Source organism: Ceratotherium simum, chromosome 2 (genome assembly GCF_057802395.1).
Source record: "Ceratotherium simum simum isolate JZ-2026a chromosome 2, ASM5780239v1, whole genome shotgun sequence".
Taxonomy (NCBI): domain Eukaryota; kingdom Metazoa; phylum Chordata; class Mammalia; order Perissodactyla; family Rhinocerotidae; genus Ceratotherium; species Ceratotherium simum.
Window position 1 is genome coordinate 94,411,991 of NC_141901.1, and position 288,358 is coordinate 94,700,348.

The 288,358-nt window shown below is 40.2% G+C and overlaps 1 protein-coding gene across 1 annotated transcript; it reads right to left on the reverse strand.

Moving 5' to 3' along the window:
- Positions 1–9,211: 9,211 nt before the first annotated feature.
- On the reverse strand, positions 9,212–208,703 carry SGIP1 (SH3GL interacting endocytic adaptor 1). Its single transcript, XM_087449314.1, has 25 exons — positions 208,477–208,703; positions 126,315–126,378; positions 121,392–121,416; positions 114,691–114,747; positions 110,871–110,925; positions 109,997–110,172; positions 92,536–92,547; positions 87,152–87,163; positions 83,945–83,969; positions 82,965–83,016; positions 81,824–81,909; positions 78,729–78,821; positions 76,013–76,087; positions 73,383–73,874; positions 66,504–66,631; positions 65,427–65,553; positions 60,536–60,601; positions 59,559–59,618; positions 31,449–31,560; positions 21,679–21,834; positions 16,993–17,125; positions 13,452–13,654; positions 12,232–12,296; positions 11,491–11,655; positions 9,212–10,506 (listed from the first exon to the last, which is right to left on the reverse strand). The coding sequence occupies exons 1-25, from the start codon at positions 208,484–208,486 to the stop codon at positions 10,484–10,486; spliced, it is 2,472 nt and encodes an 823-aa protein (XP_087305440.1). The 5' UTR covers positions 208,487–208,703; the 3' UTR covers positions 9,212–10,483.
- Between the last annotated feature and the right edge of the window lie 79,655 nt (positions 208,704–288,358).

Sequence of the window (288,358 nt, forward strand, 5' to 3'; positions counted from 1 at the left end):
TAACGAAGTAATTTATTGGAAAACCTACTTCCTTCTCGTAAATGCTTGTGAGGAAGCTGGCAGTAGGAACGGACTTCCCAGAACTTGGACGATAATGCTACTGCCTACATACACAGTTAGAGATTCGTTTAAATGATTTGATAATCTGTAAATCTGCGAGTCCTAGCGGGGAGACACTGGGCTAGACACAAATACATAGAACTAAAAGCGAGTCCCTGCCTTGGAAGAGCTGGCGGTCGGGTGGGAAGGGCAGACAGGAACACCACCTACAACCCCAGTGTGATCCGTGTCAGGGCAGAGAGAGGGAAGGGGTTAGGAGGGCACACCGAGACGGCAGAGGCATCGTGTGTTAGGAAGGGGGCACTGTGGAGTGTGTGAGTGTGTGCCTGGGAGTGTGTTATCACGCTGTGGGCACGTCCCTGTGTGTATGAGCACAAGGGAGTCCCCATGAGTGTGTGAGGCCGTGAGTATGAGTGAGCGGGTCTGTGCACACGAATGTGTGTATCGGTGTGAGCATCCCTGTGTGTGCACCTGTGTGTATGCGTGATTATCTGTGTACCCGAGTGTGTGCCTTTCTGTGTGTCTGTGTGTGCGCCTTTGGGTGCGATATGTCCGTGTACTGAATGTGTGAACTTGTATGTGTATGAGTGTGTGTGTCTGTGTACAGAAGTGTGTCTGTATGTGTCTACGTATGTCTCAGGACACACTGAGCCTGATTAAGTGGCTCATTTAGGTTCTGCTCTAAAGTGACACAGACGGACCTCAGCCAGCTCACCTGTTTCCGGAGCTGGCCGGCGGGCCAGCGTTGCCACCTGAGGTCCTGGGGGGATGCTGCCGCCAGGCGACGCCAGGGGGCCTCAGGAAGACGGCTCAGGACTCCATCACCCTGAAGCCCAGACACGCAGGCAGGGGTGGAGGTGGGGGGCACAGGCCAGGATCCATTTCCAGTTCCCAAATTGGGGGCCACTTTTTATTTGTTGGGGGAAGGAGGAGTTGCAAGGCGTCAGAGAAGTCGAGGCCAAGGCAGGCTACTTCTCAACACGTGGCCCCTCCGGCTTCAAGCCCGGGGACCCTCTCTCTTCTCCCCTCCCACCCCGAGGCGCTGCGGAGAGGGCGCACTTACCCACAGCAGGGCTGGTGCTGCCGGCTCGGCCGGGGGCCTCCCTGACCTCGGGCTCGTCCACTGCGGGACCACGCGGGGCGTGGCTCCCGGCTCCCAGGCCTGCCTCTGCCTGTGGCCGCCGGCACACCCGCCCTGGACTCCGCGGCCCGTCTCCAGGGTGACCTCCTCAAACAAAGTCCTCGGCCAGCCCCGGCCGGACACAGTAGCTGCGTGGTCCTCTGAACCGCCCTAAGGATGTAAAGATCTCATCGTCCCTGCTCAGAGGGGGCCGCCCGGAGCCCCGCCGCGCCCTGCGGCGGCCGCGGGCTGGAGGGGAACCGGTTCATCGTGGAGCGAGGAGGGTATCTGGGACTCAAGACGCAGCCCGGAGGGCCCTCATTCAGCGTCTTTTCCCGCAGGCGTCAGGGGCAGGGGTGGGAAAGGCGGCGCTTTCCCGGACGGGACAGCCGAGGCACCGAGAGAAAGTAAAGAGCCCCTTCCCTTGCCTTCCCCGACCCCCGACGCCGCGTCCCCGCCCCTGCGAGGCGCGCAGGGTTGAGAAGGGGGTGATTACTGAGAGTGCACATCGACCGGACACTGGCACACGGTTTTAGGCCCAACAACCCCGTCAGGGAAGGGTCGTTCCACCTCTACAGATTTAGAAATTGAGAGTCTAAGATCTTAAGTAATATGCCGAGGGCCGCTGGAGCTCATGGGTTTATCTCCTGTGCGTTTCAAATGGGCTTCTTCATTTTCCGTAACGCCCCTCTTCCCAGCCCGTAAAAGTTTCAGAAGGTTTGAAAAGGAGGCTGTTTGGGGTCGAGGATCTACTGACACAGTTAATAGGCCCTTCCTGCTTAATAATTACCCCCCTTTTAAGCTCTGAGCCCTTCCCGCAACCCGAAGCACACAAAACCACACCCCTAGGCCCCTCCAGTGAGCGAGGCCTGGAGGCAGAGAGAGAGGCGAGAGCGCCCGGCGCGGGGCCCCTGATGCCTCGTCGTCCGCTGGCAAGATACAGCGGCATAACAGCAGAACCTAAGAGGGTGAGGATAGCGTTGGAGAGAGAGCATTCAAGTTTTCTGGCCCATCCCAATCCCTGTTCACAGAAAGATAAGACAGGAAAGGATTGTTTACTGAATATCTACTATGCACTAGGTTGGAACTGTTGGGTGACTGATAATATTCTCTCATTTAACCTGTTCAATGGCCCTATGATAAGGGGGCATTAGCTTCATTTTTTTTGAGATAAGGAAACTGAACAATCATTGAAGAACATGCTCACCTCTACAGTCAGATTCTAGAGCTGGGATTGTCTGACTGGAAAGTCCTTGCACTCCCAAGAGCTTTGCCCACTTCCCCACCCTGAACATGCAATGAAGTTTTCCAGAAATGTGGGTAAAATTGTAAGAGAGCTAGTAATAAAAGAGATTCACAATTCAATTTATTTTCATGTTTTTCATTTATTTTACAGAAAAAAAAATCACATTTGAATAACAACTTAGATATTTCATCTTGTTCTCACGTATAATTAAACTTTGTTCTGAAACGGGAACTCTTGTTGCAGTAATGCTGCATGATAAACAATTGCATATCCAGGAGTTTGTGAAATGAGTGATTGGGAAAGTTATGAAGGAAAAAACATTTGTCAAAATCATTATTTACAAAAAAATGATATCCACACCTTTTCTAACTTATAAGGCAAGTAACGTTAAAACGTTCCATGATTATCTTCAACAAGTCACTACCACACGTTCACATCACCATTGCTCAGCAGACAGCTTTGCCGCAGTTCTGTGAAGGAGCAAGCATTGGCCTCTACAGCTGGATTGCTCTTGAGCACAGCACGGAAGCAGTGAGGCTTTCATCACAGACACAGCAGTAACGGCTGTGAGAATAAAGCGTTCTCTGTTGAATTACACATGTAGGAAAAATGCCAGGCATCAACATTTTACCTAAATTTGAAAAGTATACTTAAGTATTTTAACCCATAATTCCTTTTATAAATATTTTATGCCCAAGGTATTTTGTGAAATTATATACTCCATACAAGGTCATAAAGAAATTCAGTTTACTTTTGCTACAAAGATCATGGAGATTTCTAGACAAAGGCTACCACCAACTCAAATTAAAAAGAAAACTAACAGCATTCTCCTTAAGAAAGCCAACTGATTGAATTTTATCACATTTAGAAACACAGCAAAATTTCTCTGAGATTCTTTTTCTAGTTGCCCCTGTTGTAAAAGTACAAAAAAAAAAAAATTAATGCCTTACATTGCCGCTTAGTAGGCATGAAAATTAAAATTTGATCATTTCATTCATAGAGATCTTTTCCTATACGAAGTGAAAATTTTAAAAAAGTTCTTTTATTGAAACCCAATAATATTCAAACGGTTTAAGAAGCCAGCTCTATAAATTATTGCTCGGCCTGTAGTGAAGCCCTGCTCATGGATAAGATCAGCTTATCATCACACCAACACTTGGTTTTTTTCAAGAAAAATTATCCAGCAGCAATTTTCCAACTCCTTTAGATTGAGAGAGAGACAGAGAGAGAGAGAGAGGGATCAGACAGGAGCCAATCTCTTTCATGCGTATTCATTTAACAAAGCAAGAACTAAATAATGACCTGCAAATCAACACAGTTATAAGAATGATCATCCTAGCATCTCCTAAGAAAAAGAAAAAATCTGGCTTTGGACCTTGGGACAATGATCCTGGAGACAGTCATTTGGTGTATTATTTAAAATAGCTTGAAGTAATGATGTGTGTATAACACTAAGCACTTGTTTTGCCCCTCTCCCCCCCCAAAAAGAAAAGAAAATGTCAATGAAGTAATATACATACAACTAAACAAGTGAGATGGAATTAACATTTGCCTGATATACTCAATCAATGGAATATTTTAAAATGACGTATAGCTTATGATCTATCAAGCTGACTCACAAACTTTGAATGAATTAAAAATGGAACTATACTTAGAGAAATGTAAAATGATTCAGCTTTACTCTTTTCTGTCTGATAACAGATAGTTTACCCAGGAATTTATTAAAGGAACTTTGTTGATTTTGTGTAAAGACAATTGATTTGCAAAATAAAGCAAAGCAAATAAGAACGGCAAAGTGCTCATTAATAGAGTGTAGAGTCTCATAAAATCTGTGCTAAATAGTGCATTCCCCTTAGCTTTAACCAAATTGTTTTTTATATAATTTCTAACAAGATTATGTAAAAATACTCTCAGCATTGGTCTACCATGATTCAATTTCTCAAAGCTGTTTAATAAAGTATAACCAAATATTACCAAGTATTACAAATATTGCTAGCATTAATTCCACTCTGCAAAGAATTTGTACTATTTCAACAAATAGCCTGATGTGCTGGTCTTAGGTGCAGATCTTAAAGATAATACTTAAAAAAATAAAAATATTAAAACAATTTCATTGACTTGATTTGAATATTTTAGGTGACAAAATAAAATTCACTAAGACATACTAATGAAATTTAAAGTAGATACTAATTCATTTGAAATGGCAGGAATTTCCCTTAAAGTTAAAACAAAAACCCAGAAGAATGTTTTCAAAGCATTCCTGGTTATATTATTTGCAGTTGTTGAAAGATATGTAAACTGGTGTTAAAAGAAAATTTTTCTAAAATTTCTTCAAGGTGTGTTTAGAAAAAAAAAGTGTTTTCCTGGTCCAATAATTTTCTTAAGCTTCATTAAAACATTAACATTTATTATCAATGTCCAAGAAATGGGGACTATGGTATAGAATCATTTATTTTCAGACCACAATGAACATTTGCCAGAACCAGTGGATCTGAATATGACTTGGAAGATACTGGAATATAGGTGAATACAGTAAGAGTATCCTTTACTAGTTTCTTTTAGATGTCAAGGGACACATGAAAATATATTTGCTTTTCATCAAAACATCTTTTCTCATAGGGTTAAAGATGTGTTTAGAACAGGCAATGTACTACCCTAGGGATAGAAGGAGGCAATCAGAAATACTACAAATCAAAGGAAAAATAACGTTAGAAAGTAACCTGGAGAATAAATTACTATACCCGTGGTGGACGTCAACAAGGAGGTGCTTTCTCCCATAGGAACACTCACGTAGGATAGAAATCAGATATTATACACAAAGGACAATCTAGAGGTTTGACCACGGTCAACACAACAGACCCTAAAATTTGACATTCTTTCAAAAAAGGGTATTTAGATTTCAATTAGGTATTAAAAATGCAACTCTAGCCTATAGAAGATGATATAACATCAAAGCTATGACACAAGAGAAGGACTAGTGGGTTTGTTGTTGTTGTTTGTTTTTAACATTTGGAGACGTAAACACTGTACTTCCACTTCATTTTTCCTCCCTACATTCCATGCACAAAAAGTCACCATGTTTAATTTGTGAGTGAGTGAGTGGCTTTTGTATGCTCTTTGCCAAATAAGAAAAAGGGAAAGGAGCAGGAAGATACAGTGAGGCCTCCAGAGAGAAGTGCACCCAGTAAAAGGAGGTGGGTGGGCCATCAGAACTGTCTCTTTAATCAATGTGACATGGACTGATTTGTTCATTCACATCGACAAATTAATTTGACTCATTTCAAGGAAACATCATGTTTATTTATATTAACTTCTAAAGCAATATTTAGAGATCATCCTCATTTTGATATCATAAAAAAATTATGCTTCCATTAAAAAAAATGCTCATCAGAAAACCATGTAGCAAAATGAGTGCATTTAGATTGAATGAGACTTTGCTCAAATGCATAATCTTTTGGGAAAAAGAAAGCTTAAAAAAAAAACCCCACAAACTCATCTCTTTAGTAGATAGCTGCACATTTTACTGTGTCATTCAACATATTGACAGCCTGTGATTATTTTGGGCCGAAAAAAAAATCAAAAATAAACATGATTGGTGCAACTCTTTTGGAATGATATGAGTCCATGCCCGTAAAGTGTGCAATCAAGGGCTTACAAAATGGACAGGGTCAACTCACGAATTAGATGTCTGAGTGTCCCTCGCAAGGCGGGAGACGTTTATTAGGACTTTGTATTTGGAATGAGTGACAGCTTGCAACCTCCCTACTGCTTCTTTTAATCTTTTATGACATTCACGAAAAGGACAGAAATATGAAAAGGAGAGAATGCATTTCAGGCCACTTTGAGACTGAGATAGCGTAACAGGAGAACTCTAAGGAAAAGATAGGATTTTCCTAGACAAAGCCCTCTCTCTCTTTTTTAAGCTTGGAGAGAATTAAATGGAATGAATGAAAAAACAAACTCATTAGAAAAATGGTATTCAATTTACCGTTTAATGTTTAAAATCTGATATAATGTCAGAACTAAGAAGGACCTGGAGAGTTCTAGTAGGACAGCGAGTCTCAAATTTGGGGGGCTTGTCCAAATACATATTCCTAAACCCCATCCCTAGAGACTTATTCATGCAATATAAGTTTATTGATGTCTACTATCTTCTAGGCTCTGGGGATACAGTGGTGACTAAGCCAAAATCATTACTTTTTTTAAATAAATGATAATATAAGTGGTTCACAAATCATGCTTTGAGGAACATTCTTTCCCAACAATTCTGCTATTGCAATTATTCTTATTTTGATACTACTTTTTCATAGTACCTTTTACCCTGGTATTGAAATGGAATGTGTATAGTGAAATAAAACAGAAGACTTTATTTCCCAGAATGAACAAGCAAAACAGGTCAAGGTCTCCCTCTGCAGTTGAGATAATTGGGTTACTTCCAGCTGCTGTGTCACTTTGGGCAAATTAATTTGTCTAAGCCTCAATGTCGCCATTTGTAAAATAGGAATGAAAAAGAGTACCTACAACTTTTGGGCTGATATAAGGATTCAATGACCTAACATCTATAGTGACTGGTACATAGTAAACACCCAAGTAACTATCAATTTTTACTGCACGTCAGCCAATTACTGTGATTGTACAAATTTTCTTGTAAAGCCCCCGAGGGTGGATATAAATCAAGTAGAATCATGGGACTTCAGAGGTGGAAGAAACTTTACAGACCATTGACGTGTCATTATGGTGTTTAAACAGTGTTCTGGGGGGGAAGGGGGGGTAGATTTAAACTGCTGGAGGAACTCCCTTCATTGCTTTGAGCTGTTTTGCCTAACAGGAATCCATGTACAATTTTAGTAGAAAAAAGTCTTGCTGTAAAGAAAAACTTGAAAACCATTGGCAATCCCCAACCCTCATTCTAAAGATAAGAAACTGAAAAGGGCAGTGACTTGTCCAAGGTCTCACAGCAGGAGGTCATGGGAGAGCTAATGTGGTTACCAGGCTTCTTTGAAAAGAAGATTTAGAAATGCAAATATGTATAATTATGGCCTCAAACACTTTTCAGATTGAGACTGAGTAAAAATGCAAACAAACAAAAATAAAACATCTATAGTTTGATTTTCTGGGGGGTTTCTCTCTATTCACTTGAAACCATTTGAAATGTGGACATTCTGTGGACAGGTGAAATACATTCCAAAATACCATACGGTGAATTTTCATTTTGGCTGTAGGTGTAGAGAAAGAATAGAGCTTTAAAAATAATTTAAAATTTAATTCTTAGGAATTATAAATCCCAATTATGATAACATTCAGACTAATTCTTAATAAGAATTTATTTTTAAAAATATCAAGAAAATATGGAATTTATTTGAAAAGAAAAACATACTTCCCATGTTGCCAGAATAAAGTAGTATCATTCATACCTTCTATCTTGGTAGAGCAGAACCTTTTTTAATCATAATGCTCAGGAAATTGTGTTCTGGTTAACGAGAACCCGTTCTTTTTGTTTTAAACCCTGGTATTGAAAATCTGAATATGTACTAGCCCATTTTGTTCTGTTTTAGGAATTGATGATGAACCCGGTTTAATGTTTCTTTTACAAATGAGACTCTTGCATTGTCTAGGATCATTTTTCCTAACATGAATTCTTATTGTACAGTACTGTGGATACACATGTAACAGGAGATGATAAACTACAAGACTGAAAAAAACCCACCAAAATCTAAATCCCTGATATGAGTTTATTGTGTTATTATTTGACTTATTTTATGAAAGGAGAAGGGATATATTCTCTATAGAGGTCCTAGTTATTCAAAGTCTAATAATTTTGAAAGCACTGACTTCCATTCTGTTTCACAAAGATCAATTAAGGGATCATAGATATCTTCATAGCTTCAAATTTAGTTCCTGGAAACATTTGAATAATGTTAGAGATTATTGTAATCTATGTTTTAAATTACATTTTTACACTGCCAACAAAATAATTCTTTGGGGAAAAAAACTCTTGTGTTTAATTACTAATTCACTCTAGAACTATATAAAATATAATAAAATATAAAGAGCAAGACATGAGAACCAGTAATATTTACACATTTTTAATATCTTTGTGTTAATACTCAATATGTTTTTTCATGAATTGATTACTTAAAAACACAATTTATTTTCAAATGATGGATAATTCTCAATTTTCTGCAGCATACTCTCCATTGGTTTCAGTGTTTGAAATAAATTCCCCATGTTTCATGGGATTTAAAAGTTTGCCTTTTCTATGTTGGTTTCAAAATCAAATTGAATATCTTTACTTAAAATGAGTATATTAATTATTTGTTCAAAAAACTTCCACACCAGACTGAGCCAATTGAGAGTTTGAATAGTAAGAGTTCTCCTAAGGTAAAACAGATCACTTTGAACGCTCTCTTGGTTGCAAGCACTGACTGAGAAGTACAAATATTAATTTAAAAAGTTCCACTATAAACAATTGCCAGTCACAACCTCATTTTAAAAGTAAGACTTACAAAATTTAATTTGATTCTAAAATTTAAAGGAGCTAAAGATTCTTTGTCGAATATGAGTGAACGTAAAATAAAATTTAGCAACTAATGATAAATATAACAACTTAGTAATTACAGTTCTTTAATAGTATAACCTAAGACAATAATTCGTTTATGTTTAAAATAAGTTCTGTGACTCAAAGGAAGATTCGTGTTTTCAGATGGTAACAGAGAAAGGTTTTACGACTGGGACCCCTGACGAGCTGCTTCTCTGTTCTGAATGCCCAGATTATGAGGCCAGACTGAGTTATTACAGTGTTTATTATACCTTGCAACAATGAAATCATGACACAAATTTTTGATAACTCTCTTTTGGATTCCCCAAGAATGGCAAAGATTTATAGTTACATACAATGAATCTTATCCAAAAGGAAATTTATTGCACAATAATGTGGATAGAATTTCATTTATAAAGCTTATTTTCTTCCTTCCCAAATGACATAAATGATGGCGATTAAAATTCTCCTTCTGGATTTAAACAGGGCACTAAAATATTTCTTCTGAGATTTTTAGTCTCAATGTTTTGATTTTTATGAGTAACGAAGAAGATCCTTGGTACCATTCTCCATGCTAGATGGGAGAGACTCTCTGTTTAGAGTAATTGTGCAAAAGCTGTTAACCAGTTCAACGATGAAAAGTCTTGAAATTTATTTTAAAATCGCAATTTTGGTTTCAGCCTGACTAATTATTCAGCAATCTCCACATTTCCTAAACTGTAGAGAGAGGGGAAAGTAATTAAAACTTCAATATCTTCTTTACTCTTGATTATAATTTCATATACTTAAACTTTAAATATGAATTGCTTTCCCTTTTTACACAAGTTATAAAAATAAGAGGCCTTGTTTACACAGTTTGCATTTTATGAAATTTGCAGTTTGAAAAAAAAGCTTTTTAAAAAGTGATAATGCTTTTCTTTGAATATGCTGTAACCTTAGAATTTTTTTTTCTGAAATAGTTTCTGAATTTAACCCACTAAACATTTGAAGATAGAATTTTTATTTAGCACTAGAGTAAAACATACTAAGGACTAAAGAAAAGGAAGTTTTTTCTGGTTCCACTTAATTTTCTTCATATGTGGCACCCCCTTTATGACATCTATCCATATTATATTTAAATTTTGTATATTGACAAAATGCAATCTACCTCTGTAAGCACTGTGCCATTCAACAGTACTACTATTAAATTTACATACCACAGTTTAAATTACATCCATTTCAGGAATGGTAAAATGCTAAAACTCGAGTGTGTAACTGCCTTACTGAAGTGAGTACAATTTACAAATACAATAATTACATTTTAAAACCATTAACAATATTACACCTAGAAGTAAATACTGTAGGACTGGTCATCACTGGATCATGTGAGGGAAGTCGTTGCTGAAAGTTACTGATGTTTCCAGCAGATATATCCCAAGTGCAGATTTTGGTTTGTTTTCATCAAACCAAAATTAAAACCTGTTTCTCATACAACAGTTCTCCATCATACAAATCCTCCAAATCCTTGCATAAGGTTTTATTAGTTATCTGCCAAATATTTTCCTGCAAAATAAAACAATATATCAACTGGTTACCTGCTAGTTCCATAATGTGATTACTATAGGGGTAACATTTCTATCCTTCCTGCCCTGCCCCAGAAGCCAAATACTGCATACTTGAGGGCTGCAATACTAATATAAATTAGGGGTCAGGTCTTTTAAGTTTTCAATTTTCCAGACCAGCTGGTCTCCTTTTCGCATTTCCAGATATGAACACTTTGCAGAGGTTTGGGTTTGCCCAGAATAGGGTGGGAGATTTGTTCCTGGATGTGAGAATCCAATTTGTTATAGGAAGAGTGACCATACAATTACTTTCCAAACTGGGTCATTTTTGAAAGTGAGAAGGGTATAATTAATAATTACATCAGTACAGCAGGCATAAAAACCAGGACTCATCCCAACAAATCATTGATAAGTATAATCACCTAGTTTTGGGGAATCCCCCACCAGCCAACTAGCGTGTGAACCAAAACCCTGTCTCGTGACTACGTTCAGCTCATGGGCAACCCGTTCCGATCTCTGGCCTAGATTCTTTAAACTGAAAGATGGATCCTCTCAGATCTCAGCTAAGCCTGACAAGTCTAAAATCTATGAGGTCCTGTTGGAGAAAAAAAGTTTTCAGGTAAGAGATGAATTCAAAGACAAACAGCATTTATCTTGTTTGTCAACATAGAAAAAGTAGGATTTACGCCATTAATGTCAGTGTACACATCTATATACTAGGAATGACTGGTCAGCCCTGTATAGGAAGCAGAGCCAGAGCCATGATAAGTAGCCAGGGCCTTCCTAATTTCTGATTTCTAGTTCACTCTCCTACTTTTACTTCATTCAACAATTGGTTTGCTCTCTAACTGGGATGGGAAATGGGGTTAGGAGTGAGGAAGAGGAGGAGGAAGAAGATGAGAAAATCCCAACCTATTTCTTCTTAAGGAAGAGTAGCTAAGGCAATATTACTTTTGCAAAAGAAATTCACAGGATACCTACTTACCTGCAGCAAACCTTTTCTTGATGAGTGAAAATCGATAACCTGCTCCAACAAGTTCAATGTCACAGCCAGAAAGGGTGCTTCCTTCACTTGTGAACTGCACAACCAATGGGGAAGGTTTGCTTGGGCCTTCACATAACTGAAATCTTGCCAATAAAGAACCCACCCCTATAAAAAGAGTATTACAAGATAATAGTCAACATCACATTCTGGATATAATTTTGAAAATTGTATTCAAAAGTTAACATACAAAAACTAACTTACTAGAAAATAGTGTATGTTTCAGTGACAAAATGGTGATGAATAAAATTTATCATTAAATATGATGAGCAACTCTGTACACTGATGGAAGTGTAAGTCAGCCAAATGGTACTTCAAAATTTGGGAGCATGCTACTTGCAAGGCAATGTCTTTTCCAACCTATGATTAAGATCAGAGGAAAGTGAAAAACATCTCAACTATCAGGGAGTGTGAGACGTGACCCAGAATGGAAACATGCCTCATTAAATGCTCTTCTTTGCTTTAAGCAAGGTCTGCTTGACGTGGGGTGTTGGGCAGAACAGGGGAAGCAGAGGGTTCATTGAAGAATTATTTGCTTTTATTGGTTGAAATAAGTATATACCAAAATGAGGTGAAATATTTTTCTTGCTTTTAGGGCTAAGTGTATTTTGGTTAACAGTTTTCAATACCTGAAAGTTATTTCTGCTTTATATATTAAATAAAAGAAGACTGTGATTACATTACCTCCATTTTCTGACTTCTGAGAAATATCGGGAATCTTCCACAATATTCTTTGTTGTTCAGCATTCCTAAAAATAAAATAGGTAAAAGACTTTTGCATATGCAAGGATTTTTGCTTAATGGATGCCATAATTTTTCCAGATAGTGTTAATTTAAAAAAATTGATCTTGAAAATTATAGCTATAATTTCAGCATTATTTATCTATTTATCTACTATATATCTATCTATCCATCCATCCATCCATCTATCCATCCACACATAAATTCTCTCCTTTCCCATTCCTTATTGTAACTAGCCACAACCCTGTCAGATAGATAAACATTTAGAGGAAAATGCAGTTAAATTTTTTTTTTAACACATCTACTGAAAAAATAGGTGTGTTAGTTAATCAATTAACTCAGGTAATTTAAATTGGCGCTGTCGTATGGCTGACTTGTGTGTGTGTGTATGTGTTCTGCTTTTTTGCTTCTGACAATCATCTGGAAAAACTAGAGTATTTTTTCTAGGAAAATAAGCTCTCTTTAACAGCTGCTATTGGTACTCAGTGTCTATTCCGTTTCTGTTCCCATACCTTCTCTAGTGTGCCATTTTATGGTCCAGAGGCCACAAAACAAATCCTTACATTTCTCAGACTCCCCTGTAGTTAGGGTCCTAGATGCAGATTACGCTGCACCAACTACATACACCGCTTGAGATATGGACGAGAGAGAGGAGGCAGAGGCCATTCTGCTGCTGCTTTCGCTGGCAGCGACCCGAGATGTAGGCGTCTTCTAACCACAGGGCTCCAGTCCAGTCCCCAGATTTGTGGGTGCTGAGAAGCAGCTGAGGCAGTGCCAGTAGGAGCTTTCTCATCCCCGCAGCAGTGTGGCAGTGCTGGGTTCTTGAATTCAGTGGCTCCACTGGCAGCCTTCTAACTTCTCCCCTTCTTGGCTGTGGCAGAGGCAGCAGCCCCCCTGGGGGACCAGTTCTGCAGTGTTCTGGGATCCAGCCTAAAGCTGATTCCTCCCGCACTTTCATGAGTGCTGTGTGAGCATAGAAATCCCTGTGTTGAATCATTTTCTGCTTAAAACAGCTACAGTGGTTTCTGTTTCCTGCCCTGAACCCTGACACACAGGCCTGCTGTGATCTCCTGCTGTGGGAAACACAGATGCTAAGAAGCCTGTGATCCCTTTGCCCCAAAGGAGCCCTTTGGTGAAGAGGGAGGGGACCGGGGACTCCTTACCAGACTGCTGGTGGGAGCACGGCCTGGAGCTTGGTTACTCCTCCATCGATGGGGACCAGGAACTGCACGTTGTTGAGGGCCACCGCGGTTGTCATCGCATCCGTGTTGTATTTGTAATCTATGCGCAGGTCCGTGCTGGACGGCTCACATCGCCAGTTCACGGCCAGGTTCAGAGGCGTGGACTGAATCCCCTGGGCAGACACCTTGCCAAACAACAGGAAAGAGAATATTTTAGGCTCGATTGTTAATCTGAAACAAAACCAGAAGCTATGATGATCTCCCATAGGAAGGTACTTCGATATCAAAAAGTCATTATGTTGTTTGCTGCTTGCAAATGAGCTCTCAGTGAAAATCACCGTGAAGGGGTCACGTGAGGGAGAGCCGGGTGCTTCAGGTAAACTGTTACAGGTGAAAAATGTAAAATCAATTACCAAAATCTCTAGGGCACTTTAGAGTTTACAATGCCCTTTATGTCAGTTAGGGAGGTGGTAGCGCCCTGGTTAGGAGCTGAGGCCAACGCATTAGACAGTCCTGGCGTGAGTTCTGATCGTCACTTATAAGCTGAGCGATCTTGGACCAGTCACTAAACCTCTCTGAGTTATTTCCTCAACTGCCAAATGGGAATTCTAACAGTAATACTTACCCATAGAGTTGTCAGGAAGATGGACGGAGATGTTTTATGTGAAACGCTCAGCATAGTGCCTGGCACATAGTAAGGAATTAACGTTTTAATGTGCATTACCTATTAATAGTTTTATCATATTTGCTCTTCACAACAAACCAGTGAGTTAGTCAAAGCAGATTACTATTACTCCTTTGGGATTTGCCAAAGTAAGGACTTGAACCCAGGTCCCCTAACTGGAATGCTGCAGTCTACTCTCTGCTGTCAATTCTAGTTAGAATCAATTGTGAGTTTGACTAAGGAAAAGCCAGGTTTGAAGAATCAATAAAAATTATCTGATCTAAAGACAATAATATCAATGAGTTCTGGGTCCACAATGAAAAATTCAGTGCTACTATATCTCTATCGTTCACTGTGACGATGACTAGCTCTAGGAGACTCTCCTTCTACAAGTCCACGCACACTGCAGGGGCCGTGTGGTTTTAGTCATGGAGTATGACCTTTGCTGATTTTGAAGACTATAAACAGATCTCTACTGGCCAAGCAATGCCTGCACATATGGACGCCATGGAGCAGGGCCTGAGCGCAGGATGTGCTCACAAGGCAGGGGTGGTTGCTGCAGAAACAAGCCTGGAACTGAATTTTTTAATAAAATGACAGGGCTTTTAATGACAATTTTACATAGCCATTATAACAGTTTTTAAACTTTAAATATTTTTAGCAGTACAATCCTCTGCAAATAAACTTTTATGTAGAAATCTGTTACGGGAGATTGCTCGCAGGCAGAGCAGCCCCGCCCTCCCAGCCCTGTCTCTACACTTCATCCTCAGCAGGAGCTCTCTACTTGAGAGCAGTCCCTCTACCCAATTAGGTGCTTTCTGGAAGTGTGAGGGTGTGTTTCTGATCGTCCCAATGCCTGGGGGATGCCACTGGTGGCCAGAAACCAAACATGCTGCCATTTAAGGGCAATCCCACAAAACTGCTAGTTGTGCCTCCCACCCAATTCCTTGCATTGTTGAAAATAACACCACCACTAAAAGCCGAGAAAGGGATTCCTCAGAGCACACTTGAAAACAAAACGACAGGCCTGGGGTTACTTACATTTCACAAAGTGCTTGGAAATCTGTTAGGCTCCTAGCTCCTCACAACCACCTACAACACATCTAGGTGGGGATCATTCTTACGCTTATTTGCAGGTGAGGAAACTGAGGTTCAGGGAGGGTAGGTGCCCACGGTCAGTGGCCAGGAGGCAGCTGACTTTGCTCCAGAATCCAGCGTCCTGCCTACACTTCCATACCTGACATCAGGCTCGTATCGTGACAGGTGCATTCCATCCACTTTCTAGGTTCACTTAGTAACAACTATGGAGACTAAGAAAAATCGCACAGGATTTAAAACTTCAAAAAAATGTTTAATCTGAAGTGAAAATGCAGATGCAGTGTTTTCAATGAAAGTTCATGAAAGAAAACAACTAGTTTTAGTTTTACCTTTTTGGACACAAGAACCATGCATGGGCCCCGAAATTTAACTTCTCATTCACGGAAAAATTACATTGGAGTTTCCTTGTCCTACTCCTTCCTATTTCTCTCAGAAGCTTAAAACGGTCACTAAGTGTGTTTAAATGTTTTGAAAAAAAAAAGTTAAATAAAAATGTATTTTTTTATTATATTTTAATTATAAAAGTGATGAATTTCTGTCGTATCATATGTTTGTTCACTATTATCAAGAAGGTCCAAAGTTTAGATGATACTATTCTCATAGGAAAAACATATTCATTTGTATTTTTGTAAAATGTGCCATCACATAGATACTTCACTTTCAATATTTCCTTATAACAATAGAAATAAGTGGTTTTCAACTCGTAGGGTGCATTATGATCACTTGGAGAACTTGTAAAAAATACAGATACCTGAGTCATAACCTGAACCAATTAAGTCAAAATCTTTGGGAGTGTCAGGGTCCAGGAGATTACCTCTGTCTCTGTCTCTGTCTCTGTCTCTATCTCTATCTACATCTTTGTCTCTATCATCTCTATCTCTGTCTCTGTCTCTGTCTCTTTCTCTATCTCCATATCTATCTCTATCATCTCTCTCTCCATCTCTATCTCTGTTTCATCTATAATTAGCACGGGTTCAGAACCAGCATTTGTTTACAAGTTCCCTGATGATTGTAAAGTACAGGCATGTTTGAGATGCACTGATTTCTATTAAAGTACAACTTAAAACAATAATAATTTAGTTTCCTCATCTAAGAAACATAATTTGCACATATTTAATCACAAAAATCACTATGCATTAAAAATAACCCCAGAGATCAAGTGGCTGGGAATCGATGGAATTCCGAGGCTCTGTAGAATTCTATAGAGGATTGAAACAGGCTTATTTACTAGATCAGTGATAATCTGGGGTAAGTGCAATCCTAGACACAAAAAGGAAGTTCCATAGACTCTATTGTGTTGTACCAAACATTATTTTAAGATGAAATTATCTCTTAACATAAGTTTTATTAGAATTTATTTCATAGTACTATCACTTTACAAAAAAACACCAGACTACTTACATTTAATCATTTAAAATAAGAGGTTTGAGTACAGTAATGCTCAAAATTACAGCGAACTAGTTTATCAATACTTTTAATGTTAATTGATGTAATTTTCTGCAACTTCATTTTTATGGTACGTTTCTCTAATTTTTGATGAAATATTTTACTTGTAAGTTTAAACTAATAAGGATACATATGAATATTCCTGTCACCAAGCAGTCTCCAAGTAGTCTTTTAAGGTTTCTTTTTCTTATAAATTATAGCTTTTAAATAGTATTAAAAGAAATGTTACTTTATGTACTTTTACTCAATGTTAGGTATGCTAGAATATATATTTATAATGTGAAAGCGACACCCTGCCCATATAAACAGGCTTACCTGGTATTTGAGCATGTCCACGTTATAATATGTAGCCTGCGGTTTTTGTTCCGACACCTTCTTTAGGTGAGTCATCAAATTTGGCATATTTACCCAGAATTCCTTGGTATTGGCATCATTTTGGGTATTATCGCTATTTAATTGGGAATAAAAAATGATAGAGTAGCATCTTATAATAGATATAAACCACCTGAGAAACATCTCAGAAAATTGTCATCTTATTTCTATATCCATCTTTGACAATTTGTAGAAATTATATTGTTAACAGTGGTGTGGTTTTAGCATAATTGCAGTTCTGCATGGTCTCATGTTAATAGATTAATACCTGTGAGGAGGCATTACTGTATTGCTATAAATCTCAGTGAGTACCTGGGAATATTAACCAACCACAATGATAACTGGTTGCTTTAAAGAGTAAATTATTTATGACCCTAAACTTAATAGCCCTGTCTGCATCACCACAGTTTACTCTGAATTAGTCAGTTAATGTAATCAAGGAGCTGAGTACATTGATTTTCTTTCAAATTGACTTGAACAGTGGTTTCTCAGAAACTGAGTTAAATATTTGTCCAACTGTAAACACAGTCTTTATCTCCAACTGAGGAAAAAGGGGTGATACTAAAATGACAAGACTACCTTTCTAGCATTCGCAAAATGTCATCTAAGAGCATCTAAATCATGACAAAAGTCACTTCACTCACAAGATGATCCTGGAGTTACATGACAATGATCATGGTAGTTACAGGAGAGAAGGTCAGTCCTGATGAACTAAGGAGTTCTGCATTCCTGTAACAGTAGTTAGCTCTGCTCAGAGGGCCGTCCACAGGCCACTCGCCAACATATCTTGCAAATGCTTGTCTTAATGACAGAAAGAATCAGGCAAGAGTGTGTAAAGCATCTGCTCACTTCCCTCATAATGAGGGAACTGAGGGTCCAAGTGACTCAGTAACTTGACACACAATTTGTTTACTGAAATTTCACTTTCAGAATATTCTATATAATACAATAATAGTAGCTATAATTTTAGGAGCACTTATTATGTGCTAGGTAGTCTGTGAGATACATTATAAACTATTTCATTAAAATTTACCCTGCAAAGGAAGAATAATCTTCCTTTGTAAAGATGAGCAAATGTTATAAAAAGAGAAAATTTAGAGGTTAAGAAGAGAGCTAGGTCACAGTGATAAAGCGATAAAGGCAGGTCAAATGTTAAGTCGCTATGATCCAGCCTCCAGAAGTCAAACAGATCCAGAGAGCTGAGTCAGAAACATCAGGACCTTAAAATTGCTACTGGTCTGTCAGGAGGGGGGGTTGTGGGGGCCGGGTCTCTGCACGGCCCATGTGGCTCTGCTGTGCCCTGGTAGAGGTTGTTGAGGACAAAGCAAGGCCCTATGACTGGGCATGTAGGAAGCGGATGGAGAAGACTCTTGGCCCCTGAGGCTGTGACCCTGGTCAAGCTGAGCTAGGGATGCTGATAAGGACTGTCTAAACTTTATTATCTAAAAGCATCCAAGTTACCCAGAGCTTCCAGAGCTCTAGCTACACAAGAAGGCAGGAGATAAGAGTAATAGTGGGTCAGCGAAATTATGTTGTTTGCTTAAAGTTGAACAGCTAATAAGTCAGAGTCAGGATTCCAGCCCAGGTCAGTCTTAGCCCAGGTCGTACTTTCTTACTATGCCAAAACGGAAGTGTGGAATTCTATCCAGCAACATGTCATTAATTTGTACTAAGTAGATCTGAATAATTGGGAACATTTCAATCATACTATTTTTCAAAGAAATGCATTTGCTAAGTTTAATAACAAAATAAGCTGAGTCACATGCCTACGATAATTCCTCAGAGAACTTGCTTTAACAAATATTCCAGAAAGCTTTGCCAATCAAATGCTTACACCGAGATGCAATTCTTTGAATGCTCAAGAAGTCTTGAGAGTTCTTTAGTCTCATAATTGGTTTAACAATTGTTCCTGAACATCTTTTACAAGCAAATCCCTTTTATAAGGGAAAAATAGAAGTAAACTTCAATTTGATCACTGTCACAGGGCTTGCAAACCCAAATGTCTCCAGGGGCCAAGCTACTAACCTAAATGAAGTCTTCCAGTAAACACAAATGAGAGAACTGGCTGGGGGTAAGATGATGATGTGAAAGGCTTGTATGGTAATTGAGAATAACACTGGGTTACGTTGCCTTTTAAAAACTAGGGGTGGTGGCAGTGGTGGTGGAGCAGAACAGCGTAACCAACCAGACAGGCCATATGACTAACGGGTTACCAATCCCAGCCCCGACACAACAGTCACGTATTTAGAGTCAATAAGGTATAAATTAACGAGGATATTTTGTTTTTGTTTTCTGTTTCTTTATTTTAGCAAATAATAATGAGTCTCTATAGTGTTTTATCAAAAACATTCTCAGAATGATATTTAATTCAATTGGTAAGACTGATATACTAATGTAAGTATAAAACTCTTGCACATATGCCTAAGAACGTGGCGACAAAACCACCTAAAAATGCAACAAAAACTGTAACTATCACACCAGTCATATTATAAACAAGCCAGTGAGATGGTGGCACATAATTTCTAATTTCAAATGGAGGAACCTCAAAACATAAAAGGAACTGGCTCAACGGTGCATCAAAAACACGGAGGGAAACTGAAATAAGAAGCTGCTGATTGGGGCCGGCCCCGTGGCTTAGCGGTTAAGTGCGCATGCTCCGCTACTGGCGGCCAGGGTTCGGATCCCAGGCGCGCCCTGACGCACCGCTTCTCCGGCCATGCTGAGGCCGCGTCCCACATACAGCAACTAGAAGGATGTGCAACTACGACATACAACTATCTACAGGGGCTTTGGGGGTAAAAAAGGAGGAGGATTGGCAGTAGACATTGGCTCAGAGCCGGTCTTCCTCACACACACACAAAAAAGTTGCTGATTTCCAATCTTGATTATTTCACACTTATTTTTCGTTTAATGGGCAATCATTTCTTTTACACTTTTAAACCTGGAATCAAGTTTGCCAGTTAAGCCATCAAAAGGAGGAGGAGGTGATCTTGGTAATCACCTAAAAGACCTGTGACTGTATTTTTACCATTGCAATGAAAACGTCTCATTCAGTCATGAAAGCGAGTGACTATATTGGTCCTCAAATTCCAAATACCAACAACGTTTACTTATTTCTACATAAATATCCAGCTTGACTAAATTCTTTAAATTACAGTCGAGTTGGTCTTTCATTCAACAATATCACTCAAGTCCTTATTAGATGCCAGGCTCAGTGGAAGGTCCTGAGGGTGCAGTGCTGAACTAATAGATGTGTTCCATTCCCTCATGGGTTTTACAGTCCAGTGAGGAGGTGGGTGGATGAAGAAACACAAATAGATGTATAGTTACTAATTTACGAAGTGTGACAAAGGGAGAGAATAGGGGACCTGAGAGAGAATAACAAGGGGACATAGAATTTGGTTTGGGAATGGTGGCTGGGGGGTGGAGAGGACAGTGGGATGGTCAGGAAGGCTGAGCGGGGCTGAGGTCTGAGGGATGAGTAGGGGTCAGGTGGAGAAGGGCGGAAATGGTACTGGAGGCAGAGGAAATAAGCACATAAAGCCCTGATGTGGGGAAGGACTCAGCCTGTTCCGAAGTCTGGCAGGTCTGGCAGGATGGCGGGTGATGAGGACAGAGAGGCAGGCAGGTGCAGACAGCTTGGGGCCTCACAGGCAGGGGTGACAAGTTTGGGTTCTGGTCCAGATGCAATGTGGAGTCACCAGAGGTTATGAGCCAGTACGACCCGATTTACCTCGTAAAAGCTCATTTGGCCGTTGTGTGAAAAACGTAGGAGGGGGGCAAGTTTGGACACCAGGAGGGAAGGAGGAAAGCACTGCGGTGGTCCAGGGAAATGACAGTCGTCACCTGGACAAGCGAGGTCACCATGGAGGGGAAAAGTGGCCACTGTAGAGAGATTTTTAGAGAGATGGAATATCAGCACTTGCTGATGGAGAGGAGCTGTCAAGAACTCCCTTCATCTCATCCGTTGCAAATAGTTAACTTGTACAATTGATTGTTTTTACTGGCATGCATGTGTGCAGGTTTGTGTGAATGTGCATGGGCATATGTACGATAAAGACCTAATCATATTCAGATTTAACAGTTAGGAAACGTGAAGAAGCATATTTACATAACCAAATTCACATAGGCATCTTTGATGTCATACATGTAAAGTTCCATCAAAACAATTACCATTACAATGAAATTACGTGTTTCACAAAATAGATTTTCAAGCTCACATGAAGAGTAGTTCACAGTTCAAATATCATTTGATTTAAAAACATGTTAATACAACAAATGGCTTTTATTCCTTTTATTGGGCTCATTTCCCACCATCCTCATCCATTGTCTATTGATGATAAGTAAAACAGACAATGAATAAATTGTCACTAATACAGATTGTATTACTCTAAATGCCTCTTTAGCCACTTGAGATAGTTTGCAATTAAAATACATACGTGCATACACACACAACCACCCACAAAACACTTTGACAGCTGGTAAAAGTTCTGGGTTTGCATCTACAAACATATCTGAGTAGAGGTAATTTCTCTACAGTACTCCTCTCTTCCTAAGGTTTATCCCTCATCTAAGTATTAAGTGCTAAGCCACACACATCTCTAAAAAATTTGTGCAAAATATATTTACCAGCAGAGCAGCTGGGGATTTGGCAGGACGTGTTCTAACCTGCTGAAATTTATCACCCGGAAAGTCAGAGCTGCTGGCGATGGGTTGTTGGCAAAGTGTCTGGTGATGCCGGCAGGAAAGGACAACACCATTTCTCCAGTGATCTTCACAATACATCTGGCACATCAACACAAGAGAGGAAGGGGAGAAGACACTCAGGTCAACGTGCTGTGGATCAAAAAAGCAGTGAAAAAGACACTACGCAGCAGAAGAGATGAAAGGTAAGCTCTTACAATTCCACTCCCATCTGCTAATTCATTTTTAAGACCCGAGAGCTCAATGGTTTGTTTTAACACGCATCCAAAAAGAGCGGCTATTTTGTTGAATGTGTTTTTGAACTGTAAGAAGAAAAGTCTAAATGTTCACCTTACAAATGGAATCATCTATTCTGGTGGTTCTCTTTCTCTTTGATTTCTGAATTTTTGACAGCATATTTGAAGATATTAAATTGCACAATGTTATCACACTGTTCATTGGGACTTATTTTACTTCTCTGAGGAACATGATTGATGCTTTGAGCGTGTTCTTTTACATTCTCATGAAGTAAACTTCTGGCTTCCCCACCTAACTAGATCTTCATTCTATTACCTCATATTTGGTCGAAATTGTAAAATCAGTTATATAAGTTAATACAATAGGATGATAATTTGGAAGGAAAAATAACCCTTTTTGTGTGTGTGAGGAAGATTAGCCCTGAGCTAACATGTGTTGCCAATTCTCCTCTTTTTGCTGAGGAAGATTGGGCCCTTGGCTAACATCCGTGCCCGTCTTCCTCTACTTTATATGGGATGCCGCCACAGCACGGCTCAACAAACAGTGCGTTGGTCCATGCCCAGGATTCGAACCCGCAAACCCCAGGCCGCTGAAGCTGAGTATGCGAACTTAACTACTACGCCACCAGGCTGGCCCCAGAATAATCTGTTTTAAAAAAGGGCTTCGTTGAGGTATAATTGACCTATAATAAACAGCTTTTACTTATAGTGTAAAATTCCAAAATTTTTGACACAGCATACACTGGTGAAACCTTCACACAATCAAGATAATGAACATACTCAGCATTCCTAAAAGTTTCCTCCTGCGTTTTTGTAATCTGTCTCCTGCTCTTCTCCTTCCTTCCACTCCACACCCCTAGGCAATTGCTAATATGCTTTCTGACACTACACATTAGTTTGCAGTTTCTAGAATGTTATATAAACAGAATCATAAAGTATGTGATTTTTTTGTTTTTTTCGTCTGGCTCCTTCCACTCTGCCTAATTATTTTGAGATTTATCCTTGTAGTGTGTGCATCAATAGTTCATGCATTTTTATTGTTAGGTAGCATATGCATGTACCACAGGGTTTTTTTTTTTTTTTTTAATCCATTCACTTGTTGAAGAACATTTGGATTCTTTCCAGCTTTTGCCTATTACAAATAAAGCTGTGATGAATATGTGTGTACAATCTTTGTATGGACGTATGTTCTCATTTCTCTTGGATAAATATATAGTAATGGAACCACTGGATCACATGGTAGGTGTACCTTTAACTTTTTAAGAAACTGGCAAACTGTTTTCTAAAGTGGAAAACACAGCTGTGTAGGAGGGTTTAGTTTTTCCACATCCTTACCAACACCTGGTAGGATCCGTCTTTTTAATTTTAGCCGTTCTTATAGGTGAGTAGTGGTATCTCATTGTTGTTTTAATTTGCATTTCCCTAATGGCTAATGATCTTAAGCATCTTTTCATGTGCTTATCTGTCATCAGTTACCTACTTTGGTGAAGTGTCTGCTCAAATTTTTTACCAAGTTTTTAAATTGAGTTTTCTATTTTCTTACTGAATTTTGAGAGTTCTTTATACATTTTTGTATACAAATCATTTATCAGACACATGCTTTATACGGATTTTTTTTCCCCAGTCTGTGGCTTGTGTTTTTCTTTCTCTTAAGGATAACTTTGAAGAGCAGAAGTTTTTAATTCATTAATTTATTCTATTATGGGTTGTATCTAATTAATTTATTCTTTTGGAGTCCTATCTAAGAAATCTCTGCCAAATCCAGGGTTATAAAGGTTTCACCTATATTTTCTTCTAGAATTTTCTGCTGCCAGTCCTCCCCTTTTTGCTTGAGGAAAATTGTCCCTGAGCTAACATCCATGCCCATCTTCCTCTGCTTTGTGTGTGGGACGCCTCCACAGCATGGCTTGATGAGTACGTGTAAGTCCTTGTCCAGGATCCGAACACACGAACCCCAGGCCACTGAAGCAGAGCATGCGAACTTAACCACTACGCCATCGGGCCGGCCCCACTCTTCTAGAAGTTTTTTATGTTTAGTTTTACATTTAGCTTTATGATCCATTTTTAGTCAATTTTTGTATAAAGTGTGAGGAATGGATCCAAGTTCATTTTTTAGTGTGTGGATATGGGTACCTAATTGTTCTAGCACTATTTGTTGGGGAAAGACTGTCCTTTCTCCACTGAATTTCTCCACTTGGCAATTTTGTTGAAATTCACTTGTTCATATGTGTGTGGGTCTATTTCTGGATTCTCTGTTCTGTTCCATTGATCTTTTTTGTGTCTCTTTTCACCAATACCACACTGTCTTGATGACTGTAGCTTTACAATAGTTCTGAAATTAAGTTGTGTTAGTCCACCAACTTCGTTCTTTTTCAAAGTTGTTTTGGCTACTGTAGGTCTTTTGCATTTCCATATGAAATTTAGAACCATTGTGTCAATTTCTACATAAAAATCAATGTAGATCCAATTCACTGTTTGGTGCCTGCTCTGAGCAAATTACTATTGGGCCCTTTATATATAGTTTTTCATCGCCAACAGGCACCATGTTAAGTTCTGTCAGTAGAGGGTGCTGGAAAGATACTGCAGGAAGAAGAGATTTTTCCTTCCTGGTTCCAGTGTGCTTGCTGGGCAGGCTTGGGCAGTACTCAGGGCTTATCTGTGCCAGGCTCCTGCAGTGCAGGAGGCTTGTGTGTGACTCCTGCAGTGCCTGTGGCACTCCCAGTGTGTGGGTATTGCAGCCTATGTGGCTTTGTTAGTGCCCAGTAGTACAGGTAGCTTCCCTGGCACCTGGCTCCTATAGTGCACATTGCTGGGCTGCCCCAGACCCCAGATTCTGCAGTGCAGGTGGGTTCTCCAGCACCAGGCTCCTGTCATATGCACGCTGCCTCCACAGCCAGCTTCTGCAGTGCATGGTGGTCAGCAGTACCCACAAGCCATTGGCTGCTTCTGGCACCCGCTCAGCCAGTCTTGTGGAGTGTGCCTCAGTAGGACACCTCCCTATGAACAGCTGGGAGTCTGCTGGGCTCTCCCTATGCCACGGCCTGGACACTCTCAAGGAAGTGAGCTGGGGCAATCATATGGCAAGCCGACCTCTCAGGGGTCACTGTCCTTCACCCGAGCTCCAGTGTCTTAGAAATCATTGTTTCATATATCTTGTTCGTTTTTGAGATATTTTCAGGTGGAAGGGTAAACGGTCCCTGTTACTCTACCTTGGCCAGAAGGAGAAATCTCAAAAGGATTATTCTTCTTTGGGAAACAGTAGATATTTAAAATGAGGAAGCTTCTTTATGACTTCCCCATACATGTGCATAACTGACCCTTGTACAATTCTACAACTTTAAGTTCAAGAGTGTCTTCTCCAGGGAAATCGAGGTTAATAAATGAAAACTTTGCTCACATCTGATTACAGGGGACTCTGCTTGCCCCATAGTCACCTTGTATACTTGTAACTCTTACTGATGAGACACATGTGGCTCAGGTGAGATGGTCCTTAGTACATACTCCAAATAGCTCATGTGAAGAACTGCTATAGCCTTGTATGTATAAGGCTGGGTTTGGAGTAGAGGTGGAGGGCAGGTGAGCTTCCTGAAGTTGTCATGTGCCCCCACTGCTCTCAGCTCCCCCAGATATTATCATCCATAACTCTGCACTGCTCTGAATGGGAATTTTGGTTTCTGGAAGTTTGCACCTCCATCTCCTCCGGAGAATAGTGCTGATCTCCCGGTTTGGGTGCCAACGCTGCTGTCTTCTTTCTCTATTTTTCAGATCCATAAACCTGGCTTGATTTACTGACGCTGAACTGGTGCTGAACCTGGACTTCCCATCAAGCTGAGTCTACTCTTCATGTTTTTCAATATGTAGACATGCATAATATTGTTTGACAACTCTAGAAGAAAACAATAATTAGTCAGAGCATTTGTTCAATTAGACTTCGGCACCTACCATCTCTCGGTATATTGTGGTTAGCAGTGGTGACTCCAACGTTTTCTAACTGGCAGGGAATCTGCTCGGTTTCTTTTCCAGGTTGCTCAAAATGAGACCTTAAGGGTATCTTGGAGGAGGATAAAATTTCTCTTTTGAAAACAAGTCAGCGAGGGGAGGAGGTGGCATTAATTAAGTCAATAAACATTTATTGACTCATAACTATACAAGTTGTTGTTTTGTTTTTGTTTGTTTTTTTGAGTGGAGAGGCAATTAAAAAATGAGCAAAACAGCCCTTGCTTTTAAAGGGCTTACAGTGTGGGGTGGACGATGAGAGAATTTGCCAATATAAGAAGGGCTCCTCACTTACATTTCTGTACCGCGTCTCAACTGTCAGAGTCAGATCTTTGCTGATTTATTAATCCATCCAGTGTCTAAGTTCATCTGAAATTTTCTATATAAAAATTATTATTTTCAACCTATCCTCGCTAAAAGAAAATCTCTATTCAACCTTACTGATTGTTCCTATCAGTATGCAATGTGGCTACATTTCGTGTGAGTTTAAAGTATGGAAATCTTAAATACTGCAATATGGAAATATTAGCAAATTTACTTTATGAATAAAATTTGAAGTCATGTGAATCTCCACAAATGAAACATTTGTCTAGAATGGCAAAATTTCAAAGTCAACTGGCCAAGTGACTTAAAAACTGGGTCCTCCCTATTGTCACAGGAAGTGTCATGTTTGCCAGTCAACAGAAACGCTGGCCAACTTTGGTCAGGAAATGTGTGATTTTGATTTATGTGAGGTCATGAGAAACGCATCCCTCACGTAAAATACGGCTTCTATGTGCTGCCTTGATAACCAAGCCACGGTCTTCCTTTCGAGCATACATACCTCTGTGCATATGCAGCTTCCCTTCTTTTATTTATAATCCCCTTTCATTGGCTTAATTACTAGGCAAACTCCTCTTCATATTTCAAGACTCAGTTCAAAGGCAGGCTTTCCTGAAGCCTTCGTTAATTTCCTCTCCATTCAGCCTTCCTTTGTTTTTCCTTTCTCTAGGTTCTTTGGACAAATACACAGATTTTGTTTTTTGAAAACTGTTTTGTAGTTTCTTACATGTATCTTACCTACTATTGTCAAGGCAAGTACTGGGTCTTAGGTTCTGGGAAGGCAAAGGTGCATAACACAGAACCCAGTGCAGAGAAGGAACTCAATAAAATGTTTTAAAAGTAAATTTGTACATTTAACAATTAAATACAAGGTGCCTATAAAATGTACCAGGCATTAGTAATGCACTAGGATGGGCAGGGAGAAACAGGACAAAGGTGGTCCTTGCCCAAACTTCCAATTTAAGCAGGGAGACAGACACTTGAATACATAATGGAAATATGATGATAAGGAAAGAAGAGAATATAGCTGAGAAACTTAAGTTTCTCTAGGGGATTAGAGAATTAATCCTTAGCACCAGGATTGTTCAAATAGGAGCTAATAACGGAAGATGTGTTTCCCCAGCCAGCAGCAAAAGTCAAGGAGTTCTCTGCTCATGAGCTACCGAGAAAGACTCAGATGTCAGAACACCTGGTACAGGTGTTCTGAATACTCAGAGAAAGAGTGTAACTATATTGAATAGATTATATATCATAATACATAATAAAGTAGTAGGTTTCTGTTTCCTAATGTATGGTCTGAAAACAAATGGGGTAGGCTTTGATGTAGGATGAGGGAACCACAGGCAAAGCAAATCCACATGCCTTTTCCGCATCATTTCTCCATGGGGTGCTGTGTTTGGCTTTATCCTCCTCCCCACCTCACCCCATGAGCGAACTTTCGAACTTGAGTTATTTCCTTGAAAATGAATAACAAAGGAACAGCAATTAAAATGATTCACTGCCTGGAGATGAAATTAAATTTAGAAGAATGTCACTTCATGATCTGTTCATAAATTTCAGATCTCATAATTTCAATGAAATATACTGAATTTTCCATCTACCAATAAACAGTATATACTGCAACTAGTTATGGCAATACAATTGAAAACAGACAATATATGCAGTCACTTGCAAGTCAAAGGCTCATTTAATCTGGAAGGGCATAGGAAAAGCATTAATATTAATTTGGCTCAAGTGCCACATCACTAGAATGCCACGGTCACGGACACCAGGCTCACTGGTGCAGACCTCCCTACACAGCTGTCATAGTGTGCTGGGGAAACTGACACAGGATGAAGAACCCAGCTTGTATAGGGCCAGGCCCACAAGGTAACTGGTACGTTGCTACATCACTTCTTGGGATTTAAAAAATATTATTAAGGGCTTCTTAACTCACATTGCATCATATCTACACCCCTCCTATAGTGGACTTTGTATTATATTTAGGCATGAGTCTTATTTCCCATATCAGCTGTTTTCGCCACCAATATATCCCATGTCTAGCACAATGGCAGGCACATAGTAGCCATTCCGTAAATGTCAGGTGAGTAGCTCAACTCAACTCGTTCAGCAAATATGCACTGAGTACTGCATGCCAGGTTCTATTTTAGGTGCTGAGGACACAATAATGAACAAAATGCTCAAAGTCCCAGCTGTCATGGAGTTTACATTCCAGTAGGGGAAGAGACAGACAGTGGGCACTGAGAACATGTAACATGCTAATTAGAGAGAAGGGCTATGGAGAAAGAGAAAGCGAGGTAAAGAGGAAGGAAGTGTTAACAGTGGATGGAAAGGAGTGTTGTTATTGTACACAGGGTGGACAGGGAAGGTCTCCGATAAATCTACTGAAGAATCTTGAAGGAAGTGAGGGGACAAGTCACTCAGATGACTGGGAGAAGATTTCACCAAGGCCGAAGGAGCAACAAATGCAAAGACCCTGAGATGCAGATAGGGCTGGGGTGAAGCAAGAGAAACAGTTTGTGAAGCCAGTGTGGCTAGAGGGAGTGAATAAGGATGTGAGTGATGGAGACAAGATCAGAGAGGTGGCAACTGGGATGGGGTAGTGTCTCAAAGGGCAGATCATGTAGGGCCTCATAGACCAATACAGAGTACTTGGTTTCTACTTTGACCAAGAGAGGAGGATTTTGAGCAGAGAGTGACATAGGACATTGAGAATAGATTTCAGGGGGAGCAAAAGTGGAAGTACCCACTACCAATTAGTCTCTCTGAATAAACGAAAGAATTAGTAAGCAGACAAAAAAGAATTCATTCTTGTGTGATTCCCAGTGTTTTTCACTCTGCTACAGACATCTCTCCACACTCCTGACTACTCTTATTTTTTTTTAAGCTGTGTGTCTACCCACTTTTCTCAATTCAGGTCAGCCTGAGCTTTCTAAGGTACAGGTCAGTCGGTCATGAATAGTCCTTAGAACTGGTATGACAGAAAGTTATGCAGTCTTTGCTCGAAGAAGAGTCTACAGAACAAACATGTACGTATGTCTACAAGGCATGTATACTACCCACGCTCATGGTGCTTACTTGCTCTAACAGTTCAAATGCATACTCTGCATGAGGTAGCTTTAATTTCTACGGATATGTGGATGTGGTTGGCAAATGACCTTCCCGCTCTGGAGATGAAAGAGAAAATACATGGGAGAAACCAGAGTGCTATGGACTGAATGTTTGTGTCCTCCCAAAATTTATGGTGACACCCAATCCCCAGTGTGATGGTATTTGGAGGTGGGGCTGTTGGAAGGTGATTAGGTCACGAGGGTAGGGCCTGCATAAATGAGATCAGTGCCTTCATAAAAGAAACCCCACACAGCTCCCCAGCCCCTTCCACCACGTAGGGTTACTGTGAACCTGGCTCTCATCAGATACCGAATCTGCCAGCACCTTAATTTTGGACTTCCAGCCTGCAGAACTGTGAGAAATAGATTTCTGTTGTTTATAAGCCACCCAGTCTATGGTATTCTGTTATAGCAGTCTGAATGGACTAAGACACTAGAGTCCACAGTGTTTGTTTTTCTATAATACTCTGGACCTAGGATAAAACCTAAATGTTGTTTAAAAGGACATGACATTTAGGGAGGTTGATAGATGCCAGTGGCTAGGCAGGACACTTAAAGGTGGAGTTACTAATTATATTAGTTTCCCAGCATAATATTGTTAGATTTAGACTTAAGAAAATGAGCATTTCTGAAGTGTAAAAAGAATTCATGATTAGTCATATAGATTCCCACTTAAAACACATGTGGAGGTCCAAGTTTTAATTATACTTAATTATCACCGTTTCAAAAATTTTTATAAAATAGTCTAGTGTTCTAAATGCACATTTAATTTTTTCTCTCATTCTTATTTTCAGAGATGCTAAGGTTTTCTAAACCCCAGTCCTCACACGTAAAAAAGAAGAGCAATTCTTTCCTTACCTAGGCGTGTCCTTTGTTGAACCATCAAATTCAGATCTGGAATTGTATTTGTGACACACTTGAAAACGAGTTTGACTTAGGTGTTTAGTTTTCAGTGTAGACCAACAATGACTCAACTTTTTTTTTTTTTTTGTGAGTGAGACTGGCCTTAAGATAACATCTGTTGCCAATCTGTCTCTTTTTTTGCTTGAGGAAGATTGGCCCTGAGCTGACATCTGTGCCAATCTTTCCTCTATTTTGTATGTGGGTAGCTGCCACAGCATGGTTTGATGAGTGGTGTAGGTCCACATCCAGGATCTGAATCTGCAAACCCGGGCTGCCAAAGCAGAGCATGCCAAACTTAACCACTGCACCACCGTGCTGGCCCCAACATTTTTTTGGACCATGAACTGCTTTATGAAATTGCTGAATGCTGTAGAGCCTCTCTATGGACAAATGCACATATGCACACACACATAAGATATGCAATATAATTTCAGGGAATCCTCAGACTTCCTGAACCCTATCCATGGAACTCCTTATAGAAAGGCAAAATATTGAATTATATTACATATGCATTCAGATCTAGTCCATTGCCAATATGTACTGACATAGGTGAAATCAGGCTCATGTAGATGGACAGTGGTGCATTTTTCCCTAGAAACTACACTTTGCTGTGATTATAATTTTTTTTTGGTTAATTTTTCCTCACTTAGTAAGGGTAACATATAACTTGGTCTCTTACTAATCTGTGTGTTATGTGTATGGAGAGGTGTTTATTTTCCAGGTTCTCATTCCAATGCACCATTGTTTCAGTTCATATGCGGGTGAGTCCCATCTGGGAAAGACTAAGATGATAAAGACATGATCTAGACATTTAGATCTGGTTCTAGATAATAAATTTTCTCACTGTTGACAGAGTTGGGTTAGGGTTGTCTGTAACTTGTGACCAAAACTGAATCAGAGATCTCTGGATAGTAAGATATTAGATTATTGGACTTTTTGGAACATTTTCTTTAAAGCAGTGAATTAATACTCCTAATTAAATTTTCTCCTCCATTCTAGGTAGGCCACCTGTTATTGTTAACTGGATTTCTTTTGGTTTTAAGATAAGGAATGAAATAGTTATATTTAGGGTGTCACCCACTGAATGAGATAGAATTTGGGGACTACAGTAGACCAAGCCCAGGCTTACTTGCTTGGATCTGCTCCTTTGAAGTAGGCATTGACCGTTTCTGTAAATGCTGCTGCAACAGGGAGGGTGTCCTGGGCTCCCATGGTAAGGGGGCTGGGTCCTCTGGAAGAACCTGCATGAAATGAAAAACTTTCATTTATTACGGACACAGGGACACCTTAGCACATGTGAAACTAAAAGTCCTTTAAATGATTAAAGGATGAAATCTATTACTGAAAAAAAAAATGTAATGTGCTAAGAATCATAACTCTATATATTCGACATAGAGCTCAAGTATTTAAAAGAAAATATTTGGCTGGTTTACAGACAAACACACTTGAAATTAATTCCATTATGTATTTTACTACAGAAAAAAATCCAAGCAGAAGAATAAAGCCATAAGGGTTTTCAATACTTTACATAAAGCATATGGCAGTATTTGCATGACAGTTTGTACAGCAGGTAATTAATAAAGGAAATAATTCGCTTCCTGTTTGAGCATTCACCCTATACAATTGCTCACACGCTCAGAACGTTTTGCATTTCTTCATTTTAAAGGACAAATGGCCATTGGGCACCATGTCACACGTGTTCTTTTTTTGGATTATTTCCATTTCAAAAGGCCCAATTACCCTCAGATCAAGTAGACTGAAGTTTACATGTCCAAAAACATGCACAACCAAAACTCAGCCCACACACATAAGTGCATCAATTCACACTATTAAAAATGACAGCAGCACTCATGTTTATTTGACACCTGCTGCGTACCAGGCACTGCACTGGAGACCTTACAAGAAGCATCTCATTCAAGACCCAGACCAGCCCTGTGAGATAAGCATTATTATTCCCATTTTACAGAGGAGAAAACTGAAGCTCAAAGAGGTAAGTGACTTGCCCAAGATAAAATAGTTCATTAAGTGGCAAAACTAAAATACAAACCTAGATTTGCCGTCCTATAAAGTTCATGTTTTTCCCATTAGACCACACAGTTTATCTAAATGAAACATTGTTTTGTATGGTTTTGATATAACATGCGGTTTCCAAAAGGAGCAAAGTTTAGGACTGCTGTCTTTGTTGTTAATCTCCAGGCACAGCACTGAACAGTCAAGTTTTAGTAAAGACAAAGTGTTTCATTACATCACACGCTCACTGCTTCTGCTTCCTACCAAACAAAACACATTCGCCTTGCCCTGTCCCATCACAGACAATGTGTTTGTACCTTCACCTTCAGTACCTTCTGACCTCTTCTCTGGCTCTGAGTCAATCTACCCTTTTTATATCTCCCTCCGAAATGAACTTTTCCTTGATAATTCTAGTTCATGCAAGTCTCTTCTTTTTCTATCTTCCCTTGACTTTCAATATCTTGGGCTTGGTAATGGATCATTAACAAACCTTTGCTTATTATCTACTGTGTAAAAGGCACTGCAGTAGGTGCTGGGGATTTAAAGATAAATTAAACATAATTCTTGTCCTCAAGGAGCTCCAGTTCAATGTGCTAATAGCATCATCATCATTAACATCATCAACGTTCACTACCAGCATTACCTCCATCACCATTATTTGTTGCATACTTACTATGTGTTTTGCATATATTATCTATGTCAGCATGTGAGGTAAGCATTATCTTCATTTTGCAGCTGATGGAACCAAGGCTAAGAGTTTATACAACTTGTTCAGTCTTGCACAGCTGGTATGCAGAATATTTCAGACTGGTACTCAGGTATGTGTAAGTTCAAAGTTTAGGCTCTGAGGACTACACTAGTTTGCTGCCTTGGCAGTCAATCACAGCACCGTGGGAGGGCAAGCAAACAATTACAGTACCATCAGTGAGTCTTAAGTTGGAGTGTGCATGTCTAAGTCTTCGCCACCCACAAGACTGTAAACTTTTAGAAAGAAGGAACGATGACATGAGCTTCCTTTATGGGACATCCACAGTCCCTAAAACAGAGCCAGGATTACATTGACCTTTCACTAACACATGTCAAATTATTCCTTGTCGGATCTCAGAAAGGTAAAGTTTACGCACATCTATAAATAAAGAAGGTGCACTGAACAAAGGCCATTATTTTGATTCTCACCATTATATCCAGGTCATGGCCACCATGTGATTATATAGACAGATCTGCAATCAAATAATGAGAGCAATTTGATAAATGCTCTAAGAATGCTATGAGCAAAGCTTCATGAAAACACTTCATGCTCCTTGGATAGGTCAGGGCAGGTTTCATTGAGAAAGTGATATTGCACCTGAGGTTTGAAGATGAGTAAGATCTCACGAGGGGGAGAAGGAAGAAGGCCTAGCACGCACTTATGTGTGGGAGTGAGCAAACACATCGCATTTTGAGAAACCACAAGAACTGCGGTCTTATTTGCGTGTGTGTGTGTGTGTGTGTGAACGTGGTGGGTATTAAAGGGGGAGACAAGGAAGGAGACGAGGCTGGGAGGGTTGGGAATTAGGTCATGAAGAGTTTTGTATAAATATTTAGGAAAATTTGTCTTTATTTTATAAGTGATTTACAGGCATTAAAATCATAGCTACTTTTTGATAATCTAATATAAAACTGTGGATGCTTTTCAGAGCAGAGTGCACATATATTCAGCATTTATATAATTTGAAATAGAATTATAAATTTCTTGAAGTCCTTGGTGGTCCTGGAACAGAGGTGAAGAACACCCTCTGTAGAAGACGGGGGGCCTCTGCAGTATCTGAAGCAGGGGGTTATAACAGGGCTTGAGTTTAGATCACCCTAGCCACACTGTGGTGGATGCTTTCTTTAGTGAGGGAGACAATCATGTAGGTGAGGAGACCTCTTAGAAAGAAGAAGATAAAGTTGGCAGGAAATGCAGATGTTATTAGATAAAGCGAATGTCATAGGCATAATACTTTTTAGTTCTGCAAAGCATTTAATAGTCTTCCATGATATTTTTGTGAATAAAATAGTAAAAGTTGGGTGGATAATAGTCTTGCCAAGTGAATTGACAATTAGATGAATCACAATATCCAATGAGCATGAATCAGTGGTTTTATGTCCATTGGGAGAGAAGTGGAATGTCCCAGAGATCTATCCTTAGTCTGGGCTCTTCAGTGCCTTGGATAAAACTAGAAGGATGCTCAGAAATGGCACACTGCAGTGGCTAGGAGTGTGGGATTTGGCATTAGACATACCTGGGCTTGAGTCTTGTTTCTGACACTTGTTATCTATATGATCTTTGGTAGGGATGATATAATAATACCCACTTTGTAGGCCTGTTCTGAGGATAAAATGAGGTAAAACATTTAACACAGTGCTTGATCCATAGTAAGCACTCAATAATGACTAGCTATTTTTATGGTTATGATCACAATTTAAGATGATACAGAAACTATCTTAAATAATGACAGACATTGAAAGTGCTCAAAATTATCTCAAACTTTTGGAATACTGGGCTGGAACTGATAAGAAAAATATCAGCAAAAACAAATGTGAAATTCTTATATATCTAGATTAAAAATTAATCAAACAATTATGGTTTGGGGAAAACTGGTTGGTGGAAGAATATGTGAAAAAATATTTGGGGGTTTAGTTGATCATCAACTTCCTATTGTTGGGTTCAAACATTTCACCTATCGGGCTATGTCAGTGGATGAGTAACACTAGAAATGAAGGTTTCACTCCTTTTTGTGTGCTTTGTCTTAAATCTCACAGATGCAATTAGAACACTTATCCACAAGCTAAAGACCTAAGTCTTCAGTGTAATGATGCACAAGACCATCTGCAGTGCTACAGTCTCAATGTTTGTGTCCCTCAAAATCATATGTTGAAAACCTAATGCCCAAGCTGATGGTGTCAGGAGGGGGGTGCATTTTTGGGAGCTGATTATGTCATGAGGGCAGAGCTCTCAAGAATGGGATTAGTGCCCTTATAAAAGAGGCCCCAGAGAGCTAGCCGCTCCCTTCCACCACTTGAGGACATGGCAAAACTTTGTCCCTTTGTTCCAGGTCTGCAACCTAGAAGAAGGCTTTCCCCAGACCCCAACCATGCTGGCACCCTGATCGTGAACTTCCAGCCTCCAGCACTGTGAGAAATAAATTTTTGTTGTTTATAAGCCACCCAGTCTGCGGTATTTTGCTACAGCAGCCAGAACAGACTAAGACATGAAGTCTGACCCAGATCTATCCTTCATGACCCACCTTCTCCCACTCCCTCCAACAGTCCCCTACTCCAGCTATGTTCACCTCTGGGCACGACAGTCTTCACTGCAGATTTAATCAATAATGCCAGGGGAGGAGAAAACATCAAAATTTTACAAAGGACCCTTTTACCTTAAGGGATCCACAGTCTACAATTCTAATTTCTTCACATCCCTATACATTGCAATTAATACGCCATTTTTTATTTTACTTTTTTTCATTTATTCTATAATTTTTCTTATTGCTATCTGGTCTACGTATCATTTTTGACAAGTATATATTGTTCTACAAACATTCTTCAAATGTTAGACCATTTCTAGGGAGTAATTACTCTAAATCCGTCTTTGTATAAATTGGTCTTCTTTTCCTCTTTAATTATTTCCTTAAGATACAGTTTTATTACTACAAAGTGATGACCAAACCATAAGGCAGATAAAATCTTGATTACTAATTATGCCAGATTATTTTACATAAAGATTATGCTTAATGAGGGGCCGGCCCTGTGGCGCAAGCGGTTACGTGTGTGCGCTCCACTGCGGCGGCCCGGGGTTCGCTGGTTTGGATCCTGGGCACACACCGATGCACCGCTTGTCAGGCCATGCTGTGGCACCATCCCATATGAAGTGGAGGAAGATGGGCATGGATGTTAGCCCAGGGACGGTCTTCCTCAGCAAAAAGGGGAGGATTGGCAGATGTTAGCTCAGGGCCGATCCTCCTCACAAAAAAAAAAAAAAAAGATTATACTTAATGAAAATGCTATTAGTAACAAGTGAAAGCTTCTGTTCCCCTGCAGAGACTGAGAGTGTCTCAGCTAATATGGTTATTGGAAAACCAGGAGAGTGTCTAAGATGGTGAGAAATTCAAACCTCATGACCTGAGAGGACTAAGAGGGGCCTGGAAACTCTTTTCAAATATCTGAAATAATATCACCAGACAGTGACTCAAGGGACCAGAATTCATGGCCACGGATCTGCAAGTTAATAGCTCTGTCACCTTGGGCAAATCAATCAAGCTTAGGTTTTCTCAACCATAAAATGAAGGCAAATAGATCACATAATATCTGTATTTTAGGATTCTGTGATTTTAAGTTGTTCATAGACATTTAAAAATTTTAAATGGTAGGAATAATTTTCTAATACAGAAATAAGCTGCTTTGAAAACAGCATCCCTTCACTGGGGGTTTGAGTGAATCTGTCAGACATTTACTAAATCTCAGCTATGTGCAAGACAGTGATGGGGACACAAATATGTAAGCTTTCAAGAAATCAGATATAAACATACGGAAAACCTAATAACAATAACATATGCAAACAACAGCTTCAGACAATAGTTCAAATGACAGCACTATGAGATTATCTCACTGCAAGATTAATCACCAGATGAGCAATATAGGTGATCCTGTTCTGTGATTTAGCAAAAGGAAGCTTGGGTTCTGGAGTCACATAGACGAGGGTGTGAATCCCGCCTCCTCCACTTACAATCTGTACGCCCAGGGGCAAGCTATTTAGTCTGCTTGTGACTCAGTTTCTTCATCTTTAAAACAGAATAGATAATAATAATATTTATGTTAAAGGCTTGTGGAGAACATCAAATGGGATAACATTTGTGAAGTTCTTAGAAGGGTATGTACTCAAAAAATATGTTATTATTGTTGTTGTTGTTGTTGTTGCTATTTTGTCAGGGTGAACCTTACCAAGGTTGTTGAATTAGAGTTGGTTCTTTGAAGTTGAGTAGTTATTTAGATAGAAAATGAAGGGAGATAATACCACAAATAGTATTCTTCCCTGAGCATGGAGATAGACTAGAATTTTTAGGTTCCTTCCATCACAAAAATTCGGTTATCATAAGAACGAGTTCTATGCATGCATGCTTAATTTTTTGCATATCACATAGGTGGCTATTACATCTGTTTGAGGTGCTTGATATAAGACTTGGACCAACAGGAGATAAGAGTTGGTTGAATGAGTGTTTGTTTTTTGATTCATTCAAATGTGAGTTCCTGCAATAATTAGGCACCGTGTGAGGTGCTGAGGGATATGGAAATGGATGAGAAGTGCCCTCCCTTCCTGGAGCTGATATATGAAAGGGAACTATCGTATTAGATACAAATGAGAGATAAAGCACTATGTGAAGTTAGAGAATAGTTTAATATAATAATTATATATTGCCATTAATGATCATTTTTAAAGAATTCAAGGTGGAAACAGTATTTATTATGTCTGTCCTTCAATAAAATAAAATATCAAACACTAATATGGCGTTATGTTCTTTATACGTTGAAGGGATAAACAGGTTCAGTATAACTACCTCTATTTCACTAGACCAAGGTCACTCTGCTCGTTAAGTGGTAAAACTGAAATTCAACCCTTGGTCTCTCGACTCTGACAAAAACAGTAGTAGCAACAATGAAAACTTCTGTACTTCTTACTGCATACCCAGAACTATTCAAAGGGCTTTACTTATATTAACCCTTAATCCTGATAATATGCCTATACTGCGGCTACCATTATTATCCCTGTTTTACAGATGAGACAACTGAGGTTTCAAGTTGTTCAGTTGGGAAGCAGTAAGAACAGAATTGGGATGCAAATCTAGGACGGCCTAACTCTGGATCCCACACTCTTACCTTCTCTGCTTTAGAGAAGTGAGACAAAATCATGTTAGGCATCAGACGGCACATTCGTGGTGCCCCCAGAAGGACGAGTTGCTGCCATTAGCTTATGGAGTTATGACAAACTAGCAAAGCCAGGGTCCTGGAAAGCAATGGGCAAGCACACTTGGGGAGTTCTAAGAAATGGAAAAAGGCACACAGAGTTGCCAGTGTGTGATGGTGTTTTCTGAAAGGCAGTTTCCTGTGACTCTCATTACCAAGCGAAGTTACACACACACACACACACACACATGCACCCTAAGGCTAAAAAAATTAAATTCTTAATAACAGTATGGCATCTTTAATAGAAAAGGTCGTTAATTTGTGGAAGCATTTCCTGAGGCGTCAATTGAAATATGAATGTGGGTATAGAATACAGACTGTATATGCAAAACTATTAAAGGAGGAAGGGGAAGGGAAAGGGAGAGAGAGATTTTAAAGCAGAAAGGGAAAGATACCAAAAAAAAAAAGGGAAAAGGAAGCAAAATACTCAGGTACAGAAATTGAGTAAGAGTACAAAGGGGTGACCAATAAATGCACGTTTGCTTCCGGGTTCAGCAAAGACGCCTCCTCCCACCCCACCGCCGGGCGCATGCGCAGAGGGAAAGCAGGGAAGAAGGTGGGCCCGAACCCGACCCGGGAGTGGGCAAGGCCTCGCCTCCCCCTATGCACGTTTTTGTCCCTTTTCTGTATCACCTTCTCCACTTTGCAATGTTGAAATTTAGAACTTTTTTCACATCAAAGCCAGCTCCTGAAGAGGACTTATTTTCTGTTGTTTTAAATTTAAAATGAATTTATGTCAGAGGAGTGCCTTCCGCAGGGCTGTCTACAGCATTCGTTACTATGTGCTCCATAAACGGTAACAGCTGTTATTTACTGTCCTAACTTTGTGCCAAACTCTGTGTGATGCTTCACCTGTATAATCTCCTTTAATTTGCACAAGTGCCTCATCAAGTAGGTGCTATTTTTTTGTTTATTTTTATTAGTGTCATAATAGTTTATAACATCATGAAATTTCAGTTGTACATTATTATTTGTCAGTCATATATTATTTGTCAGTCACATATATATGTGCCCCTTCACCCCTTGTGCCCACCCCCCAAGTTAGGTGCTGTTTTTAACATCCCTTTCTTACAGATGAGGAAACTGAGAGCTTCAGTAAGTAGCTCAAATTCAGAGAGCAAGCGACCCAGACTTCTAGCTGTTATGCTTTGCTGTTACCATAGAGAGTCTAGGACTGTGTCAGAGGGCGTAGGCTTCAGTCTTGACCGAGCGTTGTAGTTAATATCTGACCTTGGGCAGGTCAGTTCTTCTAGCTGCACCTCCATTAGACTGGACATTGATCTCAGCACTACCAACCTTATCTGACTGTGGGGAGGATTTGCACTTATAATACCAGGTGTCACAAGAGCTGCAGATTTTACCTTCTGTTCATCTGGGGTTAGAAACAATCACTTTTAAAGCACAACTTGAAGCATGGGCAGCAGAGAGAGAGGTCTTGTTTGTCTAGAAGACCAATCCCACCCTTGCAGTCAACCAACCCAAATAACTGCCCAGTCCACCGGGCCTGCTGTGGGCGAGCGGCAGCGGATAACCCTTAGGTCCAGCAATGAGAATGCAGGAGACGCAATGGATGGATGGAGGCAACAGAAAGTCCCAGAATGCATAAAAGAAGAGAGAAGAAATTCCAGGAGTTGTATGAAGAAGCAGAGAGGGGATATTGGGGTAGCTTTTTCTAAAAAAAAGGGGATCATATTAGTTAGAATTAGTAAAAAGACAAATTATACTCAATTCTATGATAATTTATAGAGTATATTCTGTATAACACAATAATAAAGACAAAGAATGTTGGAATCAGATTAAATTAAATTTGAATCCTCACTTTATCACTTACTGTGTGACCGTGGGCAAATTACTTAACCTTTCTGAGGTTTAGCTTCATCATTTTGTAAAATAGAGATAGTAGCTTCTACAGATGTTGTGAGGATTAAATATGATGATACAGATGCCCTTGTTATCTGAGGATAGTCAGTATCAGAAAAAAGTCACTTAAAAATAAATATATTTAAATAGTTCCTAAAATTTTGTAGTAAATAATGATAAAAAGGCTTGATTGGGACTCTAAATAGTCATAAATTAAATTTGTGGAAAAATCTTTTATTAACAAACCACAATCAAATAATTAGTGAGTTCTTAAAATGAACAAAAATGATTTGTGTTGATATTTTGAGGAAGGGCATATTTTTCTGATAAAATTGTATTATAGCTCTACACACCAATCTAGGTTCAGATTTGGTTTTGATTCCTGATCATAAAGTGAGCCATTATTGCAGAGTTAATTGAGAGTTTTGTAAATTTTCCTGAAGGCCTTTCAATTTCTTGATTTTCTTTTGAAATGGCTATGGTGTCAGCTTCCATTTTTTCTTCTTCAGTTATTAATACTTTTATTGCTGCTAAACCCTGAATTGACAGTGCCTTTGAGTGCGACCTAAAGAGCTTTACATCATCCCTTTCATTGACTTCACAGAATCCTGTATCCTTTCTAAGACTGGCAATTTCATTTTGCAATCAGTGTGCACTGTATCTGCATTGTTTGTCCATTGTAGGATCAGAGGTTTATGGGGAAACTGACCAACCTTGCATTTATGTCATGAATGGGGACAGATGTCATAGATGCTGGTGTTGACTTGGGAAAAGTGATATTAGAATGGGAACTAATGTTGTAAGTAAATACTTTCATGTTGTGTCGGTCTTTACTTTCTTACAAAATCCATTAACTGCAAAGATGCTGATAATGACACTGGGTGAGGAGGATTCACCAGTATATGTAAGGCTGAGGGCCTGTACACAATCAATACTCAATAAATGGTAGCCATTATTGCTAACAGCAAATAAGAATTTGCATGGCAATCACAGTACGTAATATATTGTTTCAGGCTCCCCTCAACACCCTATGCACTTAGCACACGAGAGAAGGTGGAAGATTAGAAGTTCTTCTTGGGTCAGTAGAAAGAACTGTGTCATGAGAGCTTGATTTAAGAAGGTGGGTTGTGCACTTGTGACCTTGTGAATTTCGGCTGAACTGATGATTCATAAAGTAATATTACCTTTTTAAAATCACAGCAGCTTTGTTTTAAAAAATTTTTAGGATAGGTTTGTAAGAAAAGAAGTCAAAGAAAAGTTATTAAGTATAAATTTTCTGTTTTTCTCTTTTTCTCTACATCTTTGAATGTTACAATTTTACATAAACTAGTTGGCTTAAATTATATGAAATATATCCTATATATGTATATGTCGTATATATGTGTGTATGTGTATATGTTGCATATAAAAATCTATACATAAAATATTTTGTATATTTTTGGTATATTTGTATGTTTTTTTCTATTTTAGAGTTTTTGGTAGTCCAGTGAATGCTACAGCCTAATCTAATAAATAATAATGCTGTGATGAGGGCTAAACTGAGTGTATACTTTTTTGTGTTCCAAAGACTATGCTAAATGTTTCACATGCATTACCTCATTGAATCCTCACACTTAAGAAAAATACATTATTATTACTATTTTACAGATGCCAAAACTGAGGCTTAAAAAAGTCAAGATGCTTCCCCAAGTGCTACCTTGGCTTCTCACATCCTGAGATAAATAGCGTCAATTGACTTGCTGAGTGCCAGGAGAGAGGAAGAGGGGCAAACCTCAAAAGAGGAGGCAGTAGTCTTATTCCTGAGTACCTGCTATGAGCTAGGCACTGTCTCTTATGCTTTACATTTAGTGCATCATTTAATCATCACCACAATCCTGTGCCCAGATAGGCATTACTACATATTACAGATCAAGAAACCGAGTCTGAAAGAAGATAGTCATTTGCCCCTATTCTCACAGACAGTAAGTGGCGGAGTCAGGATTTAATGTGAGTCCACTTAACCCTGAGCTCTTCCCATATAAGGAGCCCCCCGGGCTTCGTCGCAACCCACAGTGGCATTAGGTGAGTTATACCTGTTACATGCTTTTCAGTGTGCAAGGCATTCGCCTTCATGAACACGAGGAAGGCATACTTAAGGAAGTCAGTTATCATAAAGTAGAGTTAAGGATACTGAATTTCTGGGTGTCAATAAGATTAATTTTCAGTCTTCCTCTTCATTGTGTGTGTGTGTGTGTTTATATATATACATTTCATGTGCATATACTTTTTGCTTTTCAAATTCCACTCAGTCCAGAAACATATGATCAGCTGACATTTTTGTCATGGTTTACAGAGAATTTTCTTCAAACTGGGTCTTTGCTTATAGTTCCCAAACCATCATTGAACATTAATTCCCTACTTAATTAACTTCCTAAAATAATCTGTTTGACCCAGAAAATGGGAAAATTATACTTTTTTTTCATCATCAAAGTCACATCAAGCATATTCAACACAAGGACTATTGTTCACGATGGACATTAGGCAGGAGACAAAGCCATAATGAAAATGTCTTCGGTATGAGGACTCGCACGACCAAATCCTGGACAACTTCTTATACACAGCATGGAGAGTTAGTTTGACCCAACATCTGGAGCTGAGCCCGCTAGAGCATGGTGCTACAGAGGATATGAATAATCGCGTCAAGAGCTAATTTAAATAGAGCACTTTTACCTGATGGCCACCGTGCTGAATATTTCACGTGCGTTATGTCTTCTACTCTCACAACATCTCTCTGAGGTCCACACCATTATTATGTGTATTTCACTACTGAGGAAATTGAAACTTAGTGAAATTAAGAATTTGCTCAAGGTAACTTGCTCTCCAGTAAGTAGAGGTGCTGGGACTGAAAACCAGATCTAATGCCAATTATATTCGTAAACCCTAGCCTGTATTATCAATGTTCACACCTTCATGTCAGGAAGCTTAGCTCCAAGATCCAGCTGGATGCACAGCCTGCATTCTCAATGGGGCAGTATCACCCCAAGGGGGGCAAAAATTGGTTCTTGGGAGAAGATAAAAGAAATCTTACCTTTTTATGAATAAAGCACACAGATGTACATACAGAATATAAGCAGATGTACAGTACATCCGTGATATTAAAATTCTGCTGGGGAGCAATTAGGGGAAAACAAAGGTCTAAAAAGAGTCCCTGGGTAAGGGAGGAGATATGGGAAAAAAGTGTGAGAAGCACTGGTTTACAGTTTTAAAAGGGCCATGGATGTGAATGCCCTTGGACACCTCGTCAACTCTCTTGGAAAAAAACTTTAAGGCACTGGTTTTGCTGAAGGATAGTAGTTTCTTTCTTTCTTCAAATTTACACTGAGTGAATAATATCTTCAGTGCCATCATTAGGGGTGGTCTAATCAAGATACTCGGGAAAACTTCTAGGACCATGCAAAGGAAAAGAATGCAGGAAAGGGAGGCTTGAGAACGTGGTCAAGGCAGGGGAGGTGTTCTCCCGTGAGCAACGTGGGCCATCCCTGAGCTGGGCAAGTAAAGAGGTGAATATAGTCGGGGCTTCAATATATCTGAGAAGCTGGAGAGAGCCTAGGTCAGGCTTCAAACCAAACGGGAGCAATGCCAGAACACAATGGTAGGAGACAGCAACCTGGGTCTAAGAGCGCAGAGAGAAGGTGCGAGGAGTCTGTTAAGGAGTGGGGAGAATCAGAGGTTCCAAAGGACATCTGAGCATGTGGGCAGGCGGAGTGTGTCTTTCCATGGAATGTCTGGGGTGTGTTTCAGAGAAGTGGTGGCTACTTGAAGGTGCGGTGGACGACACTGGTATATTATTAGCCTGTCAGAGATATTCTCAAGTTCAAGTGGGAAACATTTTGGCTTTTAGAAAGAAACAAATATTCAATGAAGAACCATAAATGGCTAAAAAAGTATGAAAACAAGTTCAGCCTCCCTAGTAATCAAAGAAAAGCAACAGGAAGAAAGAGAGAACTTTTTACCTTTTCAGATGAGAAAATATCTGAGAAAAACCAGTACTGGATGTTTGTGAGAATACAGTGAAATAGGCCCTGTAATGTAACGTTGGTGGAAGTAAAAATTTGTGTAACCTTTCTGGAAAACTGCTTGGCAATGTGTACCATGAACCTTTAAAAGTTTAATAATTTTAGCCCATAATTCCACTTTTCAGAATCTATTCTAAGAAAATATCTTAAGGCATAGAATTATGTGCAAAGATGTTCACTGCATATGGAAAAACTTAAAGCAATTTAAATGCCTAATAATTGAAGTGAAATAAATCATGATTCATGACAGAATGAAACGTTATGCACATATTAAAAAGTTTTCAGTAATTAAAAATGGAGCTGAAAACAATCAGCTATTATTTGTCTATTTTCCCCACTAGATTGGAAAAGGTAAAAAGTACTGACATACTCAGTGTTGATAAGGGCATGGAAAAATTGCTGGTGTGAACTTTTGGAGGGATATTTGGTAATCTGTAGTAATATTTAAAATGTGCAGACTCTTTAACATAACGATTCCATTTTTAGCAATCTATCCTTAGGACAAATTTAGACAAGTATATGAAGATATAGGTTCAAGGCTGCTCATTGCACCATTTTGCATAATAGCAAAAAAAAAGGGAAAGGTTAAAAACCCAAATACCCACTAATAAAAGGTAGGTATACGCATCTAACATAATACTATGGAACATTAGCATGGTTATACAGATGTACACATATACACACACACACACGCATAGACACATACACTGCATATAGTAAATTTAAGTGGCTACTATTGACCGAAGGTGACAGAGCAGATTATGTATTCTATTTGCATATAATTCTACATAACGTTTCCTTGATTATAAGAAATATAATTTTGAAAACACTCTAACATTTCTGAAATCGAGATGCGTCTTGTAATCAATATCAAAAGAAACCTGGTAGCTGCTTACAGAGAATGTTCCCCTGTCGTGGTTGCTCGTTCCTGAGGGAATGTAACCACAAGCAGACGTTATCAGCTGGTCTCAGAGTCTCCTAGTGGAGCTGAGTTCCTTGAACTGATAGCCTCTCATGTGACTGAATTTTAACTTACATTTGGACTTTTATTTCCCTTAAAATGCTCTTTTTTTTTTTAAGAAAAGACTCCATTTGATGCAGTAATAAAGTAACCAGTTATCTGTACACAGAAGATAAACTGTCACACATGAGGCTATGCAACTGCAGGCAGGAGAAACCACCACATTCTTTAAAGTCTAAACCACAGAATTTTGAAAGATGAGACAGGTAGGTGCTGACTGAATTATGCATCATGAAAGAATATGTAGCTCAGGTGCTAAAACTAGATCTGTCAGAAACTCCCAGCTGACTTTCAGGAAAGTCGTTCACCTTCGGCAATTTATAAACAAACTCGGGAATACGAATGCAGATAAAAGCCTGGAATTTTTCATGTGCCCCCAAATTAAACTATCAACGTCAAAGAGAATAAAGAGGTCAAGATCACGAACGTGCCCTATAAAAGCCTCGAGCCACTGGCATAGGAAACATAACTGCTGAGGCCAAAAGTGATCTAGGTGTATCTTTTAATTCTGAATATGAAATAGGTTTAGACTCAATTTCCGATGATTATACTGAAGATAGTGGCTTGCATTTTGCCTGTTGTTGTCGGTTAGGTAAAAATGCTTTTCTATATTCAATGAAGTTTATTTTGCATCTGAAAAGTCGTTATTAAACCAATGGAGCATATCCCAATGGATGGCTTCTTGGAATCAAGTAAATGCAGCAGACACACAAGTGTGTGTGTGTATGTGTGTGTGTAAATATATACAGAGAGAATTTTCTTCAAGATTTTTCACCAAATGTTAAAAATGTTTTCTCTACTAACCTCTCAACAGTGTGATTTCAGGGTTGTATTTACTCTCTCTTTTTTTTTTAGTTCCAGGATCTTTCTTTCCCTTCAGTTTTACTGAGGTATAATTGAGAAACAAAACTGTAAGATATTTACAGTGTACATCTGGATGATTTGATATATATATACATTGTGAAAGGATTCCTCCCATCTAGTGAATTAACACATCCATCACCACATATATTTTTCTTTTCCTGTTTTTTTGGTGAGAGCATTTAAGTTCTACTATCATAGTAAATTCCTGTTGTAGGATATGGTGTCATCAGTGATAGTCACCATGTTATACATCAGATCCTCAGACCCTACTCGTCTTAGAGCTGAAAGTTTGTGCCTTTTACCAACCTCCTTCTATTTCCCCCACCCCCCAGACCCTGGCAACCACTTTGATACTCTTTGTTTCTAGGAGTTTGACTTGTTTTTGCTTTTTTGTGTTTTTTTTTTTAAGATTCCACATGTAAGTGGTACCAGGCAGTATTTGTCTTTCTCTGTCTAGCTTATTTCACTTAGCATGATGCCCTCAAGGTTCATCTATGTCGTTGCAAATGGCAGGATTTCCTTCTTTCTGTGTATTTACTCTTTTACCTGTACTTTACCGTACTGTTTGAATTTTTAAAAGTAATGTGCTTAAGTCAATTTCATGATCAGAATGAAGCAAACTATAAGCTATTTTCAAATACATTTTAATGGCATGGGGGACATTATCATATGTTAAAATAAAAGGATACATAATTATATACTGTATGAAAATATAAACTACGCACACAAACACACACACACGGTCACATACACATGAAAAATCTCCAAAAAGAAATGCAAGAAAATGATAACAGTGGTTAACTACAGTTATTACATTATAGATTATTTCATCTTCTTTCTACTTTTCTGTTTTCCTAAATTTTCTATAATGAGCATGCATTACTTTGATATTGTGGCAAAAATACTATAAATAGAAACTGGGAGTTATATTGGGATTTTAAATAACACTGAGTTTTCCACATTTCTCCTTTATTTATTTCCTGAATGGTTCCTGTTCTTACAGTTAAAAAGTGGATGTTGGTAATTTTGAACACTACTGAAAGTTATTCCTCTAGGGGGCTGATACTGATGAATGGAGAGGCGTAACGAACGCTGTCTGTCGTAGTCTGGCTGCCTGAAAGCCTGCTATTTGAGCCGCCAGTTTCATGAGGAATGGGCTGTGAGCAGAGTCCAAAAAAGACAAAATCGGAGAAAAGGAGTAATCGACATTGAGTAACTCATTCTTCCTCTTCCTGGACTCACCCTTTACAATGACAATTGCAACTCTTGAAAGTCACCAAAACATCCTTGAAAAATTAACATCACCCTTACTCCTTTGTGACACTTCTCCAGAATAACCTTTTGTGTTTTCTCAAAGGCATATTTCAAGTCTCTAAATCAGATCTTAGGGGAAGCCATGCTGTAATTACTCTGAATACAAGACCAAGAAACACAATTGTAAAGAGCACACACTGTCTGTGTGAATGTGTGCCAGCAGGAAAGAGGCTCCAAGGCCATATTTACTCATGTCCTGGTGACTTAGTACAGCAGAGCCAGCAGAAGAGGAACAAGTTCCTGAAAACTCCTGTCTGCGGAAAGTCCGTGCCCTGGCAGAAATGCTTACCGCACGCATGATGCAAAAGAGTTGAAGACACAAAAGGGTTAACTCTTAAGGGCAATGACTTATCTTAATGCCTTAGCTTAAATGCCATATCTTGATGACCCCAAATCAATCTTTGATTTAATAAATGAAGCAATGAATGTAAAATTCTTAGCACATATTAAATATTCATTAATGTTAATTATTATTTTAGGCAATGATTACATTTGTATAGCATCTACTTTATAGTATACAAAAGCCTTTCACAAGTGACTGACTAAGATCTGTTAGGGGTATATGTGATATTGATTAAATATATTCATTCCACACACATAAAAGGGCTTAGAAATGGAAGGTTCTGCCAAGTCTTGACATCACCTCTTTGAATCACTTCTTCATTCATTATGTCAACTCTCCTCTCGGAAGCGGGCAGTCAGAGGTTCTCCTTTCTGTCTGGGGAAGTCAGAGTCAAGAGCACAATAGGATGGGCAGCCTCGAACTGCAACAGCTCTTCTTACAAGACACATAATGAAAAGCTATTGCATGACGAAGGCTCACAGCCACACAAAGGTAAAGCAACTCCCCCTGGTGATTCTTGGCCTCTCCAGTCTTTTCTCAGGAAGTTTGAAATTACTTGTCTAATCTGCTGAAATGCCATGATTTACAAATCCTTTAATAAAAGAGATGGTAACAGATTTTCTTCCAACATCTCCCATCAGCATTAACACAGCACCCCGGGGAGTACATCACCAGGCGGATCATTAGTCCCAAGAAGTCAGCTTTAATGATAGGCTCTGGTAGAGGCGGGGGCTGTACAGCGGGGAGGAGGCGTTCTGCTTCCAAATCATTCTCCTGCTCCATAAGCAGCAGAGAAAAGTTTGCTCATTGTCCCTGCTGACAAGGAGGGAGGCCATGTAGCAACTCATGGCAGATCAAGTTGCCAGATATTTTATGGGAAGAAGAGAATGCTACACCTCAAACTCCTCCAAAGCAGGCAGTAACTAGACAAAACACAGCCATGTTACAAGCACGGGATACGTGAAGTCGGACAATAGAGGTGAGAGCTAATCGTTATTGAGTGCTTAGCACGCACTGACCTCACATGTACTTGACCATTTAATCCTGAGTACAACCCTATGAAACAGATGCCATTACCATTCCAATTTCCAGAGGAGGAAACCAAGACTTAGAGAGGTTAAATAACTTACCTCAAGTCCCCCACTGTGCTGAGGCTATGATTCAGATCCAGAGGCTAATTCCAGAGCCAATGCTCGTGCACGCGCACACACACACACAATTTTCCTCTCTCTCTATATATATTCCATGTATTTTCCTCTATTTATCTATATGTATGTACATATGCATGTGTGTGTGTATGCATGTGCACGTGTGTGTGTACTGAGTGTAAACGGATATAAATTAATTGGGGACTCTTTTTCTATATCTAATATCTAGAATAATACCCAATATACCTTTAGGTTAACATTTACACATTACATAAGATTATATATTAGAACTCTAACTCAGCAACATTTTATATTTCTTCAAAGCAGACTCTGTGTAGACTTTAATGTCACTCCCATTTCTTCCTCTGGACTCTTCCCCTAACTTCTAGGCCAGGTTAGGTCTCCCTGATGGGTGCCTCCAAAGCACCCTATCTCCTGAATTATAACCATCTCTACACATTATTATAACTACTTGTTTAATGTCTGGCTTCTATGCTCCATGAAGGTAGAAACATGTCTTTCTTATTCACAACTGTAACCCCGATGCCTTTCATAGCACCATGCATGTAGCAGGGACTCAGCAAACACTTGCTGATTGAATGAATGCAGCCATAACAATATCTGTTCCTATAGCAATATTATAAAGGCCTTATTCTACAAATGTGTTCATTGTTTTCCCTATCAGATACCTACCTATTGCAGAATTAGTAAACATGGAAAACCGTAGCATTTTGCTATGCAACCATCATAATCAATTTTGTACACACACATATAAACGTATGCAGACAGTCCTTACTTCTCCTAAAGAATATTAACTATGAGCACGTCCAGGCATACACATATTGGAGCTACCATGAGGACTATTTCAAGTTAAACTCTACAATATCATAATGGACAACTAATTCCTTCTTCTGAACACGACTTATAATGAAAAGTGAAATGTCCTATAAAAAAACAATTTTCTTTCTATTTATAAGCAAAGAAATACAAAATTTATTTCTCAATTATTTTTAAGGTTTATACATTACATTTTTATTTGATGTACACAACAGATATTAAAAATTCCTTCAGTCTCATATCATGATCAGTTTTGAGTGTTCATGTCTGTGTGTCAAGAGGAAGAAAAAGGAGAAGAGATAAAAGATTGTACGACAGATGAGAACGACACACACTGGAGAGAGGACAAAAGGCCTTGATGGGCAGCAGTTGGGGAAGAGGCAGAGCAACATCTCTATGCTGACTTGTATTTGCAACAATAGTTCCTAGAAGCTGGTATTTTTCTTCTAGGTTTGATGTCTGCAATTTTCCTCTCTGGTAGGTTAGCAGTCATACTCAGAGGGCAACTGGGTCAGCCAGTTAGGCATTCCCTCAAGCATGAACAACCGAGAGACAACAAACCAACAAAAGATCTAAGCACTTAATATATTCCATAAAAACATAACCATTGAATATCATGCATTCAATCACTGATATTTGCGTGGCTATTTAAAGAAAAGATACAATGGAGCAAGTTCCAAGTTACATCGCATTCTTTTTCCAATATGGCTCCTGAATGAGGCATGCCCCAAGGTTAAACCCTCACCTCCATGGATTCAGCCCTTATCTCTAAGCAAATGACTCCCAAATTTCCACAGTCTGTTTACTCCTGGGCTCACACCACGCAGATGGTGTGCAGGACCTCAAAGGTGAGAGATCGCGAAAGCCACTCATTCTTCCTGACCCAACCTAGTACTCTTGGAGACTCCTTTCTCCTGGTTTACAACCACATACTTCTCTTGTATCTCAGGATGGAAGCTTCCACTCCTTTCCACATCCTATTAGATGTTAAATGGTTCTACCTCAGTCGTGTTTCTCAAATCTCCCGATGAAAATGGTACTGTCAGTCCCTCACTACTTCTCTCGGGCTGCTTCAGTAAATCCCCAAATTTATCCTGGCCTCTAATCCTAAAAATCAAAGATGATCGCAACACTTTCTCAAAAAATTCTCAAAATGCCACCTTGCATAGGGATTGTAATTCAAATTTCTTCTCTCAGTATTTAAAGCCTTTCAGAAAATGATCTCTACTCACTTTCAAGGTCATTTCTTAAAACATTCCTCATCTCTCCCAGTGTTTACCTCCCTGAGTACAACTCAGATATCACTCCCCTGAATGCCTCTGCTCAAGTCATTTCCTCAAATTGGAACACTCTTAGCTGTCTGAATTCCTCCTTGTCCCTTAATGTCCCTGGGCCTCCGAGAAGTTATCCCAGGTTCTTCCCAGTTAAAAATCTATCCAGTATTCATACATTTCCAGCAAGTTTTTACAATCCTATTATGGCGTTCGCTGCAGTATGCCCTTTATAGGAAGTGCCTATGTCTTCTGTTTCCTGTGAATTCCTAGAAGGCAGAAGCCGTATCATTTGGCCTCCGTAATTCCTACGCAGGGGCTTAGAGCAGAGAGGAGCTCATGGGATGCTTGTTAACCACTGAATGGAGGAAGACATGAGTGCATATTCTTTAACTTTCTATTCTATTCAGCACTGACCCAACTTCCCTTCGGCTGCTCCAGGGAACTATTTAACTTATGCTTCCGGTTTTGAAATTGTCTACATATGGCAAGACTTCGTTTCCGAGCTTAGGGCTTTTTGCGGTTCTTATTAGTGCTCCATGCAGTAACCCTGGAGGAATAGAAACGTTGGTATATAATCTACTTCTGCACCCAGGCAAGTGTGACTAAACTTGGGGTTCATCTCCTTTGCTGGGGTGTCAAAGGCTTCAATCTTGAGCAAAGCAAAGGCTGTCCAACATTTTTATATTTTAAAGTTATTGAATTACGTTCATTTTCTTTTGAGTGAGGGACATATTCAGAAACAACTGTGTGTTTTGGACTGTTATGGCTATAAGAAGAAGAAAACACATCATCAATGAGTTTGACGGCGATTCAAGAGGAAGTTCCTGGGATTAGTCACTACCAGAGACGCCAGAGGTCCCCTTAGAGACTAGGAAAACTCCAGAAATTAGAAACAAATGCGTCTTGGGTACAGAGCCTTCTTGGTCCCTTCCCTTAATTCTCCTCATTCAGTTTGAATGCAAACTCAAACTACAAATAATAAAAACCTTTCAGAGCTATTAAGCCATAAAAAGACATGGAGGAACATTAAATGCATATTACTAAGTGAAAGAAGCCAATCTGACAAGGCTGCATACTGTATAATTCCAACTATATGACATTTGGGAAAAGGAAAAACTATGGAACCAGTAAAAAGATCAGTTGTTGCCTGGGGTTGAGGGGCAAGGGTGGGTGAATAGGAGGAACAGAGAGGATTTTTAGGGCAGTGAAGATACTCTGTATGATACCATAATGATAGATACAGGTCACTATACATTTGTCCAAACCCATAGAATGTACAACACCAAAAGTGAACTCTAACGTCAGCTATGGACTTTAGGTGATCCTGATGTGTCAATGTAGGTTTATCAATTGTAACAAACTTACCACTCTGGTGGGGGATGTTGATAATGAGGGAGTCTGTGCATGTGTGGGGGCAGGGGATGTACGGGAAATCTCTGTACCTCCCTCTCAATTTTACCATGACCCTCAAACTGCTCTAAAAACATTAAGTAAATAAAAACAAAACAAAATTGAAAAAACTTTCATATTGTATAATACATTAATAAACCAAAAAATTTCTTATTTGATTTTCCTAATTATCCTGCCAGGTGGGTATTGTATTTTCCACTTTAAAGATTATAAAACAGAGACTCAGAGACATTAAATTCTCAAGATCATTTGCTTAGTGAGTGGCATGGCCAAGATCTGAATATTATAGTGGTTAGGAACATTGGTTTTATAACCTAACACTAACTCCCTCTGAACCGATCTACCCACTGACTGGCTGTGTCATCTTGGGAAAGTTGCCTAAATTCTCAAGATCCTCTGTTTATTCATCCGTAAAATGTGAATAATAATAGTGCCCACTTCATACAGTTGCTGTGTGATTCCTCGAGCTTGTAAATATGGGCTAATTAGCACGAGACAGGGGGCTCATCAGGAATACTGTATCAGTAGTGTTGGTATCAGCAGCAGCACCCAGACGTGCTGACTCCAAATATAATGATCTTTTCACTAACCAGGTACCCCTTGCTTGGTGACTCACGATAGGAGCTACCACCTGCTCTTAAGCTTTCCTACAGTATTTAACTGGATAGAATTCTGCTATGAATTCTGTACATTCATGTCCTCCTTAGCAGCCCATTCCCATAATTGGCCTAGAAATCAGGGCAAAAACAGGCAGCACTTTGCTGACCACGAGATTACGAAATATATATTATGTCTTTGTCCCAGTTCCTGGCACAGAGCTCCTAAAACCCTTGTAGTTTCCTGAGTGGTAAGGGTGAGAGGGAAGTCTTTTGTTATTCCTAATAAGCCTCTTTCAACCATACCTGAGTTTATGCTAATGAGGTGACTCTTGGAGGATGGGGGCTGGTTGCTAGAGGCACCAACCATGAGATTAGAGGATTGGAACTTTCTGTCCCATCTCTGACCTCCAGGGAGAGGAGAGAGTCTGGAGACTGACTTAGCCACCAATGGTCAGTGATTAAATCAATAATGACTACACAATCAGCTTTCCTAAAAGCCCTAAACAATGGGGTTTGGAGAGCTTCTAGGTTGGTGAACACATCAGGGTACTGGAAGGGTGGTACCCAGAGAGATCATAGAAGCTCCATGCCCCTTCCCCCATATTTTGCCCTGTGCCTCACTTTCACTTGGCTATTCCTGAGTTGTATCCTTTATAATAAATAGATAATAGAAAGTAAAGCACGTTCCTGAGTTCTGCGAGCTGTTCTAGCAAGTTATCGAACCCAAGGAGGGGGTTGTGGGAACCTTCAATTTATAGCTGGTCAATCAGAAGTACAGGTGACAACCTGGGACTTGGGATTGGTGTCTGAAGTGGAGGGGGGTAGTCTTGTGGGACTGAGCCCTTAACCTGCGGAGTCTGCACTAACTCCAGGCAGCTAGTGTCAGAATTGTTTAGTGTGAGGAAAAAACCCGCATATTTGGTATCAGAAGTGTTGTGAATGGTATAGAGAAAGAGGTTTCTCTTTTACTGACTTTCTAGTTGATCTCTAGCGTGAGGGTCACACACTAGACATGAGAAAGACAGGGCAACTGCCTCCAAGAGCAGGAAACCAAGTGAAAGATTAGCATCTTGGTCAAGTTCAGAGATTTTCAGAATCAGGCAACTAATTTCTTATGGAGAGGCAGAATGAATTCTGAAACCCTCAGCAGATCTGCCCAGTAGAATATTTTGCAGCTTCAGCTCCACTTGAATCTTCTTAACAGGTTTAGGCTACTTAAAAAAACTCTCCGTGACTTTCAGTTATTAATAGAAAGGATTTGACATTTAATATTTACAACATACAGTCATGTGCAGCATAATGACGTTTCGGTCCACGGCGGACCACATATGCAACGGTGGTCCCATAAGATTAGTACATATAGCCTAGTGTGTAATAGGCTGTACTATCTAGCTTTGTGTAAGTACGCTCTGTGATGTTGGCACAACGATGAAGCCGCCTTACGATGCATTTCTCAGAACTATTCCCTGTCCTTAGGCAACGCATGACTGTAGTTTACATATAAAAATTCAGAATAGCTAGGGAGGGTGATTTTTAATATTTTTAATGAAGACAGTCTTGTATCACTGTTTTTTATGTTTTTATATTTTTTCCCCAACCTGGTTGTACTTAACACTGTGGATCTGCAAAGTTGGTACTCAATAACAATAACTTCACTACGTTATTGATTGAAAAGGGCCTACAGTGGGGTACAGACAATTAGTCAATAACTTCCCACTTATAGAATATTGTGATTTTAGCAAAACAGTTGCTTCTCAGAAAATTAGTCACTCCCTCCAATTTTCCTTTTTCTAGTGACTCTCAGATGAATGAATTAATATCCTTCCGGCCACATGTGAAAAATTTGACCTGATGCTCTTTACAGGATATTATTACTATGTGAGGGTAAGAAAAGTTGAGTGGTCCATGGCTATGACTGCGCCTTACCAATTACTAAACGGATATTTAATAACCTGCTGAAGGAGCTCAGAAGTTTAAAATGCCCAAGAGTTCATTTTTTTCACGTAGACAACATAATTTCAAAGAAGAAAATGTAGCTCTCATTGTATATATGATTCAAGTCCTCATAGAAACATATTTCTCCTCCATGGGGTCTAACCTGGATAGAAAAAAGAACTTGAATGTTGGCCTGAGCTAGTGGACTGAGTGAGAAAGGGGCAGACATGAGACCAGAGGTCTTAGCAAGGTCAAAGACAAGGGAAAATCAGGGGACTGGAGAGCTGGAAGGTTAGGAGATTAGGGAAAGCCCACCAGCACCACCTACCTCAGACTGAATGAGATGACCTCTGCAGAACAGAGCATCATCCCAGGTCTCCAGCTGGCCAACCTGGCTTTGAATGCCTGCTCTACTCTTCCTGGCTGAGCGATCCTGCAAAAGTTACTTACGTTACCTGAATCAAGCAATCTTGATTGCTTTCTCAGTGAGTTGTGCAGATGAAACGAGATAACAGATGGAAGGTACTTTGCATGTGGTAAGCACTCAGATCTTAGTTATTATTATCCATTACCTTTATTACTTCAGGTCCCCTATTTAAAATTGCATTCCCAATACGCTCCATTCTCCTTCGCTATTTTATGTTTTTCTGTAGAACTTATTACCATCTCCCTGCTATATATTTTACTTATTTATCTTCTTACTTTCGACTCTCCACATTAGAATGTGAGCTCCGTGGTGACAGGGATTTTTTTCCTGGTTTGTCCACTACTGGTGAGAGTCCAGGACTGTGCCAGCACACAGTACTGCTCAATAAATAGTGTTGAATGAAAGAATCATTGCCTAATGCAGTCCTTGGTGTACAGGAAGGGTGGGAAATTGTTAGTTATGAAACAGCTAAAATTACCCTTGCCAGTGGGGACCATTTCCAAGATGTGGCCTGAGGTGTGGGTTACTGAGTAGAGTGGAGGGAAGGTTTGTTGGAGTTGAAGAAGTCAGAGGCCCCAGAGCCAGGGTGTTGGATGCCTCACCCATATTGAATCTGTGCCACAGGAAGAAGCGAGGAAGTGTGGTGGAGAAGAGGATGAAAAGGAGCTGCCAGCATCTCCAAGCCTATAGACTAGTGCAGAGGAATGCTCTGCAGGTTAGCGGTGGACAGCAATGAGGACGGGTAGAAGATGGAATTGTCAGACGGCTGCTTCTCACAGTGGGGAGTGGTTTGGAAGTGGCAGTAAGGGAGTTGGGAGAATTCAAACACTGCCTCCTACTCCCATGACATATGGCCCACAGAAGACTGAAGAACTTTCCGTGGAAAGTGCTACAGGAGAAGTGATGGTCCCTGGGGAGAGCTGGGATTCAGTTAAGGAAACAGGTGGGCGAGTTCAGCAGAAAGCCTTCGAATGAAGGGAAGGGTGTTGCTAAGGACGTGCCATTCCAAAGGAGTGATGGGAGTTCAAGCAATAAACAGGAACAGAGCAGTCTAGAGATGAGTGTACAAGAAGCTGGATGCATGAGCATAGAGATGGTCTTCAGCAACAAGGACACTCAAGAATGTATGGTTGCGGGGTTTTTTTTTCCCATTACCAGATACAAGATGATTTTGTAGTTAAATAAGCTAATCAAGGCCAGGAACGGCACATTTCTGGAAACATCTTGATGTTAAAATGCTCTAGGAAATTGTTCAAATATCTAACAGTCACATGTTTTACTTGTCATGGAAATATCTTTCCCTTCCTTCCATTTCAGAAGAATACTTGATCGTTTCACTAGGATGCACTCTTGGATGAATGAATTTAAAAAGTTATTACCTTTTGTAACCTTTACTTTTTTTTTTAGCCCAACTTAGGTTACATTTTCAGTGAAATTGTTTTTAAAAGTAAAACATTAAGAAAAGCTTTGGAAGTCTTGTGAGTTAGAACCACTGTCTAACACTTTTCTATCTCTCTTGGAAGTGTGAAGCATCTCATGTTATCCTGAAATAAATTCATAAGCCAATGTTCATTAGTTGGTTGGCTGCTCAGTGGCTCAAACACTTACTGGGTAGCTACAATGCCTAAACCCTGTAAGAACAAAGCAGTGAATAAGACAGGCTAAGGTTTTGAACACTATAAAGACATTATTTAGATGCCAATAAATAATAATTTAAAAGATATTTAGAACAGGTGAATATTTTGACCTGGGATTCTTTCTTCCTCTTTTGCATTGCCTGAATGAAGAATTGTAGATAATAATAACTAATATTAATAATAAAAAATGTGGGTAAAATCAGAGTGCCCTAGAAGAGTATGCTAGAAGTGCTATAATAAAACATGTTGAATGACAGTGTTTGTAAAGTATAAAAATTTGGGTAGGGGCACTATTCTCAAGGCAATTTAACATGTTACCATTTCTATATCATTTTATCATCACAGAAGAAAATAGAAAAATCTTTCCAGGTTGCACTAGCTAAAATACCTGAGACTAATGTACATAAATGATGAAAACAAACCTTCTCCATTCCTAAAACATAGCCATTCTTGCTCAGGGGGCAAGGTGTCATTTTAGTTTCTCCAAAGTCTTCCCTTGAAGTTCATTTTAATGTACTTCTACCTGCTTATACGTCCTAGACTTGAGCAAAGTGCAAGATGAAGATAACACAGTACTAGAGATTCCAATCAATTTCTACTAAAACTCTTTCTTGTGTGACTTCTCTTGGTCCAAATTGAGAGGCTTAAGGAATTTGGTCTTACTAATTAGGATGGCAATATTAGCAACTTTAGATATCCAGAAATTTACTAACAAATATTATATTTTACTAAAATAAAAATGTGATTCATATTATGGTATTCCACACATTTGTTAATACGTATATTTGATTGATAGTTTCCTTTTCAAAAACAAACAAACCAACAACCAAAAATTGTCTTTAGATTGGTATCTTCGGAAAAACGTCTGCCTCTCTCTGTTTAAAGAAACCCAAACTAAAACACAAGCAAATGAGCCAATAGATACTCTGAAGCCAAAACAAACTACAACAACAGAAAAATTGCCCAGTTCTTTTTTGGAGCCCCAGACAATTACTGGAGGGTTGCCTGTAGCGTGTTGCTTAATTTCCTGGTTAAAACAGGGTAAACTACAGCCTCTGCTGTGGCCCGGCTGAAGCAGAGACAGGGCCTTCCCGTCTGAGGTACTTGCTGTCCTTCAGGGTTACCAACCTATTCAACGGTAGCTTCTCCTTTGAGATGTGCTGATCGGGACAAAGACACCTGGGAACTTTTTAATTCCATCTGATTCAAAGAGAAAGTTCAGAAGGTCATAAGTTTGTGGACTTTGCACCTTGGTTATTACAAAATTAATGACCTGAGGCAATGAAAACTTCCCATACAAGTGGAAAATATGCCTCCTGCCCTGAGGACCACCTATCCCCCTGCCCTGTCCCTGAGCCAAGACAAGACAGCAGGTATGTGGAAAGTTTTAAGTCAGACCATACTGTCTGCTGCCATCCAAGCTACTCCACGCTAAGGACTTCCACCCCCAAGACCATCTTGTAAGGAAAATTCACTGTTGAGAGAAAAAAAGCCACACCACACAAACTACTTAAAAATTTGTATCAGTCATTCTGATTTTTTAAGTTGTGTTAAAATATACACTCAGGTTAGGAAAGTTTTTTTTGTTGTCACGAAACACAAAGACAAGTTCAATATTTAGATTCGATTCTAGAGTAGAATACTTTTTGGCCAACTTTTGATCCCAGGATAAATTTAGCTATTTAAAATTGTAGAAAATAGGGGCTTAAGTGATAAGAATTTATGTTTAAGATGGCCCGTTAATTAAGTTAAATTATTTAATGTTGCCCCCACCTTGAGTTTAAATAGGCCATTTTATCAAATGCCTGGCCTGTTAAAATGATTTAGAATTTAAATATAAAACAGAAGAATGCTAATCCTTAATGCAGAATATGACAAATTATCCAACATTGAGGTTAGACATCTGACATTATATTTATGTATATTTTCCTTAATCTTCTAAAACGGCAAGTCCAGTGATAGTTGTCCATTTTACTACAGTCATTCCAGTTGCAATTTCAGGAGATGGAAATAGAACTTACTAAAACACTCCTCTTTTTTCTTTTCCTCATTTGTCTGATCTCCCACGCAGTATTCCTTGTCATAAGAATATATATAAATATTTACATTTTACAATAGTAGATGTTGCATTGGTAATCATCCAAACCAAAGTTAAATGCCAATTCCAACCAAAAATGTCCTTATATTAGTTGCATTGCGTTTGCAAGAGTTAGGAAAGAGCCCTGGTTGACAGAGTTAAGTTCCTTGGACAAAAAAGGTTGTTTTTTTCAATTTAACACAGTTAATTAAGTAACCAATATTAACTGCAAATTAGCTTTAATTTTTTTAATATGAAAAATTGAAGATCCCATACCAACCAAATTCATGTACTATTTTCTTTAGTATTTAATATTTTCTAAGTAGCCATAGCATTTTTATATAGAAAGTGAGACCAGGTCTTTTGAAGAGAGCTGGGATTTCGAATGAAGATGGAAAAGGGTGAGGAAGTATAAATTAGAATCTGGTATGCTATGTCCTACTTACCTTCAAAAGTCAAATAAAACTTTCCTCTGTCAAACCAAACGAGGGAAGGCTGTTCATTCTCTGTATGGCCGGGAGTTGAAGCGGGATGGGGAAGGTTAGGGAGAGGGAGAGAGAAGGACACAGTATGAGTTACAGAGCAGGTCATAATCTCACTACAGGGGAGGGCAGAGGCACTGCATGCTATTGGCGTGCAGGAAAAAGGGAAGGCTAGCAATCTATGGTTTTTGTAGTTTGGGAAACAGAAAGCAAAAGCAAAGCTATGGAGGCCTAAAGAGATGGGCATGTGCTGTTGGGAGCTTGACACTTGGTGACTGTGCGCGTGGAGCAGAAGTCTTCCTGGCCATGCAGGGGCGCCAGCATATTTTAACTGCACTGGTTTGGGCAAACTGTCATTCAGCAATTGCTGTATCCATTTCATCTTCAGTGTCATCCCCTTCTACGTTTTCAAAAAGATAAACTCGGAGTTACGGGTTATAGAAAACTTAGCTTAGGTTTTAAATGACAACAGCATTGCATATCAATTTAAAGTTCCTGGAAGATGTCAGACATCTTCCATCCCCTGCCCTGGAATCACCTTAGGCATCCAGACACAAACACCCTTTGCCTATGTACCAAAGAGAAAACAAGGTTACTAACGGTGCTCTATTACTTTTTAAGTTAAAAAGCAGTGACTGGACATGTAATTCTGAGCAGTTAAATTATTCCTTCCTTTGTAAATTCACAAAGCAATAGCATCTCACCTTTTTTGAACCTTTTCACTGAGAAACTGTCATGCAACCTGCTGCTTTTAATATGTTCACTTAAAAAAATTCAGTGGCATGAGCTCCACGATGAACAGTAAATAGACAGGTGTATCTGAGAGGCACTGGACACTCATGAGGGGAATAGCATGTCCATGAAGTTTACAGCATTCAGATGGTATAATGGCTTGGATTTTCAAAGTCTAGAATCTAGAGATTGCTTGGCTCGCACCATACCTGCAGGCGTTTCACAGCGCCTTTCAAACGAGGGCAGTTTGTCATAAAAAACATCATCTTCTGATGCTACGAACCAAAGAAATAAAAAGGAATGGAAAACAAAAGCACAAATACAAATCCCAAATGAAATCAAGCAGCACACTTTACTGGTCGAAACACAGGAATGATTTTAATGGAAAAAGGAAACAAAATCTAAGACACTGGGATTATGACTAGGATATAAAAAAGTGATGTGTTTATTTCATGATGATTCTATGAGAAGAAATTAAAATTTTAAAAATGCCAAGTTTTAGCATCTGTGAATCTGGCTGAAGTCAGCTCCATGGAAGAAATCACGCCCCCACCTTTTCAGGGAGTCGTTAAAGACACTATCATTAATAATTGACTCGTGCAAGTGTATTTCACTTAGACACAATTCTCAAGTGGCCAGACATATGTGCATCAACAGAATCTCCTGATGGAGCGCTGACAGCTTAGCAGGTTCACTCAGCACGCACCATCCCCCCATGGGGAAAGAGGAAGCTTTTAACGAGACCATAAAAAAGCAACAGTATAAATCTGAGGTCCCTGAATGAAGCATCCCATTTCAACTTCATGAATATCCAAATTCAATTTGCCTTGCACCTGTCTTTGGTGGTTGTGGACTGTTAATTTTGAACGGCATTATTGTAATTCCATCTTTGGCTATGGTATACAGCTATGGACAAATGCCTTTGTAAAGTGGTCACAGCAGTTGCTCTGGACCCCAAGTGTTCCAGATTTTTGCACATGGTCTCCCTTCTCACCAACTAACAAATGCAGATAATTGGAGTTTTACTCTATGTGAATTAACAAAAAAGTGCTCAATGCCACAGGGCCTAAGGGTATTATTACAGCTTCAATATAAAATTGAATAAAATCTGTACAAAGACCAGTAAGGGAGAATCCTCCATACGATGTAGCTAAAGAAAGATAAGGAAATGGGTGAGGGTAGTAAAATCATTCCGTAAACAGTATTTCATGGAAAATATTCTACTAGCTTGCCTCCTAAATGTAGAGGATAAGGCAGGGAAACTACCTCTTTGCCAATTCTTAAGGTTCTAGGATATCACCTGTAAATCAGTTTTTATTATACATGGGGCTTCCTTGGTGGCTAGAACAGTTAATGCAACTCCTATAATCTCTCTAGGAGAGGAACAGGATGAATGGAACTGGGGCTCCATAATCTCTCCAGAAAATAGGAAGCAAAACTGTTATACTGGCAGTAACTGAACATAGCAGTGCCTTTTCATACCTACTAGTGGGAAATGATGGAGGCTATTCCTTCCTTTACAGAACCAACTTCCTATTTACAGTCTCCTTAACATGAGGAGCCTCCGATATTGGAATTTGTTTTTTGAGCCGAAGTTGCAAAACAATAGTTCATAAGAGTCGAATAGCAGGCTTATGCTTTTTTTTTTTTTTTTTTTTTGGTGGTTATGGACATTAAGGGCTCAGAAGAAAACACCTTAAATAAATCAGAGAACTTAAAAAATGAGTCATTGGAAAGCTCTGTGCTTGGTTTAAATAAGGGCAACACTCAAATTAAGTACAGAAGAAAAAATTTCCTTAAGAACTAACCATGGAAATTGCCTCCAATTGATCTGGGATGGGGAAGCCAGTACTGGAGACAGCCTTTTTCAAAAAAAATAGCAGAAGAAAAAAAAAGACTAAAATTAAATGTGGGAATTTTTAATTGGGATCAGGAATATCCACCTCCAAAGGACTTTCTTTTTGTGCAGAATGATTGGCGTTAATAAGGGTATTTTTAAAAGAAAGCTTACTCTATTCAGAATTGCCACCCAGTTTGGAGAGACAAAGGTTTGGAGGAAATATTTTAAGTTTTAGATGCTATGGTTAACATTCCAGTACTGAATAAAATCACTTTTGCTCAAAGTTCTAGACCAAATGTAGCATCGAAGTGCATCTGATGCTTCCTTTGGTGCCCATAAATGATTACTTTTCATTCATTACAGATTCCTGGGATGTTAATGATGCAATTGAAAATGCATAATTAACAGTGAAGGAATGTAATTAACAGTGAATTTAACAAGAAAAAAATTGTCTTTATGGTGGTCTTTTTGCATTGGAGTCCCACAGGAAGACTTTGCAAACGTCTAAAAAAGCCTATCACCCATAGAAATAAGAAACAAGTAATAAAAGTGGATGTTTACAATTAGAGTAACTCCCTGTTTATCTCTATCTCTAAATGTCTAGGAGCTTGCTTCTTAGAATAGAATAAGTGTAAATGTTTTCTCTATTCCTACAACATTAATAGGATTTTTCCCCCAAATCAAATAATGAAGGTCCTGTGAGCTTTTTCCAGTGCAAAAAGAGCTTATTGTATTTCATTGATTCTAATATGTTCACTTTTTCATATTTTAACCTCTGTGAAATTGGTAGGGGTCTGAAAATCAATGTGATAAGAAAACATTGCATCTGAGCTCACCTGGCAGTGTTCCCCGCTTCTCAGTCATGTATAAATAATAGTGCATCTTCTAACTGAGGGGGTCTTGAATTCAGTCAAGTACAGCTGCCTAGGAGCTCTTCACTATTTGTGACAATGCACAAAAAGTCCTATTTTCAGGTGTGGCATCAGATTTACTACTTTATAATCACAGCTCTCAAGAAAGATTTCATGCCCTAGGTCTTTCAGAGCCATATTCTTATATGAACTGTTGTGTAGAAAGATTAGACTTGCTGTTAAAAATTTAGTCCTTGAATTATATTAAACTTTACAATAAGCAAGTACAAATAAATAAATACAGTTTCTACTACACTTGCCCCAATTTTGGCTCAAGTGTCATAGGAATTGTCAAAAATTACGGTGGCAGTGGGCGGGAAATGTTGAGCCATCAACTTCAGGAATTTGCTGCTGAAATTCTCTACCTCCCCAAGCCATTTGACTACCTTAAGCTGACATTCCAAGTCGGTCATGAAGAGTCAGCCCCTTGGTGCTGAACAGCCAAAGCACATCCTCTCCAAAAAGAGGTAGACAGTAATATACGAGAAGCTGCTCGGTAGTCAGTCACTTGACAGTGCATTTACTTCAGAGAGAAGTGGCTGTCAGGTGGCCTGCAGCAGCAGGAAATAAAGAACAGGAGAGCTAGGAAGATGAAAACTAAATAAAAATAACAGAACCCAACAGATTAAATGAGAACGCTCCTCAGCAATGAAGCCATGTGACAATCCTCACAGGTGGGTTTATTTCAACTCCTCTGTGGTTCATCTTGAAAGACTGCATACTAGATGTGTTAATAATCAGTCACTGGCCAGAATCTGAGATTTCTGCAGCAGGGAGCATAAAAACACATTGTACAAAACATGGACACAGTTCGAATTCTCTGTGTGTGCAATTTCCTCTGTGAATTTCAATGAGTTGGAAGAATCCATTAGAGAGTCATCCGAGGTCACTTGAGGTCTGCTTTCTCTGAGTGACAGTTTATTCTTTTCACTTTCCTCTCTGACCAACCAGGAAAATCACATGAAGTGGGTGGAATAAATGATCTTGAGCAAAACAAACCAAAAGCAACAGAGCAGAAGTGGGGAAATGGCTGTAGCAATCAAGAGTATTAAAGAGAGTTCAAAAATAAAGTTGTTACAGAAAAAACAAACAAAAAACCCAGAGAGAAATGAGCTAATAGACATCTAAAAATAGGAAGCCCCAAATTGTTCCAACTGATGATGCAGATAAAATATAGACTTGGCTATATAAATAATGTTAAATATCTGTTAATGAATCACAAAAAATTGGATAGCTGGCTATATTTTCACCAAATTTGAAGGATTCTTTTGGGCTGGTCTGATTAAAAATATAGAGCACGTGATATAGTTGAAATTCTCTTTGGGGGCCCTCAGAGGCACACCTTAACTTATTTCCCAAGGAAAAGAGGAAGTTCTTCTCCAGAAGAGCTTCAGACTTTGTTCAAACTACTTGTCACATGGGCAACTGTGTAGCAAGCCGGTCTTCCGTAAGTAGCAGCAGGAATGTATTTAGCTTGGGCTAACGATTCTCCCAAGCAATGCAGGATGGGGCAGTGGGTTTATAACACAGAAGACTTGGAGGGGAGTTCAGACAACAAAGGAGGACAATGGGAAAAAATGGAATGGGAAAGCCCCAGTCAGAGACACCATGCAAAGGGGACAGAGGCAGTAGGAGCTCAGGAAGACGGGTAAAGGGGTATAGAGAGAGACCAGCCTGGGAAGAGGGAAGACACTCCAGGCGAAATGAGGCTTTTAAACCTGGGAAAACCATCCAGCTGAGCAGCCCTTCTCAACTCTTCACGTTCAGCAAACCATAAGGAAAGAGGTATGAAGGCATTTACTGAAAATGCCAGCAATGACATTTCTTGGGGAAAATTGACATCACTGAAAAGCACTAGAAAAAATGTCAAAAAGTTTGCTCAAGTCCCACAATGCCAATGTTTATACCATCTGTCAACATGAGGACAACCAAAAGTGATGAAGAAATGAAAACTTTGAGGAAATAAAAGTTCTAAATTTTGTGATTTCTGATGGGGTACATGGTTGGAATTTAAATAAACATACCCCCTCAAAGGAGACTCTTCTTATTATAAGAAATATCTAAATTACAGGAATTTATTTGACTATTTCTTCGTTACTTTTATGAATAGCTCTGTACAGAATAGCATAAGAGAATTCCTGCAATACAGAGGGATTAATGTTCTTTTATTTGTTTAGTGAAAGCCCTTTGCCTCCTTTGCCGAGAAGCTGCTTTTAAAAGAAGAGTCAGATGATAGCAAAACACACAGCAAAACAATTTCGACCAGAAACCCAGGGCCTGGGGTTTCAGACCATAAAAAATAGCCAGTCAAAACCACACACAGATTAAAAGAGAGGAGATAATTTTTACCAACTGTGGGAGTGGTGGCTGCACTCAAGGAATTGGTGGACGATATCGAAGATGTGCTTTCGGCTCGGGCTAGAGGTGCTATCGGAGGAGGGCTGGAAGAATGTGTGGGAGGGCTAAAAGGTCTGGGCTGCAGAGAGAAGAGAGAGATGAAAAATTAGATAATCAGGTCATAGCACTTTTGTTCTATATTTTGAATATTCCAGCCCGAGATATGACAACTCAGGTTCTTAAAAGAGTAGAGGTGACACCATTTTTACACTAAGGTTGATTATATCTATACAGGAGCTTGTGGTGGAGCTAGAGGAACTATAAACCACCTCGTGCTGCATGCAATAGGTACATCAGATTCAGAGAAGCGGAGACCTGTGGTCAGTGATGTTTCAGGGCTGTGAACGCACGTGCCCTCAGGGACTAAGCAGGTAGCATAATGTGGGAGCTTATACCCATTTAAAGATATTTGAATACAAAATACTGTACTGTGCTAGCTAAACCAAATATTATGGACATCACCAGTTTGTGACTCCTGTGCATGGGTGCCAAAGAAATTGAGCTCTGCCAGAAGTCTCTTAATCGTTTACAGAGAATGTTTTCTACCCCTCAGCCTTAAAACACAATGCAAGAAACTTCTGGAACAAATTCATCGGGCCACCACCCTCCTTTATATTCACATAGTATGCCTGCCACCAGCAACTTTTCTGTGGTCTGGGGACAGAAATCAGGACTTGCCCGCTCTTGGAGTCTTCCAAAACCAGATAAATGTGGTGAAAAGAAACACCTCTCTTTCAAAAGGATTAAGCATAATTGAGCATTACTATATTAACTTGCATTAAACCCACCCTAGCAGAACGGAGGGCCCCAGAATCCTAGTCCTACCATTCCAGACCTCGGCTTGAAAGATGATAGCTGTCTGAGGAGGGTTGAAATTCACACCCATACTGCAGGGACAGTCTTTCGGATGTCACTGGTTAGGGCCATGTGTACAAGTGCTCTAGGCTTAGACCTGAAGTTGAGATGGCCCGTATTAAGTCATTCACCAGGTGTTTCTAAGCGAGCCAGGGCAGAAGGGAACGTACATACCACATCTCCGACCCCAGGCTTTCCCGGAGGCAGCTTTGGCCGAGATGGAGGCCGGGGAGGAGGCGGCGGTGGGGTAGTGCTGCTGCAAGGAACCAAGGGAGTGCCTGGCCGAGCAGGGGACGATGCACCTGAAAAACAAGCTGGTGTTGAAAACAGCTGGAAACACAGGCGGCAAAGCGCTCTCATCACCTGACCCCTCCCTCCCCGTTCCCACAGCACCAGCCCAGGACACTTCTTCTACCTCAGCAGTTACTATATTCAAGACTGTGGCTTGTGGGTTTTTTTTTTTTTCTTAAATAAAGAAAAAAAAGCACTCGGTTGAACTATGGTTGATGGCAGAAGCTGAAGCTCATCGCCGTTTGTTGTCATGTGACGCCCAGGGAAAGGTAAATCCTTTTATTCCTCTCTGCGACAGAAACTATGTTCTCAAGACTCTCGGCTGGGTGGTGGGTAGCTTTCATTGTGACCACATACACACCAAACTTATGATAAATTCTCTCACCTTTTTGCATATTCAGAATTTATTTATGTCCAAGACGAAAATGGAGGTTAGAACTTGCAGGAAGATGAATGATTTTCCCACATTATATATTTTTAAAATATGTATAAGAGAGTTATCCTTTTTACGGTGCTGCAAAATGAGTGCTAACTTTATAAATGTAAGCAAACACTTGATGCCGAGCAAAGGAGGGAATATAAGAAAGGAAATCAGATGTTGTGTGAGAACTTTGTGTTTAGAATCTTAATAACAGAAACATATTGAATTTGGAGGATTTTAGTTTTTGAAGGAGGCTGCTTAGGTATCTGCCTACCTAGAGTTTGCCCACAATGATGTCTGTGGAAGAGCCTCTTGGATTTACTTTTCTGGCTGTCAATGACAAGCATATGAAACACAGAAGACACACAGAGGCTGGCATGCACACCCACCACACACCAGTGGGGTCTCTGGACTCGGGGTCTGCCTGTCTTCAGTCATACGTCGGCTATGCGGGGAAACTACTGGGCTAAAAGCCTTAAGAAAGTCAAGTCAATATTCCAAACAGTTCTTGTTCAGAAAAGTTCCAGCTGCTTTTGAAGTTTTGTCACTTTGGTTAGAAGCACAGGTATCAAATCATTCCAAGAAATTTCTAAGAAATCCTGCCCCAGGAAAATACCCACCCCCTCCTTGCTCCCCTCCAACACACCATGGAACTGTGCTCTCCAGATAGTCCTAGACAAGCATCTCTGTCTCTGGATTTTCAGATTCTCAAAGAGCTTTGAAATCGAGCAGCAAAAACCATCATCTCAAAATCTGCTTAGGAGAGTCCCTGGGAATACACTTTGCTCCTCTTGTTCAAACAACCTGAAATCTTGAGTGCGTTATGTTTCTCTGTGCTGTTTATTCTAAGTGTGAGTTCATTACTGTGAAACCCTACTAATAATCATCCTACCCCCAGTTCTTCTCCACCACTACCACCTTTTGACTGTATTCTCACTTTTTATTTTATTGGGGCAGGGTCTATGCTAGGCACTTTCCATGCATTATCTTATTTTATCGCCACAATAAGCTTTGGAATAAGGTACTGTAATTATCTCAATGGAAACTAACCCTCACAGATATTCGGTAACTGGCCCAAGGTCACACGGCTCCAAAGGTCTATTTAACTCTGAAGCCCAGGCTCTTAAATACAGTGTCCTGGAGCTTTGGGCGGACAGTGGAGTCCCACATTTTGCATAAAGTCTTATTTTTGCATAGGCAGATTGCATGCATCTCTCTCAACAGAAATATTCTTAGTCTTTGGCTAATCTTCTTTTAAATAAAAAAATAGGGTATGTTTTGACAGGTTCCACTATGAAGTTTTCTTTTGAGTGAATAAATTTACACCCAGGATGTTTCCAGAACAGGGAAGTGACAGCAGAGGGATGGGAAATACACCGTTAAACAGCAAAGTCTTTGTCAGGAAGTTTCATGGGGCTTCTTCCGGGTTCTATTTTGCTGGAAAATTACGCCATAGAAATGTTTCAAAATGTCTATCCGAGGGTCTATTTCCAAGAAATAGTCTTCCGAATCAATCTCAGGAAAAGGTCAGTGGCTTATCCCTTTCCTACATGTTCCAGATGAGAAAGTTAGCAAACCACTATCATAATGCTTGGGGGACTGATAAGGGGTTGTCATCAGGCAGTGCAGGCTATTGGAAAACTGGATGAGATGTCAGGTGATCTGAGTTCTGGCCCTGCTACTTCGTATCAGCTGTGAGATTTTCCCCTCTCTGAACCCCAGCTTCCTGTTTTTAAAAACAGGACATGTTTCTACCTTACGAGGTAGTTGTAACAATCGAAATGGAAAATGCTTATGAAAGTGTTTAGTAAACTATAAAATGCTACACAAATGGAAGGCAATAGATGTTGATGATGGTGGTAAAGACTGTGTCTTTTGATACAGATACAACTAAAAGCAAAGAAAAAAGTGGCTAGTTAACTGTTTTCTTTTTCCTTTATGGACATCCCATTTAACTCACTTTTTCCTTACTGAATTGATTCAATTGATTTGTTGTGCAGTTAGAGAGACACTAAGGGAGTGTTTAAGAAGCAAAATCCTGCTTGACAGAACCCTGAGGGTCAGCAGAGGGTGTTCAGGGCCTGAAGGGTAAGTGATAACTGAACTAAGGCTTCACATGCTTTTGTGAGATTGCACAATTGTTTCCTATTGTAAGAGTGTAGAAGGTTATTATTTATGCATCTCTATCCTCATTCTTCGATCTTCAATTATACTTTCATTTCCCTTCAAGCAGTGTTTATTCCCAAGAACAATGCTGGAAAATAATTGGAGAAAATCACCATTTAAGGTTTAATGGTAAGATTTAAAAATCACTCTTACATTATTTGAGTTTTGTGAGTTCAAAAGAGTTGGCAACCGCTGATGTGCTCTCAATCCATTTGCTGCTCTCAACCTGAAGTTCCATCATAGTTTCTTTGGCAAAAACCCCTGAGAACCACATAACTAGGGCTTCAGGTTTCATCTCTCTTTTTGCGTGGGTGTGGGTGGGGGGAATTGGAGGGCAGCTGGGGAGAAGGTAAACGGAATGCAACAGATCTGGGGGCAGATCCTGGCTTTGCTACTTATTGGCTCTGTGACCGTGGCCAGGTTCCATCTTTGAGCTTCCATTTCCTAACCTGTAAAATGAGGCTAACACACCACGATGTTGTGACGAGGATCAAATGAATTAAAATATATGCACTTCGAAATATGTAAAGAATTAAACAGCCTTTCCCAAATCGTGTTTAATTATACCATTTCTTTGAAGAAAGTGTTAAATATGTGTGGAAATGGTTACACACTATGTTTCCTTTTTGGTGACCAGCACATTAAAAGCCCTAAAACGGTCCTGTCCAATAGAGCTTTCTGCAATGATGAAAATATTCTAGAACAAGTGCTGTCCAACATTGAATTGTGGCTACTGCATCTAAAGAATTGATTTTTTCTTTTAATTTTAATTACTTACAGTTAAGATTAAAATAGCCACATGTGGCTAGCAGCTTCCATATTGGACACTGTCGCTTTAAAAAGATTTGTAATCAAGAAATATATTTGTTTAATTCAACCCCATGTAGCTCAGACTTACTTGTTTATGGATGTGTGTGCGTGTCTGTTTGTGTTTAACATCTTTTAATATGGCTTTAGTTACCCAAGTTAGAAAATGTTGTGCTGAAGAGTCTATCTTTGCTAACACCTCCCTTTTCCCAGCCTCCAAACTTGCTGTAGGCCAATAAAACAATTTCTCCATCCCATCCCCTGGGCACACAACCCACATGGGAGAAGAGAGAGCCTTTGCCAGGAACCAGTGTCTGTGTTCCAGTAAAGCCACGTTCTGGCCAAACTTCGTATTTTTAACTTTTGCCGTAAGGAAATTAAAGTTCTGGGAGCAAATGCATAACTTCCAACTGTTTTTCAATAGCAGGTGACTCTTCTGATTCACAAGGCCATGAGTACTGTCTAAACTTGGTCAGTGACAGTCACCTTGCTGTGAATGAGATTTTAAAGTACGCATAATGGTAGCCACTTAAATATTGTTTGAGAAGTACGGGAAAAGTTAGTCCTGTCAGGCTAAGTGTTAGTAAAGCAGGTAGTGAGAAGTATTGCTAATCTTTAAAATATGAGGCCATATCTTATTGTTTTAATCCTAAATTTACATTTCTGCCAGTCTGCGTATATTCCATCAACAAAAGATTAAGCAGCAAATAAACTGGGACTTAATTAAGGAGAAAATGGTGCAAAGTTTTATTTATTCATGAGCTTCATTGGCCCAGTTCAATCTTCCACTTAGAAATTCAATCCTTTAATGCCAACAAAGTGTAGTTTTCTCCAGCTCAATTATTAAGAATCAATAGTCTTTACTGGATACATTTTAAAGTAATTTCAAATAAGGGTACGGAAGTTAAACATTAAAACAACAACAAAATTCTCAAAGATTCCAGAAAGAAAGCCAAAGCTCCTCTCTTCGCTCATTAGATCAACGGTCAATTAGATTATACTAACACCTCCCAGAGCCTTGTGGAAGGCGATGGAGGCCCAGATGATAACCAAGCTGCCCTGTCCTCCTCCCTCAAGGTGTTTCTTTTGAGGATATCGTAGTGGCCTGCCACTGGAGACAGGGCATTATTCCAGAAGGCTCAGAGCCTGGCCCAGGAAAGAGTCCCACAGAAGACAAGGGAAAGACGCCCCTCTTTGACAATGGACAACCAGCTTCTTTGGGTTTGAGGTCTGAACTGAAGGCTTTCTATAGGGCCCTTTATTATCTTATTATCAGGTGAGTAAGGAGCCTTATATCCTCAAAAAGACCTAAAAAAGCAGTAGAGGATGGAGGTGGTCCTCTACAGAAAGGAGCACAGAGGAGTAGGTTTGGAGAGAGGACTTTTTTTGGGGGATCTTGTTGATGATGCTGTGCAGTATAGATGGGTGTCAGTCATCAAATAAGTTTGGGATATTTTGTAACTAAACCTTATAAGAGTGCTCGGAGAGCACAGTGGTTAAAAACACAGGCTTGGGATCAGACAGAGCTGAGTATGAATCCCAAGTCTATCACCTCTAGCTGTGTAAACTTGGGCAAAATACTTAAACCTCCGAGCCTCAGTTTTCCCACCTATAAAATGCAGGAAATAAGAGTATGACCACGTGGGGTTGTTGTGAGGATGAATGATAAAGCACTTAGCATGATGCCAGGATGAGAAACTCTAGCTATTGTTATTATTGGCAAAATAAAGGCTCTCAGTGGGCCTATGGAAAAGAAGCCTGCTGAGTTTGTTTTAACACAACCTTTCCCAGACTTCTTTGAGTATTGAACAGTTTTCCTTTTGTGTTGGAGGAAGGCACAGGGGGGCACATCTAATGATATAAAACATCGGTGTTGTGTGTGGTACCAGTGAATCCCCAGCCCTCTCCTTGATCAGCTTGGACGCTCCCCCTTTAAGGCACAGAGGAATTTGTAAACACAGAGCAGGCACTGAGAGACACGCCCTGACAGGGGCAGCAGTGATGACTGACTATCAGAAGAGAGAAACGCCTTGCCTGTCTGTCTCTTCCCAGGTCTAAATAACTTACACTTGGACATCTCTCTCCAAAGAGAGAGGCAAATGGAAAACAAATAGCACATGACGGCCCTGGGAAGGTGCCTACTGAACCCACAGGCATAGGAGAAAAGGCACTGGGGGTCTTGCCAGACAAGCTCGAGTACCAGTGGAATCGACAGTATGGAAGAAGATGCATTAGAAAAATCTCGATCTTCCTTTGGTATGCACGGCAGGCATTCCCTTCATAATTAGAGAACACAAAATGAAGCTTCAAACGTGGAAAACCAAAAAATCAGATTCAATGTCAACATTTGTATATAGAGTCCCCAAACGTACATTTCTGATAGACTTTCCCATCTCCTGTCACTCCACTTAGAGTTGACCTCCTAGGCTGATGAGCATGTGAAATGAAATCAGAGAACAGCTTGTCTTCAGCGGCTGATTAGGTTGGGGATGCAGTAAGGCATCCTTTTTCTGGCCATCCTCTAAAATCTCCTTTTCAAACTCCACCTCTTTTTTCCTGAAGTAGTTAGAGGGGTTAATATGCTTCGCCCCCAAAAGAAAAAGAAAAAAAAAACAGAAAATATTGACCTACAAAAACTAGGGCTCTTGAAAAAAAAAGTACAAACACAGTTATAAGATGAATAAGGTCTGAGGATCTAATGTATAACATGGTGACTATAGTTGATAATACTGTATTGTGTGATTGAAATTTGCTAAGAAAGTAGAACTTAAATTTTCTCAGCAAAAAAAAAAACGACAAACAAGGGTAAAGGGTAATTATGTGAGGTGATGGATCTGTTAATCAATTCGATGGGAGGACTCCTTTCACAATGTGTACATATATCAAATCATCACGTTGTACACTTTAAATATCTTACAATTTTATTTGTCAATTATACCTCAATAAAGCTGGGGGAAAAAAAAACAAAAAAACCCAAACTAGGGCCCTTGTGAAGGCATCTGACAAGAAAATCAGACATTTAACATGAAACTCATTCGCTATGAAACCTGTCTTTCTAGAACTTTCCTGAATTCCAAACAATGACATCACAGCTTTCTTCAAGAAATGTGCATTTCCTAACTGCAGGGTGGAAGGCAGGGCACTCCTAAGGGCTGGGAGTGTGAGGCAGAACACATCCACAGACTTGCACCATGACTGCGAGCATTTGAGGGACTAGGGCATGCCACGGGGCCACAGGACACCCAAACCAGAGGAAGGATGGCTGAAGCTCTAAAGCCAACTGCCAGGCAGGAGGAGGGTGTTGCTCACACTGCAGCAGCCACGGCCATTCCCGGTCACACGAAGCACACTCAAACAGTAAGACATACCGCTGGTGGTCCCCGTACCACTGCCTGAGCCAGGTCCGGGGGATGAAACCACAGTCCTGTAGGTGGGTGGTGGCGGGGGAGGCGGAGTTGCTCTCTGTCCCAACCCAAAATCTTTAGGAGACGAGATTGTTTCTAAGTAATCATCTTTAATGAAGGTCTGCTCAGCGACTTTCTTCTGGACTTCTTCTAAATTGAGCGGCGATGGTACATTGCGAGGAGGACCAGGAGGTCCTGGGGGGCCTGGAGGACCTGGAGGGCCCGGAGCTGGGGAGTCAGCTGGGTTGTCTGATGCAGCTGGTGGGGACACCACCTTTTCCCTTGGAGTCAACTCTGGAGTAACATTTTCCGGGGACGTATCAGAAAAATGCACCCACTTTTCTTCAGCATTGACAGAAACAGACTTGGGGGACAACACTGGACCAAAAATGCTGTCCAAGTCATTGATTGATGGTAGCTTTTCAATTTTGACCTCTGTGGCTGACTGGTCATTTCCTGTGGTTAAAGTAGTTGATTTTAAGCTTTAATTGACTTTGTTAATATTTTTTTTTTGGGGGGGGGGTATTGGGAGTGGTGAGGCAAAGCCTGGTAGATAGATTGCCTGGTGAGGTGCCTTAGTGGGCATACTGTATGATGTCAAACTATCTTGACTGGATTTGGAGCTGAACGAGAGGGGAGAGTTCCCTGCCTCCATAACGTGAGCTTCATCTTTTTATGCTGTCGTTTACCCTTGTGCAGGGTGACCACTGTTAGCTACTTCTACCGTCATCAGAAGCGAGGAGCATGCTCTCAAAGGCTGCTCAGAAGAGTGCGAAGTGGGCTCATGTTGGGAAGGCAGAGTCAGGTGCACAGAGAAGCATACGTTCTGGAACTGCGAATTCCAGAAGGGAAATCCCTCTTGAAAATCTGGCCTACTGAAATACACATGACACATTCGAGAAAGGATTGACAGCTGGAACTCTCCCTCATATTGGATAAAGACTGTCTACTCCATCATATTAAATGAAAATGTTCAGTGAAACTGATTATAATATCTGTTAGTTTAAAAAATGATCACATCATAATCAGCCGTATATCCTCCACTCTAAACACACCAGAAACAGAGTACAGGGATTATTTAAAGAGATATCCCCACACGTCTATTTACAAACACACACATACACACCCCACAAGCAACATACACATAGGTTATTGAGAAGACATTTACTACTTATTAGAACTGTTACATATATACCTGTTTAATAGGGAAGAAAACTATAAATATAATTTGTAATTTATAATTTCTTTTCTCGTCAGGTCTAACCTGTTAATGTGGTAGGCATAACTATGACATGTACTTATCTCCTGAAGTCTCATGAAACAGAAAAGTCTCTGCTTTGCTTAAACATTAGCACCAGCTAATTCTTTTTAATTCTTATCAGTAACTAGAAAAAAAAGGAAAACTATCTTCTACAGCTTGGCAGGAAGCACTTGATGACAGCTGCAGTGTGAGGGAGAGCACTGTTTTTTAACTGAGGTTATTCAAATTAGAAATTGTTACCTAAATAATTGCAAGGCATGAGCAGAAGCCACCTTACCTTAAATAACCCTTCGGCTATAAGAAGCCATATTTCACACTTGAGAAGAGTTACCCTTCAAGGCTACAGATAAATGGGGTGGCAGTTTGCATGTCCCACAGTATTTATAATTTTGTCGCTGGTAAATTTATTTATATCTAACATATTTATGGAACTACAAGGGGCCAGAATGGTTTGAACTTGCAAACACCTTTATCTATGACACTCTGGATGACTCTCCGTGGGTCTGAGTCAAACTGACTATGTCTTGCATTTGCTCTTGTTGATAAATTCTCCACTACGTAGCTATCAAACTCACCAGGCTGCATAAATAGCAATGGATGAAGCTGCAGTAGAATTCCAAAGGTGATAAAGAACCACATTCTAAGGGCCCAGACACACAAAATAACAATTACTGCCTTTGACTTGCTAGCCCAATGAGACTAGGCAGAGTATAAATTGTATGAATTCATAGTATTGATTTTAATAGAAAGTAAAGATGTGCCTTAGAAATTATCTATCTAATGGCATGTGTATTTCATCATCTTTACACATCTCTTTGCCATGGGATAATAAACACTTTAATGATTACTGGGGAAAAAATTCCCCACCACTCAAGCTTACCCATATGCTGCACTTTCTGGGAACCATTTTATGGCTTCATAGACTAGACAGTTTTAATTCTAGAAAAAAAATTATCTGTTCTTGGAAAAATATGAATTGTGCCTTGAGACTTTTAATTTGTAAATCATTAAAATGAGATCCAATGAAGAGACATGTCAATTAAACAATGATTTTCTTTATACTGAGATTTTTTTTCCTTTCATTTCACAAGTAAATGTGGCCCTCATTCAACAAAATTATACAAAATTAGTTGAGAAAGTGAACCTTTTCATGAAATCTGGGAGTGATACCTTAAAAGAAGTCTGCATAGTAAATTGTAATGGAAGTAAAACTGAATGCAAACATTGTCATGTTTAGTCTGGCCTACAGCTTCTGACATGTCCAGGGCGTGTTGAGGTCCAGGGCCACTGCTGATTGCCACATGATCCCAGAGCACAGAAAACTAACGCTTACCTGGTCCAACTGTTAAGGGGGAGCCTGTTCGGGGTGGGGTGGCTGGTACATTTTTTGGAGGCAGTGGTGGAGGTGCTGCAAAGAGATGAGAAGGCAAGCATTATCGATCACTTTTTCCCTAAGTTAAACAATACTCTGTAGACAAGCAGAATTTGGGCTTTCATTCATATTCCTACTATTGGAAACAGAATAGCCATTAATGGTCTAATTTTTTTTTTAAGTTCAGAACTAAGGGACTGCAGCAGGACTCATTCAGATTCTTCCATTTTATGGTAGTGATAAGAATTTGTCAAAAGAATGTCATATAATAACAATAATAATGTCATCATCTTATTCATTCATTCCTTTATTTGACAAACCTCAAGTGCCAACTAAGTCTCCATCCCATACTAGGAACCAGGGACACAGTATTTAATAAAAGGACCCTCTGCTCTTGAGGAATGGACTGAATGAAAGAATATCATGTTCAGTTACAGTCCAGAGTCTGTTCGAGGAAATGAGAACAGCTTGGGTGGGGGCTCAGGTGAGGGGTTTTTAATATAGTCAGGATATTATTGCCTGGATTGGGTCTGGAAAGATTTCTCAAAGTTATATGTCTTAAATTTTAGTACATTCTTGAAAGTCTGAAGCAAAATGATTTAGGTCAAGAAGAATGAACAGATTCCTTTGGTAAAAATAATGGCTAAAAAAAAATCTCTGAGATAGAAAAAGTATCGTATTATAGCCCCCACCCAGAGACTCATTCTTACAAACTGGACTTGTCATTTTGTGGGCAAAGTTAGGAATTCCTGTTTCAACAGGTACATTTTTTTCTTTTTCTTTCTTTAAATGAATGTCTTCTTGTCACTGGCCATATTTGGTATATTCGAAGAGTTCACACTAATCTCCTAAACCAGCCCCAAGTTCATCTGTGAGTCTGAATGAGGCCCAGTCTTACGTAACCTAAAAGCAGAGCAAGTCAGCAGGGCACCAGCTGGAGAGCTCCTGCCAGTACCCTCCACCTGCCTGCAGGAGAAAGAGCCCCTTCTGTCCTTCCTCCCCCACCCAACTCTATTTATTTATTTTTAGAGAGCATCCTATCCTTCCACACAACAGGCACGGCTAACAGGCACGGGTAACAGGCATCATCCTGAAGCCCATGGACACGTTGTTCCTAATCTTAGTTAAGAACTTTGAAAACTACACCTCAAATGGATCATGTTTTCCCACTGAAGTTAAGAGTCAACCAGGGGCACTGTTTCTGATTAAGGATCTCTGCAAAAATTGAGATCATAATCAACAAAATATCACAAAAACAAATAAAATAAAAGTCTAATAACTTAAAATAGTCAACTTATGCTGCAACCATGAAATGAGCAGAATTACACAACACACATCAATTATACAACAGCCTCTGTTGTGTTAGGTGTAAACAGAGCACATAAAACTCATAAAATTCTAAAATACCAACAGTTGGACTTAAAATCAATACATAATCTACATAAACATTTCATTTATGTATTTTCCTGGCCTTTAGGAAGGGTTTTCTAGGAATAATTCGGATAGCTCAGATCTGTAAAGAAAGCTTTTCAAAGAAAGAGCTTTTTTACTGGCTTTGTTTCCCAGCAGCATGGAGAAATGTTCAAAATCACGCCGCTGGGGTTCAAATCCTTTCAAAACTTATCTTTGAAAGTTCAGAAAATTTTTAAAAGTTCTTGATAATGCTGTTTTTCTTATCTGTTATATGAAGGAAATATCCTTGTAAAGACTGGATCGCCTGGCTTTATAGCAATATTCCCAACAAATAACCCTTGGGCCTTTGATTAGGAAGCCCCATGAGCATTTTTAAGACTAAGAAGCAGAGCCTTGGGGATGCTGAAACGGAAAAAGTATTAAGTGGTCTGTATGTGAACCTCATGAAGTGAAAAGACTCTCTGGGTGCACCACCCACCTCCAAACCTTTTCTCTGAGATCCTACCCTCCTCACATGGGCGTTTTAAGGAGTGCTTTCTACATGCGCATCTGCTATGGGAAGCCTACTGAAATGACAACTCCGTAAATCTGTCAAACAAGTGGTCCTACTGAGTGAGCAATCCATCCAGTCCAAATAGGCCAGCCCACTGCAGGTGAAGGGCTGTAAAGAGCTTCAGGACCTCCTTTCCCGCCACCTGGAGTGGGGGAGAGGGCATGCCAGAATATGCAGGGCTGATGGCTCTGCTTGGAGATAAATTTGCCCTGATCTCCTGTCTCAGCTTCTCTCCACCACACAGGGTTGTTTCTCTTGCTCTTCAATTATCATTCTTTCCTCTCAATGTGTCCTTTCTATCCTAAGCAGCCTCAGTTGTTGTGCAGACTAGCAGAGACCATATCTGACTTGGCCACCTGTGTGTTGTGTAACAGCCCACCCTGGAGCATAGTAGGTTCTTTAGCTCACTTGCTTCTCACTCTTACATGTACGGGTCAAATGAATGAATGAATGAATGAATGAATGAGTGAGCCTGTAGGATGTCAGAGGAGGCTACAATTCAAAGTTAATAATTTTGCTTTATTTGTCTGCCTTGACAAACTGCCCTAGGCCCCTTTAACTCTAAAGCCTGTTAGGATAACATCTATTCTTAATATTATACAGTCCACATGTTGCTTGCATAGACTTTCTAAGAGTTGCCTAATTTCACTATGCAGACAGACAGTAAAATGAGTCACTTATTTTTCCAGACAGAGCAGACACATAACTTACTTCCAGTGGGAAAGGGCCTTGTTAACTTTGGCGACTCGATGCTTGGATTAATTGGTTGGCCTGAACCCCATATCTCAGGCTGATCTAAAAGAACTGGAAACACAAAAAGAAAATTTCCCAGGGTAAGTTCAAAAAAGAAACACCCCCATTTTAGAACTTAAAATCTCAATTTAAAGTTGAACTTCACAAAATTATTTCCCTCTTGCCTCAGTACCAGCAAATTAATTTAGGAACGTGCTGCTCCTCATCCTTTTCAAGCAGAGAATGGAACAGGAGTTGGTGTGTGTGTGTATGTGTGTGTGTGTGTCAGGGGGGTGTCTGTGTGTGCACATACAGCTAAACAAAGCTTTCAAAGCAGAGTGTCTGCATTTTCTTCCCGGTTGGTCACTTAAGGACATTCTGAAGGTCACTACATGTCCTGGCTCCTTTTCTGGCATCATTTGAAAATCCAGGCATTAATCCCATACACATTTGTTTTAAGTTGATTTATTTAAAGTTTGCCATGAATATGCTTTAAAATGTAAATGCCCGGGTTCTGTACAGTGGTTCCTATCTTTAAAGGATCTTATAGAGTCTTTAAATAAAGCTTTTATAGCATCATAAAGAGAACATTCTAAGAATGTTTGGTGAATATCTTAAGAGAACCAGAAAAATAAACAAGTGCTTAGACGTCTAACGGAAATCAGGGCAATCAGGTATTGGGCCTAAGGACACTGAATCTAAAGTTCCTTCTCTTTCTTTTGTCTCCTCCTCTTGATTTTTTATTGCTATGGTAACAATGTAGTGACCTAGCTCTTATCTGCACCTATCACATGCCAGGGTCTATGTAAGCGCTGCTTGTAATTCATTATGTTGTAAAACACAGGCTGGCAAGTTAGTCTGATGTGGGTGTGACTCCAGCCTCCACACTTCCTGTAGGACCTTGGGCAAGTCATTTAATCTCTGAGCTTCCCTTCCTTCAGTGTAATGATAATGAGAGCAATCTCAGAGAGTCACCAAAAGGATTAAAGGAGGTAATGTATATAAATATAATGTATGTAAAATGCATATAAAACACAATACAAGGCCAGTAGCTATTCTATGTGGTTGATATTGGTAGCATTTTCAGGAGAGGAAACCGAAGATTAGAGTGGTTAAATAACTTGCCCAAGGGCACACACAGTGAAAGCAGAGCTAAGTCGCTCTACTAAGTAGCTAAGATCTGATCCCAGTACACATACCTGACTCCAAAATGCATATTTTTTCCCAGGCCTTTTAAACTAGTGACAGAAGAATCAATCAAAAGAAGTGAGAGTGAGCAGATGTGAAAGGGGAGTGTGGGTGTTGGAAGAGCTAGTGTGCTTGGTGCAGATGTTGGAACTTTTAGGACTTCAGGGGCTGAAACCATCTAAAGCACCATGACGCTGGGCTCATTGACAAGTCCAGGTGTGCATCTCCTCTCCATCACAAACCTCAAAGATGTCATAGCTTTGTTTTGTTTTAACTTAAAAGCAAACATTCTCCAAAGATGTGAAGCAGCACTTTTTCTTTTTCATGGATTCAATGCAGGACACCACCTTGATTTTAAGAACTGTTTTCTATTTTGTATATCAAGTTTCCATACAGTTATGGAATTCCTTTAATGGGCAGTTTCAAATGCAACAAATCAAATCCCACATTCAGTCACTATGCAGTTATATCATTAAAAGCGAGACTGATCACAGGTGATTTAATAAGACAACAGATGACCTCATCGCAAGGCCACCTTTACACAGAGATTCTAAGTTGTAGACATTTAAATCACTGAAGGTGTATTCGGAGATATTCCTTACACATTTTCCTAACTGCATCGCTGAAAAATATTCAGATGTGGCTGACTGCTAGCTGTCTCCCTGCACCCATTCTCCGCTTCTTCTATAGTTGAAGCGTTTTAGCCGGCCACATGGCACTAAATTCTCTCCGGTGGGCTCGTTGGAAGTGATGTGTGTCTCTCCCAGATTTTGCTCTTGTAAGAATTGGCAGTGAGTTCCATTGGCCCTTCCCTCCACCCTCCTTTCTTCTGACTGGGAGATGACAAGAGCTGGAGCAGCCCCCTGGAACCCGGAGATGAAGGCCACGTGTTGAGGAGAGCAGAGCCACCTTCCAGTCCTACACTGTTTACTTTGAGACTGTTAACACGAAACAGAAACAAAACTCTATCTTATTTAATTCACTGTACTTTGGAGTCTCTTTGCTACTGTGCTCAGCCTACTCATGCTTTCAAGTCTTGTTGTCCTTAACACTAAATTTAATTTCCTTCACAAATGGGTCCTACAAAAATAACATTTTATTATACATATACACCATAGTGTTCATAAATCAAATGATTTTTATAAAAACATTCCATATTACCAAATACAGCTATTGGAGATACATGCATTGGTCATAACTACATTTCAGGAATAGATTAGATTTATTTTATAAAGAGTTTCATTTATGTCAGCAAGGTATATATTATTTACAGCCATTCCAAAAAAGATGGTTAATTTTAAAAAGTTACATATTTAATTCTAGGAATATTTAATAGGTAAATCCAACAATAATGGCTGAAATTATATTTCTCCCATCACATTTTATTTCTTAGATGCTAAATGATTCCAGGTCATTCCTGGGTCTTGAACCTGCAAACAATGTCTGTTATGTGAGGAATCCAATTGACACCTCCACTGATGAGGCGGACAAGAGAGTAAATGTGGGCAGAGAGGCTGGGTCACAATGACAATGACTACGATGGGAGTTTGAAGGTCTGGCTTCACAATGATGGCTGTTTGGCTCACAGGGCACTTACTCTCTGACCAGTGATTTGTATAGATTTGCAGTAATTCTTACTGACCTCTTTTGAGGAATGCACTTGTTAGCCATTAGACATTTCTAGAAATAAAGTTTCAAATCCTAAAATACTAGAGGTTTGCAAACCAAACTCCTGTGCTGATGACATACCTAGATCAAAATTTTTTTTCACCTGAGGATCTGATGATAAAATAAAAATATGCCTCAAAATACATACATTTACTCTAGGCACATTATACTTTAATGAAAAGAAAAACAAATCTATAGATATACAGAGTTTTTCTTACCTTCCGTCTTCTGTTCATCAAAAGCTGATTCTAGTGGTGGGCCAAAGAGGGGAGCAAAGGCCACAGTGTCATCGGGAGGTTTTTTGCTAGACAACACACATTAAAACAAAACATAGAGAAAGGGCATATTAATGCTAAAAAAGATACGCCAGCTTTCAAATACTTTTCACAGTAAGGTAGATGTATGTGTGTGCACTTGTGTGTGTACATATGTATTCACACAAGCTCCCGCAGGGCTAGGAAGTATATAAAAGGATGTCATGTATATTATGGACAAAAGAATTGGTAGGAGATGAGATCCCTGGTTCCCAATGGGGGAACAAGGTGCTGGTCTGACAGAAATAAGTTGAAGGAGAGAAACTCCTTGAAGCATCATGATTCTCTCTACCTAGAAGAGATAACCCTAGAGATAACATCTGGTTGCAAAGCCCCTTACTCTCTTAAGATCTCAAAAACCACCTATATGTGTCTTCACCACATCTTTGTGTTGTCGTTACTGCAGTTTTTCATTAGTGAAAGACAGGCATAGGGAGGTTAAGTGACAAGCCACCCAGGAAGTGTGTGTTTGAATAAGACATGCGTGGTGTGAGGGAAGAGATGAAGAGGAGATGGAGGAGTTGGAGAAGGAGGGAAAATTAAAAGGCTCTACCTCGTAAATAGAAACAGCAGTCGTTTTGGAAAACAATGCCCTTTAGTAGAATGTTTACTTAACTCAAAGAATACACATGTCAAATACAATGTTTTGCTAAAAACAAAATAGAAGATTCCCTTGGTGTAGCAGGTGGAATGTATCACAAAGTTATATCCAACAGGCTACTCTCCACAGGGCAACGTAATTATATTTTAGGTCAGCATTCCAGACACCAAAAGACCTCTGCATGGAGAACTTTCAGCTCTCATTAGTGAGGAGACTGCACATTGTGATAGACAGTTACTCAAGACGACACGGCACTTGCCTAAAGTCTTGCTCAGGCTGCACTTACAAGAAATGAGAACATATTTGAACCATCTATGGACGTACACATATGAACAGGTCCTTTATTAACAGAAGCTGAGAGCTTAGCCTGAAGAAGATTTGCTTAATTGTTAACAGTGTGTGATGCCTTGCATAAAACACAACTCATGTTGTGTTCATGCTCACCTTATAAGTTCTGGAGTTGGTGTGGAACGCCTGGGTCTTGCCACTTCTTCACCTGATGCACAGGACAAAGGAACTTTTTAGGCACATTTTTGCCATTCACTTCTGACATGTCTTATGAGCTATGTTTGGAAACACTTAGAGATTTAAGTCCCATCAATAAGCAACTCAATATGAAAACTTTGCAAAACAAACCCTCTCCCCTGGCAATGCAAAAGCCATATATTAGGCATATGTAGTAGCATTTTCCCTGGCATTTTTAAAACCTAATTAGCCAAGGAACTACCATGATAAGTTGTCAGAAGATTTGCATACTGCAGAGCTAAGTGGAATGGCATATCATTCTTCGAATGTCTGCTGTCTTGATCAGTTCTGCTTCCTAATTACCATAAGAGAATACTAAGCCAGGCCATATGCACATAGTACATGAATCCAGCATTCTCTGCCTGTTCTTTTCTTGAAATGCCAAGAGAATGTTATACCTTTAACTATGAGCCATGAATTTAGAACTCCCTAGAATGTGTTGTATGCAGCAGAGGAAAATCATGCCCTCTGTATATTATAACCTATATCATATCACTTTGGTTGACTAAAATTTCCATATCAAATAACACAAGAATGAGTAAGTTGCATCTACCTTCACTTCCTTCTGCCCTCTTCCTCTCCTCATCCCCATCAACAAACACATATTTGATTAAATTCATTTCTAAAGTCAAATGATACAGCAAGAGTTGACAAATATAGGAAGAAAATAGCAATGTTTTTCTAAAAACACTCATTTTCAGAATTTAAACATTAATCATTCAGAAACCACAGAGCCCCTTTAACATTACAAGATTTCTTTGCTGTGAAAATAAAACATTTGTAAGCCTTAAAAATCAAGCCCAAGAGTGTATAATTCAAATGTATATATGCTCCAAGATCCAAGGGACTAGTCCTTCTTTTAAATCGGACTCTAGTTCTGGTAGCTAGGAAATACTTACTGGATAAGTTCCTTTTAATTGCACCCTAGAATTAGAAATAGAGACTATAAGGTTTAAGACCACATATATGTTATATGTACAATATGTATATTTCTGTCATTGCAATGAAACTGAACTCAAAGAAATGCAGATGGGAAAAATGAAATTTTTCTCAGAATTGCATTCAAGTTGGATATTGTAGATACACACATATAAATCTATTTTTTATTTTACTCAAAGATTATAGAGAGGAATGGAGGGTAAATCATAAGTCTTCTGAACCAGAAATACTCCTTACCTGGGTAGATTTGGTAAATTAAAGTAAATACTGAATAGTCTATTAAAAAGGAAAAACTCTTGAAGTCTAGCAGACAAGAAAGTAAATTTAAGTTTAGCTTACATTTGATGTTTGAAAATTATATAATGTATTAGGAGTACTGTATGCTCTTATCAGATGGGGTCCCTAAGTTGTTAGTAGAAACAGTCGTTAGTTTACTAATGTATTTTTAAAGATATAAGTGGCAAATATTAAAGAGAAGGAAAAGGTGGAGGCATTGCCACTGAATGGGCTGTTTTATTCAGGGAGCCAGGGAATTTCATCCTCCCCACCGATCCTCCACACCCCAATTTCTTCCGCTTGCCTGCTACTCAGCCCACCAATCTACCAGTTGGGAGTCATTCTTTTAGCTCAAGGTATTGTGACACTACTGGAATGAAAATAGCTTTGGCAGGAATAATCTGCGAAGGTCTTAGTTTTTACAATGCCCTGGCAGAAACTTATTTCGATAACAGAAGGATCGATTAAAGTTTTGAATCAAAATCACTATGAAAGGTTTTTAGCACGGGGTGCTACCAGAAGAGAAGACCACCAGAAGGATGGCCCATGAGCCCGCCTTAGGAGAGTGACACAGGCAGAGTTGGGGGTGGGGAAAGTGGAAGCATAAGAAAGTTTTCCAAAGGGTATGACCATGAGTTTGGTGGACAGTCACCAAATATACATTTTTTTCCTACTTTCCTACTCTGGTGAAGGCTCAATCTGATGGTCACAGATACATTTTCTTCTCTCAAATGATAACATTAGCAACTCAGGACAAGATGTAGCATCTCTGTAACAGACCTATACGAAGCTTCTTTCCCTCTTTCCTAAGGATTCATCAGAACTTTCTGTCTCATTTTGAACTCATTTATGATAGACGACCAGTTTCAATCTGAGCAAGGAGCCATTAGGGGTTTTCTAGTGGTTGGCCTAATCTCTCCAACTATATTTTCTGATTTGTCTTGCTAAATAATGCAATCTGTGTGTGTGTGCCATGTAGAGAATTATTACATTATTAGCAATAACTTTTTAAATAAATAAACAACATTTATTTATTTTGATAAACACTAAATTAATGTTTAATTAAATTACATATGTATATTTAAATTAATACATAAATATTTTAAATAAATATGGTCATCTAAATTTGCTACAGTCATTAAGGGAGTTTGGATATCATTTGAGTTTTGGAAAATAAGACGCTGTAGACAAAAATAATAAGAGAACAAATTGTTTAAGTGGAATTAAAATGTTTTTCTGGGTGATGGAGCCTCAGGTAATCAGATTTTTATTAATAAGGTCTGACGGAAAAGATACAGGAGATCTAGTTCCAAGAAGTCAATGACAAGATTGGCATTGAGGAAACAGGACGCACCTAGTATTGTGAGACCTGAAATCCAGGAGTTAGGGGACCCCAGAGGCTGTACTGAAGATCTTTCGGTCTCTCTGATTTACCCCTTTTATTATGAAACTTATGAAACCAAGAAAGGTACAAAGCTTCTTTTGTACTCATTGATTCCCAGGGTATCGATTCATTCAATAGATATTTATTGTTCAGAGGCACAACAAACAAGAAGCCCCTGTAACATTTTTATTAAATACGCCTCATGAATGAAGAATCACCAGTAAAGTGCAAGCAAGACATGGCAGAAATATGCAAGAAAACTCTGTTTAGAAATTAGGAAGCACAAAATAATATCAATTTATAAAGGAACAGATATTTGAACAATCAGGAGCAAGTCAGCAGCAACAGAAAAGAAATCCCACTGTCAGCTGGACCCAGCATACGGCCTTGATGTTGCCGTGTGACAAATCTAGAACAAGGCTAAGGTGATGTTGACCACACAAGCCACAGTCAGGAAAAAAGTCCATTGAATTCAAAAACCTTCTCCTCACCAAGTGACCACATTTTCCTCCTTTCAATGATTGTCCTTATGAGTATATTGTGAATAAATTTCCTTCATTTTGAATTACTTAATTCACTCTTTTTCCTTTAAAAAAAAGAGTAACGTCATAATCTGAGATTCACCTAATCGCTGGGTTGGAGTCATCCACGCCTGAACAGTAGTTTCTGCAGGTATTTTCTTTGACCCTCAGCTATGTGGTTTAAACAGAGAACCACCAGCGGGGCAGCTGGGGCAGAGTACTTGCCTCAAATAATAATTGAGTAATTGAATTGGCACAGGCCTAGGGATCTTTCAGAGGTGATTGTTTTCAGTTCCACTTCTAATCTCAATAGACTGAGCAGGCAGATGGGGGTCATTTCAAACATAGCAAAGACTCTTCTTTTTGTTGCTTTAAATTCATCACATGCTTCAACCCGAGGAAAATGACTGAGATTTCACTTTGAACAATGCAAACTAATACTGATTTGTCTTTGGGGTTGAAATTTAGAATTAGGTGACAGCCTAGGTGTATTAACTTGAAAACGTGTCTCCTCCTCCCTAGATGGAAATCATGTATTATTATGTATCAGTGTATACTGACCAACGTAAGTTACCATCCAGGGACACATTTTGAATTCAAACTTAAAAACCACATGGCTTAAAAATTGTTTCCTTAATTTCTTTATAGTTTTCTTATTCTTTATTATCACTTTGCTATAAATTTCTATGGTGTTTTCTGGCCAATCTACACACACACACACACACACACACACATACTCTCTTCAAATTTAGCACTAGGAGTTGGGATTCCTACGTATTAGTAAGTTTGTTATGGAAAAGTGCTCTGATAATCCTAGAATATGCTCTTGACACTTATAGGACCAGAGGCTTCCAACCAGTAAACCTAAATCCTCTGCCTCGTTCATGCTGGGTTATCATAACTTAACAGAAAGCCAACCTGGCCACCTGGCCTTGGCAGCAATTTTCTCTATACATGTTTAAGGTAAAAACGTTGAGAGTTCTTACCGGACTGCGCCTCTGTGATCGGCAAAAAGGAAGAGAGAAGAGACAGCTAGTCAGAGAATGATGGATCAGTCAACAGGCTGGGTAATAGAAGACTTCATACAGCTACCAACACACGCTCCAAGTAATCAGGCCAAAGGAAGACCCGCAGTCATCGTGTTTGTGGCTTGTTTAAATCACAGGAAGGTTTTGGAGAACTGAAAGAGAATCTCTCCATGGTTTAACAGCTTTGCTAGGGGGGAAGTACTAGCTTCAGTTACGTGTACACAAGAATGAGGCAGAAACGTACAAGAAAACTTGACTGACAGCTTTTAATGTCTTGTCATAAGGAACTTTTCTTCAGATTATTTGGGGAGGGGAGTTTTAGAGAATAGTACAGGGGAAACTATTTCCCGCACACAACAGAGAATTAGCAAACACCACAGACATAGTGAGGCCTAAGGGGAACCTCCAACAGTCAGGGTGCGGGGTTAGAGAGACCTCCTCTTCGCCTGGCTCTTCCCGTTGGTGATCTGGGGAAGGAGCGCTGGTGAGGACTTTTTTGGGCAACTATCTGTTTTTGGCCTGGTGACTTGAACAGCCTCCGCCAGTGGGCAGGAATGTGATGGGGAAGGTGAGGAGCCCCTGACAAGCATAATGAGAACTGTCCAGCGCCGAAAGAACACAGGTGGACCAGATGATGTCTGGCAAAACACAACAAGTAGACGTATGACCTCTTTCTTTCACTCCTCAAACCTCGATTATGGCTGCTGTCAATTTACCCCAACAGTCTCTGACTGCTCTCCCTCTTGAGGATTTTTCTGTAGTAACAAGAGTGACCATGATGTATGTGGGGACAGAGGTGTCGCTCAGAGTTTCACTTTCAGGATATGGGCTAACCCGTTCATTCACCAGAGGCTACCTGGGACCCAGTATTGGCCAAATCCCAAAATCTGGGCCAGGAGCATAAAAAAAAGTGTCTAGAGGGTTGCTCGAATGAAGAGGATGGTTCTACTCTCTAGAATATAGACAGGAAATGAAACCTATAGTCTTGTATACCTGGGAGGCCTCCCTAGGTATCTAGTCCAACTACCTTTATGATACAGAAAGGAAGGTGAGGCTCTGAGACACACAGCTAGTAAATGGGTAGAACTAGAGACAGAATTCTCAACTCTGGTCTCCCGTTCTCGCATTCTTTCTAGGACACCAAGAGTAACATTGTTGAAGTACTCCCAAAGCAGAGAGCCGGCAATGGTGACTTCTCAGACAAATTTTGTACGTAGCTAGGACTTTAGACACATTTACTCAAGTCAATTTTACCTGTAATATTTTAGACTTTATTATTTGCCTTATTTTCCATGTTCTGTTCCATATTGATCCCACCTTTCTTATAAATCTGTCTATATGCGTTGATGCAATTTAAATAAAATTAGAAAAAAAGAACACTTATGAATATGCACTTCTGGGCTTAAATTCTTTTACTGACTAATTCACACTGTGTTTTGAGAGAAATTCAAACATTCTTTTCTATGAAGCTTTAGACTTTATAATTCTTTAATGACCAAAGTTCTTCTCTAAAGAAGGAAATGTGAGAATTTATGATTTTAGCTTAGATTTCATGGCAAAAAAATCACTCTTAAAAGTAGCATAAAATACAGCAAAGAGAGAATTAAAAGTGACACAAGTTCCCCCAGCATGAAAGTATGAGAAATAATGCAAAATAAAGTGCCGATGCAACCATACAGAGGCATAACCTTAAAGTCAAGAAGCTTTATTAATTTAAGATTATAGAGAACAGCACTTTTCAAAATAACTTCAATTATATTAATCCACCCAAGTTAAGTCATATCTTAACTTCCAATGAGTTAAAAATCTATATATATATTTTTTTTTTTTGGTGAGGAAGACCAGTCCTGAGCTAACATCCAATGCCAATCCTCCTCTTTTTTGCTGAGGAAGACTGGCCCGGGGCTAACATCCGTGCCCATCTTCCTCTACTTTATATGGGATGCCACCACAGCATGGCTTTACAAGCGGTGCGTTGGTGCGCGCCCAGGGTCTGAACCGGGAACCCCGGGCCGCCGCAGCAGAGCGCGCTCACTTAACCGCTTGTGCCACCGGGCCAGCCCCCAAAAACCTGTATTTTTAATCATTAGTTCCTGTTTTTATTTTTTTCTAGTAAAAGATAACATCATAAGATAGCATTTTGGAAACTTTACTTGCAAAATGCATTCATCAAGAAACAGCCGTTCAAATTCATTTAGTCACAATCTCATTAACCAGAATCCAGAAGACCCAGCCAGAAGCTGTGGAAAGGTCAGACTCGGAAAACCTAAGAGCGCTGAAATCTTCAAAAAAAAAAAGAACTCCAGAAGTCGAATTGAAGAGCTTTATATATGTTAATTATCACAATTAAGGAGCATAAACAGGCTGTAGGTTCTGCTGAGCAACAAAGACAGCAAAATCATTATCAGCTGGGAGGGGAGGGTCTTTGCCTGTTAAAAGATTTCTTTACTCTTTCTCCTGTCATTTCCCAAGAATTTCGAAGCCTGTAGCATTCTATCTTTGTTTTACCAATATATGGAATTTGCTTCAAAGGTGGAAGGAAACTCATTCAGTATCTGGTCTTGATGTATTCTAGAAGCTGAATATGCTATTTGAGTTACAAACTCAAATACATGCAGGGCAAGGAGGGGTGCTCTGTGTGAGGACGTGTTTTACGAAGCTTCGGTGAACTGGTTGCTACTCAGGCGCACATGTGCCTGCCGTGCAAGAATGTGGGCCTAATGCTGCCAGATCATCAGAGCCCCCGAGAGAAGATGCACATCCGACTTTTTTTTGTAATTTCAAATATTCTGGTTTTTAAATGCAGGCTAAAATTGTTTTTAACTGCACAAAAACCAAAACACCTACTCAGTTGTTCAGAATATGCAGGTGGCCAATTTGTCTCTGATTGCAGGCGTCTGTATCACACGTAATAAGCTCTCAGTCAATTTTATCTGCTATTATTACTTCACCTGATTACTCAAATGGGGACTTCAAAATTGCTGTATTTGCTTTCTGAACAAACGTCTTGTGTGCCTAATTAAACATTAATTGTTCAGTACCTAGATTTCTCTTGATCTTCTGAAGCATTCTGGAGAAGGTTCTGAAAAACACTTCATTTTGGTGTTCAACTTAGAGATAACTCTTACTTTGTATTTTGAGCCTATTTTCAAAGTGGGTATATACTATTAATTTATGATTTGATCACTAGAATGAAGATCTTCAGTTAGAACATGTTATATTTTTAAAATTCATATAATTTGGAATATGAATATGCCTCCCTAAAAAAAAACACTTCAGATTATATCCTCATAGGCCCACAGGGTCTTTACTCCCCACTAGCTTTGTTTTGTTATTTTTTGCACAAAAGGATTAATTTAAATTGAGCTAACTAGGATACCTTAGTCTTAGCCAATACGAGTGTTTTAATATATTTATAAAAAGAAGTAACCAAACAAAATCTGTCTTGCTCGTCAAAATCACTAAATAACCAGCCTCAGGTTTTGAAGCTTTATAACATCCTCATTTGCTAAATTCAGAGCTATGGGGAAACAGAGGAAAATGTGTGAAAAGCTACAAAGCACCAAACAAATATTATTTTTATACAGTCTAGTCATAGCAAATTCAGTGATTCATGTTAGAGAATTTTCTACGAAAAAATTAGAATATATGATTATTATTATTATGATCGAAGCCAATATTCTTATTTGCTTTTAAATGCTTTAGGGTGAAGACTATCTAGCAAGCACTTATTTGCCCTCCTTATCATAGATGTTCATCTATATTTAAATTTGTTCCTATATGTATCACAAGTCAGGTTACAGTGAATACCTATCACATCCAATAGGACTTGGTTGAGATGATCTTCTGAAACTCCATGTGGGAAGAGGGAAAAAGAGCCTGTTACTAACCAAGATATCATTGAGAGGTGACCAGGTTGAGCAATCAACAAGATGGACATTTCCAAAGAAAAGTGAGGCAAGGGAGTGGGATGAGGACTCATGCTGAAAGTCATACAACTAAAAATGAAAAGGAGGACCTGCAGTTAACATTGCTAGAAGGACCGCAGGAGGAAAACCAAAGAGGAACAGAGAATTTTTAAAGCACCATGGCTAAACTTTAGGCCCCATAGTCTAGTCAATATTTGAAGTGGCCAAATTTGTATAATTTAGAGAAAGATTCAGGGTCAAGGAGAATAAATAAAATCGGCAAAAAATAAACAAAGGCTGCTAACTCACACCAACAATATTGCATGCGACATAGCATGTGATACATAGTTGACTCTCATTTACTCAGAAGTGGGCCATTTAGTGTAGTAGTAGTAATAATAATAGGTGCTTATTTTATTTTTGGAAACAAAAAGACATTGGGTCCACATTTTGATAAATTGACCTAATCTGACCCCATTTTTTGTCCTTCCTATGTCTTTCACACCTCCTGCACTTGGACTTGCTACAAGTGTGGGATACCTGCACATGGCACAGAGACGGCCAGGTCTGGGTCAATGGGCAGATGAGAGGCTATAGCACTTGCTACAGCATCCACGTAGGTGAGTTAAATAGAATCAACTAACCAACCAACCACTTCTCGGTGCTTACTAACATGGAAACACAATATTTTCATATTTTGTAGTGGAGAGGTCACCTGCGTCAGCCATGCAGAGGCATCCTGGGAACATGTTCCCAATAAACCAGGCAGCTGAGAAGAGAACATTGAATTTTTTTTTTTTTAGTAGATCTGCTTCATTGTTGCTCTAAAATAAAAAAGATGTAGGTGCATCATATCAGATTTGTTTCGCCACTAAAAATCCCCCACTGGTACTAAAAAGGACCACGAAAGAAGTGATTTGCACTTTATAGAGATCCTCTTTTTCTGTCTCTGACAACTCCAGAAGGGGATATTTTGCTGACTAACTGAAAAGAAAAGACAACTTCCCTCTTCTAGGCCAGCTTCGTGAGCATTCATTCAGGATGGATGCTATCATGTTGTACGTTAAACAAAAAATTAACTTAAAAAAATGTTTGCCTAGCTCATGGTATGTATACGTAGCTTGGCTAATCCGAGTGGAAGTTGCAATCAACGAAACTAAAATATTTGATCTTATGCCTGCGATGGAGGCAGAGGTGAATCTTCGCAAACTTACCCTGCAGCCCTTAATAACAGGCTTGTAAAACCACTTAGCAACCCACTTCCTTTTTCCCATGGGGCATAGTTAGACCCTGTCTGGGTCACAAAGGTTGTTTTTAAAATTCAAAATCTTGTTTAGGTGTTAAACACAGTCAGTTATTAGACATGCAGATGATAAAAATGAACAGAATAAATAACGTTCAGCCAAAATGTGGAAAGGACTTGTTCTTTCTTACCGGACTTTTCCTCTAAAAGCGTAGGCATGAGGAGGAAAAATAAAGACAAAATGAGAGGTGAAGTGTATTTTCAAGAAGAAACAGCTCAAGGCTCAGAAAAACCTTACTTAAAGCAGCATTCCAAGGCATTGCTCTTATAAACGCTTCCTATGGGTGTCTGATATGGTCATTCCTAGGCTGCTGGCTTTAGTTTGAAGTGGAGCAGAATATACCACCCCAAATAGGCCACTTTGGCATATGGATTATTTGGAGTGGTGAGCACTTGAAAAACAGGAAATGCAGGCAGAGGCTTTCTCTTAACTCCCCTCATCTGCCAAAAGATAAATCCTCCAAAAGGAACTCAATTGTTATAAAGCCCCTCCCGAGGAGTTTCTTACGTTAGAGAGGTGGGACTTATCAGGTGAGGGGAGACCACAGTGGACGCCACACCCAGACAAATTTTGTCACAAACTAGCATGCTTCCCAGCTCTTCTTCTAGGGGCCCATCCATCTTTCCTAAAATCACGCAGTCTCCCCTAAGAAGCCTACATCTCCTCCCCTTTCCCGTTAATTTAACCCGGAATTATAAAGCCGTCTCTGTGATTCCCATTTTTCCATGACATGTTAATAAATTTCTGTTGGTTTTTTTCTTGATAATCTTTTTGTTATTAAAGAGTCCCAGCTGAATTCTAAGGGGGTGAAGTTCTGCCTCCCCTTCAAGTTCCGGCTGTAAAGGGCAGAGGTGTGGCTCCATGTGAGCACATTCTAAGCTCCTTTGAGCGGTTTACATTTACCAAGTATATTTGTGCCTTGAAAATAGAAAATTATGTTTTGTAATATTGAAAGGAGTTGGAAAATGCCAGGAATGCATTGCAGCCAAGTTTGGCCATGAAACTAAAATGTGAGATTTTCCAGAAAATCTCCAATCTTGTCAGGTGTGGGAGATCAAAATTGGTCACCTTGAAATATATCTCTTTACCTTGATTATTTTCTCTGACGATGTTTGACTCCCACTAATTGCCTAAAGAATTTAACATAGAAGACCTGTTCCAGGAAGGAGTTACTGTCATATGATGGCTGTAATATAATGTAAAATAGATGTTACAATAGGAAAGGCACCAACAAGCCCCTCTTATCAAAAATTCTGTCTCTTCCTGGCCACATTCTCTAGGTGGCCTTGCAAGGAGTTGCCAGACAAACATTTACATTTATAAGGGAAATCTCCAATTGTAAAGATATCTCCCTCTCTGTATTGGGAAGGTGGGGATGGCCTTATCCGTGAAAATTCTTTTCAGTATGGAAGGAGAAGACTTAAAGCTGTATACCCTTGATGACTGTAATTTCCGTCTCCCTCCCCACCCCCAACATCCTCCTTTGTCTTTAGCTGAAGATAGTATTTAAGACGAGAATCTCTGCTATTGTGTTGAGAAACTCAGTTTCCCTGGTTCCTCCCATGTATACGTGTTATTAAATTTGGTATTATTTTCTCCTGCTAACCTGTCTTTTTAATTATTTGTCCAGCCACAAGAACCTTGAGGGAAAGGGCGGAGGGGGATTCTCCCTCTTCCCCAACACAGAGAACCCAGTACCTATCATACCTATCATCTTCTCCCAAGACACCCTGGCTAGAACCAACGGTTCTTTCATCCCATCTTCATTTCCCCCCACTTCCCACGGACAATTACAAATTATTTTCCTGGTGGGCGGTCCCTGAGCCCCGGAATGCTCTTTTATTTCCTCAGTAACTGTCTTGGTGAGGGCCTCGTCTCCTGCTGACAGTAGTACTCGTCAGCCTCCCACATGCGCTTCCTCGCCGACAGTCCTATTTCCAGTTTCATCTCCTAAACCCATCCTTTGTGCTATCCCTAGAACTATTTTCCAAAGATAGCGAAGTGAATGTATTACTCTGCCCTTCAAAAACCTCAATATTATTAAGAAAATAGAAAGCAAGCTCCATTCTACATCACTTACTGCCTTCCCAATGGGCTCCAGCTTACCCTCACGCCCTCATCTTGCACCGCTGTCTGTATGAAACCCACACTTAGCTGCAGATGCTCCTGGACTTCTCCGGAATGGGCAGTACACTCACACGCTTCCCTGCCTTCTGCTCCAGCTGCTTCTTCCACCTTCGATGCCTTCTCCCTCTCCCTCATTTACAATCTTACTCATTCTCCGAGGCCAGTAACATTTCTTCCATGAGGCCTTCCCCAGGCGCCCCAGTCAGAGTAAATTGTTCTCTTCTGTTGTTTGATCACAGCACATTCCTTTTGTTCAAAATAATTAACCCACATTGAAGGCCTTTCTATTTGCCTGGGATTTGTCAGCCTCAGGGAAAACAAAGGTACACATTGCTAGTATATTTTTTGCAGTTCTTACTTTGTTCTGTATTATTTAGGTACTTCCACCAGGTTATTAGCTCACAGTGATGGTTATGAACAGACTCTCTCTGGTCCCAAACATAGTGTTAGGCACACAGTAGGCACTCAAAGCACATTCACAAATTCCCCTTTTGGGGATCATTAAGACATTATACAAATGTTTGAAGCACAGTGTCGTTTAACATATAGAAAGATGAATTCTCTCTGAAATAAGGCTGAATTGTACACAGCCCAAGGGATGTGGCCCTGGTTGTAATGGCTCCTTCACCAGCTCCTATGAATGTTTCACTTTGCTCCTACTTAACTGTTGATCTCTCTGCCCATTAGTGACCTCAGGTGCTAGCACATGTTACAAAGGTTCCAAGGAAGTGGCACAGCTTTGCACAAACATTCCTGTACAGCTACATGATCAGATCTCCAGGATGGAATTTTCTCCTATAGCAAAAAACTAATGCTTCAGAAAAACTGAGGGCCAAGATAGGGCCCACATCCTTGGTGCTGCTTTCAGATCCAGACCCTTAGTAACTAACACAGAAAAATCAAAATTATTAAGGTCCAGGTCCTCAATCTCAGACAAAAAGAAATTTTGGATTACAATCAAAGAGCTTCAAAAGAATTGTCCTGAAAGGAGTAGCATGAGCTTTTGTATATTTAAATTAGCTTAACCTCTAATTTTCTGGATGCCTTTGAACAAGTTACATGGTGTCTTGACTCCATAATTTGTAAAGTAAGGATGGTTGTTACCTGGTAGAATTGTTGCGAGGATTAAAAGACAAGGATGATATTGACAGCTAACATTTATTGAGAATTTACTATTATTGTTTTACCTTATGTAGTTGGGGTCATTATTATCTCTAATTTAGCAATGAGCAAAAGGAGGCTCAGATGAGTTCCAAGGTCACGTGGTTACAAAGGAGCAGAGGTGGGACTGGATCCCAGCTCATCTAACTCCAGACAGCCGGATCAGGGGTGGGCTCATGGCACAGCCCAAGTCCCCTAAACTGAACCCATTTTCAGTGCCTTATCGGCAGTGGGATCTAGAAACAATAGAACTAAAAGTTCACAGATCACAGAGCCTAGAAAATAATCTTTCCAATGGAAAGAGTTAAATAGATCACACCTGTCCATCATAGCAGGTCTCAGGGAACTAGCTTTTCAGAGAGTGAGCTTGTGTTTCTAGGCATGGTTTCAGGCCTTGAAATTAACCTTTGATTATAAGGTAAATGTCTCTTTTTCTAGAATTAAATGCATTTTATTTATTTAATTAGAATCAGAAGAATAAACATGAACACACAAATGATAAGGCCCCCCCCCTCATGTCCGCGCGCACACACACACTTTCCCACTCCGGGCTACATGATGATTAAACCATCTTTATTCAATACATTGTTTACCTCGATTGTTAGCAGCTACCAACACCTAGACTATGGCTTCCTGGTTTAAGGGTTTCTTCAGAATATTAAACAAACAACATGACAAGACAATTCGCCTTTGGGGAAAACAAAGATATTTCTTGATTTAAAATGAGCTAATAGCATCAGAGTTGATTTTTATTACAGAAAAGATAACAAGAGAACTGGAAAAGAGATGTATAGCCCCAGGTGCACTTGTACACAGAAACAGAGTAACTGAATTTTGGGATTGGACAAAATATATACCTAAAATATAACCATGGAATGGTCTCTAAGTGCAAAGGTTTTCCTGTTCCTTAGCCTGAGAAAACATAATTCTCTGACTTGCAAGCCTTGTTGAAAGGCAGCTCACCCATACGATCCACAGCCTTCCAAGGAACCCACCGACCCCTGCCTCTGCAGATGGAGAATCTCTCTCTGGCTGTTATTGCCCCAAATCACTTTCTAATGAGAGTAGTCATTCAAGTTAGGTCTTGTTGAAGCCAACATTTCTGCACGAGGGGCTAGAGATCGGCAACATTTAAAACTGAATTCTGTTTAAGAGCCAGAGCCAAAGCTGACAGAGGTGAGTGGAGAAAATACACACCACAGTCGCAGTGGTCCTTCCATGGAGGTTTTGTGCTCTAAATACACCCCGGCCCCCTTAACAAGGAACTGAGCTGCTGTGGGGATTTTCGGCATCAAGCTTCATAGAGTGGGATCAAGATAAAAAAAGCCAGGTCTAATCTATGAGCTTTTAAGAGTCTACAATTGTTTAACCTAAAAATAGGATGGCTGTGTTTTGAATCTTTATATTTTAACTAATGTGATTTTATTATAAATATAACCCCTTCCTATCAGTTACTTGTGACTAGTCAGGTATTCACAAGGAGAAGGATTATTTACTTATTTATTAAACCATTAACAGATAACTGAGCACCTAATAAAGACCACACACTATTCCAGGCGGATGAGTGAATGAAACAATAGGAACAATAGGCAGAAAAGCTCCAATGAGCTTATTTTTGGGAGTAGGGGAAGGAGATAGATAATAAATATAATAAGTAAGCAAAGTATTTAGTATTCTAGAAGATGATAAATGCAACTTTAAAAAGCAGAGCAAATGAAGGCGTTTGGGAAGCCGGGTAGCGAGTTCTGTGATTCTGAATGAGGCAGTCAGGGTAGCCTCGCTGGGGAAGTGACTGAGAAACACCTGAAGCTGGTGAGGGGCTCACAGTGCAGCTCTCTGGGGCAGAGGGCAGATCCAGGGAACCAGGGAGCCAGGGAGGAGGGAGTGAGCAGGAGGAGTGGCAGGCGTTAGTCTAGAGGCTGGGGGTGTCCCCACCACGGGGGTCTTGAAGGCCACTGGAAAGACTTTGGTTTTACTCTGTTCCAGTGCAGCTTAAGGCCGTTACTCGTCCGGAGTTCTCAGGTGTGGATGGTTAGCATGTTGGTTGCTGAGAAGAGGCATAGATGAAATAACATCAGAAACCGCCTGCATGTGACATATGCTGTCGTTTTCCGTTACTCTTCAGAAGCTCATTTTGATTCCCCATGTATCATGTTAAAACAATAAAATGAAATAAAGGTGGACTTCAAATAGGTTAGGAGGTGGAAAGGGAGTTTCAACTGGGCAAAACAGAACGAGGCAGTGGGTCTCGCCTCCCCTCTCTGTGGCCGCATCAGGACAAGCTGCTCCGGCTGGCGCGCACGGCTCTGTCCCACCACGGTGCCGGGAGCTGATTCAAAACAAGACTTCCTGAGACCCGTGGGCAGTGAGGGGCCGTCCTTCAGACAGACACAAGAGACGGAGGAAATCTCACCTTCATTCTGTTTAGAAATAAAATTTCCCCCTGCCTCCGAGGAAACATTTTCTGGCATAATTAATGTGGGTGATTCACACTCTTAAGGTTTTTTTCCTGAAACAATTAAAAATCACATTCATTGCTGTAGATTATTTCTGGTACTAAAAAATTCTCTTCCAAGGACAAAGGGATAGATACTTTTTTCCTATACTGTTATTTCTATACTGTTATTCATACATTTATAGACACTCTTTAATACAAAAATTAAAATGTTAGTATAAGAAAGACAACAAAGCATCTACTCCTTTATCCTCAAGGACCGCTGAAGGACTGAAACCTGAGACATTAGATGAGAAAACAGACCCCTGGCTGGGATGTGTGCAGGACTAGGAGAAGAGAATTATGACAAAAAACTAGCATCCACAGAAAAGAAGAACACAGGAAGAAACTTTTAAAAGAGCCTGCAAACTGTGAGAGAAGAAACAGAATTACTGCTCCTATTGTTCAGCCATCCAAGAATGGAGAAAGAAACTTAGTTGAATTGAAGGGGGGAAGATCAAAGAAATTGAGAACCATAAATTTGCTTTCTTTATAAAATAATATGAGGGATATAAATTGCTTTATATTACAGCTAAACACTAGTTCCATATAATTTCCCACAGTAAAGAGCATCCATCCATCCAACCAACCAACAAGTGTTTTCTAAGTACGTACTACGTGTCATTCAATGTTGTAGGCTCTCGAGGAAAGGCCTTGTTAAGGAAGGAGTAAGAACCTACAACTTCTGGGTGCAGGATTCGTTGTCATAAACCCAACACTTACTGAATTGCTCACAAATTATGCTTCTGTTAAAACTTATTTTCCAAATTGTTTCTTTACAGAGCTTGTAAATTCTACACTGATTATGGCCATTAACTAATAAAAATACTTTTAAATTCTAAACTCTATGCCAGTAGGACTAACACAACCAGAAGACCTTAAAGATACAAAAATTAGCCTTTTGATTATAATTAGCATTGTAATTAAAAGCATATAATTCAAGAATTTGCTACCTCTGAGGAAATCTTGACATTTTTGCATGTCAGGATTGTGGGTATATTGTCTCATTCAATCAGATTTTAAGTTGGTAACAGAAATTGAGGGTTCAAGGTCTCTAATCCCAGGGATCATGTTTCTGGAACCCCCAATCAGATCAAGTTGTCTGAGACAGTAAAACACGATTGAAGAATCTGGAGTTACGCAAGGAAATTCCAGCTCTTACACCTCACAAGGGAAGCAAAATACCATGTACTCAGAGGGTACAGCCATCATTAATTGAAGAAATAATGACAAAGGTGATCCAGACTGAATTCAGATTCTGCCCATTTTCAAGGAGATCAAAACATACAACAACCCAGGGATTTCTTCTTAGCAGTATAGGGTGGGCATGAAAGGTTTGAAAAAATGATATTTATTTTAAAGGTCAGGAAAAGGAACCAACAGAGAATTCCCTAAAAAAAATAATTAATACTTAAGGAAAGAACAAATACATGTCAGATATGAAACTAATTCTTCTGCAGACAGTCCATGGCTCATTATAATTTGGAAAACGAATAATATATTTTGAAAAAGGAAGGTCCCACCAATTTCCCCATCTATTCTCCTCTATGAGGCCTGGAAAAGAAGAGTTACATCTCATGTGCCAACTCTGGATGATTTGGGTCAGGCTGCCTGCAGCTCTGTCTAGAGAGGGCTTCTCAGACTACATCTGGGATCTAGGATCTAGGATCTAGTCGCAATGTCTACTGAGGGTTTGGACGTGGGGAAGCTGGGGCTTACATGCCGCATGCTTGATATCCCTGGTCTAGACCGGACCCAAATCACGTTTGCTCCATGAAGCTCTCCTTGTGAGTAGAACCCAAGCTGAGCCTCTTCCCTCCATCTCGCTGCACTTGAGGGCTGGGCTGAGCACTTAGCATCAGAATGCATGCAGTCTTTAGCCTCCCCTTGCACCGTGCTGCGTTTCCACCAGGAGCAAATGCCAGTGTGTAGGAGACTGAAGTTCTCCGCCTCGGCTGATGACTCTTTGTTTTCACTGAACTCAATGGGGTGCTGAACCCTCTGCCAAAGTGAGGATAGGAAAGGGGGTGGTGTTACCAAGCAGCAGCAAATTCACGGATTTTGTGCTATGGCAGGCTAATTTGGGGGTGGGAGGGTGGGTGGGCCACCTGGAATAGGCAAACAGCACCAGACTGCCTCCTGTTCGAAGCTATCTCCCCCTCCTCGTACTTTTTGATTCAATAACTCCATCACGGATTGTAAATCTCCAGGCACAAGATGAAACTCATTGCCCCTTCATAACTGCATGTCAAATTCTTTAATTCCTTGTATCACTGAATCTCACAGGGGAAGGGGAGGAGGCACCAGCACACATGCCAGGAGAGATGGACTCCCACTCTCACATCATCTCTATCAGCCCCCTTCTCCTGACTTTGCTCAAGTCCTCCCTCGCTATTTTTATTTTCTTTCTGCCTCCCACAAGTCTCTTAACTTAAGGAAAAGGAAAGCGGAGCTGAAAAGGAAACTGATACTTACCTGGGTGACAGGCACCAAAGTGGGCATTTTGCAACGTTATCTCATGTCATCTTTCCATCAGTCCTGAGAAGGTAGATATTCTTGTGCCCATTTACAGACTTGGGCTCTGAGGCTCCGAGTTAAGGCACTTTCCCATGGACACACAGATAATAAGGCACAGACTCAGAGCCTGTGCTCGTCCTGCTTCTGCAGGATGCTTCAAAGACACGTTCTCTTTCTTGGGCCCCTTGCCATCTCCCCAACCTGCCCCTAAAACAGAGAGCTTCCACGGAGACTATTAGGCCAGAACATACAGCAGAGTATTAAAGCTGAGAGGGATCTTAAAGAGAGTTGAATCATAGACCCTTACTTTGTAGATGAGAAAACATGCTGTGTTTTTGACTAGGCAGGAAGGAGGCAGATGCTGGAGTTCAAGTCCTGGCCCTCAAACCTTCCGCAGCCTCTTGACATTCCTGAGTTGGTTTCCTCTGTAAAATGGGCCTATCACCACCTCCCTGTCTGCTCAGTAGTGCAGCTGCTCATTCCATCTTTCTGATCATGACTGGGCACTTACAAAACACAAACCATTGTTATAATGAACCATCCACAGAAAAAATACTTGCTGATTGACTGATTAGAGAGCTGAAATATATGAGTCATATAAAAATGAGGTGTCATTCCCTAACATTTAAAACAAAGGTGCATGAAGTCTTAATATAAAATGAGAGAATTTTAATAAACTAGAAATCACATATGGCATAGGAGCAATTAAGCCTGGCTGACCTGCCAGCTCGGCCTTGCTGTCTTGTCCCATGGAACAACACTCTGAAGTCCCATGGAAGGGAGTGTCTGCAGATTGACCAGGAGGAGAGCCTGGCGGATGGGCTTCTAAGCTGGGATCATGGCCCTTTAGGAACCTCAAAGTGATAGCCTTCAAAGATTTTCTGAGTACTCAGAAATTATGTGTAAAATGTTCTGGATGAACTAATGAACTGTTCATTTTTTTACCCTGGAAAGAGAGCCAATAGCTTTCATCAAAAGTAGTTTAACATAGCGGTTAAGAGTTCTGACTTAGAAATTGGACCTTGTGGGTTTAAATCTCAACAACTTCAGTTACTGGTTGTGACACCTTGAGGGAGTTAATTAATCCATCTGTGCCTCAATTTTCTCATCTGTACAATGGGGATAATAATAGTACCTATCTTATTGTTGTGTGGATAATGAGTTAATAAGGTGAGGCATCTGACACACAGCCTGCACTCAAATTTTCACAGCTGCCACCACCAACACCATCACCAATGCAAGTTCTCAGAGTGGTCCGTGAACTTAAAGGATGTTTACGAGTCCTCACCATGAGACACGCTGTTGTTGTTCTGATTAATAACAGCTATCATTTACTAAGCATCTGTCTTACATACATGAATTTACTTACAAAGTACTAAGCACTTTCCATGCATTACTTCCTTAATTCTTAGAGGATCCTACAAAGTAGTAGTATTATTAACCTCATTTTACACTTGATTAAGCCTTGACTGAGGCTTAAAGGTTTAAGTAACTTGCTCGGGGTCATGTGGATAATGAGTGCAGAGCCAGAATGCAAACTTAGTTCTGACTTACTCTAGAGCAAACATTCCTAATCAGTACAGAACCAAACGCTTGTAGTTAAGGACAACTTCTCAAGGTAAGCCAGCAGTGATTCTTGGCTCACCAAAGAACAAAAGTAATCAATGGCAGCATATGAGAAAAGGGAAAGACGATACCGCAGCAAGAATTAAACCACAGCGGTTGTCTTCTCACTTCCATGACAGCTACAGAAGCCACAGGTTTCAAAGTACCCAGTGAGCAAAGCACACACTGAAGATGTGTCAGAGATAGCGCCCCCTGTGGGTTCTGGAGAAATGGAGACGTCCACATCAGAGACCCTGGGAGGAGTGAGGAAGCCAAGAGACTCTGAAATGGAGGCCAGAGGGGAAGCTGACTGCGGAAGACCATATCTTCAATCAGGAAATGGAAGTGAAGACAGGCAGGGGTTTGGACCACAAATAGAAGTTCAGCTTCTGTGTGCTGCTAGCAACACCAGTTACACACTGTTTTCTCATAAATTTGTAGGCAGAGTGTTATCAAGAAGGTCGGGCGAAGTCTGTCCAATATTTCTGATATTAGCTTTCAGTGCCTGCTACATGGAAGGTGCTTACCAAATATTTGGTGAATTGATTTGAAGGAGGGTGGGAAACGATGTCAATTCTCCACAAAATAAATTTAGTGGGGATGCACAATCCAAGATCCCATTGTGAATGTTAGCTTTCAATACAGTCTCTTGAAGAAGCACCATACTTTTTCAGGGGATTTTGATGTTGCTCAAAACAATTTAGGAATGCTCTGGAATTACCTCCAAAACCAGTTCACAGGCATCACAAAAAAGTTCTTTGATTAATTTTCCCAGTTTCATGCATGGGGTAATTACTGGTCTTGCTTCTAAATGACTTTTGGCTATTTAGGTCTCCTGACTTATCACTATCAATGACATTTTTAAAAATGTGCCCTAGGCTTTGCAGATAATTTTGACAATGAAATACTCTCTGACTGTAGTATCAATAATGAACACTTTATATACATTAACTCATTCAACCTTCACAAAACCCTATGAAGTAGGTATGGGAATCATCTTCATTTATAGGTGAAGAAACCAAGGCATAAGTTTTGGAACTTGCCCAAGGCAACCCAGTTAATAGGTAGAGCCCAGTTGTTTGAGTAATTGTGATATCACTGGAATAAGTGTCTACTTCCATCTCCCTCAAATTATCTTAAATGGAATTGTATTCACTTCTACGTCGAATTCTCATTTTGTTGTTTCTGTAAAGGTATATTTCCTTATAGTTCAATCTTGCCCCTTTCAGAAAACAACTTTACTTTTTAAGAACAAAGCCATTCTTGGAAGATGTAATGGCAGTTTGCTTCTACTGTGAACGTAGGGAGTATGGTTATAAGAGGAGGCAAATAGCAGAACTACTCATCTTGTATCTCTGTTTCTCTCGCCTCCTTATGGGGAATGACCTTTATGTTGTACTCACAGAAAGAGATCGTCATTCCAACAACCACCTTGAAGGGAGGTATTCAGTATTCCCATTTTAGACAAGAGGAAACTGAGACTCAAATAGGTTTAAGAAACTTGCCTAAGCAGTACTGTTGGCAAGAGGCTGAGTTCAGGTCTATCAGATTCCAACAACTTTCCCACTAGATGCCATTTCCTGCAGGGGATAAGTACAAAGTTTCTATTTGTGTTAAAGAAATATCATTCAAAATGTCCAGTATGAAAAAAACTGACTTAAAAGAGTTCTTCGGAAAGATAGATCAGATTTGGTTCAGAATTAAAATCTAAGATAGGCAAGAGGTCCCCAAACCGCTTTAACTGCATTCAAGCCTTGAGACGAAGATATATGACAATCCAGAACATGAAAACACAGAGAGCTCTTAGGGCAGGTGACTGGAAATGGGGAAGCCAAGCCGTGACTCTCAATAAGGGAGAAAAATTTACATCAAAAAAATATATATAGAGTAGCGTGATGGTTGATTTTATGGGTCACTCGACTGACCACAGGGTACCTAGATTAAATGTTATTGCTGGGTGCGCCTGTGAGGTTGTTTCTGAATGAGATTAGCATCTGAACTGGTGAATTTAGTGAAGAGATGGCCCTCCCCTTTGTGGGTGGGCATCATCCAATCCAGGGGCCTGGATAGAACAAAAGGCAGAGGAAGGAGGAATTCACCCTCTTTTTCTGCCTCACTGTTTGAGCTGTGACATCTCATCTTGTCTTCTCCTGACCTCAGACTGGGATTTACACCATCAGCTCCCCTGGTTCTCAGGCCTTGGGACTCGGACTGAACTACACCACCAGCTTCCCTGGGTCTCCAGTTTGCAGATGGCATATAGTGAGGGTTCTCAGCCTCCATAAGCATGTGAACCAATTTCTCACAACAGATCTTGTTGGTTCTGTTTCTCTGGGGAACCCTGACCAACACAACTAGTAATGAAGAAACGAGCAACTGCAAAGTACTACTTATGCACCAGGTACTGGTGCTAGGACCATCCGTATGCTTTGTTCATCAGTCATTTACTGAATAACTATCTGAGTGCCCATGTGTGCCACGCACTGTGCGAAGCACAGGGGACAAAGAGCCAAAGAGGATTTGACCCGCCAGAGATGGACAATAATCTGCAAAAAAAATCTGTAGGGACTGGTATTATCCTCACTTTACAGAAGAGGAAATAGAGGCTCAGAACAGTTACAGGGCTTATGTAAGTTTACACAGGGAGAACACAGCAGACCTGGACGTGGTGTGCAGGCCTGCCTGAATCCACGTGCTAGGCTCTTTCTGTTACTACACAGCTGCCTCCTATTAACTCAAAATTCTAGGACAAATTATTTAAACAGATGGCCAGAAAGCACTTGGAAAAGAAGTTGATAACCCTAGGTGCCAGGACAAAGAAAGACTTACGGCAAACTAACCCCATCCCTCTTTCTGGGTAGATCTGGTCTGGTAGATCCAGGCAAAGCGTCGACATTCCTTGTCTCTCAAATTCAGCGTTGTGTTTAATCATGTTTCCATCACTGGTTTACACAAAAAGGAAATATGTGGCCAGGATGAGAGCACAGCTAGGTGAATCATTGTACAGTGAACGTGGGAGGCTGAAGTGTGTTATCAGTGGATGGATGTAAAACTGGAGGGTGGTGACAGGCCACAGTGCTCTGTCCTCAGCCTGGCCCGCTCACATGTCTGTTCACTCCTCATGTGCTCACACAAGCATTTACTGAACAGCAATGATGTATAAAAGGCCCTCTGTCAGGTACAGGGGTTGTGTGGTGGACACCAAAGTGTACCACATCAATTCCTCTTCAGAAGGGCTTCTCGCACCAGCTGCTGCGAGTGCTATTGGCAGACAGCCTTCAACTCTCACCACCTCAGGCGCTGCCTCAGCCGCAGGGAGCCACCCCGCCCCTTCTTAGCCTGCCCATATGGGAGCACTGACTGATGTAGCATAAAGGTCATTCACCTCAGCCAAACTCAGAACAACTCTGAAGGGTCCTTCTAGCTCAGAGTTTCCCATGCTATCAGCTCAGGTTGCTGTGGGGAATGTAGAACAGCTTAACTTCTCCCTCTGCCCACCCCACCCCACAGGTGTTGAGCTGGGGTCACTCCTTAATAAACATCCTGCACACTAATCTCGGCGTTGGATTCAGTCTGCTTCACGGAACATCCATTGGGAAAAGGAGCGGCTTTGTCCTTTGTTCATCCTCTAAACAGCACAATACAATCAAGGACAAGCGTTACACAGCATTTGCGTTTAATACTTTTTTGTGTGTGTGTGAGGAAGATCGGCCCTGAGCTAACATCTGCCAATCCTCCTTTTTTTTTGCTGAGGAAGACTGGCCCTGGGCTAATATCCATGCCCATCTTCCTCTACTTTATATGGGACGCCACCACAGCATGGCTTGACAAGCAGTGCGTTGGTGGACGCCCGGGATCCGAACTGGGGAACCCCGGGCCGCCGCAGCAGAGCACGCGCACTTAACTGCTTGTGCCACCAGACCGGCCCCAATACTTTTCTTTCAACAATGGAACAGCCTGCCTCAAAAAGCAGTGAACTTTGTGAGACAGAGGCAGCACTATTACTGTTGTAACGGTCTGTCCCAACCAAACAAGTTGGCATTTTAATGAAATCTGTTTCTGTTCAACCTGCTGCTGACTAGCAGGTAGCACAGCATCACTGGTGTTTACAAATTAGTGATTAAAAACTTTCAAGAGGAAATTTCCTAGACTCAATCAGTTCTGAGAATAATTTGAAGGTAAATGGGAAAAAAATTTCATTTTCTAATGAACTCCCAAAAGTAATCTAAGATTATTTAAGACGCAGTGGCTGAAACTGTCAATGCCCACCAATATCCACTTGCCCCTTTGTTTTTTAGTAACAGAACCCTGAGTTTTAGCTGGTTACATGTCTATCCAGCCAAAGACTACATTTCCCAGACTCCCCTTCAGCTAATGTGGCCACATGATTAAATTATGGCCAGTGGGATCTGAGTGGCAGTCATGTGTGCAACTTCTGAGTTAAACCCTTAAATGAAACCACTGGCCTTGTATTTTCTCTTTCCTCCACCCCAAGGCTGGCACTTGGAGGTCATTGATGGTGGTAGGGCAGCAGCACCTTTGGAAAGGGGGAGCAATAATATAGAAAGTTCCTGGGTTCTTGAATGACCTCTGGAGTAGGGCTCTATTACCCACCTGAACCGCCTACCAGCTTTGACTTTTATATGGGAGAGAAGTAAACCACTTATTTTGTTTAAGCCGTTACTATTTTGGTCTCTGGTGAAGCAGCTCTACCAATATTCTAACTTGTACAGATGCCAAATCAACAACTAAAACCTGGGTGCTGTTCATTCTTTGCCCTATCAGCATGGTCTCTTGTCAGGATAAGAATAGAAATTAACATCCTGTTCCTGTGCCTTAACCTCTGCATCATCCCCCCTTCTTTTCTGGTGCTCTGCCTTGTCCTGGCCCACATTATACTTATATTTCCATATAAAAATCAAGGACCAAGGCGAGGACTGGACTGAAATTGTGTTTTGTCTAGACAGTAGGATCTTTTGTGAGCAATGAAAACCTGTATTTTCTATGCTGCTGAAGCTTTGCTTTGGAGAGGAGTAATCTTCAGATAGGTTTATGTTATACATAGACATAGATATACATAATTCATTCATTCATCCATCCATTCATTCATTTCGTTCATTTATTGAGTAATTTGACTATGTAGTGTGTACCAGGAAATTATTCAAAATTCATGATAGGAGATATCAAATGAGTTACAATTCATTGATATATATTCACAGATGGATGAACAGAACAAGTGAAAAACAACTTTAGCTTAAAATTCCTCAAAAGAAATAGAAATCAGAAAGCCAACATAAGCCATTGGTATAAATAGCTTACCCCTTGGAATTTCCTCTATTTCTGTTACTGTAAAGATTGATGCTTTTGTAGCCTAAGAACCATAGCGTAAATGAAATATTCTGATATATATCATTAACTGCTGTAGGCTCTATTTCTCTTTGTGTATCTGAATTAAGTGTAGCTATATAAATGCCTGATTGGCTGGAAACATCTAAAGATGGACAGAGCATTTGCCAATTTTATCATGGCACTGACTGGTTTCAGAAGGTTTTTTCTTACTTATCTGGTTCTGGAGATAATGTACTGCGTATGGCATCTGTGAAATACAGGCACACACGGTGAACTAGAAGAGGGCAAGGATTCTGAAGCCCAGAAGATGTTTTCAGGTCCAATCTCTCTTTATACTTATGTATATTTAGAAACATGCTCACCGTTCCTAAAGTAGCAATAACAGCTCACTCTCCTATACTAACTATCAAAAATCACAAATATTTAGAATCATAGGAGTGGCAGAGCCAGGTTCTCACATTAGAGGGGACAAGCTCGGGGTGCGAGGGTGGTGGTGGTAGGACGATCTTAGGGTCCCTTGGTTTGTGGCGTTGCTGGTATGCTGAAACAACCTAACCCTGTGATTACTGTCCCCGAGTGTCTCCATCTGGTTTTCACACTGCTTTCCTAACATCTTTTCCTCAGAGTCTTCACCACATCATGTCAATATATTAGCTTAAAAATCGGTGGCGGGAAGAGCTCAGAGTAAACGACCACGCTGCTCGCTGTGCCCTCAGCAACATATCTGGTTGGAGGACTATCTATCAGATGACTTCGGCACACACATTCTTTTTGATAGAACGATTTCTCCTGTCCTAGATTCAACTAGCTTTCAGCTAATATACACCATGTGCCTGCGACTCTTCTGGTAAGTTTTCTTTCACGTATATTTGTTCATTTAATCTTGTGATCTTGCATCCTACATTTACCCCCAGGTAGCTTCCAAATGCCCACTAAGCTTATTACACTCTACAGAGAAGTGGACATAAACAGTTTTCAGGTATTTAAATAAATTTTTACAATTAATTTAAGAAATGATTCAGTAAGTGAAAAATGATCTGAAAGATGTCAGCTGAAAAGTGAAAGTGTGTGCATTTAAATGCCCCCATTACATAGAAATCACTGGTATTACAGACCAATATGTGAGTCCAAAATCTGTACCTCCCTCTGCGGAAGGGAAGCAAAACTAACGTATTTCATGCTTCCCTTTTCAGGAAGACATCTTAAGATGGCAAGTGAGTATATGATTAAAAATTACCTGAAATACCATTTGCTGTGGTTGATTACTTAGCAATCATTTTATTTGTCACTAACAGTAGTGATAAAGGCCATTATAAGCACTAAGCACTCAAGAAGTCGTCATTATAGATTCTATTCATCCCAGACCAGCAAACATTTATTCTCGAAGGATAGATGATTACAACTCCTTTAGAGGGGTTAGCTGAAATATTTCCAGAAGCATCTCAAAAATGGTTCAGCATTTATTAACTAGCTCATTCATGGGGAATGCTGTGGGGAGGTCACATCTCTCTGAAGAAGACGCCAAGAACATACTTATTAGCTGTTAGTTTGCGAGCCTTCATCTGCTCTGTGCAGCTATTTTTAGAAAACAAAATTGTAGCATTTATCAAACACCACGGGGAGAAAATACTGTAAATGCTGGAACTCAGAATTCAGCAACTGAAGAAATTTAGTAGATGGGAACTGGGGGAAGGAAGAGCAAATTGTAGAAAAATACCAATTTGAATAATATAAATCAGGCATATCTGTATTTTAGGTGCCTGAAGATCAGAGTATTTACGATAACTTGATAATAAAATATAATTAAGATTATGAGGCTTAATATCTTTTTAGACTATGATCTATGATATTAGACAAATATTTCTTTTTGGAGTATAGCAATGAAAAGCGTTTTTTTTTTTTTTAAGAAAAGCATTTTCTTTGGTTTTCTTCCCATGAGTTTCTATGTGTTATATCATTAAAAAGGACACTTAAGATATGTTTTTAAAAATCACTATTAGTAAATATGTAAACTTCATGTTGTTTTTAATTGCTTCAGAAGTAAGTCCGGATAATCTTTTTGTTATGTTTTTTCTTCTTTTAAAATGCTTGCAGGAAAGTAAGTCAAAAAGAAATGTGGTCCCAAGCATTTTCACCATTTTGCAAAGCACAAGAACCGCAGTATAAAATGAGCACGACTTTCTAAAGCTGGCATGGGCTGTGTAGGGTTTATGGAGTGGGTAAACGGTGACCATGTGCAGCCTTCAGTGTAAGGAGTTTCTGATCTACTTACTGCCTAGGGGCAGAGCACAGCTCTCTGTCCAGCCTCGCCAAAGCTTCATATAAAAAAACCACTCACCACTGGTGACGGGGAAAGTGCAATGTTGCCTATCGACGCCTTCAGCTCATCTACAGTGGCAGCATTCTTAAGAATGTCTTTAGACTGCAATGGCTTAATCTTGATATTAAATTTCTTGTGTGATTCTTCTTCCTCTTCTGATTCGCTCGAAGAATAAAAGTGCTTTCCTTTGGTAGGTAGAACACAGTTAAAGATACATAACTCTTTTTTCTACTGGGAGGCAATGATGAGTGATTGAACAGAGAGGCAGCAAAAGTATCCTTCGATGGCAGAACATCAAAGCAAAACCCAACAAAAATAAAAAAAGTAAAGCAGGAGAGGGTTAGAATGTACGTGTGTTTCCTCAGAACGTGATTAAGGGTGGTGAGTTTCAAGGAGCAATGGTTATAAGGTCTACATTTTTGCTGCAGTGGCCAGTTGGCGTGTCATGCTCAGCACCCATCCTGACCAGCCTGCATGAGCTTACTCGTCTACGTAGAGAGGAAGGCCACTCTAGGGATGATTTGGGATGAGTTTTAAGTGCTTCCGAGTGTGACACGCTCTGCCCAGAGATGATTTGTGGGAAAGGATAAGTCAGAGCTGTTTTCCAGCCACTATAAATGACACTGACATATCAGACAACTCAGTCCCCACAATTTGCATGGTTGTTTTTCCGCACATTTCTCTCTTTCTTCTCTCTCATTTCTATGAATAGATCAAAGCAAAATGCCTGCTTGTTAGTGATCAGGCTGTTCTCTGTGCTGTTTACTCATCTCTAACATTAAGGACAAAAGGACTTGGGAAGCATGGGTAATTTCAGCACCTTTTTGAAACCTGAATTGATCATACTGTTTTCTGAGAGAAAATAAAAATTTAAAAAATAAAGAAAGGATATAGCCAGGTTCCTCGGGTCTGATGCTGTAGCCTTCTTCATCCAGCTCAGGTGAGTTCTATAAAATGCAAGTGCACATTAAGCAATTATCATCCTGACAATGATCAAAGAGTTATTAATTTTCTTTCTACTTACTGATATAGACATGTCTCTTATTTTAGGAGGCTAGGATTTTAACTTTTAGAAATGAAGGCTAAGCAGTGTATGTTTAGGTATTTACTTAAGGATACTTGGAGAGTCTTCCTATTAGGAAAATAACCTAGGAATCAATTGTCAATGAAAGAAAACATTCAAAGAGAATTTATCACACATTTCCTATCAGCCAAGGACTTTGCTGAGAAACATAGGGGGATACAAAACGCAAACTGTTTGTCCTCAGGAAAATTGAAATGTATTTTTGTAAGAAAAAAAAGCATACAGAACAAAAAACATCAGTGATTGGAGTGTGAAGGAAGAGGAAATTAGTGAGGTTTGAAAGAATGGGGGTGAGGGGTTGCTTGCGCCTTTCAGGACAGCTGGGGAGGACGGAGGGGAACCGGTGGAGGGAAAGAGCCTGTACTGAGACCAAGGCAGGAACGCACAGCATGATTCAGACGTGCAAAGGGAGAAGCGACCACAAAGATGACATGACTGGAAAGGAAGCTGGATGGCGGGAGACCATGGGAAACAAGACCACGGGTGCCAACGCGCTGAGGGAAGAGTTTGTGCTTGATTGAGCTCCTGCAGCTTCTCAACACGGGCAGCACATGCTGAAAGCAGAATCTTAAGGTGTTTTGGAAGTGTGCTTCAGGACAGATTGGGGGCAGGAGAAACTGGAGAAAAGAAGGTGTTTTGGAAGTGTGCTTCAGGACAGATTGGGGGCAGGAGAAACTGGAGAAAAGAAAACTCATTCAAAATATTTGCATCAATTCAGGTAAGATGTGCTAAGAATAAGGACCAAGTTGTTGGAGCTGGGAAGGAATGAATCAAGGACGAGTGGAAGGACAAATTGTTCATTCTTGGTAACAGATCAGTCATAGGAGAAAAGGAGCAGGAAGGTTCAAGAAGACTCCAAGATTTCTACCTTCAAATCCTGGGAGTACTCCTGTCTGAACTAATTGTAACAGCAGGCAACCAACATTTTTAGGAAAAAGACAGTTTGCATTTTGGGGATTAGTATTATCATATTTGAGTTCCTATTATATGGTAAGTATTGTGACCCACAATCCATTTCACTGAACCTTCATAACAATCTTATGTGGAAAGAATTATCCCATCCACCAAGGAGGAAACTAAAAGAAATCAGATGTCATTTCTCAAGGAAACACACTCAGCACATGACAGACCTGAGCCTTGACCTCAGGAATTTTGAGACTATCCCGTATGCCTCAGAGGGGAGGAAGGTGAAGAGTTCAAGGGCTGGCCCTCTTGAAGTCAAGGTTATAGGCCTGGAGGTGAAGAGGACAGGGCTGGAGAGAGAGGTTTTTGAGTCACTGAAGCAATAAAAGTGCCGCGATCATGGAGAGAGAAGGGGGACACGGAAAAGTCACCATTTATTGTGGTCTCCCTCACGGCCTTCAGCACTCAAAGTTACTTTTTTTAAAAATACAAGTCTCTTGAGGTCACTTCCATGCTAAAAACCCTGGCTTCTCACTGCATTTAGAATAAAAGCCCAGTGCCTCTGTGCAGCCCACAGGGCCCTGCGTGACTTGGCTGCTGGCCCTCTCTAGTCTCAGGCCTGAGATTCTCTTCCCCGATCCCCCTTAGCCCTGTGGCCTCCTTCCCGTTGTTAACTTTTATGATTTGGATACAACAGCTTTTTCCCATTTCAGGGCCCTCATAAATGCCATTCTCTCTGCCTGGAATTCTCTTCCCTCAAATGTTAAGCCAGTCAACTCCCACTTATAGTTTAGGGCTTTGCTTAAAGGTCACATCCTCCCTGAGGCCTGCCCTCCTCTTTCTCCTTCCCTCCCAAAAGAGTGATGATATAATCTATGAAGAATAAAATCCTTCTTACTGCTTAGAGAAAATGGTGTCTAATGTATAATTACAGCAGCAACTCCTATGTGTCCTGATTAGTTTCTAAGACTAAACAAATTTGAGGGTAGTTATGCTTCATTTAAGCACCCAAGTGTTGACCAGGAGAGCACCAGAGTTTAGGGTTGTGTGCTAGATGGGGGGTAGGGTGTAGTACTTGATAAGAAATTTGGTATTTTAATTATCATCCTTCTTGTTTGTTTAGAGTATCCCATTCTTGTGTACTAAGGAATCCTACAAAATATAACAAAAGTCTTTCTAGGTAAAAAAGAATTAATTTTGGGAAAAGAACTCACCCTTTCTTAATATCTAGTAGCTTCCCTTACAACATTATTTGTGAACAGTTTGTATTTAGGGTAACATGGGGGCTGTCACAGATTTCAGAGAATTGAACTGTGAAAGAGATCAAGATCTGAGTCCTGGGAAACAGATGTGAGAGGACCAGGCAATGAGATTGGCAGAGAAACATGTTTTAGGGTGTAGGGGTGGGAAGCATGAAGAATTAACCTTCAGTTTTCCTTTCTCTAAAATGCAGATGACGTAGTATTTGCTTCTTAAGGCAGCAAGGAGTCCATAGCATTTAATATTATGACTGACAAATAGTGAATATTCAATAAATGGTAGTATTATCTATTATCAAAATAAAATTCTTCTTATAAACAAATATGCTTTGTTATAAACAAAAACACTTTAACGTCAAGCTTAACTTTTATGGAAGGGGAGGTTAGGTCAAGGTGGTCAGTCATCAACAGGACACGTGTGAAAGCATCGTGCAGGGACTGTGGATTTGGGCAGTAGAAATGACCTTTGATGTGAACATGGTCTACATGTCTTATATGATTAGAGATCCAAGAGTGATTGTGGCGGTCCTGTGTGTGTTCATGATGCCAATCAGTTTCTGGGGGAATTATGAGGAGAGTTTAGGTCTCAACTGGGATTCATCCTCACTCCTCGAGAAGCAACAAGGGATTGTCACTTGACCTGGGAAAAATCTGTACCATGAGGCTGTAATAATTATGTGCCACGGTCTGAACGTTTGTGTTCCCCCAAAATTCGTATGTTGAAATCCTCACCCCAAGGTGATGGTGTTAGGAGGTGGGGCTGTTGGGAAGTCATTAGGTTGTAAGGGAAGAGCCCTCATATTGGGATTAGTGAGACCCCAGTGAGGTTACAGCTAGAAGGTGCAATCTACAAACCAGAAAGTGGGCCCTCAACCAGACACACACCGGACACCAAACGTGCTGGCACCATGATCGTGGACTTCCAAGCCTACGGAACTCGTAGAAATAAATGTTTGTTGATTATAAGCCACTCAGTTTATGGTACTCTTGTTATAGCAACCCAAACAGACTAAGATATTATGAAACCAAGGCCCAGAGGTTAATTGACTTGCCTTGGATTCTTAAAGCTGATTAGAAAGAGAACCAAGACTGAAACATCTGGAGTTAATAGTAGAAAAAGCCTTTTTTGAACACATATTACAGGCTACGCAAGCTACTGAAATATTCTGCAAATAATTAGCTCATTGAATCCTCAAAACAATGCTGTAAAGACTTCACATCTGCTGGTCAGCAAATAGCTCTCCCAAAGCCACACCCAACTGATGCATGGAGGGGCCAGGTCTTGAACCCAGGTCTAAGAGTCTCTCGTGCTTAATCCCTGTGCCACCCTAATTGTGCCAGGCACTTCCTAATGAGATGGAAAGTGTTTCACTTATTTCTGTGTCCTATTATAAATATTAGAATGCCTCAACTCGTTTTCAAGTTGTGAAATACTTAGTAAAGAAAAACAATCTTGTGATACTCACGTATCTTTCCCAATCAATTTCTGCATAAAATCCATTTGGTGCCCCATTGCTTTTCTTCTGTAATAAATTCGAAAATACATTTAGAAGAGAAATATTTGAATGAAAAAAAAGGAACAAAGAATGCTTCACTCTTATCTGTATTTAGCAAGAGCTATCAAAATCCAGCACTGGAAAGACAAATTAGAGCAGCCTATTAAGCAACCACACTGGTGTAACTGGGTGGTAAATTGAGCTGCCGTCACGCTGCATACCAGAGCTTACGTACTAATTTCACAAAAGACTGTAGGATCCCTAAGCACAGGGATATTAACAAGTAGTGATTCAAATTTTATTCAAGTACTGAAGAATTAGAAGCATCTACATTATAATTTAATCCTCTATAACTTCAGGGCATGTAACTATATATAGACATATGTATTTAAACGGAAACATTTTAACTTCTGCATTGCTCTCACATACAAGTAGTTCCAACATATCCAAAGTCTTCATACCAGTCTCTATGTAATCTTCTCGTAGCTTTTCTAACACTGACTCAACTTTCCTAACTCCCTCCTGATAGAATATAAAGGAAATCAGCTTCATATTAGTTAACTCAGCTCCTACGCATTACAAATAGTATTGATATTCTTTTCAAGTGGCTTTTCTTAACAAATTATTAAAATAGAATTCGAGGATTAACGAGGATTTCTGTCATCCGTGCGTCCTATGCCTTTATGAGCCCACATCACTGCAAGATGACTGGATATCAGCATTACTCTCTCTGGATTGTTGTAAACTTCTCTTTGGTCCCCAGTACCATCATGATATATGGCCACTAGCACTTGAGCAATGATGTGGCATCATCCAAACAGAAATTGCTAGGATTCTCTACTTTTTGTGAGCAAAGGACAAAAACACAAATCAGGTGGGTCATGGAGAGTCCATTCAACAACATTCCTGTACGTAGCACACAGAGCGATGTATGTCACTGAGCACTAGCCGATCTCCGAACAACACACATCAAATGGTGAAGCATGAGGCTTGAGGACAGGACCTCTAATTTTACACCACAAATAAAGGCCACTTGAACAACAATGTGGACAGCTAACACCTAATTTGACAAACAGGTAAGAGGAGTAAGCTTTCTGTGTATGTATATCACTAGAAAACCAAATTAGAGGTATCCTAGTAACCATTAGTGTTGATTAATACTTACTGAATGTTAACTGGGCATTCTAAGAACTAGCAGTAGCTTAGTTAGGGTGAACAGTGCTTGAGGAACAGATAAAGTGTTCATGCCCTCCCTCTTCCTATACACTGCCACTGCACTGAATTTATGAGTACAAGAACTCTGCCATGCCTCCACAGACCAGCACCCAGGAACAGGCCCCGTGCCCCTCCTCCTCTTTGTTCTGCTCCTGACAAAGATTATACACTTTGTCAGACCACATCATTTTAACCTTCTCACAGAATTGCCTTCATTGAATTAATGCTTCTGTGATATTCTTTCTACTTTTAAAAATCTGCCACGTCAACACTGCACCTATATAAGCTATGAAGTTGAGGACATGGCCCATTAAATAACGTACCATCTAGTAATAAAAAATCTCTCCCAGGGGAATGGGCATGGTTCCTATTTTCTTTTTGTCATATTTGCTTTCTTGTTTAATTCCTACTTTACCACTCTGTTTGCGTGTGTCTTCTTTGCAAAATTCTCCAAATCCTTCTTAGAAAGTATATAAAATAAATTCAATATACATATTTAACTTATAATAATGGGAAATCAAATGAACTAAGTTGATTCCAAAGAACTAAACTCATGAATTTTGTGATCAGTACACTATCACTATTAATATACTATTTAGTTCATAAACAATTCTTCAATACAAGGATCGTTACCTAAAAACCAAAGAGATTAGGCAAATTAATTTTCAAAGTTTTACAGTTTGCTTCCAGGATAATCTCATCTCCATAACCAAAGCCCTTCACAATCAAGATAACTTATGTGTTCCACTGAACGAATATGTGTGTGTGTTTCCTTCCTGACAACATATATCCAACATTATGGATAAAAAAGTTTCTGAATTTTCTAGATCTGGGCTGAGTGAAACTTTCCCAGTTTCCATGAAAACCAGTGGAAGCTTGAGATGAAGAGAAAGCAAAACCTAGAAACAATTTTTTCTTTTAAACTAAGAAAATTTTAAACACAAATACTAAACACAAACAACAACTCATAACAATACATTCTTCTGGGTAGATATTCAACCCACATACACACGCACGGCTTTATTAGATGAACTGGCAATTTGGCGTCCTTTGTGCCAGTGAATTCTTATAAATATATGTGGTTTTACAAGTGGAAATTATCAAGTTAAAGCTAGGCCAGGGCCTGGCTAAAGTTCTTCTGGTCAAACCCCAAGGAAAAAATGATTCTCCCGGTTTAACTGCTTAAGCAAGGTGCAGCTCATGGTGGTAATAGTGAAGGCAATGGCTCTACAGATTTTCAATTGGAAAACATCGAAGAAGCAAGGAAGAATATAAGTTAAGTGGGGAAATATTATTTAAAAATGAGGCTTAACAGTAAAAGCAATATTGGCTAGTCACCAACACATAAACAGTGATTTTTCTCCTGGAGTTGGAGTTATGTATTCTTTTACTTCTTTCTTTTTAAAAATTCTTTTTTTAACTTGACTAAGTAACTTTTATAACTTGAACATATGACTCTTATTTAAAGATAACTGAGGCTCCCGGCAACATTAATCATGTTTTAATAGGTATTTTACTTTGGCTTTATTTCAGGCTTATTATCTGCTCTCAGATAATATGACGGGCTAAATCAATAAATGTAGTAACAATTGTGTTCAATTACACATTTATTAAAGTTCTGAATTTCCACTGTGAATACTCCTCTTTTCCAAGGTCAGTTCATGGCCACGTAGTGTTCCTTGGGTGAGAAGTATTAAAGACACATGAGGTACCACCTAAATATTATCTTTTTGTCACCGAGGTAGACTTGACTCACTTTGTAAATAATCCTATGGAACAGCACTGTCCAATAGAACTGTCTGTAAAGATGGAAATGTTCTATATGTTGCTGTCCAATATGGTAGCCACTAGTCACAAGTAGCTATGGCATACTTGAAATGTGGCAAGTGTGACTGACGAACTGAATTTTAAATAGCCACATGCGGCTGCCATATTTGACAACACAGCTATAGTTGTTGCATAGTCTGGGCTGGGATCAGCCTCCCTAACTTGACATCATGTGGTCAAGTACATTGGTTCCCACAGGCCAAGGTCCTGCCAGATTCCAGATGTTACCGAGATAGTGCTTATCTTAACTAATGACTATTCAATTTGTGTGGTGACATTTTATATTATATCCAAGCCTTTCTTACAGATAACAGACTCTTTTTAAAATCTGAATCCCTGTCCTTTGTCTAAGATAAAGGAAATGCACATCTTTTCTGCCTGACTACTCTTTAAAGTATGTTTGGATGTCAAAGTAGTCTATACGGTTGATTTTGAAATTGGCCCCAGGTATTCAAAAAGTAATTCAGAAATATCTAGGAAAGAGTCTTCTTAAACAAAATAAATAAATGCTACTGTTTTTTCCAAATTTCAAATTGAGATTTTACTCACTGTTTCTACAACCCCTTGGAAATTTTAAACTAAAATCTGTTTCCTTACCGAAACTTTTTTTCCTCCTTCACGCGCACACTCTGCTTTGTTATGGTAGGGTGGTTCATGTGGGCTGGGCTGCTGGAATTGATTGTTTTCATGTAGAAAAAAGTTGTTAAAGGATCTGTTTGTTCTTCAAGACACATATAAAGAATCACACGGAGTCAGCAAACATACCATAGAAGAAACAATTTCTAGGCCAAATTGTAGGGCCTACCAATCTCGGCAGGGTTCCTTAAGCAAAGAGTGGACTTTGGGGCCCATAATGAGGCTCTATTCAGCAGGCCAGCATGGCTAGGCCAGGAGAAGAAGGGAGAAGGAGGAAGACACATCCCTCAGACACTAGGAATTATATGGGTCTAGTCCTCATTCAGCCAGCACTTAATTTACAGGTAGAGAACAGATACCATGACACACCAGAAGAGACTGAATAAAAATGGTTGTATTTCTAAGTACAGAAAGTCTAGCTCCATCGTATTTTCCCCTAGATCAAAGCCTTCCTGAGGGTCATCCGTACATACAGCACATACAGCTGACAGCTCCAAAGCTGGGCCCTTTCCAGCACACGTGTTCAGGATGAGCAGAGATCGCCTCACAGCAATGGCTGTACCCCCAATGCTCCCAGTCTATGTGTGGAAGGAAATCTGAACTGTTAAGGAAAAAGTTAGAGTGTATCCTGCACAAAGTGCTTTGTCTCTGGGTTAGGATGCAACATCACACACAGCTGCCTGAAGTCTTGGACATCACGACAGACAGCTCTGCCAGGGATGGGTGCATTCAGCCAGTGGGGAGCAAGGCAAGCCCACCTTCACTCATGCAGCCCTGCCACGAAGTCTCAGTAGACTATCCCTCAAAAACATTGTCATCAAAGATGGGCTTCACTGGATCTTGGGAAACTGAAATTAAATAAGCATCAGTACATTAAACCTATCGTGTAGCCTCTGTGCCGACAAGGTCGTCTACAAGCATTAAGTGGGTGCACCACCACCTGTAGTTTGTGGAACCACATTAGTGACACCATAAATGTCAACTTCAGACATGCCAAAGGCAATAATTTGGAAGCTACATCAGCCACAGAAACACGGACTGGGTCCACAGACACAAGGTCTTAAAGAAATCAGTCTGAGTTTGAAAGAAAATCGGGGTCAGATCTCCCACGACAAAATGCAAATAGAAACTGGATGCCTGTAGCACGGGGATGATGAGGAGTTCTCAAAACTTGGTGGCCAAGGTAAGCGGGGTAAACCTGGGGAACATTTCCAAATGGTAAAGCTAGCAGCTGGCTAATAATTTCCAATTACCTAAGAAGCTGTACACCTTGTTTCTGAGGAAATGCATCTATTTTGATTGTAGACTTTTTCAAACAGGTCTGCATTATTTCCTGAGAAACCAAAATTAAATAATTCCTCTTTCCTAGTAATCATGACCAATGATATTTATGGCATTTCCAATTAAGTGGCAAAGAGGGCACAACTGCTCATTAATAGCTTTCCATGACTGGGCACGGAGGCGGTAAAGGAGGACTGGGGGAACTCAGGTGTGAAGTCCCGCCCCAGGGTGGACTTGTCCGCGGAATCGCAGCTGGGCTCATTAATGCAGCACATACTCATAGCTGCCTGCTACATGCCGTCTGCTGTACCAGGCGCCGGGTGCATATTCCACCAGAGATTTTAACTGGTGGTCCCTAGAAGAGCAGAGAACACTGAGGCAGCAACGGGGCCTCTGAGACAACGAACTGGGGGAGAGGGGAGCTTTAGAGAAAGAACAAAGGACAAGACTGAGGGAGGCAGAGAGAGAGAAGCAAGAAATAGCAATCCAGCCTGGGAGCAGCAGGGAGACAAAGCAGAGAACAGCTAACAGAGCCTTGCAAAACTCAGAATGGAGGGGACGAGAGAACCCAGGGAGGGGACAGAGACAGAAGCAGAGAGAAGACACGGAAGCAGAGAGTACCTGAGACAGAGTTAACGAGAGGGCTCTGAGCCAGAAGCAAGAGGTGAGGAGAAGCTGAGTCTTCTGGGTCTTTTTTTTCCCCTGCTGAATAGAGCCTTGATTATAGTGTTACCCAATGTCTGACCAATTTCAGTCTATTTTCTTAACATTTCATGGCGAGAACTACATGAATGCAAAAGGCACCCCAAAGCTAAGAACCTCGAGTCAAGTGTGGGACAAAAACTCCTACTATAGCTGCAATTAACACCCCGATTTTGGTATAATATTGTAACGGACGAATTTTAAAAAAATATTTTTAACCACCAGATTTATTTTAGTTCCCATTCCAGCCTAATGAGCCTAATGAGAGTCCATTTTTTTTTTTTTCAGTAACAGCTGTTCTTTTGAACCTTCTGAATAGACATCTGATTTAGATTTGAAGGAAGTCGTTTTAGAAGTTGGTGCAGACCCCATAAGCCCAACTCGGCTAAATCCAGGCCCGTGCACCACAGACTTCCTGAAAAAGCAAGAAATCTGGCGGCCAGCAAGGAGTCAGAGTTACTGTTAAATCTAAACCCAGTGGACACATTTCCCTCCTTCAGGCTGTAAATTCAGGCATAAGTGGTTTCAAGACCATTCCCTACTTGTGAATTTAATAGAGAAAATCTATCTGCAGCTCAGCTACGCAAGGGGAAGGGCTTCTTTTGTTTTTATTGGATCTCAGCTCCATTATGACTTTGTGGCCTCTGTTGGAGAAAACATTCTCGCATAATGAGCTTTTATATCATTAAATTGGAAATGAAATAACAGTTGATGGTAGCAGCCCCTGCAGGAACTGTCTGGCTTTGGACCCACCATATTGATGACTGGTTTGCTCGCTTACTCGGGGGCAGGGTTTTAGGTGAATGCAATAAATAAGTTGAATTTTACCAAGACTGCATTTATGTCCCATGCAATTACTACAGAAAATTACAACAGTGAGAGGTCTCAAAAGTCATTTAAGCTATTTTTTTCCCTACAGAAAAGAAAGAAAAGAAACGGGGCTTTAAGAAACTTAAACATAGCATATATTGAAGTGCAAACCTACTAAAAATGGTCATTTAAATACTTACCATTCCATCTCTATCTGGTGAACCTCTGTAACAAAGAGAAATTGGTAGCTATTAGGAAAATGAACCATTCTTGCTGCATAGAGTAAAGTACAAGAAGAATCCCGAACCACCTCTCTCCCTTCTCCCACATTCCCACCCCTCTAAGCCTGGCAAATGGAAACAAAATCAAAACAAATCGGTTGAGTGACAGCCGAGTGTGGGGTGCGTGTATGTGTGTGTGGGAGAGAGATTCTCATTAAAAACTGAAGTCTAAAAGGTACAAGTTGCTGGTGCAGTGTCTTGGTGCACATTTGAGACAAGAATTCATTGTCTGTCCTAGTCTAGCTGGCTCCATTTAAAACAACCACAAGGAATGTAAACCGATTTCATCTCTCTCATTTTTCCCCCGTGAGTGTTCTTGAATTTTCCCCTATAAGAAGGAACTTCTATGGTATTTTTCAACTTACTTTGAGAATCTATATTTTCTTCCATATTTCTATATTTACTGCTCTTTTGATTATAGGAGAGCAGGAAACGAGAGGAGGGCAATGTTTTGCTAAATGGCTCACTCCGATGACTAAATCCAGGGTAGTTAATCCACAGTGGCACTATGCTGCAGTCCTTGGAGCGAAGCTTTAGAGTAGGAAGAATTTGGGGGTCCAGACTCCACCACTTATTAGTTCTGTGACTTTGAACACATTCTTAACCTCTTTAAGCCAGTTTAAATAAGATAATGCATGTAAAGAACTTATAATTGTTCCTGATACATACTAAGTATTAGAATATATTCATTTATTGTAATTTTTTTTCTCCTTCATGATGTCTGTTTACAAGGAACACAAAATTGCCCACCTGCTGCCACATTAGACTTTATATCAACATAGGAAGGGTATTATTACTGTTACTTTGGAAAACTGAACTGGAGGAGCCAGAGGAAGGGAGAAACAAGAGGATAGTCACTGCAACTCTATAATTTTCTATTTCAATTCACTCTGTAAGGAACTAGAAAATGTTATTCTATTAACATGGAGACCAGAATTATGCTTAGATGAGGATCTGCACTGTTTGGAAGAAAATCTTAATAAGTGCCTGGACTGTGAAATCTTGAGGAATTGGTGTGGTTGGAACTATTCTTTAGGAGGTGGGACCAGGTATGGAAATTCTTTATTGCTTCATAGGATGGGGCAGAGGAGAGAGAGCGCACGAGAGAAAGAGAGAGAGACGCAGAGAGTAGGTGGGACGCCCTCTGGGCTCCAAGACGTGATTCTTCTTCCCCACTAACACCCCCTTCGAAATGAGCAGAATAATCTACTTTGATTACAAAACACTCGATGGGAATGCATCATTTGCATAATCGGTGAATTCTGCGTCTCCATGGACGTCGAGGCCAGTCAGTGAAAGAGGGACGAGAGGCAGAGAGGACCCTGATGTCGAAAGATTATGGGAGTTAACGGGAATCTCGGGGTTTTCGGACATTCTCTGGCTATGGGAATTAGTTGGTTCAAAGAAATTTTATCTAAAATAGAAGGATTATCTAAAATAGAGTCTCAGCTGATAAAAGCTATAATTTGTTGAACAAATATTGAGTGCTTATAATGGGCCAGGCACTAGGCTAGCGAGGATCACGGGATAAAAATAATGAAGAAGACATGCTCATCACAGAGAGAATGAGACAGGCAAGTCAAATCCCGTGGGTTATCATGGCCACGATATGCCCAGGCCGCCCAGGTAGGAAAGCACAGAGGAAAGGTACCAACTCACACTCATCAAAACCAGCTTCCCTTTCATATCTATACACTGCAAAAATGAGCATTTCTTCCTAGGATTTCAACCCCTGCTAGAGGAATCGGGAGAGAGGTGATTGTAACAATTTTTATGTAGGATATATCCAGGCACTGATCCTTGTGGAAAAGAGAAGCCTCTGGAGATCAGCCTGGCTGTGTGTGGTGTTGTCCCCTTGGTCTACGTACATGGGCATATTGATAGGGGTTCTTAAATAGGGGACCACTTGATCTCATATATATCGCAGCTATAGGGATGGCATTTCAACACTTTTAATCAGAAAAACTGTAATTGTACATAGCAGCTCTGGGGTCCTATTCTGATCCTTTGTCTTATCCATTGATGAATATGGGGCTGGTGCTTCCTAGAATAGTGGCAGTAACCATGACAATCAAGAGTCAAGAGCGCCGGTTCTACTGCCACACTGCCTGGGTTCACCCAACTTAGATCTCCCAGCTGCATAACTTTGGGCAAGTCACTGCACCCTCTGTGTCTCAGTTTCCTCATCTACAAAGTAGCCGTGATAATAGCATGTGCCTGAGAGGGCTATTAGAGGATTCAATGAGTTAATATAAGTGAAGAGCCTGGACTGGTGCCTAGAACATAGTAAATACTTATTAAATGTTATCTAGAATAAGAATTATTATAAAATATGACCTAGGATGGGGAGTAGAGAGGTTTTAGAGCGGCAGACTCTTCGGCATGTGTTCTCAATTCATCTCCTAATCCCTTTTTATCAAGTTTTATATTTTATTTTTAAATGTTTTTTTTTTCTTTTTAACCACAACCTTCTATTTTAAAACTAATCGCCTACCATGGACCCTTTGCCTTCATCTGAAAAGTGTCAGTTACATCTCGCAACTACTGCCTTTTCTCTTACCCTTGTACCGGTCTTGAGTATAATTTTCCCATCTCTTCTTTCTCTTCTGGGTGATAAAAGAATAGGCACTCCATTCTGGACTATAATAATGGCTCCGAGTCTTATTTTCTGGGTAGCCTTCAGCAAGTTACTTAATTCCTTTTGGCACAGATTTTTCATCTCTAAAATTGAGATATTTCTCCTAACCTTATTGAATGACTGTGAGGATTAAAAAGGATATCACTGCATACACAATACCCTGCCCAGGGCCTCCACTTAGCACAGGCTTTCTCCTTTCCTCTCTCTGTCAGCCACTGTAATGATGACCAAATCAGGAAGTTCTGGTCCTAACCCCACTCTCTAAGGAGGTTCAATCAGCTGAAGTTGGAGCTGGCCGCCACCCTAGCAGGTTGCTTGGCAACCCTCACAGAGTTGCAACAGCCCTGAAAACAGTTTGCAGCCACAAGGTTTCAATGACAGCAGACTAACATTAGCCCCACCTAAAGCTGCAGGGATGGCAAACTGCAGAGTGTTTTCCCAGCCTTTCGCAAAAATGATATATGACCCAATTAGAGAGCAGGGGTTCAGGAAAAGCAAAGGCTTACACTAAATGCCTTGTCCTTTGACCATCGCTGCTGGTGGGACCAGTTTATGGCTAATTTGCTAAGTAATCTGGGGCACTCAAATGACAGAAATCCAGGAGAGATGCTTGGGATTCTACAAGCAAAGGTCTTGTTAGAGGACTTCAGATATATTGGGCATCCAGCCGAAGCCCTGAGGAGTAACGTCCTTATTCCATACCTTTAGAAATGGCGATGAGAGAGCAGTGCCTGGGGCACACGCAAATGAGCTCAGCCTGCCCTGGGGAGGGTGTTTGACCTCTTTTCCCTTTTGAGGGAGTTTTCTTTTCCTTTTTAACTTTTTTCACACACCAGAGATTATGTATAGTCAGTTACACACTGCCTTCAAAGAAAAATGGATTTGGTTTCTGCTAATGATGTTCTTCTGAGATGTGTCTACTGGTGTCCAACACAACACGTGGCACATTGTAGGTGACAACGGATGTTGCTGGCAGACAGACTGGTACGGTGTCTGGCCCTTTAGGGAAATCAGATTCCATCTAGTGTAAACTGAGGCCCAGTACAGGAAAGCATGATTTCCAAGGTGTGGAGCTATCGGCAATGCTGGGACTAGAACCCAGGTCTTCCGACTCCAGGGAAAGAACCATCACCTGTTCTGGGAGTTAATGTTCAGGAAATGGCAATTTCTTAAGAAACAATGGAAATTATGTAATCCTCAGAAAAATATTCTTAATTCAATCATTTAGAAAAATTTGCAAGACTAGAGTAAATGTAATTTCCATGAAATAATTATTTACCAAGAGAAAAAGTACAAAGAAAAGGTAAGAACAAGAGACTTAACTTTGGCTATCTGGATAAAAAATAGCTTCCCCCTAATCCTGTACTGTCTTGGGTTCAAAAGCCTTCAAGGCTTCAAGGTTGCCCACTGCCTAAGCAAGGAAGCCCAGACCCCTCAGCCTGCTTCTAAAGCCCTTCCTGTTTGGCCCTCATCTCCTTTCCGGGCTTGCCTCCCATTATCACCTTTACCTGTAGGACAGGTAGACAAACTACCCTACTTGTCTTGTCCTGAATCCCTACGTGACTGGTCTGCCTCTCTGCTTTGGCTGCTGTTGTTCCCTCTGCATGAGATGCATGTCCTCAGCTTCTTGAAGGCAAACTCAAGGCTCCTCCCTCCCTGAAACTTCACTGATCATCTGTCCAAATATGAGCTTTCCCACCCTCAAATTCCCATGGAATTCCATTTTTAATTGCTCATAAGGAACTTACCACATATTAACTTGTATTAGTAGTAATAAGAGTAGTAGTTGCTGTCATTTACTGAGTATTTATTAAGTACCAGGTACCATAGCAGGCATTTCAAATAGGTTATCTCATTTAGTTATATGAAAGATATTTCAATTTGTATGATAGATATTTTATCCCAGGAATTATAAATTCTTGGAGGACAAGGACACAGGGCAATGCTCAACACCTTGTGATAAAATTTAAGCATGCTAGAAATGTACAGAATGAAAAGCTAAAGGTGAGAAATAAATGAAGCCCTCCTCATTTTCACCTGTGCCCAAAGAACTATTAATTTTCCCATTTTCTAACTTTCTTTCAGGGATTCTAGCCAAATAATGGGTTCATTATTCTGATATACAGCAGACCGCACCAGATCTGCATTTCCACATGCTCACAACCAGCGGCAGCTGAGCAGTGGCGCTCTCCCAAAATACATACGTAGAATCAGTGTCCTTTTCTTTCTTCCGTATTCCAAAGGCCTTCCTTGTACGTTTTTTCAATCCTGTGGGAAAACAACAAAGGGTTAAAGAAATCTTTTTTCTCCTTGAATGTTCCTAGCAACACTCAAGTGTTTTAAAGTAGCAACACACCGGTTAAATTTGAATGTTCAAAAAGCAATGACAGTTTCTTCATTTGTTTGTATGTGTGTGTGCACGTGCATGTGATTCATTATTGTATTTTTCAACAGATGTTTATCAAGAACTCAGGACTGTAAGTTCTTAGCACTATAAGCAACACAAGAATATAAAAGAATGGAAAGGAGATCAGGGCCAGGTATAGATTACAAGCTTTTCTTAGACTATTGTTAGTCATCACCCAAATTGTCGCTTTGCCACTAAACCAAATCACAGATTTAGAAAAATAACAATTTCCAGGTCAGACACATTCGTGAGACTGGGATAATTCCAGACACAGATTATGTAAACCATACCAAAAGAGCTACACCCACCTGACCTATCTTTGTGTCCCGTACTCCCATCTCATCTTTTTCTACTTCCTCAATTCTGTGGCTAGACTGGATTTTTCGCCATTCTCTGAACATACCCCAACATCTGTACTCCAGTATCTCTTTCTGCCTTACGTGGTCCTTACCTCTGGTTGAAATGCTTTCCCTATTTCGTTGATATTTAGAACTTCAGTCCATCCTTCAAGGCCCAGCCAAATGCCTCCCTTTGTGAGGGTCTCTCAATACTAGTGGTGTAAGAAGCTGACTATTCTGTGCTCCCCTCAAATGTTGCTCTTATATGTATAATAATACATCAAACTGCTCCATTTATTAGTTCCTATGTTAGTCTCCCTCGGGGGCTGTGAGCCTTTCTAGGACAGAGGACAAAGATCCCCTCTGTAAGTTCCCTACGCCTAGTACAGGTACCAGATAATATTTGTTGATTTAAAATATCTTCAGGAAACATTGTTCAGGCAGTATTGGCGTAAGAAGGCTCCTTTCTTCCATCCTGGACAAATCAAGCCCAGTCTTGGTTCTTCCATTCTTATCCTGTCAAGGCTCTCTGTGCGAGTCCCACCTCCTATATGTTCTGTGGTTACACATGTGGCTTGTATTTCTGACGTTAGTGAGTATTATTCAAATGTACAAAATGCCTATATAGTCAAAACCTTACACTTGTTCCTGGTGGTTTGGAAAGTCTCACAAATTGGAGCTGAAAAAGTCACAGACTTTCAAGATTTGTTTGGCATTACCAGGTGGAACAAAGGGAAAAATGCTGGCAGAACCAGAGATTTGATGACACCTTTTTCCAAAACATGTGAGTCAGTGCAAACTGCTCAGAGTCTCTGAGTCATTCAGTATCTGGCCTTAGGATACTACTCATATATAATCTCCCAAATGCCTCTGTTCAGTCTAATTTTGCATTTTAGTAGTCACTCCATTTAAGATGTTTAGGTCTTTAAAATGTCGATGTTTATTTTTTTTAAAAATCTGCTCCCACATTAAGCTATTCTCCATTACTTTCCACAGGAGGAGTTTATAGGAAAACTTACTGACATTTAAAACTACCCACCCATAATATTTAGGAACACCTTCTCCTCATTTGTTTGTAATTTTGATTGTTAAAAACATTCTTCCTTCTTACTTCTAATTGCCTTATCCACTTATACGGACAAAATGTCATAGTTATAGTCATCATTTTCTCCCTATAATTTTCCTTGGGCTTCAAGTCTCTTAATTGGCTTCTCCGTGCTTCTAAGTCAGCTTTGGGGTCACAATGAATGCCATATTCACCAATCACTACTGGTTTTTATAGGACTATAAAACTAATGCTATTATTATCTTAAGTTTTCAAAGCACTTTATTTTCTATAACTTGACCTTGAGATAAGAACATGCCCTACCAAATAGATCAGAAATACACACAAATTCCAGTAATTCTTGTATTCAATTAGTAACAGAGCAGGCAATAGTAGTTTTCCACAGACTGTGTCCCGTTTTCACCATCAAATTTAGACAATAGCTAATGTGAACTAGGTCATGAATGTCACGAGTTGTCCGTTTTCCAGTGAAAAATGCACTGGATCAGGATTCAGGAGGCAGAGTCTGTTCCCAGCATCATTTCTAATTGTGTAGCTAATACAAGTGATATCTCTTTGTGTTTCAATCTCTCAATCTTCAACAAATCAGCCAGTAATAGGGGATGAAAGAATTTGCACACATTGACAAAATGCTATGTCAATCTGTAGTTAGTTTCACTGAAAGTCATATTTACATAGAATAGAATATATAGAATACATTCCCATATATGGAATATATGTAGAAATACACCAAAGATGTGACATTCCAGGAAAACAAAACTAGTCAAATTGTTGAATAAGAAAAAACATTGAAAACTTTTTTCTCCCTTGAAAAGTGGAACGATTTGAGAGTTTAGGAAAATATGAAGACTAAAGACCAAAGCAAACAAAGTTATGAAATGTAAAAGTTATTCATATTGTAACAGCTCTTTGAGAAGATCCAGGAAGAAACAATCATACCAATGGTGTTAAAAGTGAATGGAGAAGTGCGGTCATGTCTTTTGAGTTTATTAAAAAATATTCAAAGAAATTCTTCAAAAGAGAGCAATGATAGTCAAAGATCTTATGGGAATAACAAGTTTAAGACACTATATCTGATAATCTGATAAACTTAAAGAACACTTTATCCAATGACTTTCCACTTCTAACTCCAGAACTCCATGAAAAATTTCAAGTCAATTTCTACAGTATAACTGTTTTTAGGCTGCGTCACGAATTTTTGTCAATTATCCTTTACCAAAAATGGCAGGGAAAAAAAATCAAGTGTTTTTGAGACATGAGATAACTTTTCCTTTGCCAATATCAAAACAAAGAGACCTAAAGGGAAAGCATTTTATCACCGTGATGTTCTGGGGCTAGAACGGTTCTCTCTCAAGCTGTGGAATTGAGAGCATCTTCCTGTGTGCATTCAAGACTACAGTCTTGGATCAGCCACGCAGGAAGTCTGGCCTGTGCCTCTAGCTTCTCTCCACCTCATTTAGATTCTTTTAGCTTCCTTTGGTATTATGGGAGAAGCTAGTCAATCTGGGGACAACAACAAAATTAAAAATAGACTGATTTTTAAGACGGTAGGAAAGCTTATTGCAAAATGGACAGTCCTGGATACGACATTACAAGATAATGAAATACAGCAACAGATGCAGAAACTGACAACTGTGACAGTGTCAAAAAAAATGCAGAGTCAGAAGAAGTTTCATCACTGTAACACCATTAGCTACCGCTACTAAGGTCCTACCTGTGGGCCAGGTACCAGTTGCTTTCACGTGTTATCTCATTTAGTTCTCTTATAAACCTTCTGAAAAAGTAGGTGTTTTCTTTTCAAATGAGGAGGGACCTGAGGGTTAGCCTAAGTTAGGTTTTATGATCAGCATCTCCAGGGAGGAAATTGGAGGTCCTTTCCCTCCACTACTCCCAAATGTTGAAGTTCGTCGGGACTTTGAGGGTCTCCCCAGGGCAATTTCATCCACTCACATGGTTTCATTTACCACATGTACGTAGATGAATTCTGAATCTATATGTCAGGCTCAGTACTATCTCATGAGCTTCTCAGTATACAGTACTTCTTCTCATACTCAGGCTTCTACAGACAGACATCAGATTTCTTCAAAAATCTTTAGGCTCCACTTACTATATATATGTAATCATACCTATAAAGGTATGCCCAATCATTTAGTTTACAGTTATTTTCTGAATAAAATTCCCCTTAAAATGAAATGGTTCTCCGTCCACTGATGAATGGATCAACAAAATGTGGTATAGCCATACAATGGAATATTATTCAGTAATAAAAAGGAATGAAGTACTGATACACGCCACAACATGAATGAACCTTGGAAACATTATGCTAAGTGAAAGAAGCCAGAGACAAAAAGCCACATATTGTATGATTCCATTTATATGAAATATCCAGAGTAGGCAAATCCATCGATGCAGAAAGCAGATTAGAGGTTGCCAGGGACTGGGTGGAGTGGGAAATGGGAAGTGACTGCGTAATAGGTACAGAGTTTCCTTCTGGGGTGATAAAAAGTTCTGGAACTAGACAGTGGTGATGGTTGCCCAACATTGAGAGTGTACTTAATACCACTGAATTGTACACTTTAACATGGCCCAAATGGTAAATTTTATGTCATGTGTATTTCATCACAATAAAAAAGAAATGGAATAGTTCAAGCCAGATTATTCTGTGACCAGGAGGGAAAAAGATGGGAGGGAATGGGGAAGAAAAGAAAGAAATAAGGTGATTGGCTTGAAAGTTTATGGGACCTCTTTTTTTGTTGTTGGCCAAAGTTGTCAAATATTTAATAAAGAAATGAGGGTCTATATAGTCACAAATCTGTATTCATGATGACCTGCACTCTTTAGAAGGTGATAGCCAGGAAGTTCTAAAGTACCTTTTCTTTTTAAAATTAGTTCAGGGAAGTTTCAGAGAAAAACACTAGTAAACACAATAATTTGTGTTTTAAATTAAAAAGACATTTTAAAAAGAAGTTTGTTTTTTTTTTTTAAAGACTTTTTGGACTTATATCTTACATGGTCCTCCAGTTTGCAAACACTCACCACACACACAACAGAGGCCAAGAGTTTCAGGAAACAGTCTTTGCCCTTTCTACGGGCAACGCACACATAGTTTTTCACCTCCATTTCATTTTGAATGGAAGTTTCACCCTAACAAATTGATTTCATAAGCTCCCAATGGGGCCTGACTTGCAGTTTGTAAAGGGGATGAGAAATAATGGCTCTCTTTTAATACAACAGAGTGAACAATTTTAAGGAATGCTCTATTTGGGAAATACTATGGGGCAGTGAAAACAGACACCTGCGGGGTGGAGCGGCTGCCTTCACGGAGCTGACCATCGAGTGCAGGTTAATGCGCCACTGTGATCTTATGAGAAAAGCCGAAAGGAACAAGCAACATAATGAAAATGTGTTTACGACAAGCTTTTTGGTAAACTTCTGTTATGTGAGAGAGAAAAGCTGCAGGTTCTGCTGTAGTTGTAAATTCTCAAGGAAATAGTACTTTCTTAGGAGCGGACACAGAGCTGTGACTGTATAGATCCTCATTTCTTTATTAAATACTTGACAACTTTGGCAAAAAAATGGTCCCATAAATTTTTAAGCCAATCTGCCTTGTTTCTTCCTTTTCTTCCCCACTCTCTCCCATCTTTTTCCCTCCTGGTCACAGAATAATCTGGCTTGAACTATTCCATTTCTTTTTTATTGTGCTGAAATACACATGACATAAAATTTACCATTTGGGCCATGTTAAAGTGTACAATTCAGTGGTATTTAGTACACTCTCAATGTTGGGCAACCATCACCACTGTCTAGTTCCAGAACTTATTATCACCTCAAAAGGAAACTCTGTACCTATTAAGCAGTCACTTTCCATTTCCCACTCCACCCAGTCCCTGGCAACCTCTAATCTGCTTTCTGCATCGATGGATTTGCCTACTCTGGATATTTCATATAAATGGAACCATATAATATGTGGCTTTTTGTCTCTGGCTTCCTTCACTTAGCATAATGTATAATCATTAAAACAAAAACTAATGACTTTTCCTGATGTTTGCAATCTACATTCCATTGATATTCAGTTTTTTGATATTTGTTTTGTGTATATACAAGTATTAGGGAAGGACTAGGAGCCCCAAACCACACGGGATGGACCTATCTGAATGCATAGGTGTGAGGCCAGGGAACAGAGACTCAGGGTGAGGGCTGTGCTGTGACCTCATCACATGTTTAGGTGCAGAATGTGCACAGTGGCACATTGAAAAGCTCAATTTAGCTCAAAACACATGCCATAAATAAAAACCAATAGAGGTAATTCATTAAGTACTTATGATGTTTCAGGAAATTTGTCAGGAACTTCCTTATCTTACCCCAACACAATCATATGAGGTGGGAGCTGTTATTGCACTGAGTATGTCCTATGGGGATGATGAGTGACTGGCACCAGGTCACACAGGTCTAACCGGCAGGCCACCCTTCAGAGTCCTCCCCTCTGCCTGACTCCAGAGTCCACGCTTTTCATGTCTCTGGAATAGCTCTCTGATAGCCATCACAACTCATTTTGCCCTGTTATTAAAACAAACAAAACAAAACAAAAAACAGACCAAAAAAACTTGATTTTTTTTTAATTGAAAGACCTTTTAGGAAAATTAGGTTTCACATTTCTTAAACACAAAGACTGTATTCTGCATGTTTAAATCTTTGTATACTGCCCACTGAACATAAGGAGGCCCAATAAATGTTTGCTAAATGGATTATTTCTGTAATGTAAAATTTCATCTTGAGTCTTCATCAGCTTGGAGGGTTACTCAAAGGTGAATCACATGTAATGGAATTACTTATTTTCTGCAGGAACCCAGGCCACACATTTGGTCTCAGTAATAAAAAACAGGCAAATTTAATTGCCCTGGGCATAATGTCTCATATTGACAGCAACTCTAGACTGGCAACATCTATTCATTATGACGGTCACTGTATTTCTGTCAGGAAAGATTAAGATGCTTTGCATAGCAGCTCTTCCTCTAAGTTTTAAATATAGGAACTGTAATCTAATTCAGATTCTTTGTCATAAGAAGATCTTACAGAAAGATGTAAGACAAGATAAGATAAAGGCCAGTCCCTCCCAGGATTTTTTACGACATTTATGATTTCCAGTGCCTGGACTACTGCCTAAGATATGGGAGATGCTTAATAAAGGTGAGTATCAGGAAATACAAAAAGTCGAGTTCAGAGTCTAGCTGAAGTGGCACATAGCAGTCACTCAACAAATGTTTGCTGGTTGCCCTACATATTTGCAATTCTAACCAAAATTGTTCAAAATTGGTGGGCATGTCCTCTTTGGTCTGAATGCTTTACCTTCACTTTTCTATGACTCAAAGGAAATCCAGGGGATCTTTGTACTTAATAAGCACAAAGCGTCTTTACAAGGTGGTACCCATCGTTCTGAGCTGAGCCTACTGCGGGAAATGTGCATCTTACGATACACTCCATTAGGACTGGGTTGCAAAAGGGTCTGATATGGATGGCACCTGGAAGTTCAGAATTAATATGCAGGAGCTCATGTTAGTGCACTAAAGTAGAGATTGGTAGAAGGCAATTAAGAACTTCAAGGGCTAAAAATGACTTTTTTAAAAAAGAAATATTTGACCTTTTGGTGACATGGAAGCAATGTTAAAGAGAAGATGGTCATGGAACAGGTTTGCCACAAAAGAACTTAGTGTTTGGTGTGCCAATATTAATGTGAGGAAGGAGCTGAGTGGAATTAGAAAGAATTTTAAGCAGATGAAAAACTCCTATTAGGCTTTAGGGACAGTCGCGAGACCCACGGAAAGCACACGTACTGTAGCTGTAAAGAAAGGAGGTTTGAGCTCCGAAAGGCTTGGGTTCAAATCTCATCTTCACTACCTCCTGGGGCAAGGTACTTAACCTCTCTGAGTGTCAGTTTTCTTAGCCATCTATCATAAAAGGTTTTCGTCAAGTTTAAGTGGGTCTAAAAGCCCTATAACGACTAAAATATATTGTGCATGATTTTATGTAGATTTCTCTTGCTTTTCTTGCAGTTTTGATAGTTATAAAGCAACTAGAAAGCAGCTATTTTAACTGATTACATAAGAGCAACTCAATGCCTGATTTCAGCACTTACAGCAGCCTCATACCCCTGTTCCTTTAGAAAGAAAAATACAACATCAGAATGTGAAAATAATCAAATTTTCAAAATCTTAAGGTTTCTTGGTTACAGCTATAATAACAAAACCAAACTTGGTCTCAAGGAATGTAATTTACTAACATCTATCATAAAAGATAAGTGAGGATTAAAAGACTCAGTAAGAAATACGAATATGTCCTGTAGCAGGAAAAGACAGCATTGAAGAAGCCTTTACCATGTGCAAGTTTATTACGAACTTAAATCAGCTGGTCTTCCCAGGGTGATTTGAAAGTAAGCCGGTGTTAATTCTGCTTGGACAGCAGTGTATAGAATTTGGAATTACCTGCTCCCACCCTGGTGGGGAGACACACAGGCTGTGCTTAAAGAAGAGCACTCTGAACACTAGCGAAATTAATTTGACCTGTTTCGTGAGAACCCTGTTCTGTAAAATGGCTTCCCTCTTATTTTCTCTTCCTCTCCATTATTCTCTTTCCCCACAGTCATTGAATCTCTTCTCTCCCTTCCATCTCCAGTTCCTCTCCAGCCTGACGTTGACATGTAGACAGAATTGAACTTAATGATCCTGCTCAGATGGACTCTGGGTTTCAGGCATAAACAGGAAAATTCAATTGAATCATAATTTACCAAATCTCATTTTCAAAACACTCCATTTTCAACAAGAAAATAAATCCAAAAGAAAGCAAACTAGATAATAACAGAAATGCTTTTCATATGCCTTTTGATATTTCATCCAGAGAGGAAGGAGCAAGTCCTTTGGTAAAACCTCTAAATTGTTACTACATATACCATTTAGGGCTTTGAGTTAAATTCTTCAAAGGTGAATTAAAAAAGAAAGCCGGAACATGTTTTACATAGAATTCTTTTGGTTTAATTCTAACCTACTACATGGAGGCACAGAGACCAACAAGGGGAAAGGAGATTTATGTGGCACTGCCAATTCAACACAGCACTGGCTATTAACCAGCTTTATTTAGTAAGAATCCATGAAGCCTACTTCCCAAAAGGAATGGTAATGGTTTAAAAGTTAAAAATATATAAACATGGAGTTATTTTTGAAAAAGAAGACCAGGTATCAGATAAACATACACGCAAAATAAAAGGTTCAAAAGAGAACTAAATACAGAATTTAGCTCTGAGTTCTTTTGAGAGGTCTGAAAGGCCTCTGAGATGCACATGGATTGTGCGAGATTTATAATAATAATGGTCATCCCTCTATTCATTCACCTGTCCTCCATCCATCTATCCTTCCACCCACCCACCCATCCATCCTTTGGCTATAAATCCCAATAGGTAATAAAGTTCATTGTCCTGAAATTATTCCTGTTGGATAACATAAATCTACCAAGTTGCAATAAAAACCTGCTCTCCTTTAGTCTATTCTCATTGGAGGTAGAAAATATAAAGTATACTCTTTTTGGAAAATTAACCCTTGGTAGACTTGCAGATTTATTAAGCCATCCCCTCAGCATCCTCTTAGGCTAAATGGTCATATTATTATTCCCTTTCTTTATTTACAGATCTTTATTTACAGAACATTTAAATTCATGTTTGTTAGTCTATTAATGATTCTCTGATCTTAGGTCCTCATATTTACCTAGCAAGCTCAGAATGGCAATTTTTCCATCACTAGTTAGTATTCTCTTCGCCAATCTCCCAGTATTGGGCAGGAATATAACTCTAGCCTTTTATTCCTGCCTAGGGTCACACAAGCTTCAGAGCATTTGGGGTCACTATGAGATCACCTCATTTCTCATTCAGTGGTTGATAGAACAGGAACATGTTGCATCTATCATGTGCCAGGGACTCTTCTGGGCTAGAGGCGCAGTATCTAATATTACCCTTGAATTATGTGAGATCAGAGATCAGTTACTAAAACCCTAAAGCACCCCTCTTCATTAAGTAGCTGTCACCCACTTCAGTTCCTCCTTATCTACTCATCAACAGGACATACATGCACAATTGTGTGGTGTTCGAGGTGAAGAGTGACGTGAGATGAGGATGTCAGGGTCCAGATCATGCGAGTTCTTGAAGGTCAAGTTAAGGATGTTAGATTTTAAATGCGATGGGCAGTCACTGAAAGCAGTTGAGCAGGAAAGTAACATCATCTAAATATTTTTTTTCCACCAACAATTTCTATTACCTAGTACCAGAAAGCTCCAAAAGTAATTAACTTGTTTAATGGTCATTATGATATGCTAAATAAATAAATCGAGTCTTTTCTAGACAATCTAGCAAGATAATGACAAGTGTGTTCACATGAGGCATGGACAATCTAAAGCTGAACTTCCTTCCAAGCCAGTTCCTTTGTCAGGGGTTCCCTCTCCAAATAAAATGGTGCCATCATCCTCCAAGATGCTCCATCCAGAAACCTAAGAAGCACCTTTGACTCCTCCTTTCCCTCCCTCTCCATAGCCAATCCATCAGGGAGTGCTGTTAGCTCTCTTTTTTATGTACATCCAATCTGTTCACCCAGGATCCTCCCATCTCATAAAGCTGTCGCCTTTAAGACAGGGCCTCTAAGGTTGCCATGGAAGGGGTAGAGAGCATGAGTAAGTCACCTTGGATACGTTACCACCTTAGCCGGGAAGAGACAGAGTTCTGCTTACGTACCACTGACCAGAAGGAGTTTGGCTTGTATGGCCTCACCTAGATGTAAGTGATGCTGGAAAATGGAGTCCCTGGCTGTGGAACCACTCCCCAGCCACCTCTGCATTGTGGAAAGGGAGCTTGGCTCTTGGGAAGTCAACTAGATGTCTCTTCCAACCCCCGCATGATGAACCATATATCCCACTATCACTTCCCTGAAGCCATGCGCTCTAGTCTCACATAATTAACTGGTTCTGCCACTTGCTACCTGTGTTACTATGAATAAATTTATTCCTCTCTCAGCCTCAGTGTTCTCATCCATGAAATGGATTTTATCTCATAGGATTGCTATGAAAACTAAATAAATCATGCATGTAATGCGCTTAGCAAAATTAATGGCTTGTCACAATCAATATTTTCTAGAAATTGACTCTGAATATAAAACTGATGCAGGATAAATTCTTAAAATTGTTTGATTAAAAAAACCTATACCATGGCTTACTGAATTACCCTTTTCCCCTAAAGGTAATGGTTGAAGAAGACTTTGGAGGTTTTGTTTCCTTTTTCCCCCTCTAAAATCACAATTTAAGCAAAATATTCTTGTTCTTGGAAGAGGGTTTTAATCAGTTTCCACTAAAGGACTAAAAAGGGGAAACAACATGGCACAATGGATAGGTTGTTAAATCACAGAAAATCAGGGTAGAGAGCAACATCTGGTTTGGTCAGACATGAGCAAAACTGAGGTCCGGAGAGATTAAAGCAACAGGCCCAAAGCCACATGAGAACTACGGAGGACCTCAACATTCACCCTTCACTCCAGTCCAGCGCACTTCACTGTGTCTCTTCATTAAACATGAGTGGGCATAGGTATGTGTGTGTGTGATAAATAAGTATACAATGTAAAAATATAAACATGTATATAATACATATGTGTATATATATCCAGAGAGAGAGAGAGAACACAAACTATGCATCTGACCTCTCGTGCTCTAGAATACCATGTAATTTTAGCTTTGAGTATGTTTTTGTTTCTACTTCTGTGCTAAGTATATCTCATTACTTTCTACATGTCTAGAACAGTGTTGTGAACCCCTATTTGGCTGAATAGCATTACGCCGACAATCTGATTCACACTTCCAGTGACACTAGTACATTTTTAGCTGAAATTTGGCTTAGCATTTTGATTAAATTTTGTTAAGCATCCTAAAATGACTTTTCAATTTATGAGACCAGTACCTCAAAGGCAGAAGGAGAGTTAAAAGGTGACTTTAATAATGATAAGAAAACAAAACAAAACAGAAAAGACTCATTAGAAATGGGGTCTGTAGAAACGCCGAGATCCTAATGCTGAATCTGAATTAAGCTAATTACATGATACTTTCCACAAATGGATTTTGTTCTTCCTGGAACAGTCACATTTACAAGAGAAATTGTATGCTTAATTCAAAAGTTTCCTAGCATCCTAGTCAGGCTGCCCCAGATATTTCTCCTCTGAAAGTCCTTTGAAAGCCAAGCTAGCTTTAGTTCCTTCTTTTTTATAGCCACTTAAACACACACACACACCTTGTCCATCTCTGCCATTTGGTTTAAGTAGAGCCCTCCTCAGTGATTTCAGCAGAATTCAATCTGCTCTGAAACTATCAGAAGACAGAAGTCCTAACTTGGCATGGCATTTAGGGCCTGGTCTATCTTATTTCTCCGGTGTTATCTGTCACCATTACTCTTTGAACACTCTGCTCTGCAACCAAAGAAAAATTCTCCCTAAACAAGTTGTGGCCTATGTATCAGCTTCTGTTTGGAGGACTCTCTCTTTGAACACCCTTGTCTTTAAAATCTAACCGTGGAAACCCACCCATCCTCAGCCGGCTCAGAAATGCCCCACCACATCTTCAGGTTTTCCTTCAGAATTGGTTTTTTTCCCTTGGGTTCTTCTAAACTTTACTTAGGAATTCATTACAGAACTTATCAAATTTTGCCTCATATTACAGTTTACATTGTCTTTGCTCTTTTAGATTTTAAGCTGCTTGAGGATAGGACCCACTTCTTATTCATCTTGTGCCCCATCAGTGACCCTAATTCAGTGCTCTGCACACAGCAGAGAGTCAGTTGACATCCAACGAATTGAGAAGAGAGTTCCAGGCCAGGCAAAGGTCCAAGTGTCAAAAACGACCTTCTCCATCATTGCTGGGCAACAGCAACAAAACCAAGAACTTTCAAGTGAAGACTTCTTCCATCACTGAGAAAAGAGCCTCCAACACATACTTTCACGGATCTTCACTTGTACAAGAGCATGCACCATAAAACCAGCCACCATCCTGAAAATACAGCAAAGTCAATGAAGAGGTCGAAGGAAAGGGGAAAGAAGGTGTCACACAAGCACGTACACACCAAGAAGGTGTGCTAACACTTGTGTCCCCAGCACAGACAAGACCCTCATACTCGCCCTGAATGCCTGTCCCTCTTCTTTTAAGGTCAGAAATAATAACCATATTAATCTCCTTTTCCAGACCAGAAGGGCAGCCACCAAATAGAATGGGTCAAAGAGGCAAAGATAAACACAGGTAGTAGTGGCAGCTGCCAGGGAGGAAATGACACATCACACTCTTCAGAAAATGAGATGGCTTTTATCTCAGCCACCAGCCCGAGTGTAGTGACAGTGCCTGGCAGCTTTGTTGAATTATAGGGCCTTAGCTGGTATTCTAAACAATGATAAACATTAAAAGCACCTTTAAAACTGTTTTAAGTAGTTACAAAAATGTTATACCATCAAAACGTTTTCACCATCAAAAAACGGATTAAATTATGTTTGATGATCCTTGCTCAGGAAATATAAGCAATATAAGAATACTTATATTTAAGAATATATATTACATATATTAAATATGTATCAATTATTAATAATATATATCTATAATACATATTAAAACCTAATGTTTGATGATAGTTCTAAAATATAATATATATTAATGCAGTTAATATATATTATATATAGTGCAATTAATATATATTAAATTTTGCATATATTATATGTAAAAATTTATTCTTTTCTCAGAAAATTAAATTCTGTGGAGTAAGACTAGCTAGCCTTAAGCTAGCATTTATTAAATGCCTGCCATGTACTTTTCATGCATTATCTCATTAAAACTCACAGCACGGCGCTGTGATGTGGGTATAACTATCTCCGCTTTGCAGACGAGGAACATGTCTCAGAGAAGTTCCACAGTTTGCCAACACGGCACGGATAGTAATTGATGGGCCAGGGATCACACTCAGGCCGGTGGGACGCCCCTGCTCTTGGCCCACAGGCACGTTTGCTGGTGGCTGAGGAGAGAGCGGGTGGTGCCCACAGTGCCCTGACCAGGAACTTGCTGAAGGCGCTCGTGAGAGCTCCGGTGATTTGCCTCATGCCTCCCAGTCTCCTCTCCCAGCACTGCTGGGAATATCTGCTCTACGTGGTCTGCTCCACTCCCTTGCTAGCGTTATCATAGAAAAAGAAGTTTACACTCAGGAAAACTAAAAGCAGTAGCAAGGACTAAGTCAGTGGTTGGCACAAGGGAATGAAATATTTCCTTTGCCACTAAGTCCTAACCTTTTGAGTAGGCTTCACCTCTGAAGGAAGTGAAGAGGTTGACCAGGCATCTTTGTGACAAGGTGTCTCCTGGTGTGGTGGGGAGCTTCACGCTAGGCCTTTCAGGACTCCCCTGTGATAGAATGGATTCAGCCACACAATCGGAAAGCAAGGGGAGAGAATGTACCGTTCCTATCTCTGAATTACCAGTTTTTATTTGAGCGATAGAGAAAGTGACTTCAGCTCCTTTGCTTCAGATACTCTCAGCCACCCGTTGCCAGCAAAACCACGCCCACCACCATAGTGCATCCTCTGTCACTCAGCTACGCCCATTTGCAGGCCATGCCTGAAACAGACAGCTTGCTGTTTCTCATCTGCTTGAGGGCACCCTCCAGCGTAGAGCAGGTTACGGGAATGCATATTCAAGGATGCCCAGCTACCTGGCCACTGAGTGTGATAAAATTCAAAGCCTTGGTCCTTTATCCTCAAGGAACTTGTCTTTGAGATAACCAAACAGATTTTGTTTTTGAAATATGAAAGAATGATGGGGAAAATTCACGGTGAGGAGAAGAGTATTATAAACTCAAGTATGTTTCATCAACAATTAAAATGGACCTTGGAATGTCTGTTTGAATTCTGTTGGGCAACAAATGTCGTAAAAACCCCATTACAAGACAGTAGAGTTCACAGAAACAATGCATGGCTCCACTGCTGTTTTCATCGGGGCATGTGTTTTAGGACTCCAGGAAAAATGTACTCGTGAAAATGGTCTCTTTCACTATAACAAGTAAGATCTTTTACCTATGTAGCTGTGGCTCTTCTTTTTGGTCTCAGACTCCATTGAGAATCTAATAAAAGCTATAGATCCTCTCGCCATAAATTATTGGCATGCACATAAATCTACCAACCTGTGTGTACTACTCCTGGGAATTTGTAGACTGCCAAAGAGTATCATGGACCCCAGGTTAAGTCCCTTACTCTGAAAGAAGTCAATTATTTTTTGCATTAATGTGTACCAATCGTGTGTAATAAATGATCTTGGCTGAGACAACCCAGCTATGTTGAGCATTATGGTGAATCTCCATCAGATATTAAATGAGTTACTTATTGTTTTAGAAGGAATCAGAGCCTGAGTCAGGCTTAGAATTCAGTGTCTGTTCCTAGCCCCATGATGATGGATGCCCTAAATTACAGTCAATCAGCAGAGCCCTCTGTCTTGTCTCGCTCCTCATGGAGCCTCCCTATTTTCCTTCTGGCTGGTCTAGTCATCCATCTGTTTCTCTTACAAACAGCCACAGTGACTTTGCTGGACCTGCAGCTTTCAAAACTGAGTAGAAGGAGGAAAAAAACCCAGTTATTTCAGAAGCAGAAATAAAAACTACAGAGCTTGGTCATTAGCAATGATGATGAAAGAGAAAACAAACAGAGCTCCTACTATGTGCTAATTACAATGCTAGGCCCTCTCACGTCTGTCTTCATTTAATCCATAAATCAGTCCTGCTGGATAGGTATCATCATCCACTTTTTATGTGTGGGTAGCCAGAGGCTCCAAGAGATTACATGACTCACGTAAGATGCCCTGGGTAACAAATTGCACTAATATTTAAATATATTTGTGTCTGACTCCAAGTCTAGTATTTTTTCCTACTATATAATGCTTTTAAAAGTACTTATTAAAAAAAAAAATTTGAGATCTAACTCCATGCCTCCAGTATCCTGAAATTATCTGTGTCAGAAATATCTCAAAGTTTCCTCAGATGAAAAGATATGCATGGAGGAAAAAAGGTGACCTACACCTCCTAGAATACTCAGGAGAATTCCAACAGTAACCTCACATGGTATTGGCTGAGCCACAAAGCAATGGAAACCTTACCTGGAGGACTGGGCTTCCATCCAGGAGCATTCAGACTCATACTGCCTTTTCTCTCAAGACGTGGCTAACTGAACCACAGAGACAATCAGCGGTATCAGGCAGTAATGATGAAACTTCATATCCTCTTTCCGTTCACCCTCAGACACCTTCATCTGTATTTCCTTCCAGATCAAAACTAAAAGCCTTTATGAACTGTCATGGCAAGAATATCTGCTTGTTTTGGGCTATAAAGAGGTCATGAGTCACTGTAAGGGGTCATGAGTCATGTTTGGCTGTATTTATTAAGAGCCCTGGGACATACCAGGTAACACAGTAGTTTTGTGCCATCTAGACTGATTGCCTCTCCCACATCCCATCGAGACTTAGTCTGGTATAATGACCATAGCACAGCCTCCTCAAATCCATTTCAAGCATCCAGGTTGAAAACAAAGCCACCTTACAATTCTTTAGGAAAATGTCTCAGAGGTGTCAGATCTCTTCAGCCTTCTTTGACAGTTTCTCTTTTCTACGTCTCCTTTCATTTCTCTCCTTCTTGGGCAAGGTAACTGAGATGAGGTAAGCAGCTGGGCTGAGGGCCTGTGTGTCCAGAGAACTCTGCCCATGGCGTTCCACCTGGGGAACTACTGCTATAGAGCAAATGTGCAGTCAGATAAGAAAGCCTTTAACATCTGCCCAGGTGATGTCTTTCAAAATCATGCCCAGAACTGACCCTGGTTTCTCCCTTGGTAACTGCCTCCTGTAACCCACCTAAAAAATTTTGGCAAATGCTTATTGAGGACCTACCATACGTTGGACATTATTCTAGATATTGCACTATAGAGATAAATAAGATAGAGCTTCTGCCTTTGAGGAGCACTGCTGAGCTGGAAAGAGAGATTCATAATATAAAATTTCAATATAGCATGACATTAGGGTATCCTTGTGTGCAGTAGTTAGAGTCTATGAGAGCAGAGAAGAAAGTCACCCACCCCACCTAGGGGACTCAGAGAAGAGTCCCACCTGACATGCGTAATATGAGTTTCAAAAGATGAGGAAGAGTTAGTCTGGTGGGAACAAAAAAGCAGGATGAGCATTCCAGATGGAAGAAATCATGCAAACATCAGCACAGAAGGATGAAATGGACGACACATATGGACAACTAAAGACAATTTGCTATTTGTTACTAAAACTAAGTAAGAAGGAGACAGTGACAGGAGATGGGGCTGAAAACATAGGCAAGGATCAGGTCACGGGGGCCCTTGGTACCATGCTAAGTGACCTGGACATCATCCCACAGGTTATTAGGCAGTGAACGTAGGCTTTTCGCAAAGCATTTACATATTTAGATCTTACGCAGCCGGGAAGATGGATTGAGAAGCGAAGACTAGAAGCAGGGGGACCAGTTTAGAGACCACTGCAATAATCTAGTCAAGAGATACGACGGGCGCCTGAAATTGCGCTGTGTTATAGAAATGGAGACAAAAAGAGTGGATTAAACAGTTATTTAGGAGATAAAGTAGGAAAAACTTAGTGAATTACTGGATGTTGGATTGAGGGGTGGGAAGAAACCGAGATGACTCATAGTCAGAAATAAGAGGCTAAAGGTGGACTGGGCAAGGCTCAAATGTCTCAGATTACACAGAAAACCAGCCGACCCGTGGCTGATCCAATGCCACGACTCACACTTAGTCACACAGTAGTGATCGATCGTTTGTGAATCAGATGTTCATCACGTCACATACTTTGACTCTCACAACTGTCCTGTGAGAAAAACATTATTTTTCACAGATAAGCAAATGGGTTCAGGGAAAGTTAAATGGACTTGGTCAGGACCACGTAACAAAGCAGCGGCAGAGCGAGGTCTCAGTCTCAGGTTTACATCAGAAACCTAGAAAACGATCTTTCTTTTTAAGTTATACTGTATAAAATTGTCCATATTTGAGCATTTTGATTATTTTGGTAATATCATAAGGTTTTCCCTAATGCTACACTGTGTTCTTCAATGGAGGACTCTCATTGTCCGACACCTCCACGACAGAAATGCAGGCTTTCTCTTCACTCATCATGTCAGAATCTTTCTGTTTCTGTGTTCTAGTGGTTTTCGTCCATAGATTATTCTGCTACATTATGAGATAAAATTCAGAAGCCTGGGAATAAATCCAAGGAGTAAGCTTTGGAGTAAGCTCTTTGACCTGTAGAAAAGAGGCTTCTAGCCCTTCTCAGATGTCTCCCCGTGTTTACCTTACCCAAGGGATAATTTTCCAGGGACAGCTTCTAGCTATCTCATCAGGTTCCCATGAAGGTCAAATAAGAGAATACATGTGAAGGGGATTCATAAGCTATAAAGTGTTGGCCAACACATAGTACTGTGTTGTTATTCTCTTGTCAGTAATGGAAGAAAAGGGAGGAGGACAAAAAACTTCAGTCAATATCCTTCAGACTCCTCTCTGATTCTGAGTATATTCTCCACATCAGCACATTCCAACTTCAGATGGAATTTCAACATTCCATTGGAGGTTCAAGCTGCTAGGTGTTGATTATATCTAGCTACTTTCTATCAAAAAAATACTCCATAGCCACTTTTCTTATTGAGACATTGAGGGAGAGTTGGGAAGCAATTGCTTAGAGGACTATCAGAGATAATAATCTTAACCACCCCTAGTATTGCTCTCTTTCTATTTCATTTTTCCTTCCTGTCTAGACCCTACCTTAAATATTTTGCCTAGAAAGATTAGGTTTTCCTACCCTGAAAATTTATATCGAGCTTTTAATAAAGGGTCTCTCGATGCATTTCACAGCTTGAGTACAGTGTGCTCTGTGTGGTTGGTTCTTCTTATTCTTGTTCATGCATAGCCTTACACATCAGATGCTCTATCAGAAGCCATACAAGTGAATACTCTAATTCCAGTGTAAAGATCTTATTATGTCCTGAAACATTGAGAAAGCATTAGTTGCTCATTTTTAAAATGGAAGTTTAACTCTTGTGGGCCACTAAGCAGAGACAGTCACTGAATTCACTCACCCAGAAAGTATGGGATTTGATATATAAATCCTACACAGGATGTGATTTTATATATAAATCCTATTATATAGGCTATCTTAGTAAATAAGAATCGGTACTTGAGAAGCATCACTAAAGAATTGAAAGTTTTCTCATAAATAGCTTGAGAAACCTTTAATCTCTTCTCCTCAGAGACTGAACACTCTATTCCCACCTCTTTTTTCCAAGACAAACCACTGTCAAATAGCATTCGCTTAACATTTATCACGTATTTTAGGACTGATTTATTTAGGCTTCACTGACAATTAAGATATAAGGTGAATTTTCTCATATCTTTCTACTGATAGATGTGTAAAAGAGGGGAAAACAAGTACACAAACAAGCAAATCTCATTGTTTCCCACAGGTAATAACTATAGCACATCATGTTATTTTATTTCAGAGAGGCCAGTTTTAATTAAGGGCTTAATTTTGTAACACTTCTAAAAACTTATGTGAAGCTTTTTTTTAAGTTCTAGGAAATTTCCAGTGTTACCACTAGCAAAATATTCAAGTGTATTACAGGAAAAGAATCTCTCTTTTTACACATTCAATTGTAATTCATAATTTTCAAGGTGAGCATGGAGAGAACATGCAAATTAGGGAATAATCTCATGCTACTTTCTGTTATACACTTTGGCAATTTGGGTTTATTAGTTATGCTCAGTCTAAACATTGCAGTTGACTCTGGAATTTCAAAATTCAGAAAAAATATTGCTAATTTGCCCAGATTGGTAGGAAAAGCTGGAAGACCTTCATATTGGTGCCTTGCTCCTGGAGGGCTTTTGGCTGTCTGGGGGGCTTTCACACACATTATTTCATTTGTGTCCCATAACAACTGTGACAGGGAGGCAGACCCAACCACTGTTCTCTGGAAGAAGGACCAGGGGTTTGTAAAGCCCATATCAGAGATTTCCAGTCATGGTCACACATGTGGGTCACACAGGGAGCTTCTAAAATGTTCGCATTCCCAGTCTTCGCTTCAGGAATTTTATACATTAAAAAGTTTCCCAGGCGATTCTGATGCGGTTGGTCTGTGGCTCAGTATCCGGGAAGCTCAGGTCACGTGAGAAAAATCTAGGGTTCTCAAACCCTATGGCAAATTTCTCTCTACCACCCCAGCTTTGAACCCTTCAGAGTTATCTGGACTTTCAAGTCCCTCTAGTACAAACTTTCTGTGGTCTGAGACGCTGAGATTCTGGTTTCTCCAGACCACTGATTCTCAGCTCAATCACATCCTCTATGATCACCCGACACCGGGACCGCTTTGGTCTGTATGTAACAGAATTACACAGATATGCTTGGGGCATTGCATCAGGAAGGTGGGGTCCATGCAATAATCAGAAATATTGCTTTATTAATCTGACTATTATAAGAAAAGGCTTTCTACATCAGAATGGAAGTTGAGCTAAAGTATTTTTCAGACTACAGGCAATTACTCACTAGTGGCTCAGGAAATCAATTTACTGGGTTTTGACAAGCATTTAAAAAATGAAACAGAGTAGAAAACAGAATGGATCTCATAGAGGAAGAATAGGTGTTTGTTTTTTGTAAAATACTTCACTTTTCATCTGTGTATAGATGTACATGTGTATGTCCGGGTCTAGTGTAACATTTTTATTACTGTGGGGGTCAAGGGAAAATAATTTTGAAAACACTGGACTAGATCATTTAGCTTCCTTTCAATTGTAGATTTTAGAATTCTAATTTCACGTATACACACAGGAGCAAAAAGCAAACTAAAAAAAAAAAAAAAAAAAAAAACTGACAAAAACAGTGAAAAGAGAAGCCTGTCTGAGTTTTATTAAAGAAGGATAAAAGCTGCTTTTAGCAGAATCTTTTTACTTCTTTTGAGCAGGACCAACCTTCGTGTTGGTCAATGCCAACCAGTCCCTTTGTGTTCCTACTGAGGAGACTTTCTCACTGGTGGAAAAGGTTGGGGCATGAAATGAGCACAAATTGTCAATGATAAGCGTCTAAGTGAATTAGCTTTTACCATGCACATAGTGTTTGCTCCACACCGTCCCAGGAGGCTAGGTACCGTCGAAGAGATTTAGAAAGTCATACTGCCTAAATAACTCCTGCTTCAAAAAAATGAAAAACACCAAGGAATGTCAGTGGCATCAGCAATTAATATGACAGTTCAGTTCAGCAGAAGCAGTTAGTGAGGACCAGTCCCTGTTGCCTGGGCTTGGGAAGGCAAAGAGAGAGATACAAGGTCTTGATACTTGTCACACTCTACTGGATTAGAGGTGTCCCTCCAGCTTCTCCCCAGTACCCAGGTTTGCCAGGGTGGTGGTGGTGGTGGTAAATTCAATGGAAGTTAACGAGGAGAAGAAGAACCAGGGAGGTGGCATTCCAGGCAGAAGGGCCAGCATAAACAAAGACATGGAGGTGGGAGATGGCATGGGGGGGTGTAGGAGCCTAAAAGCTATTCAGAACAACTGGAATGTAAAGAAAACCAGGAGAATGAGGCTGAAATAAATGGCCAAGGTCATGACAATCTTTATATCATCTGTAAAGTAGTTTGAACTTTATCCTGGCGTCAATAGGAAGCCACTGAGGCATTTTAAGCCGGGGTTGATATCATCATATGTGTTGTTTGACAGCAAACTCTGGTGACCATGTGGAGGAAGGAACTGGGGGGAGGGGGGTAAGACTAGAGGCCTGAAAATCAAATGGAAGGGACTTTACAATGATCCAACGGAGAGACGGTGATGCCAATGATGGCTGGAATGGAGAAGAGGGGATAAAATCAAAAAGGAAAATTACGAGCTAAAATTGGCAGGACCTCATCATCGAATGGAGACAGAAGATGGACTTACAGATTTCTATTTTAAGTAACTAGGATAAAAATGGTGCCATGTATTGTGCTGGTGAATACAGGAGAATAAGTAAGTTTGTGGGGGAGTTGAGTTCATAAACATGTTAACTTCAAGATGCCAGAGGGATATGCAAATGGAAATATTCAGTTGGTACTTGGGTATACCACTCTGAAGCTCAGAGATAAGAGTGTCAGAATTTAAGTAGTACTTCAACCATCACGGTAGACAAGAGCCAATCCTGGAATGAGTATCTGTTGGTCTTCACAACAACCATATGGGATAGGCCATGTAACCCTTATTTGGGAAATGAAAAGGCTGAGGCTCAGAGAGGTTAAATAACTTGCCCAAGGTCCCACAGTAAGCGGCAGAGGAGAACCAATCCAAGCCTGACTTCCAAACCTAAACTCTTCCCTCTTTGCTGTGATGCCTCTTGAGAAGAGATCGGGGAAAGATCTGAACCCCAGGGGGCATTGGTATTTGAAAGGTGTACACAGGAGGAAGAGCTATTTGCTCTGTCACACTGAGAGACTGACCATGTTTCTGAAGCCCTGTGAAGGAGAATGCTGAAAGAGAACCTCGTAAATGTGGCAGCGGCCCCTGGAATTCTGAATATAACACCTGAAACATCCTTTGCAGCAAAATATAAGAAGGGAACTAACTCTTACTGAGCAACTACTGTACATGAAGCATTGTACCCTATACAAGACTAAATAGTCTCAGATAATCCTCACCACTCTATGCAATGTGATTAGTTATTATAGGCCTTTTACAGATTAGAAAATCAAAGCTTAGGGGAGTTAAAAAGTTCACTGAAAAATAAAAGCCACAGATGGACGGTGTTCTAGCTCATGACTGTCAGACTCTAATGCCCATGCACTTTCCAACCTCCACCATACCTTGTGGACTTCCCGCATGGCGAGGCATTAGTGAAGGCACTAGAAGCAGTCATGAGGAGAGTGGTCACTGAGTCTAAACAGCACAAAGCCTTGGGCAAGTTCAAGTTGGTGAAGTTGATCTGCAATGCCCTTTAAAAAATTACTTTTAATAACGTTTAAATTATTCTTGTAGATTTACTCTAAAATGCAATTTCCAGTAAGGCCCTAGGATAAATCCTGCCCAGTCGTTCCTGTCCTACTCAGTGACAAGTGGTGTTCATAGTTATCCCTCTGAGGGCTAGTAGGATCCTGGAGTAGGTCTTCATATTTTGGGCTTCTTACCTATTCCAAGCTATTCTCCACACTATTGGCAGAGTGGTTTTCCAAATCTGCAAATCTGATCAGGTCATGCCCCTGCCTAAAACCCATCATTTCTTCTGCTCATAGATCCATACCCCTGCATGGTGTACCAGACCATTCACCATGACAACCTCATCCACTCACTGACTTTGTGTCCTGCTGCCCTCTCTGCACCACACCACAGCCCAGTGACATGTGACTCCTTGCGTCCTCCCTAACAAGGTACCATTTCAGCCCCCAGTTGCTGAGCACACTCTTCTTCCTGCTTTGAATTCCCTTTCTCAATGTGTTCCCACAGCAGAACTCCTTCTTGAGCTTCAGGAAAAGGTTAATCACCACCTCTTCTGTGAAGGTTGCCTTGGGAACACCATCTAGATAGAGCTGGTTACCCTTTCCTCACTGTAACCATCAGAACTTGTGAATGCCTCTTTATTATTATTGCCTTATTATTATTACTGCCTTATTATTGCAACTCCCTCATGAGTTGACTTTTCATTTCCATAATTTCCATTTATAGGTGGGCGCCTCTGTGCTGGCTCTCCCTTTGCATCTACAGTTTCTAGCAGAATGATTGGGAAATCATATATATTTGATAAATATCTGAACAAATGAAAGCTATTCAAATCAAATAAAGGTTAAATCTTAGATACAAATTTTTGTCTAAATGTGAGTCATAATCACACAGCTTTGTGAGGTATCTTTTTTAAAAATTAAATTTCTGTAAGTTTATTGAAATGAACCCATTTCAAGGCACAAAGACTAACTGTTTAACATGCTGTGCATAAGGCTGTGTGTTAAATGCCACTGATCAAAAGCAAAGCAGAAGCTCACTGAAACTCGGGGAAGCGGTGTTTTAAAACACCCATTACAGCCGAGTCAACGTGTCAGATCTCATGAAGGCTCTGTCAGCATTCTTTGGACCCGGAGTTTTAATATCACCTGCCCCTCGGGGCTAAAAAGATGGTATCCGGGATCTTTTCTGTGAGGGCTGATGGGAAGATCCAGACTCTCTTCAGGGATAAACTGGAGCTCACTAGGTTGAAAATAGATCCCAAGTGTCCAATTCCCTGAAAGACAGGACCAGCCATTGAGCTACAGGAAACCTGAGCAGAGGACGCTATTCTCTGATAGCCCTTAGGTCGCCTCAGTTCCATGAGGCGAAAGTTGTTTTAACATCGTTTCAGTGTTTATTCACACTGAACACAGATCCTCACACCACCGTATCTTGTACATTTTCCTCCATACTCACAATCAAGAGGGGCGGCAATGAAACCAGCACAAGGACTGTTGTAGAAAAATAGGACATGGAGAATAGAAGTCTATCTCTTTATATTGGAAATTCAGACTTGGCGGAAGAAGACAATGAGGATTTGGAGAGAAAGCATGGCTTTGTAAAAGGCGTCCTAGGAGCGGAGACAGCACATCAGGATTTTGTTGCAGTTCTGCCTCTGAATTACTATGTTTTTAGGCAAGTCCCCGAGCCCCTGCAGCCTCAGTCATTACCAGCGCTTTAGACTTGGACAAGTCACTAAGACTCCATAAATCTCAATTTCTTCCTGCGTAAAATTAGGCTGATCATACCTACCTTATGGGATTGCATGAGGAATAAATGAGAAAATGTATGTTCTCCAATGCTCTAGGGCAGAGGCGCCCAACTCACTTGACGTCTAAGTAACATTTTCACAAAATAGAAATACCTAACAGTTCCATTCACTAAGTAGTAAGGTACAGATAACTCGGTGAGTATTTTTTGTCCTTAACAACATAGCAATTGTTTGAAAAAAAAAGGTACACATAAATCAAAAGGAAAAAAATATCAGTTTCATTGTATTTGTAAATAACCGCAGTGACTTACTAAAGGGGTGTGTGTGCTTGTGGGTCCTGCACAGAACACTGCCGCCTTCATTTCCCGTTCCACACAGATGTTCATGCTAGCCTTGTCTTCATTACAGTAACCCTCTAAAACCCAGCTTTGCACAGATATGAAGTCGTCTCAAGGAATGTGGCGTAGTCTAAGGTCGAAAGTGTGAAGTACCTTAAGCTTGTTCAGTGTCTGACAGACACTACTGTGTTCCCCTTGAAAATGTAAAGTATCCCATGGCGTTCATGGTACCCTGGGGTGCCTTGGCACACAGTTTGGGAACTATGGCCCCAGCACATGGTAGGAGAGATCAGGGGGGATCTGAACTAGATAAATTATCTCCTTCAAGTAAACAATTCTATGATTTGTTAGTTTTCATTGCTTTTCTTATACTGGTCTGGATAGAGATTGTGTAAAGAAAATAAATTTAAATCACCTGTTTCCCCCTTTCTTCTAGATTAAAAGGCACTTTTATCATTAAACAAGTCACTGGTGTCAGCATCTGTATATTGATAACCTTTGACACCGACGCTGCAGTATGTATTAGTGATTGCAAAAAGGGGCAAACATCTTAAAAAATATACACATGTCCAAGAGAACTGCCTTTCCCCTACCCTGGGCAGTTGTGATCTTTTTTGATTGAACTATAAAGGAATTAAAATCTGTTCACAATTTACAGCTGCATATGGACCTACTTTTTAAGGAATGTTGCATTTAAATGCAAAAACACTCTATTTGGGGAATTTTTATTTATGAAAGATAAAAGCATTTCAGCAAGCACATGAATCACGCTTAGATGAGGTGAAGCTGGGGGAGGAAACAAATGTTGATGCATACAACCCTTTTATTTGGCATGCCCAGGGGGTGGAGTACGCTAGAAGAATCCCATACTCTAGCAAGGAGAATTAGCACATCGATGCTCTCTGGGCTCCATTTTGTGTTAATGGCAACTTACTGTTAATGGCTATCTGAAGTATTATGTTAAGAAGGATTCTGAGGAAAATTTAGGCTCTTTAAAAAATTAAGTGCCATGATCCACTAGTGATGTCTGTCACAGACTCAGGAGCAGAGACTGGCACCATGTGTGCCGCATGTTAGCCATTTCTGGCTGAAATATATAGAACTCCAGAACTTTCTCTCTCTCCTATTTTTAAGGGAAAAAAAAGCCAGATCTCATTTTGCTTACTTATTTTATTATTTCATATTAAAAATAAAAAATAGATAACTATAAAGCAACTCAAATTTTAAATAAAGTTCTCAGTCTGATAGAATGTTGGATCAATAGCTTTCTGCTATAATATAGATATTCAGGTCAGATGATAGAACTAATTCATCTTTGGGAATAGTCCCAAAGTAGAAATATTAGGAAATATTAAGAACACAGCCATGTTAAGTTTAAAAACACCTGAGCATCATTCTCTCCTACTATTCTGAAGGAATAATTCCCTTTATCTGATACCGAATTGCTTGCTATAAGATGCTGTTGCAATCCCCAAAATGCTCATTGCAGATCTTTTTAAAAATCTTTTGAGATGACTGTAGATTCACATGGATTTATAAGAAATAATAAAGAGACTGTGTACCCTTCATTCTCTTTCCCATTCCAATGGTAAATCTCATCTGACCATAGTACAATATCACAACCAAGAAATTGACATTGATACAATCCACCCAGCTATTCAGATTTCACCAGTTTTTACATGCACTTGTGTTATGTGCGTGTGTTTGTATTTTTTAGCGCAGTTTTATAACATCTGTAGATTCTTGCGACTGCCACCACAGTCAAGCTACAGAAGAGTTCTACTACAAGGGTCCTTTGCACTCCCCTTTAATCAGCACAGCCTCCTCCCTCCCTCCTCTCTTCCTAACTCCTGGTACACACTAATCCCATTTCCATCTCTATAGATAATTTCAAGAATATTATACAAATGGGATCATACAGTATGTAACCTTTTAAGGTTGGCTTTTTCAACACAGCACAGTTCCCCTGAGACCTCTCCAGTTTGTGTGTGTATCAATAGTTCATTCTTTTTGTCACTGAGTAGGAGTCTACGGTATGAAATCCATAGAATGGTTTAACCATTCACCCTTATCGTAAATTTTAGGAAGAGGTTAGGAAAGCCAGTGAATGGAAACGCCAAAGTACAAACTCTTTTACATGCACAATGCCTGACAGTAGAACTCAGGAGTTCACCAATGTAACCCTCATCTTTACATCTCATATTTTGTGAGGTTGTGGAAGGTATTTGGGGGTATCCTAAGATCCCTTAGCACAGTGAAAATCTGATTAATGGAAACAGCACACAGTGATGAGAAATAATGTGTTTTAAGCTGGAAGCAGGGAATGGTGACTTCATTGTGGCCTATTCCCAGGATGGCAAACACATTTGACTTCCAGTAAAAATTATGAGCTACTGGTGATGGCTGCCTGGAGGGCAGTGACGACAATTCAGAGGGTGGGTCCAGGCTCAGCAGGAGCAGAACCTAGTTGGTTCCTGACGTCTGCCCCAGGCTTTGATGGAGATATTGCCACATCTGTGTTAGTTGTCTGTCACTAGTGGTGTTAAAGCTAGAGAAAGCCCACGTCACCTGAAAGGTCAGCGGCCAGCATGAAGTACATAAAAATGGTGTTCAGGAAAACAAACCTGACAAGTGTGTCTCTAGCACTGTTCAGGCAAGGAGCTCCCAGCAAGCAGGGTGTCACTGGAAAATTTATCCCTGTGGCGGGAAAGGATAGTTCAAGCTAGGAGTCCTTCATTACAATCTCCTAATTCCTCTCCATTTCAACACTACGCACATCAAAGAAATAGCTCATTGTGAGAGAGAAAGCACCCACCAAAGGAGCCAGAGTTTTCCCTTCCCCTGATATTCGGGTGTTTAGTAAGGGACTAGCAGGGTGCTAATGCATTTTATAAACATTCTCAGTAATTCTCACACAGTCCTGGGAACTTGGGTCCTGTTATTGCCCCCATTTGCGGATGAAGCCTGAGGCTTAGACAAGTTTGGTAACCCACCCACGCTAGGAAAAGGAAGCTTGATGTCTGTCTCCACTGCCTTTCTTTCCTCTGGACCCTGCTCTCATCTTGAGATGATAAACTGGAGTTATGTTCGAGTTATGCTCATCTCTGATGAGTCTGGGCCACTGCTTATTCGCGCATCCCCCGTCCCCGGAGCCTGCTGGCCTTGGGCACTGGCACAATCACGGGCCGGACCCCCAAGGTCAAAGACCAGACCTGGGAGGGCGACTTTGTGAGTTTTTGAAGCGACTTTGCCTAGTCTTGAGCCAGCCTTCCTCAGCCACACCCTTCCTCATCACGCTAACAAACCACAGCACAGGTCTCATCACAAACGATAGAATTACTGGAAAAAAACTGCTGTGATTATTTTTTTTAGCACCTACAGGGTGAGAAATTATGTAATAATAACAGGTCTAAAAGATTGGGACAGATTTCCCAATGAGACCCACGAGGGAGGAGAAAGAAAGAATTTTGAGGACTAAATAAGTGTTAGGAGTTTAATGGGTACAAACCTTTACATTTAAGCAAAAAATAAAGTTTCTATTTTTTTCTTTCACATATGTTGTTTATTCCCATTAGATCATCCCACGAATACTCTTCATTCTCACTTCTAGATCTGATATAGAAGTATTTTTAAATTTCTAAATTTATACTCACATTGCACTTTATAACTGTAAGTTGTGAAGAAGAAAAACACTTTCTTATTAGGCAATCATGAATAAAATTCTTTTATTTCACCTCTCATAATGTTATTCACCAAGAAACTTGCAAAGCTTATCAGAATATTTGTTCTATTCTTTAATCTCAGACTATTACTAAATAAATATTCTTTAAAATATGTTGGTATCTCAACTTTATTTAGAAGAGGAAAGCAAAGCATATAAGAGATTAAAAATAATACTTGGCAAGTTACATAGCAAATGAGGAACAGAACTACGTCTCAGCTGGGTCTGTGTTTGACTGCAAGTGAAATTCATTGTGCCTTATAACTCACATCAGTACCATTTTCCTAAATGACTAGAGACAATCTTATAAGAGATCCAGGTGCCTAATCAGCTACATACAGTAATAAGTGCTAAAAGCCAACTGGTTCCACCAACCCATGTGAAAAGTGAACAAAACTGTGGAACAGGAGAAGCTCTCACTCATTGATGGTGGGAATGCAAAACCGTACAACCACTTTGAAAGACAGTTTAGTGGTTTCCTACAACACCAAACATACTTTTACCATACGATCTAGCAACTCGAGCTCCTGGGTATTTACCCAAAGGAGTAGAAAATTTACGTCCACACGAGAACCTGTACATGGATGTTTATAGCACCTTTATTCATAACTGCAAAAACTTGGAAGCAACCAAGATGTTCTTCAGTAGGAGAATGGATAAATAAACTGTGGTACCTCTAGATAATGGAATATTATTCAGTGCTAAAAAGAAATGAACTATCAAGCTATGAAGACATGGAAGAAATTTAAACGCATATTACTAAGTGAAAGAGGCCAATCTGAAAAGGCTACATACTGTATGATTCCAACCATATGACATTCTAGAAAAGGCAAAACTAGGGAGATAGGAAGAAGATTAGTGGTTGCCAGGGTTAAGGGGGAGAGAGGGATGAATAGGTGGAACACAGAGGATTTTTAGGGCTGTGAAAATACTCGGTATGATACTACAATGGTGGATACATGTCATTATACATTTGTCCAAATCCGTTGAATATACAACACCGAGAGTGAACCATAATGTAAACTATGGACTTCGGGTGATAAGGATATGTCAATGTAGGTTCAAAGACGGTAACAAATGCACCACTCTGTTGGGGGATGTTGATAGTGGGGGAGGCTATACGTGTATGGGGACTGGGAGGATATGGAAATTCTCTGTGCTTTCCATTCAATTTTGCTGCAAACCTAAGACTTCTCTAAGAAATAAAGTCAATTAAAAAAAAATGAACAGAACTGGCAAAAGAAGGAACTTTATCCAAATAGGGGTCAGGGAGAATCTGTGTCCATCACCTAGACATGATCATTCTCACAGGCTTATGTTGAGCCTAAGAATCATATTCTTGGCCTAAATGAGGTACAGTTATCTGAGAAAATTTTATTGTTTAGCAATTTGATCAGGATTCCTTGCAAGGAGGAATCTGGCATTGTTTGGAAAATGGTTTGATTAGATGCTTTGGGACTTTGGTACCAAATCCAGAATGTGGAGAGAGGCTGTCAGATATAGACAGAAGTATCAGAGACCTCTTCTCCCTCCCTGTGGTAGTATGGTCAATGCTCAACTTTAGAGAAAAATTAATGAACATAGAAGATTTCAAGTTTACTCTGAGTGCATGATATTAAAATGTCTCCATTGCCCCTAAAAAATATTTAGCAAATTTTACATTGCTTACTAATGCAGAAGAATTGACAAGAGTGGATTTTTTGGTTGGGGTAGTTTGAAAAGGAGGACAAGTGGGCTGTTGACATCTGGGCTTCAGAAATAGAATGTCATCTTTATTTTTAAAAATTCAGATATACAGAACACACACTTAAAACCAATAATTCAGATGAAAATTATTTTCTAATATGTCCTCCAATTATATAGCGATTTACTACAGGACTCTGCTAATCAAACTAACAGATGTTGACAGAATCCAATTATTCCTATGAACACACAATGAAGATAATATTTGTCTTTATCTTCAAACAGATTAAGACTACCAAAAAGGCCATCTATGCATTTGCATAGGGCACCAAAAATGGGATTTTTTTTTTTTTTGTGAGGAAGATCAGCCTTGAGCTAACATCTGCCATTCCTCCTCTTTTTGCTGAGGAAGACTGGCCCTGAGCTAACATCTGAGCTGATCTTCCTCCTCTTTATGTGGGACGCCGCCACAGCACGGCCTGACAAGTTGTGTGGTGGTGCGCGCCTGGGATCTGAACCCGGGCCGCTGGAGCGGAGCTCGCGCACTTAACCGCTACGCCACAGGGCCGGCCCCCAGGAAACACTTTTGACGGAATAACATTTCCTAAAACAAGTATAGAAATTTTTGAAATTTGATAGACTTTCTTACACTTATTTGACTGAATAACACCACTTTTATTTTGAATTAGATATGGTGGTAGAGTAGATGTCAAAATCTTTTTAGTACCTGGGGTATCTTGAGGTCTTAATCGAATTTCTGTCCCCAAGGAATTTAAAAACTCAATGGGGAGGTGAAAACACACAGGAAACAAAAAGAGACTACACAGCATTCTATCATCACGTGGAAACTGTGTGTCTCTGTCTATAAATACAATAGAAATTTTATGAGACATTGACAATAGTTTTGTAGAAGAGATGACAGGTAAGCCAGGCCAGAAGGACTGGGAAGGACCTTGATACTCAGAAGGAGATGTGGAATTTTTATAGCCACAGAGAGTCTGAATAGCCAGCCATTTCCATGACTTCTGAAGATGATTACTTTAAAAAGTCTTTACTTACAGATAATCTTTTAGGAATTTGTTGTCAAGCACCCTTACTTGTTGATCTTCAGGGCTTAGGGTCATTAGACATAAAGGAACATAGCATCAGGAGAGTGTTTTTCATGGGTGTTTGGGTTTTCACCACAGATGTCCTTTGGGAGCTAGATGGTGGGGAGGTATGAAGTCCCACCATGGCTCAAGAGCCCCTGGGAAAACCCATCTTCACGGAATTCATGGCCTAGAAATGCCAACAGTCTGAATTTGCTTTAAAGACTCCTGACCTTCTAGTCCACTGTTTAGGGAACTTGTTTTGTTTTGTTTTAAGAAAGGAAGAGAAATTGGGTTTAACGACAGAGTAAATTTTTCTGCCCAAATGATTTAAGACAACAATGTCTAAAATAGGCAGGTCTTAGCCTCTTCAGCAAACATTAAATTAATTCCTTCTATTTCCTACTGGTCATGAGAAATCCCTGAACCCTTCACTTTCTCTTTTCCCCCACCTCTATCAAAAAAGTTTTGATAATTCCAAATACATGTAGGTATCAGAAATCTAAGAGAAGAACATTAATGATGACATAGATGCTAAACAGAACATAAGATAATTTCAAATTGATTACAGCAGGCCTGTGTTTTACTGCTGGGGAATAAATTAAGAAGGTACGGGTTCTACTTCTGTTTCTTGTGTTAGGTAGATGGATTTTTTATTTTCTTATCACATTCTACCAAATCTTACTCTTTTAAGTGCCAAAACTAAGGAGGCCGAATATTCTCCTTATTTTAAAAACTTAAAGGACATTTAATAATAATAGAATTTTGGTTACGTCTAAGAAAATGTTCAACTGAGAATCTATTGCTAACGGTCTGCAAAGAATAAAACATGAATTAAATGTCAAATCAAAAGGGAGGTAAGAACAAAGAATGAGAATGGGACATTACAAAGGTTAACTGCACATGAGCTGCACTTAGAGCTTTCTAGATCTTGACCTTGAGTGAAATGGAAAATACAGGAAGGAAGATCAACTACAAACAGTGAAAAATTAACTCTTTTCAATTAATTCTTATTTCTTTTCTTTTACTGTAAAAGTCAAATTACCATATATTATTAGACTGAATATATCTCTGCCTTGGATCACTTGGCCTCGAATACTGACAAATCCTGCATATTAATAAATCGGTCCTTCATAGAACATCGAAACACCATTGCTCCATTTTCTCCTCAACAGTTCAACGAAGTAGTTCTAACATTCTCACATTTTGTAGGTGGCGTCACTGGAGGAAAGAGACGGCAATACCTTCTAAGAGACTCTACAGTGAGTCTGGGACAACTTGGGGTATAAGCAAGAGCACTGAGTTATTATTTTACTACTGCACTCTAATGCCTCAAGGGGACAAATATCTATGCAGTGATTCCAGTTTCCTTTAGTTAGTAATAATCAAAGATGATCTCCTAAAAGTAATTTTCCTTCCTTCGTGGGGATCATAGTGGGGCAGACAGGAGCTAGCCATGTAAACAAATGTAATACCACATGACAAAGGAAGATGCAGAAGAAAGACACTGCTCATCGCTGCTTGCTGGGAAACAGGAGGCCTCAACCAAGGGCATAAATCAAAACACAGCTGAGACAGCATAGGGTTTCCTCTTTAGTTCCCTGAATGAAAGGGTATCTGGCTCACATAATTATGCTTATATGTATTTAATCACAAACTGAGGAACTTGGATTTTTATTTATTAAAAATTAGGGTCATCAATTTCTGCAAAGGTTAAGCCCAGCTCTAAGGGAACAGTCAGTCCCAACGGTTGACAAACGTTAGGATGCATGAGAACAAACTAAGGAGCTTACTCAACGCTGTTATGGGGGCCGCTCCCCGAGAGACAGTAGAATGCAGTTCATCTGAATTTAGAGTAAGCACTTTAGGGGACTCTGGTGCAAGTTCACGGAGCACACTCTGAGAATGCTTTGGATGTATCCAAGCTGCCCTATTGCTACCTAGAGCTGATGGCTCATCTCTTGCACAAACCAACCTTCAGGTCTCATCAGCACCACTTAGACTTTTCTGGCATATACCCATTATAGCTGGGTAATTTATTTGAGAAACCATATATAATTTGAGGTCCTTATAGGCATATCTGTCTCACCTTCTCCTCAATAAGTAATTTTTAGGCAGGGTATAAAAAGGCAAGTGTAATTCAGATATTTATGGATCAACTGATGTCAAACACGTCAGAGACTTAATGTATCAAAGAATTTTATAATATGTCTAAAATAAAATCACTTCCTAATCTATATTTTTTTCACAAATCTGAATTTAAGTTGGGTTTGATTTAAAGCTACATATACCTATGGGTTAACATTATTTTTTCTAGCATAGTACAACTGGTTCTCACTCTGTTAAAGTAAATAAAGACCTGAAGATTTAAGAATGAGATTTGGGGGCTAACTTACTTTAACATAATCTGAGATTATCCGAGATGGATCATCTTTTTAACTTATTTCATGCACAGATAACTCTAATTACTTACTATGTCTTTGACTGAAAAGAGTTAACTGCTTTTCCACTGCCATAAATTGGCAAAGCCCTTTACAAAACAAATCACATTCAGTCTGTGTGTTTTCCCCTCATTTAATCAAAAACTTAGAGGTAAATGCCTTTCCCCAGATGTCCCAGAGAACAATGACCCGCCATTCATATTTTTAGGCCTGGGACCTGACCTGTTTTCACACAAAGCATCCCTGAAAGGGATGTGAACAGCAAAGTCCTCTATCTCCCCTTGCCAGTTCATCCGGCCACTTCCCTTGGGAAAAAGTACCTCGGAGCAAAGCTGTTCATTTTTAAAGGCAACATTACACAATAAGTGATGTTTTATATTACCCACCCCATTACTTTTCTAGTTCACTTATTCTCATTCAGAATTTATGAACGCTTTTAACATCGAGATGACCTTTTTCCAAATTCCTAGATAACCCACACCCTCCTCTGAGCATGGCAGAGTGAAGGTGCACTGAATGGACTTGGGGAGACAGAGCCTACAATCCCGTTGTCACCAGCACCTAGGCCGTCCCTTCTCCTTTCTGTGAGGTGAGAGACTCAGAATCCATCATTGTCCCTTCTGAGCTATGTTCAATGTTTCTCCTTCTCTTTTTGTATAATTCTTCTACTGCCAAAGTAGTTGGTGACCTGGCTTTCTTTCTAATAAGACAACGACTAGTGGGCAATGCTGCAGCTCCTCAAGGTACACAGTGGTCCCAGGTCCCACGTCATCTCACAAGCATCCTCCACACAGAGTGAGAGGTTGTCTCTTAGCTATGTGGACCCTTAGATAGTACGCAGGCAACTGAGACTTTGTGAGGCCAATTAGATCACACTACCAAAGGATTAGCCAAATTATAACCTACTCATTTGTCTGTAATTAAAATCCTGTGTCTTTCTTCATTTGCTGAAGTAAAATTTGGTAAAAGTCTCCAGTCTTCCTTGTTTTAATGGTGAAGTGTTAACTATGTCAGGACCAAACACATTTGCTGCCTTTTATTACTAAGACAATCAGTCTTCAGTCTTCAGCAGAAACACAAAATAAAACTCCACTAGTTTGGAGTTTTCTAATGAAGAATGTGTAATAACTTGGCTTGGGCTGAGCTGAGGATATGCAGGCAAAGCATTTTAAACTTAAGAGAATGTATGGACCTTAATACATGAATTATTTTTATAGAAATGGGTGTTAATCATAAATAGATTTATTTATTCTTTGAGTCAAGACGGGCAGACCTACTAGGAAATACCTTGTTGACAGTTATGTGCAATTAAAAGTAATAAAAATTATGTTCTATAATAATAACAGTAACCATTCTGTTATACTTCTAGTAACTGTTCAAGGCAGAATTTGAAAGTAGACAGCCTGACTCCAGACCCTTCACTCTCAAACCATTGTACTACACTGCAGTAAAGGAACTAACGGGCAATTTAAACAGATTGGGCTTTCTAGTCTAAAGTAGTGGGGTTTCATCATTTACTCTCATGTCTCAGAGTGTTTTAGTGCAGTGAGAAGGTCTTGGGTTTTTGCCCACTAATAAAACAAGTAATGGTGGCAAGAAAAAAGTTACAGAATAAAATTTCTCCTTTTTTTCCCATACATTTTTTAAAGTTTTGGTATCTATGATGACTTTTCTACAGGTCAGAGCTGGAAGACCACAAGAAATGTACCCAGCACTATACTAAGTATTGAAGACACAGTAACAAACAAAATTCTTGCTGTACATAGAAAGATACACAGTGAACAAATAAATAATACATCTTGTGTCAGGTGGAGAGAAGGACAGGAAAAAGCACATGCAGGTAGTAGGGAGTTTGGAGGTAGTGGCTGCTATTTTATGTGGTATGCTCGAGAAAGGCCTCTCTGGGTAGGTAATACCCGAGCAGAGACCTAAAGGAAGTAAGGGAACGTACCATGTGGTGATCAGGGGAAGAAGGCACGAAGGAAGGACAAGTGCAAAGATCCTGAGGCAAGAACATGCCTGAAGGTACAGGAAACAGCAAAGACCCTGATGTGGCTGGAGAAAGGGAGAAGACGAAGTCAGAGAGAGAGTGGGGCTCTAGGTTACACAGGGACTTGTAGACAATTGTTAGGAGTTTGGCTCTTTTTCTGACTGAGATGGAGAGCCATTCAAGTGCATTAAAGAGTTGTGACATGATCTGCCCTACATTTTAAAAGGATCACCCTCTCTGTCATGTAGAGAATTCATGGAAGTGGGGCTAAGATGAAAACAGAGACGGTAATCAGGAGGCTATTAAAACCAACCATCTGAGAACAGATTGTGGCTTCGGCCAGGGTGAAAGTGCTGGAGATGGCGAGGAGTGATGGTATTTGGGATATATTCTGACACTAGAGATAATAGGATAGTTGGTTGATTGGATATGGTGTGTGAGAAACAGAGAGAAGGCAGGGATGAGTCAAAATTTTTGGTCAGAGCCACTGGAAGGGCAAGGTCGGCACTTACTAGGATGGGGAAGAGGAGAGAATGAATGGCCAGTTGCATCTGGGTGGCGGAGTCGCCAAAAAGTCTTTATAGAAGGAAACAACACTTGAACCGAGTTGGGAATAGGTATTATCAAGTTAAGGAAGGTCGTCCAGGGAGCATGAACAAGGATGACTCTTATTTCCATCAGAATGGGCACTCTGAGCCAAGGCACTGGCAGATAAGAAAGTAAGAATGCTGTGAGAACTACAAGTAGTCTGCTAGGACTGGAGCAGAAGGTGGAAGACTGGGGAGGTCAGCAGGGCCCAAATTATAAGAGGCTTTTATGTGTGCACAGGCATCCGCGTGTCTGCCACCTTATGCCCACCATTGTATACCTTAAGGGGTGTCCCCAGAGACACTTACATAAAGGGCTGGGCTAGTGAAAAATGGGTGAAGCCTTGAGAAAGAGCATGTTGGGTACTGACACGGTGGGAAGACAGGGCAGTAACGGCTTCTCTTGGCTTTAGCTTCTTCAAAGAGAATGAAAACAAGCAACAACAATAACAACAAAACTTGGTTGACCCTACAGTAATCATGTATATGATTTTAAGAACTCACAATAAACAGAGGTGAAACCACACTTTCTGGCATACTTAAAGAGGAAAAGAAAAAGTCCTGCTCTTCTTTTTTCATTAGATTTTCATCCAGATGACCTGGAAAACACACGGTTATAGAAGCGTCTCTGGATCATTTGCTTGTAGATGCACCGCCAAATTCTCTCTGCTTGCTGTACTAGATGTTCGTTTCACCATGAACAAATTCCTTGGCCCAGTGAGTCAGTTTGTTGAGTGAAGGGCATGGGACATGCACTGTTTGAATCTGGGCTCAGTGAGGACTTTGAGTTTCTAGGCAAGTCAGTTACTGTCTTTGCCTCAATACCCCTTAAAAAAAGCAAGATAAAAATAACTGCATTACTTACCTCGTAGGCTGAATGGGGTACATGAGAGAACTTTATAAAATGCTTCAGAAAACGTAAAGCGCTTTAAACACGTAAAGTATATATTTCATAACATAATTAAAGTTTGTGAGTTAGTTTTTCTTAATTCTAACCTTCCCAAGCAGCTTATAAACTCCTAATGGAACCCCTCTTTCACCCCAGGGGCTCCCATGTCAGTTGTTCATTAGCCCCATTTGGGAAGCTTTTTAAGATACTCATTCCTAGACTCATCCAGAAATCCTGACTCAGAATCTCCAGGGTCAGGCTCAGGAACAGGAGCTCCCGTGGGGCTCGGATGACAGTCAGATTGGGGAACTACTGTTACACGACACTGGATATTCTTCACCCCAGCAATGCCCCTATCAGGACATAGTAGGAACTTGTATCTGAAACGGAAAATGATTAAAATGTAGGTGTCTCTGCAAGAAGTAAGATCTTGAAAAAGTCACACTGATTTATGAGTGACAATGTGATATTTTAGTTAGAATAGGTCTTAATAGTGGAATGATTCCTAAAAACTCATCTTGAGGCTAAAATTGATATCTGGTCTTGAATCTTGACTTCCTACAGGAAGGGAAAGTGCAGAAGAAGTAAAGAAAGGGAATTTTCAAAATGTAGCCTAGGATTGAGCCTGCTGCCACTGTGTCCTTCTTATTCCTCTTTTCTCTCTTTTTCTCTCTGGATACGCAACACGCGCACACACACACGCACACACACAGGACTGGATTAGGATCACTTTTCTAGATTACTGTGTAAATTAGATCATCAAATTCAAATTATTAACCATTTGAGTACCTGCTATGCTCAAAGCCTCATTTTATGCAGAAAAGCAAGTGCCTAGGATCTTGCTTAGAGGAGGGAAATAAGATAAGTACACCTATCACTGTAATACAAATGAATGATGGTAACACCCATCAGCCAAAAAGGCCCTAAGACCTCTCTCCTCTGTGTGCTTCACTTGTGACCAGTCTCCCATGTGGGCAGAATCAGAAGCTAGGGGGATAAAATTAATTAGTTAATTTAAGGATCAAGGTTAGAGCGGATTAAAATTAGAGAATGGTTATCAAGCTAAGATACAAATAGATTAAACGAAATTGTTCAGGGTCAGTTTATGAATGACAAGAATTCTTCAAGGATTCCTTTACACGAGGAGGCCCTGGAACACTTCACCAGATTAATCAAGGAGACTTAAAGATACAAGTCTCTGCTACAAGCACTGCTATGAGCTGAGAGAGAAAGGGAGTCAGAAGAGAGACCAAGAAAGGCCTTCATGGAGGAATGGCTATTTAAAGTGGATTTTGAAGGATGGGAAAAACAAGTAATAAGCAGACATGTGAGGAGGGCAGTCCCAGTGACAGTTTGAACTTTATTTGGGAGAAAACCTACCCTGCTAGTGTATAGCAGTGTACAGCTAGTGTATAGCAGTGTGTAGCTAGTAGCAGTGTACAGCTAGTGTCTAGCAGTGTACAGCTAGTGTATAGCAGCATACAGCTAGTGTACAGCAGTGGATAGCTAGTGTACAGCAGTGGATAGCTAGTGTATAGCAGTGTGTAGCTAGTGTATAGCAGTGTACAGCTAGTGTATAGCAGTGTGTAGCTAGTAGCAGTGTACAGCTAGTGTCTAGCAGCGTACAGCTAGTGTATAGCAGCATACAGCTAGTGTATAGCAGTGGATAGCTAGTGTATAGCAGTGCACAGCTAGTGTATAGCAGTGTACAGCTAGTGTATAGCAGTGTGTAGCTAGTAGCAGTGTACAGCTAGTGTCTAGCAGCATACAGCTAGTGTATAGCAGTGGATAGCTAGTGGATAGCAGTGGATAGCTAGTGGATAGCAGTGTGTAGCTAGTGTATAGCAGTGGATAGTCGTGTATAGCAGTGTGTAGCTAGGATCTAGCAATGTATAGCTAGGGTATGGCAGTTCGGTAGTTATTCAAGACACTCGAGTGTGTCCCAACCCACTGGCAGTTGCCCTTCTCAGAAAATAAAACAGAGCTTTCTCAACTCTGCCTGCTGCAGCGGCACCCCCAGCACCAGGGCAGGCTCCACCTGGGAAGGAGGTAGGAGGGAAAACAGGACTATCACTCTCCTTGTCTACTATGTAATCACTGAAGGATAATTCCCAGATCCCAAACCTCAGATGACGCATGGCTAATGAGAAGGCATCTTCTTTCAAGAACAGTTTGGCATATGGCCACTACCCATTCCTACCTACTCTGAGAAAGGGGATGAGAAAAAAGGGGGAAAGAAGAGGAAGAGGAGAAGGAGAAGAAAAGAGAAAAAACTACAAATACTTTCAGAAAATTTAAATAGATGGATTTTTGGAGCAAAAATGGTGAATAGAACAGGCTGATCCCAAAGATCTCGGGATGTGTGTTAAAGAGTGGTGTTGTAATAAAATCAGCTATAAATTCCTTGAGTGCTCACATGGCCATTGAGTTCACTATCTCTTTAAATCCTCACCACGACCCTACACTCTCCTCTCCATTTTGTAGATGAGGACACTGAGGCTTGCAAAGGTAAATAGCTCGTACAAGTTCATAAAACTTTTTAGTCACTGAGCCAGACTGAACCCAGGCTACTGACTCCAGAAGCCCACGCTCCTAACCCCACATTATAATGGGATCAACCACTTAGGTTCAGCGATGGGCTGCTGCTTGGTTACAGTTATTTCAGTTCACCTAACAAAGAAAGGTTTTCTCATTTTTCCTCATCTTCAGTGATTCCAAATTGATACCTACTACGTTAGCACCTCCTTCTCAAGAAGAAAAATGCTAATGCTACAGTACCTCCCTCCTTGTCAACAACAACTTGAAAACAATATTTATGACTCCAGAGGGACCCAATCCCAGGTCCCATCTCCATGTTGTTACTGTCAATTCTCTTTTTTGACCTCTTGCTGCAATATATAAGTAAATACTGGCCCACTTAGCATCTCTGCACCTTCACTTCAGCTTCAGTGCCCACATGTTCCTAGGAAGAAAAGTCCTGGAAACTAAATAAGTTGCACTTTGCTCCTGGTGTCATGATAAAACTGCCAATGTCAGGGCAAGCCTGGGTCTATTGGGAGCATGAGTAGCTGATAACAAAGGCCAACTCTGTCTCTAGTTGTCTTTCCAAGACACCTAATGACAGGTGGTTTCTATTTAAGCCTTAAACACACAACACTTTATTTTATTGACTTTGAAGTTTGTCAGAATCTAACCACGGATAGAAAATAAAGCCCTTGATACGATTTTACCACAAAGTACATATGCACTAGGCATGAATAATTCAGTTTATACAGTCTTAGAAATGAAAAGAAATCAGACTGCCCACTCTTTCATTTTCTGTTGGTGAAAACTGAGGCCCAGGGGGCTGGTGTGACTTGTCTGAGGACCCACATTGAGCCACACGCAGGACATCGACACATGGGTTTGACAGAAGAGACATTTACTAAATTTGTGCTATGGCTACTTGGGTCCAATTTTGAGTTTTTTGACTGTTATTTTTAAATGGCTCATTTCTAAAACAACAGCAAGCAGAGAAAATTTTAGGGTGTGTCTACAAGTAAATGTAAGGCCAGCTTGAAACTAAGAATGAGAAAGTTGGCCAAATGAAATAGGATGTTTTAAATGCACATTATGGACTTGAAGGGGTTCAGAGCACGCTACCCCAAAATACGCCACTTTGGCATATTGATTATTTTGAGCTGAAGGAACTTGAGAAATAGCAGATGCAGGAAGGGGTCTCTGACCTCTCCCTTTCTACCTAAAAGCAGGTCATAAAATTTCCCATGGGAAGGGTGCCCTCCCTGTACCAGGAAGAGAAGAACATTCTTATCACCAGAGACTGGGAGTCAACGCCAAAATGGACCTCTACAAACCTTCTAGAATAACCCTGATCTTTCATTAGGTTCTCCCATATATTTCCTAGTCACTGTCCCACAATTTACTGTCCCTAGCCCCAAACTGCTTTCTCATGTCACATCTCCACAATTTATTGCTCTTTGTGTAAAAAGGCACATAAGCTTTTGGACCTAATGTCTTTTTTGGGTCTTCTTTTTCTTCTGAGGATGATTGTGCATATGCAAAGGTATTAAATAAATTTGTATGCTTTTCCCCTGTTAATCGGTCTTACGTGCATTTAATTCTTAGGCCAGCCACAGAACCTAAGAGGGTAGAAGGAAGTTTTTCCTCCTCTATAGACTGTGGTTAGGACTATAGGCTGCCCTTCCATCGTTCTCAGTCTTATGGGAAATTCCCACATGACCTAGTACAAGCTCTCCCAGCCTCTTCTCAACACTCTGTAAATTCCTGGAAGAGGTTTCACTCTTATCCCTATGAACCACAAACAGACACAAGCCTTCTAAGCAGAAGGTCAAAATTACTCATCATGTGATCAGTACTATGGAGATGACATTCCTCCCAAGTGTTCTATGAGCAGCAACTCTATAAACTTTTCTCCAAAAAGACACCTTCTTTAAAAGCTCTATGGCTCTCAAAACCCACATTTTGACAAAGTATAGGTCAAGTCTATTTTAGAATGGAAAGACATTTAAAAATAATCAACCAGCACCATGGCTTCATAAAAGAAAATGTTATTTTAATTTTTAATATTATTAACATAATCTCCAAATAAATTTCTTAAGCAAGGACAGTTGGAAACCTTAAATCAAACACACACACACACACACACACACACACAAACATATATGCACACACATATACATACACACATAGACTACATTATCTTAATTTTGGTCACTTCACTATGGACTAGCAGCAGTCTACAGACTGACATTTGAAAAACATAGCTGTAAGCAACAGGAGCCACTGAATGTTCTAAGAAGAGGAGTAACAAGAATGGATTTGTTAAAGAAAGACGTGTCTGATGACAAAGACAATGGATTAAGGAGTGAAGGAACAGGTTGATAACTCTCCATGTGCTGCATGTACAGAAAATACAGAAAACCATACTCTCCTTCCCCTTAAAGGATTGAAACAATCTAGTTTTTTCTCATTGATGTATACTATATGTGCCTAATTAAAGACTGAGAATGTATATAACACAGAATTACATTAGGTGATGAGTAAAGCATGACGAACAACTGGAGACAAGCACAAATAAGTTGGGGAGGTGGGAGAAGGGGGAGAGGATGGAGAGGGCTGGGAAGGGTGGGAACACGCCAGCAGAGACTGGACAGCCATTTGCTAAACTAATTTCCTCTTCTTGCTGGACATGCAACTAAGTTACATGTTCAAGAGTCCCTTGGAATTAGGTGTGCTATGCGACACAATGGAACTCGAGCATAAGTGATACTGGATACTCCCAAGCTGAGAGGGAGAGAAATGGATGTGTCTCCTTCCACTCTCTTTCTTCATCTGCCAGCTGAATGCAGAGGACTCTGAGGCCCTAGAGATGGCAGAGACATAAGATGGAAAGAACCCGGGCCTCTGAACAAATGCATGGGAGGCTCTTTGCCTACCAGGAATACCTGTATGTGAATAAGAAAACAAACAAATTTGCTAGCGTGAGGCCACTATAAAGTTTGAGTTTGTTTGTTACACTGGCCAGCATTACCCTAAAAATAATGTATCCCATTCTCATGCCCAAGTTTAAAAAAAAAATAGCCTTAGTGAGATATAATTTATGTACAATAAGTTTACAATTCAACGGTTTTTAGTATGTTCACAGAGTTGTGCAGCCATCACTGCTATCTAATTCCAGAACATTTTATTCATTCCACAAAGAAACTCTATGCCCATTAGCAGTCTCTCCCCATTTCCCTCCAACCATCCCAGCCCTAGACAACCACTAATATTCTTTCTGTCTCTATAGATTTGCTTATTCTGGACATTTCTTGTAAATGGAATAATGCAATATTTGGTCTTTTGTAACTAGCTCCTTTCACTTAGCACATAGTTTTCAAGGTTCATCCATGTTGTAGCACATATCAGTACTTCATTCCTTTTTATTGCTGAAGAACATTGCATTGTATGGATATACCACATTGTGCTTGTGTATTCATGAGTTCATGACTCATGACCAAGCTTTTCTCATCTTTGCCATAGGTTCGTTAAAACCTTATCACCATACTGAAGAGGAAATTCATTTCTCTAGAGGATGCACACACACATTCAAATTCTTGTAGGTTACAACTATCAACATTTTACCAAAAAATGGTTTATATGACTTAAAATCACTCAGAAAACTTGAAACTCCAGTTAGAGTGATAACATACCAAGTCCCCAAGAGTGACAAAAACAAGAGGAAAGCACATGGTTTCATACCTTTTCATTCAAGAATTGTAAGGAAAAAATAATGCATTGCAGACAAACAGTCTGGCAGCAGCCTCTATGAGGACATATTTTTGGGGAGGAACCCAAGCAACTAAACCTAACGTCAACACGAAGCAATTAAGTAGACATTAGGAACTGCTGGGTCAGGAAAAAAAGTTCATTAAAGGAATCAAGTCTCAGTGTTTTTCTAACGATAAATCCCTGCTAGTCTAAAAATCATTAAATCTTAATGACAGAGTCAATTTGTTGGTGGTGTTTACAAATGAAATATTAACATATTTCTGTAGTCTGGAAATTTAGAATTGTGACTGCCTTTCCATGTTAGAGAAGTTACATTTCTGAGAAGATTTACAAGACAGGAGAAAAACACTGCAAGACAGAAAAATGCTGCTTCTGTATTCGCTCTCTTTAGGTCATCAGCAGGACATTTACAAAGAAAGGATTGATTCCGCATGGATTGCATTCATTTGATAGACACTTATCAAGTACCCCTTGTTTCCCAGGGACTATGGTGGTGCTGGGAATATAGAGATACACAGACATTGGCTTGGTAATTACAACAGAGTGTAGTAAGACCTGTAAGAGAGCCATGGATAAAGGGGAAACTTGAAGAGATGATTAAATCCAACTGAACTCCTGTTATCATGGAAAATATACTGTGTTGGGTCTTTAGAGTTGAGTACATTTGCTATGTGAGAAGGAGAGCAAAGAAATTCTGGATAGTGGAAATGGGATGCACACAGATTTAGAGTCACGAAAGGGCATGGCAGGTTTAGGAAAAAGGGAATTATGCAGGGAAGAATTATAAGGAATGCAAAAGTAGGCTGAAAGCTAGTTTGGGTTCAGTCTATAAAGGGACTTGTATGACAAGCTCATGAGTCTAGATTTTGTTCCTTAGCTGGCAGAGAATTAGTAGATTTTTTTTTTAAAGAAAGAGTTACATGGTTGGACTATTTAAAAAATTTTACTATGAAAACATACACACATACAAGAGAATAATATAAAAATTACCATATACACATCAATCACTCAATGATTGTCAAGATTTTTCCACTTTTGCTTTATTTTATTTAAATGAAAGATTTTAATGCCAACCTGATTTCATTTTGCCACTACATCTCTACATATGTATATGTTTTTATCTAACCACAACCCATTTTCACATCTAACTAAATTAATAATATTGTACTGGCATCATTTAACCATTTGTGGACTGCAATGTCCTTAATTTTTTCATAAATATATTTTTTATAGTAGGTTTACTCAAATGAGGACCCTAGTTAATTTCCCATGTTGCACTAAGTTGTAATAATTCTTAAAAATCTTAATTTGGAGCACTTCCTCTTTGCCCCATCCTCTGTTATCCCCATGCTATTGATTTACGAAGAAACCTGGTATATTGTTCTGGAGTCTGTCCCACACATTGCATTTACCTGTTTGCTTTTTTGTTGGTGTAATTTACCTTTTTCTTATATTTTTCTTGTTTCCTATAACTGGTAGTTTACTCTAAAAGGCCTAACTAGATTCAGCTTCAATTTTTTTTTGAGGAAGATCAGCCCTGAGCTAACATCCACGCCAATCCTCCTCTTTTTACTGAGGGAGACTGGCCCTGGGCTAACATCTGTGCCTATCTTCCTCCACTTTATTTGGGACACCACCACAGCATGGCCTGACAAGTGGTGTCTCGGTGCGTGCCCAGCATCAGAACCCAGGCCGCCAGCAGCAGAGCGCGCACACTTAACTGCTACACCATGGGGCCGGCCCCCAGCTTCAATTATTTTTTAAGGCAAAACTACCTCATAGCGGGTATTGATACTTTATACTGCATCCCATTGAGAGGCACTTAATATCTGGTTGACCCACTCACAGTGATACTAAGAATGAGGATCAGATTTGCTTCCAAGAAGATGACTTTACTAGTACTGTGTGGAAGATAGAGTGTGGTTAAGCCACTTTGGTAGCAGGGAGATCAGGCATTATAGTATTACAGGAGGGATGAAGTGGATGTGACCTGAGGCAGGAACAATAGATAAACAGAGAGAATGCCATATTCAAGAAATAATTGTGGAGTAGAATTATGGGAAGATTGGAAATTTACTACAAGTTTGAATTAGGGGGTGGGTGTTGGGGCAAGTGAGCAAGTGGTGAGGACAAAATAATATAAGCTCCAAGAGAGCAGAGAACTATGTGTATGTTGCTCAATACTCACCCTTAATGCTTAGCACTGTGCTTGGCTTACAGTAGATATTTGATAAATATTTGTTAAATGCATATATGAACAGATGGTTGGATGGTTGGACGGATGGATGAGCGGATGAGTGGATGGATGATGCCAATTCTTCTAAAATAGAAAACTAGTTGGATGTTCACACTATTACTAACAGCTGGGGAGAGAATATGAAACATTCTTCAAATTTGACTTGCCTTCAGGATATCTGTCTATTGATCATTAGTACCTCAGGAAAATGCTTCATATTATAAAGTATATTCCAAATTGTACAGCCCAGGGATGTAAAGGATCACCCAAACGAATCTAAATTTATTCCTTGGAATGCATAACTGGATTATAGGAATGTAGGAATAAACTTTGTGATTTTTTTGGCCTCACGTCATACAGAAATTTCAGAAAGTTTCTAGGATGATAATGTGAGAATTTATGCATGCCCACTGGGTGGCATTTCACATGGTAAAGTCAAGAACATTAAAAACAACAATAGATTATTAAAACCAAAATCTGGTTCCTTTAAAAGATTAATAAAATTGGTAAGCCTGTAGCCAGGCCAACTAAGAAAAAAGAGAGATGACACAAATTACTAATACTGAAAATAAAAGAAGAGATGTTACTACAGAGTCCACAGACATTAAAAGGGCAATCAAGGAATATTACGCCTACAAATTCAACAACATATATAAAAGGTACCAATTTCTCAAAAGGCACAATCTACCAAAACTCACACAAGAATAAATAGAAAACCTGAACAGGCCTATATCTTTTGTGTGTGTGTGTGTGTGAACATAAATCTTCATTTCTCTGTGAAAAATGCCCAGGAATACAATTGTTGGGTCATATGGTAGATAATTCTATGTTTAGTATTTTAAGAAACTGTCAAACTATTCTCCAGAGTGACTATATAATTTTATATCCCCACCCACCGGCAATCTGTGAGTGATCCAGTTTCTTTGCATCTTCGCCAGCATTTGGTGTTGTCACTATTTTTTATTTCAGCCATTCTGATGGAAAAAGTGATACATCATTGTGGTTTTAATTTGCATTTCCCTGACAGCTAATGATGCTGAAAATCTTTTCATATGCTTATTTGCCATCTGTATATCTCTTTGTGTCTTTTGCCCACTTTTTTTTTTTAATTTTTTGTTTATTGCAGTAACATTGGTTTATAACATTGTATAAATTTCAGGTGTACATCATTATACTTCTATTTCTGCATAGATTACATCATGTTCACCACCCAAATACTAATTACAACCCATCACCACACACCTGTGCCGAATTATCCCTTTCGCCCTCCTCCCTGCCCCCTTCCCCTCTGGTAACCACCAATCCAATCTCTGTCTCTATGTGCTTCTTTATTGTTGTTATTATCCACTACTTAATGAAGGAAATCATACGGTATTTGACCTTCTCCCTCTGACTTATTTCACTTTGCATTATACCCTCAATGTCCATCCATGTTGTCACAAATGGCTGGATTTCATCATTTCTTATGGCTGAGTAGTATTCCATTGTGTATATATACCACATCTTCTTTATCCATTCATCCCTTGATGGGCACTTAGGTTGCTTCCACGTCTTGGCTGTTGTGAATAATGCTGCAATGAACACAGGGGTGCATGTATCTTTACGCACTGGTGTTTTCAAGTTCTTTGGATAAATACCCAACAGTGGAATAGCTGGATCATATGGTAGTTCTATCCTTGATTTTTTGAGGAATCTCCATGCTGTTTTCCATAGTGGCTGCACCAGTTTGCACTCCTACCAGCAGTGTATGAGAGTTCCCTTCTCTCCACATCCTCTCCAACACATGTTGTTTCCTCTCTTGTTAATTATAGCCATTCTGACAGGCGTGAGGTGATATCTCATTGTAGTTTTGACTTGCATTTCCCTGATAGTTAATGATTTTGAATATCTTTTCATGTGTCTGTTGGCGATCTGTATATCTTCTTTGGAGAAATGTCTGTTTAGGTCTTTTGCTCATTTTTAAATTGGGTTGTTAGTTTTTTTGTTGTTGAGATGCATCAGTTCTTTGTATATTTTGGAGATTAACCCCTTATCAGATGTATGGTTTGCAAATATCTTCTCCCAATTGTTAGGCTGTCTTTTCGTTTTGTTGATGGTTTCCTTTGCTGTGCAGAAGCTTTTTAGTTTGATGTAGTCCCATTTGTTTATTTTTTCTATTGTTTCTCTTGCCCGGTCAGACATGGTGCTTGAAAATATGTTGCTAAGACCGATGTTGAAGAGCCTATTGCCTATGTTTTCTTCTAGAAGTTTCACAGTTTCAGGTCTTACATTCAAGTCTTTAATCCATTTGGAGTTAATTTTTGTGTATGGTGTAAGGTAAGGGTCTACTTTCATTTTTTTGCGTGTGGCCATCCAGTTTTCCCAACACAATTTGTTGAAGAGACTTTCTTTTCTCCATTGTATGTTCTTGGCTCCTTTGTCAAAGATTAGCTGTCCATAGATGTGTGGGTTTATTTCTGGGCTTTCGATTCTATTCCACTGATCTGTGTGTCTGTTTTTGTGCCAGTACCATGCTGTTTTGGTTACTATAGCTTTGTAGTATATTTTGAAATCAGGGAGTGTGATACCTCCAGCTTTTGAACAGGCCTATATCTATTAAAGAACTTGAATCAATAATTAATAACCTTCCAAGATAGCATCAGCCTCAGATGGGTTCACTGGTGAATTCTACCAAACATTTAAGGAAGAAATTATATCAACTCTCTACAATTTCTTCCAGAAGAAAAAAGTAAAGGGACTATTTCCTAACTCACTCTACGAGGCCAGCATTACCCTAATACCAAAACCAGACAAAGACATTGCATGAAAAAGAAAACCACAGACCAATATCTCTCATGGACATAGATGCAAAAATCCTTAACAAAATATTAGCAAATCGAATCCAACGATGTATATAAAGAATTATACACCATGACCAAGTGGGATTTATCCCAGATATGCAAGGCTGGTTCAATTAATGTAATCACATCAACAGGCTAAAGAATAAAATCAATTAATGTAATCACATGATTATATGTGATCACATGATCATATCAATAGATGCAGAAAAAGTATTTGACAAAAGCTAACACCCATTCATGATAAAACACTCAGCAAACTAAGAATAGAGGGGAAATTTCTCAACTTGATAAAGAACAGCTACAAAAAAAACCCATAGCTAACATCAGACTTACTGATGAGAACCTCGAAGATTTCCTACTAAGTTCAGGAACAAGACAAGGATGTCTTCTGTCACTACTGTTTTTCAGCATCATACTGGAATTCTTAGCTAATGCAATAAGACAAGAAAAGGAAATAAAAGGCATATATATTGTGAAGGAAAAAATAAAACTGTGTTTCTTCTCAGATGACATGATCATCTATGTAGAAAATCTGAAAGAATCAACAAAAATTTCCTGGAACTGATAAGTGATTATAGCAAGGTTGCAGGATATAAACTTTATAAACAAATGTCAATCACTTTCCTATATGCTAGCAATGAACAAGTAGAAATAAAACACCACACCATTTCCAAAAATAAAATTCTTAGGTATAAATCTAACAAACTAAGTATAAGAACAATATAAGGAGAACAACAAAACTTTAATGAAGATATTAAAAGATAACTAAATAAATGAAGAGATATTCCATGTACACAGACAGAAGATTCAATATTGTCAAGATGTCAATTCTTCCCAACTTGATCTATAGATTCAGTGCAAGCCCAATCAAAATCCCAGCAAGTTATTTTGTGTATATTGACAAAGTGATTCTAAAGTTTATATGGAGAGGCAAAAGACTCAGAATAGCCAACACAACATCTAAGGAGAAGAACAAATTTGGAGTATTGACACTATAATACTTCAAGACTTACTATAAAGTTACAGTAATCGAGTCAGTGTGGTATTGGCAAGAGACAGATAAATAGATCAATGGAAAAGGATAGAGAACCTAGAAATAGAACCACATAAATATAGTCAAGTGATCTTTGACAAAGGAGCAAAAACAATACAATGGAGCAAAGATAGTCTTTTCAACCAATAGTGCTTGAACAACTGGACTTTAACATGCAAAAAAATAACTCTAGACACAGAATTTACACCCTTCACTGAAAATGGATCATAGACCTAAATGTAAAACAGCAAACTATGAAACTCCTAAAGATAAAATAGGAGAAAATCTAGATGACCTTGGGTATGGTAATGACTTTTTAGATACAGCACCAAAGGCACGATTCATGAAAGACCTAGTTGATAAGGTGGACTTCATCAAAATTAAAAACTTATGCTCTGCAAAAGACAATGTCAAGAGAATGAGAAGACAAGCCATAAATTGGGGGGCTGGGGGGAGGGGATATTTGCAAAAGCCACATCTGATGAAGGACTGTTATCCAAAATATACAAAAAAACACTTTAAACTCAACAATAAGAAAATGAACAATACAATTAAAAAATAGACAAAAGACGTGAAGAGAAAAAAGATATACAGATGGCAAGTAAGCATATAAAAAATATTTTCAATATCATATGTCATTAGGGAATTGCAAATTAAAACAATAATGAGATACCACTATGCATGCATTAGAATGACCAAAATCTAGAACACTGACAACACCAAATGCTGCCAAGGATGAGGAGCAACAGGAACTCTCTCATTCATTGCTGGTGGCAATGGAAAATGGTACAGCCACCTTGGGAGACAGTTTGGCAGTTTCCCACAAAACTAAGTATATTCTTACCATACAATCCAGCAATCACACTCCTTGGTATTTACCCAAATGAAGTGAAAATTTATTTCCATACAAAAACCTACACATAGATATTTCTAACAGCTTTATTCATATTTGCCAAAACATGGAAGCAATTGAGATGTCCTTCAGTAGATGAATGGATTAAAAAACTGTTACATCCAGACAATGGAATATTATTCAGCGCTAAAATGAAATGAGCTATCAAGCCATGAAAAAACATGGAAAACATTTAAATGCATATTACCAAGTGTAAGAAGCCAATCTGAAAATAACGTTTATTAAACTTCCTTATAAAATGAATAAGTACTGACAATCTAATGTACAGCATGGTAATTACAGTTAAAAAAACTATATTTTATACTTGAAAGTTGCTAAGAGAGTAGATGTTAAATGTTCTTACCACGAAAAAGAAATTTTAATTATGTGATGTGATAGAGGTGGTAACTAACCCTACCATGGTAATCATTTTTCAATATATGTGTACCAAATCATCACATTGTACACCTTAAACTTATACAATGTTATATGTCAACTATGTCTCAAAAAAGCTGGAAAGAAAAAGAAAAAAAACAAAGTTAATTAATTAAAAAAATAGAAAATTAAAATTATGCTTACAAAAATAAAATTTTAAATACTTATGGGTCACTAAGGCAAAGGCTTTGGTCTCTCATGATGATGGTATTTTCCCCTTTTCTTTCTTCAAATAATGTATTTTTCTATCCCATGGATTACTATCTCTTCTGTTCTGAATGTTTGAAAGTATTTGGTGGTGTTCTTATTAGTAAAATACAGTTTGTATTATTGTATTCCTTCCTGACCAGCAAATTGACAGCATTCATTGCCATTAACAGCTACCTTTCAGTGGTTTGAAGAGTGAAAGGTTCATATATGTTTTATCAATGCTTATTTTTTAAATCTCCCCTCTTTTTTTTCCTGATTAGAAAATCTGATTCAAACAGCTTCAGTGCAAATCGGAGATTTATCAGTTCACATAAGTGAAAATTCAGGAATAGCACTGCTTTCAGGTATAGCCTGTTCCAGGGACTCAAACCACACCATCAGGGCACCATGACCTTTAGCAATCAATTCTCCTTTCTTCGTGGGGACTTCTCAAGCTCCTCTATTTAGAGACTGTAGCCTCAGGCTCATATCCTCCCAGGTTTAAGTTCAAGAGAACAGAGAGAGTACCACATTCCAGTAGCTCCCACATAATGCCCAGAATTCATTCTGATTCAACCAATTTGGATAATTTGTCCATTCCCTGATCCAATCACTGTGGTTATTTTATTTTTATAAGCATCACCATTTAGTGTTCTGATTGGCTAGGTCTGTGCCACGTGCTCTGTGCCGTATTGAGGAATGTTAGTTCCCAAAGGAAATTTTGGATAATGTTACTAGAAAAAGAGTAAATGCATTCTAGGAAGGCAAAAACAATAAAACATTCTCTACTTTGTACTATGCTTTCATAGTTATCCTGTTGTCATTATCGTCTCCACCACACAGATGAAAAACTGAAATCCAGTGAGCAGTGTGGTTAGGACTGAAATTTAGATTTCCTTTCTGTTAGCTTGGTGTCATTCCACTGGACTAGGATAAATATTCATTACTCCCAAAATAAATAAAATAACTCTTCCCTCAGAAAACGTATACTTTTTTCTGGCTGGATAAAATAAAAGATTTTGGAGGCAAATACAAAAGTTCTTCTTTCCAAATTATCAGTTGCTATTCCAAATGACTCTGAACCAAAATGATGGATGGAATAAGAATCAGCTCCTAAGAAAGCTGATGGCCCTAAGGGACAATAATTGCTCATTATTCTCACTGATCTTAGAAAGATCCCATGATTCAAATAGCAAAGCAGCTGGCCGAGTGTGCCAAGGTGGTCTGCTTACCACTAGAGAGATCACCCTGGTGCCCTTCTAATAATAAGATTCACAGTTTCTGGCTTAAGTTCCAACATATTCGAGCTGAATGATTAATTTTCCCCATTAGAAAGAAGATATTAAAATAAATACGTGTTTCACTCAGCGTAACGACTGGTCTGGGTTGAACCTAAGTGAGGCCATAACAACCTAGAATCATTTATTTGAAATAAAATTTGCTTTTTAATAAAATGGGCTAGCCAATGGGAATGAGATGAATACTTACAATTCAGACTAGACTATTATATTTCAGTACCACCTGCTCTTTATTTTCTCCTAGAAGTACAACACGGTAGAACTAATAAAGTTTTTCTTGACAAAGACTTTAAATTCTACAAAAGCAAAGACCATTCCCGCTGTACTCACCGCCTGGCACCTACACAGAGCCCAGCACAGGAGAGGTAAATAAAGTGTGTGGAATAAATGAGTAAGCAAACGACTTATTTAACTTTCTTAGAGGAGCAAGAGTCTTCCAGCTTTTGGATTCCACTGTGACACATTTTGTTTTCTAGAACTCTAAGCCCAAATTCCAGAAAGTCCTTCCCACTGTAACTCCTGATTTTAGAAGTCCCTCCCCTTCTTCAGAGCTATTTTGTATCTTCTACCCAAATCCCTCTCACTTGGAATTTATTTACTGCCTTGTCAATTTCATGTATACTGTCCTCACTTGAACTGTAAGTTTCTTCATGTCAGAAACCTAAGTTTATCCTTTTTATACCCCCATAACCTAATACAGCCCTCAAATACTTAAGTTTGAATGTCCACTTGTTTCTGATAACCTGGACAGACATACTCAAGAGAGATGCAATACGATGTTTAAAATGAAAAATAAATAAAAACCAGAAAATAAAAGTCCATGTAAATAGGAGGAGGGAATAAACCTTTCAGAGTTAATTAGATAATTACACTTGGGCAATAAATTTGGTTCCAAGTTTTCTGGTCTGAAAAGAAAAAGAAAGATGCCCAAATGACAAGCTGGATGACTGTGCATCGGCAGAACCACCTTCCCCTGAAGTTAAACCCAAGTACAAATTTGTCAGGGGTCATTGCAGTGGAAAGCAAATGGGCGTTGGAGTCAGGGGGTCCTGGTTTCACATCTCATTTTCTGCCCCTGTCCTAATTGTGTGACTTAGGGTAAGGCATTTAAACTCTCCAGACCTCAGTTTCTTTCTTTGGAAAATGAGGCCTTTGCTAACTATGAGCATCATGGGGTTGTTGTAAGGAGCGTTATTATTAACCTAGTTACATAATGATAATAACAGTTGATACTGCCGCACACTTACTATGCCAGGCACTTTGCGGTGGGCTCTGTGTGTAACATATCATTCCCCTCTCACCCGCTCCTTGTGATGGAGGTGACTGCGGTGGGATGAAGTAACCGGCCTGAGGTCCCACAGCTAGCTGACTGCGTCTCTCAGTGGGCATGTGATCAAAGTTAGTTTCCTTTTCCCTGCATGGCCTGGGGAATATCTCCCACCACCACATTTTTACAAACAAATAACTGGTGCAGCGTGATTTCCCACGTATATTGTGTCCTCAGGACTCTGGGGCATCCTTGGACCGTATTTGGACCAACGTAAAGAGGAAATGGCCAATGACAGAAATCTCAAGTCTCTCAAGAACGACACTACATCATTTCTGCGCCTTCTCTGCATGTTTGTATCTGGCAGCTTACATCAGTCAGGTCAAACCACAGCTTCCTCCGAGTCTACCTCACTGAGTTTTCCCCGGTTACTGGACGTAGTAACATGTTGCCTGTCCAGCCTCATCCCAACGCTCTCTGCCTCCAAGGAGATCTTAGTTCCAGGTGAGGCAGAAGTCAAAAGAGCATTCACCACGTGAGTGAGTTATAGGAAAGTCCAGGGACTGAGACTGAAGAGACCTGAGCCCTAGTTCAGACGTGCCACCTACTCATTAGCCACAGGACCTTGAGAAGGTCACTCTGAAACCTGAGTGTCACTATTGCTAGGGCAAGTAAGCCAGACAAGCTCGGTATTTATCGAGCTGCTTCTTTAGAGATCCTGTCTCGGGGACCGCCTCTCCAGGGTAAGGAGGAGCTTAAGGTCCTCAACCCCTAACTCAAACCTGGGAGGCTCCAGTTTTATTGGATTTTATTTACTGGATGTTGACTCTAAGTGGGTTTAAAAACGGGCTTCTGACCCATTGAACTAGATGACTGCTAATGCTCCCAGTTTAACAATCTCTGAATGCACATCCATTCCTGGCTGGACCGGCTGCCCCAGGCGGGGCCTTTGTGTTATACTAGTAGCAGGTGTAGTACGTTTACTAAGAGAAGAGTGAAGGAACAGACTTTCTTCCTTCTCTTTGCTAACTTCTGAAAAGAAGTAAAATATTTCAAATGATATGTCTTCTCTGAAACTAGCAAATAGATGGCCACAGGAAGACATTGGTTGTAAGTGAGACCAGATGAGCTGGGAAATTATTTACTGCTTCCAAAAAATTAGCTGGAGGAAAAACAGAACCCTTTCTCCTCTTTAGCACTGTGGGGAGGAAGTAAACAAAACATTCCATCGGATGTGATTCAGAATTTCCCAGAGGCTAAGCCAATCAGCCCACTGGAGAGCTCTAAATCACCAGAACTTTCCCAAAGCATCCTCGAAGCACAGAGTCCTCCCGTGTGACAGAGGCAGTGGCAGAGTGGGCTGCACGCCAGGCTCATGGTTAGGAGATCTGGTCTGGTGTTTCCTCTGCCTCTGCTGGTTTGGTATTGGGCAATCACTTTCCTCTCTGGTCTTGGTTTCCAAATCTGCTAAAGGAAGATTCTGGACTAGCTATGTGTTACTAAAGTCCCCTTTTGCTACAATATAGCGTGTTCCTCCAAATAACCCAGGAGTCAACCAAATGGACAGCCCTGAGCCCTCTGGCCTGTGTACACTCCTCAGGACTGAAGTAGAAATGCCTTAAGGCCCAACCCTGTAGGCCATGATACACCCACTGACCCTCCCTCAGCCCCTCCAAGGTTTTCTGGGTGGGCTGTATTCCTCTGAGGCGTTTCTTGTTCAGATGGTCTACATATTTACACCGAATTCCTGATGTAGCGTTTTTCCTTTCACAGCTAATTTTTATTTTTCTCTGTACCTCATGCTAATGTTTCAGGACAATGACTCCTTTTTTTTTTTTTTCAATTTCCCCTAAATATCACATATTGAAGAGTAGGGGGTAATAGACTTTAACAACAAAAACAAATAGGGAAAAACAAAGGAAAGGTCACATTACAGCAGAGCAGGTTACTTAAAACTGAATTTTAAACATTTCTGTTCTCAAAAACTGCAGGTCATTATTATCAGAGAGAACCTCTCACCTGCCAAATTTCTTCGGCCCCTCAGCCCCTTACTCTGCTGCAGATCCTTGCTCACTCTCTCCTCTCCAAGTCCCCTCCTGGGCAATTCCTGGACGTTTAAAATTTTTCCAACTTCATTTTATAGAGCAGTTCAGCTCTCTTTTTCTCTTCTAGTGATTCTCCTTGGCCAGGCCCAGGGCTAGTTTTCCACATCTATAAAGGGCCAAAGAATCGTTTCCAATTGATCTCTCTGTGCTTCATTCTCCTCATCTGGAAAATGGGCAAACTCCTATTTCTGTGGGTTACCGTGAGGCTTCCATGAGACGGGCCTGCTTGGTTCCCACGACAGCACCTGGGACACGGTACGTCCTCAGTTACTCTTAGCTATTAGTAGCTATTGGTATTTGCAGTGTTACAGAATCTTTCAGGATTGTTCTGAGGAATGGAGACAAAGTGTGTCATGCAGGGCCCGCCTCATGGAAGGCATATGAAAACAGGCAGATGCGTTAACGCTCATGGGGGGCTTACTCTATGCCAAGCGCTCTTCACAACAGCCCAGAGAGGTAGATGCTCTTGTTCTCCTCACCTCACAGATGAGGAGACTGAGGCATAAAGAGGTTTCGTAACTTGCCTAAGGTGACACAGCTAGTTAGTGGCATAATAAGATTTAAAGTCAGGCACTTGAGCGTCTGTGCTTTTACCCGCCACGTTGTCCTGACTGTTTTTTTTTTCAGTTAGCATTCATAAATAAATGAAGACAGAAGTTTCATTCAATGCATAGTCTAACTATAGGAATTCACACCCAGGAACAAATTCTCTTAACATACTTTTAAAAGTAGTTTTGGGCAGTTCACTAGGTCTTCTAGGAATGTTATCAAGATGTCTGGTTGTTTTTTAATTGCTTACTGTAAAATTCATCCAGTGTCTAAACAGAGGAACCGTGCTGCACAACGCTGGCGAAAATTGTGACATTTCAACAACTGGATCAAGAAAGTGTTGGACTTCAGCGTTCCTTCTATTCGCTTAGGTGTATGAGCTACAAGGATGACCCTACCAACCAAACTCATGAACTATGAGGGTAGGCCTGAGAAACGTGCAGTATTTCAATCAAGTAAAGCCAACAACAAAATCAATCTGCCGATTTCATAGTGACACATTTGTTCCTGTCTGCATCATAATGAAGTATCAATGATCAGCTACCCAGTAAAAAGCTGCAGTTAAAATTACTTTTCTAAAATCAAACTAGAGATTTTAGAGGCCAGCTTCAGGGATGGCTAATCCAGTGAAGGAAAAGAGAGGGTTGGGGCCTCCAGGCTCCCTGCTGCAGATCTGCACTGAGATGGTCTGTCCCCCTTCTTGAATTGAAGGCCATTTACTGGGGAGCGGGTGTGAGCAGACATTGGTTGGTTGCCAGCCAGTGCCCATTTATTCCCTTTCTCCCAGTCATGACACATTTCCTCTTTCCAACATGACCTAGACTTTTTTCAGATATCCACTCCTCACACACCCATGTGTTTCCAGGGATGCTAACCCCCTCCTTCCTGGCTCCAGCAGATGGACCTGAGTATCCTGATTAAGCTAAGCCAATCAAAGTCATCTCATTCCCCTGGCTAAATCATGGGTTAGGAAGACACCTGTGACATGAAATGTGCGATGCTTGGGGCTTCTGGGAAATGTATCTGGGTTCTAAACCAAGACACCCCAGAGACAGCTCCTTTCTGCCTCTGGACATTGTTTTATCTGAAGGGAATGCCTGTAATAGTGAGAGCCATTTTGCAATGCTGAAGATGGCAGAACAGAGAGAAGAGAGCCTGGATCATTGATGACGCTACAGAGTCATGTACTCTACTGCTCCTGGAGCCTGTTTTTGATTTTCTCTGCTTTCTCAATTATGGAAGACAGTAATCTCCTCATTGTTCAAAGCAGTTTGAGCCAGGCTTTTCTCTTATATGAAGCTGTAAGCATTCTAAGTCACAGCATGCATGCATACACTTGTGCAAGCTTGTGTCAGTACATTTATTAGGAAATTAGCATATACCAGACTGCTTTTAGGGAAAGATGGTAGCTCCACCATAAGCCAGGATGAACCAGAAATTCAGGATCTGCTCGACACCTGAAACACGGCAAACTTGTCAGCTTGCCACCCAAAGGATGTTCCATGGGCCAGCAGCATTAGGGTCACCTATGAGCTCAACAGAAGTGCAAAATCTTAAGCCCCATCCCTGACCTACTGATCAGAACATGTATTTTAACAAGACTGGTAGGTGTTTACTATGCACAGGAAAGTTGGAGAAGCATTATCCTAGGATACTTGCGTTCTGGAAGAGAAGCAGAAGAGAGGGCCCAGCAATATGGTCCCCAGGGATCTCTTGAGGAGCTTTCAAGGCTCAGCTTCCTTCCCTTTTCCCTTGTCCCCAGCTGGAGGGAAGGGCCTGGAAGTCATTTACACGTTCCAGGTCCTCTCCTGGAACTAGTGGGCTAGTCCTGTTCCAGGTCCTTTCCTCCAAAGATGTTTCTCTTTGATTCTTTGAAACCAAATTATAATGCCTGCATGGTAGCATTCTAGAACTAGCCCTCTGAAGCCCTGGTGACAAGGGATACCTCTCTCTGATGTGACGGCTGCTGTAAAGGGCTCTTAATAAACAAAGGGAACCACACATCACAAACCCAGCCATTACTTGTGAATTCAACTTGGGGCGACAGCTGCCAGTCTAGCACACTGTGTATAGTAGGCACTCAGGCAGGACCTGGTACATAATTTGTGGGGCTTGGTGAAAAGTGAAAATGCAGGGTCTCTTGTTTAGAAATTACCAAAAAGGACACAGCAGAGCACTAAACCAAGCACAGGGCCCTTCTGAGCCTTATGCAACTGCACAGGTTGCACGCCCACGAAGCCAGCCCTGCTCTCAGGACAGATGAGCAGGACAGAAATGAGTGCACTTGTCTCTACCTTCAGATAACTTTTTGCCATAAAAAGAAATTGTCATTGAAACAGGTCTATGATTGGTTCCTGGTAAATAAGACTCTGTGATAAAGCCATTCATAGTAAGCATCATTTCTTCACTTCCTCATTTAAACTTACCACATGCAAGACACAACGCTAGTGTCTTGGATACGAATGTTAAAAAAAAAAGACATCCCCATCCTCATTGGCTCACATTCCAGTGGGCAAACTAACATGAAAAGAGGCCCATAATCTGAGGCAGAAGACTGTTATAGTGGAAGAATCCCAAAAGGATTAATTATTTTAAATTGAATCACAAATCCATAAAATCTAAGTGTATTCTATAGATTACAAGGTTCCCCTCCTAACAAAAGTCATTTTTGTGTGTGGCAAACTTTTTAAATGAAGCCGAGAAGCAGGCTGTTCTGAGATACCACAGGCTGAGTTTCCGGTTGAGCGACGAGGTACATCATTTTGCCTACACGGAAATTTTCTCTAGTGTGTACCTACCTATTTTTCTCTTGCATGAAATCTGGCCCCTACTCCTCGTTTTCTTCACTATATCCTCCCAAAGCATCTATCCCAATCCCATTGCCAGAGGTGGGCAGACCAAATGAAGACCCATTTTCCTGATGTTTTTGGAGAATGTTTGGCAAGGTCTGAGAGACCCAAAGTTGTGTGTAAGAGAGAATGGAGAAATCTGTATTTAATGTCAGGCTCAAATTAAAAAGTGAAAAAAAGAGGTAGCTTATATTAGACCTTCCAAATCCCAGCAATAGTGAGCAATTTTCACATCTTTGAGGACCAAATCCAATGAACCTTTTGTGGAGGATTCTGATGCAGGCTGCATTCGGCCAGGGCAGCTGATTGATTAGCAATGTTGGCCTTCAGTGTGGAGCGGGAAAATTCCAAAAGCCTTATGTCACAACCATTTGTACAAAAATTTAAAGCTATTTCACTGATTCAGATGTCAAGTTCAACCTTGACATTTGGATGAGAATCCCCAAATTATAATTATTACTCCAGAGAATAACAGAGTGTGTTGAGATGTGGACGTTGGACACACAGCTAGCTATATTCTCTAACTGAACCCCTGAATCCCTAAGTGGGAGGTTCATACTCACACCTTAGGAAACCTACAAATTGCTCCTTGTTGTGAGCCTAAAATGCATTATATGAGTACTGGAAACCTGGATGTTAAACTTGTAAACATCAAGATTCTACTATAATTGTCAACCATGGACTCAGAAAACATAATTTAACCAGGGTGACATTCTCTTAATAACTGGAATTCACATGATCAAGATTTGGCTTTTCTGAGGAAAAAGCTTTCAAGTAGAGCAAAAATGTTAAGCTTGAAAAACCAATAGGGGTACAGTCTGAGACATCTTGTGTTACAGATCATTTTATCCATAAGGGATGCACTCACCCTTTAGAAAACACTTTCTGATCTGCACACTAATTTGAACAGGGTCCAGTTGGCATCAGAAGTAGGGCATCTTGCACAAATCATCCCGTGACTTGTGGTGGGGGAGGGGGAATTCTGGAGCCTTGGTTTTAAACGGTTCCAGCAACACATACCCAATGCCATGCTTTGCAAGGAAGCTGGGCACACAGCCTGCCTTCCTCCATCTCCATTGCAAGCCTGGAAGCAAGCCTGTCAATGCTTTTGTGAATTTGAACCTACATCAGGTTGAGCCAACTCAATCAGTGAGGAAATACAAATGCCCACTTCATTTTTATTCAGCCGATCAGAGGCTTGCAGTGCAAAGCTTCCTAGGACAGCAAGCCGGAGAAGCCTCAGGCAGTAGAGCTTCCTTAAAGAAGTCACATCATGCCGTTAGCCATGTAGCTTTCAGGTAGTCAGAGAAGACCCTTCAAAGGAAAAAGAGGAGCTCCAGCTAGGGCAAGGGTTTTACCATTTAACGCCCAAACACAAGAGCACATCTATTTATAAACAGCTAGGAGAGCCTCTTACTGGGGATTATGAATAAACAAGAGCCGAATCCAAAGGGCTATCCATTTCCAACAAGATGATACTATGTTCTATTGACTGTAGATTCTGACTTAGGAGTTTGTTTGTTGTTTTCATTCCTGGGGTTAGTCTGGTGACATAGTCAATATTTTCCTATGTTTCGCAGTGATGTGAGAGGTAGCATAGTATAATGCTGATGATTGCACACTTTGTAATACCTTGGTTTGAATCCTGGTTTAACCATGTTCTAGCTTTTTTATCTTGGGCAAATTACTTAACCTTTCTGGACCTCAGGTTTTACATCAATAAAATGGGGACAATATAGTGCCTACTTTACAATGTTGTTGTCATGGTTCAATGAGTAAAGTAACGACAGAGCACATCAGAATAGAGTCTTACACACAGAGGGCTTTCTCTTCCTCCAGTCTGTAAGAGAAATGGTCAAGGCTAGGAATCGGCCAATTCAAAATCCTTCTTTGATTTCATTGATTTTATTCTTCCTTAAGTGCAAAAAACAAAGCAACTCTTTGACACTATAAGACCACAGAGCTGCTAAATTGGTGCTACTGGGGTTTAAAGAATCCTGACATGATGTAGGATGAAGTAATCAAGGATAACTTTGTGGAAGAGAGTCATACGTTAATTCAGCAAATATTTAATAAGTGCTCCTTATGTGCCTCGCATGGCGATCATGGTTGGGATACATCCTCTTTGATCAACAAGAGGGAGGGACAGGCCTCTTTTTTGTCCTTGGGCTGGACCTTGAAGGACTTGGAAGAATTCAATGAAGAGAGTTGCAGAAAGGAGCCGTGGCAAAGATTCAGAGATAAGATAAACAGAGTGGACATGTGAGAACAGAAAGTTTACTTGGTGCAGTTTCTGCTTATGGAAGCCTGGAGAACTTGATACTCAAGCAATAGAGAAGGAACACTTGAGGCTTCGGACAAGAGCAAGAAGTGAGCAAGTGTGTGTGTGTATATATATGAAGGATACATGTGAAGGGCTGGGAGGGAAAGTGGGTAGAGCCTGGGAGTATGAACAGCTTGCAATCTATTTCAGGGTTCCAGGAGTGAAATAAGGTCCAGATTTATAGTGGTGGGTGACAGAAACAGGAAAGAAGAACATAGAGTGGCATTTTGAAGAGAGAACTGATAGTACTTGGTGATTGAACCTATGAGATAAAGGAGAAAGAAGAAGAAGTTTCTCTTAACCAGTAGAGATGATTAAAGCATTAACAACGTGGCTCAAGATATAGAATCTCTAAGATTACTCAGTTTAAAGATAAACAGTTTTATAGATTGATTTTATCCATGATGAGTGTCTTAACCAAAACAGCACATTGAAAATTACAGTCATGCACTGCATAACAATGTTTCGATCGGCAATGGACCACATATACCATTGTCCCATAAGATTAGTATCATACAGCTTAGGTGTGTAGGAGGCTGTACCACCCAGGTTTGTGTAAGTACACTCTATGATGTTTGTATAATAATGAAATCACCTAACGATGCATTTCTCAGAACGCATCCCCGTTAAGCGATGCAAGACTGTAGCAGCAAAGCTGGAATGAAATTTCCAGTCTAGTGCCTCTTTCTACTACTACGTCAGGGGAACGGTCACGGCATCCTATAAAAAATACAGGCAGACTCAAATTTGAATTCTCTGCACAAGCTATGAGGTCTTATTCTGTCTGAACCTTAGAGAAAGTACCTAACTTACAAAACTATGAAAAACGGGGCAGAAGATACTTAACTCAGTAGAGCTCAATGGTTGTTGGCTTCCCTCTCATCTAGACTCGACTCCAACCCTGTTTAACTTCATCTGGAGCACTTTCTTCTGAAATTGTATAAACTTGTGCATCAAGGCAACACACATTCAGCAACTATCAGAAGAGAATTCTTAAAGCTCTATTGGATTCACTAGAGGATTCGCTCAGTGGTAATGGAACAAAGTGTGTTTGGTCGATACAGGGGACCTGGTAATGGGAGCAGTAATGTGATTCAGAGAAAGAGCCAGACAGTTGCAGCAGAAACCAGGCAGCAGTGAGCAAGTGATGCCTGTCCATACACATCCAGATGGACACTGAGAGAGTGACCGCTGGCAACAGTGCTTCTGAACTCAGATGCTGACCCTAGTGTGCCAGAATATCAGAGCTGGGAGGGAACTCAAAATCATTGTGCCAAACCCTATCATTTTACAGATGATGAAACTGAGGCCAGGATAGGGTAGGAGAGGAAGGAGGGTATACAGCAAAGTGAAGGGAACAAGACTGTGAGGTTTAAGATGTTGGAATCAGGTAGAGCTTAGTCAACTATTGTCACTTCTCTTGGCCTTATTGTTGACGATCTTACTTTTTAAATAGAAAAAATAACACCATCTGTAAGAGGAGGCTGTGAGCATCAGATGAAATGCTTCATCAAAGCACTGGGCAGAGCTGGCTCCGAGGGTCATCCTGAATTCTTTACACTTGCCCCTCCCCACCTGCGCAGGAAGTTATCACATATGCTCTGATGTGTGACTGTTGTGGGGCCAGTGAACAGAAAGCCATTGTTCCCTCAGCTTTCTGCCCAGCCCCCTAGGACCACCAGACCCAGGTCAACCACCACCCAAATGTGGAGCTCCTGCCAACACCCCGTGCATTGAAAATATGGGTGGCAGGGAGTTGGTAATACAGGAATTGCAAGAGTTAAGAGAAAAACAAAGCTTGGCTGGTGTATTGGTCTCTGAGGTCCCAGTGGCAGTTGGCCAACTCGCTTTGTCATGGCCAAGGCGAACTTGAAAATGAAGGAATGGGAAGCACCTTAAAGGGAGAACTTGTTTTGTTTTCTTCCCAGCTGAAGGGTTTTCCTTGTAGTGGATAAAGTCATTTCTCTCTCAACCAAAAATGGGATTTCCTGATATAAATTGCCTGCCATTGTACAAATGTAAAAAAAAAAAAAAGATTGATTTGGTGAGCGATTACTCTTTGCCAGGCTCTAAACTAAGCACTTTACATGTGTTAGCTCATTTATTCCTCATCATAACTCTGTGAGATAGGTATTAGTATTGTATATTGATTTTAAAGCTGAGAAAACAGAAGGACAGAGAAATCAATTAGCCAAGACTGCACAGCTCAGAAGTGCAAGGGTCAGGATTTGAAGCCGAGTAGCCTCGCTCAAAGTCTGCTGTCTTACCGATGCTCCACTACCGCTCCCTAAACCCGACAGGATGAGGGGAGCAAGAAGGGCGGAGACCACAGAACAGGAAGCAGCAGCGCAATGCAAACCAGGTAAGAGATCTCGAGAAGAAAGGAGGGAAGCAGAGAGAAGAGGCAGCAGTGTCAAGTGCGGAATAGCACACATTGCAGAAAAGAAGGACGAAGCGAGGAGCCAAGCGTAGCACAGCCCGGGAAATTGTGTTGCCAAATGAATTTGCTGAAGTCAGTAAGGGCTCTTTAAAATACAGAGATGGCAAAACAGGCATGCTCAAGGGCTCAGACGGGGTGGTGTGTGGTGATAAAGAGGTCCCATATGAAGTCTGTGACTGCTCTGACAAAGGACAGGAGCCTCACCAAGCCAGCTTCCTGGACCAGCCCACGATGACGGTTCAGAGGTCACAGGGCATGGACTCAGCAGTCCCATCCTGCTCGGCTGCTTCCTAGCTATGCATGTGACCTTGGGCTTCCTTTTCCTCATTTATCCAATGAGATTAAGAATAACCCTCAAGGAAACACTAATTCGAAGAGATATCTGCACTCCTTTGTTCATTGCAGCATTATTCACGATAGCCAAGACTTGGAAGCAACCTAAATGCTCAACAACAGATGAGTGGATAAAGAAGATGTGGTAGGTAGATATATATATATATATATACACACACACACACACACGCACACACACACAGTGGAATACCACTCAGCCATAAAAAAAGATGAAATCGTGCCACTTGCAACAACATGGGTGGACCTTGAGAGTATTATGCCAAGCAAAATAAGTCAGAGGGAGAAAGACAATTATCATATGACTTCACTCACATGTGGAAGATAAACAAACAAACACATAGATATGGAGAACAGATTGGTAGTTACCAAAGGGGAAGGAGGTGGGGGGAGGGTGAAAGGGGTAAAGGGGCACATGTGTTTGGTGATGGACGGAAACTAGGCTTTTGGCTGTGAGCACAATCAGTCTATACAGAAGTCAAAATATAATCATGTACACTTGAAATTTACATAATGTTATAAACCAATGTGACCTCAATAAAAAAATTACAAAAAAAAGAATACCTCGTATAGGGTTATGGTGAGAAATAGGTGATCTGCCATTTATACAACCCCTCACTCAGACCCCAGCACCCTGATAACTATACGCAGTAAAAATAACGACTGCCATTCCTACCAACCTCAGGGGACAGTAGTTCACCTTTCCATGAGTCAATTTCCCCTCAGAGAATCTCCAGGCTTGGACTTCCACACGCTTCAGGGCATGTGCCTTATAGATCGAGTTCATCTATACCGTTATTTTTCCTGCTCTGACGAAAGAACGTGTGATGAGACCAAGAAACACAGTGTGCAGGTAAAAAGGCAATACCTAAGGGCTGTATTTGAATTTACTGCAGAGTAAATAGCATAAATGTTCTATTTCGGATTTATAAATAAACTTGGAGAGGATCTGCATGTTTTTACTCATTTCTAAAATACACATTTTATTACAGTTATTGAGGATGGAGCATCTGTTAGGAATATTAAAATCAAAAGCAGTGTTAAGCCTTAACTACAATGAAGCTGTTAATGTGGAATTGGGAACTATAACCCTTTCCAAACCACACAGTCAGAATGACTTTATTTCTCATATTAAACAAAAGTCAACTGGTGATTGAATTGCCTCTGAAATGCTGTAAAATAAAAATTCTATTATAACTGAGACTAGGAGATGTGCCCAACAGATTGTTAAGCAAAAAGGGGAAATAGATTTCTCATTCTAGCACAGGAAAAGTGCACTACCTACTCAAGAAGGCATGGCAAATTTCTCTGAAACATGCACATAGTTTATTGAAGTTTGCTTTAACACACAGTGCCATAGAAACCTATAAAGTACAGTGTGAGAAAATGCACACCAAGGTGATTAAAAACAATCAGAACAAAACATCTTGGGTAATAGTTTTGTTACCCCTACAATCATCTACTCATTATATGTGGCATTATAGATGTTTCATAGTATTACAGGAACTAGACAGGCATCTCCTCAAATTTAGCTATTATCTGGTGAGAAGAGCGAGGGAAGCATGCTGTAATAATAAGACTTACTGTTAACTGTCAATCATTGTGCTGCCGATGATGTCACCCTTTACCCTTATGTGGGAATATATTAAATATAATTTCTCAAGGTAAAAATTGAGAGACAATATTCTTAGTGGTTCACAACATAAGTTTGGGTATCAGATCAGTGTTCAAGTGCTAAATGTTTGGGCAAGTCATAAACTCTCTGATCCTCAGTTTTCTCATCTAAGTAATGGGGATAATTATCATAGTGTCAACCTCTTAGAATTGTTGCGAAGATTAAATGAGATAAATGCCTATAGAAAATTTAAGAATAGTTTCTGGCACATAGCAGGAGCTCAAGAAATGGGAGCTGTTTTTACGTTAATAAATCTGAACTCTACCTGAACATTTCCTCCTCTTGGGGAGGGTGATGGTTATAGCTGTACCTACTTGTTAAGAGAAATTATGGAGCATTTCAGGGATAACGTTACTCTTAGTCTTTCTTCTTAAGCAATACCCGGAGATCTAGGGTTGTTCTGGGGCAGCTATCTTTTAGTAAGGTCTAATTAGAGAATAGGAAGAAACGGAAGGAAGAACTCAAGTCAGTTATGAGAGACTCCAAGAGAAGAGGTGATTCAGAATAACGGCCGTGAAGAGCAGTTCCTCTCACCAATCAGCCGGGAAGATCAAGAGTTCACCATGCGTCTGTATGCACTGCACACGCACTGACACTATCAGAATTTAAAAAGCGTATTTTCGCAGGCTTTGGTATAGAGAAATGGAAAAGTCTGAGGATTAGATTGATGGCCTAGACTCTAGGTCACTGGTGAATGAGAAAGACTTTCTGGAAAACAATGGAAAGAAATATCCCTCAGGCTCATCATTCAGCTGGAACAGGTGCTTACAGTGCAGGGTGGGCATAGCAGTGGGCTCTTCCAAAGGGCTGAAATGGAGAGGGAGGCACTCCTTTCTTTCAGAAAGTGTCCTTCTGGAACGGCTTAGCAACAAGGCAGTTGTCATGTTGAGATTTGGTTGACACTCGTTTAGGAGATACATCAATAAGATCAGGAGTCTTCTAAGGAATCTGGAGGAGTCAAGGCATGGATGGAACTCAAAATATGTGTGGCTAGCCCCAGAAGCTGCTCAGATACTAGGTCAGAAACTAGGTAACCTGGCAGGGGTCAGGGAGCACAGATGCAGAGCAGCTCTAGGCAAGTTACCAAGAATGTAGTCAACAGACATTTTTGGAGCACCATGTAGCAAGTTCTGGGAAAGCTCACTGAATCAAGGATATGCATGGGCATGGGGTGCATGCTATATTAACAATGACGACAGCAGTGATGATAATAACAATAACAGCTAGGATCAACTGAATGCAAAGGTCACAGGAAATATGTTAAATGCACAGTGTCACTTAATGCTTGCAACATCACCCCCACCTTACCAGGTGAGGTCCCATATTTATAGCCCTTTGCTCACTTACCATCATTTAGTATCTGTATTAATTTAATGTCTTTGTCACTATCCTGTAGGCTCCACGAGGCCTGTGTTCATGATTTGCTCACCATGTACACCTAGTACCAAGAACGATGTTTGGAACCTCAATAAATACTTGCTGACAATCTTGTGAATTTGTGATAAATTAAAAAGCTAAGAAACAAACAAACAAACAGAAAAACCTGAAGCTCAGGCTTGCCCACAAGCACACAGTTAGCAAGCAGCAGAGGCAGGATTTGAACTCAGGTCTGTTTTGATTTCCAAGCCTGTGCACTTACCTGCTATATCATACAAGTAATCAGAAAAAGAAAACCAGAGTCCTTAGTGTAAAGAAGACAGGAACAGGAGTGAGTTCCACCTTCAGGAAGGGGACAGTGACCTTGAGAACCTAGACAATTTCAGCACCTGCAGGTAGGAAGAGAGGAGCCCTACAGTGGGAGGAGTCACAGGTGAATCCAGTGAAGGGAGCCAGGAGGGACCTCAGTCAATGAAATCCAGAGAGGGTCCATGAGGGTGTAATGGAAACAATTGTGGAAAAAAACAGAACTTGGAGAGGTCAACCTCTGTCAACAGCAAGATCGAGTAGGTACTTCTATCTTTCTGATCTGGCCTAGAGACAAAAGAGCCTCAGTGATGAAAGCTGGCCTGATAAACTAACTGGTTCGGTATCAAAATGGCCATCAAAGAATTAAAGTGCTTCAAAGCCACTTAAAAATAAGCACATGGAAAAAAAAAAAGCACATGATATGCTTAGATCTCTAATATCTTCATGTTTTTTACTCGTCAACATGCCTCTGAAAAAATCTAATGCCAAAACCATTTGGGTTAGAAATAGAATTTATTCAATAGCTGAATTAAACCTTCGCTTTGAGCCCTCAGAACTCAGTAGTGACGCTGCCGAGTGGCGTGGGGGAAGGGCACCACAATCCCTTCCAATCTCTCTTAGCTTTCCTGAAAATGAACATAAAATTTAAATAAAATCAGAGTATTTATTAGTCAAACACAGATTCAAGATGATTTGCTCTCAGAAAAAAAAAAGAAAGAAAGAAAAGAAAACCCCAGAATGCCATCTGTAGCTACTCAAGTCCATCCAACATCCAAAGTAATTGTTTTAAGATGCAAGTGGAAGCATGACGTTCTCCTTGAACTCCTCCAGTGGCTTTCCAGTGCCTCAGAATGGATTCCAGATTCATCTCCATTGCTCATGAAGCCCTGCCCGACCTGAATCTTGCCTTTCCGCTCTCCTCCTCCTCCCTCACTGGTCTTCAGCTGCACTGGCTTTCCTTTTCTTCCTTGAGCTTCCCAAGTCCAGGGCTTTCACCCCTGCAATCTCACTCCTGAACTACTCATGCTCCCAGACATTACACCATGAAGAAGTCCCAGCTAAAACGCCTTCCCTGACCACCTCGAATAGCATTCACCACCGCCGCCCGTTCTCTTCCGCATTGTTTTATTTCGGTGAATTTACCACCATCTGAAATGATCTTGTTTATTCACTAGGTTTGTTAGTCTCGTCTTCTCATAGTAGAACGCAATGGACTCTGCGTGTCTTGCTCACTTGTGCCCCACACCTAGAACCGTGGCTAGCTCATGGCGTTCCACTGCCACTAAAATCTTCCTCTGTACCTTCGTCAAGACTGATCAAGGGAACACTGAACTCTATCCTTCAATGTGCCAATTGAAGAGGGTTGCCATGAAGATAGAAGATGGCAGAAAACTCAAGAGAAGAGATCCAGATTAAATAATTTGATCTGACAATTAGATTGAGCAGATTAGACTTTCCTAAAATTATGTACAGAACTATATTTGGTTTTGTAACTAGGCCAAGACGGATTTCAGTTGAACACACTTTAAAATGTATTTTAAATTGTCCCACCACATGTTCATTATTAGAAACAATATTTCTCCCCAATTTAGCAAAATTATATATAGCTTTCCCCATTCAAATAAATAATTCATCAAATTAGGACAGGTGTTCCTCTCCTGGTATCCAGAAATGACGAAAATAATTTGTATGCATGAGAGGTAGAAGGTATGGGGAGAGGGGTTAACTGGGGTAGGGACACATCCTAATACTAGATCACAGAATCTTAAAACTAGTTAGCACTTTCAAAATTATCTAACTTAATCCTTCACTTGAAAACAGAGTGTCCAAGATACTAAATATAATAATAGCCCTAATACTACATTATATTTATGTAAAAATTTATCACTTTCAAAATACTTTCACAGATACTTTGTGCTTTGATATTTATAACCAAGTGAGAAAGCTCATATCATTTACTGGTCTACAGATGGGAAAATGAAGAGATGGTGACTTGTCCAAGAGACACAGTCAGGACCTTCGAAAAGGGCATAAAAAATCAATTCCTACCCACCTGGCCAATTCTTGGCCTCATCCTCATAGCTAATAAAGAATGGTGCCAAGAGATGTCAGAATTTTTTGAATCAAAATCAATTTTTTTTCTACTACTTTGCTTTCTCTTCCTAATGTTAAATGGTGTGTCCAAAGTCACTCAGCTGGCTGAGGCAGTGCCAGAACTAGAACCCAGTACAGAACTCTCACCACCTCGCCAAGCCATCTTATTAAATGAGAACCAAGAATTGCTACCATACACGTGACTCACTAATGTGAGCCATTCTAGCTCAGTACACAAATCAAGCTCCAGCTAGCAGTCTAAACGTCTAACAACAGGGTAAAATAAATTATGGTGCAACAGAATAGTATTATACAACCAGCAAAACTAATGCTTTTGGAGACTATTTCATGAAGATAATGATAGTCAACATTTCTTGATTGAGCGTGTACTCTGTACCAAATACTGTTCTTTATGTATATTACATATACATAATATATGATTATATAATATATAGTATAATAAATATGTAATATATATCTATTATATAAAATAATAACTAGATATAATATATGAAACACTTCATCCTTTAATAACCTTTTCAGATAGGGATTGTCTCATACAGAAGAAGAAACTGAGGCACAGAGGCATTAAATAACGTGCCTAAACTCACACAGTTGGCAAACGTCGAGAGGTCAGGATTTGAATCCGGGAAGTTTGTCTCCAGATCCTATGCTCGCAACAAATATATGCACTGCCTAGGATATTGGTTACAAGCTAAGGTAAAGTAAAAAAGTCATGTGTGTATATACACAGGTACATGTATACATGTATGCATCTATCCATATCTGTACTGATACAATTGGGTCCTTTCACGTAGATATATACTCTGACTATAAAGATATGAAGAGCTAGCATTGATTGAGTGCTCGCTTAATATGCCAGGTAAGTACTAAGAGCAGCCCACACACAACCTTATTTAATTTCCCCACAATCTTATGTGGTAGGTGTTATTTCATCCACTTTACTGATGATATTTCTGAGGCTTAAAGAGCTTCAGATTGTCCGCAAAGCCCATGTTCTACATTCAGCACATTGTAGCAGTGGTTGGTTATTTCATAATAATGAGATTGCTGGTGATTTCAATTTCTTCTTTGCATCTTTCTATTTTCCAAGTTTTCTACAGTGAAACCGGGTCTCTCTTAAAACGAGAGGAAAACAATTACAGGAGTCAGGCAGAATGTGTGAGATACCAGATTAACTGCGTGCTCCTGGAACCCGAGTGTGGCTCTCGGCCAAAGAGATCCTACGCAGCAGATGGGTGCTTGGGGAGAGCAGAGAGAACACAGTCCTGGGTACTGCCTGGCATCCAGGAACCACACTGGAGCCTTCGGTGTGTCCAGCAGAGTAACATTTAATGAGCCCTTACTATGGACAAATACTTTCTACACGTTTTGCACGTATTAACTCACTTAATTCTCATGATAACCACCTGCTGAGCAGGTTGATTATCCCCCTAAAGTCTGTGATCCCCCGACAGGGTTCACTCATTCACTGGCTATTTACTGAGCACTTACACTGCCACGCATTGGGAATACAAAAATGAGTAAGATGTGATCCCTACTCTGGCAAAGTCCATGCTCCTTGGGGGAGGAACAAACAAGAAGAGAAAATAGCAGCTATAATTTATTTAGAGCTTAACGCTTTGCCTCAAGACTGCAGCATCAACCCTACCGAAGTTTCCAGCCTGCCAGCCTGCCCCACAGATTGCGGACTTGCCATGTCCCCACAATCCAGGGAACCAATTCCTTAAAAGTCTCTCTCTCTCCCTGTTGGTTCTGCATCTCTGGAGAAATCTGAGTGCTACAAGTGCACGTTCTGATTTAATCCTTACAACCTCACATTATTAGATCACTCACGAGAAAGGGACTGTCATGATCACTCCCATTTTCCAGATGAGGAAAGGTTCTCTAGCTTCCCAAGGTCACACAGATGGGGTTTATCCTAGGTCGGTCTGACCCCAAAGCCAGTGCCCCTAAACCGTCCACTCTGTGGCCTTGGGGGGTGAGAAGGGAGAGCTGGGGGAGCACAGGCAGGGAGCACCTCTGTCTCAACCCGGAGGGTGTGGGAGCTTCACTGCAGAGAGGCACTTTTGACCTTGAATGGTCAGGACAGACTGATACCATACAGAGAAGGGAAGGCAGAGCCTAGGCTAGGGAAAGACAAGGGCCAGGGGCTCCCGTCTGGCTGGGGCAGTGGGACGGGAGGCTGTCAGGAGGCGGTGTGCAAGTGCTGCACAGCACACTGGGGCATCTGGACTGCATCTCAGGAGCACGGGAACGGTCAAAGGCAGGTGAGGAAAGCGATCTCTTTGGTGGCCGTGAGGAGGACGGATTGGAAGGTGGAAGCAGCAAGGTCTGGTCAGGTGTGGTAGCCCAAGGAGAGAACAGAGTCCAGAGCTGTTTGGGAAGGATGATCTGCAGCTCTTGAGGACATCCTAATGTGAGGCAGGAAGGAAGGAGGGGTCAGGAATGAATCCAAACGCTGACTCTAGCTTGGCTACTTGGTAGATATAGCTCTTTGAACTGGGGGCACAAGGAGGGTAAGAGAAACCTGACGGGTGAAGTGGATAGTACAGGAGGAGGGGCCTGCCTGCTACAGGGCTTGCAGACCACTTCCTACCATTGCTGCCCTAACTAGTGCTCTGAGCAGTTCTTCATGACATTTTGCAGTGATTCACCGAGGGCATGAGTGAAGGCTGGGTGCACAGCTAGATCACCTATATTCCAGTTTTATTCACTGTATTTCAACTTTGGGAAACTGCCCATGGTGGGGAAAGCAAAGTGATATCACCTCACGCGTCAACGCCAACCAACAGAGCCTGGAACATGATGTTGACATAGATGCTGAGGCCAGAGAGAAAGATGGCTGTGATTGATTAGTGATGCCCTCCGTGGTCAAGAAAGGGGTAGTGTAGCACATGGACACTGAGAATAGAGGATTACAGAATAGGCTAATAATAAACAGTACGGTGAAGAGAGGGCAATCTGTAAGGCCTATCTGCAGAAGACGTGCAGCGGTAATCTACTGGACAAGCAAAGTAGCAAGTGATGATGCCTAGTCACGGATGCTAGGAAACACACGCGAAACAATCAAGCTGAGGGAGAACCATCTGAGAAAGTAACTGGCATTTGCCCCGCCCTGTTTCAGACGTTTTCATATTTATTATCTCATTTGATCTTCACAACAATTCTGTGAGGTAGGGAGCCAGCATGGTTCCTTCCTTATAAATGGGAAGGCTGAGGCCACAGCAGGTCCAGAACTCACTCAAGGTCACACAGCTGGTGAAGAGGAACGGCCCCTTCAAGTCCTGGTCCTTCCCACCACACAGCACTTACTCACTGGTTGACAGCAGACACATGGGCCGCAGAAGCAGAGGAGAGAGCTATAAATGGCCACATTGTATGTGTACTCAGGAGAGCGATGACCCTGGGGACACATGCATTTGTGTGTCTTTGGGCAGTCACCCAACCAGCCTCAGCACCTTTAACGTGAAAGATGCCACGGGTTCCAAGTCTTTGTCTATTCACATTTTTGGAATCACTACTAAAATAAACTTTGACTAGTTCTCTTACAGAAAGAATAAAAATCCTTGGGTAAGTTGATTCATTTGGCTTTGGTTTCCAAAACTGCAAAATGAGGTTGGACTCGATTGGTTAATTTTCAATGGTGGCACACACCATCGTGTTCTCATGACAATGGCCAAGGCTTTTACGGAATGGCAGTGAACACCGACCTGTCCTCCTCAGGGAGAAAGCTTTTGTTCACAATGGGAGCCAGGCTTTCTGATAAAGTGTTTTGTAGAATGTAAGCTGTGAAAGTCTGGAGTCCACTGGCCTAGTGATTTCACACGGTGCTTCTCATCGTAAAATTCTAGGAAATCAGTGAGTGCCGCTGAAAAGGAGCCACTGTGATAAAACGCTTCTGTGTTAGGTGGCCTTCTTCAGACTGATGGCTGGTCTGAAGGATCATGACTGGATAATAAAATTAACTTGCTTAGTTCTAAAGAAGGTTTTTGAAATACCCTGTAAAATTTAGATGATCTGCTGTTTGCTTGTCAGCCAGAGACCCAGGCCAAACAATTTCAGATATGAGCAGGATTTTCCAATTACACCATTATACAAAAAAGAGCACTTGACTAGGAGTCAAGCGTGGTAAATAAATGCTGGTTCTGGGCCGGCCCATGGCTTAGTGGTTAAGTGCGCGCGCTCCGCTGCTGGCGGCCCGGGTTCGGATCCCGGGCGCGCACTGGTGCACCGCTTGTCCGGCCATGCTGAGGCAGCGTCCCACATACAGCAACTAGAAGGATGTGCAGCTATGACATACAACTATCTACTGGGGCTTTGGGGGAAAAAATAAATAAATAAATAAAATTATAAAATGCTGGTTCTGCCACTTGATAAGGTGGTCACCTTGAGCAAGTCACTTAACTTCAATGGTCCCTAGTTTCCTCTTGTTTGAAATGAGGATGGTAATACCCATTCTTTCTACCACACAGAGATGATGTGAGAATAAAATATGTACACAGGGATATACTAGACTCTAAGCTTCTGAAGACAAAGACCACAGCTGCCTTTTTTTGCTACCATATTCACAGTGCATGGAACAGCACCTGAGATTGAGGGAAAAGTGACAGACATACCTGTTGAATGAATGAAGCATTTTTGAAAGTTTGAAGTGTGTGCAAATGTCACATAATCCTATGACAATGTCCTAAGTAGCACAAAATTATCCTCATTATACTATTTGCTAAAGATATGTAACATGAGTCACTCTGCATGGTCTTTTTTAAAAATCCTAAAACACTAGTCCTGATACATAAGAGAAGTTGATATGAACCAAAAATAAAAATGAAAGTCTCTGGTATATAGTCAAAACATTTGGAATTGATGTGTAATTCTGATTCTGAAGTTACCCTTATCATGGGGCTATTTCTCTTGTGTGGAAATGTTCAAGCCTAGAGCAGGAGCTGAACTCGCAGCTCTAACTTGAAGCTTGGGAAGAATGAGTCCTAGAGGCACCATCGTTCTGTCACATCAGACAGTGACAGAACTAGTGTCAGAATGCCAGGCTTCTGAATGCCCACCTGTCGCTGGCCACGTGGATAACACAGGCTCATGCTGTGTTATCCTTTTGCAAAAGTTTTCCTTTTGCAAAAGGAAACTGGCTTTCCAACCACTGAAAGGGACTCATGGGTGTCTATTTGTATATCGCCTCCCTGAGTCCCTCTCTAGAACACTCCACCAGCCTTTGCTCTGGATGCATGGCCTCCTTGCTGTTCCGCCCACAGTCTGAGCCTTTGCGCTTGCGCTTTCTCCTGCCTTTTTGGACTCTTCCTCCAGAGGGCTACACGGCTGCTCACTCCCGCCCTCCCTCAAGTCTTTGCTCAAATGTCTTCTCAGCGAGGCCTTCCATCACCTCCCTATTTGCAACTGCAACCCCATGCACCCCACTCCATCCACCGCTTCCTCTAACCCCTTTCTCCACTCGATCCTTCTCCACGGTCCTCATCCCCATCTAAGGTTCTCTGCACTTTATTTTATCATCTCTCTCTTGCACCAAATAGGAAGTTCCATATAAGCAAGAATTTTTATCTATTCTGTTCACTATTGAACCTCTAGCACCTAGAACAGTGCCTAACACCCAGTATGCATTCTGTGTATAATTTTTGATGAATATGTAAAGAGATCTATGCTAGGAGCAATGGGGGAGAGTTGCATGAATGCACTTTTGTCTTCCGATACAGCAAAGATGCAAAGCTAACTTGTGACATGCATGCAAAAGAAAAGTAGAGGAAGAGTACACCAATAAAAGGCAGGTAGTAAAACACCTGAATTATTTCTGCGTCAGGGACAAGAAAATTTTGAGGTGGGAGAAAGAAGAGTCAATCATTCAAATTCAAATCTTGGAGGGAGTAGGGATGGGGATTCCAAAATCACTCAGCGAGGCCAGAGACTCTTCGAGCTGGAAGTTCTAGAGGGATGGCAGATCTATTCTCTCACCGTGTTTGCAAGGAAACAGAGCCCTGAGAAGGAGTAACCTTCTCAAGACATACAGCCAAGCAGTCACAATATGCAGACTCAAACTGAAGTCTGACTTCTGGGTCCAGGCTCTTTCTACCAAAACATCCAAACTGCACAAATTCAGCAAACCTTATTGAGCTTCTAAGATGGACAAATTCTCCAATCAGGAATAATTGGCTTCTGAGAAACCTCACATACCATGACATCGCCCCTGCATGCACAAATACATCGGAAACATTACACTTGTTTACATTCATTTATTTATTTAAAAATACTTTCCCAAATTCCAAGTCAAACTCTCTAGCTCTAGAAGCCACTATCTTCAGATTTGGTCATGAACCAGAGAAAAGGAAAGAAAGCCCAGATGGGATGGAAGAACGAGCAAAGTGGAGAAAGGAAAGGCAGAAATAGAGGGAAAGCAGAAGACAGCGAGAAAATAAAAAATATCTACAGGATATTAACAACACTGCCTCTGGGAATTTCTTTGAATAGCTGTGTTATAACTTGTCTCTTTCCATTATGAAATCATTTCCATGGAGCTAATCACCAAAATAACTCAAGCTCAAGTACGTATTTTCAAATGAACTCTTCCTTTTCTTTTGCTTCTCAAAATGTATTATCTGTATCCCACAACTTAGTATTCCATAGCACATTATCTTTTTCCTAATTGTTTCATGTTTATAGATCTTGTTTCTCCAGTGAGAATGAAAATTTTACCATTTATTTTTCTTATATGCACTCTAATGCCCAAAATAATATCTTACAAGGTACAGTTTGAAGTCGTTGGCGTCATTTATATCTGGTTTTATTCACTTATCCAGTAAATACACATGCTAAGCATCCACTGTGCATCCAGAGCTAAGGACACAGAGGTGAAGGTGACAGAGCAGGTTCCTGCCTTCGCGGCGCTAACCTCTAAGTGAGATTCAGCCCGTACGCCAGTGGACAAGCACGGATCATAAATGCAGCTCTGAGGAGAGAGAGGGGCTGAGACGGACTCAGTGGCCCAGCGTGTGTGTCTGGGGGTTTGGGATGACCAGGATGACAGGGAAGGTCTCCTGAGAAGGTGGCGCTTTTGCTGGGACCACAAGAACACCAGTTACTCCATGAGTTGGCCAAAAAGTGTTCTAGGCAGAGCAAAACCCCTGAAACAGGAAAGTATTTGTTCTCAGTACCCTGAGACAGGCAGTGAGGCTCAGTGTAAGCCCCTTGGATGGGCTTGAGGAGGCACCGCAGGCCAGTGGGCTGCCTCTTGTATGCTATGGATTGAAGAGACATGAGAAGATCTTGAAGGTTTTTAAACAAGGAAGTGACATGATACAAGGTATTTAAATAGAGATACTAACTATCTGTCTAACATTCTATAGATGCAGTTAAATGGTATGTACGCTCCAAGGATGGAGACTCACCCCTCTCCAAGTCTAGACCTCCTTCCCCAACAGACTCTGTCACCAGTAGGCAAGTCACCCTGAGCCCACAGAAGCATTTGGTAGTCAGCTATAAACTGGTTAGATCCCATACCTCTGCCCCACACCTTACTTTCTCCTTAAGAGGATCCTGCCCTTACCATGCTCCCCAATTCCCTTTACTCTATGACCCCTTCCTTATTCACTGAATGTCTTCTCAGAGACTTTTTTAGACACAGAGGTCAAATCCATTATAATCCCTTAACCTTTTTCTCCCTTCCAACTCCTTTACAGTCATCTCAGGAAATTCTTTCCCCCTTTCTTAATTCCATTTGTGAGTTTACATAATGAAAGTAATCATGATTTAACAGCAGTAGATATGATAAAATTGAATCGAGAGAAGGTAAATGACAGATATGGAAGCAAAATTGAACATAATTGAAAAATCTAGTGTCATGAGTCTCTAAAACTTCCGAGAATATCCCTAAAAATTCCCTTCAAATTTTCTGTCTCCTCATTGTCTTCTAATGAAACTTTCTTTCCCTCAAATAGCAGCAATTAAAATTGAAAACACATTTAATGACGTTCTCTTCTGGCTAATTGCTACAGTAACTGTACTGTTCTTTACACATTTCATAGCAAATATTTAATATTTCAACTAGATAATGGGTTAATAGTCTTTGAAGGACTAGTATGAGAATCTAACCAGCATGTACATCATTATTCCTATGGGAAAACTTGTTTCAAGTGAGAAATTCACAAATGAACTTCCAGGAACATAAAAGTTGTGAGTTGGTGACTTCCTGCAACTTGTTTATTTGAAACATGGATGGTGTATGTGCCAAATTCAGCAGAAAGAATTACCCAGAGTCTTCTTGTATGGTTTATCTAAGTTAATTTTTTTAAAGACTACATATTCTTTTTGGAGATTGAAAGTTGACCCCTGGAATTGGATGGGAACTTATACATATCAGGAGCTCTTTCTGACACAGAGTCTCGAGGAGGAGAGAAATTACATAAGTGACAGAACATACATTAGAATCTCACATGCATGCTTAAGATTTTCCAAAATAACTTCACCATTTCTGGGAAGAGAATGGGTAGAAGAGTCAGAAGCATTCCATTTAAAACTTCCTAGCTAACTAAAAAACGAACAATTCCAGCTTCAAAATGCTTTGTTCTTTTTTGGTCACATCAAGGAATTTTCCAAATAAATAAAACTCCATTTCTAGATAGGAAAAAAAAAAAAGCCTTTACTATTATAAGGTTCATTGTAACAACAGAAGGTCAGTTAACTTAGAATTGTTCAAAATTTTCTAAGTAATGCTTTTAGAAGTAAAAGGCATTAACAAGGAATTAAAAGGTATGGTTCTATGAGTACTCATATTCAAAAGACAGAGAGACAGAATATACCATCAAAGAAACTAAGTCCTAGTTTTCAGTTAGGTTAACATGCCCACCTTGACACAAAGTACAAAGAAAAGGTGCCTATTTAAAGTGTTATAAGGGAACAAAAATATGAGCTCTGTTCTTAAATGAACTTGGGTTCAAATTCCATTCCACCATTTTTCCACCTCAATGTATTATTTTTTATTTTTGCAATTTAGAAAAAATACTACAAAAGCACTCCATGCAGAACACACTGATGTACACAATCAGTTGATTGTGAATAGAAAATAGAATAAAAGTTATTAAATCACCCTGCACATTGCAATCAAACCCAGTAAACCCTTAAAACTACGTGTGTTAATTTTAAAAATTGTTATATAGGATGCAACTATTGGCACCCAAAAACTTATCTTTCCAGTACAGTGCCTAAGAGCCTGAATATGGCACTAAAAACAGAAGCACTTTCAGTCTCATTCTGTACGAACAAGGGAAAACTTCCCAGACTGCCTTACAAATAAACAGATATCCTAAAAAGCCCTGACTTAGTTTCACTGATCTTAGAAGGGGTGGCTAAAATGCCACTTTCAAACTTTAAAAATAATATGTGAAAAACAACAGAATCCTTGAATAGTTGCCCTAATCACATAGACTGCATTGAAAGCTTACCCAATGCACACACTCTTTAGCAAACAATTCCCTTTGCTCGTCCTCTTTCCTTCATGTTCATACTGCATAAGGCTCCATATCACGTGGCACTCTTTAGGAAAGACACAATTCAATACTAACCACTGCCAAAAAAATAAAGAATGCAGGAATCAATGAATCAAGTCCCTTAAAATATATATTTTTAAATAAAAATATCTGAAATGAACCATGGAGCCACAAAATAGTGGCTACCTGCTTGAAGTCCCTGCAGAATTATTTCACTGCCTTCTATGATATTGGAATCACTGGGGAGGCAGTAACATTCTCCATCTATGACCAGGATTTCCAATAGGCATTGAACGAACATCCTGTTCCATCAAAACGAGAACACAAACTAAACTATGAGCCATTCTGATGAATGTTTGTTTACTCTTGTTTTACACAAGGTAGAGAAGTAGCTTTGAAAAGTTGCCATGGCCATGCTTTCCTGAGCAGCAGACTAAAACATTTTGGTGAATATAGAAATATATACACACATGAACGCTAATATAGGTTCTCTCTCGTTCTAGAACAGTACATATGGGGATGACTGCACGCGTGTGTAACTGTGTGTGTGTGCCACATGTACTAGTTGAGAAGAGACATCATTTTAACTATCTAGATGTTTGGTAACACCTTCTCGGAGCTCACTGATTTCAGCAGAAGGCTGCCATGACAAGATTTTAGGATGCCTTTTAGGGGGTTCCTTATCTTTCCAAGGTTGTCATGACAGATATAACAGCCTAGCTTCCTCTAGGGATGAGTTAAGTGGAAATAATAACTGCTAGGCCAAACCTTCAGAGCAAGAGCAATTCAGAGGTGAAATTCCGGATGCAATATCAGAAATATGCATATATTGCCCCAAAGACCAGCTTCTAAGTTGGAAGGCCATTGCTAGGGAAACTGATTTCTGCTTAAGGTTCCCACCTGCCTTTCTAAGGTCACCGAACCGTTAAGATAATGTCTTGAAAAGCATTTAAGTAGGAACTATGGGTAGATAAAAAATTGTGAGTTTCATTTAAATTTTTAGGCCAATGGGAACACCTGTCCACCTTCTTTTACAAAGATCTGATGTAAGGCAACTGGATCCACAGTGTCACCTCTAATTCGTAACAGTGCTAAGATAATATCCTTCATTAAGTAGAACTGGCAAACCCTGAGCAATAGCGCTAATTCAGGTCCAACACAAGTCTTTGTTACAGTTCTCGTTTCGGTTTAGGCAGCTCAGATAAGCTCATCACAGGGCTTAGAACTGACATTCTGGGACAGCACAATAAGCAATATTACCAGGAGAAGCATTAACGAGCTTCAATAAATATACTTCCTTCAGAGAAGACACTTGAACTCCATAGTTTGCAAGACAAGAAGCAAAATGAAAGATCTTCCACTTTCCTGTGTAAAATTAAAATCTAATTAGAATCAGGGAAGATTTATTTTTAAGAAACACTACATGAAATTTAGCTGGAAAAACACAGTACCTCTATAGATCTTTTTTTTTTCCTGAAGAAAGTAATCCACATGAGCCTTTAATTGAAAAGTACATCAGTAACTCTTTCTGTTTGGCTTGCCTGTTATTCAAAGATTAAATCCATTTTGAATTAATAAAAATGATTTAATCTTAGAGTGTTAGTAATTTCAGTTTATTTAGGCCTACACTTAAGGAACTAGCTTGAGAGCCCTTTGCAAACAAGACCAGGCTCCATAACAAAATGCTACCCGATCTCTCTTTTAAGGTTATTTTCTAAAATCTGTGGGCCACGACTGTAGAATTCTTCACTCCCCCAAATCCCATTAACAATGTTTGACATGATGACAGAGAGAGCGAAAAGAATTCATTTCTGCCAAACATGTACACTGCTGTTTTTTTGAAACCTTCCTTCTCATATTCCATTTTGGTAAATGTTTAAAATCTATAGGACAGAACTGGGGCTTAAGAGGTGGCCTCTCTGCCATTTTCATGGCTGATTTGAGACCCATTATGCACTCGATTCTGCATCGCGAAATCCAGGCTGGGGACAAATTTCTGCCTGTCATCTTAGGAAAGGCCAGGAGTTTTGCACCATCCTGTAGTGTAAAAACAGAAGATAAGGGTAGGGCCGCCTGCTCCTTTCTTAATCAGCCTGCTGCTTTTTTGAGGCAATCTTGGCTGTCACTATCTCAGGCTTGGAAGGGTAATTTAGTAGAATAAAATGTAGTTTAAACAACATCTCCCCAGGGAAAGTTCCTCATTACATTTACTATTGAATGCAAAAAGGTAATCAGTAAGTAATCATTCAATGCTTGGCTAAGACCCATTGCATGGGGAATGCATTTAGGAAGCACAAAATTTCTTTTTTTAACCTGATAAGACCCTGAATCAGGAGCCAAGAGGCCCGGATATTTTCCTCATATTGCTCATTCTGTTGCAATGACATCCCCATAAAACTATAGGGACCAAATTTGCTGCACCTCTCATCCCAAGAATAAGATATAAATTGCAAAGGTAAAAATATCTTACAAGAATTGTTAAAATTTTTGAACAGTTCACTGAAAGTGACAACATGGATAACTCTGTCAATGACCTCTCCTGTCTAATGTCAATTTCAGAAAACAAGTTTCCATTGTAAATGTTTAATCAGTGTAGTCCCAGGAACCCAGAGCAGAAAACCTTATCTTCTCTCCCAACTTATTTGCTCTGCAAGCTGTTTCCTGGCTCTCTCTCAGCTCCCTGCAAGCACTTTAGGTTTTTCTCTCTCAAAGGAGCTGGGAGCTCTGCAGCTTCTGAGCTACACAGAAGCCCTGTGGTTTGATTCCATTAGTCTGAGCCCTGGTCTGCTGCAAGCAACCCGCAGCATTTCTGCTTGCAAATCCCAGCAACCAGGTTCTAGACCAGCCACAAACAGGGGCTGCACACATTCTGCAACGCTGTTCTGCCCAAACCTTGCCTGAAGCCAGTCAACCACAGCAGAAAGCATCCTACCTTCCATCATGGTGGCAGAATTGCATTCCTTAATTTCCAAGGAGTCTGAAAAAATACAGGAGGGTACAATTCCAGGTCCCAGCTAAGTCCTCACAACGCTGCTGCCGAGAGATCTGCTCTGTCCACTGCTAAAGCCAAAGGAGACCAGTGTTAACCCCAAAGATAGGCCATGGATGCTGCTGGTGCTGCTTCACCTACAGGCTCCCAGGAAGATGCTGCGAGAGAAAGGGAGAGGAGCCGCGAGCCGGCCGAGCTGCACCGCCTGCGCTGCCTCGGCCAATCCCTTCAGCTCTGGACCGCGTCACATGGTAGCCGGCCTGCATCTCCTGACACAATACCCGCGGAGAGCGCACAGAACCTATTTCCCGTCCCCATTCCCCTCCACCCCCAGCCCCTCCCGCCTGTCACCAAACGCACAGCCCCTTCCCCACCTGGTGACGCACTTCCCCCGCCCCTCCTCTTCATCTTCTTAAGCCTATTGCAGCGGCTGGGTACCCGAGATTAATTATCAGACGCTGCCACCTTCACAGGGGACTCTGCGGGAAAGGAGCACCTAAGCGGCTCGCTGCGCAGGGGATTTTTTTTTTTAGAACTTCCTAATAATTCCTTGCAGCCTGAAGTCTTAGCCTCACACTTTTAAGCGCCCATTCCCATCTCCTTTTGCCCTGAAGGAATTCCAAATGTCAGCGTCCCTGGCCTCCGCACACATCTGTGAGTCTCTCTCTCTCATTCAAGAGAGAAAAATCAATCCGGCTGACGTCACATCATAAACAATTATCCCCAAAAGGATGATGCAGAAGAAATTTCACCCCAGCTGCCTTCAAGAGAGCCAGGGAATTAATCGCGCATGCATGCCGGAGGGCTGGGAACTGTCGTTAAAACAAAGAAACAAAAGAACCCACCCGAGTGGGGCTCTGGAGTCCAGCCGGCCGCGCTGGCCATAATTTCTGGGGCGGGGGCGGGGACAGGGGGGCGGGCGGGCGGGAGGCGGCGCGAGGAGGACGGCTGTGCGCGCCGCTCCCTCCCCGCCCGCCCTCCCGCCGCGGGCGCGCAGACCGGACCCCGCGCGTGCAGTGGGGCTGCAGCTGCCCGCGGCTGTCCCCGCAGGAAGCCAACTTTCTTCTAAATGACACGTTTTTCGCGACGCGCCTCCGGCATCTGCAGTCGCCTTCCAGCCGGTTCGTTCGCCCCGGTGGAAATCGGGAGGGAGGCAGTGGTGCCGGTTCTGGCCGGAGGGGTGGGTGGAGTCCGGGGTTGTGCAGCTGCCAGGGACGGGATCTGGGGACCGGGCACCTGCCTAAGTGGGAAAGGTTATGGCACCCGGGCTGCTAGGGTTGAGAATCTGTCACCTGACTGGTGTCCAGGGTCCCCGGCAGCCTTTCAGAGGGCCCAGGCCCCGGGTCCGGAGAACCTCCGTTCCGTGCAAGCAGGCTCTGACGGCTAAGGCAGAAGAGGGAGAAGGAAGGGAGATGGAAGGAAGGGAAGGCTTCTTTAGAACCCTAGGGGACAACAGCGGAAGTGGGCACTTCTTCCTCGACAATCTAGCAACAAGACTAGGGGAAAAGCCGTTACATCGCGGAGCAATTGTGAGCATCCCATGGAAGAACTTGAAGAATTGAAATGCATTACACGCTCAGGGTTGAGCCTCAATACTACTATTAATCATTATGTTATACATATACCCATGAACTTGTATTCCCCAGCCCTTGACATAGTCTAGTTCTTCCTGACAGAGCAAATAAAAGGCATTGGCAATGGAGAACTACGTACTAAAGACAATATAACCAAAGGAGCTGACTGAAGTAGCACGTTAACAGTTACAAAACAAAAACTTAGTTTCTTAGCAACTTAGAAGTTTATAAAAACTCATTGTTCTCCCCGAGGACACATATTTCAATGGCATCTAAATTTCAAAATGAAACTCCAGGGAGATGCAAATACTTGGGCCTTTTTCCTTGTATCTATGAGGCAGCTGAGTTTTAAGAGGAAAGAGTTCCAGAGTAAGACCTGTCTTAAGTACAACTTACACTGCTCTGAAAACTGCAAGGTATGATTGCAAAAAAAAAAAAAAAAAAGGTTGATTAGTGTGTGTGTATTTAGCCAAGTTTTTGTAATGGTTGAGAACGTGGACAGCTCTTGGTGCTAAACAGACTGGGATCAAGTTCCGTCTCCGCCACTTAATGAGCCCTGTGACGCTGTACAAGTGGTGTAATTCTCTGTGGCTCACGGTTTTCTTATCTTCAAATGGAGATAATAATAATACCAAGTTCATAGGGCTATAAATAGTAATAATAACAAACCTTTATTAATGGCTTACTATATGCCAAGCAGTGTCTAAATGCTTTGCGAATAAACTACTTACCATTGTCTGGAGCATAATAAACCCCCTATGTTAGCTTTTTAATATTAGTATTATTACCACTAAAGGGCTTCCAGAAGCATCAAAGAAGTTTGCAGCCAACAGAGAGTTATCCCACATGCACAGAGAACAACTTAGTGAGGGTCCAGGAGCCGCATCCAGAGGGGTAACAAGCTGGAGGGTTCTGAGAGACTGCCATGTAGAAGAGGGATTCGAACCAAACAAGGGTATTTAGGGAGGTTCTCTCACAGAGATGGAATTTCAGAGTTCAGAAAAATGTAATGGGCTTGTAATGGCAGCTCTGAATAAGACAGGGAGTTCTAAATAAGCAAAATGGCTCATATAAAATCTAGAGGTAGGTGCAAGCACGAAGTGAGGAGATAAGAGGCATTGTCAGAGATGTAAGGGGGCAGGGGAGCCAGAGAAATCCTGCTGCCCACCTTCCCTCACTGATGTAAGTTTTACCGTGTGTTAGAGCAAACCTCTCAGATCGATTTAGTATGGGTACCTGTCAGTTCTGCTTTAGACTTGCAACAGGCAACTAGCTAGAGACAGAAAGACAGTTGGAAGACTCTTCTGGTCAGTGGAATGTTTGTAGGAAAAAGAAGAGTGTCTAGATAGGATTGTTATAGAAGGACCAAGAAAGGAATGTGTGGTTAAAGGGGGTAAGGCTAATCCCAAGGCTGGTTAAACTGTGTGCAACTTCATCAAGAAGACGCTATTCCCAATTGTAAGAACGTCCGATGAACAAAGTTTTGCTTCAAGTAAAAAAATGCTCAAGTATGTTATCAGAAAAGATTAAGCATCCTAATTTTGTCTTCTCAGATTTTTGAAACAAAAAGAGGGAGAGTAGGGTTTCTCAAGAACAAAGACAGTACTTTAGAGTGTGGCCCAAATTTCAGCACTTCCTAGTATAGTTTTTGATTACCAATAAGCGCAAAGGAGAATTTCTAGCTGCTAAAATAGTGGAGTGTTTTTTGAGAGTCTTAAATGGAAGTCAAAGTGTTTGTGGAAAAGACCGGGTAAATTACTGAGTGCCCAGGAGTTTGTCTAGGGTGGTGTGTGTGTGTGCCCAGACCACGCCAGGCTCTCAGATAGCACCTGTGACTAGCCCAAGACCAAAAATTTAATTTCTGAAGTCAACAGATATTTAAAATTTTTTTCTGAAATAGCATTTATATGGTGGTGATGCCCTGCTACACATGTTTCTTTTTTGGAATCAAATCTTATTATAGTCTTACTATAAGTGTTGAATTTCTTCACTATATCTCAATTTTAGTGTTGGGGAAAAATCAGTTCATATTTCAGAAAGAAAAAGAAAATGACAACTGAGTCACAAAGGAGGGAGGAAAGAAAATTAACATAGAGGGAAAGTTTAAAGAAAGGATCCAAATATAGTATATGTCTACAAGATAGTGACCTTAGCACGACATTTGACTTTGCCCCTCTTGCTATCCCCACTGAGGCAAGTCAATGAATGTAGAAGGGAAAATATTGTGTCAGCCCCGGAAATAAGCAAGGGTCCCCCTTGAAGAGTTAGATTTCCATGGGATGAAAGAGGTGAAAAAGCAATATAATATATATAACATAATGTATATATTACATACCTATATCTATATAATATAGATCTATATATGCCCATATTCACTATACTCTTGGTTAAGATGAAGAACTCCAACTGGAATTGACTTGGGCAAAGAGGGGATTTATTTGGGTAGCTCACAGAATTACATGAAGAACTGCACAGCTGAGGGAAAGCAGGAACCTGGATGCTCCAGAAACTTCGTTACCAGAAGCAAGTACTCACAATTCTGTTTCTCCTAGTATATCAGCTTCTTTTCACTTACTAGTTTTTCTCCCTGTGATCAGGGAGCTGGCCATTTGAATCCTTTAAGCTTATGTCTTCAGCTTGACTATCCAAGATCTACTTCAAAATACTTCCAGAGAAGGACTCTGATTGACCTGGCTTGGGTCATTGTTCACCCTTTGGACCAATCAGCGGGCGAGGTTGATGAAGTATCAGGATGGACTTATTTAAACCAAAACTTACACTAGGCTTAGTCACACGTCCGTTACTGTGACTAAACATGGGCAGGGAGATAGGCAAGTTTCTATGACAAACAACCCTTAATTGTATGAACCCCCTATGTATTGGAGGGGTAGAAAAGACGTTGTCAAAGGAAGAAAGGGAACAATTACCATAATCAGTGTGGGGAGAGAAACTATGAAACAAAAGCTGTCCACCATGTAGACATTACTCAGTGCACCTAAGATAAAACTTACAAAAGGTGTCATGATCGCAGAGGAACTCAAAATGCCACACTCATCCCCTGCAGCATACTCCAGAGGCTATTCATATATTCTCACTCGCTACATCCAGAGAGAAACTTGCAGACCCTATAGTCATCCTCCTCCTCACTGTGGGGAGGGAAGGAGGGGAAGGGGAAGCTGACCCTACTTGTTGGCCAACTCACACCAAAGATGTGTGTGCTCTGGTATGCTCGCCACCCACTGGTCCATCCTTGCCCAAAGAGCAACATATCCAGATGTACACCAGTGCTGAAGGAACTTTTATCAGCTAGGAGTACTTCCTTATCTAGACCTACATTGATAAAGATGAGCAATAAAGACTGAATAGATAAGAAGAATCAACAGTTCCAAAAGAGAGAGAAAGTAAACAATTATAGCTCCAGAAGCAGACGAAGCACCCTCACTGAAAGCAGGGGAAATATAGAAAACTGGAGAGGCATTTAAAAAAAAATCTATTTTTTTACTATTGATATAATTTCAGGGATACAGCAGCAATAAACAAGAGCAGACTGCTGTGATAAAAGAGCATACTGGGCTAGAAAGGGCTAGAAAGAGCACATGGAAGTAGTAAAAACTTTCTTATTAAAATTTTTTAAATGTTATAGCAGTCATCAAAGATGTCTGGATATAGCCGAGAGGGAGCACTGATAGGCCCAGTGACAATGTGCTTGAAGCACAGACTCACAACAATAACCAGCCCTCGCACACCAGAATTGTTTTTCTCCTTGAAGAATCAGTTAACTCAGATGCAACTGTAACAGTTCAAGAAGCTAGAGAAAGGAAAAGCTCCAAAATTCACTTTATGAATTATAAAATCTGACAAAAATAATGAAAAAGAGACTATAGGTCAATCTCATTTATGAATATTGATGCAAAATTTTAAATAAAATAACAGCAAACAGAATCCAGCTTTTCAAAATCATTGTGTATCATAATAAATTAGACTTTATTTTAGAAGTAAGAAAAAATAGTTCAACATTAAGAAATCTATAAATATAATTCACAATATTAAGCTATTGAAAAGAAAATTATATTATCTCCATAGCTGCTGAAAAGATATCTGATAAATTTCAGTTCATATCACTCATTAAATAAAAATCTTATTAACAAAGACAGAGATAAAAACTTCCTTAGGATGATAAAATATACAAATCTCTTTCCAAAATCTGTCATCTTGTTAAATGGAAATACAATGAAAAAACTCTTCATTAAAATTAGAAATAAGATTAAATGTCCTTTATCATCACTGTTATTTAACGTTTAATACTGTTCTATAGATGTCGGCCAAAAAAATTAGAAAGGTATAAAATTGTGTCAGAGACAGTGATATGTGTTTATCACACCATTTTCTCTCTCTGAAAACACAGTAAGACTGTATTTGCTGGACTTCCTGTGTCTGGGTGGAGTTATATGACTGAATTAAGGCAATGGAATTCTCCAGGCCTGGCCCTTACAAACATCCTACACACTGTCCGTATCTCTTTCCTTTCCAAATGACAAAGAGCTAGTTGATATTCATTAGACTTTATATGTGCAAGAAATAAACTTTCATTGTCTTATTCTCTATACTATTTATATACACTATATATATATATAAATATTTACATGTTTGCATATTATATGTTTGTATAATCTTTTATGGATGATATAATAAAAAAAATATATGTTTTGAAAGAGCTAGAGGAAGAGTAATCCAAACAGAGGAAACTCCAAGTGCAGAGACCACCAAATGGAAAGAACTAGGTATGTTCTAGAATCTAGAACCACCCTGTCTAATGTGATAGTCACTAGCATACATGTGGTTATTTAGCACTTGAAATGTGCCTAGTCCAAATTGAGATGTAAGTATAAAAGGCACACCAGATTTCAAAGAGAGTACAAAACAAAGAGAGTCTAAAATATCTCACTAATAATTTTTATACTGATTACACATCAAAATAATATTTTTATACAATTGCCTAAATAAAATCTATTATTAAATTAATTTCACTTGTTTCTTTTTAATGTGTGTACTTGAAAATTTTAAATTACACATGTGGTTCACATTGGTGGCTCACATTATATTTCTATTGGACAGTTCTATTCTAGAGACTGACAGAAAATCAACCCAATAAACTTTGTGGGCAAGGGGGATGAGTTACGTTTAAGAGGTTATGTGTTAACAGTGTATGTCGCCACTACATTCACATTCATTCGTTTCTTCATCCATCAAAGATATGTTAAGACCTGTCTACATTCACGCGCTGTGTCAGGTTTTGTGACACAAAGATGAAAAGGCATAAACCTTTCAAGAAGCTTATAGTCCAGGGGAGGAGGCAGATGAGCAAACCAGGAATTATAGTACAGATTTATAAATGTTCAGAGCTAAGGCAGCACAAAGGAGGGACGCTTGGGGTAGAGGGGAAGCAAAGAAGGCTTCCAAGAAGAGATACTGCTTGAGCTGCTCTTTCAAGGGCAGGTAGGGTACTCTTACAGACCCATCCTTACCCAGCCCCACCCCATCCTCATCTCCTCAACTTCCATTTCTCCTCTAATAGACCTTTCAGTGTTTTGTCCAGATCTTCTGTTCAATGGTCGATAAAAAAGTCTGTAGTCAAACTTCAGCATCAGCTTACCTAAACTCAATCCTGGTTTTGTGTTAATGACATACCTTCTCTTTGGTCTATATCCACTCTACTGGAAGCCATCTGCCTCTCCCATGCCCTATCCTTCATCCCTAACTCACTAGGTGAGGAGGGATTGGCATTTTCTTAGGTCCCATTTCAGCTTCTGTGTCAATCATTGGCTGCCATTGCCAAAAATGTCTTCTAGGGTCCATCCTGCTTGCTCTCCCCCATCTTGGTTGTTTTTCTTTTTACCAGCCCCAGACCAACTCCAAACTTTCCTCTATGACTTGAGCAACTGTATCACAGTCCTCCCCTTTATTTCACCACATTACTCACAACTTCAGCGTCCCCTCCACAATCCAATATACCTACCTTACAGCTCCTTGACTTTTTCAATTCCAATGACCTTAATTTCCGTTGTGTCTTAGTCACTAAAAGTATAGCTACGGTTTTGTACCACATTTTTGTTTATCTTTAATATTTCACACTGTATATTTTCCTATCTCCTAAATTATTTATCCACCTTTCCCCACCCTCCACGTACCATACATATGCTTTAACACCTCCTGAATCTTCTTTTGCTTCTTATTGTGATTCCTAGGGCTGCTGATCTTACTTATTCACTTCTCATAGTCTTGAGAGTAAAGTCTGTATATATCTGTGGTAAGGTGGGAGGGGGCATCTTTGAGAGCAATCCCTCCTTCGGAACTCAACAGTACTTGCTCCATTCTGCTCTAGTCATTTTCTCCTGTCACTCATCTAACCTGAAATACCTACTTTTATCTCCATAAATGTCGTCCTTTCCTCAGGGTCAAACTCAAATCCTCTCCAGGAAACCAAGCACATGGATCTTTCCTTTCCTAATCTCTTACTTTATGTACCAAAGCAGCTTTTGATTATATACCTTAAATCATCTGCTAATTATTTCATGTCTATTACTCATCACCCCAACAGAAATCTATAAGAAAGAGACCATACCTTCTATTTATTTGACATTTCCTACTACAAATAACACAATCCTGGATGCATATTTGGTGCTCAATAATTATTTGATAAACAAATATATCATTTTTTATTTTGTTATATAAATCCAGTAACAGAAATATTGTTCTGATTATTCTTTTAATTTCTTTGGCAGTGAAGAATTTGAGGAGAAAATAAATGTTTCTTTTTTGCTCTCCCTAGAGAGGTCTGTGAAAATCAGAGTAGGAATGTAAACCCAGCAAATTACTTCTCAGATTGGGTCCAGAAGCCAGACCTGGTTGGGTGGGGTTGTTAGAGCAACCAAAACAAAAACCACAGAGACCACAATAGCCAGAGTTTATGAAGCATTTCATAGCATTCTATATTATATTAAGGATTCGATAGGCAGCCTGCTAAGTACCTTGTGGCCATTATTTCATGCAATTCCCCAAAACCTATGACTTGGGTGTTCTATTCTCATTCTACGATGAAGAAATAGAGGCTCAGAAATAATAAATGACTTGTCCAAGAAAAAAGCAAGTATCAGAGCTGGGGTTTGAGCTCACATCTGTCTTACTCTAAAGAGTAAGACACTTGGGTCTTAAGTCACAAAGTGACCTCATGACTTAACATTGAAGCTAAATGATTATAAATTTGTCTTGTGAATATTAATTTTGGGGGAGTCCAATATCCTTCCTTTTTTTCTGGTCACACAACACCCCTTCTTTGAGGAGAAATTTCCTTCTTCTTCCCACTGTACTCATCAAGAAGAAAAAATGGTTGCTGTCATCTCCCAACAAGACTATACCTTCTTACCCACAATGTTGGGACAAGGGAGAGCTATCCGGCCCAAGCTGAGCCAATAATACCTTATTTCCCTGGTGGTAACGCAAGCTGGCCCAACTAGAAATCTTCCCTGAGAGCCGAGAAACTAAACCTGTGAGTAAGGAGCCTTTTCCTCTTAGGTACTCAAACTGTAAGAATGTACACCTAAAGCCAAGGCAGGCACATCCTTCACCTCCCGGAAAACACCTGTATGCAGGAGAGAATGAAAGTGACATGGAGAGGGAGAGAGAGAGAGAGAGCCAGTCCTGTTGGCTTGTGAGCCCTTCTGCCCACCTCCCTCCCCACTGTTGCTTCTGACCTTCCCATCATTAGAGGAACCAATAACTATACCATTTTGCTCAAGCAACTTCAGGTTGGCTGTCTGTCACTTGCAAAGAAATCCTGAATGATTTAGCCCACCCTATGAAGTGCTGAAGGTCAAAAATCAGTAAAATTAAGATCAGTTAGCATATTCAAGAAGCAAATGAAATGTTGGAACCAGGAGACAAAGCCAAGAAGTTGCAAGTCAGACAGTACCAAAAGTAGATTAGGGAGTGAGGGACAACGGAGGTAAAGCCATCGAAGACCATTTACCCTGAAAGAGCTCTGTGAGACCCAAAGCTCTTTTCTTTTTTTACTTTCTTCTTCTTTTTCTTTTTTTTTTTGTGTGCTGAGGAAGATTCGTCCTGAGCTAATATCTGTGCCAGTCTTCCTCTGTTTTGTATGCTGGTCGCTGCCACAGCATGGCTGCCTACAAGTGGTGTAGGTTCACATCCAGGAACTGAACCTGGCCTGTCAAAACAGAGCATGCCGAAGTTAACCACTAGGCCATGGGGCCGGCCCCAAAGCTCTTTTCTATTTAAAGCTCACTGGCCAAAATAAGAGTCAGTAGTCAGCTTAGTTCAAAGACATGGATGCAGTAAGATCAGTAATCAGAATTTCATAAGATAAAATCATTCCTTTTAACAATCAAGCCCACATAAAGCCATCCCCATCTTAAAATAGTGTTTTTCACTGGTATGCACTACCTCCTTTTTAATGACCATTACAAACTAAATAAATCATATGCTAGACCCAAGGAAGAAATCAGAAGGAAACCAAAGACATTGAATATGTAATACATCATATTAGCCAAGGAACTACAGTTATGTAGAATTTACTCACAGAACAAAAAGAGCCTTGGCTCTAGCTAGGATGACGTGTTGAGGTTTAGATTAGGTGGCAATCAATCTTTGACGATGGACCACAGAGGCATACCCACCCCTAATTATATGGCTGTAAAAAAGAAGCTTACTCACTCTGTATTTTTATTTTGAAAATATAATTGCTTGAGCTCGATTTCCTAACTGGGTTTAACTGCGGATCAGTGTCAAGCTCTAAAATGTAAATAGTTCATTGGTTCACCTTGTGATTTCCGTAGCTACCAAGGACTTGAGCGCTCTGACCTCTGGGAGAGGGGTGAAGGCTTGGATTGAAGCTTTATTTAGCAAATCCTTTCCATTCAAAACCCATAAGCTCCTTGTCTCTTGTCAGCAAGTGTCCAGAAGGTGCCTTGTCAACAGATCCGATTCGAGGGGAGTCTGCTGGGAACTGACAGAAGTGGGAGGAGCCTTGGGAACTTCTGCTACAATTGGGCCTGTCACATAAATTGAAAACTGCTTTGATATTTTTCAGCTGGAAGTAAATAACATTTGTTTGACTCACTTTCTGTTTTGTGATGTGTGTGTATGTGTGTGCAGTATGTGTGGTGTGCACATGGGCATGCTCACGTGCAAGTGTGTTTATCAGTTGAAATTGGGCAGTTTTCACACAGTGCATGGTCCAATAAAAATTGTTGGATCACCAATTGCTTCTTGTGGGTTTTGTGATTATTGTCCAGAACAAGAACAGTATCCCATCCAACTCACTGCAGAATCTACCACCAGTACAGACGAGTAGTATGACCAAAAATTTTTGAGGGCTGCTAATTTAGATGGATCCACATGTGCCCAAGCTATACTATCGGTCATTCAACTTTTTTGCTGAAGGCTTTAAAGTTTGGGAGTGGCTTAGGATTTACACACAAAAAATCAGAGATGCTTATGTAATTGCTTTCTTTCTGCATAAGAAAATGGTTGTGCCCCTATTTAGTCATTTCACTAGAAATAGGCCATGGTGAAATATCTCTACCATAAAAAAGACAAATTACTAAGTTCTCTAAATCTTATCACTTTTACAGTTGACAATTAAATTATTATGCCCATAAAATGGAATAAGAGAAGGGTCTTGCTGAATACATCATTTCAGTTTCAGAGTTGCTTGATAAATACTGATAGGAGTATAAATTCTATTAAGTGAGAAACTCTACACTCTAAATTGGATACACATGGTGGACCTGAGAAATGGATTTGAGGTGAGAAATATATTCATGTTGTGAACCAAAGCAGTGTAGTGGTTGCTAATCTCATTAAGGCATTAGCTGATCATAATTCAGTGTGTTAAGTTAATATTATGAGTGATAAATTTTGCCTAGTTCTGGTTCTGATCTATAATAACCCCAGGTGTATTTGCATCCCCATTTCCAGATCATGCCTTTTTCAGTCCCTTTGAACCAGCATCCTTGATAACTTTCATCTGTAGGTTCAACTGCACTTCTTGTGAACTTCCTCTGACAAAAGCTGGAAAGAATGTTAGTAATGAATTGCATTCATTCCTGTCAGCAGATGAAGCCTAGAATCATCTGTGTTGGCAGTGCGGTATCCCCAAAGGTGCTGAGGGTGAACTCTGGATGCCTGAGTGCCCTCCACCATTTTATTCTGGTCCATACACCTGATCTTCCCTTAGTTTTCCTCCTGGCTTCTTCGCAGGACCTGCTTACAAGGAGCTCTGGCACCTTCTCTGGTTTTACTAAACGATTTCCCTGGTATCCATCTTCCACTTGCAGTTTTACATCACTGGACATAACTGTGACAGAGGCCACAAGTATTGACTATAAAACAGCACTAGAGGATCACTCACTGTATCAGCCTGAGTTTGTTCAAGACAATTGAGACTCTGCAAGTATAAATGAGTATAACTGATGTTTAAGAATGAAGACAGGGCTTAGACAAATGTGGAAAGAGCTGGGGGAATATCAGTCTGGACGGCTAAGGCTGGAAAATCAAGAAACAGTCACAAAACTGAAGCAAAGAAACAGGGAAAGGAAAGTACCATTCGTGGGGAAGTTTTCAAACCTCTGTTACTGCTAGGTGAGCGCACGTGGGGAAGTCTGGAAGCCTACCCCATGGGATCACGATGACTTTCCAAAAACTCATTGCTTCACTTCTGCCTTCCAAATCTCAAGAACGTTGTTTTCATTGGAAAACTTTAATCTAGAACCATGTAGGGAAGGAGATTTTAGGAAACATATTTTCCAGGCTAAAAAGGGGATTGTCAGCATGCTACTAAATTGGCAACAAACAATCTAGCAGAGTCAACCCCTTTTGAAATTGACATCTATGCCCCACATTTAACTACTCATTAGCTCCCCAACCGCATTTAACTCATCAGTAAAGAATATAACAACATCATGCTTTTAATTAGCACAATGCAACCACCCTTTAGCAACCAAAGACCAACAAGCCCTCTTCCCAGTGAGGAGACTCAAGTCCCATATGTCTTGGTGAATAAATCAACTGTCTCTAGATGATATCCAACCCTCTTTAGCTGAGTTACACTTACCCGTTTAAAATCCTGTAATAGAAATACTGAAATAGATGGGTAATCATTACTAGAACATCTAATGTTAAATAATGACAATGAAAAGAGGAAAAAGAAAAGAATAATTCATTAATGTATGTAAATATAAACAAATCAAAGCAACAAAGAAAATGAGTGTGATTACTACAGTTATTGTTTCAACAAGTGGGGATTTGGCCACAAGTGGTATTTATATCTTTCTTATTCCACTCAACTTTCCTTAGTCTCTTTGTCTTCAGCAGGTGGTTCAGGTGGTTGTGGTTCTTTGCCCAGTGGAGCTGCCCAATCCTCCTGAAGGATTTCTGTCATTAGTGGTCCTGTCTGTATTGGGTTTCTAGTTTCCCATTATCTTTTGCCCAGGACATAGGAGTACTAAGAAGCATCCCGTACAATTCTATGGGTTCTAGTCATACCTCCTTTACTCCCGTTTTATAGTAGCAACCTAATTTCTCTTTATAATCAGAATGAATTACCCCAACCATTATAGTAACACCCTACTTTGTTGTTGGCTCGGGGGCATGAAGTGCCCATAGTGGCCAGATGGCAGCTGCAGTTTCTAGTTAATAGTAACTATTACATGTCCCCTGATTCCAAGAATGAAGATCTTAAAATCAGGAAGCCCAAGTTGTAATAATGGGAATAGAAAATTTTGCTAATGGATTGTTAGGGGTGATAATAGAGGAGCCAGTTCCATTTCCACCCTGTGGTTCCTAAATCCATGCATCCTGGCTACATGTGAAATAACATCATGTGCTGGTTGCTGCTTCAGAGCATATATAGTATTCTGAGGACATTTCTCCAGACTTGCAAAGTTTGCCAACCAGCTAAAGCCCTACATCTTAAAAAGGCTATGCCACTGTTCTATCAGGCCAGCTGCCTCAGGGTGATGGAGGATATGGCAAGACAAGTGAATTCTGAGGGCATGAGCCTACTGCCACATTACATTTTCTGTCAAATTATTTTCTTGGTTAAAAGCAATGCTTGTGTGGAATAACCTGACAGTGAATAAGGCATTCTGTAAGTCCACAGATAGTGGTTTTAGTAGAAGCATTGCAGACAGGGAAGGGAAATCTATATACAGAATAAATGTTTCAGTAAGAACAAATCACTGCCACGAGGCAGCCGGCTGGCCCGCCCAGGTAATGGTGCCATATTGGGGAAAACAGTATTGATCTTTGCTTTGGCAGTTTGGTCCCTCAGTAAATGCTGTAGCCAACAGCCTCAATGAGTGCACAGTTTTCATCCCTGCTGCTATGGCCATGACCATAAGCTCATTAGGCAGAGAAAGGCACGGCTGGAGAAAGAGACTGGTTGACATCCATACCTAGGGTCATATTGTCCCTCTGAATATTGCAAGTCTCCTCTGCTGTGGCGTTTACATTGGACACAAATATCCTCAGATTCTGTGCTGATTTGGAGGGTTCTATCCACTTATCTCTTCTCCAAACCTCCTCATAAACTGTTTTCCAAGTCTGTGCCTCCCCACTCCGTGACCATCTAGCTAAGCTGTTAGCCACTGCCCACAAAACAGTATAGATCCATACCTCTGCTTATATTTCCCTCCAAGAAAAAGGAATAGCAGGGTGCATTGCTCAAAGTTCTTTTCACTGGGAGGATTTCCTTTCTTTACCATTATTTAGGATCACCTCTGAGTGGTGCAGCAGTGTCATAGCTGCCCATTTCCAACTTTTATTAGAATATAATTAATGCAGAATCATCCGTAAACAAACTTTGTTTTTGTCAGTGAACTGGCCGTGGGGCCTCACCATGAGGCTATAGGTGCTGGTTGAAGGAAAGAAGTCTGGCAATAGGAGTAGGAGCCGTAGGAGTGTGACTGATTTGCCCATGCAAATTGCTTGTGCCTTCAAGACCTGCTGGGGCCCTATCTTGCATGTACCATTTCTACTTGATGGTGAAGTGCTGTTGGACGCATCTAATTTGTAACTTGGTGAGCCAGACAACACACCTTTTATGAAGAGAAGCTTAGGTCACATGGTAACTTGGTGTTCTGTTATCAAACATTCAGTCTCTTCTAGGATCCAGGAGCAAGTCAAAAGCTCTTTCTCAAAAGGAAAATAGTGATCTGCAGAAGACAACATAGCTTTACTTCAAAATTCAGATCTGCACTGTTACTTATCTATAAGGACCTGCCAAAGACTTCACGTAGCATTCACATCTGTCAGAGACACTTCACCACCATTGGATACGCAGCGTTGTACGGCTCAAGGGGCAGAGCCGCTTGAACAGCAAGCAGCCTGGACCTGTTACATAGCTTTCCTTTGCTCTGTTCCCCTAGTGAAACTCTCCATCTTAACAGATTACTCAATAAATGGGTCAAAGCAGCACATTCCTAAATGAAGTATAAGTTGCCTCAAAATCCAAAGAGGCACCCTAGATGCTAGACCATTTTCTTAGTGATTGGAACCACTTGCCCTTTACTTTGTAGGGAATATCTCAAATTACAGAATTCGTAGAAATTTCACTGGGTCTGCAAGCCCTGAATTTTGTGGTCCTACCCCTGGCGTGCATGGGTTTTATTAAGTTATAGGAGAGTATCAACTACTTCCTGCTCACCAGTTCCAATCAGCCTGATACTATCAATGCAGTGGACCAGAATAATGTCCTGTGGAAGTGACAGACAATCAAGGTCCCTGAGGACTGGATTTTTATAGGGTCTGAGGTAAGGTAACCTAGTGAAGGTGTATTGCTATTCCCTCTATATGAAAGAAAACTTTTTTTGATTGTGTTTACTAACAAGTATAGAAAAAAGCAGCCACTAGATCAATAACTGCATATCAGATATCAGGAGCTGTATTGATTTGCTCTAGTAAAAATTCGCATCTGATCAATAGCTTCAAATGAAATCACCACCTAATTAAGTTTATGGTAATCCACTGTCATGTCCAAGATCCACCTTTTCTCTGCGCTGGTCAAGTAGGTAGGTCAAATGGGTAAAGTGGTAGGGACCAATATCCCTCCACATTTCAAATCTATGATGCAGTATTACTTTTGATTTACTATTTTAGGAGAAAAAAGCCTTTCCTACCATTATAGCTGTACTCCACAGATCAAGGAACTAATAAGGGAAGTCTGAATATGCCTATTTGAACTATGCATCCCAGAACTAGGAAAATAGCCAGAGGCTTGGAGACCTAACAGACTTACAGTGAAACAGACATGAGTCAAAACTCCATTAACCACCCGTCCTCCATAAGTCTCTACTTTGACTATTGGCACAGTGGCATTTGGGTCTCTAGGAATGAGCATCAGTTCAGAGGCAGTTTCTATTAATCCCCAGAAAGTTTGGCTAGTTCCCTTTTCTCAGTACACAGTCACCCTGGTAAATGGACACAAGTCCCTTTGGGAAAGGTTGGGAGGAAGACTTATAGTATAATTTTTATAAGCATAGCAGATTTCTTTTCTTAGAGTGACCTAGTGTATTAATTTTCCATGGCTGCTGTAATAAATTACCACAAACACAGTGGGTTAAAACAATACAAATACAAATTTATTAACTTACAGTTTGGGGAGTCAGAAGCCCAAAATGGGTTTCACTGGCCTAAAATTAAGGTGTTTGTTGGACTCTGTTTCCTTCTAGAGGTTCTAGGAGAAAAATCTGTTTTCTTGCCTTTTCCAGATTCTAGAGCTGACTTGCATTGGCTCATTGTCCCCTTGTATCTTCAAAACCAGCAGTGACCAGTAGAGTCTTTCTCATGATGTCATGTCTTTGGTTCTGATTCTTCTGCTTCCCTCTTCCATCTTTTAAGGCCCCTTGTGATTACATTGGGCCCACCCAGATAATCCAGGATAATCTTCTTATTTTAAGGTCAGGTTATTAGAAATCTTAATTCCATCTGCAACCTTAGTTTCCCATTTGCTGGGTAACATGACACATCCACAGGTTCTTGGGATTAGCATGTGGACATCTTTTGGGGGGCATTATTTTCCCTACCACACCTAATATCCCCCATTTAAAAAGGGCTCTGGCTCTGTGACTTGGCTCAAGTCTGGGAATTTATTGAGGGAACATGACTGTCTATTGTATTGATTCATGTTAGACCTCTGTCACCAGATCAAGTTTTATTTTTTGTTTGCTGGTTTTGCCCACACAAATGAAGTAAGACGTCAGTAGGGGCTTCATCATGGTCCTAGGGAACCCGTGATAAATTAACTACCATCAAAGATTTCTACAGGCCAAATCATTCTGATAACTTCTTGGATCCTGTCACTTGGGGATATCATCACTCATTGAATTCAGAGAACCCCTTTCCATGGCAGCATCTCTTACTTTCTTTGCAGACAGCTGCCACTACAGAACCTTTCAAAGACGCTGACATTGCTTCACCAATTTATTCTCAAAGCCTTGATGAAGGGTGTGTATTCTGGACCCTCCCAAGTGACATAACTAGCAGGTCATTCATAATAAATCCACTCCAGCATTCATATCTCCATAAGCCTTCAAATACCTTCCTCTATAGCAATGGTTCTCAACTGGGGCCAATTTTACTCCCCCAGGAGACATTTGACAATATCTAGAGTCATTTTTTTTAGCCAGCCTTGGTGGTCTAGTGGTTAGGATTGGGTGTTCACACCACTGCAGCCCAGGTTCATTTCCCAGCCAGGAAACCACACCACCCCTCTGTTGATTGTCATACTGTGGCGACTGTGTGTTGCTGTGATGCTGAAAGCTATGCCATCGGTATTTCAAATACCAGTAGGGTCACCCATGGTGGAGAGGTTTGAGCAGAGCTTCCAGTCTAAGATAGACTAGGAAGAAGGATCTGGCCACCCACTTCCAAAAAAATAGGCCATGAAAACCCTATGAATAGCAGCTGGCTTCAGCAGCATTCAGTTCTGCTGTACACAGGGAGTCAGAATCCACTCAACAGCACTAACAACAGAGATATTTTTGGTTGTCTTAAATTGGGGAAGGTACTGTAGGCATCTAGTAGGTAGTGACTAAGGACACTGCTAAACGTTGTACAATCCAGTCTCCTCCAACACCCCACAAAGAATTATCTGACTCTATATGTCAGTAGTGCCAAAATTGAGAAACCCTGCTCTATAGTACCAAGGGAGTTCTGATATCTTAACTTCGTTAATTATAGACCACTATTCGGCCCAGATTTCAGTCAACTAATCTAGAAACTGTTAGAGTCATTCTCAGCTGCTTGAGTTAGTACACTTAATTGAGAATCACAGTTAATGCATCCATATTAATAAATTCAGTCTGATCTAATATTAGATTTCCTTCACCCTGGTCTAACACCCTTAAGATCTCTTCTGATCCATTATCCCCAAGTTTCTGATACAAATTGGTAAAACCTTACACTCAATACCTGTGCTCCTGGGTTATTCTGGGTGTTATACTGAGTCTTATTACAAGTCGAGAATCAATAGAGGTGGTGGAGGTTGGTTTTAAGGATCAGCGTTCACCTACAAGGAACACATCTTTGGACGGGTCATTGCAGGTTCTGTAGGAGAGAGGAGCCTAACCCTCTCCACAGGGGAGGAGAGGCTATTTCTACTGGCCAGGAGGCTCAGGAAAATTTGGAGCTTCCAGGTCCTCAGCTTAATCAAAATCTGGCCGGATATCCTCATCTCAGTTTTTAGTGTCCCACTCTTCCCCATAAGTGCTCTAAATTTAACATGAGAGCATAAGACTTTGGATTTGGTTGTCAGAAATTTCAACTCTGAGGCTACAGGAGACAAGGTTTCTTTCAGGGCAGTCATAGACGTTTTCTGATGATTTATCTAGCCTTGAGCTGGAATTTTAGAGCCCTAAGTGCATCTTTTTGCTTTTCCCCTCCAAGTTCTCCATTGCATTTAGAAGCAACCAGTCCATCTGACATTATTGCCATTATCATGTTCTATTGCAGCAGCTTACAGCCTGGACTTCTACAAGTACTTGAGTCCCGGTGACTACAGCGGTAATAAAAGTAACTGTTTTGCCACAGCCTGCCATAAATGACCAATGACTCATTACCACTGAAAATGAGGGTTATTAATACCTTTAAACCTCATCAGGTCAGAAAACCAATGCAAGACTCCCATCCGCAAGTTTCTGTGCCCCTCACATGACTTTTAACACCAAAAGTTGCCTTAGTTTGGGTTTGGTCGGGAAACAGAGCCATAACAAGTATTATGAAAATAAGTACTTTAATTTTAGGAATTTTAGGAATTGGAGTTTACAAATGAGAAGGATCTGGGGGATCTGGGATATCTGGCATGTTGAGGCTGGAGGATTGGATAAACTTTCACTGTGACATCAATGAAAGCCTTGGAATAGAGGAAAAAACTGCTACTAGGGGAGAAGTCTGCAAACTATTGTGACTTGAAAGTAGGAACTTCAGAAGTTTGGAAGCCTGCCACGTGTGATTGCCACAGTCTCCAAATATCGCAGCTTCCGCTTCACTTCCGCTTCCCAGATCTCATGCCAGTGCCTCCACTGGCAAATCCCAACCAGAGAGCTTACAGAGGGAATTCTGGGTGACATAGCTCTCAGCTTTAAAAGGACTGGTGGTGACGGCACCAAGTTGAAAACAACAAAGGCAGCACACACATCAATTTTACAATTTTACACATGAATCCCCATCGTCAAACTCTGCCACCTGCAACAACCCTGGTGTTTGAATCCTTGCTTGTTTGACCTTAGTCTGCTTTTGAATACCCTTCCCAGCGTTAGTGAATCAGCTCCCAGAAGTAACTGCTCAGAATTTGATCCCAAGATATGTTTCAACTTTGCTTTTCAGAACATTACACTGGCTTGGGGGACCCCGTTTCTGGACTGAACCAGTTGGTTTATGTGCTTGGTTTTGTTAATCCTTTGGACTTTTGGAAACCAAGTCTCATGGTAGCTGCAGGCAGCTGCAGGTAGTGGCATCCCGCTTTCCCTTTGCTCTGTGATCCCACCACTCAGATTTGAGCGCAAACATCACATCCTTGGAGAAGTTTAGCCAGACCTCCCACAGAGCTAACCTCCCCTGTCAGGTCAGATTGACTACATCCTCAAGGCTACAATCTGTACTTCTTTATAGAACTTACCATAGTATATACTTATATATGTGTGTAGTCATTTAATCAATAACTCTAACTCCCACTAAACTGTAAGTCTCAGGAGGACAGAGACTATGACTGTTCTGCTTACCACTACATCTTTTTGTTACCATGACATCACAGAGCCTGATACATAATAGGTGCTCAGTAAATATTTGATAGCATCAAGCCATCCCTTGCAAAGGTGACAGCTCGACAGAAAGCAAGGAGCACTAATAGACTGTCAGGAGAGCTCTGTTCTAGTTCCACCTCACTTCCTACCTTGTTAGATGACCTTGGACAGGTGACTTAAACTTCCTGAGTTTCAGTTTACTCCTCTGAAAAATGAAGCAGTTGAACTGGAGGGAAGGTCCATTATGGTTCTGTGTCTGTAACTTCTTTGTATGACTGAATCTTGTACATAGAATTTTCTTAAAATGGGATGTACCATCATACTCCTACATTGAATATGGGGGGTGTGGGAGATGGAGCATACTGGGATGACTCTTAAATTTTTAGCTTGGTGACCAGTGTTTTTTTACATAAACAATAGCAATCAAAGTCTGTGGCATGAGGCAGAGATTTTTCTTTGGATTCAGGATTAACAATATCTTCCTTATTTTTACTCATTTTTATTCATTTTGGTCAATTTTATGGACTGCACTCACACAACATTTTTCCTGGAAGGTAGCAGCACGTGTAGTGACAAATGCATGGGCTTGGGAATCATTCAGATCTAGTCTTTAATCCTGATTCTTCACTTGCAAGTCATCTGATTTTGATGAAATGACTTTACCCCTGTGAGCCCCAGATTTCTCTTCTATAAAATGAGAATAAGAGTGGCTACCCTATAGAATTATTTTGAGGATTAAATCAGATAATCTTCTTTGTGAATATCCAAACCCAATTGCTGGAGTATAGGCAGAACTCAAAAAATTGAATTGAGTTTACAAATGAGGAAATTGAGGCAACAGGGAAATTCCGTGTGTTTGCGTGTTGCCTGAGCTCATCCAACAGGAGCACTTGTTTTTCAAATCTGCCTGGATCTCAGATCCGCCCGGCAATCCTGTGAAAAAGGAAGGTAATAAAGTACGAAACAGGATCATTCAGAAAAGAAGCCATGTGAATAAAAATAGTAGACGCATAAATGACACAAAGAGTTTTTAGTATCTAAATGGACATTGAGCATGTTCATTTTATTCCTTTAATCTTCTTTAATATTTATCTTGAAACTGAATTGAACACAATAAACAGCATTTTTACACTATCAGACTTTTAAAAGTTAATTCAAAATACAGTACAATTTTTAATTAACCAAACTTCTCAGAGAAGAGCAGGATTTTGGTTAACTGAGAAAGAACTCTAACACCTGTTTTTTTCCACCTTGAACTTGAAAATCTTTCAAGAAAAAGGTTTTTAAAATTTCTAGCCATAGCCTATACAATATGTACATTCTTGGGAATTTTTTTGTTGATGTCTAAGGATTTAATGATATCTGTGTTATCATGGATTATCAATGATTCATTCAACCTACACATATTTTCTGAGTGCCTACTTTAATAGAAATTGCCAGATGCTAGGAATACAAATACAAAAGATATCATTTCTTTCCTCAAGATTCTCACAGTTTAGTGTTATGAATAGTAGACTTGCAAGAAATAACCCGAAAGTGATTGTTTAGTCATCATTATTATTTAATGATAGAAGTTTTCCTTTTTAAAATATAAAACAAGTTGCGTTCCAAAGGCTATTACTGAGTCCATTTGTTTATAACTCTAAAGTGTTGGAGGGGGTTTCACATGTATTCCCTTGATGCAGTACCAGCCAAAATGAAGTCTGATTTGTTCCTTCACAGTCTGAAAACCAGGTTCAAATTTTCCAGGTTCAAATTGGTAGATGTTCTTTCAGGTAACTTTTTTCAAAATAGATCAGTTTTATCTACATTAAAAATTAGTAGAGGCTGTTGATCACCACCTGCTCAACACACACACACACACACACACACACACACATACACACACACACACACACTCTCTCTCACGCTCTCCAGGGCAGCCACAGAAGGCCCCAGTGTCTGTTTGCCTCCTCATCACTCTGATGTTTGCAGAGCTAATAGGCCTTGAACCATTGCATGTTCAAGAGCTGCATTAGAACTTTCATCAATAGCCTTTCACCTTGCTTAGTCTTTAGTCCTTTAACAAACCTTGAACATTTTCCTGAATGAATATTATACTAGTGGACTTCAAGCACGGATGCTGATTCTCTAGCCACGCATTTAGAAAGTTATCCATCTTGCTCATAACCTTGCTTCATGTCTTGCTGAAGCACTGTACTTATCATCTGCACGATTTACTCTTTGTCCTTCAGAATCTTTCCTTCTCACCATACTGCAAATTCATCCATTTGCAATATTCATAATCTTCTCACTCCTCTGTGGTTGTAAACATCAGCCTCCTCTTTTCGTCCATTGTACATATACACCTCTTACTACTAACATTTACCACACACTGCCATGCCCACTAATTAGGGATATATAAGACAATTGTCTGGAAGCATTAAGGATCCACTTGAGTTCTTGGTCAACAATTTAAGGTGATTTCTGTTGCATGGTTGAATATTTTCCCCTGGGTGCCTCCAATTGAGATGTGGATGTGGAATAGTGGAGAATTGGATTTAACCAGGGTTGTGGTTTTGCCTGCAGGCAAGATGAAGAAGGAGATGGGTAAGGAATTGGTTATGTGTAAGTGACTCTAAATATTGACCTTGGAATTTTACTCTAGATACAAAGCAAGAGAAGATATTGAAGTGTTGAGGAATAGTAAAGAGGCAGACTGATCCATTGGTTAGAGGTGCCTTGAAGAGTCAAAATTTGTTAGAACCAGCAATCAGGGTAGAGAGAATAAGCTGGAAAGATGAAAGGTGGTGATCAGAGTGGGATGGGATTATGGCTGGGTTGCAGGTAGACATCTTGAGAAGGTCTACAGCGTGACTTGGGTAGTGAGGAGGCTGAGGTAGGGTGGACAGCCAGATCACTGGGGGAGAGACATTAAGGATAGAGCAGCCAGGCTGTGAAAACATTGCATATGCATATATTGAAATCAACAATAGTTAAAATATAAGCAGGATGGAGAGTGTGAGAGTGAGTCAGGAGCTGAAATCACCAAAAAATGGGAGCAGGGGGTGATAACCTGGGGGTCAGTAGATAATAGCCATACTTCCATTAGACACAGTAGTAATATTACTAAAAACTGAGCATAAAGACCAATAAACACACTTTAGTCCAGAGGTCTTAGGCCAGTAAAGCACTAGCACCATGAATTAAATCAAGCCCCTTGATATTTTTATCTGTTAGACAATATACTTTTAAAAAAAAAAGAATTGGATTAGTTGCCAACAAATAAAAACCAGAAAAAATCTCATAAAAGTCCAGGTTTCCATTTTCTCTTGAAAAATGGAAAGTTTTGTCAACAGTGGGCTCAAACTGACACACAAGTATAATAAACTGGAGCTTAGTGCTGACTGCCCAGTTAGACAGTACACATTCTCTCCAATTTGCCACAGACCCCACCACTTCCTCGTGTCACATCTGGCCTCTTTTACCCAGGTACTTATCTGTCTCACTTATAGGCATTCAAATTTTCAATCCTGTGTTAAATTAATAGACAATATTTTGGCCAAATGACTATGCAAGATTGCTAAAACTATTCTTAAAAGTGAAGATCAGAGAAGGAAAAATATCTACATATCTGAGGATTCTTTTCAGTTGGACTTCAAGTTTACTAAAGTTTTACCACATTGCCCCACCAGCTCACAATCAATTACACTCATTGAATCAACATCCCTAGATTATAACTTATTTCAAACTCTATTCTAAAGATATTCCTTGTTTCATGAATGTGAAGATTAACAGCCCAAAAGTTACCCTAAAGATTATACATTCCAGCTTCTCAATTCATAGGTAGAGAAGGGAAGCGCAGGGAGTTGAAGTAACAAGCTCAAGGTCGTGCACCAGACTGCGTGGCATAACTGGAAATCAAATTCTCATCTGAATTCCCCAAAACTATATTGAAAAACCATAATTTCTTTGGTTTAGAGTCTTTGGAAATATTTTATTGTGAAATATTGCAAATATAGAGGCTTACAGAGTTTAATACAGTAATATATGTGTACCTACCACCCAGCTTTATTGAACTTTAATATGTCTTTTAATTTGGGAGTAAAATATTATAGAGTTGAAGCCCTTCCTCCACGTTGTCCCCAATTCGCCTCCCTTTTCTCTTTCCTCAGAAGTAACTATTATGACAAATCTGGTATTTTTCGTTTAGGAATTCCTTTAAAAGGAAATAGATTCTAAAAGTAACCACATTTACAGAGAGTTTTCATTCTTATCAAGATGTGTGAGCCTATAATGCTAAAAGGAGAATGCAAATAGAGCTATTTACAGACTATAATCACCCTATGAAAGGAAACGGAGCTGTCCCAAACACACCTCTCAGCGAAGTTCCAAATTGAAACTTAGTTATGCAGACTCAAGATCATACCTGAGAGACTCATTGGTTTCAATAATAAGAACCAAATACTGTTTCTCCAAGAGGAAAAATGGAGAGAGATGCTTCTTCGCAGGGCCAGCTTCATGGTCATGCAACCTGTGCAATCACACAGAGCCCCAGGGCTCGGAGAGTCCCATGCTGGGTTTAACGCTCTGCTATGCTGTCTTGAAATTCTGGATAATATTTGAACAAGGGGCCCCACATTTTCACTTTGCACTGCGCCCTGCCAGTTACGTGGCTGGTTCTGGTCCCAGGGCAAGGGGCAGCTAAACTGAACCTTCCGTCCCCAACTCTCTCTCTAAGATGCTGCTATCTTCCAGGGACCCGAGCTGACAATGGCTGCCAAATTCACTTTGTCCTCAGGAGGGTGCTGTTCAACCTTTAATTGGTCCTAATCTTAGATGCAGACTTGCTTTCATTCCCCGATGCACTGCGGATGTTTAAGTAGAATTTTAAAGGCTGAGTTACTTCAAAAGAGACGTGGACATGGAGCTACAAATAGACAAGAACTGCAGCCATCTGCTGAGGCCTCACCTTGTGCTAGGTGCTCTGCCAAGCACAGTAAAAGCAGTGTTTCTCCTATCTGTACAACACCTTATGATAAAGATCTTACTATCTCCATTTTACAGGTAATGAAACCGAGGACCAGAGAATTTAAGTACCTTCCCAATGGCAAATAGCTAGTAAGAGGAAGAATTAGAATTTGAACGCTGTTCAGTCTGCCTCCAGAGACCATGAAGTCCGGCTTTGTTTTTTGTTTGTTTTAATCTAGGAGTAAAAACTCCAGAAAAAAAAAGTAACCCAGTTCTTTTTAAAGGATTTTTAAAAGGACTGTCTATCCTTTAAATCACGCTCTTCTAATAACATGAGAAGGATTTGCCATAGTGTATTATGAACTTTCTGAGCTCGTCCTACTGATCATATGCAAAGTCCTGTATTATTGTCCCCTTTCAATAGTCACGCATCTCAAATTTTACAGAATGCTATGGTTGGAATGTTTGTGTCTCTCCAAAATTCATATGTTAAAACCTAACCATAAGTTAATTCATATGATGGTATTAGGCAGCGGAGACTTTAGGAGGTGATTAGGTTATGAAGGTGCAGCCCTCATGAACGGGATTAGTGTCCTTATAAAAGCCCTCTGAGAAAGCTCCCTTGTCCTTTCCTCCCTGTGAGGTTACAGTGAGAGGATAGCTGTCAATGAGGAAGCAGGCTTTTACCAGATACGGAGTCTTCCAGAGCCATGATCTTGGACTTCCCAGCCTCCAGAACTGTGAGAAATAAATGTTTGTTGTTTATAAGCCACCCAGTCTATGAAGTTTTTGTTATAGCAGCCTGAACTGATTAAGACACAGAGGAGTCCAGATTTCAAGAAATATGCTGCCCTGTTTTCTTCTCAAGTTCTCTTGTGCTTCTCAGCAGTGAGCTTTGATTTGAGACTCTGAAAACATAATCACTGAAATTGAGACATAACTATAAACTGTTACTTTTCAATCCAAACCACCACCAGTTCACTTTCACAAGTAGAACTTTGGGGTACTTCAAGCCATGTATGCCTCTTCGCTACCCATAAACACCTAACTGTGGGGTGGAAAAGTTAACTATTTACTATTTAATGGTAATTTAGAAGTACAACTCAATAAACCTAACACCCATGCAGAAGATACATACACATTTCCTAGCAGGAGCTCATATTATTACAATATGAGCTGGTCTTACTATAAAATAAAGCAATTATATAGTTGCCACATTGAATATGATATTTTCTACTAGAGTTTAAAGAGAATCTATATCAGATTAAGGAAATTTTCTTTGTTTGCTAGTTTACAAAGAATTGTTATTATAAGTGGGTGTTGAATTTTATTGAATGCACTTCCCACATCTATTGAGATGTTCGTACTTGTTTGTAGCTTTATAGAGAACATAATGTGTCCAAATATATTAATTGGTTTTCTAATATTTAAAACCCTTACTAGCCAGGATAAATTCAATATAGATATTGTTACGAATTTCACCTCACTCCAGTGGAACTCCAAACCACACTTGGAGGAGCTCCAAGGAGGGGCCCACGGGTGGGCCTCGTACCCACAATCCCTCCCTTCCTTGGAGGGTTCTTTCCTGTTTGGTGTTGTGGGTTTGGAATGAAACTGAAGCTGAGTGTTCAACAGCGCAAGCTTTATTGAGTGGCCAAAGAATGGAGAAGCAGGAATTAAGTTCACAAATCAATTTCTCAGTTCTTGGGGTGATCAAGCAGCTGTTATAAGGGGTCAAGGTAATTAAGGGGAGGAATATTCATAGGTATTTAAGGAACTGGGCAGCCTTTTCAGGGGAATAGGGTGCCACCTCTTTTCCTCCCTTATTTGGTCTGGTATTTCCTGTCATGGCTGCCCGTAGGTGCGTCTTTCAGTATGGTAATGTATTACAATGAATGTACAATGAGCTGTGGGGTCTATGTCAGGTCAAGTCAGACTGTGACATTGCCTTCCACCAGTTTAAGCTGGTCCTGACCACAGGAGTCAGCCATCTTCTCCTTCCTCCCTTGCTGGTGTCCTGCAAGCTAGAGGTGATTACGTTAGGCTTGTTCTGAGCAGGTAGTTGTTAATATCTCCTGGGGCCAGGGGCCAGGGTAACAATATTACATATCATTTCGTTATGCATTCCTAGATTTGGTTTATCAAATCTCTCTGTTGTCTTTGTTGTGTCTTATTTTTATAATCCCCTTCATTCTGCTTTCCTTGGGTTTATTCTCTTATTTTCATTCTAACTTTTTAATTCGAATGCTTGATTCGTGTATTTTAAGCCTTCCTTCTTTTTATTTTCTAATTTTACCATTTATGGTATAAAATTCCTTCAAATACTACATTAAGATGAACCTCACAAGTTTTGATATTTTTTACATTCAGTTTTGAGTATTTTCTATTTTTCACTATAAGTTCTTCTTTGATCCATGAGTTATTCACAAGTGAATGTTAAAATCAGTGACAAAAAGATGACTAAAAATGAATTAATCTTCTATAATGCAATCTAAGAAATTTCTTTAGCTTAATTTCTAATTATCTTTAGCTTTGTCTATTCTTCTATTCAGCCTGTTCATTGAGTTTTAATTTCAATTATTAGATTTTCACATCTAAACTTTTTTTTTTCTTTTTCACATCTTCCTGGTCATAATCTGATTCTTCCATTGGTTCTTTAAGCATATTAAACTGCTTTTAAATATCCATCTGTTAATTTTGAGATATAAATCTTATTGGGTCTAATTCTGCAGTCAGTTTCTGCTGCATCTTGCTTCATATGTTTTTGATTTCTGACTACGAGCTCATGTAACTGGAAACTTAATCTGTACCATTTTTTTTTTTTTGAAGACTGACCTTAGTGTGATCTCCCCTAAAAAGGATCTGTTTATGCTCTGTCAGGCATCTGTGGGACACTACCAGCATGGGACTACTTCCAACTAAATTTTTTTATCTCAAATTCACAAGCCGCACACAAGTGTGAATTCCTGCCCAAAGTTATATGACTGTTGGCTTGTGTTTGAGAATTCTCAGGGGAGATTTATTTTGTTTTTACCTTTACACTCACAGTCAATGCTGAGAAGGCAAATATCTTCCTTGTCTCCCTCTAATTAATTAGAGCATTCCCCCTCCTATTTATCTCTTGAAGATATCGCCTCTCAGGTCCTAACTTAAAAAAAGGTTTCTGGACCACCTTCCACTCACGTCTCGGGAATGGTTTCTGGTCTCACAGTTGAAGCATTAATGCCCAAACTCTTGGACGCCAGGATCAAAGACACTTTCGAGGCAAGATTATTCCAGAGCTACCTGATCTCGCTGGTTTCCCACTTTCTTGTTTTTCCTGGCCTTCATTTTTTATGACCTTACTTAGCTCTAGCTCAATCCTGTCTTCAAAACACTTTTATCAAGTACTTTTTTGGTGTTATATACCAGGAAATTTTCTCCAGACTGCTGAACAATTTGTCAGAAATGGAAATCTAAGAATCAGGTTTAATAAAGAGAAAACTATGAGATGGACTCAAAATATTTTGTTTATTCAGGTCCATTTGTGTGCTGAGAAGAAAGCTCCATTTGCCAACTGCTGAAGGAAACAAAGAGCTTTGGTTAGTGAAATGATCAAGCAAGGATGGGTTTGCCAGGACAGTCCCTCTTTATGCTTCGTGTTCCAGGTTTATTATTTCTCCATTTAATTTAACTTAATATTTCTCCATTTCACTCTCTAAAGTATTCCCATTTGAATGATGAATTATGGTCATCCTTACTAAGGAAAAGTTTCTTTCCTCTCTCGTGCGAGAGATTTATCTGTTGCATTTCCTTGTCATTCAGTGTGAAGTGATAAGAACACACTTTCAGCCAAATTTTTCTATAACATAGTCTGCCTTTATGCATTTGAAGTGTTAACATCTATATTTTTCTGGCGGTCATACTTCTGGGAAATGATAAAAGTAATTATGGGAAATGATAAATTATGGCTAGGGAAAGAGATAATGATGGCTAATAGGTTTTACTTGTTTTTAAAAGTTTGGATGTAACAGAACTTACAATGAAATTACTGTTCTTTTACTGTGTTATGAAGTATTTAAGGTATATAGAAGGTATAAATCTAGTATAATAGGCTTAAGAAATAGTTACCTAAAGGGATGGCATTTCTGTGTTATCTCCCCCTCCCCCACGCCATATCACCAGCCATTCAGAATTACTGTTCCAAATTTGATCTTGATATTTCTGATTCCTTTTTTAAAAATATGTTTTACTTCATATATATGTTCCCGTTAATAATGGTTTTCATTTTGGCTTGACATCGATGGCATCTCATTGTATATATTCTTTTGCAACTTAATTTTTTAACCTACTTATTATGGTTGTAAGAAGCATCCATGTTTATTTGCAGTGCTCTCGTTCATTTATTTTCACTGATAAATAGAATCCACTGTGGTCAAATCATCTAACCATTTTCCTGTAATGGATATTTAGGCTTTCTTCAATTATTTACTCTTACAAAAAGTGCTTCTGTGAACATTCTTCTGCATATTTCTGTGTGCCCATTAAAATGTGTTCAAGGTATAAATATCAAAGAGTTTCATTACTTGATTGTAGGGTATGCTCATTTTCAATTTTACCCTAATGACCTCATTTTAACTTAATTACCTCTTTAAAGGCCCTATTTCCAAATACAGTCATATTCTGAGGTACTGTGGGTTAGGACTTCAACATACGAATTTTGGGGAGACACAAATAAGCCCATAGCATCAAATTACATGGAAAACCCTCTTAATATTTTATATTTTATTTATCTAAATTTATAGAACAATCTGGGGGAGAATTGATATCTTATAAGTCTTCCAATTCATGAACATTTACTTAGGTCTTCTTTAGAGCCTTTCAATAGAATTTAGTAATTTTCTCTATAAAAATTTTACACATATTTGTCAGATTCATTTCTAGTATTCTCATATTTTTAGTGGATATTATTAAATATATCTTTTTAAAATGTATATTTCCTGTTTCTCTGGTCTTAAAATTTTGTGTGTGTGTTTTTAAATTCTTTCCCCACCTAGATTTAAGCTCCTTCTTCTCTGAAGCTACAAAAATCTCACAGTGATTTCTGAGATTTGGGGTAGCAGCTCAGTTGGTCATCTCCCCTCTGCTGTGGTTTAAATAAGTGCCTTTGCCAGTTTCTAAACCAAAAGTATAACTTCATTGACCCAATATGCCAGGCAGATTTTCTATTTACCAGCTGTCTAATCACATAGCCTTTGACTAAATCACTTCCTTTTGGCACTTCAAAAATATCTCTAGAAAAAAAATAACATTGGATTAAGAGGCACATGTTGAGTGGTCAGTAGCTTCACTGGATCAATGGCTTTCTAAGCTTAGTGATCATTCCTACAGGTCTTCATTCAAGTGAATGCTCCAGAGGAATCCCCATTTCTCCACATTAGAGGCTTTTGAGGTTGCTCACAAATAATCTAAGTCATGAATAGTCTGTGAGTGCTGAGGTATTATTTTGATAGTAAATACTGACATTTAATGGGTGTTTAATATATTCTCAATGTTGTTTTTTTAAGTATTTTGCACATATTATCTTTTTTAATCCTCACTAACAGCCTTATGAAAGAGGTATGGCTACTATTATCCCCATTTTGTAGATGAAGAAACTGAGGCCCACAAAGATATACACCTCTCTCAGGAAAAAGAGTGAAGGTTGCATTAATTAGTTAATTTATCCCAAAATGCCTGATAGTAATTTCCTCTATTCTCACTTTAACCCATTATATAATGTATGTGGTTTTATACTGGAAAGAACTGAAATTTGGGGAAGATTGTGTTATTCTGTGCTGTAAAGCGAGCGTTCCATAAGACCTGAATAAAAGGATATTCTTCAGAAACAGGTGTGGGCTCCTGCATTGCCAGTCTCTTGTTGGTTCTTTGGGGATCAGCCAGATTTGGGGTCTTTTGCTCAATCTAGGATCTGAAAAGATCGTAAATTCTAAAAGAAGGGAGGGCTTATTAACGCTGATAGTGAACTACCACACAGAGAGCAATGTTGGTTTGCTGCTAAAAGTAGCTGCTCGTGGAGTTCATAGGCACAGACCCAAATTCAGGCTCTTCTCAGGTCGCATCCTTGCCCAGCTCCAGGTCTGCTTCCTTTGGGCAGGAGGCACCTATCTTTTCTCTGCCACCGCCACTGCTGCTGGGAATACCTTAATTATCCTCCACGGTGACATGTCTCAGAGTACAAGTAGTCACCAGCCAAACAGAGATAAGGTCAGCCAGAGAAAGATGTTCTCCAAATAATTCCAAAGGCCACCATTTGAACCATTCTGGAATTGCCCCGGAATTGATTTCTTTCTAAGATGTTTAACCATGGGAACAGTCATTCCATTTGTGTGAGACTCTACTCTCATACAGAAGTGTGGCTCTGTTCAGAATTTTATCTTGATTACTTTTATTCATGAAAACATTTCATTGATCACTCCATCATATTTCCCTAAAATAAAAATATTTTAACAATTTAAAAAATTTTCTGGAACCATAAATCTTTAATCAGTTTTCTTCTTGAGTTATCACTATAATTATTAGCACAGGAACATTTCTTAATTCCTTACCCCAAATCCTGAAATTCAGAATATATTTGAAAATTTTAAAAATTCAAAAAAAAAAAGAAAATTTGAAGAATGAAAATATTTTTCTAAATTATCAACAGACATATTTGGCTAGTAAACCGGTCCAAAATTGATAGAGGGCATGTATAGTCTGTCAAACATCATAAATATATTATACATTTTGATAAATATTAAACATAAACTTAAAATTCCATTGGTACTGAATTTCTTAGTAAGAAGGATAGTGCCTTTCTAAAAAGTTAGATTAAAAATCAGTGGATGAATATTAATTTTTGCTACAATGAGTCAAGGATAAGCATCAATTCTATTGCTTAGTTCAAGACACTTAGCATCACTTGCATATGTTTCTATTTAATGCTGATCCTTAATATGTGTTTCAAATACTAATTTTCATCAAAGACTTCCTTGGAGAATGTTCCTTTAAGCATATTTTGCAACCTGCCAGTCCCTATTATTTGTTAACCCAATAATGATAGAAGTCTATGTTATTTAAACCTGCAGTATTCTTGGTAACCTGACTGTTCTCACAGCTCTTCATGTGTGTTCAGTCTTCAGATTGTACGTCTTCACTACAGTGACAGGGCGTATCATTGTGTTGCTCTCCCTTTGGTGTGAAGAGTCACTTCCCAAGAGGAACCTGAGCTAAAAACTGGATCTCCAGTTGGGAAGGAACATGTACGTTTTGACTCTTCTAGTGCTGCCACATTAAATGTCCTTCTTATCCACACTGCAGTAGCCGTTCAGAGAGCTTGTGGTAGAGCTAACCAGTGCTCACCTTATCCAGCTTTCCCTTCCTTCCTGGGCACAAAGGGACACATGACGGGCCCTCACAATTGGCAGAACCATGTGACTACTTCTGGTCAGTAGTCTGTGAACCAAGTGACATGGGTTATTTCTGCACAGCAGCATTTGGAGTGGGTGTGAGCTCTGCAAGTTCTTTTTTTGGTAATTTTGGAAGCAATTTTTTCCAGATGGTGTAGCCACAAAATAGAAGGAGTCTGGATCCCCGCTTGGAAGGGAACAACCTTGGAGAGCTATCTGACCTAAAGGAGACTTTGTGAGTGAGAAATAAACTTTTACGTGCAAGATCACTAATGCTTCTGGGGTTATTTGTTACCAAAACCTAGCCAATCCCATTCTAATACTGTGTGTTCATACTCGTCCATTTTATGTCACGTATCCTGTGGCTACACAAAATCCCTTTTATTCCAGACAACAATCCCTTTTATCTGGAATTGTCTGGAAAGAAGGCATTGGTGCTCAGTCTTAGAAAACACAATCTATGGTTACTTTAAGTTGCAAGCACAGTCTCAATTCAGTATTTGGATTGCCTTGTGAAAGATTTTAATCAAAACTCTGAATTCACGTTTTGTTCCCTCCCCAGCTGGGTCTGCTTGAGGCTGGAGGTCACAGTAGAAGGGGGCGTCAGGGTTTCTCCACGTCCTGTTCCTGCTCATCTGGACTTCACATACTACCTGTGGGTTGCATATGGCAAAGGGTGGGGAGGTGAGGTAAAGAGATGGGATAGTTTTTACTTGGTTGTGTAGCTTTATGCCCTGTGTCCCTGGATGATGGTTAAATTGGCACCTCTGGATGGGCCTAAGGGATAATGAAGGCTGACTTTCTCTTTGAGTGCTTCTGTGGGCTCTATGGAGGTGCTCTGCTGATTCCCCTCTCTTCCGTTTCTTTTGACCTACGAAGATACGTCCCTATTCTAGACAGTGAGACTTGCTATTCCTTTCTCAGCTCCCAGGTATCTTCTTGCTCCTCCAGGTCGCTCTGTTGAATAGGACCCAAGAAGACTCCACTCTGCTACTGTCCTGTGTGGCCCACATGATCCACAGGAAACGCTCCTGCATCGTTTGCCCTGGCAACCTTTGGAATGCAAGCTGACCCCAATGTGGCAGCGCTTTCCTGGCGCTGGGTCCCTAAACTAGTTAGGCAACTTCTTCCTCACCCTCTACTTAGCCCACAGTCCACTTTTGCTTTCTTAGACACCAGTCTCTTCTCCTCTGCATCTTCCGACTGCAGAGGACACAGAAAATCTCTCCAAGTGGTCCTCTTAAAGATTATCTCACTAAGATTAAAGTGAGAAGATTGTGACTCTACGTCTACTCCAAAGCAGGCCAGGTGGAGACTCACGGCAAGGCAAATGCGCTCCTCAAAGACATCTCCTTTCCCCTTCTATCTGACTTCGTGATTATCTTTGCTCTGACTGGGAGGTTGAAGAGACCTGGATTTGTTTTATCAGGATCATTTTCTTTATAAATCTGCATATGGGAGCATAGGGCAGGGGGATTCTGTCTCAGGCTCATTTTGGTATCCCAGCATGTATAGTATGAGTGCTTTAATCGATGCTAAGCTAGGGCAAACAAGCCCCATAGTAATATCCTGTTACGTGACGCTTATGTTTTAAAGCAGCGATTCTTTCTGTTTTAGTAATTTTTCAGTGACATATTTTAAATGTTACATACTTTGTCTGTAAGCTTAAATTATTTACATATAACTTAAAAGTTTTGTTATGCGTATTAATTGTTATATTATGCCTAAAAAATTCATGCCTTTGGGGAGTACTGACATATGTAAATTTGCTTATTTCTATATCATATGGCCCCAAATAACTATGCTTTAATAGTAATGTCACATGAGGAAATTGAATAAAATTTGGGGTGTTATAAGACATATGAGATGGGCCGGCTCCGTGGCTTAGCAGTTAAGTGCGCGCGCTCTGATGCTGGCGGCCCGGGTTCGGATCCCGGGAGCGCCCCAAGGCACCGCTTCTCTGTCCAGCGTGAGGCCGAGTCCCACGTACAGCAACTAGAAGGATGTGAACCTATGACATAACAACTATCTGCTGGGGCTTTGGGGGGAAAAAATGAATAAATAAAATCTTTAAAAAAAAAAAAAAAAAAAAAAAAAAAAAAGACATATGAGAGGCATGAAATCATTCTTTACCATTTGAAGGGTGATTTAGTGGAAGAGGGATTAGAATGATCTTATGTTGTCCTGGGGGCAGAATCAGAACCAATCTATGTGGAATTTTGGCTCACCAAGAGAACGAACATTCTGATGAATAAAACTGTGGCATTGACCGGCTCGCCATTTACCAAACCTGTTTCTCCTCGCCCTGGTGCAGTTAGGCAATATTTCCCAGACTCCTTTGCAGTTAGGTGTGTCCACATGATCGAGTTCTGACCAATGGAACGTGGTGTTTGCTGCTTTCAGGCCTGGTCCATAAATACCTTCCTTGAACAATCTTCCATGCTCTTTTTCTTCCCTTGGCTTGATGCTGATGATTCTGGAAGGCTTGGAAGCTACATGCCGAAGAGGGAAGGAGCCTGTGCCCTGAATCAGTGCTTGGAGGGGACCCTGCCACCAATCAGGTCACCTAGTTTGGATTTTACTTGACTGAATTTATTTGACTAGATTATCTGTTACAGACACTAGCACTGCCCTAACTAATGTAAGAACTGTCTGGAAATGAACAGGGTTCCACGGGGAAGTACTGCATTTTTTGTCAGGAAGGCATTCCTTCAGCAAGGATGCCTTAGAAGAAATTAAACATTTGCACAAGGGTTGAATTACCTGTTCTCTGAGTTCCTGAGAGCAAAGGAGAGCTAAAATGCTCTAATCCTGAGATTTTTATTATTTTATTCCCTCAAAAGATATTTCTAACTTACTACACTGTCAGATATTCGTTTTCTAGTTTCGAGCATGTTTCCCTTTAACAGTCCTCAAATCTCTCTTCTAATTTGCTGCTTCTAAAATGCTATGAATATTTTAGACAACCAAACTTGTTAGCTTTGGCTTAAAATAACAATCAGTATGAAAAAGGCGGGATATGAATTATATCCAGAGAATGACTCTCATTTTGCAATATATTGATATGCATATGCACACAAAGAAAAAAAGATTAGAGTGAAACACACAAAATAGCAAAAGTGGTTATTTTTGTCTGCTGGGATTATTGTTGATGTTTAATTTTTTTAAACTTTTCTATATTCTATTTTATTTAAACCAAAAAAGAAAAAGATTTTTTCTTTAATAATTAAAAAAAATCAAATAACTGTTGAGGTTATTTTAAAAATTAAAAATAAATATACTTTAAGCTGAGACCTGTGAGGTTAGTTTATGAAATAAAAACGTGGCTTTGATTCGCGGATTTTCTCATACCCATTATCTCCAGTCAGACTCTGTTGTTGAGAGTTCAGGTGACCGACCACGTGGCCTCTGGTTAAGTGATGCTGTTTTCCTGTACTAACACTTCAATTTTATTTATATCCATCACCTGGCCTCCATTTCTTATTGCTTTGTTAAAAGGAAAAGCAGGGGAGAAGCTGCATTTCCAGTTGGAGTGAGAACTATTTATCTCATTCTTTATGGCTCATTTCATTAACTGATAGTTTACATACCACCTGGTGTGACCTCATGTAAATCTTTGATTGGAACAATTACTCACAATCATAGGCCTTCAGCGAATGCCTTTTGTGATAGAGAACTTGGTGGAGTATTATTTCTTATTCCACATGGAATTATAATTGGATAACTCTCATTATAGCCCTCCTTTGTTTTATTATTCCCTGAATCCCAATTTGCCTTTCAATTACTTTTCAGTTTATTTGTTTTTCCCTAAAATCTGCAGCTATCGTTTTATGTAGTTGTAAGAGAACATGCTTCTCTGATCTATTTTATCTCTCTCCTTAGAATGACTCACAAAACCAGCCATGGAAGAGAAGTCTATTTTGTCAGAGGACTGCAAATCTGACTGGTGGTCTCCTCCTGCCTTTAAAGCCCAGGGAAGAGCTATATAGTATCGTGCCTTGTTTGGAGATGCTGATTTAGTGACCAGGAAAGCCAGCCTGCAGGCTGCTTGAACCGCTCTCAGTGTCATATCTCTGCCATTGAAGAGATGGGGCCACATCATTTCCACGTCCATGTGTTTCCATAGACTGTATTTTAATGGTTTTGGCCAATGGGTGCTAAAGGGCCTTGGTGTGTCCACGCTGAACAGAGACTCTTTAGCAATGAAGTGATTCAAGCAGTTGCCAAAGTATTCTGAACACAGAGAACAAATATCATAGGAGCCTTGAACTCAGCGTGTCCATGCTGTTCTTACAAGTGGTTGACGGTACGTCCAGACAGATCAAAGGGGCCTTCCTGGATCGTGTGGACTGGGACCAAACTGCTAAATTACGCCCACACTTAACAGGAATATTTTCCAAACCAAAAAGCAGCAACTAGGTCTGACAGAGTAAGGAGGATAAAGGTACCTAACATAGATGATGGTGGTGATGATGAAGATGATGATGACGATGATGACAACGGGAATTCATACTTTGGGGGAACTGTTCTTTACTTACATTATTTATTTAATCCTCACAGCAATCCTGGATGGCTAATATGTAAACAATCAGTTAATGAAGTGAGTCATGAGAAATAAAATAAATATTTTTTGCATCAAGAATAAACACAGCTTATCCCCTGCGTTCCCTTTTTACAGAGCGAGGAGAATTGGAGGCAAGTGAGGGATATCAATATTCCTGTGTTACAGATGAGAGAGCTGAAGTACGGAGAAATCAAGTCGCTTGTCCAAAGTTCTACTAAATATTTAATGTTGGAGTTTAAATTAGGGGACATATTCGATATTGGAGACGTGAAGCGGATATGTTAGCAATAGTTATCACTTACATATGTTATCTCTAATCCTCATAACCTGCAAGGTAGGTATACTGTTCCCATTTTAAGGTGAGGGAACTGAGGCTCAGTTTTAGTGAATTATTCGTGGTCACATAGCAAGAAATTGGTGGAGCTAGAGGAGATGCTCAGGTGTCTCTGATGAAAAAGCTTGCTGTCTTACTGGATCGTACAGCCGGGCATGTATGTCTGGAGTTGGTCCCAGACCTTCTTCCTTTTTATTCCCTCATTTTCATCACTAGCCCAAATGTTAGTCAGGGATATAATTCAGGAAAATGAGAAAATTAGGATTTGAAGTTGACTAGAAAACAGGAAAATTAGTCTTGTTTTCTTCTCTTCTGGATTTGGATATGGAATTGGGGTAGAATCCTCTAGCTTTTTAAAGGTGAATAAATAAAAATACTGTTAGTCAAATGGCATTACAAGCCCCAGGTAGACAAGGAAAGATGAAAGGAATGGGAGAAGTGAATTACAGCTTCATATGAATGAAGATAGGCAAGCGAGGTGAGGAAATAGGTGTGACAGAATGGAAGTCTGGAAAGATTTTATTAAACAACTAACTGAAAATTAGACCCTAAGAGCATTGTGAAATATACATATATAATCAATTACACAATGCATATGGTTTACTCCCAAGATCAGGGCCATTCCTTTGTAAACACATATACACATACACACATGCACAAACACATACTCACATATCCTTGTCTAATGAACTAGGTCTCTCAAGTAATGAGTCTTTTTGTGCATGTGTACTCTCTTTCAGGAGAGAGAAATGAATGACAATGACAGAAATAGATAGTAAGTATTAATTCAAAACACTACCTATCATGTTCATTCCAGACTCCTGTTCATTCAGACTCATTCACAAGTCCATAATCCTAGACAATGATGCACATTTTGGACTCAAGGCCATGGTGATGATTAGGTGAACAAGTTTCTGCAATTTCCTTCTACATCTATAGGATTTTGCAATAAGAAGTAATTTTTTCCTACTGATAATCTCCATGGCTACAAGATTAAAGTTTGACCCTAACTCATTAAAGATTCTGTCACATTTATGATTCAATATTACAAAGGCAGGACAGCACTTTAGCATGATTTATAAACATATTCAATAAAAAAAGACTAAAAAACATTAGAAAAGACCTTTACTTGTTTTCTAATTGCATCCTTCTTGTAGAAATTTTTGCAAATAAGAGAAAACAATGCAAAAAGGAAGATAAAATTTTTCAGTAATCCATCCCAGAGATAAGTATTGCTAGATCTCTGATATAAATATATACATATATTTATCTAACAGATAGAAGAAATGCTATTAAAAATAAAAAACTTGGGCCGGCCCTGTGGCTTAGCGGTTAGGTGTATGCACTCCACTGCTGGCGGCCTGGGTTCGGATCCCAGGCACGCACCGATGCACTGCTTCTCCGGCCATGCTGAGGCCGTGTCCCACATACAGCAACTAGAAGGATGTGCAGCTATGACATACAACTATCTACCGGGGCTTTGGGGGAAAAAATAAATAAATAAATAAAATTAAAAAAAAAAAAAAGAAAGCAAAATATTTAAAAAAAAATAAAATAAAAAAATAAAAAACTAACTGCAGCTGCTCTTGCCTTCTGGAATGATGGTAGAATTCTGGTAGATGATTCTTCTGGTTTATTTGTGGGGAAAGACGAGGAAAAGCATTTGATGGGCCTTTTTGGTGACACTAGGCAAGGTTGTTGCCTACCACATATCACTCCCACATCTGCGCAGAGTGCAATTTGAACGGGCAAGTGCAGGATAAAGGCTGAGCTGTATTTCCTTGCAGAAAAAGTAACAGGAAATTCAGTGGCTCAAGATTTCAGGGAGGCCTAGCAGCATAGTTGGGATGCTGAGGAGCCATAGAGAGACAGCCAGTGGGAGATTGAAAAGAACTGCAGGACTGATGTTTGCTAGATGTCTAGGAATGGTAATATCTGCCTTTGAACTGTCCTATTCTTTTTTTTCCTCTCCTGTATTTATCTATTAGTTCTTCACCAACCCAATTTTCTACCAAAATTTCAATAAAATTGCATCATACACAAAAGCTTTGGGTCTGTGATCCTTTGGATGAAAAGTATGTAGAATGCATTCCAAAATCAAAATCATATTGTATGTATAGAATATTGAACCCGATCGTTTTCACTTTTTATATCATAAGCTTTTTTCCATGTCATTTACTGAAATAGTTTTTAATTGTTGCATAGAAATTTTTCCTATGAATGTGCTAAATTTTAAATAATAAATCCCTTGGTTTGGGTATATATTTTGATATGGAATTGAATATTCTTATGCACATATCTTTGTATACAATTCTGGCTATTTTCTTTTTTTTTTTTTTTTTTTTAAGATTTTATTCATTTTTTTCCCCCCAAAGCCCCAGTAGATAGTTGTATGTCATAGGTTCGCCTCCTTCTAGTTGCTATACGTGGGACCCGGCCCCGGGTTGGGCAGAGAAGTGGTGCCTCGGGGCGCGCCCGGGATCCGAACCCGGGCCGCCAGCATCAGAGCGCGAGCACTTAACCGCCAAGCCAAGGAGCCGGCCCCTGGCTATTTTCTTGACAACAAACGCCCAAAGGCAAAATAATTGGATCAAAGAGTATGAACATTTTTAGCTTTTGATATTGGTTTCCAAATTTCAATCGACAAAGACTGTACCACAGCTCTGTCCTTAGTTTATAAGGAGTCCACTTCACCACATCTTCATCAACATTGAAAATCCTGACAAATTGATATTCAAAGAATGACATTTCCTTGTTCTTTATTTGTGTTGTATTAATTATTCATGTTGAATTTTTTATGCCTATTAAATGGTTACTAATTACTTTAAACACTTTTTCCTTTTAACATCTTTTAATGACTTGTAAGATATTTTCTTATATTAAGGAAGTTAACACTTCCTATTATGTATGTTATCTATATTTTTTCAGATTGGTTCTTTTACTTTTTGTTTTGATTATGGAATTACTTTTCACTTTTAGGAGTTTAAATTTTTATACGATCAAATCTACCAAACCTTGCATTAGGTGGCATGTAAATTTTCTTCTATGTATTATTATATATAACCTCTTATATTTCAGGGTCTCATTCATATTTTGGAAATTCTTTTGGGAATTTGGCAGCTTCTTGTACCATTGAAAGTTTGCACTTCTTTTGTGTTTCATTAAAATATCACTGGCAAAGTTAGGATAGCATTATTAGCATTCTCCCAACATAACTTAGAAGGGATTTTTAAAAATTCTTGGTTAGTCAGATAATTCAGTTCACCAAATATTACTTATTCTTGAACATGTTTTTAGCTGTAAAAGCAAAACAAAACAAAACTTGAAAGTGGCTTAAACAATAATGGATTTATTATTTTACACAATAAGACATTGGAGGTGGGCATTTCCATGGTTTGCTAATCCAGAGAGTTAATGTTGTTACAAAAGACCTGGGTGTCCGCTCTACTCCGGGGGCGAGGTTTCCCCTCTTCCTGGCTGAAGCAGCATCAAGTACTCACACAACCAAAGAAGAAGCAGAAAAGAGCTATTCTTCATCACTTAACTCTTTTTAATCAGGATGAATGAACTTTCCCCAAAGTCCAGAAGTCCAGAAGTAAACTTCTCCCTACTCTGATGGGCCAAGGTTTCATATCACACTCATGATTAAGCCAATCATTGACGAAGGGAACAGGATCATCGTGATTCTAGATTAACTAGAATGATTGGCATGCACTCCCTGAGGCTGGGGAGAGGCTTCTATTTTGAGCGCTTGTGAGGAGGAAAGAAGAGATAGACAGCAAAACGTGATGATAAAATCAAGTACTGCAGTAAGTTTGTATTTTAATGTAAAATTGGTATTCTCATTTATAACTTAACTCTGTTTTCTTATAACTGGAATTGACCCCTGTGAGATAACAGAAAATATATGTATCAGTCTCTGTCCCTGGTTCCTGATAGAGCTCCTAAAATCCTTGTAATTTCCTAAATGATAAGGACACTAGGAACATCTCTTGTTCTAATATATGTCTTTGACTCCATCCCTGACACAGGGTCCTAAATCCTTGTAAATTCCTAAGTGATAAGAGCACTAGGTTCATCTTTTGTTCTAATGAGGCGACTCTGGATGGCTCCTGGATGGGGGCTGGTCACCAAAAAGACCAAGCTGTGATTAGAAGCTTGGAATTTTCAGCCCCCATCCCCCTTCTCCAGAGAGGGAGTTAGAAGCAGAATTCATAATTGATCATGCCTATGTGAGGAAGCCTTCATAAAATCTCAATAGTAGGGGTTTCAGAGAACTTCCAGGCTGGTGAACACATCCACATATTGGGAGGGTGACACACCCCATGTCCACTGGGATAGAAGCTCCTGCACTCAGGACCCTCCCCAACCTTGCTCTACATATCTCTTCATCTGGCTGTTCATCTGTGTCCTTTATGGTATATGTTACTAAACTGGTAAGTGTAAGTGCTTCCCTGAGTTCTGTGAGCTGCTCTGGCAAATTAATCAAACCTGAGGAAGGGGTCAAAGGAGCCTGATTATGGCCAGTTGGTCAGAAGCACAGGTAATAACCTGGGCTTGTGACTGGCATCTGAAGTGTGTGTGTGTGTGTGTGTGTGTGTGTGTGTGTGTATGGTGGGGGGGCAGCCTTAGTTTTGTGGGACTGAGCCCTTAACCTGTGGGGTCATCTCCGGGTGGATGGTGTCAGAAGTGAGTTAAATTGTAGGACATCCAGCTGTTGTCACCGAGAATTGCGTGGTGTGGGAAAAGCCTTCACACCTTTGGTGGCCAGAAGTGAAGTGTTCTGTGTGAGTAGTAAAGGAGACGTCACAGGGATAAAGACCCACTCTCGGGAAAAGTTGGGTTTTTCCCCATACAGAGAGTGGAAAACTGAGGTTTCCTGTTTAACCTCTATTTGATCTCAGTGGAGATTATAAGTGACTTGAATGTATGACTCAGATCTTCCAAGTTGTTTTGAGAAGTAGTTTTGAAAGATGGTTCTTATGAGAGAGGAGAGGCAGGATTTTAAAGTCAGGATTGAGAGGGGTAGGCAAGAAGGAGAAGGGAGTGAGACAGGGTGGTTTTGAAGGGTTAGTGTCACAATCAAGGGATAGAGAAACAGCAGCAGGAAAGGGGTTAAAAATGTTTGCTGTACTTGAAATATATACTTGTGTTTTATTGCCTTCTACTAGAAATTATTTTATTAACCTTTTGGTTTTAATATCAATATTAAAACAGTAATGCCAATTTTTCATTCTGACACAAGAAGCTATTGATTAATCTCCAGAAAAACCTTCAAAATTTCATTTTGGACATTAACATTAGCCACTTCTATTTACCTCTCACCAGAAGCCACCTATGAAATGCCATCATTATCTTTGCCTCTTTAATTTTTTTTTTATTTTCCTTCTGGGTGAATTTTACTTCCTACTCTAGCCTCTGAGTAAATAACTTAAAAAATCATAGTTGTTCCCACTTTTAAACATTTAACTTTTATTTAGCATTTCTCAATTTATATTTTTAAAAATTATAAATGTTTTCTTATTTGGTCCTCCTATTTTCTATGAAATGGTAATTGTATTGTTATTTTCATTATAAACATGAAAGGACCGAGGCTCAGAGAAGTTAAGTAACTTGATCAGGGTCACATAGTTAATAAGTGGCGAACAGGGCTGGAACAAAGTGTGTGTGAGCCCGGGACCTGCTTTCCACAATACACGCTGCTCTCATTGAAAGGGGGACCACAGAGCAGAGCAAGTTCAGGGATAGATATTCATTCAAGAGAGAAATTTTTTCCCATTCTTTCTCAAAATTTTATAAATGCCACACTTGAAGTGGAAAGAGACAGGGAGGTGGAATGTAACGATGCATCAGCCCTAGCTTCTGCCTTTGAGGGACTGCTCAGAGTCTAGCTGAAAGATACACTATTCTGAGAGCTGTGTGTTGTGCTGGGTGTGCTATGAGCAGGGAGCAGGTAAGAATGCCCGTCTCCCTGGAGAACATGATATCTGATCTCTGTCTTGCAAGATGAGTAGGGGTGATCCCGGGGCAGTTCCGGAGAAGGGGCCTCCAGCCCCAAAGGCACAGTCTTGAGAAGGCAGGATCCAGGAGAGGAGGAACTGTCTTGGGGAGAGAAGGCAGTGGAAACCGGAGCTGTGAAGGCAGTGGACCGGAGCCAATTCATGAAGTAGCCTGGATACAGGAGCAGGGAGTTTGGATTTTACCCTGGAGACAAGAAGTCCTGAGAGGTTTTAAAGCTGCCGCCTTTGAGTGACCAGCTGAGCCACTGGGATCTAGGAAAGACACAGCTTGACTGGAACTGACACGTTTTATTAAGAAACAGTTATGATTGTTATGTCTGTACTCAGACATTTTTTGGGCTGTTCTCCTCTGGTTGATCAACTTGTACTTCTAGTTATCAGTCCTGGAAGTTTCACTCAAGTGATTCATCCATATGATGGCTGAAGTTGCACGCAGAGTAGCCCTAACCTTTCTGAGCTCTGGGTCCTTCTCAGACTTGGGCCACTTAAAGATTTGGGCATCCTTGCCCCTGACCTTGAGCCCCTCTGAGCCTGATGACCTCTAAGCCTGGCAGGAGAACTGGTGACAGGAGCTAAGCAGCAAGGTCAGCAAAGGTCACCTGAACCGAAGTGGGCACACAAGGGGATGCTGCCCTCAGCTCCATTCGTGCTGGTCATTGGGGTGTCTGTGTGTGGAAACCAGGAAAGGCCTGAGGACTGATTTTTTAAAATTGCAAATATGGCTTCATTTGGTCCTCATATTATCTGTGAAATATAATTGTTATTATTATTCTCACAATAAAAATGAAAAAACTGAGACTCGGAGAAGGCTCCTGATCGTGAGATAATAAACGGCAAGCTGGGGCTCTGTTAGCTTGTTTTGCTACTGTGCCTGCTCCCAAATTCTTGAGAATCCTGAAGAACAAACATAATATACATTCATGCATTGCTTAATGACAGGGATCTGCTCTGAGAAGTGTGTCATTAGGCGACTTTGTCCTTTTGCGAACATTGTAGAATGTACTTACACAAACCTAGATGGTACAGCCTACTACCCCCCAGGCTATATGGTACCAATCTTATGGGACCACTGTTGTATATGTGGTCCGTCACTAACCAAAACGACGTTATGGGGCACATGACTATAGTCTGCATTACATTTCATTGGTTTTATCTTTCTCTTCCTCTTCTCCCCATGGTACAGTTGTTAATAGGATTCAGGTCAAAAGGATGTGGGAGGAAAGGAAGGAGTCACAATGGGGTATCATGCCTGAGAGTTAACTAGAGTGTCCTGAGAGCAGAACAGGTGCGTCTAAAACCCTAGACTCTGAGTCTGATGCCTGTGGGAATCGTGATGTCTCCTAAGACATTGGATAGTGACCCACCACTGAACCATTACAGAAGAGAATAGGAAAACCCCTTGTGACTTCCAAGTTTGAGATGCACTCGTCCCTGCTTCCCCAAACTCAAGTATTTCGTTAGCAGTATCTTAGTCAACCAGCACAATATTATTCATTCCACCTTGAAGAGGAAAAAACATCTGAGACTCAAAAAGGCTTCAACTTTGGGTCAAGGTCATGCAAGAGCAAGACTATAGTGAAGGCAGGCGTAGTTTAGTTAAGTTTCAGTTCATCTGGGCAAATGCCGAAGGGCACAGACTCCTACAAGCCATAGCCTTCCTTGTACTCTACTCCCCTATCCCACCCCTCCTTCCTGTCTCCTTCCAGCATAAAACTCCCTGCAAATCTCTGTCTAAAGAATAAATAACAGGCAGTTTAGACAAGTAGTCCATGTTTTGCCCCTAATCTAGTTTTTCAGCTTTTACCTGATACTCACTTTTATTCCCACTCTGCTCCAAATTGATCACTTTCTGAGCCCTGTACATCCTGTGCATTTTTTGGTCTCCACATTTTCCCATACAATGTTCCTTCCTCCTTGAAGCCCCTTCCAGTCCTTCTCCAGTTTCCACAGGCCCTCTGCTGCAAGACTCATCTCCATGACCAGCCATTTAGGAAGCTGTCCCTGATCTCTGCTTCGCCCACCCCATGGGGTTTTTTCCTCCTTTATGTCCCTTTCTACCACCGTGGGGGCTGTCTTTTGTTTTGTCTGTCTAGGATCCCTATCCCGCGAAGCGGTTGCAGCCCCTTCTTTTTTTCCTTCTCCCACACCTACGCTGTCTTTTTCAGCAGCAGTTCCTACGTTCTTGAAGTCCCTTCTGGCCACAGTTGACTGGTCTAGATCAGGCTCCTGTTTCCAGCTGGAAATTTAGTTCATCAGAGTCTTTAGATTTTTTAAAAAATAGAATTGAGAAAAAAAACTAAGTCAGGCTCCCTCTGGTGGCCAGGGGCCAGATTTGGGAGATGTTGGTGGCCTGCCGCATACTACCATGGAGAACAGGACTGCCTAAGCTGATGGAAAGTGGCAGAAGTTAGAGAAGAGAGAGGAAGACCTTGCAACATCTCCATCCTGGTTCCTGTGGTTTCTGAGTTGAAACTTCCTTGCATTCAATGAGCTAATTTGCCAGTTATTTACTTGTTGTCTTTCAGCTCCAACCCACCTTTCTATATTGTGCAAACTGCGTTTCTCAGACCTCTCTATCAGCTGGCTTCTTGTTAGCTTACAGGAGGCACTGGAGGGAGATAAGAAGCCCCAAAGAAAAGACAGGGTTCTTCCTTCCTGTTATCTGGCTGTTATTATCAGGGTCTTCCCAGCAGTGGCCGATTCATTGCAGCCCCTCAGAGGAACCAACAGTAGCTGGGGTGGGAACCGCCCCTTCCTCAACAATCTAAACATCAAGTCCACAGGCCTATTCCCCTGAGATCCATGGTTCTGGAAATTTACCCCTTCTGTTTTGCTCCCCCAGCCTGGGGAGGTAGGTTCTTTCTGCAGTTACCATCTCTGTGTTAGTTCATGTTCCCTCTTTGCCCTTTCAGCCTTCCACATCTGTGAAACTATCACCTACATACGATTCCCTCTGACAATTAATTGTGATTTCTGTGTTTCTGACTGATACATTAAGAACTATCCTTTGGTCTAAGGCAGCTTAAACTGGGCTTCTGTTTCTTGCAATCAGATCACTGACTAACACAAGCATGCTTTATGTTATTGATTAGAATAGCAGCCACCATGTACTGAATGTTTACACCATGCAAGGCTCTGTGTAACTACTTTATATGCATACTTTTGTTTAATACTCTCGTTGTGATGAGATAGGCATATTGATCAAAGAGGCCTGTTTCAGCACTCGTCTCTAACCGCTATCTGACTCCACACACACGCATATGCTCACATACTGTGTTCTCACAGGCTCCCACAGGCACTTATGCCCTTTCCCTACCTCTGTCAGCAGCCAGGTGAGCAGACCTCATACCTGTCATCAAGGAAATGGTTTATTCCTAATACCAAACCAAAGGACCTCTGCATGCCTGCCAGAATGAAGTACGTCTCATACGTGATGGATGTTGTCAGAAACGCAGGACCAACCATGTGAGCACTCTCCGAGGTCCCTTCACCCGCCTGGTAACTGTGAAAGGCAGACCCGGGACAAGGGGCACTGGACTTTGAGTAGATTGAGATCTTTGCTTTCCAGAAACTTATTTTTAAAACCAAGCCTTGCAAAGGAACTTTTGAGTCTCCAAGATCAGGGAGGGACTGAGACCTCGATCTCCTCTGACATGTTAGAGGACAAAATCTTTTATCTGGATGGCTTCTCAAAGATAGGAGGTAACCAACATCCAGGAATGACTACAGAAAAGGTCCAGTATAGACTCAGACACTCTGCCTCCCTTTCTGGTTCTAAAACAGCTTCCTCACTGTGTTACATCCTTACTGTTCAATCCAGTAAAGCTTTCGTTAGAGGAAGGGTGTGATTTGTCCATAATGTTTGGAGATAATCACCTGACAGGGACCAATAGTAATTTGATGAAGGACCAAGTCAATAGGCTTCATTTCACATCGGAGGAAGCTGAGGCAAAGCAAGGTTGATTAACTCACCCAAGACCATGCAGCTGAGCGAAAGATCTAAGCTTTGAAACCATTTGGCTCAAACCTCTTGCATTTAACCCTTATGTCTCACTGTCGTAACTCCTTCAGAATGTGGTCAATTCATGATTTCTTTTACTCCTTCTCCACCGTTAACTATTGCCCTCAATTTATAGGGCCATGCCTCATGCTGACCAGTAACTTGAAGAATGGATGTTGAATTTCTTTTAAAAAGCATAAGCAAACAAAAAACCGCTCTGTGAACTTTATCTTCTTTTTATTTATTCCAAGGAGACCTTGCTCCAAGGGCTCTGAGAAAGGCCCAAGCTTTTTCTGGGCAGTCATGTCTATGAGACTTCCACCCTGGCCTCATCCAGAGCACTTCTTCTCTTGACTGTGTTGTAGAGAATATAATCTATTTTATGTAAGATCTTGTCTGAGAAACCTTTGGTAGTTTCTGCTACCAAAACAACTTTGAGAAACTCCTGATATAGAAGACTGTTGGAGCTACCTAAACTGGTCCCTTCATATGTCTTTCTTTTCTTTTACCCAGACTCGTAATCAGCAGACACTTACCTAGCTATGGTAAGTTGACCTGCTAAATCCTTAGGGGCAGTATGAAAACACTGACGGCAGTATAGAAAGAGGTGAAGATTGGGTGGTGACAAAGGTGGCAGAGGACATGCAGAATAGGAGCTGTACTCTTGCTGCACATCCTTTGGGAAAACAAGTCATGTCCCCAGGCCTCCAAGTGGCATTGCTGTCAAGGAAGAAGCCTCTGTGATGAGAGGGACAGGTTGATGGAATCTCTTAGAGGACCCAGCAAAGCCTGCATTCTGCTAGATTCACTTCCTCATTTCATCTGGTCACTGCCTATTGTCACCTCCATGCAGAGCCCACTCCTGACATGCTGTCTACACCACCACCTCCCGTTAGTCTTCCAGCCCCTTACTCTGATGCATTTTTTCTTAATTCCTTTGATCTCTACCTGAATTATAATGCATATTGGTGTGTTTTTTATTTGTTTGTTGTCTGTCTCCCCATGAGGACAGGGGCTTTGTTTCTGGATTCGCTTCTGTTTCCCCATAGACACTTAATTCAATTTGCTGTAGAGTGGATAGCTACCTGTCCAATTGAAAGAAAGAATTGAAAAGCTTCTAGGCAGACATTCTAGGTAAATTAATTACCTCACTTCCCTTATCTCTGCCTGATTTGCCTATTCTACTTGCTTCTCCCAGGCAAATTTACTCACCATTTCTCTTGTATCTTCTTAATCTTGCCTTAAAACTTCTTGTATCCAACCTTTGTCCCAGAACAATTTAGTTCATCCATTTATTATGTGACCATCTCCTGATTGTTTGATAATCCACAAAGCTCCATCTGACAAATTGGAAGAGAGAGAGAAATTATCTTTCAACTCCGTCTTTTTCTAAACAAGCAACTATCCTTTCTCCTCCTGTCTTACTACCTTACAAACACATTTATCAGTTAACGGTAACTATCAAGTTTTCTTTAATGCACTGGGTTGCATTTCCAGTTATAAAATAATAAGAAATTAAAAAATAAACTGTATTTTAATAAAATACCACAAATAGTATTAATTTGATTTATAACCTTTTTTAGATTTCAGTGATTAGGGCTGCATGGGGACCTTAGGAGTCAGGCAGTTGGTAATAAACATTAAGTTGGGTGACCAAAGAACTGGACTGGGTATCAAGAGGACTGAATTTAAGTTCTCTCTCTTCCACTGGTCCTTTGTTATGTTGAGCAATTCTTTTCATATTTTTTGATTCCCTGAAAATACAGAAAATTAGACCACATGATGTTCTAGGTTCTGGAACATTCCATGGTTATAGCATATTTCAAACCCATTTTAATATTTTATTAAGAAACAGATATTAACTTATTTAGATTTCTTATATCCCATTGCAATCTACCAGATAGTTTATTTCTACACTATTCAACATTTCTAAAAAAGCTCTTCAAACTAGACCGTTGAGGCTCCTGGGACTCTGTGTTTATTCCCCCTTTATTATCCTTGAGGCTATAATAAAACTTGATTTGAGTGTTCTAGTCCTGCCTCATCTGAAATAAGAGATATTAAGAGAGATGTCCAGGGTGCCTGCTTGGACAAGAGTGTGAAGGGGGTGTAGACCAGCATGGGGCAATCAGTGACAGACTCCAAAGGGAAAGATGAATCTCTGGGACAGACTCGGGCTGATTCACCAGCCAGCCCTCACCACTGACAGATTCTTCTGGTTCCAACCTAGAAGGCGATGGGTTTTATATTTACTAAGAAAGGAAGATTTTCGTTTATGTATTTAACCTTCATTCATTTCAATAGAGTAATTATAACATGCCGGGCATCAGGCTAGGAGCTGGAGACGCAGAGGGGACAGAGCAGAGGAGCTCAGTGTGTAGGGACAAGCAGTAGCCGAATAATCACCTAATAAATACAATCACACAGCATGGTGAGTGCTGTTGCAGTTCTGCTGTAGCCGTTTCCCACCACATTTGCTCTCCGTGGTGCTCCTTACTCCACCATATGTGGTAGAGCGTGTGTGTGTGTGTGTGTGTGTGTGTGTCTACACATGAAAACAAGGTCGCAGTCCTTTATCTTAATTAACGTCTTTGCCTGGATACAAAAGGATTTCCTTAGCCCAGGATTTGATATCTCACAAAGGGAAAGGTATGAGTTCTCATTCTGTAAGTGAGGAAGACAGTGGATTTTCTGCTTTCCACTTACTCTCTACATCAGCAAGGTCTGATTATATCACAAATAACCTAAAAGCAAGTGCTCTTCGCCGAAGTGAATATTATTCTCTTCTAAGATAACTCGCATATCCTATGAGTTTTGAGGATAACATATTTGTCCTATTAGCATAACTTTTGACCTTACTTCTTACAAAATAATAATCCTGGCAGGATTCTGTTAAGAAACATCTGACCTCCTCCCAAACCTACTCTTATTATAAGGCCCGTTATACTAGCTTGGAAAGTCTGTGTGTGGACCAGATGGACTGGATCTAAAATATTCTTTTTGATCATATCATCTCCCCCAAGATAGAAGAATAAAATTGTATGGGTGGAGGAGCTCAGTTCATCCATTTCACCCAACTGAATTATGATAGAACGTAAAACTGAGGAATCTGACTTTGTCTAGGGGCATTGGTTATGGGCATTACTAATAAACAATGGCAGCAAAAATCTAAAGACCATCTCATTGAAAGACAATCTAAAGACACCACCAGGAAACACCCAAAGCCCATGATTCAGGCCAATGTGAACCATTTGTAGGTTTGATTCTACTTGTTCATTCAGTTATTCATGCAAATGGATACAGCATTATCTACGATGTATGCAATATGCATTATGCAATATGATGGTAAAGACAGAAATGTTCTTATGTTGCTTATAATCTAGCTGACTCTTTTATCTATCGCAAACATACAAATCGTCAGTGTTTATTAGCTGTGATGTACAGAAGATATATTTTTCTTCTTATAACACACTGCTTCTGCACTAACAGTGTAAGAGATCTGTGTTATTCAGTGTTGGTTGAAAATTTCCCGACTACCCCTTATCTTTCTTGATTATTGAGGACTCAGAGAGACATGATTCTCTAGTTGTTGCCGACTCTTCCTTGTGTGGGAAAGAAGGGCCCTGGGAACCCATTAAAATAAAAGCACATTCTTGAAGAGTGCAGTCAGACGAATAAACTAAACTTCTTAGTGTATGACCCAGTCTGGAATTTGTGGTTCTATTACTCTTTGGTCTGTTTCACTAACTGGAGTATCATAGCAATGGAATCAGACGAAGGCCAATGCACGTCTTGGCACAGATGCTGGCAAAAATCCCACCCCGAATGACTCGACTCTATAACTAATTCAACAAAAGTAACACAGGGCTGAGTGGCTTGTGATTTCCTGTAAAAGTCTTTAATGTTGGGACTTGAGATCCAATTCAGCTACATTTGACTGCATGCTAATAGTGTTCCCTTTGAATGGGCTGAATCTTAAGTGTTGTTGGCTTAGATTTTGAGAGTTTCTTGAGTGTTCTTAAGCCTTGTATAATGGTACTCAGAAAATCTGTCTTTAGTGTGCTGCAATCCTGATGAAAAAGCTAATAAAGTTAGACTGCAGTCCTTGAAATTTAATATCAGTTTGAAAACACGGTACAAATGGAGTATTGTGTCCTGCTCTAGGTGCTGTACTTCAATAGTGACAATGACAATTATAAAATATAAGATGCAAGAAGTGCCACCCAAGAAGGAGGCTAGCAGGAAAGTTTTATAAATAATAGTTGAGAGAATATTGGATGTTTTCCCTGAAGAAATGAAGACTCCAGGTTGGAGAAGATGGCAGGAGCAGGGGAAAAGTAGAGTTACAAAGAATTAGCTTGTTTAGGTTTGCTCCAAAAGGATGCGTAAAGATTCAGTGGAAGTTTCTGGTGGGCAAACTTGGGGGTCTAAAATTAGGAAGAAAATCCAGGGCTATTCAAATATAGAAAGAGCTGCTTCTCAAATCATAATCCACCCCAGACTGTGATATTCCAGATGAAGCCGGGGATCTGTAAGCTGTAGAAGAGAATCCTGTGATGGCAGGAAGTAAATCTGATTTAGGTACAAAGGGTTAAGATTTTGGAGTTGGGCACACCTGAGTTTGTAAACCAGCTCCATAACTTCTTGGCTATAAATTTAAGTAAGGCATTTACTTATCTGAACCTGAGTTCTGTCATTTAAAAAATAGAGGTAACCCTTTCCTCAACATGTTTATTTTGTAATGAATAAGTAAGACTTTGTATGTCAACGGTCTATTGAAATGCTTACACGTAGGAGGCACTCCTCTGACTAACTTGTAGGGTCCCTTCCAGTTTTAAGAATCCCAAATTCTGAGAACAGTGCAGGGAGTATATACTATTTTTTGAGAGGTACCCGGTTCCATGCTAAGTCCATCTCCTTATATACATGTTATGGTCCTGCCTAAAGATTATATTTATTTGCTTGCAGTACCCTACATTCAAAGCTGTAACCAGAGCTTCTGAAATCAATGTGAGATCACTCAGCTGATGTTTATTATTTTCATCATGAGCGATTCTACTGGATCCCCCTTAGTTAGGAGGAAGCCAAGCAACCAGCCACCCCTCCTCTGCCTAAGACAGTGAGGAAGGAAACAGCCCCTCTTTGTGAACTCTGCACCTTCAAAAAGGTTCACTGTCTTTTCCTCCTTTTGGTTCTTCTTATAACAACTAGAGGTTGGGCAGTTTTGGTGCCTCTCACAAGCCCTTCAGGTAAACTTCTAGGGGCCTGTTGCTCTTCAGATGTGGCATACTTTGTAGTGTCTTTTGTCCTAAACCTGAAGTGGGCCTTAACTGCCCACCTAACTTCTTACACTATTTTGAAAACTTCATGGTGCTTAGAACTGTGTTTTGCCCTTTCAACATGGAACTTTAGAAAATTAGAAGGACAATTTAGAGAATTCCTTTCAATCCTTTAATTGTTCAATGGAAGAGCTGAGGTCCAAAGACACGAAGGGATCTGTCCAAGATCACGTGTTTGTTCTTGGATACTAGAACTCTATCAGTTAAGATGCTCTTGGTTAAAAGAAACCTTGACTCTAAACTGTGTTAAGCAATAACAGAATCATTATATCATATAATAGGAAGTCCAGAGGTGGGAGAGTCTATGAGCAAGGCAAAAATAAGAGCTCTGACTCTCTTACTTTGCTCTCTCTCTGCTCTGCCTTCTGCCAGGTGTCAGCTTTGGGCCAGGCTTGTATCCCTCATGATCTCAACATGCCCACTCACTATGAATGTGGCAAAAATAATCCCTTGTTCTTATCTAACTGATGAGAAAGACTCTTTCCTCCAACCATGGAATGGAAGTTCTTCGTAATCTGATTGAGCTGAGTTGGTCATGTGCTCAATCCTGCACCAATATAGTCACAGGGGAATGCCTGTGCACTGACTATCTTAAACCTTGGCCCCTGAATAAATCACTAGTTAGGAGATGGAATTACTATAATCAGCTTAGTTATTAGGATCTATTTTTGGTGTGCAGATGGATTCAGCTACTCCTGAGTCACAAATGACTTCAGGGAGTGGTGAGGGATGGCTACCTAAAAAAAATGAGGAAGGAAGGAAGGAAGGGGTACTGCGTAAGAAACAAGCAGTATCAATTACAGGAACCCAGGGACCCCCTATATTCCAGTCTTGTATTGACTGACTGCATGAAGGAAGAAAGATGAAGGATTCTGGAGCAATCTAGTACTTGAAAGAGTACCACATTCAAAACAGACATTGTGTGATCTTTCTTATGAGCAGTGATGCTGAGACTGTCCAAGCAGAAAATAGTTAACAACAGAGCAACCATTCTATTCTGCAGCCAAGACAATGCTATCTGCTACAACATCACAGATGGATACAGCGGCACATTTTATCTTGTGAAGTTGCCAAGGCAACATGGTCTGACAGAAACAGTAGGGTAAAGTGGCAGCACAGAAAGTGTCTTTTTTTCACTGTGGAAAAAAATTTAGACTAAAACAAAACTTATTGTTGGAGAATATTTTAGATTCCCAGAGGTAGGTTAGCCAGAGAAAAGGTAATTAATTTTTGTAGACCCATATTTTTGGGGGCATTCTTTGATGGGTTAAAATGATCAATAAATTCTCGTGGGTTAGAGCCCTCTATGATGGGTCTTAGTTGCTTTGTTTAACCTCTTCTTTGTCTAATTCTTTTTGAATTTTTGAATTTCTTACCAATAAGGCACAGGTCTGTGCAGATCTGGCTTTTTATTTTTTCTCTTGATTTTTTTTCTCTATCAACTTCTGCTCAACTGTCTTGCAGCTATTTGATGAGACTCACTCCAATACTTTTTTGTAGTTGTACTCCACAGTGCCAATCATAGAGCTAGACAATAGAAGGTATTTAATTATACTTGTTGGGGAATTTCCGTTTCCTCATATTTTCTTATTTTGTTTTATATTCCACTGCCAATTTTCTAAATTAATTTCCCTATTTGCTTCTCTTTGGTAGGGATTTGTCCGAACTAACAATGTATTGAAAAATACAGTTTACAAAACAGCATGCATCTCACTGAAGAAGCATAGTTTACACTATCTGTTCACCAGCCTGAGATGTCATTTGACATATCTCTCTCATCTTTTCAGTTAATGACTGAAACTCCCATACACCTGTAAGAGCAGCAGAAAGTCCGGTGTCCGCTTCTTGAGCTTTCAACGTTAATTGTGCAAGAAATATGGGGCTTTCTCATTCATTCATTTATTCGTAGAAAAAATTATTATGGAGTGACCATTATGTGCCAACCATGGTTCCAGGTGCTGCAGATACAACAGGGGAAGAGTTCTCCTTTCAGATACTTGTAGATTGAGAGAACTAGGAAATCTATGTCCACAAGCACTGATGCTTTGATCATTTCTATATGGTTCACTGCTGAACACTCATTCTGCACCAGTAGGTTGAAACCTATCCACCATGAGGTGGCACATTTTCATGTCCAGATTATTATTATTTTTTTTTGGTGAGGAAGATTAGCCCTGAGCTAACATTTGTTGCCAATCCTCCTCTTTTTGCTGAGGAAGATTGGCCCTGGGCTAACATCCCTGCCTATCTTCCTCTACTTTATATGTGGGACGTCACCACAGCGTAGCTTGACAAGCAGTGCATAGGTTCACGCCAAGGATCCGAACCTGCAAACCCCGGGCCACCAAAGCAGAGGCCATGAACGTAACCACTATGCCAGTGGGCCAGCCCTTCACGTCCAGATTCTTAACCAGTGTTGCATCGGCTCCTCGCCCTGAGGTGCACAGTTATCATACCTTAGCTCAAATTCAGAGCCATTTTCTTCAAAGATTATGATTGAACCAGGAAAAATAAATCTTGAAAGAGTGGTATTTGTGTGAAATGAGTTCTAGTTAACTTTACTTTTTTTTAAAAGTACATTTTACCATGGTCTAAGCTTTTTATAGTGATCATGCCTTAAATTTGTAAACAAACAAAAGAACAATTAAAAATGATACATCCGGAGACTTCTAGTTTCCATCTAGAATGTAGAAAGCTGAAAGGAATGTTGCTCCTACCCTACAACAGAAGATTCCAGAAAATTCAACAAAATCCTAAGTTTTCTTGAGAGCCTAGACAGGGGAGAAGCCACTGCTATGGGAAAAGCACAAAATCCCGCCCAGACCCTTCTCCCCTAAGGAACAAATACTTAAGCTGTCAGTGGAAGGGCAACAAACCCTCTTGCCCTCAGGACACAGGTGAAGATTCATTTCAGCTGGGGGAAGGGAAAAAGAAAAAACTCTCCATGACTAGAGGAGGGGCAGGAAACTGTACTGGGCCCAGGACACTTGAGGTCTCCCTAGTCTGGAGGAAGGATAAGATCACCAAGAAAGCCCAAACTCTGAGACAATTGGACATAGGTCCCGCCTAAGAATGAGGCAGAAACAGGGCAACGGAAAACATCTTTCACACCGCACTACCACCACCACGCTAGCAACCACCAAGTAACAAGCAACCGCAGTCTTCTGCTGGCTGAAAGGCAGGTGTATTGGAGAGACACCTTCTCTGATATGCAGGTGCACAGGGAAAGCCTGGAGCTGAGGGTACGGCAGGAACATTGACAAAACCATCTGGCAAACCAGCCACCTCCTTAAGTACAAAGTAATACTAGAGGAATGAAACTTGTGAGGCATTGAAGCAACAACAAAATTGAAACCAGCTGAATTTCCGACCGTATCAACTCAAAGCCCAACAGAAGATGAGATATGCCTATTTGCCAGCATAAATAACATTTACCTCACTCTCTGCTGTTCTATGTACTATATCAGCTTGCAATAAAAAGACATAACAACCACTGTCAAGAGACAAAGCAATCAACAGAACCAGACCCAGTGAGTATCCAGATGTTGGAACTATCAGACAGGAATTTAAATCAACAATGATTAATATATTAAAGACTCTGGGAGAAAAGATGGGCAACATGCCATGAACAGACGGGGAATACCAACCCAGAGAACTGAAACTGAAAGAGGATGCCAAACAGAAATGCTTGAAATAAAAAAACATGCAAGCAGACATGAAGAAAGACTTTAATGGACCTATCAGGATAATCAACACAGCTGAGGAAAGAATCAGTAAACTTGAAGAAATTACCCAAACTAAAATACAAAATAAAAAAAAAAAGTCAAAACCGAAAACAGAACAGAGACTCCAGGAACTGTGGACTGAGATCACTCATCTAACACACATATAATTGGAATTCCAGAAGAGAAAATGAGGCAGAAAAAATATTAGAAGAGATAATAGCCAATAATTTCTCCCAAATAGTGAGATATGTCAAACCACAGCTCCAAGAGTCTCAAAAAACCTCAAGCATGAAAATACCAACCACACATAGACTCCCCAAGAGACACCATATTCAAACTGCTGGAAATAAAAGTTAAAGAGTTGGGGCTGGCCCAGTGGCATACTGGTTAAGTTCCCGCACTCCACTTCGGCAGCCCAGGGTTCGCAGGTTCAGATCCTGGGCATGGACCTATGCACCGCATATCAAAACCATGCTGTGGTGGGGTCTCATATAAAGTAGAGGAAGATGGGCATGGATGTTAGCTCAGGGCCAATCTTCCTCAGCAAAAAAAGAGGAGGATTGGTAGTGGATGTTAGCTCAGGGCTAATCTTCCTCATACACACAAAAAAGTTAAAGAGTAAATTGTAAAAGTAGTCAGGGAAAATAAGACATACATAGAGAAACAAAGGAAAAATGACAACAGATTCCTCTTCATAAACTGCGCAAGCTAGGAACAATAGAGTGAAATTACTGGAGTGCTAAAACAAAAACTGTAAACCTAGAATCCTATACCCAGTGAAAATACATTAAAAACTAAAGGAAAAATAAAGGCTTTTTTCAGCCAGACAAAAGCCAAGAGAATTCTTTTTAGCAGAGCTGTACTACAAGACAGCTATTGTAGGCAAAGGCAACCCTTTAGGCAAAAGGAAAATGCTACCAGAGAGAAACTTTGATGTACACAAAGAATGAAGATCTCTGGAAATGGTGAAAATAAAAATAAATATAAAAGCTTTAGTTTTAGTTCTAATCACTCTAAAAGATAATTGGCTGTCTAAAGTAAAATCAATAGTGAAGTATTATGGCACACATAAAAGTAAAATGAGTGACAGCAATGGTACCAAATATGAGAGGGAGGAATTGGGAGTGCATGCTGTGAGGTTCTTATATAACACTTGAAGTAGTGTAATATTACCTTAGGAAAAGTGTGCTTTATTAATGATGAATATTGTAAAACTTGGAACAACCACTAAAAATAAAATATTTTAAAAAGATGTATGAATAGTAGACCAAAAGTGGAGATATAATTGAAAGTGAAATATACTCAGTCCAAAGCAAGTGAGAAAAACAGGAGCAGAGAAGAGATAGAACAAGTAGAAAATGAACAAAATGGTAGGTTTTCATGAACAGATGTCAAAAGTTATGTTAAACACAAATGGTCTAAGCATACCAACTAAAAGACAGAGATGGTCAGATTGGTTAAACAAGTAACTCGACTGTATGCTCTCTACAAAAAAACTAACTTTAAATACAGGTTAAAAGTAAAAGGATGAAAAAAGATTTACTGTGAAAACACTGATCAAAAGAAAGCTGGAGAAGAGAAATATCAGACGAAGCAGACTTTGGAAAAACAATCATTACCGGGGATAATGAGGGACATTGTATAATGATAAAAGGGTCAATATATCAAGAAGACACAACATGGACCGGCCCGGTGGTGTAGTGGTTAAGTTTGCATGCTCTGCTTCAGTGGCCCGGGGATCACAGTTCAGATCCCAGGCACAGACCTACACACCACTTATCAGGCCATGCTGTGGTGGTGTCCCACATACAAAAAATAGAGGAAGATTGGCACAGATGTTAGCTCAGCAACAATCTTCCTCAAGCAAAAAGAGGAAGATTGGCAACAGATATTAGCTCAGGGCCAATCTTCCTCACCAAAAAAATAAAATACAATAGCTATAAAAAAAAAAAGAAGAAAAGGTAACAATCCTAAAAATGCATGCACCTAACAATGGGGTTTCAGAATACCTGAAGCAAAAACTAATAGAATAAAGAAGAAATTGACAAATCCACAATTACTGTTGGAAACTTCAATACTTCCCTCTCAGTAATTGATAAAACAAATACATTTTAAATATCTGTAAGGAGAGAGAAGATATGAACACCATCAACAAATCTGACCTAATTCACATTAACAGAACTGTCCTTCCAACAACAGCAGAACACATGTTATTTTCAAGTACAGGTGGAAGTACACTGTGATAGAACATTCCGTATAAAATTTTGTTTCCATAAAACAAACAAATTTTAATGAATTTAAAAGAATTGAAAGCATACAAAACATGCTATCTTATCATACAGAAATTGAACTAGTAATCAACAGAAAAATACCTAGAAGAAAAACTTACAGTTCTAAGTAACTCATCGCTCAAACAGCAAGATACAGTAGAAATTAGAATATGTTTTTAAATGAATGAAAATATACAATATATTAAAATTTGTGTAATGTAGGTAAAGCAGTACTTGAAGAGAAATTTCTAGCATTAAATGTTTTTATTAGACAAGAAGAAAGATCTCTAATCAATAAGCTAAGCTTCCATCTTAATGAACTAGAAAGAGAAGAATATATTAAACCTAAAACAAACAGAAAGAAGGAAATAAGATCTGTGCAAAACTCAACAAAATATAAAACAGAGTAACGAGAGAAAATCAATGAAATCGAGAGCTGATTCTCTGAAATCAGAAAAATTGATGAATCTTTAGCCAGTCTGATCAGAAAGGGGGAAGTCACAAAATACTGATATTAGGAATGAGAACACTGACATCACTACATATTCTACAGATATTAAGGATAATAAGGGAATACGTGAACTTTATGTCAATAAATTAGGTGCCGTGGGCTGAGTGTTTTAGCAGAGAGTTTGGCTGGGTGTTTTAGGGGACTGATGGACTACAAAGTGGCGGAATAAAGGAATTCTTGTGGATGATGGAACTGTTCAATATCTCGATTGTGGTGGTTGCATGATTGTATGTGTTTGTCAAAGCTCATAGGACTGTGCATTACAAAAGTTGAATTTTATTTGACGTAAATTCATTAGTTTCTTCAGTTTAAGGTACTTATTCATGATTGTTTCTCAACCATCCTTGACATATGTAATATCTAACTTTGGGGCTTTTTATCCTCTTGTTTTTAATTTATGTAGATCAAAAAACTTATTAGATATTAAAACTTTTAATTATTAAAAATTATTGTCATGGAGATTGAAGGAGACTACACAGACGTGACAACTACTTGCAATGTATGATCTTGGATTGGATCCTGGAACAAAAAAGGACATTTTTGGGAAAATGAGTGAAGACCACAAAATAGAAAAATATGCAACATGATTTTTAATTTAAATATATTTCTTAAACTAACAATTATACGTAATTCAAACGAGAAAAAATTAAAAATGAAAAAAAGAAGGCTTCTGTGTGCTGGAGCAGCTGAAGGAAGTCCTAGCAACAGCCAGCAGCGGCCACCTCCCGTGCTGACGTGTTTACTGAAGCAAAGGACAGGAGACAGGAGAGACGCGCTGCTCCTGGGAGCTTGCAGCACCCTGGTCTCTCGGGCTCTCGGGTCTGGGATAGGTGATATTTACTGTCCAATCAGCGGGAGAGCTCTGAACTACTCAGGCATTGATGGAAGGCGAGAGGCCTGAGCCTCGTCTAAACCTCATCACTGACGTCTTAAAGAAGCCGTGTGTGTGCCAACGGCAAAGAATCCAAAATTAAGATATCCACAGTTTATAACATTCCACGTTTAAGTTTTGCTTATGACAGTTCTTGTGTCGAATGAAACATTTTCTCATTGACATAACCATCCTTCTCTTCCCAGGCAGGTCCAGAGATGCTCAAAAATTTCAAGGATTACCTCCCACACTCCTTTCACAATCCTCTGTTCACCACACAATTTGGCATTCACCTCTTCCTTCACATACAGCATTTGAGCCTTTTCTTTATGGAGATTATTCCACAAAACTTTCTATTTATCTATGTGTCCTTAGCGCCCCTCAATCTTCTGCTGGAATTTCTGTATAGTTGGTAGGAGTTCATACATATTTTTTTAAGAGAAACAAGTTTCCGAGTATTTCTTTAGTATGTTAATGCATCCATGGCAGAAAGAATTGGCTGGCATCCCTCGATTCCCCCGCCATGAACACAATAAAAAGTGGGTGAATCACTGAAAAGAATTTAATCTAAAATCCTTCCTTTGGAAACAAAAACATATGAAAGAAGCTAATATTGTTCTTTTACGATTCTGATAAACCGTTTGTCTATATTTATCTAAGGAAATGACTACAAGACCAGGGAAACTCCTTGGTAGTCGAGGAAATTTTTCCTCACATTACAGGTTTAGACTACACTGCTCCCCACCCATAATTCCTGCAAATTAATGACTGTTGTAAGGATATATGCATATAGCAGGTACAAATTTTCAAGCCATATGCTTAGATATGTACAGGAAATATAACTTTTTTCTCTTAGAACTAAACATGGTTTCTTCCTTAAGCCCCTACTCCATTGGTAATGGGACACAATGCTGCCAGTTCAGAGTCAACTTTGACACATCAGGTTTCTTAGATGATTTAGGGGAAATGTTGTCCCTTTACACTTTTTCCTCGATCTTCTTTCCTCTGACATGATCTCTAGGTTTCTGGGGGCCCTCAGAGCCTCCTGACACTGGCACGATGGAGGAATTGACTTGTCCCCAGGCACCTCTGCTCCTCTATACTTCAGCGTCACATCCACAGTCCTGTTGGCTGCACCAGACACATTTTGCTGCTCTCAGAGCTCCATCAGTTGGTGAAGGAACTCGGAGCCCACCTCTGGCCCATTGGCCTAGGAGCCTCACACAGCATCTCTGTTCTACTCCCAGACCATGGTGGTATAGAGAACTCTACAGGTGCTCCCCGCCGCCCCGTGCGGATGGGAAGCAGAGCACAAGCCTCCACTAGTCTAAAACCCTTAAATTTCTCTGAGTGCGTTATCATTCCCTACATCCACCACTTTGCAGTTGAAGGGAGGACAGGGATCAGGGCCACTTCTCAAAGCCCCTCGCCAGTATCTCTATTGAATCTCTTAGAACTCGCTCTTCTCAACTTGGAGGCATTTTAACATCTCCTTAGTGCCTGTGCTGACTTATTTTTTGTGTGTATGATGGATAAGACAATGGAGTGGAGAAAAATGACTAGAAAAATATTCTTGGAAATCTATAGTTTACTCCAGGACATCAGATTTAAAAAAGAAAAATGATTTTATTTTCTAGAACAATTTTAGGTTCACAGCAAAGTTAAGCAAAAGGCACAGAAATTACCTATATATAACATGGGTATGTCTCTCTCATTATCAACATCCCCACCGGAGGGTACATTTATTACAATTGATGAACATACATTGAGCGTAAGTATTCAACTAAATTGGACCAAATTCCATACTCACACTAGGATTTACTCCTGGTGTTGCACTTTCTATGGGTTTGGTCAAATGTATAATGACATGTATCCATCATTACAGTATGACATAAAGTATTTTCACCGCCCTAAAAGTCCTCTGTGCTTCACCTGTTCATCCCTCCCTTCCCTCCAACCCCGGGCAACCACTGATCTTCTCACTGGCTCCACAGTTTTGCCTCTTCCAATGTCATATACTTGCAATTGTGCAATGTACAGCCTTTTAAGACCGGCTTCTTTCACTTAACAATAGGCATTATTCTAAAAGGTTCTCCCATTTTGCATTGATGTATCTCTTGTAAGATACATTGTTATTTTATGAGCCACTAAGAAAAAATATGCTGCTAATTAAATATGAACAATGCTTTCTTGCACTTTGTTTTTATTTTATGCCTATCAAAAATGGCACTTATTTTAATGTATTTTTTAAAATCATAGATCACAATTGTTCACACATAAAAAGGAAAATACAAGTGAAATAAATTATGTAAGATATTTCTAAAACTCATTTACACTTAGTGACTGTCTATTTTCAATAAGTTTTGAGAGTGTCTCACTTCAGGACTCCAGTTCCAGGATTTTCTTCCAAGCCACTGACACCCATTCTCCAGTTTTGATACTGGAGCTTCCTGGATCTTACTATAAGAACATTTTCCAACAGTCAGGATTCATGTTGCATCCTAAAATGGTCCTTGAATGGTTGGTGGCCTGAAACATGGAGAGAATGCAGTAATCCTGTCACACCACCTGGGACAGCAACAGTCTCAGTCCATGAGCCGTCAATAACAACTTCATCAGAGCCGCTGCACTGACGTCAGCAACTGTAAGCCCGTTCATTGTAAGAACATCTTGATTTTGAGATGTTAAAACATGAAAAAAAAATGTGGTCTTAGAATCAACGATGTACAAGTAAACCATTTAATCCTCACAACATTCTGAAGCCACTACTGTTAGTATCTCCATTCTACAGATAAGGAACCTGTCTTAGTTCAGGATGCTAGAACAAATTATCACAGATTGGGCAGCTTACAAACAGAAATTTATTTCTTACGGTCATGGAGGCTGGCAGTCTGAGAGCAAGGAGCCAGCATGGTCAGGTTCTGAGGAGGGCCTTCTTCCGAGTTGCAGACTGCCAACTTCTCCTTGTATCCTCACCTGGTGGCAAGAGAGTTAGAGAGCTGTCTGGGTTCTCTTTTATAAGGGAACTAATCCCATCATGGGGCTCCATCGTCATGGCCTAATTACCTCCCAATGGTCCCACCTCCCAAAACCATCACACTGGGGGTAAGGATTTCAACATATGAATTTTGGAGGGATACAAACATTCAGTCTATAAAAAAAAATCTGAGTTAGAGAATGTTCCACAAACTTTCCCAAGGTCGCAAAGAGGTAGGATTCTGACCCAAGAAGTCTGGCTCTGGAGTCCTTCGCCACAAGGTTCCTCCCTCACTTCCTCATGTCTGGGCTCAACAGTCACCTCCCCAGAGAGACCTTTCCTGGCCACCTGAACTAAAGCAGCCCTCCTCATCCCCTTATGTCCTCTCAGTCTACTTTCTCCATAGCATACACCATGACGAGACATTGTAGTAGATCATCACCAGTTTACTTATTGACTGCCAACCTTCCTCTCTAGATTGTCAACTCCATGAGGGCAGGAAATCTCTTGTTGTATCTCAAGTATCTATAACAGTGCCTAACACATAGTAGACATTCCATAATTATTTGTTGAAAAAATTGAAAACGTAGACTCAGAGATCTCAACCATACATGTTTCTTCTCCACAAGATACAGTGGATCTTTTAAAGTGTTGGACTGCATGTAATAGTAAACAGGAATATGTTTAGTATCCAGTGATGTCCCTTTGATCACTGCCTTCGAGAGATAGTGTAATGTAGTGGTTAACACCAGAGGTTACAGCAACACTCTGCCTGGACTTGAATCCTGGCTCTAATACTTACCAGCTATGTGATCCTGAGCAAGTTACTTAAAGTCTCTGTACCTCGATTTCATAGTCTTTAAATTGTCAATAATAATAGTATTTATTTCATAGAGTTGTGTAAGGATTGAGTTAACACATTAAAAATGCTTAAAACAGTGTCTAGCACATTTTAAACATGATGTAAATGTTATTTGTTATTATTGTCATCACTTACTTGGCCACTCTCTGCTCTCATAAGAGAAAACTAGACTCTGTTTTTAAAGTTCTTTTAATGTTTTAATGTTGATACTTAGTTATTTATTAAAATATGTATCTTGTGAGTACCTTGACCCTAGAGTCAGAGTACTCCATCTTATTATGTTTCTACATATTGTAGAGGAAGAATGGGCTGATAACAGTGCCCAGGCACATGTAGACTCAGATGAAATCACACAGGGATTTACTGCTTTTCAGAAAGACTTCTTGCATATGACACCAAAAGCACAGGCAATAAAAGAAAAAAATAGATAAAATTGGACTTCATCAAAATGAAGAACTTCTGTGCATCAAAGGAAACTATCAGCAGAATGAGAAGGCAACCTACAGAAGGGGAGAAAATATTTGCAAATCATACCTCTGATAAGCGATTAATACCCTGAATATACAAACAACTCCCACAATTTAACAAGAAAAAAACCAAACAACTCAATACAAAAGTGGGCAAAGGGCTTGAATAGACATTTCTCCAAAGATATACAAATGGCGGATAGACATATGAAAAGATGTTCAACATCATCAATCATTAGGGAAAAGCAAATTAAAACCACAATGAGATATCACCTCACATGCATTACGATGACTATTATAAAAACAAAACAAACAAACAAACACAGAAAATACTAAGGATTGGAAAGGATGTGGAGAAATTGAATTGGAACCCTCGTGTATTGCTGGTGGGAACGTGAAATGGTGCAGCTGCTGCAGAAGACAGTATGGTTGTTCCTCAAAAAATTAAACATAGAATCACGATATGATCTAGCAATCCACTTGTGAGTATATACCCAAAAGAAGTGAAAACAAGGACTCACACAGATATTTGTACACCAGTGTTCACAGCAGCATTATTCACAATAGCCAGAAGGTGGAAACAACCTGTAGAGGAAAACTCTATTTTTCTCCTCTTCCTCAATACTTCTCGCACCAGATGTGTGGCAGATTTTCCCATATCAATAGATCTCCAGTTCTCCGGAGACAATGACTGGGTGTCCTGCAAATTTAACTCACTTCTAACACTATCTACCTGGAGACAGTGTCAGATCCCACAGGCTAAGGGCTCAGTCCCACAAGACCGCCCCTACTTCAGGCATCAGTCATAGTCTAGGTTGTCACCTGCACATCTGACTGACGGGTTATAAATCGGGGTTCCCACAACTCCCTCCTTGGGTTCAATAACTTGCTAGAACGGCTCACAGAACTTGGGGAAACATTTACTTATGTTTGTGGGCATTATAAGAAGATACCACTCAGGAAGAGCAGGTGGAGGAGATGTACAGGGCAAGTATAGGGCAGGGGCGTGGAGCTTCCGTGCCCTTTCTGGGCACGTCACGCCCCTACACCTCCATGTGTTCACTAACCTAGAAGCTCATCACATCTCATCGTTCAAGAGTTTCTAGAGTTTAATCTCCACCCCCCTTTACCCAGAGGTCGGTGGGTGGGACTGAAAGTTCCAACCCTCTAATCCCTTGGTCTCTCTGGTGACCAGCCCCATCCGGAGGCTATCTAGGGGCCCCACCCTAAGTCATCTCATCAGCAGAAACTTAGGCGTGCTCACAAGGCACCCCTTATGAATAGCAAAAGACACTTCTATCACTCAGGAAATTGCAAGTGTTTTAGAAGCTGTGTGCCAGGAACTAGGGACAAAGACCAAATATAGTTCTTATTATATCACAAATCCCAATGTCAATTGATGGATGAATGGATAAATAAAATATGGCATACACATACAGTGGAATATTATTCAGCCTTATAAAGAAATGAAATTCTGATATATGCTACAACATGGATGAACCTTAAAAACTTTGTGTTAATTTAAATAAACCAGACACAGAAGGACAAATATGATATGATTCCACTTATATGAGGTACCTAGAATTTGACTAAATTCATAGAGTCAGAAAGTAGAACAGTGGTTATCAGGGGTTGGGGGCAGGGAGGGAGGAAAGGAGAATTATTGTTTAATGAGTATAAAGTTTCAGTCTGGGATGATGGAAAATTTCTGGAAACGAATGGTGGTGATGGTGCACAATAATGTTAATGTACTTAACTGTATGCTTAAAAATGGTAATTTTTGTGCTACGTATATTTTACCTCAATTAAAAAAAACCACACACATACATGTTGCCGAACCGGGTTTGTTTTTGCCTGTCATCCAGAAAGCCAAAAGCCAAGAAGACGGGATTGCAGCACAGAGAGAATTTTGATCACAAGGCAGCCAGATGAGGAAGTGGAAGAATGTCTCAAATCCACCTCCTTGAGAGTGGGGGCTAAGAGATATTTACAGGGTAGGGGCAGGGGGTTCTGACGTGTGGAGACAGATGATCGGAGGTGAGGAGAGGTGAGGTGATTGATGACCCGCACAGGTGTAGTCGGACTTCATGCCTTTTCATAGGAGGCATGTTCACAAAATGGTGGTGTTAGCATGATCTGAGGGTGGAGTTTTTAGCCTCTTGACGTGAAAAGGTCACTTATTGGGCATCTGCACAGGCCCAGTTGATGGGTTGGTGGTCTCAACTGGCCTGAACTGGACAAGGGGGTCCTAATTCCTGAAAAACAGCTCAAACATCCCTTACCTTGGTGACCCAGGCGCCAGGAAGATGTTATCTATAGGAACCTCGTGGGAGTCAGCTAGCATATTGCCTAGGCAGCACAGTTAGCAAAGGGCAGGTGGACAACTAAAAGCTATAATCAGCAATTGCAAAAAAGAAAAAACATTCAGTTACTAGCTACCTAGTCATCAATAGCTGGTTTACTGGTTACACAAACACACACACACACACACACACACACACACACACAAATGCACTGGTACCTAGTTCTCCCTAGTGGCTGATCATCTCCTTGAATCTAAGGATCTGTCATTCTTTTTTGAGTGGCCCATTGTGTCCAGCCTCCTGATGAGAACAAGGTGGATGTTCAAATAAGCTTCCTCTTGTGGTCAGACCCAACCAGTCTTGCCCAGCCAAGTTATTCATTTTAGATGTACAACACCATCTATTATGGGCTGAATTGTGTCCAACCAAAATCCATACGTTGAAGTCCTAACTTCCGGTATCTTAATGTGACTGTATTTGAAGATAGGGTCTTGAAGGAAATAATTAAGTTAAAATGAGCTCGTTAGAGTGGGTCATAATCCAATACGACCGACCAGTGTCCTTATAAGAGGCGGTCGAGACTCATACAGTAGTCCCCCGTTACCCAAGGGGGATATTTTCCAAGACCCCCAGTGGATGCCTGAAACCTCAGACGGTACCAAACCCTACGTACTATGTTTTTTCCTGTATATACACACCTATGATAAAAGTTAACTTATAAAGTAGGCACAGTAAGAGATTAACAATAACTAATAATAAAATAGAACAATTATAACAATATACTGTAATAAAAGTTACCACACCAACCTCAGCATGCAGTTTCTTTCCTTTCCTTATTAAGTTGAGAACTTTCATCTTTTCATTTATCAGAGGCTCTCAAATAAATACTTATTGATGGAATTTTAAGGAAAAAAGGACTGAACTCTATTTTTGAACTTGAGCGACAGTACTGCTTTGTGCCACTGGATGGTGCTCTAAAACCACTCACACACACACAAAATGGATTTTGATGTCTGGCCTTCCAAGCAGGAGATATATCTCTCACTGCTTCAACTTTTCAAACCATCCCAATCTGGACATCACACAGCCTTTTCTTTCTGAGAAAAGCTGGAAACTTTTCTGGCTCATTATTTTTTTTAAAGATTCTATTTTTTTTAGAGCAGTTTTAGGTTCACAGAAAAATTAAGAGGAAGATACAGATATTTCCCATATATCCCCTGCCCCCACACATGCATAGTGTCCCCATTATCAGCATCGCCCACCAGAGCGGTACATCTGTTACAACCGATGAACCTACCCAGACACATCATTATCATCCAAAGTCCAGAGTTTACATTAGGATTCATTCTTGGTGTTGTACATTCTATGGGTTTGGTCAAATGTATAATGACATGCATCCATCATTATAGGATCAAACAGAGTATCTTCACTGCCCTGAAAATCCTCTGTGCTCTGCCTATTCATCCGTCCCTCTGATTCACTCTTGAAAGCAGTGATTTTTCCAGCAACACCTCTACTAAAATTGGATCCACATTGAGAAGATTTCTGCGGCTCTGACACCCAGATGACAGATGCATCTGTGGAATGGTTTGTTGGTTTTGTTAAGGGTTGACAGTGTAGATTAATTAACAGAAAGAAAGGAAACCAGGAATTCTGAGATTTGAGTCCCAGACCCAAAATCTCTGCATGACTTTCCTCAAAGTGAAAATATTCAACTTGATCAGTGATTTTCAAATTGTGCTCTTGTTCTTAAGTGACCTAAGGATTCTTCAGAGATGCCTCCAGCTGCCAAGGTGTGTGTGTGTGTGTGTGTGTGTGGGCGTGCCCATGTTTCGTGGTTGGAGGATGTGCACAAGGAGAACGAGAGCAGGACTGTGTCTTCCAATCCTTTCAACCAAAATAGCTCCACGTTGGGAATGGGGGTAGGAAATATAAGCTTTTGTTTTGTTTTCAAGAATGTTACCCTCTGTTAGAAGAAAATTTGAGCAAACTACAAGGCTCAATTATCTCCATGGCCCTTCCAATCCTAACATCCTGTGGTGCAAACCTCTTTAGTTTTCTTGGCTGAATCTCACCTTGGTCTACCTGTGTACAGACAAAGAGGCTGTGAGGCTCTGGGTTAGCCTGAAAGCAGTGCCATGCAGGTCTGTGCTCACCCTCAGTGCCCTCCTCTCAGAGCGCCTCCTTACTATCACCATGAGCTCTGGCTGTCTGGCTCAAACAAGCCTCCACTCTGGAGGAGGTATTTGGAGAAGGATTGGCGAGACACAGTTTTTACGGTAATACAATTAATTGAAGATGAAGAGATACCCACTTCTTATAGCGAGCTTGAGGAAGTACATAGGCAGAAACTGAATGCCAAGTTCCTCAAACAGGAAAGCATCAACCCAGGGCAGATGGTGCACAAATGCAGGAACAAAGTGTGCACAGAGAAGAGGCTCACAGAGATGGGCAGCGGAGAAGACAATGTAAACAACAAGCATGTTTTGAGCTTCCACTATGCGCTGGGCTCTAAGGATACAGAGATGAGTGTAAAGAGATGTCAGGAAGCTGGAGGCAGACACAGAAATGGAGAGCTATCAGCCATATTTAGGTACTTGAGAGTGGATGGAACAGGGTGCTAGGGCAATTCAGAGAAAAGGACCACACCTAGTTGGTAGGTTTGGGAGACTTCCTAGAGGAGCTGATGCCCAAGCTGAATCTCCATTGCCCCAGAGACCACCGCTGCAATCAGTCTCGGTTAAAAGGTTTTTATCAATTTCTTATGGAAGTTTTTAAATCAGACTTCTGTTTATCTCTGATGGTTGCTTTCATACAATTCTATAGTATTAACAGCTACTCTTCATTAAGTTCTAAGCATAGTGCTGAGCATCCATAGTTCCAAGTGTACGTTTAATTCCACATTTAATCCTCACAACAATCCCATGAGATAGGCAGGTATTAAGACCCTTACGTTGAAAACCTTTTATAAAAAATTTCAAGCCTATACAAAAGTTTTTTTTAAAAAGTACAATTAGCTCCATTGTACCCATCACCCAGTATGAACGGTTATCCACACGTGGCCAGTGAGGTTTCATCTATACTCCGCACATGTTCTGTCTAGGTTGAAGCAAATTTCAGATGGCATGTCATTTCTGTACATAGCTCAGCGTGTTAATCTAAAAGACAAGAATACTTCAAAAAATGTAACCACAAGTCTGCTTCCAGCTAAGATGGAGTAACAGGGACTGGATTTACTCTTCTGCCTGAAATAACTGAAAAAAAAAAGACAAGATACATGAAATGATGTTTTTCAAGACACTGGACATCAGGCAGTGAAGGAGAGTGACACCTGAGAGATGAGAAACAGGTGAGTTGCGTCCTCTCCTCGCCCCAGCTTACTGCCTGAGAGAGTCCCGGTGGACTCCCTGAGTAGGCTTTTTGTAGAAGTAATGATTTGATTGTAAAATTCAAATGAAAATGCCAATGATTTAGAATAGCCAAAACAACTTTGAAAAAGAAGAGCTAGGCTGGAGGAGTAGCACTATCTGATTTTAAGACTCCCTGTAAGTTCCAGTGAAGAAAACTGTATCGTATTGGCGTCAAGATAGGCAAATAGACCATTGGATCAGAATACAGGATCCAGAAATAGACTACATACATACGACAACTGATTTTTGATGAAGGTACAAAGGAAGTCAGTGGAGAGAGGACAATCTTTACAATAAACAGTACTGGAACAATTGAATACTCATATGCAAAAAAGTGAAGTTTGATACATACTTTGTAAAATATACAAAAAATAACTCAAAATGGATCATAGATCCAAATATAAACCTAAAACTACACAACCTCTAAATCTCTAAAATATAGGAAATTTTTATGACCTTGAGTTAGGCAAAGTTTTCTTAAATATGACATCAAAAGTACAAGCCACAAAATAAAAAATTGATAATTTGGACTTTATCAAATTTTAAAACATATGCTCTTTGAAAAACTCTAAGGGAGTGGAAAGACAAGCTACAGCCTAACTGAAGATGCTTGCAAATCATATATTTGATAAAGGACTTGATCATATGTGTATATATATTCAAGACACTTCACTAAGTAAGATACATATATATGGAAAATAAGAAATTGAAAAGATTCTCAACATCATAAACCATTAGAGAAATGCAAATTAAAACCACAGTGTGACACCACTACATGCCTATTATACTGGCTAAAAATAGAAAAGATAGACAATACTAAGTGTTGATGAAGATATAGAGCTTTAACAAGTATGCAACCCGGACGCAGTTCTCTGAACTGCATTTCCAGTTGTCTTGCTTTGTCAACACTACCAGAATATTTTGGCTAAACACCCACATACCTAATTAGGGAACCAAAGTCTGGAGTAAATGCAATAAAATGAGACCTGAGACTCTAGTCATCTGCCTTCCAAGTCAGGAACATTGTACAATTAGATTTGAGAGTCTTGAGAATTTTCATGCACATCAAGGTCCAGTGGACTCCGAGCATGGACCAGGATTTAGGGGGTTACTAACTGAACCACACCTGAGGCCTCCTCATGAAAGAAGGTAGAAAGGGTGGCCTCTAAAACTGGGATACTCATCAGCAGGACACATTTTCTTCCCCAGGCTCTCAGTCTCCACAGTTGGAATACACATCATGTATTGAAGTTTAATATTGCAACTCATCTGTCTGCTAAGAATAGGAGGGAAATTGAAGGACGGATGGTTATTGCATTGTGGCGAAATATTAGCTGTTGTCCATCTGGAGAGGATGCTCTAGAAGTGCGAGGAAAATCTCAAGTAGTATTTTCAAACAAGCAAGAGAATAAATCAAGTATCACAAAAAATAGCATTAACTTCAGCTCTTGTGTCTGATCAATAGCTTAACACTACAAATTAACGTCAGTGAATAATGAGTATTCAACGTAAGCAGTGCATTTTTAGCCAGAGAAGCACACATTCAGGATTCAAACCGTAGAACTGAGAACTGGGAATTTTTGATTGTTCTGGACACAGCTCCTCCTGCCCTGCTGCACTTCCACTTCCTCCTTGGTCAAAACTGTGGGTTGGTCTCGGATAGTCCCTTCAGCCATCTGGTACCTTAATTTTCTCATCTGCAAAACAGAAACAAATACTATTGTCCTTAAAGAGCGTAATAGGGGCCTTATATATATCCTGTAAGTGAACTAATGGATTGCTGTCTCCCACTTGTAAGTGCTATCACAGGTCACATCAGTGACCATAATCTTCCCGGGACTCTAAACCCTCCAGAGGATGTAAACTATTTCCTGACTCCAACTGTAAAAACTGACTTCCTCATTCAGTAGAAATGACACCATTTGCAATGAGTCAATACCATAAAGTGTGCATTTCCCTATTCTCATATATTTTTCAAAATTTATCAGTGCTTTTTCCTTCTTTTAAAGTTGGAAAGAATCTCAGCAGCCTTCCGCTGTTACTGCTTTCTTACATAAAGCAAAGTGAAGCCCTGAATGACTGAATGACTGACTTACATTTACATAGCAGAGACCCTGGGTCTACTGATCTCTCTTCTATTCAAGAGCGAGTATTGCTAGAATTGTCCATCCCCAATTAAGTCCCAGGGAAAAAAAATATTTCGTTAAACTTGCTCTTGGTACCAGGTGGCAGATGTGAATCGGTTGTAAAAATTGACTGAAGGGGTGGTTGGAGCCATATTATTAAAAGAGTATGGCTGCCCAGACTAGATTAATCCCCTATCACTTGAATCATCCCGAAGTGCTAAAAAATCAACAAGGAGAGCGTATCAAAGAGGGAGGATGTGGAAAGTTTTAGTCCTGGAGGGGGAGCATTAATGCCAAAACACAGGGTGGCTTCAACTTCCAAAGAAATTGTAGGTAGGAGCAGTGGGGGTGGGGGAATGAGTTGAAAAACTGCTCAGTGCAAATCTCTGCCTATTGGGAGACCCATCCCTGCCAAGGTAGTCCCGGTGAGGCCTGGAGTAGGGAGGAGGGTTGTTTAAAAATAAGATGGGTCACAATCCAGTGGAATAAGAAAGCTATTTCCAGAATATGGAACTTTAAAACAAGTCAAAGCGGTAGAGAGGAAGATGCTTACCTGGGGGTACTGAGGTTGTATCCGTAGAAGTTACACATCTGCTGCTTTGAAATGTATCCCACCTCAAGCAGATATCCAGAGCTGGATTTCCAGTAAGCATACAGGAAGACCTGTGCCATGTCATACCTGCCTACTGGGTCTGCTGTTATAAATGCAGCTAGGAGATCAGAGCTGGCCACTCCTAGCCACACCTGTTGTTTGACCATCATACTCTCCTCCGAACCACAAGAACAATTATAATTCAGAATCATAGAACTGTGGAGTGAGAGGGACCTCCCAAATAGGATTTCTATCCTTGGCACTCTTGACATTTTGGGCCCAATAATTCTCTTCACGGGGGACCGTCCTGTGCATTGTAGGGTGGTTAGCAGCAGCCCTGGCCTCTACCCACTAGATGCCAGTAAACAGCTCCCCAGCAGTGACAACCCAAAATGTCTCCAGACATTGTCAAATGTCCCCTGGGGGTGAAATCACCCCCAGTTGAAATCCACTGCCCTAGAACACTATACCCAACCCTTCTCATGTCTTGCATACATAGGAAAAGAAAATATTTGCATAGGACAAAAAATAAACCAGAGAGAATCTGGGAATAGCTAGCTAAAGCTCGGTGAAAAAATTCATTGCTATTTATATATAAAATATATATATATTTATATATATATATATTTGTAGGAAAAATAAAATATAAAATATTTAGGAAAATATTAAACATTTCAATTTATGTGAAAATTCTAAATAGAATCATTTCAAAATGTTAAATGAGAAATTTGAACTTACTTTCACTGACATATCTTTTTGCCAACAGATATTGTGCTTGAAATGGCTATACACAACACTGATCAAGACATTTAATGATGATTGCTTCAATTCTTGGTGGTCTCTGTCAACAAGAAACTTCACTTACACAAGATGACAAAAAAGTCAAAACCATTATTTATAATCATTTGAAGATTTGTAACTTTTCAAATTAAAGAACGTAATAGCTTATCCTTTCGTTACTGACAAATCAGTGTTTAAATTTCTTAGGATAAAGCAAAATTCTTTCAAATTTGAACTTTTACATATCTTGTGTTTCAAAATAATAATGAAGGTCTAATTTCAACATTGCACATGCATTCTAAGAGCGATTGTCCTGCAGTGAGCCTGGAAACCACTAAATGGGCTTCTTGTGTGTCAGCTGCAGATGGACAGGAGAATCTGATAGATGTATAGATAGAGATTCTGGGCTACCACTTGTCGCTGGGCAGACTGGAAAGCCCCACCATGTTTTCTCACCCATCCATCCCCGACTGACTGCATCTCAGGCTGAGTTCCAAGCTCTGGGCACCTGGCAGCAAACTCCCTACTGGTCCTCAGACTTTGTCTAGGATGGTGAGTGGCGTGCTCTGAAGCCGACTGCTGAGACGCCCAGGTGGCAGAGCACCTTCCTGGCTGCACCCAGGGTGTCCTGGTGGAGCAATGCATGGCAAATGTGGCTCATTGTCTTCTCCGGGGACTATGAGGTTGGCCCTTGGACTTCTGCACTGCTCAGACCACGCTCCAAAGAACCTGTGATGAGACTTCTCTTGATTAGAGGCACCTGGCTCTAAAGCCACAGCTACTCCAAGTCCCATGGGCACTCTGAGTGTTGAGAAACTCAGTACTTCAAAGCACACCTGGAGTCCATTTGCGGCACACATTGTGATACAGCACACAGATTGGGAGGCTCTGCCCTAGAGAATTCTGCCTGGCCCTAGGTGAGTACCGCATGGCTCAAAGAGGGGTGTGACGCGTCCCAGGTCACCACTAAGTTAATGACAGACCTGGGATGGGAACCTAACTCTTCTGGCTCCTGGCACCACAACCATGTAGATCCTTTATTTCTTGTCCTTATTTTTCTCCCCTTGCTTCCTTCCTCTCATTGACTCATCCACCACAAATTCCTCATGTGCCTGGCCTACTAGTCACAGATGTTGCCGAATACAGCACCTACCACGGGGAAGACAGTGTTTCTTAAGCTTTGGTGTGCATAACAGCAGAACTTCAAAAATAGGTGTATTTTACTCCTGTGTCTCTGTGAAGAAAGTTGAAGCAGGAAGAGAGGAGAGTGAAGATTTACAGTAGGAAGCATGAGGCAGTATTTCCATTATAATCCATCTAATTTCTTTGGCTGAGTCTTATGCTGAACACTAGCTCTTGGTGGCCTGTGAGGAGACAGTGATCCAAAGGCTACAAATATGTGTGAGTTCAAAATAACAGATTATTTTATCTGATGAAAAGTGGAAATAATTTCAGATGTTTGAAGGGGTATGCAGGAGTTTCCAAATTCTTGCATGCATGAGAATCTCATCGGAAGCTTGTTTAACTTATCTGTGCAAAGTAATTCTAAATGAGCTGGTTTGGACTGGAGCTCACGGATCTGCAATTTGACAAGCAATCTGGGCTTATCTATCTGACTGAGAAATGCTGAAATGGGAGTAAGAGCTCAGAGCTCCATTACACTATATAATGGGGACATTGCAAAAGGTGAGAGGAAAATGAATTTTTTAATTTAAGAAATTCTGATTTCTCCAGGGTAACTTCTATTCAGAATATTCCTGTTGTAAATTATTTCCTAGACATAAAAAAAAATCCCTCTCCCTCCCTATCTGCTCTCTTCTTTTACTTTTTTTTTTTTTTTTTTGAAACTGGGATGTTTGGTGTTTGTCCTTAAATGAATGCAAGCCATTTATATAAAACCCCTAGTCAAGCCACAAGCTTCCCTGGTCTTCTTTGACTCTTTTCTTTGCACTCCAAGTCCAAATACCTGTTAAGGCTCTCTCGTTTGGGGCAACCTGATTAGACACACTTGTGCTGGACCTCCACTGTCTGTCCCCAGAAAATGTGAGGTGACCAGTGGAAGAACAGGCTAGAGGCAGTGTGCTAGTAACAGCCTCCCTGAATGCAGGGAGTGGAAGGCTTGGACACCACTCACCAGTCACGGTGGAGGCATGGCTCAGGAAACTACACAGTCCGATAGAGTACAAAATGTAGGGCCAGAAACGGGCTCCTAGACACATTTTTACCCTGAGTTAATTTTTTTCTTCTCAAAGTCCTTTAAAATAAATCTTATGTGTGTACGTGTGTCATACTATATTTGTGTTGTGTGCGTGTGTATGAGAATGATTGCTACCATTTTACTAATGTGAAAAGAGAAGATTGTGAGCCCCTGACATCCACAGAAAATACCGTGATGTATTTTCATATACATTTTCTCCCTTGAGCCTCATAAAAGCTTTGTGAGGAAGGTAGAGATGACACTATTTTTCTCACTTTGAGGAAATTGAGATTTAGAGAGTTAACATTGTGTGACTTTGAACAAATTATTCTATTTTTCTGAGCTTCAGCTGTTGTTGTTTTTTAACCAATAAAATAGGAGGATTGGCATAGCCATCTCATGGTAACAATGTATCATAATTAACAAGGCCCAAATCACACAGCTAGAAAAGGACTTTCACCCAGGTCTTTCTCCAAATTCAGTTTACGGTCTTCTAAATAACATGGCTTATCAAAGAGGATGACGCTCAGAGCAGTTCACTGGAGTCCCACAAATCTTGCTCTATCCAGGGTAATAAAGTCAGGAGAGGCTCCCTGCGCTGCTGTCCGCCTGAGAGCCAAGAGAGTCTGAGTGGACCAATCTCCTCCATGTGGTCATTGTTAGGGCTGCCCTGAGGAGGTCATCTGGCCCTGGATATTCCCATGAACCCACATGCTCAGAGCCAAGAGCCAGGCTGTGGTGCAAGGACCAGGACAGCGGCATCAGCCTCCCTACAGGATGGCCCTCTCGACCATGGCAGGTAGGCATCAGATAGCAGTCTTGTGTGGCATGGCAGAACAAGTCAAACCTCTGAGTTAGAAGACCACATCCTAGTTCTAGATAGCTATGTGTCCTTGGGAAAGTCAACTGACCCCTTTGAACCCTAGTCTCCACATCTTTAAAAAAAATACAGTTGATCAAATAATCATTAAGACAAGCGTTCTCAAACTTTTAACAGGCGTTAAAGATCACTTGGGGAGCTTGTTAAAATGCATACTTGTAGGGGTCCTGGTCCCAGTGATTCTGGTTCAGTAGGTTTCAATAGGGCACAGGAATCTGAATTTTTGACAAGCTCCTGAGTGACTCTTCTAGAGGTCATCTGTAGATGACATTTTCAGAAATACTGCGGGGCGGGGGGCCCCTCCGCTCACGCTGTGTGGATTGTCCGTCTCCCTCCGTAGTTAACCCATCACTAAGTGCTGGTGATTATTCCGGCAAAGTACCTGCCTGATCCACTCCTTCCTTTTAACCCCACAGCAATGCCAATTTTATGTCGGAATCATGGCCATGGCTTCTGGTTTGAACTCCTGCCTCCATGATTCTGCCCTCCATGCTCCCCCATCACAGCCTGTTTATATCCTAAAATCTTCTCATCAAAACCAGGCGATGACTGCTAGTTGTCTATAGGATGAAATCCCTTAATCTAGCAGTTGTCTCCAAATCCTTATCTTCTACATGTCCTCCATAAGAACTTTTTTCTTTTATAATGAACATCTCCATTACCCCACAATCCCGTATTCTTTTTTTTTTTTTTTTTGAGGAAGATTGGCCCTGAGCTAACATCTGTTGCAATCTTGCTCGCGTAAGAACTTTCTGCATGGAGAGAATGGGACTGCTGGAGGACTCCCAAACGAGCGTGGGGTGTCCTCGCCACCATGCCCCTTACTCACATCTTGTCTTTTCCCGACACTCTCCTCTTGACCCCTCTGTATCCACTGTTTAACTTCTATTCATTTTTTGAAGCCCAGCCTAAAAATTTACCTCCCGTGTGATGTCTTTTCTGACCATCCTCCTTGACCGTGAACTCTTCTTTGCTCCTATAACTCCATCCCAGTACGGCGAAACGAGCATCCTAACTTTTCTGCCTATGTTGTATGCTTATCTTAGCAGCCTCAGTTCCCTAGAGCACAGTGGTGTCTCTTGGTGGTTGTGCACTTCTGTGTCCTCCACAGGGCTTCGCAGAGAGTAGGTATTCGGTGCAGACTTACTGCGCAGTCTTTCCTCACAGAAGCCTGTACTGGTTACATAACAAAACTGGTATGTACTGAGTGAATGAGCTAATTAACTTCTGACGTTTCTCTCTGTTTGCAAAATAGAAGAATCAAAACAGGATACTCCTCATCCCAGGATGTTACAAGAAACGATTTTTAAAAATGAATAATTGTTGACTAAGAAACAAAATGCACAGGTGCACCTGCCTGCTTAGATTAAGAATGCTTCCTCTAACTAATAACACAAGCTTTTTTCCCCTCTGTGAAGGATTTCCTGACAGCCTCAGACATGCTTGTTATTGTTAACAATGATAACATTCCCTGAACATTACAAAGAATCAGGCACTCTTAAGTACTTCAGATATGTTATTATATGTAATTTTCAAAACCACTCTATTTATTATTCTTTATTAACTTTATTTTATAGCTGAGGAAATGGAGGCTTAAGAAATTAAATAATTTAGCAAAAGTCACCAGGTAGCATCAGAGCCAGATGCATCTGGGTCAGTCTGATCCCGAAGCTTCGGCAGTTAGTCCTTGCGTTATCCTGCGAACCTAACATCCTGTCCGCCTAACATCACGGGGCCTCCGGTTGCAGGCTGGTCATCTGGGGAGACTGTAAATTCTTTGGAAGTGAGCTGTGTCTTTCATGTCTGGCACATAGTAGGTGCTCAATGAAAGCCGAAGGAACGCAGACTGGAAGGGAAGGGAAGAATGAGACAGTGGCTACGCTGTGTCCCAGGCCAGGCGATGGATCGCGATAAGTGTTAATAAGCAGCGTCAACAACGCGAGAGGCAGAGGAGGGAGGGAGCCACTCCCGCTGCCATCAGGAAAGGCTTCCTGGAGGAGGTTGCCTTTGAGATAGCAATGCCCCCTTACCCTAGAGTCCCTTCCTCAAGTCCCTTGACCTATACAAGCCCCTGATCAGCAACTAACAGAGCATGCAGAGCACAGGGTCCTAAACCACTTAACAAATTACAGATGGTCTGTGTGTCACATGGGTTCTTAGTTACAAACACAGAACCCACCCTAACTAGTTTAAGCAGAATAGGAATTTACTAGTGATCTTAGGGAGCTCACAGAATCTGCGGATTCTCAGGAGGGCCTGAGAATCAGGGTTAGGGGCTATTCAACCAGAAACAACACCCCAAACCCTTTGTGGACGAGGCGTTCAAACTTCTGCCACTACTGCTCACGGTGATGTTGCTAGACCGAGAGTGCCAGAATCTTGGTCAACACTGAACCCCAAAGCTGGACACTCCAGCCACCCTTTTGTTAAAAGATGGAGTCCATCGGTGCCCGCATCATCACACTGGTCTCTTCCTAATCAAACGGCGTGAGGTTGCTGGGGGAAGCACAGCTTTACATACTGACATCTGAGCTTCAAGAAAGGCTGGGAGAGAGACTTCTGGCTTCTAACTTGGCAGAGCAGAGTTCAAAATGTAAACCATTCTCCCAAACATAGGAAGGTAGTTCAAAAGATACTGGGGGGTTCTATGAAGTATAACAGATGTCAATGTGCTATCATAGCAAGAGTAGCTGGAACTTACTGAGCATATACTGTGTGGCAGGCATTTTACATACTTTCCCCATCCTTCCTTGCAGAAGTCACACAATGGACAATACCTGTACCCCCACTCCCAGGGCCGGGAAAGGTTAGCTTTTTAAGGCCATACATCTAAGGTGTTAAACTCTATACCAGATTAGATTAGCAGTCTCTGCTACTTCCCTGAACTTCCTCTGTCATGACACTCTTTATTTTATTGCTATTCTGTGTTTAATGGCTGCCCTTTCTGCTCAGTGCCGTGAGCATCCAGGAGGCCTGGCTGTCTTGTTCACTGTTGTATCCCCGGCACCTGTTATACGTATTCATTCAGTTAACAGCTGCTCAACTCCCACCGTGCGTCTGGAACATTCAAACATTTATTCAACAACAATGCATTGAATCTGCCTAAGGTGCCAGGCACTGTCACTAGGTGCTGAGGGTACAGGACAGTCCCCTGCCTCACGCAATTTACATTCTGCCTGATGGAGACAGACAATCAACAAATAAACAGACGTATAAAATAGCTCGAGTCAATAAGTGCTATGAGGAAAAATAAAACAAAGGAGGAGAAGAAAGTAATGGGGATAAAGAGGGCCTCTTTGCAGAGAAGGCATTTGATACACCAGAATGAA

Coding starts and splice junctions, on each gene's coding strand:
- SGIP1 (XM_087449314.1), bottom strand. Junction 73,875..76,012: donor CCCCTTAACAGTTGGACCAG/GTAAGCGTTAGT, acceptor CTTTAACCACAG/GAAATGACCAGTCAGCCACA. Junction 13,655..16,992: donor TGGACATGCTCAAATACCAG/GTAAGCCTGTTT, acceptor TTGTTTGGCAAG/GTGTCTGCCCAGGGGATTCA.